Consider the following 288,358-nt stretch of genomic DNA (forward strand, 5'->3'; position numbering starts at 1 on the left):
AAAGGAGAGTACTTTTTTTTGATTGATTTTTTGAGGGTAGTGGCAGGCTGCAGACCGAGCTGCTCTCAATACATGGGGATAAGGCTAGCTGAACAGTCCAGCCCAGTTCAGTTCCATTTAGTTCAGTAGGGATTAAGTTAATTTGGCTTGTTTTTGTTTGTCATTGCACATATACTAATTGCTTTCGGCCACCTAAGTTTGTTTTTCAGGAACCAGGTTGGCGGATGCAGAATGATGGACACAGATGGAAGAGGATGCAGGCAAGGCAAGGCCGAATGGTGGACACAGATGGAAGAGGATGCAGGCAAGGCAGTATGGTGGTGATCTGTTTGAACAATTTGGAATAAAATGAGAGTACTTTTTTTTGATTGATTTTTTGGGGATAGTGGCAGGCTGCAGACCAAGTTGCTCTCAATACATGGGGATAAGACTAGCTGAACAGTCCAGATCAGTTCCATTTAGTTCAGTAGGGATTAAATTAATTTGGCTTTTTTTGTTTGTCATTGCACATGTACTAATTGCTTTCGGCCACCTAAGTTTGTTTTTCAGGAACCAGGTTGGCGGATGCAGAATGGTGGACACAGTTGGAAGAGGATGCAGGCAAGGCAAGGCAGAATGGTGGACACAGATGGAAGAGGATGCAGGCAAGGCAGTATGGTTGTGATCTGTTTGAACAATTTGGAATAAAAGGAGAGTACTTTTTTTTGATTGATTTTTTGAGGGTAGTGGCAGGCTGCAGACCGAGTTGCTCTCAATACATGGGGATAAGGCTAGCTGAACAGTCCAGCCCAGTTCAGTTCCATTTAGTTCAGTAGGGATTAAGTTAATTTGGCTTGTTTTTGTTTGTCATTGCACATATACTAATTGCTTTCGGCCACCTAAGTTTGTTTTTCAGGAACCAGGTTGGCGGATGCAGAATGGAAGAGGATACAGGCAAGGCAGTATGGTGGTGATCTGTTTGAACAATTTGGAATAAAAGGAGAGTACTTTTTTTTGATTGATTTTTTGAGGGTAGTTGCAGGCTGCAGACCAAGATGCTCTCAATACATGTGGATAAGACTAGCTGAACAGTCCAGATCAGTTCCATTTAGTTCAACAGGGATTAAATTAATTTGGCTTTTTTTGTTTGTCATTGCACATGTACTAATTGCTTTCGGCCACCTAAGTTTGTTTTTCAGGAACCAGGTTGGCGGATGCAGAATGGTGGACACAGATGGAAGAGGATGCAGGCAAGGCAGTATGGTTGTGATCTGTTTGAACAATTTGGAATAAAAGGAGAGTACTTTTTTTTGATTGATTTTTTGAGGGTAGTGGCAGGCTGCAGACCGAGTTGCTCTCAATACATGGGGAGAAGGCTAGCTGAACAGTCCAGCCCAGTTCAGTTCCATTTAGTTCAGTAGGGATTAAGTTAATTTGGCTTGTTTTTGTTTGTCATTGCACATATACTAATTGCTTTCGGCCACCTAAGTTTGTTTTTCAGGAACCAGGTTGGCGGATGCAGAATGATGGACACAGATGGAAGAGGATGCAGGCAAGGCAAGGCCGAATGGTGGACACAGATGGAAGAGGATGCAGGCAAGGCAAGGCAGAATTGTGGACACAGATGGAAGAGGATGCACGCAAGGCAGTATGGTGGTGATCTGTTTGAACAATTTGGAATAAAAGGAGGGTAATTTTTTTTGATTGATTTTTTGAGGGTAGTGGCAGGCTGCAGACCGAGTTGCTCTCAATACATGGGGATAAGACTAGCTGAACAGTCCAGTTCAGTTCCATTTAGTTCAGTAGGAATTAAGTTAATTTGGCTTTTTTTTGTCATTGCTTTCGGCCACCTTAGTTTGTTTTTCAGGAACCAGGTTGGCAGATGTAAAATGGTGGACACAGATGGAAGAGGATGCTGGCAAGGCAGAATGGTGGACACAGATGGAAGAGGATGCAGGCAAGGCAAGGCAGAATGGTGGACACAGATGGAAGAGGATGCAGGCAAGGCTGTTTGGTGGTGATCTGTTTGAACAATTTGGAATAAAAGGAGAGTACTTTTTTTTGATTGATTTTTTGAGGGTAGTTGCAGGCTGCAGACCAAGTTGCTCTCAATACATGGGGATAAGACTAGCTGAACAGTCCAGTCCAGTTCAGTTCCATTTAGTTCAGTAGGGATTAAGTTAATTTGGATTGTTTTTGTTTGTCATTGCACATGTACTGATTGCTTTCGGCCACCTAAGTTTGTTTTTCAGGAACCAGGTTGCCGGATGCAGAATGGTGGACACAGATGGAAAAGGATGCAGGGAAGGCAAGGCAGAATGGTGGACACAGATGGAAGAGGATGCAGGCAAGGCTGTTTAGTGGTGATCTGTTTGAACAATTTGGAATTAAAGGATGGTACTTTTTTTCTGATTGATTTTTTGAGGGTAGTGGCAGGCTGCAGACCGAGTTGCTCTCAATACATGGGGATAAGACTAGCTGAACAGTCCAGTTCAGTTCCAGTTCCATTTAGTTCAGTAGGGATTAAGTTAATTTGGCCTTTTTTGGTGGTCATTGCACATGTACTCATTGCTTTCGGCCACCTAAGTTTGTTTTTCAGGAACCAGGTTGGTGGATGCAGAATGGTGGACACAGATGGAAGAGGATGCAGGCAAGGCAAGGCAGAATGGTGGACACAGATGAAAGAGGATGCAGGTAAGGCTGTTTGGTGGTGATCTATTTGAACAATTTGAACAATTTGGAATAAAAGGAGAGTACTTTTTTTGAATGATTTTTTGAGGGTAGTGGCAGGCTGCAGACCGAGTTGCTCTCAATACATGGGGATAAGACTAGCTGAACAGTCCAGTTCAGTTCCAGTTCCATTTAGTTCAGTAGGGATTAAGTTAATTTGGCCTTTTTTTGGTGGTCATTGCACATGTACTCATTGCTTTCGGCCACCTAAGTTTGTTTTTCAGGAACCAGGTTGGTGGATGCAGAATGGTGGACACAGATGGAAGAGGATGCTGGCAAGGCAGAATGGTGGACACAGATGGAAGAGGATGCAGGCAAGGCAAGGCAGAATGGTGGACACAGATGAAAGAGGATGCAGGCAAGGCTGTTTGGTGGTGATCTGTTTGAACAATTTGGAATAAAAGGAGAGTACTTTTTTTGAATTATTTTTTGAGGGTAGTGGCATGCTGCAGACCGACTTGCTCTCAATACATGGGGATAAGACTAGCTGAACAGTCCAGTTCAGTTCCATTTAGTTCAGTAGGGATTAAGTTAATTTGGCTTTTTTTTGTTTGTCATTGCACATGTACTCATTGCTTTCGGGCACCTAAGTTTGTTTTTCAGGAACCAGGTTGGCGGATGCAGAATGGTGGACACAGATGGAAGAGGATGCAGGCAAGACAGAATGGTGGACACAAATGGAAGAGGATGCAGGCAAGGCAAGGTAGAATTGTGGACACAGATGGAAGAGGATGCAGGCAAGGCTGTTTTGTGGTGATCTGTTTGAACAATTTGGAATAAAAGGAGAGTACTTTTTTTGTGATTGATTTTTGAGGGTAGTTGCAGGCTGCAGACCAAGTTGCTCTCAATACATGGGGATAAGACTAGCTGAACAGTCCAGTCCAGTTCAGTTCCATTTAGTTCAGTAGGGATTAAGTTAATTTGGCTTGTTTTTGTTTGTCATTGCACATATACTCATTTCTTTCGGCCACCTAAGTTTGTTTTTTTCAGGAACCAGGTTGGCGGATGCAGAATGGTGGACACAGATGGAAGAGGATGCAGGCAAGGCAGTATGGTTGTGATCTGTTTGAACAATTTGGAATAAAAGGAGAGTACTTTTTTTGATTGATTTTTTGAGGGTAGTGGCAGGCTGCAGACCGAGTTGCTCTCAATACATGGGGATAAGGCTAGCTGAACAGTCAAGCCCAGTTCAGTTCCATTTAGTTCAGTAGGGATTAAGTTAATTTGGCTTGTTTTTGTTTGTCATTGCACATATACTAATTGCTTTCGGCCACCTAAGTTTGTTTTTCAGGAACCAGGTTGGCGGATGCAGAATGGAAGAGGATGCAGGCAAGGCAGTATGGTGGTGATCTGTTTGAACAATTTGGAATAAAAGGAGAGTACTTTTTTTTGATTGATTTTTTGAGGGTAGTTGCAGGCTGCAGACCAAGATGCTCTCAATACATGTGGATAAGACTAGCTGAACAGTCCAGATCAGTTCCATTTAGTTCAGCAGGGATTAAATTAATTTGGCTTTTTTTGTTTGTCATTGCACATGTACTAATTGCTTTCGGCCACCTAAGTTTGTTTTTCAGGAACCAGGTTGGCGGATGCAGAATGGTGGACACAGATGGAAGAGGATGCAGGCAAGGCAGTATGGTTGTGATCTGTTTGAACAATTTGGAATAAAAGGAGAGTACTTTTTTTTGATTGATTTTTTGAGGGTAGTGGCAGGCTGCAGACCGAGCTGCTCTCAATACATGGGGATAAGGCTAGCTGAACAGTCCAGCCCAGTTCAGTTCCATTTAGTTCAGTAGGGATTAAGTTAATTTGGCTTGTTTTTGTTTGTCATTGCACATATACTAATTGCTTTCGGCCACCTAAGTTTGTTTTTCAGGAACCAGGTTGGCGGATGCAGAATGATGGACACAGATGGAAGAGGATGCAGGCAAGGCAAGGCCGAATGGTGGACACAGATGGAAGAGGATGCAGGCAAGGCAGTATGGTGGTGATCTGTTTGAACAATTTGGAATAAAATGAGAGTACTTTTTTTTTGATTGATTTTTGGAGGATAGTGGCAGGCTGCAGACCAAGTTGCTCTCAATACATGGGGATAAGACTAGCTGAACAGTCCAGATCAGTTCCATTTAGTTCAGTAGGGATTAAATTAATTTGGCTTTTTTTGTTTGTCATTGCACATGTACTAATTGCTTTCGGCCACCTAAGTTTGTTTTTCAGGAACCAGGTTGGCGGATGCAGAATGGTGGACACAGTTGGAAGAGGATGCAGGCAAGGCAAGGCAGAATGGTGGACACAGATGGAAGAGGATGCAGGCAAGGCAGTATGGTTGTGATCTGTTTGAACAATTTGGAATAAAAGGAGAGTACTTTTTTTTGATTGATTTTTTGAGGGTAGTTGCAGGATGCAGACCAAGATGCTCTCAATACATGGGGATAAGACTAGCTGAACAGTCCAGATCAGTTCCATTTAGTTCAACAGGGATTAAATTAATTTGGCTTTTTTTGTTTGTCATTGCACATGTACTAATTGCTTTCGGCCACCTAAGTTTGTTTTTCAGGAACCAGGTTGGCGGATGCAGAATGGTGGACACAGATGGAAGAGGATGCAGGCAAGGCAGTATGGTTGTGATCTGTTTGAACAATTTGGAATAAAAGGAGAGTACTTTTTTTTGATTGATTTTTTGAGGGTAGTGGCAGGCTGCAGACCGAGCTGCTCTCAATACATGGGGATAAGGCTAGCTGAACAGTCCAGCCCAGTTCAGTTCCATTTAGTTCAGTAGGGATTAAGTTAATTTGGCTTGTTTTTGTTTGTCATTGCACATATACTAATTGCTTTCGGCCACCTAAGTTTGTTTTTCAGGAACCAGGTTGGCGGATGCAGAATGATGGACACAGATGGAAGAGGATGCAGGCAAGGCAAGGCCGAATGGTGGACACAGATGGAAGAGGATGCAGGCAAGGCAGTATGGTGGTGATCTGTTTGAACAATTTGGAATAAAATGAGAGTACTTTTTTTTTGATTGATTTTTTGAGGATAGTGGCAGGCTGCAGACCAAGTTGCTCTCAATACATGGGGATAAGACTAGCTGAACAGTCCAGATCAGTTCCATTTAGTTCAGTAGGGATTAAATTAATTTGGCTTTTTTTGTTTGTCATTGCACATGTACTAATTGCTTTCGGCCACCTAAGTTTGTTTTTCAGGAGCCAGGTTGGCGGATGCAGAATGGTGGACACAGTTGGAAGAGGATGCAGGCAAGGCAGAATGGTGGACACAGATGGAAGAGGATGCAGGCAAGGCAGTATGGTTGTGATCTGTTTGAACAATTTGGAATAAAAGGAGAGTACTTTTTTTTGATTGATTTTTTGAGGGTAGTGGCAGGCTGCAGACCGAGTTGCTCTCAATACATGGGGAGAAGGCTAGCTGAACAGTCCAGCCCAGTTCAGTTCCATTTAGTTCAGTAGGGATTAAGTTTGTTTGGCTTGTTTTTGTTTGTCATTGCACATATACTAATTGCTTTCGGCCACCTAAGTTTGTTTTTCAGGAACCAGGTTGGCGGATGCAGAATGATGGACACAGATGGAAGAGGATGCAGGCAAGGCAAGGCCGAATGGTGGACACAGATGGAAGAGGATGCAGGCAAGGCAAGGCAGAATTGTGGACACAGATGGAAGAGGATGCACGCAAGGCAGTATGGTGGTGATCTGTTTGAACAATTTGGAATAAAAGGAGGGTAATTTTTTTTGATTGATTTTTTGAGGGTAGTGGCAGGCTGCAGACCGAGTTGCTCTCAATACATGGGGATAAGACTAGCTGAACAGTCCAGTTCAGTTCCATTTAGTTCAGTAGGAATTAAGTTAATTTGGCTTTTTTTTGTCATTGCACGTGTACTCATTGCTTTCGGCCACCTAAGTTTGTTTTTCAGGAACCAGGTTGGCAGATGTAAAATGGTGGACACAGATGGAAGAGGATGCTGGCAAGGCATAATGGTGGACACAGATGGAAGAGGATGCAGGCAAGGCAAGGCAGAATGGTGGACACAGATGGAAGAGGATGCAGGCAAGGCTGTTTGGTGGTGATCTGTTTGAACAATTTGGAATAAAAGGAGAGTACTTTTTTTTGATTGATTTTTTGAGGGTAGTTGCAGGCTGCAGACCAAGTTGCTCTCAATACATGGGGATAAGACTAGCTGAACAGTCCAGTCCAGTTCAGTTCCATTTAGTTCAGTAGGGATTAAGTTAATTTGGATTGTTTTTGTTTGTCATTGCACATGTACTGATTGCTTTCGGCCACCTAAGTTTGTTTTTCAGGAACCAGGTTGCCGGATGCAGAATGGTGGACACAGATGGAAAAGGATGCAGGGAAGGCAAGGCAGAATGGTGGACACAGATGGAAGAGGATGCAGGCAAGGCTGTTTAGTGGTGATCTGTTTGAACAATTTGGAATTAAAGGATGGTACTTTTTTTCTGATTGATTTTTTGAGGGTAGTGGCAGGCTGCAGACCGAGTTGCTCTCAATACATGGGGATAAGACTAGCTGAACAGTCCAGTTCAGTTCCAGCTCCATTTAGTTCAGTTGGGATTAAGTTAATTTGGCCTTTTTTGGTGGTCATTGCACATGTACTCATTGCTTTCGGCCACCTAAGTTTGTTTTTCAGGAACCAGGTTGGTGGATGCAGAATGGTGGACACAGATGGAAGAGGATGCTGGCAAGGCAGAATGGTGGACACAGATGGAAGAGGATGCAGTCAAGGCAAGGCAGAATGGTGGACACAGATGAAAGAGGATGCAGGCAAGGCTGTTTGGTGGTGATCTATTTGAACAATTTGGAATAAAAGGAGAGTACTTTTTTTGAATGATTTTTTGAGGGTAGTGGCAGGCTGCAGACCGAGTTGCTCTCAATACATGGGGATAAGACTAGCTGAACAGTCCAGTTCAGTTCCAGTTCCATTTAGTTCAGTAGGGATTAAGTTAATTTGGCCTTTTTTTGGTGGTCATTGCACATGTACTCATTGCTTTCGGCCACCTAAGTTTGTTTTTCAGGAACCAGGTTGGTGGATGCAGAATGGTGGACACAGATGGAAGAGGATGCTGGCAAGGCAGAATGGTGGACACAGATGGAAGAGGATGCAGGCAAGGCAAGGCAGAATGGTGGACACAGATGAAAGAGGATGCAGGCAAGGCTGTTTGGTTGTGATCTGTTTGAACAATTTGGAATAAAAGGAGAGTACTTTTTTTGATTGATTTTTTCAGGGGAGTGGCAGGTTGCAGACCGAGTTGCTCTCAATACATGGGGATAAGGCTAGCTGAACAGTCAAGCCCAGTTCAGTTCCATTTAGTTCAGTAGGGATTAAGTTAATTTGGCTTGTTTTTGTTTGTCATTGCACATATACTAATTGCTTTCGGCCACCTAAGTTTGTTTTTCAGGAACCAGGTTGGCGGATGCAGAATGGAAGAGGATGCAGGCAAGGCAGTATGGTGGTGATCTGTTTGAACAATTTGGAATAAAAGGAGAGTACTTTTTTTTGATTGATTTTTTGAGGGTAGTTGCAGGCTGCAGACCAAGTTGCTCTCAATACATGTGGATAAGACTAGCTGAACAGTCCAGATCAGTTCCATTTAGTTCAGCAGGGATTAAATTAATTTGGCTTTTTTTGTTTGTCATTGCACATGTACTAATTGCTTTCGGCCACCTAAGTTTGTTTTTCAGGAACCAGGTTGGCGGATGCAGAATGGTGGACACAGATGGAAGAGGATACAGGCAAGGCAGTATGGTTGTGATCTGTTTGAACAATTTGGAATAAAAGGAGAGTACTTTTTTTTGATTGATTTTTTGAGGGTAGTGGCAGGCTGCAGACCGAGCTGCTCTCAATACATGGGGATAAGGCTAGCTGAACAGTCCAGCCCAGTTCAGTTCCATTTAGTTCAGTAGGGATTAAGTTAATTTGGCTTGTTTTTGTTTGTCATTGCACATATACTAATTGCTTTCGGCCACCTAAGTTTGTTTTTCAGGAACCAGGTTGGCGGATGCAGAATGGTGGACACAGTTGGAAGAGGATGCAGGCAAGGCAAGGCAGAATGGTGGACACAGATGGAAGAGGATGCAGGCAAGGCAGTATGGTTGTGATCTGTTTGAACAATTTGGAATAAAAGGAGAGTACTTTTTTTTGATTGATTTTTTGAGGGTAGTGGCAGGCTGCAGACCGAGTTGCTCTCAATACATGGGGATAAGGCTAGCTGAACAGTCCAGCCCAGTTCAGTTCCATTTAGTTCAGTAGGGATTAAGTTAATTTGGCTTGTTTTTGTTTGTCATTGCACATATACTAATTGCTTTCGGCCACCTAAGTTTGTTTTTCAGGAACAAGGTTGGCGGATGCAGAATGGTGGACACAGTTGGAAGAGGATGCAGGCAAGGCAAGGCAGAATGGTGGACACAGATGGAAGAGGATGCAGGCAAGGCAGTATGGTTGTGATCTGTTTGAACAATTTGGAATAAAAGGAGAGTACTTTTTTTGATTGATTTTTTGAGGGTAGTGGCAGGCTGCAGACCGAGCTGCTCTCAATACATGGGGATAAGGCTAGCTGAACAGTCCAGCCCAGTTCAGTTCCATTTAGTTCAGTAGGGATTAAGTTAATTTGGCTTGTTTTTGTTTGTCATTGCACATATACTAATTGCTTTCGGCCACCTAAGTTTGTTTTTCAGGAACCAGGTTGGCGGATGCAGAATGATGGACACAGATGGAAGAGGATGCAGGCAAGGCAAGGCCGAATGGTGGACACAGATGGAAGAGGATGCAGGCAAGGCAGTATGGTGGTGATCTGTTTGAACAATTTGGAATAAAATGAGAGTACTTTTTTTTTGATTGATTTTTTGAGGATAGTGGCAGGCTGCAGACCAAGTTGCTCTCAATACATGGGGATAAGACTAGCTGAACAGTCCAGATCAGTTCCATTTAGTTCAGTAGGGATTAAATTAATTTGGCTTTTTTTGTTTGTCATTGCACATGTACTAATTGCTTTCGGCCACCTAAGTTTGTTTTTCAGGAGCCAGGTTGGCGGATGCAGAATGGTGGACACAGTTGGAAGAGGATGCAGGCAAGGCAAGGCAGAATGGTGGACACAGATGGAAGAGGATGCAGGCAAGGCAGTATGGTTGTGATCTGTTTGAACAATTTGGAATAAAAGGAGAGTACTTTTTTTTGATTGATTTTTTGAGGGTAGTGGCAGGCTGCAGACCGAGTTGCTCTCAATACATGGGGAGAAGGCTAGCTGAACAGTCCAGCCCAGTTCAGTTCCATTTAGTTCAGTAGGGATTAAGTTTGTTTGGCTTGTTTTTGTTTGTCATTGCACATATACTAATTGCTTTCGGCCACCTAAGTTTGTTTTTCAGGAACCAGGTTGGCGGATGCAGAATGATGGACACAGATGGAAGAGGATGCAGGCAAGGCAAGGCCGAATGGTGGACACAGATGGAAGAGGATGCAGGCAAGGCAAGGCAGAATTGTGGACACAGATGGAAGAGGATGCACGCAAGGCAGTATGGTGGTGATCTGTTTGAACAATTTGGAATAAAAGGAGGGTAATTTTTTTTAATTGATTTTTTGAGGGTAGTGGCAGGCTGCAGACCGAGTTGCTCTCAATACATGGGGATAAGACTAGCTGAACAGTCCAGTTCAGTTCCATTTAGTTCAGTAGGAATTAAGTTAATTTGGCTTTTTTTTGTCATTGCACGTGTACTCATTGCTTTCGGCCACCTAAGTTTGTTTTTCAGGAACCAGGTTGGCAGATGTAAAATGGTGGACACAGATGGAAGAGGATGCTGGCAAGGCAGAATGGTGGACACAGATGGAAGAGGATGCAGGCAAGGCAAGGCAGAATGGTGGACACAGATGGAAGAGGATGCAGGCAAGGCTGTTTGGTGGTGATCTGTTTGAACAATTTGGAATAAAAGGAGAGTACTTTTTTTTGATTGATTTTTTGAGGGTAGTTGCAGGCTGCAGACCAAGTTGCTCTCAATACATGGGGATAAGACTAGCTGAACAGTCCAGTCCAGTTCAGTTCCATTTAGTTCAGTAGGGATTAAGTTAATTTGGATTGTTTTTGTTTGTCATTGCACATGTACTGATTGCTTTCGGCCACCTAAGTTTGTTTTTCAGGAACCAGGTTGCCGGATGCAGAATGGTGGACACAGATGGAAAAGGATGCAGGGAAGGCAAGGCAGAATGGTGGACACAGATGGAAGAGGATGCAGGCAAGGCTGTTTAGTGGTGATCTGTTTGAACAATTTGGAATTAAAGGATGGTACTTTTTTTCTGATTGATTTTTTGAGGGTAGTGGCAGGCTGCAGACCGAGTTGCTCTCAATACATGGGGATAAGACTAGCTGAACAGTCCAGTTCAGTTCCAGCTCCATTTAGTTCAGTTGGGATTAAGTTAATTTGGCCTTTTTTGGTGGTCATTGCACATGTACTCATTGCTTTCGGCCACCTAAGTTTGTTTTTCAGGAACCAGGTTGGTGGATGCAGAATGGTGGACACAGATGGAAGAGGATGCTGGCAAGGCAGAATGGTGGACACAGATGGAAGAGGATGCAGTCAAGGCAAGGCAGAATGGTGGACACAGATGAAAGAGGATGCAGGCAAGGCTGTTTGGTGGTGATCTATTTGAACAATTTGGAATAAAAGGAGAGTACTTTTTTTGAATGATTTTTTGAGGGTAGTGGCAGGCTGCAGACCGAGTTGCTCTCAATACATGGGGATAAGACTAGCTGAACAGTCCAGTTCAGTTCCAGTTCCATTTAGTTCAGTAGGGATTAAGTTAATTTGGCCTTTTTTTGGTGGTCATTGCACATGTACTCATTGCTTTCGGCCACCTAAGTTTGTTTTTCAGGAACCAGGTTGGTAGATGCAGAATGGTGGACACAGATGGAAGAGGATGCTGGCAAGGCAGAATGGTGGACACAGATGGAAGAGGATGCAGGCAAGGCAAGGCAGAATGGTGGACACAGATGAAAGAGGATGCAGGCAAGGCTGTTTGGTTGTGATCTGTTTGAACAATTTGGAATAAAAGGAGAGTACTTTTTTTGATTGATTTTTTCAGGGGAGTGGCAGGTTGCAGACCGAGTTGCTCTCAATACATGGGGATAAGGCTAGCTGAACAGTCAAGCCCAGTTCAGTTCCATTTAGTTCAGTAGGGATTAAGTTAATTTGGCTTGTTTTTGTTTGTCATTGCACATATACTAATTGCTTTCGGCCACCTAAGTTTGTTTTTCAGGAACCAGGTTGGCGGATGCAGAATGGAAGAGGATGCAGGCAAGGCAGTATGGTGGTGATCTGTTTGAACAATTTGGAATAAAAGGAGAGTACTTTTTTTTGATTGATTTTTTGAGGGTAGTTGCAGGCTGCAGACCAAGTTGCTCTCAATACATGTGGATAAGACTAGCTGAACAGTCCAGATCAGTTCCATTTAGTTCAGCAGGGATTAAATTAATTTGGCTTTTTTTGTTTGTCATTGCACATGTACTAATTGCTTTCGGCCACCTAAGTTTGTTTTTCAGGAACCAGGTTGGCGGATGCAGAATGGTGGACACAGATGGAAGAGGATACAGGCAAGGCAGTATGGTTGTGATCTGTTTGAACAATTTGGAATAAAAGGAGAGTACTTTTTTTTGATTGATTTTTTGAGGGTAGTGGCAGGCTGCAGACCGAGCTGCTCTCAATACATGGGGATAAGGCTAGCTGAACAGTCCAGCCCAGTTCAGTTCCATTTAGTTCAGTAGGGATTAAGTTAATTTGGCTTGTTTTTGTTTGTCATTGCACATATACTAATTGCTTTCGGCCACCTAAGTTTGTTTTTCAGGAACCAGGTTGGCGGATGCAGAATGGTGGACACAGTTGGAAGAGGATGCAGGCAAGGCAAGGCAGAATGGTGGACACAGATGGAAGAGGATGCAGGCAAGGCAGTATGGTTGTGATCTGTTTGAACAATTTGGAATAAAAGGAGAGTACTTTTTTTTGATTGATTTTTTGAGGGTAGTGGCAGGCTGCAGACCGAGTTGCTCTCAATACATGGGGATAAGGCTAGCTGAACAGTCCAGCCCAGTTCAGTTCCATTTAGTTCAGTAGGGATTAAGTTAATTTGGCTTGTTTTTGTTTGTCATTGCACATATACTAATTGCTTTCGGCCACCTAAGTTTGTTTTTCAGGAACAAGGTTGGCGGATGCAGAATGGAAGAGGATACAGGCAAGGCAGTATGGTGGTGATCTGTTTGAACAATTTGGAATAAAAGGAGAGTACTTTTTTTTGATTGATTTTTTGAGGGTAGTTGCAGGCTGCAGACCAAGATGCTCTCAATACATGTGGATAAGACTAGCTGAACAGTCCAGATCAGTTCCATTTAGTTCAACAGGGATTAAATTAATTTGGCTTTTTTTGTTTGTCATTGCACATGTACTAATTGCTTTCGGCCACCTAAGTTTGTTTTTCAGGAACCAGGTTGGCGGATGCAGAATGGTGGACACAGATGGAAGAGGATGCAGGCAAGGCAGTATGGTTGTGATCTGTTTGAACAATTTGGAATAAAAGGAGAGTACTTTTTTTGATTGATTTTTTGAGGGTAGTGGCAGGCTGCAGACCGAGCTGCTCTCAATACATGGGGATAAGGCTAGCTGAACAGTCCAGCCCAGTTCAGTTCCATTTAGTTCAGTAGGGATTAAGTTAATTTGGCTTGTTTTTGTTTGTCATTGCACATATACTAATTGCTTTCGGCCACCTAAGTTTGTTTTTCAGGAACCAGGTTGGCGGATGCAGAATGATGGACACAGATGGAAGAGGATGCAGGCAAGGCAAGGCCGAATGGTGGACACAGATGGAAGAGGATGCAGGCAAGGCAGTATGGTGGTGATCTGTTTGAACAATTTGGAATAAAATGAGAGTACTTTTTTTTTGATTGATTTTTTGAGGATAGTGGCAGGCTGCAGACCAAGTTGCTCTCAATACATGGGGATAAGACTAGCTGAACAGTCCAGATCAGTTCCATTTAGTTCAGTAGGGATTAAATTAATTTGGCTTTTTTTGTTTGTCATTGCACATGTACTAATTGCTTTCGGCCACCTAAGTTTGTTTTTCAGGAACCAGGTTGGCGGATGCAGAATGGTGGACACAGTTGGAAGAGGATGCAGGCAAGGCAAGGCAGAATGGTGGACACAGATGGAAGAGGATGCAGGCAAGGCAGTATGGTTGTGATCTGTTTGAACAATTTGGAATAAAAGGAGAGTACTTTTTTTTGATTGATTTTTTGAGGGTAGTGGCAGGCTGCAGACCGAGTTGCTCTCAATACATGGGGATAAGGCTAGCTGAACAGTCCAGCCCAGTTCAGTTCCATTTAGTTCAGTAGGGATTAAGTTAATTTGGCTTGTTTTTGTTTGTCATTGCACATATACTAATTGCTTTCGGCCACCTAAGTTTGTTTTTCAGGAACCAGGTTGGCGGATGCAGAATGATGGACACAGATGGAAGAGGATGCAGGCAAGGCAAGGCCGAATGGTGGACACAGATGGAAGAGGATGCAGGCAAGGCAAGGCAGAATTGTGGACACAGATGGAAGAGGATGCACGAAAGGCAGTATGATGGTGATCTGTTTGAAAAATTTGGAATAAAAGGAGGGTAATTTTTTTTGATTGATTTTTTGAGGGTAGTGGCAGGCTGCAGACCGAGTTGCTCTCAATACATGGGGATAAGACTAGCTGAACAGTCCAGTTCAGTTCCATTTAGTTCAGTAGGAATTAAGTTAATTTGGCTTTTTTTTGTCATTGCACGTGTACTCATTGCTTTCGGCCACCTAAGTTTGTTTTTCAGGAACCAGGTTGGCAGATGTAGAATGGTGGACACAGATGGAAGAGGATGCTGGCAAGGCAGAATGGTGGACACAGATGGAAGAGGATGCAGGCAAGGCAAGGCAGAATGGTGGACACAGATGGAAGAGGATGCAGGCAAGGCTGTTTGGTGGTGATCTGTTTGAACAATTTGGAATAAAAGGAGAGTACTTTTTTTTGATTGATTTTTTGAGGGTAGTTGCAGGCTGCAGACCAAGTTGCTCTCAATACATGGGGATAAGACTAGCTGAACAGTCCAGTCCAGTTCAGTTCCATTTAGTTCAGTAGGGATTAAGTTAATTTGGATTGTTTTTGTTTGTCATTGCACATGTACTGATTGCTTTCGGCCACCTAAGTTTGTTTTTCAGGAACCAGGTTGCCGGATGCAGAATGGTGGACACAGATGGAAAAGGATGCAGGGAAGGCAAATCAGAATGGTGGACACAGATGGAAGAGGATGCAGGCAAGGCTGTTTAGTGGTGATCTGTTTGAACAATTTGGAATTAAAGGATGGTACTTTTTTTCTGATTGATTTTTTGAGGGTAGTGGCAGGCTGCAGACCGAGTTGCTCTCAATAAATGGGGATAAGACTAGCTGAACAGTCCAGTTCAGTTCCAGTTCCATTTAGTTCAGTAGGGATTAAGTTAATTTGGCCTTTTTTGGTGGTCATTGCACATGTACTCATTGCTTTCGGCCACCTAAGTTTGTTTTTCAGGAACCAGGTTGGTGGATGCAGAATGGTGGACACAGATGGAAGAGGATGCTGGCAAGGCAGAATGGTGGACACAGATGGAAGAGGATGCAGGCAAGGCAAGGCAGAATGGTGGACACAGATGAAAGAGGATGCAGGCAAGGCTGTTTGGTGGTGATCTATTTGAACAATTTGGAATAAAAGGAGAGTACTTTTTTTGAATGATTTTTTGAGGGTAGTGGCAGGCTGCAGACCGAGTTGCTCTCAATACATGGGGATAAGACTAGCTGAACAGTCCAGTTCAGTTCCAGTTCCATTTAGTTCAGTAGGGATTAAGTTAATTTGGCCTTTTTTTGGTGGTCATTGCACATGTACTCATTGCTTTCGGCCACCTAAGTTTGTTTTTCAGGAACCAGGTTGGTGGATGCAGAATGGTGGACACAGATGGAAGAGGATGCTGGCAAGGCAGAATGGTGGACACAGATGGAAGAGGATGCAGGCAAGGCAAGGCAGAATGGTGGACACAGATGAAAGAGGATGCAGGCAAGGCTGTTTGGTGGTGATCTGTTTGAACAATTTGGAATAAAAGGAGAGTACTTTTTTTGAATGATTTTTTGAGGGTAGTGGCAGGCTGCAGACCGACTTGCTCTCAATACATGGGGATAAGACTAGCTGAACAGTCCAGTTCAGTTCCATTTAGTTCAGTAGGGATTAAGTTAATTTGGCTTTTTTTTGTTTGTCATTGCACATGTACTAATTGCTTTCGGCCACCTGAGTTTGTTTTTCAGGAACCAGGTTGGCGGATGCAGAATGGTGGACTCAGATGGAAGAGGATGCAGGCAAGGCAAGGCAGAATGGTGGACACAAATGGAAGAGGATGCAGGCAAGGCAAGGGAGAATTGTGGACACAGATGGAAGAGGATGCACGCAAGGCAGTATGGTGGTGATCTGTTTGAACAATTTGGAATAAAAGGAGGGTAATTTTTTTTGATTGATATTTTGAGGGTAGTGGCAGGCTGCAGACCGAGTTGCTCTCAATACATGGGGATAAGACTAACTGAACAGTCCAGTTCAGTTCCATTTAGTTCAGTAGGGATTAAGTTAATTTGGCCTGGTGGACACAGATGGAAGAGGATGCAGGCAAGGCAAGGCAGAATGGTGGACACAGATGAAAGAGGATGCAGGCAAGGCAAGGCAGAATTGTGGACACAGATGGAAGAGGATGCACGCAAGGCAGTATGGTGGTGATCTGTTTGAACAATTTGGAATAAAAGGAGGGTAATTTTTTTTGATTGATTTTTTGAGGGTAGTGGCAGGCTGCAGACCGAGTTGCTCTCAATACATGGGGATAAGACTAGCTGAACAGTCCAGTTCAGTTCCATTTAGTTCAGTAGGAATTAAGTTAATTTGGCTTTTTTTTGTCATTGCACATGTACTCATTGCTTTCGGCCACCTAAGTTTGTTTTTCAGGAACCAGGTTGGCAGATGTAGAATGGTGGACACAGATGGAAGAGGATGCTGGCAAGGCAGAATGGTGGACACAGATGGAAGAGGATGCAGGCAAGGCAAGGCAGAATGGTGGACACAGATGGAAGAGGATGCAGGCAAGGCAAGGCAGAATGGTGACACAGATGGAAGAGGATGCAGGCAAGGCTGTTTGGTGGTGATCTGTTTGAACAATTTGGAATAAAAGGAGAGTACTTTTTTTTGGTTGATTTTTTGAGGGTAGTTGCAGGCTGCAGACCAAGTTGCTCTCAATACATGGGGATAAGACTAGCTGAACAGTCCAGTTCAGTTCCATTTAGTTCAGTAGGGATTAAGTTAATTTGGCTTGTTTTTGTTTGTCATTGCACATGTACTGATTGCTTTCGGCCACCTAAGTTTGTTTTTCAGGAACCAGGTTGGCGGATGCAGAATGATGGACACAGATGGAAGAGGATGCAGGCAAGGCAAGGCCGGATGGTGAACACAGATGGAAGAGGATGCAGGCAAGGCAGTATGGTGGTGATCTGTTTGAACAATTTGGAATTAAAGGATGGTACTTTTTTTCTGATTGATTTTTTGAGGGTAGTGGCAGGCTGCAGACCGAGTTGCTCTCAATACATGGGGATAAGACTAGCTGAACAGTCCAGTTCAGTTCCAGTTCCATTTAGTTCAGTAGGGATTAAGTTAATTTGGCCTTTTTTTGGTGTTCATTGCACATGTACTCATTGCTTTCGGCCACCTAAGTTTGTTTTTCAGGAACCAGGTTGGTGGATGCAGAATGGTGGACACAGATGGAAGAGGATGCTGGCAAGGCAGAATGGTGGACACAGATGGAAGAGGATGCAGGCAAGGCAAAGCAGAATGGTGGACACAGATGAAAGAGGATGCAGGCAAGGCTGTTTGGTGGTGATCTGTTTGAACAATTTGGAATAAAAGGAGAGTACTTTTTTTGAATGATTTTTTGAGGGTAGTGGCAGGCTGCAGACCGAGTTGCTCTCAATACATGGGGATAAGACTAGCTGAACAGTCCAGTTCAGTTCCATTTAGTTCAGTAGGGATTAAGTTAATTTGGCTTTTTTTTGTATGTCATTGCACATGTACTCATTGCTTTCGGGCACCTAAGTTTGTTTTTCAGGAATCAGGTTGGCGGATGCAGAATGGTGGACACAGATGGAAGAGGATGCAGGCAAGGCAGAATGGTGGACACAAATGGAAGAGGATGCAGGCAAGGCAAGGTAGAATTGTGGACACAGATGGAAGAGGATGCAGGCAATGCTGTTTGGTGGTGATCTGTTTGAACAATTTGGAATAAAAGGAGAGTACTTTTTTTGTGATTGATTTTTGAGGGTAGTTGCAGGCTGCAGACCAAGTTGCTCTCAATACATGGGGATAAGACTAGCTGAACAGTCCAGTCCAGTTCAGTTCCATTTAGTTCAGTAGGGATTAAGTTAATTTGGCTTGTTTTTGTTTGTCATTGCACATATACTCATTTCTTTCGGCCACCTAAGTTTGTTTTTCAGGAACCAGTTTGGCGGATGCAGAATGGTGGACACAGGTGGAAGAGGATGCAGGCAAGGCATGGCAGAGTGGTGGACACAGATGGAAGAGGATGCAGGCAAGGCAGTATGGTGGTGATCTGTTTGAACAATTTGGAATAAAATGAGAGTACTTTTTTTTTGATTGATTTTTTGAGGATAGTGGCAGGCTGCAGACCAAGTTGCTCTCAATACATGGGGATAAGACTAGCTGAACAGTCCAGATCAGTTCCATTTAGTTCAGTAGGGATTAAATTAATTTGGCTTTTTTTGTTTGTCATTGCACATGTACTAATTGCTTTCGGCCACCTAAGTTTGTTTTTCAGGAACCAGGTTGGCGGATGCAGAATGGTGGACACAGGTGGAAGAGGATGCAGGCAAGGCAAGGCAGAATGGTGGACACAGATGGAAGAGGATGCAGGCAAGGCAGTATGGTTGTGATCTGTTTGAACAATTTGGAATAAAAGGAGAGTACTTTTTTTTGATTGATTTTTTGAGGGTAGTGGCAGATTGCAGACCGAGTTGCTCTCAATACATGGGGATAAGGCTAGTTGAACAGTCCAGCCCAGTTCAGTTCCATTTAGTTCAGTAGGGATTAAGTTAATTTGGCTTGTTTTTGTTTGTCATTGCACATATACTAATTGCTTTCGGCCACCTAAGTTTGTTTTTCAGGAACCAGGTAGGTGGATGCAGAATGATGGACACAGATGGAAGAGGATGCAGGCAAGGCAAGGCCGAATGATGGACACAGATGGAAGAGGATGCAGGCAAGGCAAGGCAGAATTGTGGACACAGATGGAAGAGGATGCACGCAAGGCAGTATGGTGGTGATCTGTTTGAACAATTTGGAATAAAAGGAGGGTAATTTTTTTTGATTCATTTTTTGAGGGTAGTGGCAGGCTGCAGACCGAGTTGCTCTCAATACATGGGGATAAGACTAGCTGAACAGTCCAGTTCAGTTCCATTTAGTTCAGTAGGAATTAAGTTAATTTGGCTTTTTTTTGTCATTGCACATGTACTCATTGCTTTCGGCCACCTAAGTTTGTTTTTCAAGAACCAGGTTGGCAGATGTAGAATGGTGGACACAGATGGAAGAGGATGCTGGCAAGGCAGAATGGTGGACACAGATGGAAGAGGATGCAGGCAAGGCAAGGCAGAATGGTGGACACAGATGGAAGAGGATGCAGGCAAGGCTGTTTGGTGGTGATCTGTTTGAACAATTTGGAATAAAAGGAGAGTACTTTTTTTTGATTGATTTTTTGAGGGTAGTTGCAGGCTGCAGACCAAGTTGCTCTCAATACATGGGGATATGACTAGCTGAACAGTCCAGTCCAGTCCAGTCCAGTTCAGTTCCATTTAGTTCAGTAGGGATTAAGTTAATTTGGATTGTTTTTGTTTGTCATTGCACATGTACTGATTGCTTTCGGCCACCTAAGTTTGTTTTTCAGGAACCAGGTTGCCGGATGCAGAATGGTGGACACAGATGGAAAAGGATGCAGGGAAGGCAAGGCAGAATGGTGGACACAGATGGAAGAGGATGCAGGCAAGGCTGTTTAGTGGTGATCTGTTTGAACAATTTGGAATTAAAGGATGGTACTTTTTTTTTGATTGATTTTTTGAGGGTAGTGGCAGGCTGCAGACCGAGTTGCTCTCAATACATGGGGATAAGACTAGCTGAACAGTCCAGTTCAGTTCCAGTTCCATTTAGTTCAGTAGGGATTAAGTTAATTTGGCCTTTTTTTGGTGGTCATTGCACATGTACTCATTGCTTTCGGCCACCTAAGTTTGTTTTTCAGGAACCAGGTTGGTGGATGCAGAATGATGGACACAGATGGAAGAGGATGCTGGCAAGGCAGAATGATGGACAGAGATGGAAGAGGATGCAGGCAAGGCAAGGCAGAATGGTGGACACAGATGAAAGAGGATGCAGGCAAGGCTGTTTGGTGGTGATCTGTTTGAACAATTTGGAATAAAAGGAGAGTACTTTTTTTGAATGATTTTTTGAGGGTAGTGGCAGGCTGCAGACCGAGTTGCTCTCAATACATGGGGATAAGACTAGCTGAACAGTCCAGTTCAGTTCCAGTTCCATTTAGTTCAGTAGGGATTAAGTTAATTTGGCTTTTTTTTTGTCATTGCACATGTACTCATTGCTTTCGGCCACCTAAGTTTGTTTTTCAGGAACCAGGTTGGCAGATGTAGAATGGTGGACACAGATGGAAGAGGATGCTGGCAAGGCAGAATGGTGGACACAGATGGAAGAGGATGCAGGCAAGGCAAGGCAGAATGGTGGACACAGATGGAAGAGGATGCAGGCAAGGCAAGGCAGAATGGTGACACAGATGGAAGAGGATGCAGGCAAGGCTGTTTGGTGGTGATCTGTTTGAACAATTTGGAATAAAAGGAGAGTACTTTTTTTTGGTTGATTTTTTTAGGGTAGTTGCAGGCTGCAGACCAAGTTGCTCTCAATACATGGGGATAAGACTAGCTGAACAGTCCAGTCCAGTTCAGTTCCATTTAGTTCAGTAGGGATTAAGTTAATTTGGCTTGTTTTTGTTTGTCATTGCACATATACTGATTGCTTTCTGCCACCTAAGTTTGTTTTTCAGGAACCAGGTTGGCGGATGCAGAATGATGGACACAGATGGAAGAGGATGCAGGCAAGGCAAGGCCGGATGGTGAACACAGATGGAAGAGGATGCAGGCAAGGCAGTATGGTGGTGATCTGTTTGAACAATTTGGAATTAAAGGATGGTACTTTTTTTCTGATTGATTTTTTGAGGGTAGTGGCAGGCTGCAGACCGAGTTGCTCTCAATACATGGGGATAAGACTAGCTGAACAGTCCAGTTCAGTTCCATTTAGTTCAGTAGGGATTAAGTTAATTTGGCTTTTTTTTGTTTGTCATTGCACATGTACTCATTGCTTTCGGGCACCTAAGTTTGTTTTTCAGGAATCAGGTTGGCGGATGCAGAATGGTGGACACAGATGGAAGAGGATGCAGGCAAGGCAGAATGGTGGACACAAATGGAAGAGGATGCAGGCAAGGCAAGGTAGAATTGTGGACACAGATGGAAGAGGATGCAGGCAATGCTGTTTGGTGGTGATCTGTTTGAACAATTTGGAATAAAAGGAGAGTACTTTTTTTGTGATTGATTTTTGAGGGTAGTTGCAGGCTGCAGACCAAGTTGCTCTCAATACATGGGGATAAGACTAGCTGAACAGTCCAGTCCAGTTCAGTTCCATTTAGTTCAGTAGGGATTAAATTAATTTGGCTTTTTTTGTTTGTCATTGCACATGTACTAATTGCTTTCGGCCACCTAAGTTTGTTTTTCAGGAACCAGGTTGGCGGATGCAGAATGGTGGACACAGGTGGAAGAGGATGCAGGCAAGGCAAGGCAGAATGGTGGACACAGATGGAAGAGGATGCAGGCAAGGCAGTATGGTTGTGATCTGTTTGAACAATTTGGAATAAAAGGAGAGTACTTTTTTTTGATTGATTTTTTGAGGGTAGTGGCAGGCTGCAGACCGAGTTGCTCTCAATACATGGGGATAAGGCTAGCTGAACAGTCCAGCCCAGTTCAGTTCCATTTAGTTCAGTAGGGATTAAGTTAATTTGGCTTGTTTTTGTTTGTCATTGCACATATACTAATTGCTTTCGGCCACCTAAGTTTGTTTTTCAGGAACCAGGTTGGCGGATGCAGAATGATGGACACAGATGGAAGAGGATGCAGGCAAGGCAAGGCCGAATGGTGGACACAGATGGAAGAGGATGCAGGCAAGGCAAGGCAAAATTGTGGACACAGATTGAAGAGGATGCACGCAAGGCAGTATGGTGGTGATCTGTTTGAACAATTTGGAATAAAAGGAGGGTAAGTTTTTTTGATTGATTTTTTGAGGGTAGTGGCAGGCTACAGACCGAGTTGCTCTCAATACATGGGGATAAGACTAGCTGAACAGTCCAGTCCAGTTCAGTTCCATTTAGTTCAGTAGGGATTAAGTTAATTTGGCTTGTATTTGTTTGTCATTGCACATGTAATGATTGCTTTCGGCCATCTAGGTTTGTTTTTCAGGAACCAGGTTGCCGGATGCAGAATGGTGGACACAGATGGAAAAGGATGCAGGGAAGGCAAGGCAGAATGGTGGACACAGATGGAAGAGGATGCAGGCAAGGCAGTATGGTGGTGATCTGTTTGAATAATTTGGAATAAAATGAGAGTACTTTTTTTGATTGATTTTTTGAGGGTAGTGGCAGGCTGCAGACCAAGTTGCTCTCAATACATGGGGATAAGACTAGCTGAACAGTCCAGATCAGTTCCATTTAGTTCAGCAGGGATTAAATTAATTTGGCTTTTTTTTGTTTGTCATTGCACATGTACTAATTGCTTTCGGCCACCTAAGTTTGTTTTTCAGGAACCAGGTTGGCGGATGCAGAATGGTGGACACAGATGGAAGAGGATGCAGGCAAGGCAAGGCAGAATGGTGGACACAGATGGAAGAGGATGCAGGCAAGGCAAGGGGGAATTGTGGACACAGATGGAAGAGGATGCAGGCAAGGCTGTTTGGTGGTGATCTGTTTGAACAATTTGGAATAAAAGGAGAGTACTTTTTTTGTGATTGATTTTTGAGGGTAGTTGCAGGCTGCAGACCAAGTTGCTCTCAATACATGGGGATAAGACTAGCTGAACAGTCCAGTCCAGTTCAGTTCCATTTAGTTCAGTAGGGATTAAGTTAATTTGGATTGTTTTTGTTTGTCATTGCACATGTACTGATTGCTTTCGGCCACCTAAGTTTGTTTTTCAGGAACCAGGTTGGCAGATGTAGAATGGTGGACACAGATGGAAGAGGATGCTGGCAAGGCAGAATGGTGGACACAGATGGAAGAGGATGCAGGCAAGGCAAGGCAGAATGGTGGACACAGATGGAAGAGGATGCAGGCAAGGCTGTTTGGTGGTGATCTGTTTGAACAATTTGGAATAAAAGGAGAGTACTTTTTTTTGATTGATTTTTTGAGGGTAGTTGCAGGCTGCAGACCAAGTTGCTCTCAATACATGGGGATAAGACTAGCTGAACAGTCCAGTTCAGTTCCATTTAGTTCAGTAGGGATTAAGTTAATTTGGCTTGTTTTTGTTTGTCATTGCACATGTACTGATTGCTTTCGGCCACCTAAGGTTGTTTTTCAGGAACCAGGTTGGCGGATGCAGAATGATGGACACAGATGGAAGAGGATGCAGGCAAGGCAAGGCCGTATGGTGGACACAGATGGAAGAGGATGCAGGCAAGGCAGTATGGTGGTGATCTGTTTGAACAATTTGGAATTAAAGGATGGTACTTTTTTTCTGATTGATTTTTTGGGGGTAGTGGCAGGCTGCAGACCGAGTTGCTCCCAATACATGGGGATAAGACTAGCTGAACAGTCCAGTTCAGTTCCATTTAGTTCAGTAGGGATTAAGTTAATTTGGCCTTTTTTTGTTTGTCATTGCACATATACTCATTGCTTTCGGCCACCTAAGTTTGTTTTTCAGGAACCAGGTTGGCGGATGCAGAATGGTGGACACAGATGGAAGAGGATGCAGGCAAGGCAAGGCAGAATGGTGGACACAGATGAAAGAGGATGCAGACAAGGCAAGGCAGAATTGTGGACACAGATGGAAGAGGATGCACGCAAGGCAGTATGGTGGTGATCTGTTTGAACAATTTGGAATAAAAGGAGGGTAATTTTTTTTGATTGATTTTTTGAGGGTAGTGGCAGGCTGCAGACCGAGTTGCTCTCAATACATGGGGATAAGACTAACTGAACAGTCCAGTTCAGTTCCATTTAGTTCAGTAGGAATTAAGTTAATTTGGCTTTTTTTTTGTCATTGCACATGTACTCATTGCTTTCGGCCACCTAAGTTTGTTTTTCAGGAACCAGGTTGGCAGATGTAGAATGGTGGACACAGATGGAAGAGGATGCTGGCAAGGCAGAATGGTGGACACAGATGGAAGAGGATGCAGGCAAGGCAAGGCAGAATGGTGGACACAGATGGAAGAGGATGCAGGCAAGGCTGTTTGGTGGTGATCTGTTTGAACAATTTGGAATAAAAGGAGAGTACTTTTTTTGAATGATTTTTTGAGGGTAGTGGCAGGCTGCAGACCGAGTTGCTCTCAATACATGGGGATAAGACTAGCTGAACAGTCCAGTTCAGTTCCATTTAGTTCAGTAGGGATTAAGTTAATTTGGCTTTTTTTTGTTTGTCATTGCACATGTACTCATTGCTTTCAGGCACCTAAGTTTGTTTTTCAGGAACCAGGTTGGCGGATGCAGAATGGTGGATACAGATGGAAGAGGATGCAAGCAAGGCAGAATGGTGGACACAAATGGAAGAGGATGCAGGCAAGGCAAGGTAGAATTGTGGACACAGATGGAAGAGGATGCAGGCCAGGCTGTTTGGTGGTGATCTGTTTGAACAATTTGGAATAAAAGGAGAGTACTTTTTTGTGATTGATTTTTGAGGGTAGTTGCAGGCTGCAGACCAAGTTGCTCTCAATACATGGGGATAAGACTAGCTGAACAGTCCAGTCCACTTCAGTTCCATTTAGTTCAGTAGGGATTAAGTTAATTTGGCTTGTTTTTGTTTGTCATTGCACATATACTCATTGCTTTCGGCCACCTAAGTTTGTTTTTCAGGAACCAGGTTGGCGGATGCAGAATGGTGGACACAGGTGGAAGAGGATGCAGGCAAGGCATGGCAGAGGGGTGGACACAGATGGAAGATGATGCAGGCAAGGCAGTATGTTGGTGATCTGTTTGAACGATTTGGAATAAAAGGAGAGTAGATTTTTTTTATTGATTTTTTTTAGGGTAGTGGCAGGCTGCAATACTTGGGGATAAGACTAGCTGAACAGTCCAGTCCAGTTCCATTTGGTTCAGTAGGGATTAAGTTAATTTGGCCCTTTTTTTGTTCGTTTGTCATTGCACATGTACTAATTGCTTTCAGCCCCCTAAGTTTGTTTTTCAGGAACCAGGTTGGCGGATGCAGAATGGTGGACACAGATGGAAGAGGATGCAGGCAAGGCAGGGCTGAATGGTGGACACAGATGGAAGAGGATGCAGGCAAGGCAGTATGGTGGTGGTTTGTTTGAACAATTTGGAATAAAAGGAGGGTACTTTTTTTTTTGATTGATTTTTTTGAAGGTAGTGGCACGTTGCAGACCGAGTTGCTCTCAATACATGGGGATAAGACTAGCTGAACAGTCCAGTTCAGTTCCATTTAGTTCAGTAGGGATTAAGTTAATTTGGCTTTTTGTTTGTCATTGCACATGTAACAGTGCATATTACTATTACATTTTTGTATGCCCACATTTTCATGAAGACGCTCTAGCTACAGGTCAGATTTTTTAATCTGATTTTGACGAAACTGGAAATATAGGTTTATCTCGATATTGGCATGTATTGGAGCGTAACTTCATAGTTTATGACCCCTGATCGTACGAAAAATTACGTTTTTAGCTTTTGAACCCTCTAGAGGTCACATTTTTTTATGTAATGATGGTAGAGTTTAAATTTCTGCGTAACAAATGAAGGCTCCTTGTATGCTAACAGTTTAAAAGTGGGTAATACCAAGGTTGTGAACCCTCTAGAGGTCACAATTTTTGGCCAATTTTGGTGAAACTCAAAATATGTTTATTTCCCCTGATTGTACAAAAAATCACGTTTGTTTTCTACATTGTTCTCTGTCTGTGTCTTGAAAAATTTGGGGGTATCTTGTATGGCGACCGCTTGTTATTTCCACAAATTAGACTGAAATTTCGAAAAGCAAATCACCTTGTCCAACCATGTTCCTTTAAATCCAGGGTTTGTACATAACAATGAATTTCCTTGCTTCAAATAACATCTACCATATGTTATTCTTGAAACAATAAAAAATATATCTTGTTAGTCTCCAAATAGAATTTTTTCGAATGGACCGTATACCACATTTTTTTCTTAAATCTAAACGTGAAATCTATATATGAATCTGAATTTATCGTATTTGAGCAAACGGATAAAGATTTCTAGTCGCCAAACAATATCAGGTTTATGTATGAACTATATATTTTTGGTCCGTCTAATAAGTACAGTAAAGGACATTCTGTTGACAAGTTCAAAACACATTTTAAAATAGGGGTCCTTGGAAACATTGACTTTTAGTGGGAATTAGGTGTTTAGCTACTTGCGGGATGAGTCTACTTGTTATGTCTAGGCTAGATAGATTAACATGTCATAACTTCAATATAAACCCATATAAACAGATGTTTATCTCTATCAGGAGAAAACACAACACCAACATTAATTTCCGTAGTCCACATATATAACATTGTTTTCTTCTGGCCACTAGTGGAGCAGATTTCAGCAGGTCTGGGTTCTGTTATATTCTGGAGATTAGAATTCTTGTAGCTCGAGATCAAGATAAAAAATCTTGTAGGTTTCACATGGATGAAATGCTGAAACAGCTAGTCCTCATACATAAAGTTTCTTCTCTAATCCACATACACAACATAAACAATCTGAATTTCTTGCATTCTAGTGGCTTCTAACTAGACAGTTTTTATGTTATTATCTGGAGATTAATATTCGTTGTAATGGTTGTAGGCTGCAGACTTAACTAATACTTCTTAGAACAAAAACACAAACACATCAATACATATTTGGAATTTCTGTTCTTTGGGAACTGTAATCAACAATTACAGAGCTGAACTCAAGGTTTATGACATTGTTAATTTAACAGGATTGTGGCTGAATTACATCTATGAGATATACTAGAGACTTCTGTCTCACTTCTATTGGGTTTTTTGTTGTGCACACCTCATTCATTGGTCCTCAACGAGGCCAGTTATCTTTGATGACTTGTGGTTGGCCACCCAGTTCTCTGAGTGATAGTTGGCAGTCCATATTAGGCTATGGGATTATGATACATTGACATGTATTGTTTCGTAACTTCATGGATCATGACCCCTGATTGTATGAAAAATATTTTTTTTAGCTTGTGGGCTCTCTAGGGGTCACAGTTTTTTATTCTATGATAAAACCTGTTCATAATATATCCCCCTTGCACCCTAATGATGGAGTATGTTTTATCAAGGTTGTGAACCCTCTAAAAGTTAAAATATTAATCCTATTTTGATGGCACTAAAAAATATATGTTTATATCGCAAAGACCTCTGTTCATTTTGATGTTGTCACATATCGGATCGTAACTTAATGTATTATTTCCCCTGACTCTGCCCAATCTATCGAAATATGGGTGTATCTTGCATGTTATTGCCAAAATGGTATTTTTCTCATGAATTTATAGAACAGACGTCTACTGTTAATTATATTATATGCATGATTAAAGCGATGTTTTTTTTACAATATAAGGCCAATAGTGAGTAAACACTTCCAATTGATCAGAGCACTTGGGAAAATCCTACCTTTCCCTTCCTAAATGGGAATTATGCTTGGAGAGAGATGGGGTTTAACATCCACTCAACATGAACTAGGTCATTTCAGGACTAACATGTGGTTTAATTTTTTTTCACTAATTTGCTTGTGCATAGGGGTCTTTAAACAGGTTAGACAGGTGACCCTACTCCTTGTCACGTAAAAGCGGGGAATCAAAACCAACCACTTGACTCAATGCGTTAACCATTTGGCCACCCAACTCCCCAATTAAGGTTGTATAGCTGGCTCTCAATATGACCTCCAGAAATTAGAAATTGTCAGAAAAGCCTACAAAGATTGATATAAATATTCACATTTTTATATTGTCAGTTGTCTTTGGATCCAATCATCTATTAATATTGACAGTGCAGATAAATCTATATTATTTGTGTTTTAAAATTTAATGTCATGTATTTATTTTTAATGTTTAAATTTTTCTGTGTGGCTGCTGGCTCTTCTTTCCCTCTTCAGGTAACTTTTGTCTGAGAAGAGTCATCCTCAACAAGGAAAACTTTAATGGACAGAAAGCAAGCAGATTCTTTTTCCCACACCAAATATCAATCAGCTAGACCTCATGTTTTAACTTGTTATACGCCCACATTGAAATGTGGTCAAATATTGTCGTCACCCCCGTCCGTCCGTTCGGCGTCCACAGAGGTCAAAGTTAATATCCGATTGACTTTAAATTTATACACAGTGTTTAAATGAGACGAAGAAAGCCTACTGATTTTCAGGAATTTCTGATAATTACTGCCAAAGTTATGGCCCTTGCAATCACTTTGAAAAATCTTGTGACACTCTAGAGGCTAAAGTTATCATCCTATTTACTTCAGATTGATACACAGAGTTTAAGGTCTTGAAATGACTTGAGCAGCTAAATCCATGATGTTAAAAGTTTTGTATACTAAACTTTAGCACGGAGCAGAACTTTATAAAAACCAAACAAATTCTAATGGTTTTCTGATAATTACTTATAATGAGTTAAAGTTACTCTTAATCAGATTTTAATGCATTATAAATGTTTCATTACTGAAAAAAGTAAAAATATGCAACAACTCTTGTTGACTGCCCGAACAATTTAGCTGCTGTGGGCGTATGTTTCATTGCCTGGCAAACTATCTTTTTTATTATGACAAAGGGAGAAGTGACTGTCCTCTCTTCTCATGTGTGAATTTTAACATGTTTTAAAGTGACATTTTGATATACAACTTGGGTTGTTTTTTTTTTAATTCACTAGCACGTAGGGAGGAAACCGGAGAAAACCCATAAGGTCTGACAGGCGACCCTACCCCTTGTCACGTACAACCGGGGAATCGAAACCACGCCAGTTGACTCATTGACAGATCTTATGATACAGTGTGCATGCGCTAAACATTCGGCCATCCAACCCCCACTGGGGCTTTATATTCGTATTTCCCACTGAAAGTCTTTGTTATTGTAATCAAAGTATCTGATGTTAAATTAGACAAATTATCTTTTTACTGCCAAAATAGTATTTTGTTTTAATGAAGTTGCAGGACTCATGTCTACTGTTATAATTGTTCATTTATATTATATGCATGATTATGTATTTTGCAATGTAAGGTCAATAGTGAGTAAACACTTCCAGTGGATCTGGGGACTTGGAAAATTCTGCCCCCCCCCTCCCTAGCCGGCACTCAATACTGACCACTCATATCTATATCTTTGTTTCAAATAAATACTATAATATGATACCAGTCTCTAGAGATTGTCAGAAAAGCCTATAAAGATTGATATAAATATTCACATGTTTATATTGTCAGTTGTGTTAGGGTAACATAATACTTTATAAGTACATATGTAGGACGTTAAACCCCATTTCATTTCATTTCATTTTATAAGTACATAGAACGAGGTCAAAATTCAAATAATTCATCTGTTGAATAGATTATATTATTTCTTAATCAATTATTTACTTATAGATAAGAGATTTTGATTTATATTTCCCAAATTATTATACATTATTTAGTTTTTCTTATACTCCTATATTAAACAATATTAGATATTTTTATATGCCCATATTTCATGTTACAGAACAAAATTCTAAATTTTCTATTTTCCTAAACTTGGAACATAACCGTTATGGGAATTTAAATGGGGTCAAAATTATTTTGAAATTTTCGACATACCAACATCATGTGTTTGAGCGGGGGCGGTAGATCTATTATACCTGTTGGTCCGTCATGCTACAAGTCCAAATTTTAAATTTTCCCTTTTCTTTAAACTCGGAACACCAATTTATGGTAATTTTAATGGGGTCAAAATCGTTTCGAAATTTTCGACATAGAAACATATGGGGGTGGTAGTGGGGCCGAGGAAATCTTTACGCGTAACCACATTTATTATCTTTTTTTTTTTATCTATACCCACATATACTACCAACACCAACACCATGGATTATCGCCCCCGAACTAGTTGATCAAGGGTTACCACAAGGCGATAAGACCATTATGTTGTGTGACAGCACAGACATATGAGACAGCACATCAGACCGTGGGAACACACGGGAGACCCAACAGTACCGATACAGTGCACCAACGTCTCACCAGAGAGAACATCCATTACCGTAGACCTTACTGTGGACTGATCCTCACCCTTCGCCATCGACGTGTCTGTCTACAGTTTGCCCAACAACACCAGAACCGGCGAGACAGGCAATGGAGAACTGTTCTGTTCACAGATGAGTCGGTATTGTGTATCAACTGCAGATGGCAGGACCAGAATATGGCGTCGACATGGCCAGCGTTATTCTGACCAATGTGTCATGGAACGAGACTCATGGGGAGGTCCAAGCATAATGGTTTGGTGTGGAATCGGCCTGAACCAGAAAGTGGGTCCTGTGGTGTTCCAAAATCTTGGTCCAGGGAGAGGAGGCGGCATCACGCAGTGTGCTACATCGATCGAGCTCTCAGACCCCACGTTATACCACATCTTGCATGTCACGAAACAACGTTTTCCAGCATGACAACGCCCGTGCCCACACTGCCAGAGTTACTTGGGACTTTCTACAGCAGAAAGGTGTCAACATCTTGCACTGGCAAGCCTTTAGTCTGGACTTAAACCCGATTGAATATCTTTGGGATGAAATTCAGAGGAGACTTAATAATGTTGTACCGAACCAAACACAGCCGATGGATTGTGCCAGGCTTTTCTGAGAGTGTGGTTCCAGGTGCCAATGGCGTTCATCAATCCTCTGGTCAACTCCATGTACAGACGCTGCGCTGCTGTTATTGACACTCGCGGTAGACACACCAGATACTGATGTATCGAAAGTGTACAGACTATAAACCTTCTTGTAATGTCTTAGAATTGTGATGAATTAACCACAAATGTGTCAACATACTGTTCACAAAAAATTGCTTTGATCCATTTAGTAAGTCGTTTTCTAGAATGATTTGATTAAAGTGCCTCTCTGATTTTGAAATCGTACTGACATTTGTTTTGCTGTTTAGTATATTTTAAAATATCGTTTAATGTAGGCCAACTGATAAGTCATCAGACAAAATAGATTATATTATTTCTTAATCAATTATATACTTATAGATAACAGGTTTTAATATATTCGCATTTCCCATTGAAAGTTTTTGTTATTGCAATCAAAATATCTGATGTTAAATTAGACAAATTATAATTTTATTAATGCCAAAATAGTATTTTTTTTAATGAAATTGTAGTTCTGGTGTCTACTGTTATAATTGTTCATTTATATTATATGCATGATTATGTATTTTGCAATGTAAGGTAAATAGTGAGTAAACACTTCTATTTGATCTGGGGTCTTGGGGAAAATTCTGCCCCCTCCCCCCCCCCCCCTATAGCCGGCGCTCAATACTGACCACTCATATCTACATCATATACTATAACATGATAATACCAGACTCTAGAGATTGTCAGAAAAGCCTACAATGATTGATATAAATATTCACATATTATTGTCAGTTGTGTTATATATATATAGGGTAACAAAATACTTTATAAGGACATAGAATGAGGTCAAAATTCAAATAATTCATCTGTTGAATAGATTATATTATTTCTTAATCAATTATTTACTTATATATAAGAGATTTTGATTTATATTTTTATTCCCCTAATTATTTTATTATAGATAAGAGATTTTGATTTATATTCATATTTCCCTAATTATTATACATTTAGTTTTTCTTATATGCCTATATTAAACAATAATTAGATATTTTTATATGCCCATATTGTTATGCTACAGAACAAAATTCTAAATTTTCTATTTTCCTAAACTTGGAACATGACCGTTATGGGAATTTGAATGGGGTCAAAATTATTTCGAAAATTTCGACATACATCTTGTGATTGGGGGAGGGGGTAGATCTATTGTGCCTGTTGGTCCGTCATGCTACAAGTCCAAATTTGTAAATTTTCCCTTTTTCTTAAACTTGGAACATACCTATTTATGGTAATTTTAATGGGTCCAAAATTATTTTGAAATTTTCGACATACAAACATATGGGGGTGGTAGTGGGGTCGAGATTTTTACGTGCAACCTCATTTATTTTCTTATTTCATCTATACTCACATCTTTTAAAATATTGTTTAATGTAGGCCAACTGATAATTCATCTGTTGAATAGATTATATTATTTCTTAATCAATTATTTACTTATATATAAGATTTTTATTTATATTTTTATTCCCCTAATTATTATACTTTATGTAGTTATTCTACATTATACGCCTATATTAAACAATAATTAGATATTTTTATATGCCCATATTTTATGTTACAGAACAAAATTCTAAATTATATGCCCATATGTTATGTTACAGAACAAAATTCTAAATTTTCCATTTTCCTAAACTTGGAACATAACCGTTCTGGGAATTTAAACGGGGTGAAAATAATTTTGAAATTTTCGGCATACCAACATGTGATTGGGGTGGGGGTAGATCTATTATGCCTGTTGGTCCGTCATGTTACAAGTCCAAATTTGTAAATTTTCCCTTTTCCTTAAACTTGGAACACACCAATTTATGGTAATTTTAATGGGGTCAAAATCATTTCGAAATTTTCAACATACAAACATATGGGGGTGGTAGTGGGATCAAGATTTTTACGTGCAACCACATTTATTATCTATTTTACCTATACCCACGGATTTTAAAATATTGTTTAATGTGGGCCAACTGATAAGTCATCAGTCGAAATAGATTATATTATTTCTTAATCATCTATATACTTATAGATCAGAGGTTTTAAAATATTCATATTTCCCACTGAAAGTTTTTGTTATTGCAATCAAAATATCTGATGTTAAATTAGACCAATTATAATCTTATTGCCAAAATAGTATTTTTCTAATGAAGATGTAGGACTGTTGTTTACTGTTATAATTGTTCATTTATATTATACGCATAATTATGTATTTTGCAATGTAAGGTCAATAGTGAGTAAAAACTTCCTGTTGATCTGGGGACTTTGGGAAAATTCTGCCCCCACCTCCCCACTTCCTTCCCAGCCGACTCTCAATACTGACTACTCATATCTACATCATTGTTTCAAATAAGTAAGCCTATATACTATAATATGATCATACCAGTCTCTAAAGATTGACAGAAAAGCCTACAAAGATTGATATAAATATTCACATGTTTATATTATTGTCAGTTGTTTTATATATATAGGGTAACATAATACTTTATAAGTACATAGAATGAGGTCAAAATTCAAATAATTCATCTGTTGAATAGATTATATTATTTCTTAATCAATTATTTACTTATAGATAAGAGATTTTGATTTATATTCATATTTCCCTAATTATTATACATTTAGTTTTTCTTATATGCCTATATTAAACAATAATTAGATATTTTTATATGCACATATTTTTATGCTACAGAACAAAATTCTAAATTTTCTATTTTCCTAAACTTGGAACATGACCGTTATGGGAATTTGAATGGGGTCAAAATTATTTCGAAAATTTCGACATACATCTTGTGATTGGGGGAGGGGGTAGATCTATTATGCCTGTTGGTCCGTCATGCTACAAGTCCAAATTTGTTAATTTTCCCTTTTTCCTTAAACTTGGAACATACCTATTTATGGTAATTTTAATGGGTCCAAAATTATTTTGAAATTTTCGACATACAAACATATGGGGGTGGTAGTGGGGTCGAGATTTTTACATGCAACCTCATTTATTATCTTTTTTTTTATCTATACTCACATCTTTTAAAATATTGTTTAATGTAGGCCAACTGATAATTCATCTGTTGAATAGATTATATTATTTCTTAATCAATTATTTACTTATATATAAGAGATTTTGATTTATATTTTTATTCCCCTAATTATTATACTTTATTTAGTTTTTCTACATTATACGCCTATATTAAACAATAATTAGATATTTTTATGTGCCCATACTTTATGTTACAGAACAAAATTCTAAATTTTCCATTTTCCTAAACTTGGAACATAACCGTGTTATGGGAATTTAAACGGGGTCAAAATAATTTTGACATTTTCGGCATACCAACATATGGGGGTGGTAGTTGGGTCGAGATTTTTTACGTGCAACCTCATTTATTATCTTTTTTTTATCTATACTCACATCTTTTAAAATATTGTTTAATGTAGGCCAACTGATAATTCATCTGTTGAATAGATTATATTATTTCTTAATCAATTATTTACTTATATATAAGATTTTTATTTATATTTTTATTCCCCTAATTATTATACTTTATGTAGTTTTTCAACATTATACGCCTATATTAAACAATAATTAGATATTTTTTATATGCCCATATTTTATGTTACAGAACAAAATTCTAAATTATATGCCCATATGTTATGTTACAGAACAAAATTCTAAATTTTCCATTTTCCTAAACTTGGAACATAACCGTTATGGGAATTTAAACGGGGTGAAAATAATTTTGAAATTTTCGGCATACCAACATGTGATTGGGGTGGGGGTAGATCTATTATGCCTGTTGGTCCGTCATGTTACAAGTCCAAATTTGTAAATTTTCCCTTTTCCTTAAACTTGGAACACACCAATTTATGGTAATTTTAATGGGGTCAAAATCATTTCGAAATTTTCAACATACAAACATATGGGGGTGGTAGTGGGATCAAGATTTTTACGTGCAACCACATTTATTATCTATTTTACCTATACCCACGGATTTTAAAATATTGTTTAATGTGGGCCAACTGATAAGTCATCAGTCGAAATAGATTATATTATTTCTTAATCATCTATATACTTATAGATCAGAGGTTTTAAAATATTCATATTTCCCACTGAAAGTTTTTGTTATTGCAATCAAAATATCTGATGTTAAATTAGACCAATTATAATCTTATTGCCAAAATAGTATTTTTCTAATGAAGATGTAGGACTGTTGTTTACTGTTATAATTGTTCATTTATATTATACGCATAATTATGTATTTTGCAATGTAAGGTCAATAGTGAGTAAAAACTTCCTGTTGATCTGGGGACTTTGGGAAAATTCTGCCCCCACCTCCCCACTTCCTTCCCAGCCGACTCTCAATACTGACTACTCATATCTACATCATTGTTTCAAATAAGTAAGCCTATATACTATAATATGATCATACCAGTCTCTAAAGATTGACAGAAAAGCCTACAAAGATTGATATAAATATTCACATGTTTATATTATTGTCAGTTGTTTTATATATATAGGGTAACATAATACTTTATAAGTACATAGAATGAGGTCAAAATTCAAATAATTCATCTGTTGAATAGATTATATTATTTCTTAATCAATTATTTACTTATATATAAGAGATTTTGATTTATATTTTTATTCCCCTAATTATTATACTTTATTTAGTTTTTCTACATTATACGCCTATATTAAACAATAATTAGATATTTTTATATGCCCATATTTTATGTTACAGAATAAAATTCTAAATTTTCTACTTTCCTAAACTTGGAACATGACCGTTATGGGAATTTGAATGGGGTCAATATTATTTCGAAAATTTCGACACATACATCTTGTGATTGGGGGAGGGGGTAGATCTATTATGCCTGTTGGTCCGTCATGCTACAAATTTGTAAATTTTCCCTTTTTCTTAAACTTGGAACATACCTGTTTATGGTAATTTTAATGGGGCCAAAATTATTTTGAAATTTTCGACATACAAACATATGGGGGTGGTAGTGGGGTCGAGATTTTTACGTGCAACCACATTTATCTTTTTTATCTATACCCACATATTTTAGAATATTGTTTAATGTAGGCCAACTGATAAGTCATCAGTCGGAATAAATTATATCATTTCTTAATCAATTATATACTTATAGATAAGGTTTTGATATAAATATTCATATTTCCCATTGAAAGTCTTTGTAAATGTAATCAAAATATCTGATGTTAAATTAGACAAATTATAATCTTGTTACTGCCAAAATAGTATTTTGTTTTAATGAAGTTGTAGGACTGGTGTCTACTGTTATAATGTTTCAATTATATTATATATAGTGAGTAAACACTTCCACTTTTTCTGGGGACTTGGGGAAAATTCTGCCCCCACCCCCTTCCTAGCCGGCCCTCAATACTGACTACTCATATCTACATCATTGTTTCAAATAAGTATATACTATAATATGATGATACCAGTCTCTAGAGATTGTCAGAAAAGCCTACAAAGAATGATATAAATATTCACATGTTTATATTGTCAGTTGTGTTAGGGTAACCTAATGCTTTATAAGTACATAGAATGAGGACAAAATTAATTCATCTGTTGAATAGATTATATTATTTATTAATCAATTATTGACTTATAGATAAGAGATTTTGATTTATATTTGTATTTCAATAATTATTATACATTATTTAGTTTTTCTTATATTAAACAATGTCAAAATTATTTCAAGATCTATTATGCCTGTTGGTCCGTCACGCTACAAGTCCAAATTTGTAAATTTTCCCTTTTCCTTAAATTTGGAACATACCAATTTATGGTAATTTTAATGGGACCAAAATTATTTCGAAATTTTAGACAGACAAAAACATGGGGGTGGTAGTGGGGTCGAGATTTTTATGTGCAACCACATTTATCTTTTATCTAGACCCATGATTTTAATATATTGTTTAATGTGGGCCAATCGATAATTCATCAGGCCAAATTAATGAATTATATACTTTTGTTAATAAGATTTTTGCCTGAAACCACATTTAATATTTTTTTTATCTATACCAACTTATTTTAAGATATTGTTTAATATGGTCCAACTTATTTCTTGTTTCTTAATCAATTATATACTTATAGATGTAGTTAAAAATCGTTTACAAATAAAATAAATCGTTTAAAAATAAAATATTTCACCATCGTTGTTTTTACTGAATCTGTAATTTTGCTGTGAACAAGCTGGCGTTAGAGTAAATTGAGATGCTACGTAAATTGAGATTCTGAAATCCATCCACAGGCCATTGCCTGAACGAGGCTTTATGTTAATTTGAGATAAGTTTTGCTTAGCTTTGGAGACCAGTGCGGTGGCAATGAATTAGATAATAAAGAGTAGCCAATCATGCTCGTAGCCGTAGCTGAAGGAGCCGTGGGCATGATATAGGGGCCGGGGGCTTCCCAACTAGTTTCAATTCCGATTTTGCTGGCAAAAGTAGTTTGATAATTAAGGTATTTAGGCGATGGTTAAGTAGATGTCAAATACCTCATCTCCACACGCTCCCTCCCACCCCACCCCCATGGCCGTGACATCCCCTTTCTATGTTCATAACATATATAGGGACTCTATTCTTTTCGAGGTGGGGGCGGGCGAAAATATTAGTATCTACTTAAGTACATGTATCACTTAAGTGAAATGAAATGAAATTGGGTTTAACGTCCTACTGTTCTGCTCCTATACTGGGCTAATGAAGACGGGCATACGCCATACAGTGTGTTATGAGAGAAATTTTGCCCGGGCAGCGGCACTATCGCCTACTCTTATATCGAATTCCAACGGGACCTCGGTTTTTCGTCTCATCCGAAGGAATAGACAGCTGTCCTTGTCAGGCCCTCCGTCCTGCATCACTGACACGGGGTATCACTTAAGACTGGTGAAGACCTCCCCCTTCCCTCCCGAGCCCCTGGCTTCTTCAGTTATGGCTTAACTATCGCCTGAATACCTTAATTATTAAACTACTTTTACCCATAAAATCGAACTTGAAACGAGTTGGGAAGGCCCCTACCCCATGCCCCCGGCTCCTTCAGCTATGGCTACGAGCATGATTTGCTACTCTATATTATCTTTGTCCATGACTGTCACCGCTTCTTAATATTGAGTGACTGGTTTATTCGACTGGATTTGACTGAACTATTTGACTGATGTTATAGACTGAACTAATTGACTGATTTTATCGACTGGACGAGGCCACATGAAAATGTCAAATACCTCATCCCCACACGCTACCTCCCCATCGCAACCCCTTTCTACGTTCATATCATATATAGGGACTCTATTCTTTTCGAGGTGGGGGGGGGGGGCGAAAATATTAGTATCAACTTAATTAAGTAGGCTACATGTATCACTTAAGACTGGTGAAGACCTCCCCTTCCCGAGGCCCTGGCTCCTTCAGTTATGCCTTAACTATCGCCTGAATACCTTAATTATCAAACTACTTTTGCCCGTAAAATCGAACTTGAAAATGTCAAATACCTCATCCCCATACGCTCCCTCCCACCCCACCCCATCGCATCCCTCTTTCTACGTTCATATCATATATAGGGACTCTATTCTTTTCGAGGTTGTGGGGGGCGAAAATACTATAGTATCTACTTAAGTGCATGTATCACTTAAGACTGGTGAAGACCTCCCCCACCCCCTCCCGAGCCGCTGGCTCCTTCAGTTGTGGCTTAAGCATCGCCTGAATACCTTAATTATCAAACTACTTTTTCCCGTAAAGTCGAACTTGAAACAAGTTGGGAAGCCCCCCCCCCCCCCCCGGCCCCTACCCCATGCCCCCGGCTCCTTCAGCTATAGCTACGAGTATGATTTGCTACTTTATATTATCTTAGTCCACTGCCACCGCTGCTTAATATTGAGCTTAATTTTATCGACTGAAGTCAAAAACCTCATCCGCATACGCCCCTACCCAGCACCCTTTTCTGCATGCGGTCATATATGGATACTTTATTCTTTTTTAGGTGAGGGCCGATAATATTAGTATCAAGTCCTATGTTGCGGGCAAAAGTAGTTTGATAATTAAGGTATTTAGGAGATGCTTAAGTAGCCATAGCTGAAGGAGCCGGGTGCAGGGGATGGGTGGGGGGGGCTAGGTCTTTCACCAGGTGTCTTAAGTGATACATGTACATAAGTAGATACTAATATTTTCGCCCCCCCCCCCACCTCGAAAAGAATAGAGTCCCTATATATGACCGTAGAAAGAGGGTGGGGTGGAGGGGGAGCGGGCGTGTGGGGATGTGGTATCTAGTGAGTGACATTTTCATATTGCCTCAAATAATCCAGTCGAATAAACCAGTCAAATAAATCTGTCGCTCAATATTATATGACGAGGGAAAAGGTAAAGCATGACTTTATTAAGCAGCGGTGGCAATAACTATTAAGATAACACCTTAAAGTTTTAATTTGAACAATCAAATTTGAACATGAGGGAACATAAAAAATAGACAAAAGCAATGATAAACGATATTGGAATTAGTGCGTTTTTTCTTTTAACTTATATTTTGTACAAACTATTCCAAAATTTTAGGGGGGTTGGATGGGCGAATGGTTAGCATGTGCGTGCTGTATCATAAGGCCTGTCATTGAGTCAACTGGCGTAGTTTCGAATCCCCGGTTGTACGTGACAAGGAGTAGGGTCGCCTGTCCAACCTCGGGGGTTAATTTTCTCCGGGTCCTCCAGTTTCCTCCCACTGCTAAAGACCCCTACGCGCAAGCGAATTATTGAAATAAAATTGAACCATGTGTTAGTCCCGAAATGACCTAATTTGTGTTGAATGGACGTTAAACCCCATTTCTCTCTCTCTCTCTCTCTCCAAAATTTTAATAAGCCATCGACTTATTCGAGGTTTTTACATTACCGGTACTATTTTCTTCAATCGTCTCCTAAAATTAGCTAGCCTATAGTCCTCCATAAATCACTCCACATTGTTGTTTTAATTCCAAGCAACTAAATACTATGCTGTCGTCAGTTTTATGCATAGTGCACAGACTAAAAATAAGCTATTTTTTAGAATTAAGTCCTGCGATTTATGGCATTATTTCAGTCGATGACCTCATTCGTTGACCCTTAACCCTAGTTGATGACCTTACTAGCAAAGAGAGGGATCGTTTGAAGGAAAAATGCAATAAAGTTTTAATTTTAACAATCAAGTTTGAATTTGAGGGAAAACAAAAAAAAAATAGACGAAAACGATGATAAATTATGAAATTTGAATGTATTCCTAAATTTTAATCGACCATCGACTGATATATTCGACTGCAAATTCTCGTGGTACTTAGGCCGGGTGATAGGTGAAAATGGCATCTGCAGTCGTCATCCGTAATGTTTGCAAAACACTGCCAACAATCAATATTTTTAATCGCTTTTCATTTAGAAGTTATACATCTGGAGCTAGCACAGGTTACACTTATTCCATTTATGCCCCATTCATAGGATGTCATCTTTATTCAGGAAAATTATACGACATTGCATGCTCTGTTCCCCGTTTATTTGGTCTACTTTCGATTTATTGACCAGGAAATGTGAACGATTAAACTAATCAATGTTTGATTGGAAGTTTGTTTTCCCCTTTTCTACCAGTTTCTGCCCCAAATGTAGTTATAAGGCACTATGTCTGTGGCTGCAGAAGGCAAGCGGTGATTAGTCTACCCGGCAGAAAGCGCACATAATGGACTTCACTCGACTAGAATATCACACATTTATTTACACTCAATTTTAAGGTTCGAATCCAGTATGTGTCAATAGCGCCGAGTTAAACTCAAAACTGAGGTCAAGCCTTGTAAATGTTGGCATGCATGTTAAGAAGTATCCTTGACAGTTAGAATTTGATGAGGATAAGGCAGATACACCTTTGTCTGAACAAAATTCCCCCATATCCTATCATATTGAACCAACCATAGAAAAAAGGCAGTGGCTATTTGCCACATGTGGTAAACAAGAATTTCAAAATAGTCTTACGACTACAGACCGCAATTGTTAACCGATTTTAATGAAACTTACAAATTATGATAACATTGATAACATCTCTGAGTAGGAAAACTTTCGACCACTTCCGGTTGGCGGTTTCCGAGATATGGGGGTTACCACACATTTCATGTGGCACGGCTACAGACCGCAATTATGAACCGATATGCAGGAAACTTACAGAATATGATAACATTAGTAATATCTCAGAGTAGCCAAAATTTCGACCACTTCCGGTTAGCGGTTTCTGAGATATCAGGTTACCACTCATTTCATGTGGCACGGCTACAGACCGCAATTACCAACCGATTTCAATGAAACTTATCTGTAAGTTTCATTGAAAAATTAAACCTCGATCAATCCTTTCAATTCTTTTTGTTGTGTATATTTAGTGTTCCAAATTGAATAAAGATCAGAAACCCAAATGAATGAATGGTTGGATTGGTCTAAAACATTTTCACACTAGGTAATGAAAATAATTCTAAATTACTTTAAGAAGAATTATCACACTCTCACCATATAGATTTAATTTTATAGTAAAGCGACATTTTCATATTTTCTGAGAAATTCAAAATATAAACATTTCTTTAACTATTATACAATCATTTGGATTTATTTTAGCACTTAATAATAAGACATTCACATAAAAATTTGAAATATTTTCTTACCACCCACGGTACTTGGAAAAGTCAATATCAAACGTTTTACTTTAAACAGGAAAATGATGTTTCTTGTCAATTTCTCAACTGACACTAGTGAATTATAGGATTAATGATAGGATTATTCTTTAACAATGTAGGACTGTGTATAGATTTTAACATATGACTTAAAAAAAATGCAATTGTCACTTTGACATATTTATAAATTCCCAAAAAGTCAGTGTCTGCTCAGAGAAAAATATTGTTAATGAGGTTTCGCTGAAAACCACAGCAAAATATATACAAATCATTGCATCATTGCATTATATCATTGCATGCCAATGTATACACGGGAGCTCCATTTTTTCGTCCCATCCAAACGACTAGATGAAGAATAAATTTGCAAACAAGACAATTAGGACATGATAGAGAGTATCATGTTTCTACCATTAAAGAAAGCTCTGTAATTGTGGAAAATTTAAAAAAAACAAGCCAACAGTGAGGCTGATGTCCCTTGCCGAAATCCCAAAATAAAAAGAGTATACATATTAATTAATCGCACATTTTTCAAAAGTCTTGAGCAATCAAACCATACACTAAGTTTCACCAATCTCTATCAGATAGAATCAAGATTATCTTGTCCCAAACCATCGACAAATGAAATCGATTAGCTCTGCTTAGCGTCAGCTCGAAATGTTAATCATTGAACTCAGTCAAGACATTCACCTAATGAACAACTACATCAAGTTTAAACATTCACCTAATGAACATCTACATCAAGTTTAAACATTCACCTAATAGACACCTACACCAAGTTTGAACATTCTACCTCAATTAGAAGGAGAGTTATTGTGTCTCAGCAAAAACTGTTCATTATCGAATTTAGTCAAGGTATTGATGTAATAAAGCTATACACCAAGTGTCCTCACTCTCACTTAATTAAAACTAAAGTTATCGTGTCCCAAAGCATCAACCAATCAAACTGCTTATCTCTGCTTACCGTAAGCAGAAAATTCTCATCTTCGACCTCCATCAAGGCATTCACCTAATAAACACCTACACCAAGTTTGAACATTCTAGCTCAATTAGAAAGAGAGACAGACGGACGGACGAACCCATTTTAATAGTCCCCTGCTTTCTTTGACAGGCGGGGGACAATAAAAAATCCCTGAAATGAGAGGTGCGCATTATTGTTATCGCTGGGTTGGTTTCACAGAATATTTTAATTTACCTTTTTAATCAATCAACATATTAAGGTACAGTAGTTGGGATTGCAACACATGCAGCAGGGCCTACCTGGTCACAGTCAATATTGAAATCTAATGGATTATGTGGTTGCCATCAAATATGAAAGTAAATCATTTTTATACGCCCACATTTTCGTGTGGACGTATATTGTCCTCGCCCTTGTTTGTTTGTCCGTCCGTCCGGACGTCCATCCACAATTTGTTTGTGGACGCTCTACAGGTCACAATTTTTATCCGATTTCAACGAAACTTGAAATATAGCTTTATCTCCCTGAGATCTCAGTTACTTTCGATATTGGCATGTATCGGAACGTAGCATCATGGATTATGGCCCCTGATTGTATGAAAAATCACGTTTTTAGCTTGTGGACACTCTAGAGGTCACAATTTTTATCTGATTTTGATGAAACTTGAAATGTAAGTATATTACGCAAAGATCTTTGTTCTGTTTGATGTTCGCGCATATCGGACTGTAACTTCCTGAATTATGGCCCCTGATTGTACGAAAAATCACGTTTTTAGCTTGTGCACCCTATAGAGGTCATAATTTTTATCCGATTTAAAAAAACTTTGTAGTATATCACCGTTACACCCTAAGGATGGCCGAGTTAGAAATTCATGAAAATCAGGCCAAAACTAACAGACAAAATGGCCGCCCCTCGTTCTCAAATAGCGTAAAAATATGGTATATCAAGGTTGTGGACCCAATGGAGGTTACAATTTTTATCCGATTTTGATGAACTTGAAATGTAAGTTTATAACCCAAAGATCTCGGTTCCTTTCGATATCCGCGCATAACGGATAGTAACTTCCTGAATTATGGCCTCTGATTGTACGAAAAATCATGTTTTTTAGCTTGTGAACCCTATAGTGGTCATAATTTTTATCCGATTTAAAAAAACGTTTGAATATATCACTGTTACACCCTAAGGATGGTTGAGTTCTAATTTCGTAAAAATCGGACCAAAACTGACAGACAAAATGGCCGCCCCTCGTACTCAAATAGCGTAAAAATATGGTATATCAATGTTGTGGACCCTCTAGAGGTCTTTTGATTTTGATGAAACTTGAAATGTAAGTTTATAACCCAAAGATCATGGTTGCTTTCTATATTCGCGCATATCGGATATTAACTTCCTGAATTATGGCCCCTGATTGTACGAAAAATCACGTTTTTAGCTTGAGGTTCCTCTAGATGTCACAATTATTATCCGATTTAAAAAAAAACATTCAAATATATCACTGTTACACCGTAATTTTGGTTGACTTCGTATTTCGTGAAAATCAGACCAAAACTGCCTGACAAAATGGCCACCCCTTGTACACAATTAGCGTAAAAATATGGTATATGAATGTTTTGGATCTTCTTGAGGTCACAATTTTCTTCTGATTTTGATGAAACTTGAAATGTAAGTTTATAACCCATAGATCTTGGTTCTTTCCAATATCTGCGCATGTCGGATCGTAAATTCCTGAATTATGGCCCTTGATTGAACAAAAAATCACGTTTTTAGCTTGTGGTCCCTGTAGAGGTCAGAATTTTTGTCTGATTTAAAAAAAATGTGTGTATATATCACCATTACACACTAAGATCTTGGATCCATTTGATAATCACGGATACCCGAACTTAACTTCCTGGATTATGGCCCCTGATTTTTCGAGAAAAGGCATTTTTAGCTTGCGGATTCTCTAGAGGTCACAATTTTTTTTTTCGATTTTAAAAACCGTTTAAATATTTTACCATTCCACCATAATGAAGGTTGAATTCGAATTTTGGGAAAATCGAAATGAAACTGCCCAACAAAATGGCCGCTCTTTGTACGCAAATTGTGTAAAAGTATGCAATACGAAGGTTGTGGAACCTCTATAGGTCACAATTTTTATCCGATTCTGATGAAACTTAAAACATCTTTATATCCCAAAGATCTCAGTCCCTTTTGATATTTGCGCATTTCAGACTATAACTTTCTGGATTATTGCCCCTGATTGTACAAAAAATCCTGTTTGTTTTTAGCTTGTTCTCTATCCATCTCTTGCAAAATGTGAGCGTATCCTGCCTGGCAGCCGATGGTATTCATTAGCAGAGGTTTATTTATACTTTTTCAAAGCAAAATTTTTTTAACAATTATCCGGTAGCCATTATATATAGCCATAATGAGTTTTATGTGGTCTTCAATCAAAATGCATGTTTACATACTAGTACTTCAAATAAAGTACACCGCTATGGTACCTAAAGTTAATTAATTACCTACAAGTAACATATTACATTAGATAATGAGTTTTATGTGGTCTTCAATCCAAATGCATGTTTACATACTAGTACTTCAAATAAAGTACACCGCTACAAGTAACATATTACATTAGATATTTTTTTAAATATAATAAATCAACCAATGCTCAGTAGATGCTTACGGCTAGCCCCCCTCCCCCACCCCCGTACAGCACAGTAGATGCTTACGGCTAGCCTCCCTCCACCCCCCCCCCCCCAGAGGATCCATTCCATTTGATTTGATATATATATACGTTTGTTGTTTATTGTTTGAAATATATGTGTAGCCTATATTGTGTGTCGTTTCCACTGCTTTGTCTTGTGTGTCGTTGATTGTTTATGTGTGATGCTGTCCTCCTGCATTTACTATTCACTCGGCTAACCAAAGAGCTCTGAATGTATCAATTTTAGTCCAGACAGTAAGAAAAAAAATGAGTTATGATGTCAACCTCGGCTGAACTTGAAAATATGCCCCTTTCCTTATATGGTCAGTTAGATTGGAGAAATTGCAATGGAGAAAATCTGATAGTTGAAAATGCAAAGATAAAAAAGTTACTGTGAATTTGCAAAAGCGAAAAGTATTGAGTTAGAAAATCATAACTAGCTATATAGGTTTTATACTGTTAATTTTTTCCCGAGTGATTTTGTGTCATGTGATACTTACAAGTGAAAAATCTCGAAAATGGCCATTTTTGACTTTGTAATTTTCAATATGATATTTTCTCTTAATATGACAACGATTCAGCGCCATAAACCTGCTGTATATATAGACAAATCACATTTAGTTGAAATCTTTTTTTTTACCCACTGGTGATGATCACAAAGTGTTTATACCTCTTTATTATGTTTGCAGATACAGCAATTGTAAAATTGATATGACCTTTTTAATTTGTAAAATGATTCTTTTGATTTTTTTTTGTGTAATTCAGGTAATTTAGATATTGGTAAATTGGGTCATGTTTCATTAATTGGATTAAATAACCCAGAGAAGAGAAATGCTGTTGATCCATTCACAGCTAAACAGCTTATTGAAGCTTTCCAAGACTTTGAAAAAGATGAAAATGCAAGAGTGGCTGTTTTATATGGAAAAGGTAATTTTAACATTATTGATGATGTGAGAGATGCTATATGCCTATTTCATTACTGATACCCGATCTAAAGAACAAAAATGTAGGCCTATTATTTTCTACAGAATTTGGTGCTACATTAATGTTACCTGGTAATATCTTTTCCATTTGAAGTTGTGTTATAGAATACCAGGATAAAATGTCTTATTTATACGCCCACATTGAAATTTGATCGTATATTGTCGTCGCACCCCGTCCGTCGGTCCACAATTGCTTGTGGACACTCTAGAGGCTAAAGTTAATATCCGATTGACTTTAAATTTATATACAGTATTTAAGGCCATGAAATGAAGAAGCCGATTGATTTTCAGCGATTTTCAATATTAACTGCCAGAGTTATGGCCCTTGATCACTTTGAAAAATCTTGTGGACGCTCTAGAGGCTAAAGTCAATATCCGATTGACTTTAAATTTATACACAGTGTTTAAGGTCATAAGACAAAGAAGTCTATTCATTTTTATACGCCCACATTTTCATGTGGACGTATTATGCCGTCACCCCTGTCCGTCCACAATTTGTTTGTGGACACACTACAGGTCACAATTCTTATCCGATTTTGACGAAATAGGTTTATCTCCAAAAGATCTTGGTTCCTTTCGATATTGGCATGTATTGGATCAAAACTTCATGGATTATGGCCCCTGTTTGTACGAAAATTCACGTTTTTAGCTTGTGGACACTATAGAGGTCACAATTTTTATCCGATTTTGTTGAAACTTGAAATCTAAGTTGATAATCCAAAGATCTCGGTTCCTTTCGATATTCGCGCATATCGGATAGTAACTTCCTGAATTATGGCCCCTGATTGTACCAAAAATTGCGCTTTTAGCTTGTAGAGGTCATAATTTTTTTACGATTTAAAAAAAAATATGATTATATCACCGTTACACCCTAAGGATGGCTGAGTTTGAATTTCGTGAAAATTGGCCCAAAATTGACAGACAAAATGGCCGCCGTTCATTCTCAAATAGTGTAAAGATATGGTTTTTAAAGGTTGTGGACACTATAGAGGTCACAATTTTTATCCGATTTTGTTGAAACTTGAAATGTAAGTTTATATCCCAAAGATCTTTGTTCCTGTCGATATTCGCGCATATCGGACCGTAACTTTCTGAATGATGACCCCTGATTGTACCAAAAATCGCAATTTTAGCTTGTGGACCCTATAGAGGTCATAATTTTTATCCGATTTAAAAAACTGTATTATTATATCACCGTTACACCCGAAGGATGGCTGAGTTCGAATTTCGTGAAAATCGGCCTAAAATTGACAGACAAAATGGCCGCCGTTCGTTCTCAAATAGCGTAAAAATATGGTATATCAAGGTTGTGGACACTATAGAGGTCACAATTTTTATCCCATTTTGTTGAAACTTGAAATGTAAGTTTATAACCCAAAGATCTCGGTTCCTTTTCGATATTCGCGCGTATCGGATAGCTGAGTTCGAATTTTGTGAAAATCGCTCCAAAATTGACAGACAAAATGGCTGCCGTTCTTTATCAAATACCGTAAAAATATGGTATATCAAGGTTGTGGACCCTATAGAGGTCACAATTTTTATCCGATTTTGTTGAAACTTGAAATGTAAGATTATAACACAAAGATCTCAGTTCCTTTTGATATTTGCGCATAACGAATTGTAATTTCCTGAAGTATGGCCCTTGATTGTAGGAAAAATCACTTTCTTGTTAGCTTGTTCTCTATCCATCTCTCGAAAATGTGGGCGTATCCTGCCTGGCAGCCGCTGGTCAGTGATTTTCGATAATTACTGTCACAGTTATGGCCCTTGATCACTTTGAAAAATTTTGTGACGCTCTAGAGGCTAAAGTTATCATCCAATTGACTTCAGATTGATACACAGAGTTTAAGAGCTTGAGACGAACAAGTATATTGATTTTCAATGAATTTTTATGACTTGATATTAAAAGTTTTGTATATATAACGTTAGCATGGGGCAGAACTTTATAAAAACCAAACAAATTCTAATGGTTTTCTGATAATTACTTCATGAGTTGTTACTCTTAATCAGATTTTAGTGTATTATAAATGTTTCATTACCGAAAGAAGTAAAAATATGCGACGTCTTGTTGACTGCCCAGACGATTTAGCTGCTGTGGGCGTATGTTTCGTTGCCTGGCAACCTATCTTTATGGACATTAAAGAACCATCCCAATCAGTCAGGATTGAATTGCACAGATGAACGTTGTTGGTCAGTCGCTGAAAGTACCACAATAAGTGCTTTAAGCTTTAGTCTCCACTACACTGCATGGCGTATGCTCATCTTCATTATGGTATGGTTAACAATTAACCCCATTTTTCTTAGGCCAGTACCTGGTACTAAATAATGTTATCAGAAGAAACATTTTGCTCCAGCATCAGGAATTTCAAAAGAACTTTGCTTTGACTAATAGAAATATATATACTGAATAAAAATATAGATAGTTCCTAGGTTCTAACCCCGTAGTATTTTTATTTTACTGCAGAATCTTAATCTTTAAACCATATTTGGATGTAGGTACTGGTCACATGTCTTTAATTAGCCAATCGTTAATATGTAAACAAACTATAACATGTGGAAACATTTTAAGATAAATAAAACCACGCAATGTAAGTTCAATCAGTCTGAAGAGTAAAATATGAATGAAACTAGTCACAATTTTATCTCTTATAAACTACTAGCAGGATACCCGGCTTCGCTCAGGGGTCATAACTCTGAAACCAGAAGTGGTAGACTAACGCCACCTGGCCTATGTTACTCCCCGGTCCGAGCTACCCCTATACCCCAAATTTCAGACTCGGGGCAGACCTAGTGTAGCCGCCAACCCCGAACAGACAGACAGACAAACAGACAGACCAACAACAGTCACAAATATTAGTATAGATGATAAAATATGTATACTGGTGGATTAGCTGATAGAAATTGTGACCCAATTTCGTAAACTTGTGAGATCTGTTGAGGGATCCCCCCACCCCACCCCCAACAAAATATTCTACATCCCGCCACTCAGGCAGTAAGGTGCTGCCTCACTAACCAGGAGATCCACTGGTGCGTCACATAAAAGTATTCCAAATAAGAGTAGGTCGTAGTGCCACTGTACAGGCAAAATTTCCTCATAGCGATTACACAGCTTGGCACATGAAGTCCCGAAGGAGCTAAAGAGTACCTATCGGCTTCCATACGTCTGCTTGTCTTCATTATCCTGCTTGGTTTGAAATAGTATTTGCCAACCATATCACGTTCGATGTTGTTTTCAATTTCAGCATCGATTCACCGGTTGTACATGATAAGGAATAGGGTCGCCTGTCCAACCTCATGGGTTTTCTCTGTGTCCTCTGTTATCCTCCTGCTGCTAGACCCTACGCGCTAGCAAATCATTGAAATAAAATTGAACCATATGTTAGTCCCGAAATGATCGAGTGGACGTTAAACCACATCTCTCTCTCTCTTTATATATATATATATATATATATATATGTTTTAAATTTTAACACTCTGCCAAAACCATTCAACCTGACGAAGAGCGAGTTGTTTGTGTCAGTCAACATAATGATCCCGATCAGGTGGTCAATCACCAAATTGAGCACAAGGTGGTGACACCAACCAACGTCATAATGATGGTTGCTAGGTAGAAGTATCAAAATTCTAAATTTGCTCGATGTTCATGATTAACATGTAAAGCGACAATGAAGTAGACATTTTTCGTCTCTTCGATAGTCCAATCTATTTTTTACACATTGCTGAACACATTTACACATTGTCATTAACAACATAATAGACAGTATTTTATATAAAACATACATGTAGAGTACACAAAATGTGAACATAAAAACACAAATTAAAACTATATAATGCAAAAATGAGTCACTGTCACTATAATATCACAGTCTAAAGTAGAATTTAATCTCCATCCATCAGGAAATAGCATTAATTATACAAAGTTCTTGTTGGATTCAGTTCCTCAAATAACATGTGATGTGTCAGTATTGTTTGTATCCAGTAGATGAGGTTGGTAATTTATCCATCATATTTTCTGCTGGTAAAATATATCAACAAATAACCTTTCACTTTTAAATTATGTAATGGTGAATGAAGTAACTGGATGATCTGTAAGTGTCAGTTCTGAAATAAATGGAAGGTGGATGTATTAATGAATAAATAAAATGGAATTTATTGTCCAATCAATACAATTATTGTACAAACACAAGTTTATATATATTCTATGGTTAGCTGTGCAATGTGAGCAATTTGCCTGGCAAGCTGTTAATCTGCCTCCTTTTATATATGTATAACTACCTCGAAATATCAAATGTGCACTGTCAATTTGCACGCGGGAACTCATTTATCGAAAGAAAATAATAAGGAACAAATGTAGATTAACAAACTTTCTAAACATTATTTTTCAACTAGGCCTAGCTTTAACTTACTTTGGCAAATTGCTTCTGGTCCTTCCAACTGTAATCATTTCATGAAATACTGATCCTACTAATCAAAACCTCTTTTCGTATCTCTTCTGTTAGCGAATCGAGTGAAACCATTTATCCCTGATATTATTTTCAAATTCGTCCTAGATTCACCATCATCTGGAATCACAGCTATAACCCTTTCATTTCTTTCTCTTTACAGCCACTCTGCAGCAATGGTCCTAAATTTTTCCTATCTGAATGTATTCAAGACCTGTAAACCTTGAACTAACTTGATTCCACGTGAATAATACATTACTTCTTTAGATTTGGGGAATTTTCCTATGCTTTGTCCCTTACTTTGTCCGTTATGGAGGCTGCCACTTTTATTGCTATGAAGCGCCCCTTTGGTTGAATCATGTCACATGACCATTTTAGTCAACAAGGAACCTCTCAAAACACTCCATTTTGTTGATTGGGCGGAGATATGTAGCGCGAAATTAAAAGCAGATTTTATCAAGACTGTGAGGTATTTCTCTAAGAACTTTGATTTTTGGAATGAGAAAGCTATAATGAACACATTCTTTCACTAAAATGTTAAATTGCTTTTTGATGAAGCAAAGGTGGCAAGATATTCGATGTCAGCTACTGGCCTATCTTTTGTGATTTTAGGTGGGTATTTTTGTGCAGGTTTAGATCTCAAGTCCTTGTCACAATCTGAGGGTAATATTAAAACACAGGAACCTAATGATGGAATAAGAGCACCTATGGTAAGTATTTCTGGGATATAAATAATGTGGCGTGATGTTTATGTGATTGTCGATCTTGCGCTGTCTCAAGCTGAAATATACTTTTTAGCACTGACTTGGTTGGGGAAATGCCCTTGAATCAGTCAGTAGAGGTTTATGTGTTCTATGCTGGAGATAATTGGGTTAATTCACATTAGAAACATCAAGGCAAATATAGCCAAGTGGGTATATATCATTCAGTTGTCATATTCAACCTCTGGTGTAACTTGATACCAGTAACCCTGTCCATCCACAATTGTTTGTGGACGCTCTACAGGTCACAATTTTTATCTGATTTCAACCAAACTTGAAATATAGGTTTATCTCCCTACGATCTCGTTTGCTTTCGATATTGGCATGTATAGGTCTGTCACTTCATGCATTATGGCCCCAGATTGTACGAAAAATCACGTTTTTAGCTTGTGGACCCTATAGAGGTCACAATTTTTATCTGATTTTGTTGTATATTGAAATGTAAGTTTATAACCCGAAGATCTTGGTTCCTTTCGATATTTGTGCATATCGGACCGTAACTTCCTGAATTATGGCCCCTGATTGTACGAAAAATCACGTTTTATTCCGATTTAAAAAAACGTTTGAATATATCACCGTTATACCTTAATGAAGATTGAGTTCGAATTTCGTAAAAATCTGACCAAAACTGCCTGACAAAATGGCTGCCCCTCGAACGCAAGCAGTGTCAAAATATGGTATATCAAGGTTGTGGACCCTCTAGAGGTCACCAATTTGATCCAATTTTGATGAAACTTGAAATGCATGTTTGTAACCCAAAGATCTTGGTTGCTTTTGATATTCGCACATATCAGATCGTAACTTTCTGAATTATGTCCCCTGATTGTACGAAAAATCACGTTTTTAGCTTGTGGACCCTATGAAGGTGACAATTTTATTCCGATTTCAAAAAATGTTTGAATATATCACCGTTACACCTTAATGACGTTTGAGTTCGAATTTCGTGAAAAACGGACTAAAACTGCCGGACAAAATGGTCGCCCCTCGTACACAAACAATGTAAAAGTATGGCATATCAAGGTTGTGGACCCTCTAGAGCTCATAATTTTGATCCGATTTTGATGAAACTTGAAATACATGTTTATAACCCAAAGATCTTGGTTCCTTTCAATATTTGACCGCCACTTGTACGCAAACAGTGTAAAAGTATGGTATATCAAGGTTGTGGACGATACTAATTGGTTACGTGCGGTCGCGCCAACCAAAAACACGGTTAGTTAACAAATTTATTCACATTTGATAAATTTTTATACAGGATGACTTTGTGACACAGGTCTAAATTACTAGTATTATAGCTTTTAAAGTGCACATAAGATGGGCCTGGAAACTTTGAGATACGTGTAGCCAATGGTTACTATATCCACTTTACGGCAAGTTCACACCTATCTGATTGAAATTAATTCAGTTATCTTCACTCAAAGTCGTAAAAATAGACCTCGCGTAAAAACGACTTTGCCAATTATCGAAAACACTCTTAATCCCCTCAGACGCCAGTGACGTCACAGTGACCAAATGCATATTCGGAATGTTTATTCCTTAATTACCTATATACAGCCGACGTGTGTACTCCTTAACGCCTGACTGGTTCCTTAATCCTCCTTAGTTCCTTAATTAAATAAAACAATTGACTACGGAATAATTTGTTTTGTAATTCATTTTAGTTTAAGATTCAATTTAGAATTTGTTTCTCATGACAGCAATTTTAATACCCTCTAACATCGTTTGCAGTCCAATTGATTAGAGATACATTTTCGTCAAAAGAGTATTGTGGTTCTAATTTCCCCGAGTAAAAAAGTACAGAGGTGAAAAGATGTAGTCATGCAAATTGTATTATAAAAGTCAAACATGATTGAAAAGCGATTTGTAAATGACGATCCGTTATCATCGTACGGCGGATTTGACTTCATTACTCGGAAATAGACCGTAAAAATGAAATGCGAAAAAATATCTCAATATACAGTACAAATAAATTTTGTTGGTAACCATCTAAATGGAATAACAGACAGATTGAGAAGTGTCATCTAACTATCTTTGTGTATTGATAATAATATGACAAGTAGTATCGTTAATATCTGTCATTAATTAATCAATCCGACTAAAGTTATACAGACTTAGGGGTCATTAAATAAATTACATCTCGGTGTTAGCATTGATTGTTAGTGGGTTTAAGAATGCTGATTAGGTAATTATCTTTTTTACGCCGGCCAGATCAAAGACATCACTCTAGGTGGAACGTGTGCGTAGTACCCACAAATGAACTAATGGTAGAATCGTACACACACATATTTATTGTATAAAATAATTAAGTTTTACTCATCAGTTGTTTTTAATTATTATTTAATTTTTGTGTTTTTGTAATCAAGTAGCATCGTATTATTTGTTGGCTGTCGTTTAAACAACATTTAATTGACTTGATATGAAATATTCTTTATAATAAAAGTATTTTACAATTGCATTGACAGTTTAATCACTCTTCAAACGGCATCAGGTGTAATTGATATTCATGTCCATGAATCCCATGGAATTTTCGCGCCAAAGTTTAACCTCAGTTACTACGCCCGTAGTGCATGGAACCGTACATGGCAAAAAGATTCCCAACGTTGATTGACTGAGAAATGAGGGCGATCTATGCATGCTCATTGGAAAATTCCATATTCGCTGTGAATTCCAAATGGAGTTACGATAAAAGTTGTTCTTTGTGTATAGAAATGGTTATTATTATAAGATATAGCTAGTAATGAATATATAGAGAATAGTTTGGAATATCAAGTATTACGGGGTTATCCAAATTACCGGTAAATGCGCTAATTGCTTAGGTCTTCTTCAGTTGTCACGAGGCCTCTTTAAACAATGGCACCTTAAATGGATCAACGGCATGATACGGCATTTTAAATTCACCTTAAAATGTTCCAATCACAACTGTCTAATCTATAACAACGCAAGACGATAATTCGGTGATTATGATTATGCCAGTAACATGTTAATTGGACCGACACACTTGTCAACTGGTGGTGTGTATTGTATAGATAATGTATATAGTATGTGTAGTGCCTGTGACGTCATCAGCCAATCAACCGGATTAAGGTTGTAATTGAAAATTTAAAAACAGTTTTTGGCTTTCGGATACTTAAACCTCAATAGCTGAATTAATTTTAATCAGATTGGTTTGAACTTGCAGTAAAATGGATATAGTAACCATTGGCTATAAGTACATTCAATTAAGATTTTTAATCTTATGTGGTCTTTAAATTAACAGTCAGCACAAACTCCATTCATTCTTGGCATTTTATTTCTCTATCTTACCGGTACTTTGACAGATCAAGTATTTTGACATCACGTATTGACCAGTTGCAAGCAGGTTTATTTAAAAATGCCCCCCCTCCCCAAGTCTTTAAATGATTAGTTATGCCATAAATATTTGAAAGTGTGCCTTTGGGTTTTCAATTACAAAAAGAGTTTGACTATTTAACATGTCAGCTATATTTCCAAAGAATTTACTACACGTGTTCCTTTCACTATAGCCCCTTCTATCCCGGATAAGAACAACAAAATGGGGGGGCCCATGGGTGAAATGACCAAAATGACAATTTAATTCGACTTTTGCATATAACAATCAACTTTCTTGCATACGTCGACCAACCTCAGATGTCATCAAAAACACTGCTTAAGAACACCCACGACCCTTCAGAACACCCCCCCCCTCTTTACCCCCCTGAAAAAAAACACCAGGAAAAATTGAATAGAAATGACATTCGTTGCATTAAAATAGTTTGTTACATTCTTTATTGCTGTTACATATGTTCACACAATATTTCCATCAAATAGACGTAAGAAATGAAAAAATGAAAAACAGCCAAGTTTAAAGCAGAGCGAAATCAATAATTGTATTTTAGGTCTTTGAAGCTGGATAATTAAAAATATACTGTTCATGTTTTTATATAATAAATGATATATTGGATATATTTCATGAAATTTTATGTAACTGGCACTCCGGTTGAATGTATAAAAATTGCAGAAGCAGTATGTAAATGGCCAATTAAATTCCATTGAAACATGAAATAGACACAATTTATTTTTATATAATGACATGCCAAGCGAGGGGATGCAAACAACTTTATTAAGAATGATAATTAGATTTTCATATTCCAGGTGACCGGCCATGTAAAGGGCCAATCTCAATTATATTTTGGAGAATAAAACTGCTTAATTTTGTGTTAAAAGCCCTTAAAATCCCCTACCTTTGGCCGAGCAACTAACTCAATATATGTGATACGTTTTCAAAGAACTTAAAACTGTCAGTCTTCATCTGGGAACGAGACTGGTGTCCCATGCAGTATTATACGGTGTCTAGATAAAACCAGACTTTTATTTTATAAAAATAATGTGTAGGTGAAATGTACCTTTCTTTATCAAGTACAGCACGTGGGTCATGCATGCACTGTATAGATCTCTAAAGGAACAGCAATAGAATATCAGGTCACCCAAAGAAAAAATTGATTCAAACCCTTAAAAGGGTTACATATCCGGATAAGCGGTTTTGACATCAACGTCAAAACGACTCAATATTGCGAACTGAAATTTTGAGAGAAGGTAAATACACCATTCCTTGAATTTCTTACGTACACGTTTGTATCAAAGACTCTGTTAATAGTATTAAAATCTGGGATGTTCCCTTGAAATAGAAATATTGCAAGTTTACACAACATTGACAAATAATGATAAATTCGGATGTTAATCCAAGAGAATTTTCTATTGTAGTGAAGACAATTACACCTCCTCACCTCCCCATTGTGAACTTAACTAGGTCGCTTGTGGAAAATGTGATGGATAACAACTACTGAAATTCACGGTCCCAATACTAAAAAATTCTACAATACAAAAAATTTCATACTTTAATTTACTTTGTGAACTCAACTAGGTCGCTTCTGGGAAATGTGACGGATAACAACTACTGAAATTCACTGTCCCAATACTAAAAAATTCTACAATACAAAACATGTGACGGATAACAACCACTGAAATTGAGTGTCCCAATACTAAACATTTATACAATACCAAAGATTTCTTACTCTAATTTACTTGGATGTCTTTTTATACAGACCCACTTTTTCTCCCTGCTTACACCATACTCATGATCCCTTTGAACCCCAGGTTTGGAAACACGGTTCTGGTCCCGTTTGTCAATGATAAACAAAAACTCTTTAACCAATGATTATATGAATCAGTGATTTAAATGTCTGATTTACAATCAAATTTTAAAACTTAATTTTAATCGTTGACGAAGAGAAATTCTAGTCTTTGATTAGCTAATCTGACTTTTGAGAATGCCAAACTTAGTCAACTATTAATCTCTAATGAGCCAGTTCCTGATTAGACCTAATCACAGATTATTTTAGACACAGTTTGAAAATATGGGCCTAAGTTGCTTAAATATAGGGATTTAGTGAAGTGGAACAAATTTATATAATGTTTAAATAGGCACACCATGGGATTAAAGTCATAAACACTTAACCTCAAAATATAATATTAAATATAAAAGAATATAAATTAGTCAAGTTATTTCTTTAAAATATACATTCACTGCAAGTGGAAATGAATAATAGCACCATAAAAATCTGGATAAAACGTGAAAATAGCTCAACAATTTTATGTAACCAACTGGTTACGCAATGGACATTTGGCGCAACCAAAGAAAATGTTTACGCAGGAAAAAAAACCTGCAGCCATAATTTTTCTGGTTACACCAAAATTTGAAATTTCATGGCCTGTTATACGATTTAAAAAAACGTGGGAATGTATCACCGTTACACCATAGTGATGGTTGAGTTCAAATTCTGTGAAAATCGGACCAAAACTGACGGACAAAATGGCCACCCCTTGTATAACGCAAATGGTGTAAATATGTTGTATATCAAGGTTGTGGACCCTCTAGAGGCCACAATTTTTGTCCGATTATGATGCAACCTTAAATTTATGCTTATATCACAAAGATCTTGGTCCTTTCGATATTGGCGCATATCGGATCGTAGCTTCCTGAATTATGGCCCTTGATTGTATGAAAAATCTCGTTTTAAGCTTGTGGTCCCTCTAGCGGTAACAATTTTAATCCAATTTAAAAAAACATTTGAATATATCACCGTTACACTTGAATGATGGTTGAATTCGAATTTCATGAAAATCAGACGAAAACTGACAGACAAAATGGCCGTCCCTCTACGCAAATAGTGTAAACATCTGGTATATCAAGGTTGTGGACCCTCTAGAGGTCACAACTTTGATCTGATTTTAATGAAACTTGAACTGCATGTTTTTAACCCAAAGATCTTGGTTCCTGTCAATATTCACACATATCTGATCTTACCTTCCTGAAATATGGCCCTTGATGTTAGGAAAAATAGCTTTTTGTTTAGTTTGTTCTCTATCGATCTCTTGCAAAATGTGGGCGTATCCTGCCTGGCAGCCGCTGGTTTTGTTATAGTCCAGGGTCCAAGTAGAATGATGTTTAGTAAACCTGTTATTGTTGTTATATTCCAGGGTCCAAGTAGAATGATGTTTAGTAAACCTGTTATTGGAGCTATAAGTGGTTATGCTGTAGCAGGTGGAATGGAACTAGCTCTGTTATGTGATCTAAGAGTTGTAGAAGAATCAGCTATTATGGGGATATTCTGCAGAAGATTTGGTTAGTACTCTAGGATTTGCTAACTTCTTTGCACTGGCAATGTTGGAGTAGCTGACTACAGGTCCGAGGTGCTTATATAGCATTCCTTGATAGTGTATGTGAGCTCAGAATTTTCATACTAGCATTGCTATGCTTGGCAGAGGTGAGACTCCCTTGAAACCAAAGGTATTCAATGACTCCTGTAACTTCAGTAGCCCAGATCTGCCAATGCACTGTGAAACACAAGTAAAACGCTAAGACTAAACCCTTTGTGAGTCAGCAGTAATTGGATTGATGAGACTTTAAAACTCCTATTCCTTAGAATTTAAACAGAATTTCCCTTGTTTATGCAATATATATTATGACTATATCTCTAATACAGGGATTGAGCAGCCCTGTGATTTTCTATTAAAATACATCACTTAAAAAAAAATTATTTCATTTCCATGTTATAAAAGCTTATAGGAGGACAAAACTCTTGGTAAAAAACTGCTGCTTCTGTTTTCTCCCAATAAACATATTTTAATCAGTCTTTGGAATGATATGATTTTTATCCAAACATTTTGATGTATATATCCTTTGGTGACGGTAATTTAATGGCCCAATATATATGATTTTTTTTATCTAATCTTCGATTGAAGGAGTACCCCTGGTAGATGGAGGGACAGTACGTCTGCCTGCGCTGATCGGTTTATCTCGAGCTTTAGATCTTATTCTAACAGGGCGACCAATCAACGCTAAGGAGGCTTTACAGTTTGGATTGGCAAATCGTGTTGTTCCAGATGGCACTGGTAAGGTTAGATAACTGCTTATTTTGGGTGTATTTGTATGACATACAACTTTTATTTTTGTTATCATATATTTTCTCATTACATATACATACCAAGATTAAAGTTTCATTTTTGAATGGTGGTCTAACTCACCTAATTATTAAAAACCCAAGGTTTTTTTTACATTAGAGTTCTTTAAACCCTAGCATTGCACAGGTGACTGTGATAAATAAAATATCATGTTGACTTGATGTAGAAAAATAAAAGGATTGTTTGTATGTTTATTTTTAGGACTGAGCAACGCTATAGAACTAGCAAATGAAATTGCAGCCTTTCCACAGAGATGTATGAAAGCTGATCGTAGGTCTGCATACAACTCAACATTTGATGCTGAAACAATGATGGATGGTCTACAGTATGAGTTTGTTAATGGGATGAAAGTAGTTCAAGATGAAGCCGTTCCAGGTAGGCCTCATTTTCTCAAAATAACATTTATTTGACATCCAGCCATGTATTGTATTTTCTTGAAATGTCTGTACCCTCACGTTGAACATATCCTTATCAATATCGTCCCTCGCCCTTTCTTGTCTCTACTTTTGAAGGAAATAAAACCTTTTTTTATACGCCAACATTTTCATGTGGAGGTATATTGTTACCTTCGTCCGTCCGACCGTTATTTGCATTTGTTTGTGGACACTCTACAGGTCACATTGTTAACCTAATTTTGCCGAAACTTGAAATATAGGTTTATGTCTCAAAGATCTCAGTTCCTGTCTATATTGGCATGTATTGGACTTTAACTTCATAGATTATGGCCCCTGATTGTACAAAAAATCATGTTTTTAGCTTGTGAACACCTGTTATCCGATTTTGATGAAACTTAAGATATGTTTATATCCCAAAGATCTTGGTTTCTTTTGATATTCAGGCATATTGGACTGTAACTTCCTGGATTATGGCCCCTGATTGTAAGAAAAATCACGTTTTTAGCTTGTGCACCTTCTAGAAGTTTCAATTTTTATCCGATTTTGATGGAACTTAAAATATTTTTTTATATCCCAAAGATCTTGGTTTCTTTTGATATTGTCGCTTGTCGGACGGTAACAACATGGATTGTTCTCTGTCCATTTCTTGCAAAATGTGGACGTATCTTGCATGGCAACCGCTTGTTAATTTAGGTGAAAATAGAATATTGAATTGGGTTCATCTGATTTGGTACTTTCTATGAGTAATTGGACAGGCTCTACCAATAAATTTTATGTTTTAAAATATATTCCGATGTCAGCTTGTTTACTATTTTATATGTTTTGTTTAAAACAAATCAATACATCAAATTTGATTAAATCAGCACTTTTATTTTTTACCCAAATCAAAGAGGTCTAGTCATTGTAAATTCATAGTGTTATGTTCTGAATAGATTCTATTTGTTTTTAGGTGCCCAAAGATTTAAAGATGGAGTTGGAAGACATGGAAGCTTCACTAAGAAATAGAAATAATCCCCCCAATAGTATACTATTCAAAAAAAGTAGGGGATATTTGATTTTGGGGGCATAATACTAAAATATGCAAATGACTACGAAAAAAGTCACTATAGAACCTAACAGAAGAAACATTTCCAGTTACATGTGACGCCCAAACGCACCAATAGCTACCGCATGGAATGCAGGTGATGCTTGGGATCATCATGGGGGTCCAACCCAAGATTTGCACGACTCTGACTTTGAATGTTACAGTCATTGTGGCATTGAATTCCAGGGGGAAACATCAGTTTAATTGTTTTAGTGACCAGAAAACAAATTTTGATATGCGTCGGCTTACCAAAAATGAAAGGTTACGTGCCCTTGGCATGCTACAGATCGGCACAACACAGGCGGTTGTGGCGCAGACGATGAATGTTTCTCAGTCTGTCATAAGCAGGCTATGGTCCAGATACCGTGATACACAATCTGTACAGGACAGACCACGCTCAGGTCGACCAAGGGCGACAACTCAAGCCCAGGATCGATTTATCCGTACCTTGGCCTTGAGAAATCGTGTCATCACAGCAAATCAGATCAGCGCTCGTCTTCAAACAGACACTGGTGTGAGAGTGAGTGGCCAGACGATTCGGAATCGACTGCATAGGGGTCACCTTCGCGCCCGACGTCCTCGCGTGATCCCTTGTTTGAGAGATCATCACATTCAGGCAAGACGTCGTTGGTGTAGGGATCGTCAACACTGGGATAATCGACGCTGGAGCAATGTGATGTTTTCAGATGAGTCAAGGTTCACTGTTAATTTTTTGGACAGACGTAGGAGGGTGTGGCGTCGTCGAAACGAGCGCTTCCAAGACGTTAACGTCATCAGACATGATCGATTTGGGGGTGGTTCTGTTATGGTGTGGGGAGGCATCACTGTTGCTGGAAGAACGGCTTTACATGTTGTTGCAGGGCGTGTTACAGGCCAGTACTACCAGGACAACATCTTGGCAGTCCATGTTGTGCCGTTCGCACGACGTCATGGCCGCCGTTTCATCTTCCAGGATGACAACGCAAGATGTCACAGGGCCAGGATCGTTACAGGTTACCTCCAACAACAGAACATCACCACATTACCTTGGCCAGCACTGAGTCCCGACCTCTCCCCCATCGAGCATGTCTGGGATATGCTTGGACAGAGGTTACGTCAACGTCAACAACGTCCTGCCAATGTCCAAGAACTTGCTGCTGCGTTGCAACAGGAATGGGACAATCTGGACCAAAATGACCTCAGACGTCTCATTAGGAGTATGCCACGTCGGATCAATGCTTGTTTGGCAAACAGAGGAGGATTTACCCTTTACTGACTTGGTTGTGATGCTGTGGTAACTTTGCTGTTTGACCCCGGGTATCATTTTACCCTTATAATGGTCAGTCTGTGCCTTACTTAGTCTAACGATCATTTGGAATAAATCGATGAATGTGAACTTCATTTCATTTTGTCATTTGTTTCTTCGTCAGTTTCATTAGGTGACTTTAATAACACTTAAAAATCAAATATCCCCTACTTTTTTTGAATAGTATATTTTATCTTACAATTATTCTTATTGGTCAGACCCAATGATCTTCAGTGGTACAATTCTTCGTATTTGTCTGACCCAATGAGCCTTACAAGTCTTCTTAATGGTGAAAAATAACCCAATGATCTTCAGTGATAAAGTCTATTTAATGATGAAAAAAACTGTGATGTTCTTCAAGTTCACAATTCTTGTCATCGGTAAGAATTAAAATCTTCCAATTATTGAGAAGAAAACCAATGGTACAAGTCTTCCAACAATTCCTTGAATATTCCTTGATATGGTAATACTTTCACATGGAAAACTAATATTTATTTTTACAACGCTAACAGTACAGCGGCTCTGTAAGGCCAGCAAATGAAATTTGTGATTGGCTGGTTCGTACAGCTCTGATCTAATTATGGTTAGAGAATATTAATCTTGATATGTCAGGTCACAATATTGCTAATCGAAATTTAACTTGTGCTCACAAATCAAAATATATTGGAAGTGTATTCAAAGCTTTTTGCTTGTCAAGCAGCCACAGGATTTCTTTCTTTACCTTTTGATTAATCTATGTATGTTATAATTTGAAATAGCCAAAGTTAAATACAATTTTATGATCTGGAAAAATGTTAGTTTCGAGAAATCCAGACCAAATTTTCTGCAATATTAATCTGGAAAAAAAAAAGGGGACCAACAGTGTTAACTGGCTCCACTCGTCTTAAAGAGCACATTAAATGACCAATATAAATAGTATGTACTTTAGGCTAGTGTTACTATACAATTTATTACAATTTAATTCAAATCCATTCATAATCAAATGAGACATCTTCTTTCAAAGTCACAAATATGGAACTGCCCTGAAACCAATTATGCCAATTATCTAAAACACTCAAATTTGTTATATATGAAATTGGCGAGACAGCGCAGTATTCCATGTAAAACGAGTGGTTTAACTTTAGTTCATATTTAGAATTTGTCATGAATATGCCATAAATCTGCCCTTTCTGAGTTAGTCCCCTAAACATAGTTTTAGGGGGTTGTAAATCATTAACACCGATGTGCAAAGGATTATTGTTGATCACTGTCTGCAACTGTGCCCTCCAACAAGTACACATTATAGTAGACTCTTTATAAAATGGGTGTAATCAATCACTGAACCCCAGCTTGTAACTAGAAAATTGAATAATTAATTCAAAGCTGTGCTATAACTGAAACTATTGTAGGAATTATAATGATGATTTTGTTAAAACTTTGTATCATGTAAATCTTTTTATTAAAAGTTTACTTGTGAGACAGTGCAAACTAAATGCATACAAAGCTTCACGAGAGACAGATATTATAAACCCTCTGATAATCTCTCTGGTGCATGTGCAAAATGTGCCACATTGGATGATTAGAAGTGGTGCATTGCATCCTTTATTTTTAGCAAATGTTATCTTCTTTTACTTTAATTTGTTTTCAGTTAAAAATATGCTTAAACATACATTATGCAAGAGATAAATCTGCCTATTGTAGGTCTTTCTTTAGGCCTGAAATGTTATATAAACTATTAATTAGACATTAATTAACGTATCCAGACCATAATCAACTCTTGATGTCAACGCTAGCCTGCGATAATTGTTGGATTATGATCCAATTTGCTGTATAACTTTCCTTCTCGATTTAACGATTAAGTAGATAATCGAGACTATGATTTTTGTCGTACTGACTGTAGTAATGATGACCGAGGTTATGCCAAACTTTCGATCGCTTATTCCTCGGTTTATAGTGGATCAATTTGACTGAAATTCTCAGCAAATTGCCTTTACATTATCTAGTTTTTAACTATTATAGTGAGAACTGCCAATTCGTTATCTAATCTCCCATAATGTATCTTTAATGAATCAAATTAGGAAACCTTTGAATTGCGTCCTACCAAATATAGTATTGAATGGGTTGATCAGTATTCTACTTCCACATTTATTGAATGATGCTTGTCACAATTTGCTCTAATAAAGTTAATTTGCACAAAAATCAATTGTATCTCAAAATTGACCCTGTGGACCAAATATTTTACATGTAAACAGGTACTGATTTCACAAAACAAAGAAACTAGTAATTAAAAAAATTTAATTTCAAATTTAACTTTGATTTTTTTTACCTATTTCCAGAGATCGCATAAAAAAGTTCTAAACATCCAACATATTTTGATTGTTATATTGTATGGAATACAATTACTGTTTATTAGTTTTACTGTTTAACAGTTTTAGTTTAAGAATTGGGTCACCTTCAGGGTTATTGTTGTTTATTTATATCTAAATAAGGTGGCATCATTTTTATAATACAATCATTTGGTTGTTAAATTCAGATTAGAGATATCCAGTGGAATGGTCCCTCTGTAAATAAAAAAAACAGTAATTGTATTACATAGAAATGTATCCTGGGTATTATTGCCTGATCAATTACTAAATTCCATCCAAACAATTTTAATTGATGTTAATGAAATTTGTTATTGTTTTGTTTTGAAATAAAACTGCCAATTACACTATTATATAATATCGTATTTGTTTTTTTATACGCCCACATTTTCATGTGGACGTATTATGCCGTCGCCCCTGTCCGTCCGGGTGTCTGAAATATAGGTGTATCCCCAAAAGATCTCGGCTGCTTTCGATATTGACATGTATCGGATTGAATCTTCATGGATTATGGCCCCTGTTTGTACGAAAAATCACGTTTTTAGCTTGTGGACCCTATAGAGGTCACAATTTTGATCCGATTTTGTTGAAACTGGAAATGTAACTTTATAACCCAAAGATCTCAGTTCCTTTCAATATTCGCGCATATCGGACAGTAACTTCCTGAATTATGGCCCCTGATTGTACGAAAAATCACGTTTTTAGCTTGTGGACCCTATAGAAGTCATAATTTTTATCCGATTTAATAAAACGTTCTATTATATCACCGAATTTCGTGAAAATCGGCCCAAAATTGACAGACAAAATGGCCGCCGTTCGTTCACAAATAGCGTAAGAATATGGTATATCAAGGTTGTGGACCCTATAGGGGTCACAATTTTTATCCGATTTTGTTGAAACTTGAAATATAAGTTTATAAAGATCTTGGTTCCTTTCGATATTCGCACATATCGGACTGTAACTTCCTGAATTATGGCCCCTGATTGTACAAAAAATTGCGTTTTTAGCTTGTGGATCCTATAGAGGTCATAATTTTTATCCGATTTAAAAAAACGTATTATTATATCACCGTTACACACTGAGGACGACTGAGTTCGAATTTCGTGAAAATCGGCCCAAAATTGACAGACAAATTGGCTGCCGTTCATTCAGTTCCTTTCGATATTTGCGCATATCGAATTGTAATTTCCTGAATTATGGCCCTTGATTGTAGGAAAAATCACTTTCTTGTTAGCTTGTTCTCTATCCATCTCTCGAAAATGTGGGCGTATCCTGGCTGGCAGCCGCTGGTTTTATTTTGGTGTGGAGAGGAGGGGGGCGGGTATAACTGTTCATGGCACAACCCTGTATTTTTATACGCCCACATTTTCATGTGGACGTATTATGCCGTCGCCCCTGTCCGTCCGTCCGTCCACAATTGTTTGTGGACTCTCTACAGGTCACAATTCTTATCCGATTTTGACGAAACTTGAAATATAGGTTTATCCCCAAAAGATCTTGGCTGCTTTCGATATTGACATGTATTATGCCGTCGCCCCTATCCGTCCGTCCGTCCACAATTGTTTGTGGACTCTCTACAGGTCACAATTCTTATCCGATTTTGACGAAACTTGATTTTTTGGACAGACGTAGGAGGGTGTGGCGTCGTCGAAACGAGCGCTTCCAAGACGTTAACGTCATCAGACATGATCGATTTGGGGGTGGTTCTGTTATGGTGTGGGGAGGCATCACTGTTGCTGGAAGAACGGCTTTACATGTTGTTGCAGGGCATGTTACAGGCCAGTACTACCGGGACAACATCTTGGCAGTCCATCTTGTGCCGTTCGCACGACGTCATGGCTGCCGTTTCATCTTCCAGGATGACAACGCAAGATGTCACAGGGCCAGGATCGTTACAGGTTACTCCAACAACAGAACATCACCACATTACCTTGGCCAGCACTGAGTCCCGACCTCTCCCCCATCGAGCATGTCTGGGACATGCTTGGACAGAGGTTACGTCAACGTCAACAACGTCCTGCCAATGTCCAAGAACTTGCTGCTGCGTTGCAACAGGAATGGGACAATCTGGACCAAAATGACCTTAGACGTCTCATTAGGAGTATGCCACGTCGGATCAATGCTTGTTTGGCAAACAGAGGAGGATTTACCCGTTACTGACTTGGTTGTGATGCTGTGGTAACTTTGCTGTTTGACCCCGGGTATCATTTTACCCTTATAATGGTCAGTCTGTGCCTTACTTAGTCTAACGATCATTTGGAATAAATCGATGAATGTGAACTTCATTTCATTTTGTCATTTGTTTCTTCGTCAGTTTCATTAGGTGACTTTAATAACACTTAAAAATCAAATATCCCCTACTTTTTTTGAATAGTATATATTCCGATGTCAGCTTGTTTACTATTTTATATGTTTAGTTTAAAACAAATCAATACATCAAATTTGATTAAATCAGCACTTTTATTTTTTACCCAAATCAAAGAGGTCTAGTCATTGTAAATTCATAGTGTTATGTTCTGAATAGATTCTGTTTGTTTTTAGGTGCCCAAAGATTTAAAGATGGAGTTGGAAGACATGGAAGCTTTACTAAGAAATAGAAATAATCCCCCCAATAGTATTTTATCTTACAATTATTCTTATTGGTCAGACCCAATGATCTTCAGTGGTACAATTCTTCGTATTTGTCTGACCCAATGAGCCTTACAAGTCTTCTTAATGGTGAAAAATAACCCAATGATCTTCAGTGATAAAGTCTTTTTAATGATGAAAAAAACTGTGATGATCTTCAAGTTCACAATTCTTTTCATCGGTAAGAATTAAAATCTTCCAATTATTGAGAAGAAAACCAATGGTACAAGTCTTCCAACAATTCCTTGAATATTCCTTGATATGGTAATACTTTCACATGGAAAACTAATATTTATTTTTACAACGCTAACAGTACAGCGGCTCTGTAAGGCCAGCAAATGAAATTTGTGATTGGCTGGTTCTACAGCTCTGATCTAATTATGGTTAGAGAATATTAATCTTGTTATGTCAGGTCACAATGTTGCTAATCGAAATTTAACTTGTGCTCACAAATCAAAATATATTGGAAGTGTATTCAAAGCTTTTTGCTTGTCAAGCAGCCACAGGATTTCTTTCTTTGCCTTTTGATTAATCTATGTATGTTATAATTTGAAATAGCCAAAGTTAAATACAATTTTATGATCTGGAAAAATGTTAGTTTCGAGAACTCCAGACCAAATTGTCTGCAATATTAATCTGGAAAAAAAAAGGGGACCAACAGTGCTAACTGACTCCACTCGTCTTAAAGAGCACATTAAATGACCAATATAAATAGTATGTACTTTAGGCTAGTGTTACTATACAATTTATTACAATTTAATTCAAATCCATTCATAATCAAATGAGACATCTTCTTCCAAAGTCACAAATATGGAACTGCCCTGAAACCAATTATGCCAATTATCTAAAACACTCAAATTTGTTATATATGAAATTGGCGAGACAGCGCAGTATTCCATGTAAAACGAGTGGTTTAACTTTAGTTCATATTTAGAATTTGTCATGAATATGCCATAAATCTGCCCTTTCTGAGTTAGTCCCCTACACATAGTTTTAGGGGGTTGTAAATCATTAACACCGATGTGCAAAGGATTATTGTTGATCACTGTCTGCAACTGTGCCCTCCAACAAATACACATTATAGTAGACTCTTTATAAAATGGGTGTTATCAATCACTGAACCCCATCGCTCTATTGTCTTGCCACCTTTCTTGCTTGTAACTAGAAAATTGAATAATTAATTCAAAGCTGTGCTATAACTGAAACTATTGTAGGAATTATAATGATGATTTTGTTAAAACTTTGTATCATGTAAATCTTTTTATTAAAAGTTTACTTGTGAGACAGTGCAAACTAAATGCATACAAAGCTTCACGAGAGACAGATATTATAAACCCTCTGATAATCTCTCTGGTGCATGTGCAAAATGTGCCACATTGGATGATTAGAAGTGGTGCATTGCATCCTTTATTTTTAGCAAATGTTATCTTCTTTTACTTTAATTTGTTTTCAGTTAAAAATATGCTTAAACATACATTATGCAAGAGATAAATCTGCCTATTGTAGGTCTTTCTTTAGGCCTGAAATGTTATATAAACTATTAATTAGACATTAATTAACGTATCCAGACCATAATCAACTCTTGATGTCAACGCTAGCCTGCGATAATTGTTGGATTATGATCCAATTTGCTGTATAACTTTCCTTCTCGATTTAACGATTAAGTAGATAATCGAGACTATGATTTTTGTCGTACTGACTGTAGTAATGATGACTGAGGTTATACCGAACTTTCGATCGCTTATTCCTCGGTTTATAGTGGATCAATTTGACTGAAATTATCAGCAAATTGCCTTTACATTATCTAGTTTTTAACTATTATAGTGAGAACTGCCAACTTGTTATCTAATCTCCCATAATGTATCTTTAATGAATCAAATTAGGAAACCTTTGAATTGCGTCCTACCAAATATAGTATTGAATGGGTTGATCAGTATTCTACTTCCACATTTATTGGATGATGCTTGTCACAATTTGCTCTAATAAAGTTAATTTGCACAAAAATCAATTATATCTCAAAATTGACCCTGTGGACCAAATATTTTACATGTAAACAGGTACTGATTTCACAAAACAAAGAAACTAGTAATTAAAAAAATTTAATTTCAAATTTAACTTTGATTTTTTTTACCTATTTCCAGAGATCGCATAAAAAAGTTCTAAACATCCAACATATTTTGATTGTTATATTGTATGGAATACAATTACTGTTTATTAGTTTTACTGTTTAACAGTTTTAGTTTAAGAATTGGGTCACCTTCAGGGTTATTGTTGTTTATTTATATGTAAATAAGGTGGTATCATTTTTATAAGACATCATTTCGTTGTTAAATTCAGATTAGAGATATCCAGTGGAATGGTTGCTCTGTTAATAAAAAACCAGTAATTATATTACATAGAAATGTATCCTGAGTATAACCTGATCCATTACTAAATTCCATCCAAACAATTTTAATTGATGTTAATGAAATTTGTTATTGTTTTTGTTTTGAAATAAAGCTGCCAAATGCCAATTAGTTATTAACTATTATATAATATCGTGTGTTTTTTTTTATTTTGGTGTGGGGAGGAGGGGGGGGGGGTATAACTGTTCATGGCACAACCCTGTATTTTTCTAATTTCATGCCATTTTAATATGCATAATAAACGAACATATTGTTAAATGTGAGAGAAAAAAATTACACAATACATTTGTATATTCGACTCTGCCTTGTTTTCTTATTTCCTTGAAAAGATCACACTAGAAACATTTCCAAGGTGTGAACAGTGGTATTTTGTTTAGGGAGAGGGGGGTGGATCATTAGCATTTTTCCATGGGTTAACCATACAGAGGTCCTAACCCGACCCACATTTCATATTCGCCACTGAAATAGGTACGTCTTTGGTTAAACTGTGCTGTGGTTCCCCGTAATGAAATTCGGTATTATTAGTCCGGTGGCTGAAGGGGGTGAATTTATGAGACCAAGATTTTCTCTACCATATATTAATATAAAACAAAAATTTCTAGGACTGTCAATCTCTAAAGAAGTGTATATGATGCCCCTGGACAACTGTTTTGATTTTTGGGGAGGTGGGATGGGGTAGCATGTGTGCGTGTATGGAAGGAGGGGTGGGGTGGGTAGAAATTGGCGGGAAATGAGTTCACGTTGATTTAAATGATGATTTTCTTAGAGCTTGGTAAAAGCATTACTTTTGAATATCGCTGGGGGGCGGGGGGAGACCATGTAATTTTGGGGACATAAACCACTTGGCTCTAAATTGACCTGAAAAGTGTTTTCTCGTTAGCTTTTTTGTTCAATCTGATTAAAACAGAGATGCTATATATCGTTCCGTTTTCTATAGTTCAAAATTTCGTTTTACTTGTCTTCACAACACTAGGATCTGGAAGAGTTGTTATAAAACAGGCAGTCTAGTTGATGTGAGGTATTAGCCAATGAAACGGTCTGTTAAGGCGAGTTCTTGGCGTGCTCTGCACGGAACTGTGGGTAAACCCCTAGAAACGTCAACGCTGATTGATTAATCAATGTCTGACGTCATAGGTAAAAAGCCGCTCGTATGACCCCTGACACGACCTCCCAGTACAACTTTTCAGATCTTCATGTAGTGTAGGCCATCGAAAGTATAAATAAAACGAAACGAAATATACATCTGTATTTTAATCAGATTGCTTTTTCGTTCAGTACCAATTTCGTCATTCCGAATAATAATATTAAATTATAATGGTACTTTTCAAGGGGTCTGGAAATGTACATACCCCCCCCCCCCCCCCACAGTAAATTCGATACATGTTTAGATATTAGTTTATTAGTTTATTCTTAGTCTTCATCAGAAGATTCAAAATCAAAGTTCATAACATGAGCTTGATAGATATCTTCTTGATGACTAATCAAAAGCTCGCATTATATCCTTGGAATATGCTTCTGATACCCACTCACATTGAAAATCTTCATTCTAGCCCTGTATTGCAAGATCATTGGTTTTGCAGCCTGTCTCCATATTGTTGCAACATAATTGTTGCGTTTAATGTGCAGCAAAAGATTACTCGGGCAAGATGATAATAAAGAAAGAAAGGTTTGTTATTTTTCATAACAATTAAAATTCCTCCAAAAATCTTTCTTCTAGCGTCATCTACTGATGTAAGTCGCATTTCGCCGAACTAGTCCTGGATCTGACTATGGTTCTGAAGGAAAGTTTGAGTAGTGAGAATTTTTTTGAAGAAATGTTTAAAGGGTGCCGAAGTCAATATTTTGAACTTGGGTGGACACTCACCACGCTGACGTTATCTCAATTGTATCCTACCTGCTCTAGTTTTCTGTCTATTTCTATGAAATAAAGGTCAGAATGAAGCTGTTTGGACTTGGGTGGACACTCACCACGTGGTAGGTTATTTTCTATGACGTCATCAAAGATGACCGCCGACGTTATTTCAATTTTATCCTACTTGCTATAGTTTTCTGTCAATGTCTATAAAATAAAGATCAGAATGAAGCTGTCTGTGCGAACTAAAGTGAAAAGTATATTTATTATTAATCTGTTATCAAATTTTTAACGAAAACTCATACCCAATTCAATGTGGCGGTCTTCAACAAGTTTCTGAGAGCGTTATCTCGTTATCTATGGTGGCTGATTAGTATCATGTCGTGGTGTCGCCCTTCATAAGATGACATCACGACATTTTAACCCGATACTACGACAACCCGAAATCACAACATTTTAACCCGACAATACGACATTTTCACTCGATACCACGACATTGAAAATGTCATATTGCCGGGTTAAAATGTTGTATTGTCGGGTTAAAATGTTGTAATGTCGGGTTGTCGTAGTGTCGGGTGTTCCTCTCAATATGATTATGTTCCCCGGGATTTTGCAGCATGGTTTTTCCATGTCGGTAGTGCAGGACAATATAGCCGATATCACGACAACTCGACACCACAACAATACTATCTTTTGGTTCCCCTGGATTTTGCAGCGCAGTATCTCCATGTCGGTAGGGGGGCCTAATGCAAGACAATATGGTCGATAACCCAACATCACGACAACCCGACACCACGACAACATTTTAACCTGACAATACAACATTTTTACGCGACATTACGACATTTTTAATGTGATGGTGTCGGGTGAAAATGTAGAATTATCGGGTTCGAAATGTCGTGATGTCGGGTTAAAATGTCGTGATGTCGGGTTGTCGCCTTATGAAGGGCGACATCACGACATGATACCAATCAGCCACCATAGTTATCAGTGTGTTAAGTGGTGGGAGAAGAACTCTTTTTTTTTTAAATTCTTCAAACACAAATAGTGATAGAGGCGAAATGTGCTGAAATAACGAATTGGACAAAAAAAAAAACCCTCAAAAATGCCAGCTATTTCGTAAGGTGACTTTTAGCTATAAGGTTTTCGATATCTCTGAGTTTAAAGATGGCAACCAAAATGGAATCTAACATGGCGGATTTTAAGTTAGGCCTAATCGTCATCTATTGCATGTCATCTATATGGTTCCCAGTGTCGCTGGGTTTAATAATTCTTATCTCAAAAATAAAATTTAAGAATTCATGATGGCAGAAATGCAAAATGGCCACCATAATGAAATCCCAAACGTCAGAATTTTAATTAATCGTCATTAATTTTTTTTACTTCCATTAGATATGATTTGTAATATGTCTTATAGCCTATAGGCTAAGGGGTTTGAGTTGCAGAGTTCAATTTATATCCCAAAACTAATTATGAATAGCCCACAGATGGGGTAAATTTAAAACGACAATGAAAATAGTTTCCAATATGGCGATTTTTGTTCTTAACAAAACACAACACAAGGTATATATGGATATAACTACTTCTCTATTATGTGTTTTGTTATGAATAGTTAACCGTGCAACTAGATGTCATTTAAAGAATTGAATTTTGTTCTTTAGGATATTCCTTCAAAAATAAAGTTTTCAGAGTTACTGAATACAATATGGGGTTCAAAAATTAATTTCCGATAAGATTGTCTGTAATTCAATTCACAAGTTCTTGTGATTGCCACAACAATACTGTTTTTCATCAGCAATGGACACTAGACAAAAAATAGGCAGAAAAGCAATTCATCAAAAACGAACATTAACTAGTTTCGGGACCCCTGAAACTACCATACTCCTGTTCAGCTCATCCCTAAAAAGGGAGGGGAAAGATAGGATGTTAAAACGTGTTGCAAATTTCTGCATTACTTATTAATCATCAGTAGAAATACGCAATATAAAATGATAAATCATATATTATTTTACAGGTACAAAATAGAAAAAAAAGGTGTTTCCGTTTTATACAAGAAACAATTTGTTGTCATTTCATGCAGAAAGATATGCTGTTAAAACGTGTTGCAAATTTTTGTATTACATGGTAGGCCTTAAATTATCATATAAATTAACACTTGGTATTTTTATCGAATATTTTACAGCAACAAGAACGTTTCCGTTTATTTGAAAATTCCAATAAACAATTTTTTTTTAGTTCGAGTGGAAAGTGCTACAGATGGTAGATAATATTTAAATGTTGTTTAAATGCGTATTTTCATAAACTTTTTATGCAGATAGATGTTTATATGAAAGGTCCACTTGGATATAAAGTACGATTTTGTGTGAAATAGGCGTCCTGGATACAATGCAACATAGGAGGCTTATGAAATTTTACAGTCTAGTAGTTTATTCATCCCTTGATTTTGTGAAATAAAGAACATTTTGCCACTAAAGCTGGTTTGAATACTGTTTGATGCAGAGTGAACAAACCCCTTTCTGCGTGCCAAGTTTGCGATATTTTAGTATGGTTGAGGCAATAACATGTCTTAAAATGTTTCTATTATAAAGGTAACAATTATTATCGCTTTAGCCTCTTGAGCGTCCACAAGAATTTTCAAAGTGATCAAGGGCCTTCACTCTACCAGTAAATATAACAAGCATGTTTCCACAAGCAATTGTGGACGACGGATGGGGACGACGGCAATATACGACCACATTTCAATATGGGCGTATAAAAATTGTTTGCGTCATTTTGGGGTAATCAGCCCAGTGGTGTGGGGTATGACGCCCGGGTATAGTTTGAGTGTTATTAAAGAATTTCTTATTGTTATAGCATTGCAAATATGTAAAAAAATAATGTTATTTTTTTTTTAACCTTTTCCATGTTTCCACTTCAAAATGTGGTATAATGTGTCTTTTTGAAAATCAATAAAAATTTACCCCCAAAAATATTCTTCAAATAAGTTCACATAAACAGCTTCATTCTGACCTTTATTTCGTAGAAGTGGACAGAAAACTAGAGCAGGTAGGATAAAAATGAGATAACGTCGGCGGCCATATTTGATGACGTCATTGTTGAATAACCTACCACGTGGCGAGTGTCCACCCAAGTTCAAAATACTTACCTCGGCACCCTTTAAACATTTCTTCAAAAAAATTCTCCATACTCAAACTTTCCTACAGAACCATAGTCAGATTCTGGATTATACTTGGTACAAACAATTTTTTCTAAACCAGCAATTACGTCATCAGAAACCTCATTTGTATGTTAGAATATTGGAAAAAGAAAGACAGATAGTCAGTACCATTGAAAGCATGTAGGCCCAGATATTCTCGACACTTTCAATACTAATCTTGATGGATCAAAAAATATATCAAGATTAGTATTGAAAGTGTTGAGCATATCCTAGACCTGACAACAAACCATACGAGGACAGCAAAATAGCTTACCCACTCCTCTTCGCTTTGCAAATTAATGGAGGCGCTGAAACAAATTTTATTTTGCGTTCTTGCTCGGGCGAAATAGACACCCCAATCATTCTCCTCGCAAACAGTGATCCAAATATACACATTTTGATTGATAATGAAACGGGCAAAGGTAGAAAATATCGCGGAAGGTGACTTACATCAGTAGATGACACTAGGAGAAAGATTATCTGGGTGAAAAAATAACAGACCTTTCTTTATTACCAACTTGCCGTAGTGGTCTTTTGCTACATGGCTGAGATGAAGATTTACATGTAAATTGGTATCTGAAGCATATCCAAATATATGCGAGCTGTTGGTCAACAACCAAGAAGATATTTATCCCGCTCATATTATGACCTTTGATTTTGAATCCTCTGATGAAGACTAAGGATAAACTAATATCTAAACATGTCTCTGATTTACTGTGGGTTTTTTTTTATCTCCAACTCTCTTGAAAAGTACCATTATGATTTAATATATTCAATGACGAAATAGGTACTGAACGAGAAAGCTAACGAGAAACCACTTTTAAGGTCAACCTTGAACCAAATGATGCCTGTCCACAAAAAAACCCCCACATGTTACCCCCCCCCCCCTCTCCCCCTACAGGCACCTACACCGGCGCCCAATCCAACACAATGGGAATCTTCTAAACATATTTATAAACATAGTCATCATTTAAATCGACGTGAACTCATTTCCCGCCAATTTTACCCCCCCCCCCCCACACGCACACCTGCAACCACCCGTCCCACCTCGCCACAAATCAAAACAATTGTCGAGTGGCATCATTAACACTTATTTAGAGATGGGCAGTCCTAGAAATGTATGTTTTATTAATATACAGCATGATGATCATTTATGTCAACATAATCACATTTTCCCCCAATTGTAGACATTGGACCCCCCATATCTCGAAAACGACCCCCTCAAACGCCTGATCACCACCTAGAATCGGAATCTACGCAAAAAAACTAGCTAGAAAAACTTGGTCTCATAAATTCAAAGCTCGGGTGGGGATTCCCCCTTCAGCCACCGGGCTATATTGGGTAATTCGACATGCCCTCATTTACACTGTATTACATATAATCCCGTGGTGGTTAGATTTATATTCTACTTTGTCTCATCCGTACCTTGATTAGCTAGTAACCGTGACTTAATAATATACTGAGCCAAAATGAAAACGCACCATTTTAATATATGGATAAATCACGATTTTTTAGCGCAGACATGGGAGACGAAACGATATGTCAAGCTTGAGGGCATGAGAACCAAGTTTTTTTTTTGCGAAGGTTTGGATGGTTCCATCGCACGTTAACCGGCAACATATATTAGATTGCCTGTTGAAAGCTTCAAGTACTGCTGCTATTGAGAGGTGTTCACATGAAATCGTCATTGTGTCAGGAACATGATTGTTTACATTGTTACAGGTTGTATTATTGTGTCTATATAATCAATTAGTCTAGGTTAAAATAAAATTGATAATAATGAGATTAATATCAACGGAATTGTAAGTAACAAATTTGCTGGACTGTAAATATTTCTGCAAGATAAAAATATTTTTTATACATTATCGACTTGAAAGAGATAAGTGGTCGGTTTTATGGTGATTTTCCCACACATTGTACACTAGTTTTACTTCTGATTTAACAGCAATATTTTATTTCGCATTATGCAGTGTCATGAAGCATTTAGAGAGAGAGAGAAATGGGGTTTAACGCCCACTCGACACAAACTAGGTCATTTCGGGACTAACATATGGTTTAATTTTATTTCAATAATTCGCTTGCGCATAGGGGTCTTTAGCAGTGGGACGAAACCGGAGGACCCGGAGAAAACCCACGAGGTTGGACATGCCAGTCGACTCAATGACAGACTTTATGATACAGCGCGCGCACGCTAACCATTCAGCCATCCAGCATTCAATGTAAACGATATTATGTATCATTACTTTAAAAACAAAACGCATATTTAATGGACTGGAACTATTTCCATAAATGTTATTAGTCATTTCACAGGAAATTGAATTTTATTTATCTGTTGATCTGCATATTTCATAACAAATATTCTTCATCGTGGTGAATTCACATTCTATACATTACATTTTAATCTAAATTTCATTTGCTCTTTTTTGCATACGTGGCATGCTCAGTTCCCCCAGAAAATCTTACATAATTAGACGGTTGCACACGCGTTTTCCCGTTATTTCAGCCCGTGAGTGAGGCAACTTGAAAATGCTCCAATATAGCCTTATTTATGTGGATTTGCAACCGAAATCCCACTCAACTAATCAACCAGGCTCTTGTAGCTGAATTCACCGGACACCCGAAATTTGACTTCCCGAAAATACAAATTGACAAAACAAGTAACGATGATGCCCGAAAAAAATGTCGCACTAAGCAGAATGTCCCCAGACCAACTGTCACCGGGTACTTTGTTTTACTGGTTGGAAAGCAAACTATACCCCCCCCCCCCCCCCCCACACACACACACACACACTTGCGCACACCACCATCACCAAACACACACCATGATGTACCTAATAATGTATTATAAGGTCCATGCACACTCACACACACGCCCATGTAAATAAGATACGCGCAGAAAAGTGAATAGGCCAATATTTGATGAAAAATAAGTCATTATAAATTGGAGGTTAAAATAATAATTGGTATTTTTGAACAATTATTTGGGTTACTCGCTAATAAATAAGCTGAAGGAAGTCCCGTGTGCATTTACGTGTCGCCTCAATTTGAATCATAAAAGGGAGGGGTGAAAATCAAGATGGCGTCCAAAATGGCCACTATACCAAGGTTTTATTGACCAAACAATCCATTAAAACAAACCACTAGTTGTATAACACATGACATCTTTGTAAAATCCAAGACGACCACCAATTACCTGAGATTAACTTTAGCAAACGTATGGTTTAACTTAAGTCATCTTCCAACTACAAACATGTTTTTAATTTTAGATTAAATATCAGTTGGTGTGTAATTATGTTACTAAGGCGTTTTAAGCCAATATCAAGCGGCACGTCGAATTACCCAATAACACCCAATAACTCCCAAATAACACCCAATAACTCCAAAATGCTGGATTTGGAAACAAAAAATAACAATTTATTTGAATACGTTTCACGCTCATTTGCGTGAAACGGGATAACTCGTGTATGTGATTTGTGTTGATAAGAACATAATGTATGCATTGTATGCATTCGTTGTAATGTCGTGTAGTTATGAAGTGGCTTTGATCTGAAATTGGTGTTCTGACATTCGAACCAAATCACTACTCGAATATTCGGCGAATATCAAGATAATATTAGAATAGTATTCGAATAGCTGATACAAAAATACGAGAACACGGAACATTAATTAAAAGAATACGTAGGCCCACTATTTCTCAACCATCTATAATACGATAACCACATAAAGATTCTTATTTAGAAAGTTTCTGCCACCAAGAGGATTTATATAAGATTTAGATAAAGAGTCTGCCGTCCTTTCCATAATAGTTTACAAATAGATAATGGAAAATAAATATGAAAATTTCGGTCAACTTATTCTATGATGAGCGAAGTTATGAGTAGTTTTGACAAGAAATAGCCTGTTATGTCCGACGATTGTCGATTGGCAGTTCATATTGTCGATTGTCAAGTGCCATTGCCACGACAATAAACGAAGTCTCCATTGTCAGTCCTTCAATTGACCGTCGCCGTGAGTGGTGCAATATTATCGCTTAACTTAAATCTGGCGGCGCAATATCTAAGCCACCCAATGTCCCAGAGAGTTGATTATGGACTTGTCATGGAGCCAGAAAAAAGACCCGCAATGGGCAGATTTAACTCCTGCACAACACACGCCTCATTAAACATGTCTTCTGGGATGCCCCACTGGTGGCAGGGATCCCTATATAAAACTTTGCTAATTTAGCAACTTCACTTGTCATAACATAACATGTTATTGTCTGCGATATCACCTCGGTGGACGCGGACGTAAAATACAACTAACTCACACACACAGCAACTTCTGGAAATCAATGCTCATTCGAATAATGTAACCGCTGATGATTAGTTCACAGGTTTTAACCTGGATCAACACATGGAACCTTGCAAAGGTCTGTGAACTAACGGCTTAAGCCTATATCTGTGATTATAATGCAATCCAGAGCAGGAAAATATCCACAATGAACAGCTGCTACTAAATTAGTTATTCCTATAAGAGGAACTGGCTAATATAAATCAAATTTAATTCTTTCCGAATATTCCAACATCAGACTAGTATTCGATTTGCGGAGTTCTGCGATCGAATATTCGAATACAGGGGCAGAACACTATTTGTAATGACGTTGATCAAAGGTCACTTGGTAAATCTGATTATATTCACTTCAGTAGTTATTAGATATCCCATTTGTATAGATATTAAATACAGTATTATATAATTTGTCAGATTCTAAATGCAACACTCAAGATGGTCGAAAAAAGATTTTAACCGCATTAATGACATTTGAAAATACACATGACACAATTCTGTGTAAGAAGTGAGCGACGTATCGGTATTATCAAGCGAATGTATTTTTACCATTGTCGTTGCATAGAATTGTGTCAAGTGCATATAAAGTTGAAGAGGGTTATTTCGTCAAAACGATTCTTGACCAAATGACAAATACTCCAAAAAGCTGAAATATTCGTTTATTATTTACGCCCTGGTGCAAACACTAATCGCCGCTCGCATTCTGTGACTGAAACCAACTGCCCATGGCCACAACTTGATAAGCTCACTGGAAACCACGGGGTTGTTCTAGTGTCCAACGTATTTTAATACTTTATATTTTGCTTGGAATAAGATACGGCCAAAGCAAAAAAGAATCTGTGTTTTCGGTTATTTGGTCACAAAATAAGGTCGGTCGGTCGACGATCTTGCGGTGATAAGATTGGTTACTAACTGAACTAATATTAATCTTTTAGTAACCTAAATCAATTCTCGCATTCTATAGCCTTTTTAATATCATTTTACATACAGTTCAGTTATTATTATTTATCTAACTTTTAAAGTTACTGACAGTTGTTAGCATTTCTAAATAGTATTTCCAGTTTGATTACTGAGTGAGGTTTTGGAAAATATAAAAAAAATGCCGATTCGGAATATTGGAGATACCGAAATTTCAGTGTCTGCAAGGCAGATTTATACGATCTGGGAAATGAGAAACAAAAGATTAGGGTGAGAGACTTACTCTCAAAAACAGGGTCGGTCGGGTTGCCGTAAATACAAGGAGTGGGGTGGTAATATACTATTCAAAAAAAGTAGGGGATATTTGATTTTGGGGGCATAATACTAAAATATGCAAATGACTACGAAAAAAGTCACTATAGAACCTAACAGAAGAAACATTTCCAGTTACATGTGACGCCCAAACGCACCAATAGCTACCGCATGGAATGCAGGTGATGCTTGGGATCATCATGGGGGTCCAACCCAAGATTTTCACGACTCTGACTTTGAATGTTACAGTCATTGTGGCATTGAATTCCAGGGTGGAAACATCAGTTTAATTGTTTTAGTGACCAGAAAACAAATTTTGATATGCGTCGGCTTACCCAAAATGAAAGGTTACGTGCCCTTGGCATGCTACAGATCGGCACAACACAGGCGGTTGTGGCGCGGACGATGAATGTTTCTCAGTCTGTCATAAGCAGGCTATGGTCCAGATACCGTGATACACAATCTGTACAGGACAGACCACGCTCAGGTCGACCAAGGGCGACAACTCAAGCCCAGGATCGATTTATCCGTACCTTGGCCTTGAGAAATCGTGTCATCACAGCAAATCAGATCAGCGCTCGTCTTCAAACAGACACTGGTGTGAGAGTGAGTGGCCAGACGATTCGGAATCGACTGCATAGGGGTCACCTTCGCGCCCGATGTCCTCGCGTGATCCCTTGTTTGAGAGATCATCACATTCAGGCAAGACGTCGTTGGTGTAGGGATCGTCAACACTGGGATAATCGACGCTGGAGCAATGTGATGTTTTCAGATGAGTCAAGGTTCACTGTTGATTTTTTGGACAGACGTAGGAGGGTGTGGCGTCGTCGAAACGAGCGCTTCCAAGACGTTAACGTCATCAGACATGATCGATTTGGGGGTGGTTCTGTTATGGTGTGGGGAGGCATCACTGTTGCTGGAAGAACGGCTTTACATGTTGTTGCAGGGCGTGTTACAGGCCAGTACTACCGGGACAACATCTTGGCAGTCCATGTTGTGCCGTTCGCACGACGTCATGGCCGCCGTTTCATCTTCCAGGATGACAACGCAAGATGTCACAGGGCCAGGATCGTTACAGGTTACCTCCAACAACAGAACATCACCACATTATCTTGGCCAGCACTGAGTCCCGACCTCTCCCCCATCGAGCATGTCTGGGACATGCTTGGACAGAGGTTACGTCAACGTCAACAACGTCCTGCCAATGTCCAAGAACTTGCTGCTGCGTTGCAACAGGAATGGGACAATCTGGACCAAAATGACCTTAGACGTCTCATTAGGAGTATGCCACGTCGGATCAATGCTTGTTTGGCAAACAGAGGAGGATTTACCCGTTACTGACTTGGTTGTGATGCTGTGGTAACTTTGCTGTTTGACCCCGGGTATCATTTTACCCTTATAATGGTCAGTCTGTGCCTTACTTAGTCTAACGATCATTTGGAATAAGTCGATGAATGTGAACTTCATTTCATTTTGTCATTTGTTTCTTCGTTAGTTTCATTAGGTGACTTTAATAACACTTAAAAATCAAATATCCCCTACTTTTTTTGAATAGTATATATCGACAATCTGTTGGAAGAAAACAAAGGCTATGTATTTATTGGTCACAGCTTTATCTCTATGTCTATATCATGTATTGAGATAGCAGTGTAAGGTAATAAATCGATTTATGTTGAAATCTTCCCAGTGTGTTATAATATACACTTATACAATAACATGTACAGGTGACAGCTGCTGATATACTGAGTGTTGAAGATAAATAGATCATTCTGCCATTTGTATGGTTTACTTGATAGAAGTTGATCAGTGATCACAGGATGCTATCTATTTTGTGTTTGGGTGTTTTGTTTGCGGCTACTGATGGTAATGTCGATCTCGCTGCACCTGTGAAGATAGATGTATATTACGAGACATTGTGCCCAGATTCAAAACATTTTCTTCTAACTCAGCTCAGGCCCACCTACCATACGTTGAAAGATATTGTGGAAATCAGTTTGGTACCTTACGGAAAAGCTACAGTAATTTCATTTGCAGTTATTATAGTTTCAAACGCCAACATTTTAATGTGGTAGTATATTGCCCTTACCCTGTCCGCCCGTCCATACTATTTTGTAAACGTAGATAAATTTTAATACGTTGTTCAGGTGGATAAACAGAAGAATTCTATCGAATATCAATAATTTCTCATGTCGGAGTTATGCACTTTCAATTACGAAACTATGTTAACGCACTAATGGGAGGAAATTATGAAATCATCGATGATTTCTGACGATAATTCTCAGAAATGTATCCCTTAATTAAGAAACCGTGTCAACCCTCCGGAGGCAACAATAATTATCACCGGTTTCCAGCATGGTTTCACGTTATTAGTGCTTCAAAAAGAAGGCCCGACAAGAGTCAACGTTTAGTTGTTCGGATGGACGAAAAACTAAGGCCCAGGATACACGCGGGTGTGCACGTAAAAGAACATTTATCGCGGGATAGTATCTGCATTGGTTTATTACAGATACAATTTGGGCGTTATCTATTTGATGTTATATATTACAGGAACCATATGAATGTTATTATTACAGGAAAGAAAATGGAAGGTTGGGTGGCCGAATGGTCACCGCGTGTGCGTTGTATCACAAGGTCTGTCACTGAGTCAACTGGCGTGGCTTCGATTCCACAGTTGTATGTGACAAGGAGTAGGGTCGCCTGTCCTACCTCGTGGGTTTTCTTTGGGTCAGTTTGCACCACTACTAAAGACCGGGAAATAAAATTGAATCATGTGTTAGTCCTGAAATGACCCGAATTGTGTCGAGTGGACGTTAAAATCCATATTTTTCTCTCTCTCTACAGGAAAAACAAGAAACAGATGGTTCCTACACATTCACCTGTCAACATGGTAGTAAAGAATGTTACGGTAACGTCATACAAGTACGTCAGGGTTTTTTATAGTTTTTAAATATTGCTTGCCTGGTGCTAATTAATATTTGCTTTATCCCGTTGAGTGGAACAGGGGCAGCTGAAATGATACATTTAGAATATTTTGATGCTTTGTACGTGATCAAATTTTAACAATGTACAGTTTATTTTTAATTGATTTGAGAGCTACGTGGGCTGGCTGAAAATGATAGATCAATCGGATTGAAACAACAAGTACAATCATTGAATGAATCATAGACATAAGAACTGCAACGGTGGTGTTATTATTGTCTTCGTACCAGCCCATCTTGTGAACCTACCAATTGAAATCACCAGTCCCCGAGTTGACAAAGCATTTTCAGACTTAAGTTAAGAATTTACTCAAAACTGTTTGCCTTATTCTAACTAAAATATAGCTCTTTATAAAACTATTGTTGTCTTAATGTATCAAATACCTCAAAAAGAAACTATGTGCAAAGTTTTGTGTTTTTGGATCAAAGATATTTCTCATAAACAGTGATTGAAAGTTGAGTAAATTCTTAACTTACGTCTGAGAATGCTTTGTGAACTCAGGGCCCGAAATAGACTAAACTGGCTGTATGGTCCTGGAACTGAATATGGTTCTGTAGGAAAGTTTGAGTGCAAATTTCACACAAGATATCTGTTATCAACCTAGAATTGGATGTTTACCAAATTATAACTCCATAACTTTTATATAACAATCTGCCACTCATTCACTCATTTTGATTTAAGTGCATATTAGACAATGACTTCTGTACAATGTGTGCATCTAATAATTAGCCAAAGATATTAATTAATTCAATATAATTCTATAATTAATTTAAAGATCAAAAATTCTAACAATCTTGCTACAATGTACAGCATCTTAAACTAAATGGTAGGTTATTCCATAAAACAGGGACTTGAAAACTAAAAGAGCGCTGACCATAAGAGACTAGTTAAACAGTTTTAAGCTTTAAGCTGATGTGCGTAATGTTCGACCGGGTGTATAAAGTTCTAAAAGATCTTCTTTCACTATAATTACAGTATATGAATATTGTATTTTAGGCGTGTGCTATTAAACATATAAATGATTTTGATGTGTACTCGCAATTTATTTACTGTATGGAAGAAGTCATATTTACGGATGGTCCTGAAAAAGCTGCTCGTGATGTAAGTTGATGTTATTCTACAGGTTACTCGTTTTGTTTCCTGGCGGTACAATTACAACTAAATGAAATACAACTAAATGATGCGCCATAATTAAGAATTATGATTAATGTTGACAGAGTTATTGTCCTTGCTTCAAAAATAAATTTCTCAATTTTTGCAGATATGACGGCGATTGACCGATTGGGATGAAACTTTCTGTTCAAAATGCTTGTAAAGAAGCAAACAAGAATTATTTCAGGGCGTTATATTAACTAGTGTTACATGGGATGGGGATAGGCAGGTGTGTGGGTAATGGTGTTATTGCATGTCGTTACGTCATAAGGATGTGGGAAGCAATCGTATTAGCAGATAGCGAGACGTTTTTGACTGAACTGGGCACTGGTGATATATATTGCTGTATAATACAGATATGCCCTATTATTTTATTGCTGGAGTTTTACTGAATCTCCTCACTGCTAAAAGCAAATTGATCTTTTAACATGTAAACTACCAATATTTGAATACCCTTGTCGATCCTTGTACAAGAAGACCATCTGTGGGTGTATGCTGTAGTGTGGTTGGACATCTGCTTCCAGAATCCGACATTTGTATTAAATAACCACTCAGTATAATGTAACACATATACTTTAACCAGGTTTCTAGTATTATGTCGACCAATCAGTATCTAGAACACATATTTTAACCAGTTTTTATTTTATCGCAGTGTTCTGTCAATCAATCACTGCCCATAGATGATATTTTGACCTGTGCCAAAGGAAACGAAGGAATGATGTTACAACATGCATCAAGTATACAACAAGGCTCGTTAGACCCAAAGTTGGATTGGGTCCCGTGGGTTGTTATAAACAATGTGAGTACTCCGTGGTATCCCTTGGTTTAGGATTACTGCTGTGTTTGTTATTTTTTATACGCCCACATTTTCATGAGGACGTATTATTCCGTCGCCACTGTCCACCAGGACTTCCATCCGTCGGTCCGTCCGTCCGTCCGTCGACAATTTGTTTCTGGACACTCCACAGGACCATAACTTAATGGATTATGGCAGCTCATTGTACGAAACATCACGTTTTTAGCTTGTGGATACTCTGGAGGTCACAATTATTATCCGATCTTGATGAAACTTGAAATGTATTTTTATAACCCAAAGATCTTGGTTCCTTTCAATATTCGCACACATCCTAGACTGTATCTTTCTGAATTATGGCCCCTGATTGTACAAAAAATCGTGTTTTTTAGCTTGTGGATTCCCAAGAGATCACAATTCTTATCCGATTTTAAAAACCGTTCAAATATATCACCATTTTACCATAATGAAGGTTGAAATGAAACTGTCGGACAAAATGGCCGCTCTTTGCACGCAAATTGTGTAAAAGTATGTAATACGAAGGTTGTGGACCCTCTAGAGGTCACAATTTTATCCGGTATTGATGAAACTTAAATATATATTTATATCCCAACGATCTCTGCGCATTTTAGACCATAACTTCCTGGACTATGGCCCCTGATTGTACGAAAAATCGCCTTTGTTTTTAGCGTGTTCTCTATCCATTTCATGCAAAATGTGGGCTTATCTTGCCTGGCAAGTGGCAACCGCTGGTTTTCTTGGGCGGGGGGGGGGGGGTGACCGAATGGTTTAATGCATGGGCTTTAGATCATAAGGTCTGTCATTGAGTCAAGTGACGTGGTTTCGATTTTCAGCTTGTGTGTGACAAGGATCTCCTGTCCACCCTCGTGTGTTTTCTCCGGGTCGTTCGGTTTCCTTCCACTGCTAAAGACCCTTACACGCAAGCAAATTATTGAATCATGTTAGTCCAGAAATGAACTAGTTTGTGTTGAGTGGACGTTTAACCCTATAGAGTATGTGGTTAAAATCAATTGTTTTAATAGTTTATGAATTAAAAAAACACACTTTTTTGCAGAATTTATGAAATGTATTCTAATGAAATATATTCTAAAAATATTAATTGTATGTCGTACAGGTACATACAGAAAGGATAAAAAAATTATCTGCAAAAAATCTATTTGGATTGGTGTGTCAGACCTATCAGGTGAGGAATGAAAATGTCTAATAGGGACATTGTATTTTCATATACAACTGGCGACAGTTTTATCTTTGATGTGAATAGAAGTTATATCTCATATCAACCTGTCATGACGTCATCATAGGTTGATATTTTCGGTTCATAATCATATCAACCTGATATGTTGATGATCGAAATAATTTTTTATTCTTTTGACCATTAAAGGGGCATTATGGGAGATTGATCCACTATGAGGGGCCACAGTGGCTAAGACGCTGGCTCGCTAGCCCGGAGGTCGTTCGGATGTTGGCAGTTGGAATTCGATATAAGAGTAGACCGTAGCGCCGCTTCCCGGGCAAAATTTCCCTCATAGCACACTGTATGGCGTATGCCTGTGTTCTTTAGCCAAGTTCGGAACAGAACAGTAGGACGTTCATTTCATTTGATCTTCTCAACCGAGTCCTGGATCTGACTACTATGGTTCTGTAGGAAAGTTTGAGTTGGGATAAAAAAAAATCGTATAATGTTTAGTAGGTGTCTTAGTCAGTATTTTGGACTTGGGTGGACACTCACCACGTGGTAGGTTAATCCCCAAATGACGTCATCAAAGATGGCCGCCGACGTTATTTCAATTTTACTATACGTCCACATTCATAATGCCGACGTATTTTATGCCGTAGCCCCTGTGTGTGTGTGGAGGGGGGGCGGGAGGTGGGTGTCTGTAGGTCGCCTACAGGCCGTAATTCTTAACAGATGCTTTTGAAACTTTGCATAGTTATTCCTTATACCCTAAAGATGGCCCCTATTCAGTGATATTCTTGAATCTTTACATACTTATTCCTTATACCCTAAGGATGATCCCTATTGTTTTTTGTGCATGTCCGACCCCCAGGGGCAAAGCCACGCCCATTTTTTGTATTTGTTTGTCTTCTACAGGCCGCATTTCTTAACGTATCATCTTGAAACTTTGCATACTTATTCTTTGTACCCTAAGGAAACATACCACTGCAAGAAGGTGTAGAGCTTGCAAATTCTCTAATGTTCTAATTGGTTCAAGCATGAGTTCTAATTTCTGTCTGAAATCATTGTCTTCTTAAAATATTTTTCAGGGAACCAAACCAGAAGCTTGTAAGCTGAAACCTATAGGTGTTTAGAGAAGATAGTTTTATTAAAACTTGTATCTCTATTTGTTTTGTTTCATTTCCTGGTTCGTAGGCTTGCTGATCTGCATACCATAAATCTGTCATTTATCATCTATGCAAACGCCAGATCTTTGTTGTATTTATACAGAGAGAGAGAAAGAGAGAGAGAGAGAGAGAGAGAGAGAGAGAGATGGGTTTTAATGGCCACTCGACACTAGCTAGTACATGCGACCCAACTCCTTGTCACGTACAAGGTGGGGTGGGGGTGGAAACACGCCACCTGACCCAATGACAACCCTCATGATTTAAAGTGTAAATGTAATTCGTCGACCAACCTCAGATGTTGCCAAAAATACTGCTTAAGAAGACACCTGGCCCTTGCTACGATAGCTGAGTAATACAGGTTTCCTGAATCGGAAGTGACGAACGCCAAAGGAAAACACGAGTCGTCTCTCTATATAACTGACTGATGTGACGAGTGATAACGGATATACGGGCTAATTTCTGCTCACATTCCTTCGAAGACCAAAAGTTGTTATATGGGACTGTAAGAGGATACCTAACAATTTAATAAAGTAATTGAATGTCATTAGATAAGAGAACACGAGAAAAATAGAAATAGCCTGTACATTCCCTTGTTTATATTCATTCTATACCTTATAAAAACATGGTAATGTACCGACCAAAAGTTGTTATATGGGACTGTAAGAGGATACCTAACAATTTAATAAAGTAATTGAATGTCATTAGATAAGAGAACACGAGAAAAATAGAAATAGCCTGTACATTCCCTTGTTTATATTCATTCTATACCTTATAAAAACATGGTAATGTACCGACTTTTTCTGTTTTTCTTTCGTGTTCACTTATCTAGTGGCAGTCAATTCTTTTATGAATTGTCAGATATCCTCTTAGAGTCCCATATAACAATTTTGGTCTTCGAAGGAATTATTAGTGAGCAGAAATTCGCCCGTATATCCGTTATCACTCGTCACATCAGTCAGTTATATAGAGAGACGACTCGTGTTTTCCTTTGGCGTTCGTCACTTCCGATTCAGGAAACCTGTATTACTCAGCTATCGTAGCAATGATCTCTGTGTTAAAATTATATTTGGAATGTGTTTAACCAGCTCTTTCACATATGTGATAATGACTGGCACCAATATTGTCCTTTAAATAACAGGAGGGAAGGGTCGGGGGTCTTCTTAAGCAGTGTTTTTGATGACACCTGAGGTTGGTCGACGTATGCACGAAAGTTGATCGTTGCGTTGAACTCAAAAGTCAAAGTAAATCGTCATTTTTGGCCATTTCTCCCATTTCGCGTTCATAAGTTACTGTTATGTTCTAGTGGACCAACAGTGAAACTTTTAACGAAAAAATTAATGTTGTAGGCGGAAGTCGAATTAACCTATCTCTCAGGGTGGCAAAGGGGTGTTTTAGGGGAGAATGACGGGTCCGTGGTTGAATTAAACTCCAAATTTCGACGTTTTGTCGGACCACCCCACCCCATACCAGGGGAAAGTGACCCGCAACTTAAGAATCAAGGTTCAGCGTATCGGGCACCGCTGTCCACTCATCTAGCATAGTAGAAATTTTGTACACGATTTTCGAAACAACCTCAACCTAGCTCCCTTACTAATTAAAAATTATAAAGAACACATTTTTGGAATAATATTTACCAGTATGGAAACTGGCCGCAACAACGAGCTTTCCAACTTATATTGATTTTATAGAGCTACTCTTATATCCGGGTTACCCCAGGTAAGTTATTGTGTCTGAAATAAAAGGACAGGTTCTCTAATCGCTTTCTAACGGTACATAACCTCCATTATTTTCTCAAATATTTTTTAGGAAATCATATAACATATTTTTCTGGTCTGTCATTTTTTGCAATACTTAAGGCGCTGTTATTGTGGCTGATTAGTTTTTAAACCAGTTTAGTCTATCGATTGTACACCTTCAATAGTGAAAAGTTATATAGGTTGGTTGTATGTAACCTATACAGACAGGATATTTCAAAGGTAAGTTGAATACACTATTTTATACAAACAAATATATTAGCCGACAGCCGATTATTAATATTAGCTGATATAAAGGTGAATACCTTTTGATATAAAAGCCTTTTCTAGCACAAGGAAAACTAGGTCGTAAGTAAATTTTAATTTTATTAGTTGTGTCCGTGTGATGTAGTATTTGGGTAGATATTAATGTCAGTGTAATTTGATATAAAATTATGTTGGATATTAAAAGGTAATGTGGTTTATGTTGGAGATGATTACATTCAGTGTAATGTAATATAATATAATATGTTGATACAATTTTATGTGTAATTAAGTTTGCGATATGTTTGTGCCCAACCCCCACCGCCCACTCTTCCGAATTTTTTTTATAAGTTTTAAATGTGTGTTTCTCAATTTGAATGTTTTGATTAAATTTTTGTAAAAAAAAAACCCCATAATTTGATAGTAATTTAAATCTATTTGATTCTAAATTTTGTATTGATATTTTTACTTTATTATAGCAGGTGCAAGCTGTTTAGAAGTGGATTTCACGAATGTGTTGAGTTAGTCTGCTTCGATTCAACAGACAAACTGTAAACTTCCTCACAAGCCATAGGCAAAACTTCAACACATTCCATGGTGGATTGGTACAACAGATTGTAGATGTATGAAACCAAACACTGCGAATATGGGAAACGGTAACAATAAAACATTGCTAAGAGCATGCGAGTGTGGTGATTCTGGCAGTATTCTTTCGTTGTTGGAAAATGGAGCAAATGTTAATTATACTGATTCATATGGTAATACGCCACTGTTAACAGCCATTATCAATCATCGTACACATTGTGTAGATGTGTTACTGAATAATTTTATATCTCGGGCCAACCCTGAGAAAACCGAGAAGACGACTAAGGTCACCCCTTTAATGATGGCAGCAGGTAATTTAGAAATTGTCAAATTGCTGATAAACAGGGGGTGCCAATTAAATCAGACGAATAAGTTTAAGGATTCTGCGCTACACCATGCTGTTCGAATTCAAAACCCCGAAGTTGTTAAATTGCTTGTTTTATGTGGAATAGATGTTAATATCACTAACAAGTACGGTGAAACTGCACAACACATTGCTGTCGGTCTTGGCAATGCGGAGATATGTAACATTTTGTTAGCCAAGCAACAAAATTTCGATTCGTTCGATCAGACTCATCTCACACGTATGCTACAGTATGCTATAATGGTTAAAAACCGGGAGTGGGCTCTAACATTACTTCGACACGTCACTTCCTTAGACTCGTCGTTACTATCGATGGCTTATGATAATACAGACTATAAATTGGTGGAGAATTTACTACAGAATGGCTTTGACTTGACTCTCATGAATCCTGAAGCAATAACTATATTTCTTAAAAATGAAACGAGTGTGATAGAAAATAGCGCCAGGTGTGTAAACCACTTGTTTCAGTACGGTATACAATAATATTTATATACTAAACACCATTTGTATTTCCAGCTAATTATAGACATTTGGTTTACAAGCGCTATATTCGCGAAATGTGGAGATTTGTAGCATTAAGATTACTACTGAAATGAAATAGGGTTTAACAACCTACTTTTGTGCACCGACAGTGGCGCTACGGCCTACTCTTATTTCGAATTCCAACTGTCAAGGGTTCTTCTACGCGCACTCCAGTGTGTACACGGGACCTCGGTCTTTCGTCCCATCCTTCACCTCTGACAAGGGGGGGGGGGACCACGGAGGAACATTTCGAGGAAATTTCTCGGCCAACACCGGGCGCGAACACGAGACCGATGGTAAGTGAGTCCAGTCGGAGCAGAACAGTAGGACGTTAAACCCTATTTAATTTCATCTTATTGGATCTGATTTGTTCTACCCAAGGTTCGGGTCTTCCTTAAAGGAAAGTGAACCTTGTGTAGTTATAATTTCCGTCAAAACAGTTGAATTTAACAGTGTTATATCGATTGGACAAAAAAAATATAAATACGCGTGGCATCTATAAGCCCGACTGGTGCAGAAAAGTAGGACGTCAACCCCCACTTGATTACATTGCTCCATATCAGTCTCGTAATTTGTAATATTTTACCAGGCTATAAATCCGTGTGAAAATTCGCGGAACATAACCATCAAAAATGTTAGGGGAAGAGGCGGACTTTTTGGAACATTGTACCCGAAACTATAGTCCGTTAAACGCTGTGGCTTTTTACCAGTGATATAAAGTTTCATGTAGCTGGACGGGACGAAGATAAACTGTTTTAATAATCGTTTCAAAACCTAATTTATACACCAAAATATATCTGGGATTTGACTTTCAAAATGCTGTTTCACTTCGACAATTCGATGAAATGGTCAGCCATTTTGAATTCATCTTTGTTACTTTCTTTCCCTCGATATGCTCACACCCATAAAACTCATTGTGTTTATTGTATCATTTCAGTGCTTTTGAATAAAGCTCTCAACATTAACTTGGTATTTCCTATTCTATATTTTTCAGCTGATCACAGTTGTTATAAATAGTAGTCCGGTATATATATATAGTAACTTGTACATAGTACTAATATTAATAAGGTATATGATAAATGTCTCTGTCTATTGACCAAAGGACATATATAGACAGATTAAACGACCCTTTTTAAAACTCATATATCTTTGAAAGGATATTGAAAACGCTATCTTAAGTATAACGATCTACGACATGCAATCCTAACGTTTATTGCAATTTTGTGGTATTGAAATATACCTCTCTAATTCAAATAGATCGATTCACTGATCATTTCATTCATGAGGTCTTTCAAGACAAATGATATCCACAAGTTAACTATTTTTGAAATGTTTATAACGACAAGGGTACAGCTAGCCAAATTGTTGACATACTTTGTAACATTTTAAAGGCATTTCAGTATAATTAAACACATTAGCCTATAAAATAAAACCTTCTTAAAGAATGGGCTGGTTGTAATTTTGCCCAGAGAGCGTCACTCAGTAATAATAGAACGGATATACTCCCTGGCTCACTTACCGGGCGGTGTTTTCCCCTTTTCCGTGGCTCACGAATCCCCTTGTTGACCTAGACGTACAGTTCCCCAAACTTTCCGGCGTTTTTCCCCTTGTCAATGGTGCAGAAATGGACGGGGGGGGGGGGGCTGTGATGGACAGCGTGTAGTTATTCGGATGGGATAAAAAAAACAGGTCCTGTGCACACGTTGTCCGTGGCTCACTAATCCCCTTGTTGATCTAGGAGGTGGGGGGGGGGGGGGCTGTGATGGGCAGCGTGTAGTTATTCGGATGGGATATAAACTAAGGTCCAGTGCACACCTTGACGTGCACGTAAAAGAACTCTTGTCGGTTCGAATTCAAATAAAAAGGGGACCATAATGTCGCTGTTTGGGCTAAATTCCCCCTATAGCATAATGTATGGTGTATTTACATCTTTATTATATCGATTGATACCGAACAGTTAGGCATTCAACTCCCATTTGATATTTTTTTCTCTTTATTACAGTATTATTTAGGTTTTGCCATAATAATCTATTTTAGTAAGTACATTACAAACATTTGTTAGGAATTTAGCCTGAAATCGAATATGAACTAAAGTTTTACAGATATATTAGCAGAAATACTGTTTTGGGATAATTTTTCGGGCAATGTATTTCAGTAATTTTTCGCGCACAAACATCAGAGAATTATGAATGAGACCATATATCATAGAAATATAATTGTGTAATTATATGTAATTAAAAAAAAGCAACCATCACCGCTTTGTGGAAAATTCGTTTTAGTTAATGATTCATTCATCCAGAAAATCCCCCCTCCCCCAAGCCTCTTACCTGTTGTTCAATCCGGTTTTGTTGAATCAATTATTGTTGAAACTATTGTTTCCCTAACTCCAGTTATTGCCAACATTTTGCTTGGAACTCTCTGGATTTGTTTTCCAAGTGTTATAAGCTTTCCAAAAATGTATAGTATGTTTGTTTGGCTGCAGGTCTACTGACATATAAATATATTTGTACTTTCTTTATGAAACAGTCACATAATTATGATATATACACGTTATATATTCTTTTTCACCTATCACTTGTTGATAAATATATTTGTACTTTTTATGAAACAGTCACATATGGTATATACCCTTTATACATTCACAACAGAAATACAAGATAAATCATTTGATATATTTTGTGGATAAATCTCATATATTATAGCACACTTCATACGATAGTATGATAGCACATAATAGTAGATTTTGTTTTATCGTTGAATCACTTATATTATAGCACACTTAATATGATAGCACTAACATAATATTGTAGTAGTGTATATTTTCACATATAATTTGCATATGTATTTAATTAATAAGATTTTTCGTCACCCTGGGCTATAGCTGGTCCTTCAGCCGCAAAGTGAATTCCGTTTAGTTTTGGTGTTTTTAAGTAATTCATTATCAATATTAATGCAAAATATATGTAAATAGGAGGGACTTGCGGGCGAATTCTGATAATTTGAATGTGAATTCCGGTGTTTATATGTTTTCAATGTGAATTCCGGTGATTTTCGGTGTGTTTTTTAAAAAGTAATTCATTATTAATATTAATGCAAAATATATATGTAAATAGGTATAGTCCTTGCGAGCAAATTCCGGTGTTTATAAGTGAATTCCGGTGATTTAATTAGTCTAACCGGTTGTGAAACCCCCTCCAAGCTGTTCTGGGCCTTGTGTCTGGTTGTGGTTCCACAGTGATATTTAAAAACATCTCATTGTTTTAATTACTTTACAAGATACAAAAGTAACAAACAAAACCTATATTCCGTCAATATGTCTCCAATGAGCACATGGATAACTTCAGAGATTTTCCAATCCCGTGGATGTGATTAAAGATTCTTTTTCCCGCGTAATATACTGTGTGATTGGATGATATATTTGGACGAAAAACATATTCAAACTAATTGATCTATCAAAAATTTGCTTCAAATCCCTCTCAAAACTTTATTTTCGTGGGGAGATACCACAAGCTATAAATAAACTGTTATTAGACGCAATGTCTGTCAGCTTAATTCATTGTTGGAAGTTTCATTTTTCAGAATGTATTTTTAATTACTTACTGTCCATTTATCCTACATATTGAGGCCTAAGTAAATTCTTAATTATTGTCTGTCAACTTATTTTTCCGCCGTTTAATTTAGTCTTTTGTACGTTGACACCCCTCAATGTTCCCAAAAACAGCCTAAGCATTTGATCAAGAAATAACAACCGCTTCCTCGGTCAGACTAGCACACAATAAGCTGGCAGACAACAGTCGGGGTGCCAGTTAGTGATACCCTGGCATTTTTCCCATGGATATTTTTCGGGTAAAATTAGGTGTCTAAAATTTTATAAGAAATAACCACCGATAAATTCTTTCGGGACAATGTATCTTTAAATGAGTGGAGTACACTAATTAGGACCTTTCGATTATAGCTATGGATAATCGAGACTTTGTTAATTATCGTGACAGCGGTAACAATGACAATCGAGGTTACATAGATTTTAAAATAAGGTTTTCTCGGCTGAAATTTTCAGCACAATCCATTTATATCATCTAGTTTTTAACTATTATAGTCAGCTCTTTATCTAATCTTCCATAATGTATCTTTAAAAATACAAAACAAATGTGTAAAATATCTGAAGTGAGATGTTTTGCAATGTGAAATGCCATTCGTGTCGGCGTAATAGATGTTACTTTTTTATCTGAACTCTCTGTAAACTTGAATCATGACAATTAAGAAGAGGGTCTATTTTTCTATTAGGCAAAATCGGTTTAATATTTTTCGAGTTAGTCCCATTTTTGCCCAAACCTGTCCACACTTCCTGTCGGCAAAACCTCGGCTCCCCGAGGGCGCCGCTGTCAGGGCAAATTACCCCCCATAGGTAGCAAACTGTATAGTGTATGCCTGTCTTCTTTAACCAGGGGCTAAGCAAGAGATGCAATGGTAGGGTGACCCATGTACTCACAGAAATACAGTCCACCGCTGATAGTTCGAGACTATCACTGAAGCGTGCACATTCGCCGTGCCGAGACCAACTTTCTGACTGTATGATACTATAAATAGCCATGGCACGTGCAATTCTCTACAAATCTATCAACTATTACAGCCGTAAAAAAATTATTGTTGACGATTTTGAATAGCAGTAAAATTAAGCTTCTTGGTTATTACAGCAGATTTAGAAATTACGTTCGTTTCATTTTTTAAATCGCTTTATCATTAACTGTAGCGTTAAGAGCGGCATCTTTTGGTTTAGTACAAATAATATCTCTGAATCACTCGGGTTAGACAGGAACATGATACTAGCAGTAGTTTCATTTTACTTTTACAAGCTTCTTAAAACGATTGTTGAACTACCTAACGTGCTTATTTCTAAATTCAATTTCTTGTTCTAGCTTTCTGTTATGTTTCGTAAAAAAGTAGTCTTGATTATCCCGATCTGTCAATCAGACGTAGAATGGTCGATAGACTGATTAAGCGAGACTAATTTCAAAACAAGGGCACGTAACCTATCTTTTACTCAAAAGTGTCTGGATGTTATGGACGACTCTTGGAACCAGTTTTCAGTCTATTATTTATACATGATTAATGGTCATAGCTTATTAAGTACAACATGAACATTTATTTAGTGACTATAATTGTGTGAAACTGATTTGATGCTTGGCATATATATAAATATTGTGGCGTAATTGTCGAGATATATCGAGATATTTATTTATGGTGGGTCACCCTAGCAATGGCGAGCTTTGCGTCATGGTTTTCAGTTTTTGCTCCCGCTCGAAAATGGCAAAAAATAAATCACGCGGTTGCAATGCATTTCACAACATTATAATCACCATCATAATGCTTAACCAGTGTCAAACATATACCATGGGTCAGATATGCTACAAATCGACTCTAAAATGTTCCACACAGTCCAATATTACCCGGCGGCACTGGGAGGAGGAGCCCCCCACCCCCATATAAATATTGTTTTGGGGGGCCCGGACGGGATCTTGTTCCTCGTGCAAACTCCTGGGTCACCACGCCACTGTAGGACGTTGAACCCCTTTTCTGAAAACCTTGTGAGCGATAGACACTAAAGTTCTTAACATATTTTTGGGTGTGAAAAATTGCGTTCATGAGAAGACGAACCCTTTCGATATTCAGCATATTCTGCGATCTTTCGTTCCTGAGGTATGCTCCTTAATCGAAAACCTTTTGAATGCGACAGAGGCTGATTTAAGACGAACCCTACTGATATTCAACGAGTTCATTTTTGGGGCATACCAGACTTGAACTTCTTCGGTTATGGCCCCTGCCTTTTGCGCAAAAGGTGAAATATGTGCAAAGTGTGTATGATTTAGGGGGAACATAAAATAATATATTAAGACACAAACGCTGTCGGATTTTAGTACGCATCGGACCTTCCGTTCCGGAGATAATAATGCCCCCTTTTCAAACAACTTTGTGAACGCCAGAGGCTATAGTCTTTAACAGATTGGATTCATGAGAGAACGAACATTTTGATAATCAGCATTCTGCTACTTTTCGTTCCCGATTTATGCCCCTTGCGTAGCTGAAAACTATGTGAAGGAGAGAGAGAGAGAGAGAGAGAGAGAGAGAGAGGGGGGGGGGGTAACGTCCACTCGACACATAATAGGTCATTTCGGGACTAACATATGGTTCAATTTAATTTCAATAATTCGCTGGCGCATAGGGTTCTTTAGAAGTAGGGGAAACCAGAGGACCCGAAGAAAACCCACAAGGTTCGACAGGCTACCCTACTCCTTGTCACGTACAACCGGGGAATCGAAACCACGCCACGCTAACCATTCGGCCATCCACCCCCCACTATGGGAAAGCGACAGAGGCTGATTCAGAGGAAACTTAAATATAACTATGTTAAAGATCTGGGATTAATTAATAGATTTTAGTGTACATGTACATATGACCTTCTATCCCGGAGTTATGCCCCCGTAGCCGAAAACTTTGTGAAGGCAGTAGAGGCTACAGTTTTTAACAGAATATTTTCCAAACTTGGTGTGACACATTGCGATCATGAAAGAACGAACCCTGTATTGATATTCAGCATTCCGCGACCTTACGTTCCCGAGTTATACCCTCTTTTCAGAAAACTTTGTGAATGTGATTGCGACTACAGATTTTAACATTCTTTTTAAAGGAGCTAAATTGCTAATAATTGGGACCTAGAAATTGACCCAAATGGGTCGCAACCCATATAATAATGTAATCTAATTGTATATAAATTGATTTACGTTCAATTGTTTCCCTTTTGACTCTAATTTCAAATCAGTTATGTCCAGCGAAATACGGCATGAGTCTCAACCGAATAACAATTTCTAGCGTCTGGTTATTCCAGTCTATTGCGCATGCTCTCCAGGCGTCACCGTTTGACATGAGGTGTGGAATATGTCTAACCTCGTTCTTTCTGGTCACTTATACAAATGACGCTGAAACGCACTACGGTGCACGATTCGTGTACCAATGGTAAAATGTTTATTTTGTCTTAAATATTGGATATCAGAAGCCTACCTTTTCCCGGCAAGATCACAACATCAATGTTGATTTGAATTGACAAATAATCCGTGTTTTCAACGTGTAAGAATTTGGATGATATTGAGTTAGAGACTTGGCTACTTTAAAATAATCACTGACTCATCGTATTATTTAAAACAGACCCCAAGCACGTAAAATGAATTTTAAATGGCTGTACAAGACTATGTATATAGAGACTTAGCTACTTTAAATTTAGTGCGTTGGATTCATGAGATGACAAACCCTATCGACATTCTGCGTTCAACAGCCATCTGTTCCAAAGTAACCCCCCTTTACCGAATACCGCATGGACTTGATCGAGGCTACAGTTTTTCAAATATTTTTTTTTAAATTCCAGTTCTCCGCCAGTCTCTCGCAAAATGTGGGCGTATCTTGCATGGCAACCACTTGTGTAATACTTTGAAAGCTTTTGAAAAAACCCAACATATTTTGCGGGCAGTCACTCTAAAGTGAGACTTCGGCATGGAAAATTCCAAGGGCAATTAAGACCATAATAAACAGGAAATATAGATAGAAATGTTTTAATATACAAATTTATTTTCTTATAGGTTTAATTCTATTATAAGTTTTAAAAACTATGCAATGGTGATTGGATATACAATTAAAATGGTGACCGTTGCCGCGGTTCTACTCGGTACCCTATTTCAATTAATCACAAAACGTGAGACCTTGCCCTTGGGACTTTGCAAGTGAAATGGTATATAGTTATATAAAACACAATGCAATGCCAAAAAGACTAAACTGGACCTAAAAGCATTAAGGAAACTGAATAATTTTGTAAAATAAATAACAAATACAACATCAAATGAAAGACTTGTATTTAACAAATTAAAAAAAAAATAGTGAAGAGAGAGAGAGAGAGAGAGAGAGAGAGGGCACAAACTAGGTCATTTCGGGACTAAAACATGGTTCAATTTTATTTCAATAATTGGCTTGTGCGTAGGGTTTTTAGCAGTGGGAGGACGGAGGACCCAGAGAAAACCCTGCTTGTCACGTTTGTTTTTATTGCAACTCATAATTGTAAAAATATCTGTCAAAATTAAACCACCCCTGCAACAGCTGCATCGGTTTAGCCCAACATGTAACGAAAGCGTTGTTGTTTTCCTCTCAGTCGAAATTACAAGTAAATAGTCAAACTTCAACTTGCCAGAGAGAACTTTTATATTAATTGGGATATTTAGTTGTGCAATGGATTTTATAGAACAGGACAGGAGTTGATTTCAAACACACAGGTAAGTTTATAATAACCAAAGTTAAGTAGTTTATTCACAATCGAAGAAATCCGTTTAAAATTTACGATGGTTCAGTCTTCAGACAGTAAAAATTATATTCCGATTTGTGTTTTTAATGTGAAAATTTTAGATTATGAGTTAGAGATTTACTAAATCATTTAGCTACATTTAACATTCCCTGGAAGAAAGAGTCTATGGGTAATCTCAAATTGAATGATTTTTTAATGTAAAAGATTTTAGATTATGAGTTAGAGATTTACTAAATCATTTAGCTACATTTAACATTCCCTGGAAGAAATAGCCTATGGTAATCTCAAACTGAATGATCCGTTAACTATGGTTCTGAAAATGTTGCGAAAGGAAACAACATGCAGAATATTCCAGAATGAGAAAGAAAGCACGTGTGTCTTTCGTTTTTTGACGTGAAATACTGTATTCAAACTCGCTACTTATCATGTTTTAGACATGCTTAACGCAAAACTTTTGGATAAAAAGTTTTAATATACATTTATGCATTCACTCAGCCTAGTTGATCCTTACCATTTTGTGTTCTGACAGATTGTCCGGTAGTTCTGTCCCCCCCAACAGTCAATGCAGTCATCGTTCCAGCCATGTTGACTCACGTTGTTTGTTGATAGTCTCGCTATTTATCGTAGTTTCTCGTTAAGAACTGACTCCAGTCGAATGTATCAGTCGATGGCTGATTAAAATTTTGGAATAGTTTATAATTAATGTAATTCGAAGAAAAAACGCACTAATTCAAATATCGTTTATCATCATTTTTTTTTTCACCCATGTTCAAATTTGATTGTTAAATTAAAACTGTGCGCTATTGCGTTCCTCCAAATCCCTAAAACAACTCATGCGAACCTCCCTTTGTAAGTATTATTATGGTCATCTAGCTACAATGATGCTATCTACAGCGAGTTGTGTGTATAGGGCCTAAAATGACCAGGCCCGCGGGCCCGGTTTAACAAAACATTCCGAGGCTCAAGTTAAGAATTACTCAAAACCATTCGCCTTATTTTAACTAAAATATAGCGCTTTATAAAACTTTTGTTGTTTTAATGTATCAAATGTACCAATAAGAAACTATGTGCAAAGTTTTGTGTTTCTGGATCAAAGATATTTCTCATGAACTATGATTGACTTAATAAGTCTGATGCTTTGAGAAACCGCGGTGCCCGAACATTTACCAGACATATGCCATACGAACAGAAGCCACGGAGAGCGAATTGTCAAGCATACATTATGTGTCGTTTAATGGTGCAAGACATTAAAGATACATTATAGGAGATTACATAAAGAGCTGACAGTTATAATAGTTAAGAATGCGTTTGCGAGAGAACCATGCAGGGACCGGCACATGGTGGGTGACCGATTTTCACCATTTTTTTTATGTATGATGGGTAACCCTTCCAAACCCCACTGCCACAATTTTAGATCAATCGAACCATTTTTAGAGCGTAGAAAAAAAAATGAAATTTTAAGGCCGAAAAAAGCCAAAAAATCATCATTTTCAGGCTACTTTTCAATTATATCGAACAACTAAACTACGGCGAGTAGATTAATGAAACTTTATAGCGTAGCAGATATGGTAAGTGAGTATACATTCTGAAAGTTTGGTGGATTTTCATGGAGCGGTTTTTGGTATAGGGACTTATTGCTGCAAGGTTCCAAAATAGCTCAATTTATGTATGTCATTTTATTCTATCTATATCTCACCAACTGCGGGTTTAAGTATTTTTTTGGAATGCTGACTGAAAAGGCAATGATCTATAGTATTAAGATCAAGAAAAAAATTGGGTGGCACTCGACCCGTTTAGTAGTAAATAATTTCCATTTTTGTACAAAAATAACGATTTTCAACAAAAATGACGAAAAATAAACCGCTTTATTTACACACTGAAAAGTGTAACATGGCACTTGAAACCAAATTAACGTGGTTTCCAGGCCCATTAAGAGCAAGCCATAATAAAAATAGAAATAAACAAATAAATATAAACGCAGATTATATACTTTCATCAAAAAATTCAAGTTTAAAAAATGTTCCATTATCAAAACCACAAATACTTATTCCAATCCATCTATCTATCTATCTAGCTAGCGCTATCTATCTATCTATCTATCTATCTATCTATCCAATAAGTATCTAATCACGAAAACTGAGCTCAAAATTACACCGTTAAAATTTTCAAACGATGAAGTTTGAAAAGCTTAATTTACTGTAAATGGTAAATACAATTAATTTATCTAGACAATTTGTCAACATTTTATTAATTTGGCAATATAACCTCATGATCTAGTAGAAGGATGATGAATTTTTGAATAGCAAATCATAAAAACTAAATAGTGTACTAGTCATATACATCTGTCTATACTTGAGAAACGAATCGAGCGATATTTCAAAAAGACAAAAAACAAATTCTTTATGAGCGTAAGGTCACTATTTTAGCATACTCCCCGCAGTGTTTCGTTTGATTAGACCTAATCCCACTCAACACTGCCGTAATGAAAGCAAATTTCTGTTCCAAATTATGACTGGTCAATTGTCCGATTAACAACCAATACCTAACTGCGTAACAATATCATTCTGGTTTAAACAGAGTTTCAAATATGTTAACATAACGTTACGTCATGATTCACGAAATTTATTACGAACTATTAACCAGTGCATAGCAGAATATTGCAGAAAAACTAATTGCGTGACAAACGAGGCTATCAACATGTCTACAATGTAAACAATACTGTTTGGAGACGAACAATGCTTTCACCGTTTTTAATACCTTATATCACTGTCCAAAGTTTTAGGGAAGACCCCAGATTAAACGAAAGACTTTACTTAGGAGCGATTTGATTGAACGGGAAGAATAGACACATTCCCTCAAAAACGTAAGTATCAGAAGTCAATCCAGCAATGGCCAGAGCGGCATTTCTCTGGCTTTTGCTTCAGGAATATGCTATTATAGTTTCTTTCCGATAACTGGCTACTAAACCGCATTTTAGTTGTGCAAAAGACGGTAAAATGAACAACTGATTTCATCCGCCATCTTGGAGGCTGGAGTGCAAATCTAACTTCGGCCTGACCTATAATAATAATAATAATAATAATATTAATGTGTACATTTATATAGCACACATACTCCATGTACAGAAGCATGTCCACTGCGCATACAATTAAATTAATTTAATTAATCTTGATGTAAAACAAGAAAGGGTTTGAGATGATTTAATGATCTGTGGAAGATTGTTACGCAGTTTAGGCGCATTCACTGTGCACGATCCGTATCTAAATGATATTAATTTCCACCTTGAGCAACAAGGTTGATGAATGTGTGTTCAGCCGGAGGTTACTCGAGGGAACTTGTATGTGCATAAAGTTAGTATTTGAGCTAAGCCATTCACACACTGATACGTCAAAGACAGACCTTTGAAGATGATTGGCAGCCAATAGATTGATTTCAGAGTAATATGAGAGTGTTTTGATGATCTGGTAAGAATGCGAGCTGCGGTATTTTCTACAAGTTGATTTTTTTTAATATTGGCACTAGATGTTTCTACTAGCTAGCTGTTACAGTAGCCAATCCTTGGGAATACCAATGAACATATAAGTGTAGCAGCTGCTTCCTGGCTAATAAAATGTTTACATGGCCAATGTTCCTGGATCAAATTCACAGTGTCTCATGGTACAAATATTGCATCTCGTACTACCACATCATTTGAACTTGTATTTTTCAGATGTGTATTTTGACCACATAAAATACATTCTGATTTACTTAATTCAATTAAATTTAATTTCAACATATGTCTTGTCATCCTATCTTTAATGTCATGTGTACACAATTTAATGTCAAAATAATTAGGGAATGAAACAGTTTTTGAAAGGGAATAACTTGCGATCAGCTGTGTATCATCTGTATAAGAATGTCATCCTAGGAACCATGATTGTCGAGTAGTTGTCCCAAATTCTTAGTATACATTATAGAAAGGACAGGTCCAAGGACTGATCCTTGTGGAACTCCCGAATCATCTGTACCGGCCCTACACAGGGTTGCTGGAAGGCGGATGCACGGGGTATTATCAGGCCTAATAATCCAGGCAATGAATGATTTTATTGGAAAAATGATGTAAAAAATGAAGTCATTTTCTTCAAGTTCGACCATCAAATTTAATATGAAAGAAATCCGTGCCAGTCATTTTGTCAAAACCAAATATTAGTATTAGTAGTCCTCAACTTCCATTATTAATAGAATTGTCTCAGCCCCGCGGTGGGTGAGATATGGCATCATGAAATTTATATGTTTTAGCATATAGCAAAAACTACGTCTCAAAATAAATTCCTCATAGCCTCAAATGGTTTTGGAAAAATTTAATAGTCATATATATTGAAGTAATAGACATGATCATTCATAAAAAATAATTTAAAAAAAATAAAAAATCAATAGACAATTTATGGGAATATTTGAATTTAGGGTTGTTTTTTGTTTTTTTTAAAAATGACGTTTTTTTAACTCTAAAATGGCCATAGCTGATTCTCCGTAACTACAAGGTTGGTGACCCTCATATTTCATGTGGGGTTTACGGGGTACCCAATGACCAAATCTGCCAAGTGTGGTCAAAATCGCCCGACACCGCTTGTGCCGGTTTTTTTTAAATTTTGCATGATTCTCTCGCGAACTCATTCTTAAAAACTAGATAATATAAAGGGAATTTCCTGAAAATTTCAGTCAAATAATTGATCCACTCTGAACCGAGATTTTACCGATTGAATTTTCGACCTAGCCTCGATCATCATTACTAATGTTGGTCCGATAAAAACATAGTCTCGATTATCCATTTCATGATTAATTCATGAATGAAGTTTGAGCAACAATTCGAATCCTAATCCAGCAAATATCACAGGCTAGCGTTGACATCGAGAGCTAAATCTGCTTATTGCAGGTCTTTCTTTATGGTTTCTAGCGTCATTTTAGCATATACCCAGACAGCCACTCAGCTTTGGCCCAAGTATGGCCCACGTCTGGCAGCATCTGGCTGGATGTGGCCCATATCCAGCCAGATGTTGCCAGATGTGGGCCATACCTGGCTAACACTTGGCAACTATTGGCTCACTACTGATGAATTAAACTTATTTTTGTAACTGGTATCGAATATCTTGTCAGTTTGTTTAACAGTTTTAAATTTTTTGATTTATATTCAAAACATTTGAAAAAATAATATTATGCGAAAAGTTTGCCATATCTGGACCAGAGATGGCCCACATCCAACTGGCCAAATGCCTCAAAATATCAACACAATAAATTTCGGCTCAGAATCTGACATCTAGTTTCCAGTAGAATTTTCCCTTGTTCTATATTAGTTTTATTACAAATAAATATTAAAGTCTTAAAATAATATTTTTTTAATGTACCGGTACTGTATATAATATAAATGGGATCCTCTCACCCCACCCTCCCCCAAAAGCCAGTAAATGTAAATCTTTAAAGCAAAAATAATAAATTATTCTTGAAAGAAGTCAATGAAATAAAGACAAAGTTTATTTGAACACAGCCTGAGTGTTGGGTATCATGCTACAAAGTAGTTAGATTTTAATTCCTATAGCAGATTCTGTACTCAGATTATACAATTTGTTGAAGCATGTAAATCTTTCAACAAAGCATAATGAACAGCCCATTTACTATCTTGAAATCTGTTTGATCATTGGCTGAATTTAAAATTGTAAAATTCAGTGTAAAACAACTTAATAGAATTTAGTACTAACAAGAAACTGAAGACATTGCAGTGGTACAAAACTGTTCATTATTTTCACAGAACTTAGTTAAAGATAAAAAGATAAGTACATTTTATTACTTTCTCTACAATAATATTAAATTAGATAGATTTATGTGATTTCATTATATATAACTTCATTTAACTATTCTTTTGCCTTGGCAAATAAGAATTATTTGACTTAATACTTTGGTACACGTGCTTGCATTGACAGACCCCTTGGCCATGCTTTATATAAAGAAGGAAAAACATGTTTTTTATGTACATTTTTTGCATTTATTGCAGGTGTGATAAATAACTTCACCACTAGGATGCAATGGAAAATAATTTCAAAAATGTTGTAAACAAAATGGTTGTATGGGGGAAGAACAAAAACACAGGGAAGAGGAGGAGGAGATAGCTGCAGAATGAAGAAGGCGAGAATGATATTGACATGGATAATTTGTATGCCTTAATATAACGAACAGTGAAATCTTGTCGAAACGTTGTGTGTATATAATATAGTGACTGTTATCCATAGAACTGTGCTGTGTTATATGGATGAATAAATTTATTATTTAAGATTTTGCTTTTGTTGTTAATGTATGTTGTTTGTGCTGCATGCAAGATATCCTTAATTTCTACTATCATTTTGGGACTAACATATGGTTCAACCCTATTTCAATAACTGACGAAGTTGGACAGGCTACCCTACTCCTTCAGTCCTTGTCACATGCAAGCAGGGATTCGCAACCACGCCACTTGACTGGAGGACCGACCTTTTAATTTCACGAGCAAGTGTTAAACCACTAGACCATGGAATAACGGGTTGCCCTATTTGGCCCACATCTGGCATGGTATGAATTTCATCTGTGGGCCACATTTGGGCCAGTGATGGCCCAGACAAGGGCCAATTGTGCCATCTCTGCCCATGTCTGCCAGATCTGGCCCACATGTGGCATGCCATATCCGGCCCAATCATTTTGCCACATGTTGCCAGATCTGGGCCAAATATGGTGTGCTGTCTGGGTATCTGGGGTAATTTGCTAAAACACAGGCACTGAGGTTTAACACAAGAACATGACATAGCCTACCAATTATACGTACTACGGTTTAGTTTTTTACTGATGTAATAATAATCAGATGTACACGATTTTGACAGTAAATTCTAAACAAAAAACGTGACCACCAGACGCCAAAATACCCCAAATCATGTTAATCTAGAATTCCAACGGAGCTCTTCGTGTCACCGAACAGATAACAATCTTCTATAAACACCGTTCGACATTGGTCATACTTTTCTCGGATATATTAATGACGAATCATTGACAACAAGAATTTTAGCGCCTATAACGAAACGAACACGAAGTTAAAAGTTTCGCTTTCAGTTTCGTTTATAATGATCGGGTTCCAGTCAGCCCTAGGCTATAGTAGTAGGTCTGAACGTAGGTCTCATTACACCCAAGAGAACTTACCCAGAAAGTAGGAATAAAATTAGTTTTCCAAGTCCCGATTTATTTATTGAGAAAATAAAAACTAAAGCCTTGCCTTTGTTAGTTGTTACTGTAGAGGCTAACAACAGCCCCGAGAGGCACAGAGGCAGCCCTTGACGCTGCTACTAGCATGTTAAAATGACTATAATAACTTGCTGATACTATGAAACACCTTTCAAACAATGACACCGTAGGGTTCCGCCATCAATGTTTCAAGAGATAATGGAACATATCCAAGACTAGAAATGGTTCCACTACTGATGTCTTCCGCCTTACTCCAGCCACACGATACATTTAATTGTAGCTAATCCAAGACATGATAAAAAAAACCAATGTTATTCTTCCACCTAATAGCCCATTTGCTTCTCCTGTTAATTGTAGGCCTACGGAAGAAAGATGCTTCTCTACGATTCTGCGTAGATTATAGAAAACTTAACTCGAAAATTGTTCGTGATTCTTATGCTCTTCCTCGTATAGACGAAATTTTGGATTCTTTAAATGGATCAAAATATTTTTCATAGTTAGAATTAAAAAGTGGATATTTGCAATTTGAAATGGCAGAAGAGAATAAATGTAAAACCGCTTTCACTACAGGTAGCCTTGGTTTTTGGGAGTTCAATTTTCCCGGCTGAAAATGTCAATTTCTTCAGTCATCGTTAAAATATTTAGGACGTATCAGTTCTAAAGATGGTATTAAAGCTGACTCTGATAAAATTTATACCCTTACAACCTGGTCGATTCCAACATCTGTTTCTGAAGTACGTAGTTTTCTGGGATTTTGTGGATGTTTCAGACGCTTCAAGGATTATGCTAAGATTACTCGACCTTTAACTGACCTTCTTATTGGCGATCAACCTAAAAACACAGAAAATCTACTTGTAGTTCATTTTATTGGTGTGCAAATCAACAACAATTTTTTTGATAATCTTATTTCTCATTTAACTTCTCATATTTTGGCTTTCGATGATTTTATTCATCCTTTTATACTATATAGAAGCAGAAGCTAGAATTTCTCGTGGTTGAAGTAGCCTATTCATCCGATTCGTCTGTTCTGTTTGTGTTACTAACGTGTTACCTGATATTTTTGTTCCGGATATTACTGTTCCTGATATTACTGTTACTGATGATTCAATTTTTTAATTCGATCCTAATACTTCCTCGGATAATATTACACAACCAGTCCCAGCTAAACCAGCTGCTTGGATCCAATCTGGTGTTTGGGTTTTAGAGAATACTGTTTGGATTTGATTTTCATTGTTTGTATATCTATTTTTAAAACGATTTTCTATTTCTGTATTATTTATTAGGTTAAAAATTTCAATATTAGTTGCTTACATTTTTTACTCGATGACGACTTGCCTTTATTTATGGATTATGATTTTGGTTATTTAAATGAAATGAAATGGGGTTTCTACTGTTCTGCTCCGAACTGGACTAATGAGAGAGAGAGAGGGGAGAGAGAGAGAGAGAGAGAGAGATGGGGTTTAAGTCCACTCAACACAAACTAGGTCATTTTGGGACTAACATATGGTTCAATTTTATTTTAATAATTTGCTTGCGCGTACGGATCTTTAGCAGTGGGAGGAAACTGTAGAACCCGGAGAAAACCCACGAGGTTGGACAAGCGGCGCTACTCCTTGTCACGTACAACCGGGGAATCGAAACCTCGCCAGCTGACTCAATGACAGACATTATGACAGCGCACACTTGCTAACCATTCGGCCATCCACATACACCCCCACCCTTTCCCCTTGTGCCAGTGAAGATGGATATATGCAATAGAGTGTGCTATGAGGGATATTTCGCCCTGACTGCGACACTACAGCATACTATTATATCGAATTCCAACTGCCAAAGGATCTTTTACGTGCACGCCAATGTGTACACAGTACCTCAGTTTTCGTCCTTCTCCGTCCAGCATCACTGACATTTTGGTTATGTGGATTGATTTATTATTTTTGTGGTATATATATGGTTGTGTTACAGGTGGTAACATAGAAAGTATTTTACAATTTTGTGTATATTAATTTTTAATGTTTTTAGTATTGCACATGTTGGTCAGCACCTTTTTAAACCCCCACTTTAATCTTCTAAACTTCATCAGTGAATTTCTTTAAGCTGTTGTTGCTTTAACCATAGTGAGTACTTTTAACTCAGTTTCATTGTTTCTTGGTCATGTGATGTATTTGTTGGTAGATACATTTAGTTGTTAAGCATCTTTCTTTCAAAGAGGAAGTTTAGCAAAGTCATTTGTAGATTTAGTTTTGAGGATTGATTTTCTTGGAGTTTTGGCGAAGAGTTGCAGTCATTTACCAGGTATGTTGTTGGAGTTTTGGTGAAGAATTGCAGTCATTTATCAGGTATGTTGTTGTATTATGTTTTACTGATTAGAAAAGCTGTATCTTTCTCTCTAGTTCTAGGGGGGTTGGATGGCCGAATGGTTAGCACCCCGCGTTTTATCATATGGTCTGTCATTGAGTCAGCTGGCGGGGTTTCGATTTCCCGGTTGTACGTGACAAGGAGTAGGGTCGCCTGTCCAACCTCGTGGGTTTTCTCCGGGTCCTCCTTTTTCCTCCCACTGCTAAAGACCCCTACGCGCAAGCATATTGTTGAAATAAAATTGAACCATGTGTTAGTCCCGAAATGACCTAGTTTGTGTCGAGTGGACGTTAAACCCCATTTCTCTCTCTCTCTCTAGCTTTATATTTTTATACTGAAGTTGTTAGTTTTTATGGGTAAAGTTGATAAAGATTATTTGCATACATACATTCACACATTATAGATTTATATATCCCATCCTATTTCAGGATGTTTGGTTGTATAGATAAACTAATTGAGTATTTAAAACTCCACTTCAGGTAAGTTAGTTTAGACTTTACAGTGTAGAAAGATATAAGATTTAGATAAAGAGCTAGCCATTCTGGCTGTAATAGTTCGAAAATAGATAATGTAAAATGAATAGTTTGAAAAATTCATTCCAATTACTCTATTGCTAGTGTAGATATTAGCCTTTGAAGGGTTGACAAGATGTGTGCAATAATTGCAACCATAGTACTGGTTGTTCGAAGCTAAGTTTCGCTCCTCCATTTTTAAATTAAATTAAAATATAACTGAACCGTTCTAATCTATTTAATATCGGAGAAATCAGATGCCATCGAGAGATGATTATGACCTGGATCAGTTAATTTCAAATTATTCATTTTACATTATCAATTTTCGAACTATTATAGCAAGAATGGCAAGCTCTTTATCTAAATCTTACATACTGTATCTTTAATAATTTATAAAAAAAAGTTCATATTTGTGGCTCATTATGTTATGGTGTTAGTTAAGGTGTTTGTATTTTGATCTTGCCTTTTGTGTTGTAAACTTATATTATATTGAATTGTGTATTTGCAGGGTTTTCATTGATTGCCTGGTTTATATGATAAGGTATTGAACCCGTTCTGGATTGTTTTTTATAACAACCCCTCTACAACATTGGAGCTCGATTAAGTCAACCAGCTTATGGTGGACAATTATTGGTGGTAATTCGTCTTCAGCAAGAGGATCAATCAACTTAAAAAGTGAATTGTGTGTGCGAACTTTTTAATCTACAAAGATAGCTATCTGTGAAGATGTTTGGGGTAGGCCTACGTAGTTTAGAGATATTTTAATTATTTAAGGTTGATTATCTCCCTTTAGTCTTCAAATAATTTCGGATTTTTGTACTTTAAGTTGTCTCCCTTTAGTCTCCACAGCACTGACTTTAATTGGAAACATTTTTGTTTTCTTTTATTAATTCAAGCCCACCCACCCTGCCCCACTCTACCCTACCCTACCCTACCACTACACCAACCCCTATTTTATACACCCACATTTTCATGTAGACGTATATTGTCGTCACCCCTGTCCGTCCGTCCGTCCACAATTGTTTGTGAACACTCTACAGATCACTAGTTTTGTACTTTAAGTTGTCTCCCTTTAGTCTCCACAGCACTGACTTTAATTGGAAACATTTTTGTTTTCTTTTATTAACTCAAGCCACCCCACCCCACCCCACCCCACCCTACCCTACCCTACCCTACCCTACCCTACCACTACATCAACTCCTATTTTTATACACTCACTTTTTCATGTAGACGTATATTGACGTCGCCCCTGTCCGTCCGTCCACAATTGTTTGTGAACACTCTACAGGTCACAATTTTTATCAGATTTCAGTATAACTTGAAATATAGCTTTATCACCCTAAGATCTCGATTCCTTTGATATTGGCATGTAACTTCATGGATTATGGCTCCTGACTGTACAATAAATTACGATTTTAGCTTGTGAACACTGTAGAGGTCACAATTTTTATTCGATTTGGTTTAAACTTGAAATGTATGTTTATAACCCACAGATCTCGCAGCCTTTCGATAGTCGTGCATATCGGACCATAACTTCCTGAATTATGGCCCCTGATTGTACGAAAAATCACGTTTTTAGCTTGTAGACCCCATAGAGGTCGCAACTTTTATCCGATTTACAAAACCGTTTGAATATATCACCGTTACACCCTAAGGACCTCGTGCAAATAGTGTCAAAATATTGTGTATCAGGGTTGTGGATGCTCTGGAGGTCCAATTTTCATCTGATTTTGATGAAACATGAACTATTTTCTTAATATCGAATCGTAACTTCCTGAATTATGGCCCCTGATTGTACGAAAAATCACGTTTTTAGCTTGTGATTCCTCTAGAGGTCACAATTATTATCTGATTTAAAAAAACCTCGAATATATCATCGTTACACCGTAATTTTGATTGAGTTCGGATTTTAAAAACCGTTTAAATATATCGCCATTCCATGAAGTTTGAATTCGTACTTCGGGAAATCGAAATGAAACTGCCTGACAAAATGGCCGCTCTTTGTACTCAAATTGTGTAGAAGTGTGTAATACGAAGGTTGTGGACCCTCTAGAGGTCACAATTTTTATCCGATTTTGATGAAACTTAAAACACATTTATCTTTATATCCCAAAGATCTCAGTCCCTTTTGATATTTGCATATTTCAGGCAATAACCTTCTGGATTATTGCCCCTGATTGTACAAAACATCTCGTTTGTTTTTAGCTTGTTCTCTATCCATCTCTTGCAAAATGTGGGCGTATCCTACCTGGCAGCTGCTGGTTATTCATTTACTTATTTCTTCGTTTAATATAATCAGCAATTCAGATTATTTATATATTTCTTTTAATAATATATTATGAAATTGTCTGGTTTTAAGTTGAAATTTTAGATAATAGAAAAAAATAATTCTGTGTATTATTGTTTTACTATTATAGGACTAATAGCCTATTTATAGCAGAGATATTTAGGTGGTTTTCAGTAAAACCTTACATAACAATATACATTTTACAGCTGGTATTTACATTGATCATATACACTTACACATATTGACCCAGGTTGATAGGTTTGGAAGTTGGTATATTTTGGTGTTTGTTTATAGGTTAGACTGAACTTTGAAAGTTTATTGTTGGATTTTGAAATTTTATGGTTCAGGTATTTTGGATACTTTGATTGGTATGTTTAGTAGTTTGTCGACTTTGAATTTGTTCGTTGGGTATTTGGGTTTTGAGTTTGTTCATTACTATAATTAGAATTCATTTTCTTTTAGGAAAGTTCATTTTTCATTTTCAGGTTTAGTTTTATTCTGAAATTATGTCAACATATAATCTGTTTTCATGACTTATCACTGCACTCACATTTCACATTTAATGTTGTGACATAATACAGTATATGGGTGAATATGTTCTATTTCAGCATTTGTATTTATAATGTAATTGATACAGTACCGAAATATTATTTATTCTATTTCAGCATTTACATCTAGAATAGTTACATATATATGTTTATGCTTATATTATACAAACTTTATTTTATGTTAGCATCAGACTTATAATTTTTTTAATATTCAGTTTTCACTAAAAAAAAATTTCAGTCCGAAATCAATATCTGATCCCAGTGCTGGACAAAATAGTGTAAAAATATGGTATATTAAGTTCGTGGACCCTCTAGAGTCACAATTTTTATCAGATTTTGATGAAACTACAAATATGTGTTTATGTCCCAAAGATCTCGATCCCTTTTGCTACTTGAGCATAACTGACTGTAACTTCCTTTTGACTATTAAAATTGGTGGGTCTGTCCGTCTGTCACGCTTTTTGGACACCAAAACCTATTTGAACTAGAATGTTCAAACTTGGTCTAGGTGTTTATTAGGTCAATGCTTTAATGGAGTTCGAAGATGAGCATTTTCTTTTTAGGGTAAGCAGAGATAAGAAATATGATTGATTGATGCTTTGGGACACGATAACTTTAGTTTTAATTAGGTGACAGTGATGACACTTGGTGTATAGTTTCATTACATCAATACCTTGACTAAGTTTGATGGTGAACATTTTCTGTTGAGGGTAAGCAGAGTGATAAACAATTATATTGATTGAGACTTTGGAATAAAATAATTCTCCTAATTGAGGCAGAATGTTCAAACTTGGTGTAGGCATTCATTAGGTGAATGCCTTGTCTGCTTACGGTTATAATTAAGAGAGAGCGATGAAACTGCTAATATAGATTCATTATGTCATTACCTTTACTAAGTTCGATGATGAGAATTTTCTGCTTAGGCTAAGGAGCGATAAGCAATTTGATTTGGTCAAGAATTTGTAACATAACTCTGTTTTTATTGATGTAGAATGTTTAAACTTGATGTAGATGTTCATTAGGTGAATATCTTGACTGAGTTCAATGATTAACATTTCTCGCTAAAGCTAAGCAGAGCTAAGCAATTTCTTTGACTTTGATTCTATCTAATAGAGAGTGATGAAACTTAGTTAATAGTTGATAGTGAGTTTGATTGCTCAAAACTTTTGAAAAAGGTAAATGTGCAATTAATCAACATGTCATCTATTTTTTCTGGGATTTAGACAGGGGACATCAGCCTCACTGTTGGCTTGTTTGAGCCCGTTTTCTGTCCATCTCTTGCCAAATGTGGGTGTATCTTGCATGGTAACCGCTTGTTTTGTTTGTCATTGCACATGTACTAATTGCCATCGGCCACCTAAGGTTTGTTTTTCAGGACCCAGGTTGGGGGATGCAGCATGGTGGACACAGATGGAAGAGGATGCAGGCAAGGCAAGGCAGTATGGTGATCTGTTTGACTTAAAAGGAAAGTACAGTTTTTCGGATTGTATTTCTTGAGGGGATTAAGTTAATTTGGCTTTAAAATATTTGTAGGCCCACATTTCCATGTGGATGTATATTGTCGTCGCCTCTGTCCATCCGTGTATCTGTTGACATTTTGTTTGTGGACACTCTACAGGTCACAATTTTTCTCCGATTTTGCGCATATCGGACCGTAACTTCCTGGAAATTCTAGATTTGCAATAACAGGTTATTTTTTAAATTCTTCATTGGTCCGTCTAATAGGTACAGTAAAGGACATTCTGTTGACAAGTTAAAAACACATTTTAAAATAAGGGGTTCTTGAAAACATTGACCTATAGTAGGAATTTGGTGTAAAGCTACTTGAGGAATCATGTCCACTTGTTATGTCTAGGCTAGATAGATTAACATGTCATAACTTCAATATAAACCTATATAAACAGATGTTTATCTCTATCAGGAGAACACAACACGAACATTAATTTCCGTTCCACATATATAAAATGTTTTCTTCTGGCTACTAGTGGAACAGATTTCAGCAGTTCTGGGTTCTGTTATATTCTGGAGATTAGAATTCTTGTAGGTCGAGACAGGTTCTTTGTGTTATTGTTTGGAGATCAGAAATCTTGTAGGTTTCACAAGGATGAAATGCTGAGACAGCTAGTCCTCATACATAAAGTTTCTTCTCTAATCCACATAAACAATCTGAATTTCTTGTATTCTGGTGGCTTCTAGCTAGACAGTTTCTATGTTATTATCTGGAGATTAATATTGGTTGTAATGGTTGTAGGCTGCAGACTTAACTATTACTTCTTAGAACAAGAACACAAACACACCAATACATATTTGGAATGTCTGTGATCAACAATTACAGAGGTGAACTCAAGGTTTATGACATTGTTAATCTAACAGGATTGTGGCTGATTTACATCTTAGATATACTAGAGACTTCTATTGGGTTTTCTGGTGTGCACACCTCATTCATTGGTCCTCGACGAGGCCAGTTATCTTTGATGACTTGTGGTTGGCCACCCAGTTATCTCAGATGACTGGTAGTTGGCAATCCATGTTAGGCTATGGGCTTATGATACAGAACAGAAGATCCACACATTAGGCGATAATATATAAGCTCTCTGCTTTATTTCTCTAGAACATAACATTTCAGGTTGTTTTTTCTTGTAGTTTAAACCAATGTCCTCACTGAAAGTCTATCAAATCACTTTATGTAAATAAATGTGTGTCCTAGACCTGTTAGCATGTGTTTCTTTACTGTAACATTTTGATTCAAATATTGATGGGGTTCTTTTGCAATTTGGATTTAACTATTATTATATCTCTGTATATCGCCATCGATTCATTTTTTATAATCTTGTTATTGCCAAAATAGTATTTTTCTAATGAAGTTGTCTACAGATGTCTGTTGTTAATTGGTTATTTATATTATATGCATGATTTTGTAAAGCTATATGTACTTATACACCTACAATTTCTTGAGCATGGTGTCGGTCTGTAGCCTGGCAACTCTAAATTCGGTGGATAATTAAACCAGCTGAACAGTCCAGTTCCGTTCAGTGGGGATTAAGTTAATTTCGCTTTCAATTCATTGAAGATATGTACTTATTGCTTTCGGCCAAATAAGTTTGTTTTTCAGGACTCAGGTTGGTGGATGCAAAATGGTGGACACAGATGGAAGAGGATGCAGGCAAGGCAGTTCAGTTCCATTTAGTTCAGTGGGGAATTAAGGTAATTTTGCTTTAAATCTATTGAAGATTATTTTCTTTTTGTTTTTCTTTGCACATTTAGAGTACAGTTTTTCTGTTTGATTTTGTCTTCAGGGGGATATCAGCTGTACAGTCCAGTTCAGTGAGGATAAAGTAAATTTGGCTTTCTTGGAAGATGTTATTATTGCACATGAACTAATTGCTCACTCCCCGCTTAGATTGTTTTTTATCACGCCCATATTAAACATTTAGTTTTTTTATACGCTGATATATCATGCATGTCAATTTGTCATGCTACAGGCTAAACTTTTGACAATTTCCTAATCTTGGAACATTGACCTTTATGGAAATTTGAATGGAATTAAAATTATTTAGAAATTTGACATACCAACATGATGTGTTGATGATGGATTAGATGATTCATGCCGTCAGTCAGGCTACAGACCAAACTCCAAAATTTTCTATTTTACTAAACTTGGAACATAAACCTTTATGGGAATTTGAATGGGGCAAAATTATTTCGAAATTTTCGACATACCAGCATGATGTGGTGAGTGGGTGGCTTAGATGAATCATGCCCGTTGTTCCGTCATGTTGCAGGTCGAACTTCTAAATTTTTAAATATGAACCCAACGGATATTTTAATGGGGTTCAAAATTATTTCGAAATTTGACATACCAACAAGATGTGATGGTGGGTGGAATAAATGAAACATGTCCGTCGGTCTGTCATGCTACAGGTAAACTTGGAACAAACCTTTATGGGAAACTGAATGGGGTCAAACATATTTTGAAATTTTCGACACAACATGATTTAACGGTGGGTGGATTAGATGATTCATGCCCGTTGGTCCGTCATACTATAGGCCAAACTCTTTTAAATTTTCTTTTTCGTAAACTTGGAACAAACCTTTATGGAAAACTGAATGGGTTCAAAATTTTCGACGTACTAATATGGGATGGTGGGTGGCTTATATGAATCATGGCCGTCATTCCGTCGTGTTACATGTCAAACTTCTAAATTTTATATTTTTTTTAACTTGGACCAAAAGCTGAACTAGCCGATGACTTAAGCTTCTGAAATCCATGTTCAGGCCAGTGACGATTATCAGTCCAGTTCATTTGCATTTAGTTCGAGTTCAATGGTGATTAAGTAAATTTGGCATTCTTGGAAGATGTTTTTATCATTGCACATGAACTAATTGCTCTCTCCCCCTTAAATTGAATTATGTGTGGTGCAGTCCCCCCGCACTTACTATTAGATTGTTTTCAACACGCCCATATTAAACATTATTTAGTTTTATTTATACGCTGATATATCATGCCCGTCAATGCATCATGCTACAGGATAAACTTTTAATTTTTCCAATTTCCTAGTCTTGGAACATTGACCTTTATGGAATTTGAATAGAGTCAAAATTATTTAGAAATTGGGCATACTAACATGATGTGATGATGCTGGATTAGATGATTCATGAAAATTTGAATGGAATTGAAATTATTTCGAATTTTGACATACCAACATGTGGTGATGGTGTATTAGATGATTCATGCCGTCGGTCAGTCATGCTACAGACCAAAATTTTCTATTTTACTAAACTTGGAACATAAACCTTTTTGGGAAACTGAATGGGGTCAAAATTATTTTGAAATTTTCGACGTACTAATATGGGAAGGTGGGTGGAATATATGAATCATGCCCGTTTTTCTGTCGTCATATTACAGGTCGAACTTCTAAATTTTTGAAGATAAACCGTAATGGGAGTTTGAATGGGGTTCAAAATTATTTCAAAATTTTCGACATACCAACAAGATGTGATGGTTGGTGGTATAAATGAAACATGTCCGTCAGTCTGTCATGCTACAGGTCAAACGTCTAAATTTTATATTTTATTAAACATGGAACAAACGTTTATGGGAAACTGAATACCGTCAAACATATTTCGCAATTTTCCAAACAACATGATTTCATGGTGGGTTGATTAGATGATTCATGCCCGTCGGTCGGTCATACTATAGGCTAAACTCTTCTAAATTTTTTTTTCGTAAACTTGGAACAAACCTTTATGGGAAATTGAATGGGGTCAAAATTTTTCTGAAATTTTCGACGTACTTATATGGGATGGTGGCTTAGATGAATCATGGCCGTCATTCCGTCGTGTTACATGTCAAACTTGGACCAAAAGCTGAACTAGCCGATGACTTAAGCTTCTGAAAACCATGTTCAGACCAGTAACGATTATCAGTCCAGTTCAGTTGCATTTAGTTCGAGTTCAGGGGCGTGGGTTGGCCGAATGGTTAGCACTTGTGAGCTGTATCATAAGGCCTGTCATTGAGTCAACAGGGCCGCCTGTCCAACCTCGTGGGTTTTCTCCAGGTCCTCCGGTTTCCTCCCACTGCTAAAGACCCATACGCGCAAGCGAATTATTGAAATAAAATTGAACCATGTGTTAGTCTCGAAATGACATAGTTTGTGTCGAGTGAACGTTAAACTCCATTTCTCTCTATCTAGTTCTAGTTCAGTGGGGATAAAGTAAATTTAGCTTTCTTGGAAGATGTTTTTATCATTACACATAAACTAGATGCTCACTCCCTGCTTAGATTGTTTTTCAGCACGCCCATATTAAACATTATTTAGTTTTATTTATACGCTGATATATCATGCCCTTCAGTCCATCATGCTACGGGATGTTTTTCAGGAACTAGGTTGGCGGATACAGAATGGTGGACACAGATGGAAGAGGATACAGGCAAGGCAAGGCAGAATGGTGGACACAGATGGAAGAGGATGCAGGCAAGGCAGTATGGTGGTGATCTGTTTGAACAATTTGGAATAAAAGGAGAGTACTTTTTTATGGATTTTTTGATGGTAGTGGCAGGCTGCAGATCGAGTTGCTCTCAATACATGGCGATAAGACTTGCTGTCCAGTCCAGTTCAGTTCCATTTAGTTCAGTAGGGATGAGTTAATTTGGCTTTTTTTTTGTTTGTCATTGCACATGTACACATTGCTTTCGGCCACCTAAGTTTGTTTTTCAGGAACCAGGTTGGCGGATGCAGAATGGTGGATACAGATGGAAGAGGATGCAGGGAAGGCAAGGCAGAATGGTGGACACAGATGGAAGAGGATGCAGGCAAGGCAGTATGGTGGTGATCTGTTTGAACAATTTGGAATAAAAGGAGGGTAATTTTTTTGATTGATTTTTTGAGGGTAGTGGCAGGCTGCAGACCGAGTTGCTCTCAATACATGGGGATAAGACTAGCTGTCCAGTCCAGTTCAGTTCCATTTAGTTCAGTAGGGATTAAGTTAATTTGGCTTTTTTTTTGTTTGGCATTGCACATGTACTCATTGCTTTCGGCCACCTAAGTTTGTTTTTCAGGAACCAGGTTGGCGGATGCAGAATGGTGGACACAGATGGAAGAGGATGCAGGCAAGGCAAGGCAGAATGGTGGACACATATGGAAGAGGATGCAGGCAAGGCAGTATGGTGCTGGTCTGTTTGAACAATTTGGAATAAAAGGAGAGTACTTTTTTTTTATTGATTTTTTTAGGGTAGTGGCAGGCTGCAGACCGAGTTGCTCTCAATACATGGGGATAAGACTAGCTGAACAGTCCAGTCCAGTTCAGTTCCATTTAGTTCAGTAGGGATTAAGTTAATTTGGCTTGTTTTTGTTTGTCATTGCACATGTACTTATTGCTTTCGGCCACCTAAGTTTGTTTTTCAGGAACCAGGTTGCCGGATGCAGAATGGTGGACACAGATGGAAAAGGATGCAGGCAAGGCAGTATGGTTGTGATCTGTTTGAACAATTTGGAATAAAAGGAGAGTACTTTTTTGATTGATTTTTTGAGGGTAGTGGCAGGCTGCAGACCGAGTTGCTCTCAATACATGGGGATAAGGCTAGCTGAACAGTCCAGCCCAGTTCAGTTCCATTTAGTTCAGTAGGGATTAAGTTAATTTGGCTTGTTTTTGTTTGTCATTGCACATATACTAATTGCTTTCGGCCACCTAAGTTTGTTTTTCAGGAACCAGGTTGGCGGATGCAGAATGGAAGAGGATACAGGCAAGGCAGTATGGTGGTGATCTGTTTGAACAATTTGGAATAAAAGGAGAGTACTTTTTTTTGATTGATTTTTTGAGGGTAGTTGCAGGCTGCAGACCAAGATGCTCTCAATACATGTGGATAAGACTAGCTGAACAGTCCAGATCAGTTCCATTTAGTTCAACAGGGATTAAATTAATTTGGCTTTTTTTGTTTGTCATTGCACATGTACTAATTGCTTTCGGCCACCTAAGTTTGTTTTTCAGGAACCAGGTTGGCGGATGCAGAATGGTGGACACAGATGGAAGAGGATGCAGGCAAGGCAGTATGGTTGTGATCTGTTTGAACAATTTGGAATAAAAGGAGAGTACTTTTTTTTGATTGATTTTTTTAGGGTAGTGGCAGGCTGCAGACCGAGCTGCTCTCAATACATGGGGATAAGGCTAGCTGAACAGTCCAGCCCAGTTCAGTTCCATTTAGTTCAGTAGGGATTAAGTTAATTTGGCTTGTTTTTGTTTGTCATTGCACATATACTAATTGCTTTCGGCCACCTAAGTTTGTTTTTCAGGAACCAGGTTGGCGGATGCAGAATGATGGACACAGATGGAAGAGGATGCATGCAAGGCAAGGCCGAATGGTGGACACAGATGGAAGAGGATGCAGGCAAGGCAGTATGGTGGTGATCTGTTTGAACAATTTGGAATAAAATGAGAGTACTTTTTTTTTGATTGATTTTTTGAGGATAGTGGCAGGCTGCAGACCAAGTTGCTCTCAATACATGGGGATAAGACTAGCTGAACAGTCCAGATCAGTTCCATTTAGTTCAGTAGGGATTAAATTAATTTGGCTTTTTTTGTTTGTCATTGCACATGTACTAATTGCTTTCGGCCACCAAAGTTTGTTTTTCAGGAACCAGGTTGGCGGATGCAGAATGGTGGACACAGTTGGAAGAGGATGCAGGCAAGGCAAGGCAGAATGGTGGACACAGATAGAAGAGGATGCAGGCAAGGCAGTATGGTTGTGATCTGTTTGAACAATTTGGAATAAAAGGAGAGTACTTTTTTTTGATTGATTTTTTGAGGGTAGTGGCAGGCTGCAGACCGAGTTGCTCTCAATACATGGGGATAAGGCTAGCTGAACAGTCCAGCCCAGTTCAGTTCCATTTAGTTCAGTAGGGATTAAGTTAATTTGGCTTGTTTTTGTTTGTCATTGCACATATACTAATTGCTTTCGGCCATCTAAGTTTGTTTTTCAGGAACCAGGTTGGCGGATGCAGAATGATGGACACAGATGGAAGAGGATGCTGGCAAGGCAAGGCCGAATGGTGGACACAGATGGAAGAGGATGCAGGCAAGGCAAGGCAGAATTGTGGACACAGATGGAAGAGGATGCACGCAAGGCAGTATGGTGGTGATCTGTTTGAACAATTTGGAATAAAAGGAGGGTAATTTTTTTTGATTGATTTTTTGAGGGTAGTGGCAGGCTGCAGACCGAGTTGCTCTCAATACATGGGGATAAGACTAGCTGAACAGTCCAGTTCAGTTCCATTTAGTTCAGTAGGAATTAAGTTAATTTGGCTTTTTTTTGTCATTGCACGTGTACTCATTGCTTTCGGCCACCTAAGTTTGTTTTTCAGGAACCAGGTTGGCAGATGTAGAATGGTGGACACAGATGGAAGAGGATGCTGGCAAGGCAGAATGGTGGACACAGATGGAAGAGGATGCAGGCAAGGCAAGGCAGAATGGTGGACACAGATGGAAGAGGATGCAGGCAAGGCTGTTTGGTGGTGATCTGTTTGAACAATTTGGAATAAAAGGAGAGTACTTTTTTTTGATTGATTTTTTGAGGGTAGTTGCAGGCTGCAGACCAAGTTGCTCTCAATACATGGGGATAAGACTAGCTGAACAGTCCAGTCCAGTTCAGTTCCATTTAGTTCAGTAGGGATTAAGTTAATTTGGATTGTTTTTGTTTGTCATTGCACATGTACTGATTGCTTTCGGCCACCTAAGTTTGTTTTTCAGGAACCAGGTTGCCGGATGCAGAATGGTGGACACAGATGGAAAAGGATGCAGGGAAGGCAAGGCAGAATGGTGGACACAGATGGAAGAGGATGCAGGCAAGGCTGTTTAGTGGTGATCTGTTTGAACAATTTGGAATTAAAGGATGGTACTTTTTTTCTGATTCATTTTTTGAGGGTAGTGGCAGGCTGCAGACCGAGTTGCTCTCAATACATGGGGATAAGACTAGCTGAACAGTCCAGTTCAGTTCCAGTTCAATTTAGTTCAGTAGGGATTAAGTTAATTTGGCCTTTTTTGTTGGTCATTGCACATGTACTCATTGCTTTCGGCCACCTAAGTTTGTTTTTCAGGAACCAGGTTGGTGGATGCAGAATGGTGGACACAGATGGAAGAGGATGCTGGCAAGGCAGAATGGTGGACACAGATGGAAGAGGATGCAGGCAAGGCAAGGCAGAATGGTGGACACAGATGAAAGAGGATGCAGGCAAGGCTGTTTGGTGGTGATCTATTTGAACAATTTGGAATAAAAGGAGAGTACTTTTTTTGAATGATTTTTTGAGGGTAGTGGCAGGCTGCAGACCGAGTTGCTCTCAATACATGGGGATAAGACTAGCTGAACAGTCCAGTTCAGTTCCAGTTCCATTTAGTTCAGTAGGGATTAAGTTAATTTGGCCTTTTTTTGGTGGTCATTGCACATGTACTCATTGCTTTCGGCCACCTAAGTTTGTTTTTCAGGAACCAGGTTGGTGGATGCAGAATGGTGGACACAGATGGAAGAGGATGCTGGCAAGGCAGAATGGTGGACACAGATGGAAGAGGATGCAGGCAAGGCAAGGCAGAATGGTGGACACAGATGAAAGAGGATGCAGGCAAGGCTGTTTGGTGGTGATCTGTTTGAACAATTTGGAATAAAAGGAGAGTACTTTTTTTGAATGATTTTTTGAGGGTAGTGGCAGGCTGCAGACCGACTTGCTCTCAATACATGGGGATAAGACTAGCTGAACAGTCCAGTTCAGTTCCATTTAGTTCAGTAGGGATTAAGTTAATTTGGCTTTTTTTTGTTTGTCATTGCACATGTACTCATTGCTTTCGGGCACCTAAGTTTGTTTTTCAGGAACCAGGTTGGCGGATGCAGAATGGTGGACACAGATGGAAGAGGATGCAGGCAAGACAGAATGGTGGACACAAATTGAAGAGGATGCAGGCAAGGCAAGGTAGAATTGTGGACACAGATGGAAGAGGATGCAGGCAAGGCTGTTTGGTGGTGATCTGTTTGAACAATTTGGAATAAAAGGAGAGTACTTTTTTTGTGATTGATTTTTGAGGGTAGTTGCAGGCTGCAGACCAAGTTGCTCTCAATACATGGGGATAAGACTAGCTGAACAGTCCAGTCCAGTTCAGTTCCATTTAGTTCAGTAGGGATTAAGTTAATTTGGCTTGTTTTTGTTTGTCATTGCACATATACTAATTTCTTTCGGCCACCTAAGTTTGGTTTTTTCAGGAACCAGGTTGGCGGATGCAGAATGGTGGACACAGATGGAAGAGGATGCAGGCAAGGCAGTATGGTTGTGATCTGTTTGAACAATTTGGAATAAAAGGAGAGTACTTTTTTTGATTGATTTTTTGAGGGTAGTGGCAGGCTGCAGACCGAGTTGCTCTCAATACATGGGGATAAGGCTAGCTGAACAGTCAAGCCCAGTTCAGTTCCATTTAGTTCAGTAGGGATTAAGTTAATTTGGCTTGTTTTTGTTTGTCATTGCACATATACTAATTGCTTTCGGCCACCTAAGTTTGTTTTTCAGGAACCAGATTGGCGGATGCAGAATGGAAGAGGATGCAGGCAAGGCAGTATGGTGGTGATCTGTTTGAACAATTTGAAATAAAAGGAGAGTACTTTTTTTTGATTGATTTTTTGAGGGTAGTTGCAGGCTGCAGACCAAGATGCTCTCAATACATGTGGATAAGACTAGCTGAACAGTCCAGATCAGTTCCATTTAGTTCAGCAGGGATTAAATTAATTTGGCTTTTTTTGTTTGTCATTGCACATGTACTAATTGCTTTCGGCCACCTAAGTTTGTTTTTCAGGAACCAGGTTGGCGGATGCAGAATGGTGGACACAGTTGGAAGAGGATGCAGGCAAGGCAAGGCAGAATGGTGGACACAGATGGAAGAGGATGCAGGCAAGGCAGTATGGTTGTGATCTGTTTGAACAATTTGGAATAAAAGGAGAGTACTTTTTTTTGATTGATTTTTTGAGGGTAGTGGCAGGCTGCAGACCGAGTTGCTCTCAATACATGGGGATAAGGCTAGCTGAACAGTCCAGCCCAGTTCAGTTCCATTTAGTTCAGTAGGGATTAAGTTAATTTGGCTTGTTTTTGTTTGTCATTGCACATATACTAATTGCTTTCGGCCACCTAAGTTTGTTTTTCAGGAACCAGGTTGGCGGATGCAGAATGATGGACACAGATGGAAAAGGATGCAGGCAAGGCAAGGCCGAATGGTGGACACAGATGGAAGAGGATGCAGGCAAGGCAAGGCAGAATTGTGGACACGGATGGAAGAGGATGCACGCAAGGCAGTATGGTGGTGATCTGTTTGAACAATTTGGAATAAAAGGAGGGTAATTTTTTTTGATTGATTTTTTGAGGGTAGTGGCAGGCTGCAGACCGAGTTGCTCTCAATACATGGGGATAAGACTAGCTGAACAGTCCAGTTCAGTTCCATTTAGTTCAGTAGGAATTAAGTTAATTTGGCTTTTTTTTGTCATTGCACGTGTACTCATTGCTTTCGGCCACCTAAGTTTGTTTTTCAGGAACCAGGTTGGCAGATGTAGAATGGTGGACACAGATGGAAGAGGATGCTGGCAAGGCAGAATGGTGGACACAGATGGAAGAGGATGCAGGCAAGGCAAGGCAGAATGGTGGACACAGATGGAAGAGGATGCAGGCAAGGCTGTTTGGTGGTGATCTGTTTGAACAATTTGGAATAAAAGGAGAGTACTTTTTTTTGATTGATTTTTTGAGGGTAGTTGCAGGCTGCAGACCAAGTTGCTCTCAATACATGGGGATAAGACTAGCTGAACAGTCCAGTCCAGTTCAGTTCCATTTAGTTCAGTAGGGATTAAGTTAATTTGGATTGTTTTTGTTTGTCATTGCACATGTACTGATTGCTTTCGGCCACCTAAGTTTGTTTTTCAGGAACCAGGTTGCCGGATGCAGAATGGTGGACACAGATGGAAAAGGATGCAGGGAAGGCAAGGCAGAATGGTGGACACAGATGGAAGAGGATGCAGGCAAGGCTGTTTAGTGGTGATCTGTTTGAACAATTTGGAATTAAAGGATGGTACTTTTTTTCTGATTGATTTTTTGAGGGTAGTGGCAGGCTGCAGACCGAGTTGCTCTCAATACATGGGGATAAGACTAGCTGAACAGTCCAGTTCAGTTCCAGTTCCATTTAGTTCAGTAGGGATTAAGTTAATTTGGCCTTTTTTGGTGGTCATTGCACATGTACTCATTGCTTTCGGCCACCTAAGTTTGTTTTTCAGGAACCAGGTTGGTGGATGCAGAATGGTGGACACAGATGGAAGAGGATGCTGGCAAGGCAGAATGGTGGACACAGATGGAAGAGGATGCAGGCAAGGCAAGGCAGAATGGTGGACACAGATGAAAGAGGATGCAGGCAAGGCTGTTTGGTGGTGATCTATTTGAACAATTTGGAATAAAAGGAGAGTACTTTTTTTGAATGATTTTTTGAGGGTAGTGGCAGGCTGCAGACCGAGTTGCTCTCAATACATGGGGATAAGACTAGCTGAACAGTCCAGTTCAGTTCCAGTTCCATTTAGTTCAGTAGGGATTAAGTTAATTTGGCCTTTTTTTGGTGGTCATTGCACATGTACTCATTGCTTTCGGCCACCTAAGTTTGTTTTTCAGGAACCAGGTTGGTGGATGCAGAATGGTGGACACAGATGGAAGAGGATGCTGGCAAGGCAGAATGGTGGACACAGATGGAAGAGGATGCAGGCAAGGCAAGGCAGAATGGTGGACACAGATGAAAGAGGATGCAGGCAAGGCTGTTTGGTGGTGATCTGTTTGAACAATTTGGAATAAAAGGAGAGTACTTTTTTTGAATGATTTTTTGAGGGTAGTGGCAGGCTGCAGACCGACTTGCTCTCAATACATGGGGATAAGACTAGCTGAACAGTCCAGTTCAGTTCCATTTAGTTCGGTAGGGATTAAGTTAATTTGGCTTTTTTTTGTTTGTCATTGCACATGTACTCATTGCTTTCGGGCACCTAAGTTTGTTTTTCAGGAACCAGGTTGGCGGATGCAGAATGGTGGACACAGATGGAAGAGGATGCAGGCAAGACAGAATGGTGGACACAAATGGAAGAGGATGCAGGCAAGGCAAGGTAGAATTGTGGACACAGATGGAAGAGGATGCAGGCAAGGCTGTTTGGTGGTGATCTGTTTGAACAATTTGGAATAAAAGGAGAGTACTTTTTTTGTGATTGATTTTTGAGGGTAGTTGCAGGCTGCAGACCAAGTTGCTCTCAATACATGGGGATAAGACTAGCTGAACAGTCCAGTCCAGTTCAGTTCCATTTAGTTCAGTAGGGATTAAGTTAATTTGGCTTGTTTTTGTTTGTCATTGCACATATACTCGTTTCTTTCGGCCACCTAAGTTTGGTTTTTTCAGGAACCAGGTTGGCGGATGCAGAATGGTGGACACAGATGGAAGAGGATGCAGGCAAGGCAGTATGGTTGTGATCTGTTTGAACAATTTGGAATAAAAGAAGAGTACTTTTTTTGATTGATTTTTTGAGGGTAGTGGCAGGCTGCAGACCGAGTTGCTCTCAATACATGGGGATAAGGCTAGCTGAACAGTCAAGCCCAGTTCAGTTCCATTTAGTTCAGTAGGGATTAAGTTAATTTGGCTTGTTTTTGTTTGTCATTGCACATATACTAATTGCTTTCGGCCACCTAAGTTTGTTTTTCAGGAACCAGGTTGGCGGATGCAGAATGGAAGAGGATGCAGGCAAGGCAGTATGGTGGTGATCTGTTTGAACAATTTGAAATAAAAGGAGAGTACTTTTTTTTGATTGATTTTCTGAGGGTAGTTGCAGGCTGCAGACCAAGATGCTCTCAATACATGTGGATAAGACTAGCTGAACAGTCCAGATCAGTTCCATTTAGTTCAGCAGGGATTAAATTAATTTGGCTTTTTTTGTTTGTCATTGCACATGTACTAATTGCTTTCGGCCACCTAAGTTTGTTTTTCAGGAACCAGGTTGGCGGATGCAGAATGGTGGACACAGTTGGAAGAGGATGCAGGCAAGGCAAGGCAGAATGGTGGACACAGATGGAAGAGGATGCAGGCAAGGCAGTATGGTTGTGATCTGTTTGAACAATTTGGAATAAAAGGAGAGTACTTTTTTTTGATTGATTTTTTGAGGGTAGTGGCAGGCTGCAGACCGAGTTGCTCTCAATACATGGGGATAAGGCTAGCTGAACAGTCCAGCCCAGTTCAGTTCCATTTAGTTCAGTAGGGATTAAGTTAATTTGGCTTGTTTTTGTTTGTCATTGCACATATACTAATTGCTTTCGGCCACCTAAGTTTGTTTTTCAGGAACCAGGTTGGCGGATGCAGAATGATGGACACAGATGGAAAAGGATGCAGGCAAGGCAAGGCCGAATGGTGGACACAGATGGAAGAGGATGCAGGCAAGGCAAGGCAGAATTGTGGACACGGATGGAAGAGGATGCACGCAAGGCAGTATGGTGGTGATCTGTTTGAACAGTTTGGAATAAAAGGAGGGTAATTTTTTTTGATTGATTTTTTGAGGGTAGTGGCAGGCTGCAGACCGAGTTGCTCTCAATACATGGGGATAAGACTAGCTGAACAGTCCAGTTCAGTTCCATTTAGTTCAGTAGGAATTAAGTTAATTTGGCTTTTTTTTTGTCATTGGACGTGTACTCATTGCTTTCGGCCACCTAAGTTTGTTTTTCAGGAACCAGGTTGGCAGATGTAGAATGGTGGACACAGATGGAAGAGGATGCTGGCAAGGCAGAATGGTGGACACAGATGGAAGAGGATGCAGGCAAGGCAAGGCAGAATGGTGGACACAGATGGAAGAGGATGCAGGCAAGGCTGTTTGGTGGTGATCTGTTTGAACAATTTGGAATAAAAGGAGAGTACTTTTTTTTGATTGATTTTTTGAGGGTAGTTGCAGGCTGCAGACCAAGTTGCTCTCAATACATGGGGATAAGACTAGCTGAACAGTCCAGTCCAGTTCAGTTCCATTTAGTTCAGTAGGGATTAAGTTAATTTGGATTGTTTTTGTTTGTCATTGCACATGTACTGATTGCTTTCGGCCACCTAAGTTTGTTTTTCAGGAACCAGGTTGCCGGATGCAGAATGGTGGACACAGATGGAAAAGGATGCAGGGAAGGCAAGGCAGAATGGTGGACACAGATGGAAGAGGATGCAGGCAAGGCTGTTTAGTGGTGATCTGTTTGAACAATTTGGAATTAAAGGATGGTACTTTTTTTCTGATTGATTTTTTGAGGGTAGTGGCAGGCTGCAGACCGAGTTGCTCTCAATACATGGGGATAAGACTAGCTGAACAGTCCAGTTCAGTTCCAGTTCCATTTAGTTCAGTAGGGATTAAGTTAATTTGGCCTTTTTTGGTGGTCATTGCACATGTACTCATTGCTTTCGGCCACCTAAGTTTGTTTTTCAGGAACCAGGTTGGTGGATGCAGAATGGTGGACACAGATGGAAGAGGATGCTGGCAAGGCAGAATGGTGGACACAGATGGAAGAGGATGCAGGCAAGGCAAGGCAGAATGGTGGACACAGTTGAAAGAGGATGCAGGCAAGGCTGTTTGGTGGTGATCTATTTGAACAATTTGGAATAAAAGGAGAGTACTTTTTTTGAATGATTTTTTGAGGGTAGTGGCAGGCTGCAGACCGAGTTGCTCTCAATACATGGGGATAAGACTAGCTGAACAGTCCAGTTCAGTTCCAGTTCCATTTAGTTCAGTAGGGATTAAGTTAATTTGGCCTTTTTTTGGTGGTCATTGCACATGTACTCATTGCTTTCGGCCACCTAAGTTTGTTTTTCAGGAACCAGGTTGGTGGATGCAGAATGGTGGACACAGATGGAAGAGGATGCTGGCAAGGCAGAATGGTGGACACAGATGGAAGAGGATGCAGGCAAGGCAAGGCAGAATGGTGGACACAGATGAAAGTGGATGCAGGCAAGGCTGTTTGGTGGTGATCTGTTTGAACAATTTGGAATAAAAGGAGAGTACTTTTTTGAATGATTTTTTGAGGGTAGTGGCAGGCTGCAGACCGACTTGCTCTCAATACATGGGGATAAGACTAGCTGAACAGTCCAGTTCAGTTCCATTTAGTTCAGTAGGGATTAAGTTAATTTGGCTTTTTTTTGTTTGTCATTGCACATGTACTCATTGCTTTCGGCCACCTAAGTTTGTTTTTCAGGAACCAGGTTGGCGGATGCAGAATGGTGGACACAGATGGAAGAGGATGCAGGCAAGACAGAATGGTGGACACAAATGGAAGAGGATGCAGGCAAGGCAAGGTAGAATTGTGGACACAGATGGAAGAGGATGCAGGCAAGGCTGTTTGGTGGTGATCTGTTTGAACAATTTGGAATAAAAGGAGAGTACTTTTTTTGTGATTGATTTTTGAGGGTAGTTGCAGGCTGCAGACCAAGTTGCTCTCAATACATGGGGATAAGACTAGCTGAACAGTCCAGTCCAGTTCAGTTCCATTTAGTTCAGTAGGGATTAAGTTAATTTGGCTTGTTTTTGTTTGTCATTGCACATATACTCATTTCTTTCGGCCACCTAAGTTTGGTTTTTTCAGGAACCAGGTTGGCGGATGCAGAATGGTGGACACAGATGGAAGAGGATGCAGGCAAGGCAGTATGGTTGTGATCTGTTTGAACAATTTGGAATAAAAGAAGAGTACTTTTTTTGATTGATTTTTTGAGGGTAGTGGCAGGCTGCAGACCGAGTTGCTCTCAATACATGGGGATAAGGCTAGCTGAACAGTCAAGCCCAGTTCAGTTCCATTTAGTTCAGTAGGGATTAAGTTAATTTGGCTTGTTTTTGTTTGTCATTGCACATATACTAATTGCTTTCGGCCACCTAAGTTTGTTTTTCAGGAACCAGGTTGGCGGATGCAGAATGGAAGAGGATGCAGGCAAGGCAGTATGTTGGTGATCTGTTTGAACAATTTGGAATAAAAGGAGAGTACTTTTTTTTGATTGATTTTTTGAGGGTAGTTGCAGGCTGCAGACCAAGATGCTCTCAATACATGTGGATAAGACTAGCTGAACAGTCCAGATCAGTTCCATTTAGTTCAGCAGGGATTAAATTAATTTGGCTTTTTTTGTTTGTCATTGCACATGTACTAATTGCTTTCGGCCACCTAAGTTTGTTTTTCAGGAACCAGGTTGGCGGATGCAGAATGGTGGACACAGATGGAAGAGGATGCAGGCAAGGCAGTATGGTTGTGATCTGTTTGAACAATTTGGAATAAAAGGAGAGTACTTTTTTTTGATTGATTTTTTGAGGGTAGTGGCAGGCTGCAGACCGAGCTGCTCTCAATACATGGGGATAAGGCTAGCTGAACAGTCCAGCCCAGTTCAGTTCCATTTAGTTCAGTAGGGATTAAGTTAATTTGGCTGGTTTTTGTTTGTCATTGCACATATACTAATTGCTTTCGGCCACCTAAGTTTGTTTTTCAGGAACCAGGTTGGCGGATGCAGAATGATGGACACAGATGGAAGAGGATGCAGGCAAGGCAAGGCCGAATGGTGGACACAGATGGAAGAGGATGCAGGCAAGGCAGTATGGTGGTGATCTGTTTGAACAATTTGGAATAAAATGAGAGTACTTTTTTTTTGATTGATTTTTTGAGGATAGTGGCAGGCTGCAGACCAAGTTGCTCTCAATACATGGGGATAAGACTAGCTGAACAGTCCAGATCAGTTCCATTTAGTTCAGTAGGGATTAAATTAATTTGGCTTTTTTTGTTTGTCATTGCACATGTACTAATTGCTTTCGGCCACCTAAGTTTGTTTTTGCAGGAACCAGGTTGGCGGATGCAGAATGGTGGACACAGTTGGAAGAGGATGCAGGCAAGGCAAGGCAGAATGGTGGACACAGATGGAAGAGGATGCAGGCAAGGCAGTATGGTTGTGATCTGTTTGAACAATTTGGAATGAAAGGAGAGTACTTTTTTTTGATTGATTTTTTGAGGGTAGTGGCAGGCTGCAGACCGAGTTGCTCTCAATACATGGGGATAAGGCTAGCTGAACAGTCCAGCCCAGTTCAGTTCCATTTAGTTCAGTAGGGATTAAGTTAATTTGGCTTGTTTTTGTTTGTCATTGCACATATACTAATTGCTTTCGGCCACCTAAGTTTGTTTTTCAGGAACCAGGTTGGCGGATGCAGAATGATGGACACAGATGGAAGAGGATGCAGGCAAGGCAAGGCCGAATGGTGGACACAGATGGAAGAGGATGCAGGCAAGGCAAGGCAGAATTGTGGACACAGATGGAAGAGGATGCACGCAAGGCAGTATGGTGGTGATCTGTTTGAACAATTTGGAATAAAAGGAGGGTAATTTTTTTTGATTGATTTTTTGAGGGTAGTGGTAGGCTGCAGACCGAGTTGCTCTCAATACATGGGGATAAGACTAGCTGAACAGTCCAGTTCAGTTCCATTTAGTTCAGTAGGAATTAAGAGGAAGAGGATGCTGGCAAGGCAGAATGGTGGACACAGATGGAAGAGGATGCAGGCAAGGCAAGGCAGAATGGTGGACACAGATGGAAGAGGATGCAGGCAAGGCTGTTTGGTGGTGATCTGTTTGAACAATTTGGAATAAAAGGAGAGTACTTTTTTTTGATTGATTTTTTGAGGGTAGTTGCAGGCTGCAGACCAAGTTGCTCTCAATACATGGGGATAAGACTAGCTGAACAGTCCAGTCCAGTTCAGTTCCATTTAGTTCAGTAGGGATTAAGTTAATTTGGATTGTTTTTGTTTGTCATTGCACATGTACTGATTGCTTTCGGCCACCTAAGTTTGTTTTTCAGGAACCAGGTTGCCGGATGCAGAATGGTGGACACAGATGGAAAAGGATGCAGGGAAGGCAAGGCAGAATGGTGGACACAGATGGAAGAGGATGCAGGCAAGGCTGTTTAGTGGTGATCTGTTTGAACAATTTGGAATTGAAGGATGGTACTTTTTTTCTGATTGATTTTTTGAGGGTAGTGGCAGGCTGCAGACCGAGTTGCTCTCAATACATGGGGATAAGACTAGCTGAACAGTCCAGTTCAGTTCCAGTTCCATTTAGTTCAGTAGGGATTAAGTTAATTTGGCCTTTTTTGGTGGTCATTGCACATGTACTCATTGCTTTCGGCCACCTAAGTTTGTTTTTCAGGAACCAGGTTGGTGGATGCAGAATGGTGGACACAGATGGAAGAGGATGCTGGCAAGGCAGAATGGTGGACACAGATGGAAGAGGATGCAGGCAAGGCAAGGCAGAATGGTGGACACAGATGAAAGAGGATGCAGGCAAGGCTGTTTGGTGGTGATCTATTTGAACAATTTGGAATAAAAGGAGAGTACTTTTTTTGAATGATTTTTTGAGGGTAGTGGCAGGCTGCAGACCGAGTTGCTCTCAATACATGGGGATAAGACTAGCTGAACAGTCCAGTTCAGTTCCAGTTCCATTTAGTTCAGTAGGGATTAAGTTAATTTGGCCTTTTTTTGGTGGTCATTGCACATGTACTCATTGCTTTCGGGCACCTAAGTTTTTTTTTCAGGAACCAGGTTGGCGGATGCAGAATGGTGGACACAGATGGAAGAGGATGCAGGCAAGACAGAATGGTGGACACAAATGGAAGAGGATGCAGGCAAGGCAAGGTAGAATTGTGGACACAGATGGAAGAGGATGCAGGCAAGGCTGTTTGGTGGTGATCTGTTTGAACAATTTGGAATAAAAGGAGAGTACTTTTTTGTGATTGATTTTTGAGGGTAGTTGCAGGCTGCAGACCAAGTTGCTCTCAATACATGGGGATAAGACTAGCTGAACAGTCCAGTCCAGTTCAGTTCCATTTAGTTCAGTAGGGATTAAGTTAATTTGGCTTGTTTTTGTTTGTCATTGCACATATACTCATTTCTTTCGGCCACCTAAGTTTGGTTTTTTCAGGAACCAGGTTGGCGGATGCAGAATGGTGGACACAGATGGAAGAGGATGCAGGCAAGGCAGTATGGTTGTGATCTGTTTGAACAATTTGGAATAAAAGGAGAGTACTTTTTTTGATTGATTTTTTGAGGGTAGTGGCAGGCTGCAGACCGAGTTGCTCTCAATACATGTGGATAAGGCTAGCTGAACAGTCAAGCCCAGTTCAGTTCCATTTAGTTCAGTAGGGATTAAGTTAATTTGGCTTGTTTTTGTTTGTCATTGCACATATACTAATTGCTTTCGGCCACCTAAGTTTGTTTTTCAGGAACCAGGTTGGCGGATGCAGAATGGAAGAGGATGCAGGCAAGGCAGTATGGTGGTGATCTGTTTGAACAATTTGGAATAAAAGGAGAGTACTTTTTTTTGATTGATTTTTTGAGGGTAGTTGCAGGCTGCAGACCAAGATGCTCTCAATACATGTGGATAAGACTAGCTGAACAGTCCAGATCAGTTCCATTTAGTTCAGCAGGGATTAAATTAATTTGGCTTTTTTTGTTTGTCATTGCACATGTACTCATTGCTTTCGGCCACCTTAGTTTGTTTTTCAGGAACCAGGTTGGCGGATGCAGAATGGTGGACACAGTTGGAAGAGGATGCAGGCAAGGCAAGGCAGAATGGTGGACACAGATGGAAGAGGATGCAGGCAAGGCAGTATGGTTGTGATCTGTTTGAACAATTTGGAATAAAAGGAGAGTACTTTTTTTGATTGATTTTTTGAGGGTAGTGGCAGGCTGCAGACCGAGTTGCTCTCAATACATGGGGATAAGGCTAGCTGAACAGTCCAGCCCAGTTCAGTTCCATTTAGTTCAGTAGGGATTAAGTTAATTTGGCTTGTTTTTGTTTGTCATTGCACATATACTAATTGCTTTCGGCCACCTAAGTTTGTTTTTCAGGAACCAGGTTGGCGGATGCAGAATGATGGACACAGATGGAAGAGGATGCAGGCAAGGCAAGGCCGAATGGTGGACACAGATGGAAGAGGATGCAGGCAAGGCAGTATGGTGGTGATCTGTTTGAACAATTTGGAATAAAATGAGAGTACTTTTTTTTTGATTGATTTTTTGAGGATAGTGGCAGGCTGCAGACCAAGTTGCTCTCAATACATGGGGATAAGACTAGCTGAACAGTCCAGATCAGTTCCATTTAGTTCAGTAGGGATTAAATTAATTTGGCTTTTTTTGTTTGTCATTGCACATGTACTAATTGCTTTCGGCCACCTAAGTTTGTTTTTCAGGAACCAGGTTGGCGGATGCAGAATGGTGGACACAGTTGGAAGAGGATGCAGGCAAGGCAAGGCAGAATGGTGGACACAGATGGAAGAGGATGCAGGCAAGGCAGTATGGTTGTGATCTGTTTGAACAATTTGGAATAAAAGGAGAGTACTTCTTTTTGATTGATTTTTTGAGGGTAGTGGCAGGCTGCAGACCGAGTTGCTCTCAATACATGGGGATAAGGCTAGCTGAACAGTCCAGCCCAGTTCAGTTCCATTTAGTTCAGTAGGGATTAAGTTAATTTGGCTTGTTTTTGTTTGTCATTGCACATATACTAATTGCTTTCGGCCACCTAAGTTTGTTTTTCAGGAACCAGGTTGGCGGATGCAGAATGATGGACACAGATGGAAGAGGATGCAGGCAAGGCAAGGCCGAATGGTGGACACAGATGGAAGAGGATGCAGGCAAGGCAAGGCAGAATTGTGGACACAGATGGAAGAGGATGCACGCAAGGCAGTATGGTGGTGATCTGTTTGAACAATTTGGAATAAAAGGAGGGTAATTTTTTTTGATTGATTTTTTGAGGGTAGTGGCAGGCTGCAGACCGTGTTGCTCTCAATACATGGGGATAAGACTAGCTGAACAGTCCAGTTCAGTTCCATTTAGTTCAGTAGGAATTAAGTTAATTTGGCTTTTTTTTGTCATTGCACGTGTACTCATTGCTTTCGGCCACCTAAGTTTGTTTTTCAGGAACCAGGTTGGCAGATGTAGAATGGTGGACACAGATGGAAGAGGATGCTGGCAAGGCAGAATGGTGGACACAGATGGAAGAGGATGCAGGCAAGGCAAGGCAGAATGGTGGACACAGATGGAAGAGGATGCAGGCAAGACTGTTTGGTGGTGATCTGTTTGAACAATTTGGAATAAAAGGAGAGTACTTTTTTTTGATTGATTTTTTGAGGGTAGTTGCAGGCTGCAGACCAAGTTGCTCTCAATACATGGGGATAAGACTAGCTGAACAGTCCAGTCCAGTTCAGTTCCATTTAGTTCAGTAGGGATTAAGTTAATTTGGATTGTTTTTGTTTGTCATTGCACATGTACTGATTGCTTTCGGCCACCTAAGTTTGTTTTTCAGGAACCAGGTTGCCGGATGCAGAATGGTGGACACAGATGGAAAAGGATGCAGGGAAGGCAAGGCAGAATGGTGGACACAGATGGAAGAGGATGCAGGCAAGGCTGTTTAGTGGTGATCTGTTTGAACAATTTGGAATTAAAGGATGGTACTTTTTTTCTGATTGATTTTTTGAGGGTAGTGGCAGGCTGCAGACCGAGTTGCTCTCAATACATGGGGATAAGACTGGCTGAACAGTCCAGTTCAGTTCCAGTTCCATTTAGTTCAGTAGGGATTAAGTTAATTTGGCCTTTTTTGGTGGTCATTGCACATGTACTCATTGCTTTCGGCCACCTAAGTTTGTTTTTCAGGAACCAGGTTGGTGGATGCAGAATGGTGGACACAGATGGAAGAGGATGCTGGCAAGGCAGAATGGTGGACACAGATGGAAGAGGATGCAGGCAAGGCAAGGCAGAATGGTGGACACAGATGAAAGAGGATGCAGGCAAGGCTGTTTGGTGGTGATCTATTTGAACAATTTGGAATAAAAGGAGAGTACTTTTTTTGAATGATTTTTTGAGGGTAGTGGCAGGCTGCAGACCGAGTTGCTCTCAATACATGGGGATAAGACTAGCTGAACAGTCCAGTTCAGTTCCAGTTCCATTTAGTTCAGTAGGGATTAAGTTAATTTGGCCTTTTTTTGGTGGTCATTGCACATGTACTCATTGCTTTCGGCCACCTAAGTTTGTTTTTCAGGAACCAGGTTGGTGGATGCAGAATGGTGGACACAGATGGAAGAGGATGCTGGCAAGGCAGAATGGTGGACACAGATGGAAGAGGATGCAGGCAAGGCAGTATGGTGGTGATCTGTTTGAACAATTTGGAATAAAAGGAGAGTACTTTTTTTTGATTGATTTTTTGAGGGTAGTTGCAGGCTGCAGACCAAGATGCTCTCAATACATGTGGATAAGACTAGCTGAACAGTCCAGATCAGTTCCATTTAGTTCAGCAGGGATTAAATTAATTTGGCTTTTTTTGTTTGTCATTGCACATGTACTAATTGCTTTCGGCCACCTAAGTTTGTTTTTCAGGAACCAGGTTGGCGGATGCCGAATGGTGGACACAGATGGAAGAGGATGCAGGCAAGGCAGTATGGTTGTGATCTGTTTGAACAATTTGGAATAAAAGGAGAGTACTTTTTTTTGATTGATTTTTTGAGGGTTGTGGCAGGCTGCAGACCGAGCTGCTCTCAATACATGGGGATAAGGCTAGCTGAACAGTCCAGCCCAGTTCAGTTCCATTTAGTTCAGTAGGGATTAAGTTAATTTGGCTTGTTTTTGTTTGTCATTGCACATATACTAATTGCTTTCGGCCACCTAAGTTTGTTTTTCAGGAACCAGGTTGGCGGATGCAGAATGATGGACACAGATGGAAGAGGATGCAGGCAAGGCAAGGCCGAATGGTGGACACAGATGGAAGAGGATGCAGGCAAGGCAGTATGGTGGTGATCTGTTTGAACAATTTTAAATAAAATGAGAGTACTTTTTTTTTGATTGATTTTTTGAGGGTAGTGGCAGGCTGCAGACCGAGCTGCTCTCAATACATGGGGATAAGGCTAGCTGAACAGTCCAGCCCAGTTCAGTTCCATTTAGTTCAGTAGGGATTAAGTTAATTTGGCTTGTTTTTGTTTGTCATTGCACATATACTAATTGCTTTCGGCCACCTAAGTTTGTTTTTCAGGAACCAGGTTGGCGGATGCAGAATGATGGACACAGATGGAAGAGGATGCATGCAAGGCAAGGCCGAATGGTGGACACAGATGGAAGAGGATGCAGGCAAGGCAGTATGGTGGTGATCTGTTTGAACAATTTGGAATAAAATGAGAGTACTTTTTTTTTGATTGATTTTTTGAGGATAGTGGCAGGCTGCAGACCAAGTTGCTCTCAATACATGGGGATAAGACTAGCTGAACAGTCCAGATCAGTTCCATTTAGTTCAGTAGGGATTAAATTAATTTGGCTTTTTTTGTTTGTCATTGCACATGTACTAATTGCTTTCGGCCACCTAAGTTTGTTTTACAGGAACCAGGTTGGCGGATGCAGAATGGTGGACACAGTTGGAAGAGGATGCAGGCAAGGCAAGGCAGAATGGTGGACACAGATGGAAGAGGATGCAGGCAAGGCAGTATGGTTGTGATCTGTTTGAACAATTTGGAATAAAAGGAGAGTACTTTTTTTTGATTGATTTTTTGAGGGTAGTGGCAGGCTGCAGACCGAGTTGCTCTCAATACATGGGGATAAGGCTAGCTGAACAGTCCAGCCCAGTTCAGTTCCATTTAGTTCAGTAGGGATTAAGTTAATTTGGCTTGTTTTTGTTTGTCATTGCACATATACTAATTGCTTTCGGCCACCTAAGTTTGTTTTTCAGGAACCAGGTTGGCGGATGCAGAATGGAAGAGGATACAGGCAAGGCAGTATGGTGGTGATCTGTTTGAACAATTTGGAATAAAAGGAGAGTACTTTTTTTTGATTGTTTTTTTGAGGGTAGTTGCAGGCTGCAGACCAAGATGCTCTCAATACATGTGGATAAGACTAGTTGAACAGTCCAGATCAGTTCCATTTAGTTCAACAGGGATTAAATTAATTTGGCTTTTTTTGTTTGTCATTGCACATGTACTAATTGCTTTCGGCCACCTAAGTTTGTTTTTCAGGAACCAGGTTGGCGGATGCAGAATGGTGGACACAGATGGAAGAGGATGCAGGCAAGGCAGTATGGTTGTGATCTGTTTGAACAATTTGGAATAAAAGGAGAGTACTTTTTTTTGATTGATTTTTTGAGGGTAGTGGCAGGCTGCAGACCGAGCTGCTCTCAATACATGGGGATAAGGCTAGCTGAACAGTCCAGCCCAGTTCAGTTCCATTTAGTTCAGTAGGGATTAAGTTAATTTGGCTTGTTTTTGTTTGTCATTGCACATATACTAATTGCTTTCGGCCACCTAAGTTTGTTTTTCAGGAACCAGGTTGGCGGATGCAGAATGATGGACACAGATGGAAGAGGATGCAGGCAAGGCAAGGCCGAATGGTGGACACAGATGGAAGAGGATGCAGGCAAGGCAGTATGGTGGTGATCTGTTTGAACAATTTGGAATAAAATGAGAGTACTTTTTTTTTGATTGATTTTTTGGGGATAGTGGCAGGCTGCAGACCAAGTTGCTCTCAATACATGGGGATAAGACTAGCTGAACAGTCCAGATCAGTTCCATTTAGTTCAGTAGGGATTAAATTAATTTGGCTTTTTTTGTTTGTCATTGCACATGTACTAATTGCTTTCGGCCACCTAAGTTTGTTTTTCAGGAACCAGGTTGGCGGATGCAGAATGGTGGACACAGTTGGAAGAGGATGCAGGCAAGGCAAGGCAGAATGGTGGACACAGATGGAAGAGGATGCAGGCAAGGCAGTATGGTTGTGATCTGTTTGAACAATTTGGAATAAAAGGAGAGTACTTTTTTTTGATTGATTTTTTGAGGGTAGTGGCAGGCTGCAGACCGAGTTGCTCTCAATACATGGGGATAAGGCTAGCTGAACAGTCCAGCCCAGTTCAGTTCCATTTAGTTCAGTAGGGATTAAGTTAATTTGGCTTGTTTTTGTTTGTCATTGCACATATACTAATTGCTTTCGGCCACCTAAGTTTGTTTTTCAGGAACCAGGTTGGCGGATGCAGAATGGAAGAGGATACAGGCAAGGCAGTATGGTGGTGATCTGTTTGAACAATTTGGAATAAAAGGAGAGTACTTTTTTTTGATTGATTTTTTGAGGGTAGTTGCAGGCTGCAGACCAAGATGCTCTCAATACATGTGGATAAGACTAGCTGAACAGTCCAGATCAGTTCCATTTAGTTCAACAGGGATTAAATTAATTTGGCTTTTTTTGTTTGTCATTGCACATGTACTAATTGCTTTCGGCCACCTAAGTTTGTTTTTCAGGAACCAGGTTGGCGGATGCAGAATGGTGGACACAGATGGAAGAGGATGCAGGCAAGGCAGTATGGTTGTGATCTGTTTGAACAATTTGGAATAAAAGGAGAGTACTTTTTTTTGATTGATTTTTTGAGGGTAGTGGCAGGCTGCAGACCGAGTTGCTCTCAATACATGGGGAGAAGGCTAGCTGAACAGTCCAGCCCAGTTCAGTTCCATTTAGTTCAGTAGGGATTAAGTTAATTTGGCTTGTTTTTGTTTGTCATTGCACATATACTAATTGCTTTCGGCCACCTAAGTTTGTTTTTCAGGAACCAGGTTGGCGGATGCAGAATGATGGACACAGATGGAAGAGGATGCAGGCAAGGCAAGGCCGAATGGTGGACACAGATGGAAGAGGATGCAGGCAAGGCAAGGCAGAATTGTGGACACAGATGGAAGAGGATGCACGCAAGGCAGTATGGTGGTGATCTGTTTGAACAATTTGGAATAAAAGGAGGGTAATTTTTTTTGATTGATTTTTTGAGGGTAGTGGCAGGCTGCAGACCGAGTTGCTCTCAATACATGGGGATAAGACTAGCTGAACAGTCCAGTTCAGTTCCATTTAGTTCAGTAGGAATTAAGTTAATTTGGCTTTTTTTTGTCATTGCTTTCGGCCACCTAAGTTTGTTTTTCAGGAACCAGGTTGGCAGATGTAAAATGGTGGACACAGATGGAAGAGGATGCTGGCAAGGCAGAATGGTGGACACAGATGGAAGAGGATGCAGGCAAGGCAAGGCAGAATGGTGGACACAGATGGAAGAGGATGCAGGCAAGGCTGTTTGGTGGTGATCTGTTTGAACAATTTGGAATAAAAGGAGAGTACTTTTTTTTGATTGATTTTTTGAGGGTAGTTGCAGGCTGCAGACCAAGTTGCTCTCAATACATGGGGATAAGACTAGCTGAACAGTCCAGTCCAGTTCAGTTCCATTTAGTTCAGTAGGGATTAAGTTAATTTGGATTGTTTTTGTTTGTCATTGCACATGTACTGATTGCTTTCGGCCACCTAAGTTTGTTTTTCAGGAACCAGGTTGGTGGATGCAGAATGGTGGACACAGATGGAAGAGGATGCAGGCAAGGCAAGGCAGAATGGTGGACACAGATGAAAGAGGATGCAGGCAAGGCTGTTTGGTGGTGATCTATTTGAACAATTTGAACAATTTGGAATAAAAGGAGAGTACTTTTTTTGAATGATTTTTTGAGGGTAGTGGCAGGCTGCAGACCGAGTTGCTCTCAATACATGGGGATAAGACTAGCTGAACAGTCCAGTTCAGTTCCAGTTCCATTTAGTTCAGTAGGGATTAAGTTAATTTGGCCTTTTTTTGGTGGTCATTGCACATGTACTCATTGCTTTCGGCCACCTAAGTTTGTTTTTCAGGAACCAGGTTGGTGGATGCAGAATGGTGGACACAGATGGAAGAGGATGCTGGCAAGGCAGAATGGTGGACACAGATGGAAGAGGATGCAGGCAAGGCAAGGCAGAATGGTGGACACAGATGAAAGAGGATGCAGGCAAGGCTGTTTGGTGGTGATCTGTTTGAACAATTTGGAATAAAAGGAGAGTACTTTTTTTGAATTATTTTTTGAGGGTAGTGGCAGGCTGCAGACCGACTTGCTCTCAATACATGGGGATAAGACTAGCTGAACAGTCCAGTTCAGTTCCATTTAGTTCAGTAGGGATTAAGTTAATTTGGCTTTTTTTTGTTTGTCATTGCACATGTACTCATTGCTTTCGGGCACCTAAGTTTGTTTTTCAGGAACCAGGTTGGCGGATGCAGAATGGTGGACACAGATGGAAGAGGATGCAGGCAAGACAGAATGGTGGACACAAATGGAAGAGGATGCAGGCAAGGCAAGGTAGAATTGTGGACACAGATGGAAGAGGATGCAGGCAAGGCTGTATTGTGGTGATCTGTTTGAACAATTTGGAATAAAAGGAGAGTACTTTTTTTGTGATTGATTTTTGAGGGTAGTTGCAGGCTGCAGACCAAGTTGCTCTCAATACATGGGGATAAGACTAGCTGAACAGTCCAGTCCAGTTCAGTTCCATTTAGTTCAGTAGGGATTAAGTTAATTTGGCTTGTTTTTGTTTGTCATTGCACATATACTCATTTCTTTCGGCCACCTAAGTTTGGTTTTTTCAGGAACCAGGTTGGCGGATGCAGAATGGTGGACACAGATGGAAGAGGATGCAGGCAAGGCAGTATGGTTGTGATCTGTTTGAACAATTTGGAATAAAAGGAGAGTACTTTTTTTGATTGATTTTTTGAGGGTAGTGGCAGGCTGCAGACCGAGTTGCTCTCAATACATGGGGATAAGGCTAGCTGAACAGTCAAGCCCAGTTCAGTTCCATTTAGTTCAGTAGGGATTAAGTTAATTTGGCTTGTTTTTGTTTGTCATTGCACATATACTAATTGCTTTCGGCCACCTAAGTTTGTTTTTCAGGAACCAGGTTGGCGGATGCAGAATGGAAGAGGATGCAGGCAAGGCAGTATGGTGGTGATCTGTTTGAACAATTTGGAATAAAAGGAGAGTACTTTTTTTTGATTGATTTTTTGAGGGTAGTTGCAGGCTGCAGACCAAGATGCTCTCAATACATGTGGATAAGACTAGCTGAACAGTCCAGATCAGTTCCATTTAGTTCAGCAGGGATTAAATTAATTTGGCTTTTTTTGTTTGTCATTGCACATGTACTAATTGCTTTCGGCCACCTAAGTTTGTTTTTCAGGAACCAGGTTGGCGGATGCAGAATGGTGGACACAGATGGAAGAGGATGCAGGCAAGGCAGTATGGTTGTGATCTGTTTGAACAATTTGGAATAAAAGGAGAGTACTTTTTTTTGATTGATTTTTTGAGGGTAGTGGCAGGCTGCAGACCGAGCTGCTCTCAATACATGGGGATAAGGCTAGCTGAACAGTCCAGCCCAGTTCAGTTCCATTTAGTTCAGTAGGGATTAAGTTAATTTGGCTTGTTTTTGTTTGTCATTGCACATATACTAATTGCTTTCGGCCACCTAAGTTTGTTTTTCAGGAACCAGGTTGGCGGATGCAGAATGATGGACACAGATGGAAGAGGATGCAGGCAAGGCAAGGCCGAATGGTGGACACAGATGGAAGAGGATGCAGGCAAGGCAGTATGGTGGTGATCTGTTTGAACAATTTGGAATAAAATGAGAGTACTTTTTTTTTGATTGATTTTTTGAGGATAGTGGCAGGCTGCAGACCAAGTTGCTCTCAATACATGGGGATAAGACTAGCTGAACAGTCCAGATCAGTTCCATTTAGTTCAGTAGGGATTAAATTAATTTGGCTTTTTTTGTTTGTCATTGCACATGTACTAATTGCTTTCGGCCACCTAAGTTTGTTTTTCAGGAACCAGGTTGGCGGATGCAGAATGGTGGACACAGTTGGAAGAGGATGCAGGCAAGGCAAGGCAGAATGGTGGACACAGATGGAAGAGGATGCAGGCAAGGCAGTATGGTTGTGATCTGTTTGAACAATTTGGAATAAAAGGAGAGTACTTTTTTTTTATTGATTTTTTGAGGGTAGTGGCAGGCTGCAGACCGAGTTACTCTCAATACATGGGGATAAGGCTAGCTGAACAGTCCAGCCCAGTTCAGTTCCATTTAGTTCAGTAGGGATTAAGTTAATTTGGCTTGTTTTTGTTTGTCATTGCACATATACTAATTGCTTTCAGCCACCTAAGTTTGTTTTTCAGGAACCAGGTTGGCGGATGCAGAATGATGGACACAGATGGAAGAGGATGCAGGCAAGGCAAGGCCGAATGGTGGACACAGATGGAAGAGGATGCAGGCAAGGCAAGGCAGAATTGTGGACACAGATGGAAGAGGATGCACGCAAGGCAGTATGGTGGTGATCTGTTTGAACAATTTGGAATAAAAGGAGGGTAATTTTTTTTGATTGATTTTTTGAGGGTAGTGGCAGGCTGCAGACCGAGTTGCTCTCAATACATGGGGATAAGACTAGCTGAACAGTCCAGTTCAGTTCCATTTAGTTCAGTAGGAATTAAGTTAATTTGGCTTTTTTTTGTCATTGCACGTGTACTCATTGCTTTCGGCCACCTAAGTTTGTTTTTCAGGAACCAGGTTGGCAGATGTAGAATGGTGGACACAGATGGAAGAGGATGCTGGCAAGGCAGAATGGTGGACACAGATGGAAGAGGATGCAGGCAAGGCAAGGCAGAATGGTGGACACAAATGGAAGAGGATGCAGGCAAGGCTGTTTGGTGGTGATCTGTTTGAACAATTTGGAATAAAAGGAGAGTACTTTTTTTTGATTGATTTTTTGAGGGTAGTTGCAGGCTGCAGACCAAGTTGCTCTCAATACATGGGGATAAGACTAGCTGAACAGTCCAGTCCAGTTCAGTTCCATTTAGTTCAGTAGGGATTAAGTTAATTTGGATTGTTTTTGTTTGTCATTGCACATGTACTGATTGCTTTCGGCCACCTAAGTTTGTTTTTCAGGAACCAGGTTGCCGGATGCAGAATGGTGGACACAGATGGAAAAGGATGCAGGGAAGGCAAGGCAGAATGGTGGACACAAATGGAAGAGGATGCAGGCAAGGCTGTTTAGTGGTGATCTGTTTGAACAATTTGGAATTAAAGGATGGTACTTTTTTTCTGATTGATTTTTTGAGGGTAGTGGCAGGCTGCAGACCGAGTTGCTCTCAATACATGGGGATAAGACTAGCTGAACAGTCCAGTTCAGTTCCAGTTCCATTTAGTTCAGTAGGGATTAAGTTAATTTGGCCTTTTTTGGTGGTCATTGCACATGTACTCATTGCTTTCGGCCACCTAAGTTTGTTTTTCAGGAACCAGGTTGGTGGATGCAGAATGGTGGACACAGATGGAAGAGGATGCTGGCAAGGCAGAATGGTGGACACAGATGGAAGAGGATGCAGGCAAGGCAAGGCAGAATGGTGGACACAGATGGAAGAGGATGCAGGCAAGGCTGTTTGGTGGTGATCTGTTTGAACAATTTGGAATAAAAGGAGAGTACTTTTTTTGATTGATTTTTTGAGGGTAGTGGCAGGCTGCAGACCGAGCTGCTCTCAATACATGGGGATAAGGCTAGCTGAACAGTCCAGCCCAGTTCAGTTCCATTTAGTTCAGTAGGGATTAAGTTAATTTGGCTTGTTTTTGTTTGTCATTGCACATATACTAATTGCTTTCGGCCACCTAAGTTTGTTTTTCAGGAACCAGGTTGGCAGATGCAGAATGGAAGAGGATACAGGCAAGGCAGTATGGTGGTGATCTGTTTGAACAATTTGGAATAAAAGGAGAGTACTTTTTTTTGATTGATTTTTTGAGGGTAGTTGCAGGCTGCAGACCAAGATGCTCTCAATACATGTGGATAAGACTAGCTGAACAGTCCAGATCAGTTCCATTTAGTTCAACAGGGATTAAATTAATTTGGCTTTTTTTGTTTGTCATTGCACATGTACTAATTGCTTTCGGCCACCTAAGTTTGTTTTTCAGGAACCAGGTTGGCGGATGCAGAATGGTGGACACAGATGGAAGAGGATGCAGGCAAGGCAGTATGGTTGTGATCTGTTTGAACAATTTGGAATAAAAGGAGAGTACTTTTTTTGATTGATTTTTTGAGGGTAGTGGCAGGCTGCAGACCGAGCTGCTCTCAATACATGGGGATAAGGCTAGCTGAACAGTCCAGCCCAGTTCAGTTCCATTTAGTTCAGTAGGGATTAAGTTAATTTGCCTTGTTTTTGTTTGTCATTGCACATATACTAATTGCTTTCGGCCACCTAAGTTTGTTTTTCAGGAACCAGGTTGGCGGATGCAGAATGATGGACACAGATGGAAGAGGATGCAGGCAAGGCAAGGCCGAATGGTGGACACAGATGGAAGAGGATGCAGGCAAGGCAGTATGGTGGTGATCTGTTTGAACAATTTGGAATAAAATGAGAGTACTTTTTTTTTGATTGATTTTTTGAGGATAGTGGCAGGCTGCAGACCAAGTTGCTCTCAATACATGGGGATAAGACTAGCTGAACAGTCCAGATCAGTTCCATTTAGTTCAGTAGGGATTAAATTAATTTGGCTTTTTTTGTTTGTCATTGCACATGTACTAATTGCTTTCGGCCACCTAAGTTTGTTTTTCAGGAACCAGGTTGGCGGATGCAGAATGGTGGACACAGTTGGAAGAGGATGCAGGCAAGGCAAGGCAGAATGGTGGACACAGATGGAAGAGGATGCAGGCAAGGCAGTATGGTTGTGATCTGTTTGAACAATTTGGAATAAAAGGAGAGTACTTTTTTTTGATTGATTTTTTTAGGGTAGTGGCAGGCTGCAGACCGAGTTGCTCTCAATACATGGGGATAAGGCTAGCTGAACAGTCCAGCCCAGTTCAGTTCCATTTAGTTCAGTAGGGATTAAGTTAATTTGGCTTTTTTTGTTTGTCATTGCACATGTACTAATTGCTTTCGGCCACCTAAGTTTGTTTTTCAGGAACCAGGTTGGTGGATGCAGAATGGTGGACACAGTTGGAAGAGGATGCAGGCAAGGCAAGGCAGGATGGTGGACACAGATGGAAGAGGATGCAGGCAAGGCAGTATGGTTGTGATCTGTTTGAACAATTTGGAATAAAAGGAGAGTACTTTTTTTTGATTGATTTTTTGAGGGTAGTGGCAGGCTGCAGACCGAGCTGCTCTCAATACATGGGGATAAGGCTAGCTGAACAGTCCAGCCCAGTTCAGTTCCATTTAGTTCAGTAGGGATTCAGTTAATTTGGCTTGTTTTTGTTTGTCATTGCACATATACTAATTGCTTTCGGCCACCTAAGTTTGTTTTTCAGGAACCGGGTTGGCGGATGCAGAATGATGGACACAGATGGAAGAGGATGCAGGCAAGGCAAGGCCGAATGGTGGACACAGATGGAAGAGGATGCAGGCAAGGCAAGGCAGAATTGTGGACACAGATGGAAGAGGATGCACGCAAGGCAGTATGGTGGTGATCTGTTTGAACAATTTGGAATAAAAGGAGGGTAATTTTTTTTGATTGATTTTTTGAGGGTAGTGGCAGGCTGCAGACCGAGTTGCTCTCAATACATGGGGATAAGACTAGCTGAACAGTCCAGTTCAGTTCCATTTAGTTCAGTAGGAATTAAGTTAATTTGGCTTTTTTTTGTCATTGCACGTGTACTCATTGCTTTCGGCCACCTAAGTTTGTTTTTCAGGAACCAGGTTGGCAGATGTAGAATGGTGGACACAGATGGAAGAGGATGCTGGCAAGGCAGAATGGTGGACACAGATGGAAGAGGATGCAGGCAAGGCAAGGCAGAATGGTGGACACAGATGGAAGAGGATGCAGGCAAGGCTGTTTGGTGGTGATCTGTTTGAACAATTTGGAATAAAAGGAGAGTACTTTTTTTTGATTGATTTTTTGAGGGTAGTTGCAGGCTGCAGACCAAGTTGCTCTCAATACATGGGGATAAGACTAGCTGAACAGTCCAGTCCAGTTCAGTTCCATTTAGTTCAGTAGGGATTAAGTTAATTTGGATTGTTTTTGTTTGTCATTGCACATGTACTGATTGCTTTCGGCCACCTAAGTTTGTTTTTCAGGAACCAGGTTGCCGGATGCAGAATGGTGGACACAGATGGAAAAGGATGAAGGGAAGGCAAGGCAGAATGGTGGACACAGATGGAAGAGGATGCAGCCAAGGCTGTTTAGTGGTGATCTGTTTGAACAATTTGGAATTAAAGGATGGTACTTTTTTTCTGATTGATTTTTTGAGGATAGTGGCAGGCTGCAGACCAAGTTGCTCTCAATACATGGGGATAAGACTAGCTGAACAGTCCAGATCAGTTCCATTTAGTTCAGTAGGGATTAAATTAATTTGGCTTTTTTTGTTTGTCATTGCACATGTACTAATTGCTTTCGGCCACCTAAGTTTGTTTTTCAGGAACCAGGTTGGCGGATGCAGAATGGTGGACACAGTTGGAAGAGGATGCAGGCAAGGCAAGGCAGAATGGTGGACACAGATGGAAGAGGATGCAGGCAAGGCAGTATGGTTGTGATCTGTTTGAACAATTTGGAATAAAAGGAGAGTACTTTTTTTTGATTGATTTTTGAGGGTAGTGGCAGGCTGCAGACCGAGCTGCTCTCAATACATGGGGATAAGGCTAGCTGAACAGTCCAGCCCAGTTCAGTTCCATTTAGTTCAGTAGGGATTAAGTTAATTTGGCTTGTTTTTGTTTGTCATTGCACATATACTAATTGCTTTCGGCCACCTAAGTTTGTTTTTCAGGAACCAGGTTGGCGGATGCAGAATGATGGACACAGATGGAAGAGGATGCAGGCAAGGCAAGGCCGAATGGTGGACACAGATGGAAGAGGATGCAGGCAAGGCAGTATGGTGGTGATCTGTTTGAACAATTTGGAATAAAATGAGAGTACTTTTTTTTTGATTGATTTTTTGAGGATAGTGGCAGGCTGCAGACCAAGTTGCTCTCAATACATGGGGATAAGACTAGCTGAACAGTCCAGATCAGTTCCATTTAGTTCAGTAGGGATTAAATTAATTTGGCTTTTTTTGTTTGTCATTGCACATGTACTAATTGCTTTCGGCCACCTAAGTTTGTTTTACAGGAACCAGGTTGGCGGATGCAGAATGGTGGACACAGTTGGAAGAGGATGCAGGCAAGGCAAGGCAGAATGGTGGACACAGATGGAAGAGGATGCAGGCAAGGCAGTATGGTTGTGATCTGTTTGAACAATTTGGAATAAAAGGAGAGTACTTTTTTTTGATTGATTTTTTGAGGGTAGTGACAGGCTGCAGACCGAGTTGCTCTCAATACATGGGGATAAGGCTAGCTGAACAGTCCAGCCCAGTTCAGTTCCATTTAGTTCAGTAGGGATTAAGTTAATTTGGCTTGTTTTTGTTTGTCATTGCACATATACTAATTGCTTTCGGCCACCTAAGTTTGTTTTTCAGGAACCAGGTTGACGGATGCAGAATGGAAGAGGATACAGGCAAGGCAGTATGGTGGTGATCTGTTTGAACAATTTGGAATAAAAGGAGAGTACTTTTTTTTGATTGATTTTTTGAGGGTAGTTGCAGGCTGCAGACCAAGATGCTCTCAATACATGTGGATAAGACTAGCTGAACAGTCCAGATCAGTTCCATTTAGTTCAACAGGGATTAAATTAATTTGGCTTTTTTTGTTTGTCATTGCACATGTACTAATTGCTTTCGGCCACCTAAGTTTGTTTTTCAGGAACCAGGTTGGCGGATGCAGAATGGTGGACACAGATGGAAGAGGATGCAGGCAAGGCAGTATGGTTGTGATCTGTTTGAACAATTTGGAATAAAAGGAGAGTACTTTTTTTTGATTGATTTTTTGAGGGTAGTGGCAGGCTGCAGACCGAGCTGCTCTCAATACATGGGGATAAGGCTAGCTGAACAGTCCAGCCCAGTTCAGTTCCATTTAGTTCAGTTCCATTTAGTTCAGTAGGGATTAAGTTAATTTGGCTTGTTTTTGTTTGTCATTGCACATATACTAATTGCTTTCGGCCACCTAAGTTTGTTTTTAAGGAACCAGGTTGGCGGATGCAGAATGATGGACACAGATGGAAGAGGATGCAGGCAAGGCAAGGCCGAATGGTGGACACAGATGGAAGAGGATGCAGGCAAGGCAGTATGGTGGTGATCTGTTTGAACAATTTGGAATAAAATGAGAGTACTTTTTTTTTGATTGATTTTTTGAGGATAGTGGCAGGCTGCAGACCAAGTTGCTCTCAATACATGGGGATAAGACTAGCTGAACAGTCCAGATCAGTTCCATTTAGTTCAGTAGGGATTAAATTAATTTGGCTTTTTTTGTTTGTCATTGCACATGTACTAATTGCTTTCGGCCACCTAAGTTTGTTTTTCAGGAACCAGGTTGGCGGATGCAGAATGGTGGACACAGTTGGAAGAGGATGCAGGCAAGGCAAGGCAGAATGGTGGACACAGATGGAAGAGGATGCAGGCAAGGCAGTATGGTTGTGATCTGTTTGAACAATTTGGAATAAAAGGAGAGTACTTTTTTTTGATTGATTTTTTGAGGGTAGTGGCAGGCTGCAGACCGAGTTGCTCTCAATACATGGGGATAAGGCTAGCTGAACAGTCCAGCCCAGTTCAGTTCCATTTAGTTCAGTAGGGATTAAGTTAATTTGGCTTGTTTTTGTTTGTCATTGCACATATACTAATTGCTTTCGGCCACCTAAGTTTGTTTTTCAGGAACCAGGTTGGCGGATGCAGAATGGAAGAGGATACAGGCAAGGCAGTATGGTGGTGATCTGTTTGAACAATTTGGAATAAAAGGAGAGTACTTTTTTTTGATTGATTTTTTGAGGGTAGTTGCAGGCTGCAGACCAAGATGCTCTCAATACATGTGGATAAGACTAGCTGAACAGTCCAGATCAGTTCCATTTAGTTCAACAGGGATTAAATTAATTTGGCTTTTTTTGTTTGTCATTGCACATGTACTAATTGCTTTCGGCCACCTAAGTTTGTTTTTCAGGAACCAGGTTGGCGGATGCAGAATGGTGGACACAGATGGAAGAGGATGCAGGCAAGGCAGTATGGTTGTGATCTGTTTGAACAATTTGGAATAAAAGGAGAGTACTTTTTTTTGATTGATTTTTTGAGGGTAGTGGCAGGCTGCAGACCGAGCTGCTCTCAATACATGGGGATAAGGCTAGCTGAACAGTCCAGCCCAGTTCAGTTCCATTTAGTTCAGTAGGGATTAAGTTAATTTGGCTTGTTTTTGTTTGTCATTGCACATATACTAATTGCTTTCGGCCACCTAAGTTTGTTTTTCAGGAACCAGGTTGGCGGATGCAGAATGATGGACACAGATGGAAGAGGATGCAGGCAAGGCAAGGCCGAATGGTGGACACAGATGGAAGAGGATGCAGGCAAGGCAGTATGGTGGTGATCTGTTTGAACAATTTGGAATAAAATGAGAGTACTTTTTTTTTGATTGATTTTTTGAGGATAGTGGCAGGCTGCAGACCAAGTTGCTCTCAATACATGGGGATAAGACTAGCTGAACAGTCCAGATCAGTTCCATTTAGTTCAGTAGGGATTAAATTAATTTGGCTTTTTTTGTTTGTCATTGCACATGTACTAATTGCTTTCGGCCACCTAAGTTTGTTTTTCAGGAGCCAGGTTGGCGGATGCAGAATGGTGGACACAGTTGGAAGAGGATGCAGGCAAGGCAAGGCAGAATGGTGGACACAGATGGAAGAGGATGCAGGCAAGGCAGTTTGGTGGTGATCTGTTTGAACAATTTGGAATAAAAGGAGAGTACTTTTTTTTGATTGATTTTTTGAGGGTAGTTGCAGGCTGCAGACCAAGTTGCTCTCAATACATGGGGATCAGACTAGCTGAACAGTCCAGTCCAGTTCAGTTCCATTTAGTTCAGTAGGGATTAAGTTAATTTGGATTGTTTTTGTTTGTCATTGCACATGTACTGATTGCTTTCGGCCACCTAAGTTTGTTTTTCAGGAACCAGGTTGCCGGATGCAGAATGGTGGACACAGATGGAAAAGGATGCAGGGAAGGCAAGGCAGAATGGTGGACACAGATGGAAGAGGATGCAGGCAAGGCTGTTTAGTGGTGATCTGTTTGAACAATTTGGAATTAAAGGATGGTACTTTTTTTCTGATTGATTTTTTGAGGGTAGTGGCAGGCTGCAGACCGAGTTGCTCTCAATACATGGGGATAAGACTAGCTGAACAGTCCAGTTCAGTTCCAGCTCCATTTAGTTCAGTAGGGATTAAGTTAATTTGGCCTTTTTTGGTGGTCATTGCACATGTACTCATTGCTTTCGGCCACCTAAGTTTGTTTTTCAGGAACCAGGTTGGTGGATGCAGAATGGTGGACACAGATGGAAGAGGATGCTGGCAAGGCAGAATGGTGGACACAGATGGAAGAGGATGCAGTCAAGGCAAGGCAGAATGGTGGACACAGATGAAAGAGGATGCAGGCAAGGCTGTTTGGTGGTGATCTATTTGAACAATTTGGAATAAAAGGAGAGTACTTTTTTTGAATGATTTTTTGAGGGTAGTGGCAGGCTGCAGACCGAGTTGCTCTCAATACATGGGGATAAGACTAGCTGAACAGTCCAGTTCAGTTCCAGTTCCATTTAGTTCAGTAGGGATTAAGTTAATTTGGCCTTTTTTTGGTGGTCATTGCACATGTACTCATTGCTTTCGGCCACCTAAGTTTGTTTTTCAGGAACCAGGTTGGTGGATGCAGAATGGTGGACACAGATGGAAGAGGATGCTGGCAAGGCAGAATGGTGGACACAGATGGAAGAGGATGCAGGCAAGGCAAGGCAGAATGGTGGACACAGATGAAAGAGGATGCAGGCAAGGCTGTTTGGTTGTGATCTGTTTGAACAATTTGGAATAAAAGGAGAGTACTTTTTTTGATTGATTTTTTCAGGGGAGTGGCAGGTTGCAGACCGAGTTGCTCTCAATACATGGGGATAAGGCTAGCTGAACAGTCAAGCCCAGTTCAGTTCCATTTAGTTCAGTAGGGATTAAGTTAATTTGGCTTGTTTTTGTTTGTCATTGCACATATACTAATTGCTTTCGGCCACCTAAGTTTGTTTTTCAGGAACCAGGTTGGCGGATGCAGAATGGAAGAGGATGCAGGCAAGGCAGTATGGTGGTGATCTGTTTGAACAATTTGGAATAAAAGGAGAGTACTTTTTTTTGATTGATTTTTTGAGGGTAGTTGCAGGCTGCAGACCAAGTTGCTCTCAATACATGTGGATAAGACTAGCTGAACAGTCCAGATCAGTTCCATTTAGTTCAGCAGGGATTAAATTAATTTGGCTTTTTTTGTTTGTCATTGCACATGTACTAATTGCTTTCGGCCACCTAAGTTTGTTTTTCAGGAACCAGGTTGGCGGATGCAGAATGGTGGACACAGATGGAAGAGGATACAGGCAAGGCAGTATGGTTGTGATCTGTTTGAACAATTTGGAATAAAAGGAGAGTACTTTTTTTTGATTGATTTTTTGAGGGTAGTGGCAGGCTGCAGACCGAGCTGCTCTCAATACATGGGGATAAGGCTAGCTGAACAGTCCAGCCCAGTTCAGTTCCATTTAGTTCAGTAGGGATTAAGTTAATTTGGCTTGTTTTTGTTTGTCATTGCACATATACTAATTGCTTTCGGCCACCTAAGTTTGTTTTTCAGGAACCAGGTTGGCGGATGCAGAATGATGGACACAGATGGAAGAGGATGCAGGCAAGGCAAGGCCGAATGGTGGACACAGATGGAAGAGGATGCAGGCAAGGCAGTATGGTGGTGATCTGTTTGAACAATTTGGAATAAAATGAGAGTACTTTTTTTTTGATTGATTTTTTGAGGATAGTGGCAGGCTGCAGACCAAGTTGCTCTCAATACATGGGGATAAGACTAGCTGAACAGTCCAGATCAGTTCCATTTAGTTCAGTAGGGATTAAATTAATTTGGCTTTTTTTGTTTGTCATTGCACATGTACTAATTGCTTTCGGCCACCTAAGTTTGTTTTTCAGGAACCAGGTTGGCGGATGCAGAATGGTGGACACAGTTGGAAGAGGATGCAGGCAAGGCAAGGCAGAATGGTGGACACAGATGGAAGAGGATGCAGGCAAGGCAGTATGGTTGTGATCTGTTTGAACAATTTGGAATAAAAGGAGAGTACTTTTTTTTGATTGATTTTTTGAGGGTAGTGGCAGGCTGCAGACCGAGTTGCTCTCAATACATGGGGATAAGGCTAGCTGAACAGTCCAGCCCAGTTCAGTTCCATTTAGTTCAGTAGGGATTAAGTTAATTTGGCTTGTTTTTGTTTGTCATTGCACATATACTAATTGCTTTCGGCCACCTAAGTTTGTTTTTCAGGAACAAGGTTGGCGGATGCAGAATGGAAGAGGATACAGGCAAGGCAGTATGGTGGTGATCTGTTTGAACAATTTGGAATAAAAGGAGAGTACTTTTTTTTGATTGATTTTTTGAGGGTAGTTGCAGGCTGCAGACCAAGATGCTCTCAATACATGTGGATAAGACTAGCTGAACAGTCCAGATCAGTTCCATTTAGTTCAACAGGGATTAAATTAATTTGGCTTTTTTTGTTTGTCATTGCACATGTACTAATTGCTTTCGGCCACCTAAGTTTGTTTTTCAGGAACCAGGTTGGCGGATGCAGAATGGTGGACACAGATGGAAGAGGATGCAGGCAAGGCAGTATGGTTGTGATCTGTTTGAACAATTTGGAATAAAAGGAGAGTACTTTTTTTGATTGATTTTTTGAGGGTAGTGGCAGGCTGCAGACCGAGCTGCTCTCAATACATGGGGATAAGGCTAGCTGAACAGTCCAGCCCAGTTCAGTTCCATTTAGTTCAGTAGGGATTAAGTTAATTTGGCTTGTTTTTGTTTGTCATTGCACATATACTAATTGCTTTCGGCCACCTAAGTTTGTTTTTCAGGAACCAGGTTGGCGGATGCAGAATGATGGACACAGATGGAAGAGGATGCAGGCAAGGCAAGGCCGAATGGTGGACACAGATGGAAGAGGATGCAGGCAAGGCAGTATGGTGGTGATCTGTTTGAACAATTTGGAATAAAATGAGAGTACTTTTTTTTTGATTGATTTTTTGAGGATAGTGGCAGGCTGCAGACCAAGTTGCTCTCAATACATGGGGATAAGACTAGCTGAACAGTCCAGATCAGTTCCATTTAGTTCAGTAGGGATTAAATTAATTTGGCTTTTTTTGTTTGTCATTGCACATGTACTAATTGCTTTCGGCCACCTAAGTTTGTTTTTCAGGAACCAGGTTGGCGGATGCAGAATGGTGGACACAGTTGGAAGAGGATGCAGGCAAGGCAAGGCAGAATGGTGGACACAGATGGAAGAGGATGCAGGCAAGGCAGTATGGTTGTGATCTGTTTGAACAATTTGGAATAAAAGGAGAGTACTTTTTTTTGATTGATTTTTTGAGGGTAGTGGCAGGCTGCAGACCGAGTTGCTCTCAATACATGGGGATAAGGCTAGCTGAACAGTCCAGCCCAGTTCAGTTCCATTTAGTTCAGTAGGGATTAAGTTAATTTGGCTTGTTTTTGTTTGTCATTGCACATATACTAATTGCTTTCGGCCACCTAAGTTTGTTTTTCAGGAACCAGGTTGGCGGATGCAGAATGATGGACACAGATGGAAGAGGATGCAGGCAAGGCAAGGCCGAATGGTGGACACAGATGGAAGAGGATGCAGGCAAGGCAGTATGGTGGTGATCTGTTTGAACAATTTGGAATAAAATGAGAGTACTTTTTTTTTGATTGATTTTTTGAGGATAGTGGCAGGCTGCAGACCAAGTTGCTCTCAATACATGGGGATAAGACTAGCTGAACAGTCCAGATCAGTTCCATTTAGTTCAGTAGGGATTAAATTAATTTGGCTTTTTTTGTTTGTCATTGCACATGTACTAATTGCTTTCGGCCACCTAAGTTTGTTTTTCAGGAACCAGGTTGGCGGATGCAGAATGGTGGACACAGTTGGAAGAGGATGCAGGCAAGGCAAGGCAGAATGGTGGACACAGATGGAAGAGGATGCAGGCAAGGCAGTATGGTTGTGATCTGTTTGAACAATTTGGAATAAAAGGAGAGTACTTTTTTTTGATTGATTTTTTGAGGGTAGTGGCAGGCTGCAGACCGAGTTGCTCTCAATACATGGGGATAAGGCTAGCTGAACAGTCCAGCCCAGTTCAGTTCCATTTAGTTCAGTAGGGATTAAGTTAATTTGGCTTGTTTTTGTTTGTCATTGCACATATACTAATTGCTTTCGGCCACCTAAGTTTGTTTTTCAGGAACCAGGTTGGCGGATGCAGAATGATGGACACAGATGGAAGAGGATGCAGGCAAGGCAAGGCCGAATGGTGGACACAGATGGAAGAGGATGCAGGCAAGGCAAGGCAGAATTGTGGACACAGATGGAAGAGAATGCACGAAAGGCAGTATGATGGTGATCTGTTTGAACAATTTGGAATAAAAGGAGGGTAATTTTTTTTGATTGATTTTTTGAGGGTAGTGGCAGGCTGCAGACCGAGTTGCTCTCAATACATGGGGATAAGACTAGCTGAACAGTCCAGTTCAGTTCCATTTAGTTCAGTAGGAATTAAGTTAATTTGGCTTTTTTTTGTCATTGCACGTGTACTCATTGCTTTCGGCCACCTAAGTTTGTTTTTCAGGAACCAGGTTGGCAGATGTAGAATGGTGGACACAGATGGAAGAGGATGCTGGCAAGGCAGAATGGTGGACACAGATGGAAGAGGATGCAGGCAAGGCAAGGCAGAATGGTGGACACAGATGGAAGAGGATGCAGGCAAGGCTGTTTGGTGGTGATCTGTTTGAACAGTTTGGAATAAAAGGAGAGTACTTTTTTTTGATTGATTTTTTGAGGGTAGTTGCAGGCTGCAGACCAAGTTGCTCTCAATACATGGGGATAAGACTAGCTGAACAGTCCAGTCCAGTTCAGTTCCATTTAGTTCAGTAGGGATTAAGTTAATTTGGATTGTTTTTGTTTGTCATTGCACATGTACTGATTGCTTTCGGCCACCTAAGTTTGTTTTTCAGGAACCAGGTTGCCGGATGCAGAATGGTGGACACAGATGGAAAAGGATGCAGGGAAGGCAAGGCAGAATGGTGGACACAGATGGAAGAGGATGCAGGCAAGGCTGTTTAGTGGTGATCTGTTTGAACAATTTGGAATTAAAGGATGGTACTTTTTTTTTGATTGATTTTTTGAGGGTAGTGGCAGGCTGCAGACCGAGTTGCTCTCAATACATGGGGATAAGACTAGCTGAACAGTCCAGTTCAGTTCCAGTTCCATTTAGTTCAGTAGGGATTAAGTTAATTTGGCCTTTTTTTGGTGGTCATTGCACATGTACTCATTGCTTTCGGCCACCTAAGTTTGTTTTTCAGGAACCAGGTTGGTGGATGCAGAATGATGGACACAGATGGAAGAGGATGCTGGCAAGGCAGAATGATGGACAGAGATGGAAGAGGATGCAGGCAAGGCAGAATGGTGGACACAGATGAAAGAGGATGCAGGCAAGGCTGTTTGGTGGTGATCTGTTTGAACAATTTGGAATAAAAGGAGAGTACTTTTTTTGAATGATTTTTTGAGGGTAGTGGCAGGCTGCAGACCGAGTTGCTCTCAATACATGGGGATAAGACTAGCTGAACAGTCCAGTTCAGTTCCAGTTCCATTTAGTTCAGTAGGGATTAAGTTAATTTGGCTTTTTTTTTGTCATTGCACATGTACTCATTGCTTTCGGCCACCTAAGTTTGTTTTTCAGGAACCAGGTTGGCAGATGTAGAATGGTGGACACAGATGGAAGAGGATGCTGGCAAGGCAGAATGGTGGACACAGATGGAAGAGGATGCAGGCAAGGCAAGGCAGAATGGTGGACACAGATGGAAGAGGATGCAGGCAAGGCAAGGCAGAATGGTGACACAGATGGAAGAGGATGCAGGCAAGGCTGTTTGGTGGTGATCTGTTTGAACAATTTGGAATAAAAGGAGAGTACTTTTTTTTGGTTGATTTTTTTAGGGTAGTTGCAGGCTGCAGACCAAGTTGCTCTCAATACATGGGGATAAGACTAGCTGAACAGTCCAGTCCAGTTCAGTTCCATTTAGTTCAGTAGGGATTAAGTTAATTTGGCTTGTTTTTGTTTGTCATTGCACATGTACTGATTGCTTTCGGCCACCTAAGTTTGTTTTTCAGGAACCAGGTTGGCGGATGCAGAATGATGGACACAGATGGAAGAGGATGCAGGCAAGGCAAGGCCGGATGGTGAACACAGATGGAAGAGGATGCAGGCAAGGCAGTATGGTGGTGATCTGTTTGAACAATTTGGAATTAAAGGATGGTACTTTTTTTCTGATTGATTTTTTGAGGGTAGTGGCAGGCTGCAGACCGAGTTGCTCTCAATACATGGGGATAAGACTAGCTGAACAGTCCAGTTCAGTTCCATTTAGTTCAGTAGGGATTAAGTTAATTTGGCTTTTTTTTGTTTGTCATTGCACATGTACTCATTGCTTTCGGGCACCTAAGTTTGTTTTTCAGGAATCAGGTTGGCGGATGCAGAATGGTGGACACAGATGGAAGAGGATGCAGGCAAGGCAGAATGGTGGACACAAATGGAAGAGGATGCAGGCAAGGCAAGGTAGAATTGTGGACACAGATGAAAGAGGATGCAGGCAATGCTGTTTGGTGGTGATCTGTTTGAACAATTTGGAATAAAAGGAGAGTACTTTTTTTGTGATTGATTTTTGAGGGTAGTTGCAGGCTGCAGACCAAGTTGCTCTCAATACATGGGGATAAGACTAGCTGAACAGTCCAGTCCAGTTCAGTTCCATTTAGTTCAGTAGGGATTAAATTAATTTGGCTTTTTTTGTTTGTCATTGCACATGTACTAATTGCTTTCGGCCACCTAAGTTTGTTTTTCAGGAACCAGGTTGGCGGATGCAGAATGGTGGACACAGGTGGAAGAGGATGCAGGCAAGGCAAGGCAGAATGGTGGACACAGATGGAAGAGGATGCAGGCAAGGCAGTATGGTTGTGATCTGTTTGAACAATTTGGAATAAAAGGAGAGTACTTTTTTTTGATTGATTTTTTGAGGGTAGTGGCAGGCTGCAGACCGAGTTGCTCTCAATACATGGGGATAAGGCCAGCTGAACAGTCCAGCCCAGTTCAGTTCCATTTAGTTCAGTAGGGATTAAGTTAATTTGGCTTGTTTTTGTTTGTCATTGCACATATACTCATTGCTTTCGGCCACCTAAGTTTGTTTTTCAGGAACCAGGTTGGCGGATGCAGAATGGTGGACACAGATGGAAGAGGATGCAGGCAAGGCAAGGCAGAATGGTGGACACAGATGAAAGAGGATGCAGACAAGGCAAGGCAGAATTGTGGACACAGATGGAAGAGGATGCACGCAAGGCAGTATGGTGGTGATCTGTTTGAACAATTTGGAATAAAAGGAGGGTAATTTTTTTTGATTGATTTTTTGAGGGTAGTGGCAGGCTGCAGACCGAGTTGCTCTCAATACATGGGGATAAGACTAACTGAACAGTCCAGTTCAGTTCCATTTAGTTCAGTAGGAATTAAGTTAATTTGGCTTTTTTTTTGTCATTGCACATGTACTCATTGCTTTCGGCCACCTAAGTTTGTTTTTCAGGAACCAGGTTGGCAGATGTAGAATGGTGGACACAGATGGAAGAGGATGCTGGCAAGGCAGAATGGTGGACACAGATGGAAGAGGATGCAGGCAAGGCAAGGCAGAATGGTGGACACAGATGGAAGAGGATGCAGGCAAGGCTGTTTGGTGGTGATCTGTTTGAACAATTTGGAATAAAAGGAGAGTACTTTTTTTGAATGATTTTTTGAGGGTAGTGGCAGGCTGCAGACCGAGTTGCTCTCAATACATGGGGATAAGACTAGCTGAACAGTCCAGTTCAGTTCCATTTAGTTCAGTAGGGATTAAGTTAATTTGGCTTTTTTTTGTTTGTCATTGCACATGTACTCATTGCTTTCAGGCACCTAAGTTTGTTTTTCAGGAACCAGGTTGGCGGATGCAGAATGGTGGATACAGATGGAAGAGGATGCAGGCAAGGCAGAATGGTGGACACAAATGGAAGAGGATGCAGGCAAGGCAAGGTAGAATTGTGGACACAGATGGAAGAGGATGCAGGCCAGGCTGTTTGGTGGTGATCTGTTTGAACAATTTGGAATAAAAGGAGAGTACTTTTTTGTGATTGATTTTTGAGGGTAGTTGCAGGCTGCAGACCAAGTTGCTCTCAATACATGGGGATAAGACTAGCTGAACAGTCCAGTCCACTTCAGTTCCATTTAGTTCAGTAGGGATTAAGTTAATTTGGCTTGTTTTTGTTTGTCATTGCACATATACTCATTGCTTTCGGCCACCTAAGTTTGTTTTTCAGGAACCAGGTTGGCGGATGCAGAATGGTGGACACAGGTGGAAGAGGATGCAGGCAAGGCATGGCAGAGGGGTGGACACAGATGGAAGATGATGCAGGCAAGGCAGTATGTTGGTGATCTGTTTGAACGATTTGGAATAAAAGGAGAGTAGATTTTTTTTATTGATTTTTTTTAGGGTAGTGGCAGGCTGCAGACCGAGTTGCTCTCAATACTTGGGGATAAGACTAGCTGAACAGTCCAGTCCAGTTCCATTTGGTTCAGTAGGGATTAAGTTAATTTGGCCCTTTTTTTGTTCGTTTGTCATTGCACATGTACTAATTGCTTTCAGCCCCCTAAGTTTGTTTTTCAGGAACCAGGTTGGCGGATGCAGAATGGTGGACACAGATGGAAGAGGATGCAGGCAAGGCAGGGCTGAATGGTGGACACAGATGGAAGAGGATGCAGGCAAGGCAGTATGGTGGTGGTTTGTTTGAACAATTTGGAATAAAAGGAGGGTACTTTTTTTTTTGATTGATTTTTTTGAAGGTAGTGGCACGTTGCAGACCGAGTTGCTCTCAATACATGGGGATAAGACTAGCTGAACAGTCCAGTTCAGTTCCATTTAGTTCAGTAGGGATTAAGTTAATTTGGCTTTTTGTTTGTCATTGCACATGTAACAGTGCATATTACTATTACATTTTTGTATGCCCACATTTTCATGAAGACGCTCTAGCTACAGGTCAGATTTTTTAATCTGATTTTGACGAAACTGGAAATATAGGTTTATCTCGATATTGGCATGTATTGGAGCGTAACTTCATAGTTTATGACCCCTGATCGTACGAAAAATTACGTTTTTAGCTTTTGAACCCTCTAGAGGTCACATTTTTTTATGTAATGATGGTAGAGTTTAAATTTCTGCGTAACAAATGAAGGCTCCTTGTATGCTAACAGTTTAAAAGTGGGTAATACCAAGGTTGTGAACCCTCTAGAGGTCACAATTTTTGGCCAATTTTGGTGAAACTCAAAATATGTTTATTTCCCCTGATTGTACAAAAAATCACGTTTGTTTTCTACATTGTTCTCTGTCTGTGTCTTGAAAAATTTGGGGGTATCTTGTATGGCGACCGCTTGTTATTTCCACAAATTAGACTGAAATTTCGAAAAGCAAATCACCTTGTCCAACCATGTTCCTTTAAATCCAGGGTTTGTACATAACAATGAATTTCCTTGCTTCAAATAACATCTACCATATGTTATTCTTGAAACAATAAAAAATATATCTTGTTAGTCTCCAAATAGAATTTTTTCGAATGGACCGTATACCACATTTTTTTCTTAAATCTAAACGTGAAATCTATATATGAATCTGAATTTATCGTATTTGAGCAAACGGATAAAGATTTCTAGTCGCCAAACAATATCAGGTTTATGTATGAACTATATATTTTTGGTCCGTCTAATAAGTACAGTAAAGGACATTCTGTTGACAAGTTCAAAACACATTTTAAAATAGGGGTCCTTGGAAACATTGACTTTTAGTGGGAATTAGGTGTTTAGCTACTTGCGGGATGAGTCTACTTGTTATGTCTAGGCTAGATAGATTAACATGTCATAACTTCAATATAAACCCATATAAACAGATGTTTATCTCTATCAGGAGAAAACACAACACCAACATTAATTTCCGTAGTCCACATATATAACATTGTTTTCTTCTGGCCACTAGTGGAGCAGATTTCAGCAGGTCTGGGTTCTGTTATATTCTGGAGATTAGAATTCTTGTAGCTCGAGATCAAGATAAAAAATCTTGTAGGTTTCACATGGATGAAATGCTGAAACAGCTAGTCCTCATACATAAAGTTTCTTCTCTAATCCACATACACAACATAAACAATCTGAATTTCTTGCATTCTAGTGGCTTCTAACTAGACAGTTTTTATGTTATTATCTGGAGATTAATATTCGTTGTAATGGTTGTAGGCTGCAGACTTAACTAATACTTCTTAGAACAAAAACACAAACACATCAATACATATTTGGAATTTCTGTTCTTTGGGAACTGTAATCAACAATTACAGAGCTGAACTCAAGGTTTATGACATTGTTAATTTAACAGGATTGTGGCTGAATTACATCTATGAGATATACTAGAGACTTCTGTCTCACTTCTATTGGGTTTTTTGTTGTGCACACTTCATTCATTGGTCCTCAACGAGGCCAGTTATCTTTGATGACTTGTGGTTGGCCACCCAGTTCTCTGAGTGATAGTTGGCAGTCCATATTAGGCTATGGGATTATGATACATTGACATGTATTGTTTCGTAACTTCATGGATCATGACCCCTGATTGTATGAAAAATATTTTTTTTAGCTTGTGGGCTCTCTAGAGGTCACAGTTTTTTATTCTATGATAAAACCTGTTCATAATATATCCCCCTTGCACCCTAATGATGGAGTATGTTTTATCAAGGTTGTGAACCCTCTAAAAGTTAAAATATTAATCCTATTTTGATGGCACTAAAAAATATATGTTTATATCGCAAAGACCTCTGTTCATTTTGATGTTGTCACATATCGGATCGTAACTTAATGTATTATTTCCCCTGACTCTGCCCAATCTATCGAAATATGGGTGTATCTTGCATGTTATTGCCAAAATGGTATTTTTCTCATGAATTTATAGAACAGACGTCTACTGTTAATTATATTATATGCATGATTAAAGCGATGTTTTTTTTACAATATAAGGCCAATAGTGAGTAAACACTTCCAATTGATCAGAGCACTTGGGAAAATCCTACCTTTCCCTTCCTAAATGGGAATTATGCTTGGAGAGAGATGGGGTTTAACATCCACTCAACATGAACTAGGTCATTTCAGGACTAACATGTGGTTTAATTTTTTTTCACTAATTTGCTTGTGCATAGGGGTCTTTAAACAGGTTAGACAGGTGACCCTACTCCTTGTCACGTAAAAGCGGGGAATCAAAACCAACCACTTGACTCAATGCGTTAACCATTTGGCCACCCAACTCCCCAATTAAGGTTGTATAGCTGGCTCTCAATATGATCTCCAGAAATTAGAAATTGTCAGAAAAGCCTACAAAGATTGATATAAATATTCACATTTTTATATTGTCAGTTGTCTTTGGATCCAATCATCTATTAATATTGACAGTGCAGATAAATCTATATTATTTGTGTTTTAAAATTTAATGTCATGTATTTATTTTTAATGTTTAAATTTTTCTGTGTGGCTGCTGGCTCTTCTTTCCCTCTTCAGGTAACTTTTGTCTGAGAAGAGTCATCCTCAACAAGGAAAACTTTAATGGACAGAAAGCAAGCAGATTCTTTTTCCCACACCAAATATCAATCAGCTAGACCTCATGTTTTAACTTGTTATACGCCCACATTGAAATGTGGTCAAATATTGTTGTCACCCCCGTCCGTCCGGCGTCCACAGAGGTCAAAGTTAATATCCGATTGACTTTAAATTTATACACAGTGTTTAAATGAGACGAAGAAAGCCTACTGATTTTCAGGAATTTCTGATAATTACTGCAAAAGTTATGGCCCTTGCAATCACTTTGAAAAATCTTGTGACACTCTAGAGGCTAAAGTTATCATCCTATTTACTTCAGATTGATACACAGAGTTTAAGGTCTTGCAATGACTTGAGCAGCTAAATCCATGATGTTAAAAGTTTTGTATACTAAACTTTAGCACGGAGCAGAACTTTATAAAAACCAAACAAATTCTAATGGTTTTCTGATAATTACTTATAATGAGTTAAAGTTACTCTTAATCAGATTTTAATGCATTATAAATGTTTCATTACTGAAAAAAGTAAAAATATGCAACAACTCTTGTTGACTGCCCGAACAATTTAGCTGCTGTGGGCGTATGTTTCATTGCCTGGCAAACTATCTTTTTTATTATGACAAAGGGAGAAGTGACTGTCCTCTCTTCTCATGTGTGAATTTTAACATGTTTTAAAGTGACATTTTGATATACAACTTGGGTTGTTTTTTTTTTTAATTCACTAGCACGTAGGGAGGAAACCGGAGAAAACCCATAAGGTCTGACAGGCGACCCTACCCCTTGTCACGTACAACCGGGGAATCGAAACCACGCCAGTTGACTCATTGACAGATCTTATGATACAGTGTGCATGCGCTAAACATTCGGCCATCCAACCCCCACTGGGGCTTTATATTCGTATTTCCCACTGAAAGTCTTTGTTATTGTAATCAAAGTATCTGATGTTAAATTAGACAAATTATCTTTTTACTGCCAAAATAGTATTTTGTTTTAATGAAGTTGCAGGACTCATGTCTACTGTTATAATTGTTCATTTATATTATATGCATGATTATGTATTTTGCAATGTAAGGTCAATAGTGAGTAAACACTTCCAGTGGATCTGGGGACTTGGAAAATTCTGCCCCCCCCCCCCCTCCCTAGCCGGCACTCAATACTGACCACTCATATCTATATCTTTGTTTCAAATAAATACTATAATATGATACCAGTCTCTAGAGATTGTCAGAAAAGCCTATAAAGATTGATATAAATATTCACATGTTTATATTGTCAGTTGTGTTAGGGTAACATAATACTTTATAAGTACATATGTAGGACGTTAAACCCCATTTCATTTCATTTCATTTTATAAGTACATAGAACGAGGTCAAAATTCAAATAATTCATCTGTTGAATAGATTATATTATTTCTTAATCAATTATTTACTTATAGATAAGAGATTTTGATTTATATTTCCCAAATTATTATACATTATTTAGTTTTTCTTATACTCCTATATTAAACAATATTAGATATTTTTATATGCCCATATTTCATGTTACAGAACAAAATTCTAAATTTTCTATTTTCCTAAACTTGGAACATAACCGTTATGGGAATTTAAATGGGGTCAAAATTATTTTGAAATTTTCGACATACCAACATCATGTGTTTGAGCGGGGGCGGTAGATCTATTATACCTGTTGGTCCGTCATGCTACAAGTCCAAATTTTAAATTTTCCCTTTTCTTTAAACTCGGAACACCAATTTATGGTAATTTTAATGGGGTCAAAATCGTTTCGAAATTTTCGACATAGAAACATATGGGGGTGGTAGTGGGGCCGAGGAAATCTTTACGCGTAACCACATTTATTATCTTTTTTTTTTATCTATACCCACATATACTACCAACACCAACACCATGGATTATCGCCCCCGAACTAGTTGATCAAGGGTTACCACAAGGCGATAAGACCATTATGTTGTGTGACAGCACAGGCATATGAGACAGCACATCAGACCGTGGGAACACACGGGAGACCCAACAGTACCGATACAGTGCACCAACGTCTCACCAGAGAGAACATCCATTACCGTAGACCTTACTGTGGACTGATCCTCACCCTTCGCCATCGACGTGTCTGTCTACAGTTTGCCCAACAACACCAGAACCGGCGAGACAGGCAATGGAGAACTGTTCTGTTCACAGATGAGTCGGTATTGTGTATCAACTGCAGATGGCAGGACCAGAATATGGCGTCGACATGGCCAGCGTTATTCTGACCAATGTGTCATGGAACGAGACTCATGGGGAGGTCCAAGCATAATGGTTTGGTGTGGAATCGGCCTGAACCAGAAAGTGGGTCCTGTGGTGTTCCAAAATCTTGGTCCAGGGAGAGGAGGCGGCATCACGCAGTGTGCTACATCGATCGAGCTCTCAGACCCCACGTTATACCACATCTTGCATGTCACGAAACAACGTTTTCCAGCATGACAACGCCCGTGCCCACACTGCCAGAGTTACTTGGGACTTTCTACAGCAGAAAGGTGTCAATATCTTGCACTGGCAAGCCTTTAGTCTGGACTTAAACCCGATTGAATATCTTTGGGATGAAATTCAGAGGAGACTTAATAATGTTGTACCGAACCAAACACAGCCGATGGATTGTGCCAGGCTTTTCTGAGAGTGTGGTTCCAGGTGCCAATGGCGTTCATCAATCCTCTGGTCAACTCCATGTACAGACGCTGCGCTGCTGTTATTGACACTCGCGGTAGACACACCAGATACTGATGTATCGACAGTGTACAGACTATAAACCTTCTTTTAATGTCTTAGAATTGTGATGAATTAACCACAAATGTGTCAACATACTGTTCACAAAAAATTGCTTTGATCCATTTAGTAAGTCGTTTTCTAGAATGATTTGATTAAAGTGCCTCTCTGATTTTGAAATCGTACTGACATTTGTTTTGCTGTTTAGTATATTTTAAAATATCGTTTAATGTAGGCCAACTGATAAGTCATCAGACAAAATAGATTATATTATTTCTTAATCAATTATATACTTATAGATAACAGGTTTTAATATATTCGCATTTCCCATTGAAAGTTTTTGTTATTGCAATCAAAATATCTGATGTTAAATTATACAAATTATAATTTTATTAATGCCAAAATAGTATTTTTTTTAATGAAATTGTAGTTCTGGTGTCTACTGTTATAATTGTTCATTTATATTATATGCATGATTATGTATTTTGCAATGTAAGGTAAATAGTGAGTAAACACTTCCATTTGATCTGGGGTCTTGGGGAAAATTCTGCCCCCTCCCCCCCCCCCCCCCTATAGCCGGCGCTCAATACTGACCACTCATATCTACATCATATACTATAACATGATAATACCAGACTCTAGAGATTGTCAGAAAAGCCTACAATGATTGATATAAATATTCACATATTATTGTCAGTTGTGTTATATATATAGGGTAACAAAATACTTTATAAGGACATAGAATGAGGTCAAAATTCAAATAATTCATCTGTTGAATAGATTATATTATTTTTCTTAATCAATTATTTTATTATAGATAAGAGATTTTGATTTATATTCATATTTCCCTAATTATTATACATTTAGTTTTTCTTATATGCCTATATTAAACAATAATTAGATATTTTTATATGCCCATATTGTTATGCTACAGAACAAAATTCTAAATTTTCTATTTTCCTAAACTTGGAACATGACCGTTATGGGAATTTGAATGGGGTCAAAATTATTTCGAAAATTTCGACATACATCTTGTGATTGGGGGAGGGGGTAGATCTATTGTGCCTGTTGGTCCGTCAAACATACAAACATATGGGGGTGGTAGTGGGGTCGAGATTTTTACGTGCAACCTCATTTATTTTCTTATTTCATCTATACTCACATCTTTTAAAATATTGTTTAATGTAGGCCAACTGATAATTCATCTGTTGAATAGATTATATTATTTCTTAATCAATTATTTACTTATATATAAGATTTTTATTTATATTTTTATTCCCCTAATTATTATACTTTATGTAGTTATTCTACATTATACGCCTATATTAAACAATAATTAGATATTTTTATATGCCCATATTTTATGTTACAGAACAAAATTCTAAATTATATGCCCATATGTTATGTTACAGAACAAAATTCTAAATTTTCCATTTTCCTAAACTTGGAACATAACCGTTATGGGAATTTAAACGGGGTGAAAATAATTTTGAAATTTTCGGCATACCAACATGTGATTGGGGTGGGGGTAGATCTATTATGCCTGTTGGTCCGTCATGTTACAAGTCCAAATTTGTAAATTTTCCCTTTTCCTTAAACTTGGAACACACCAATTTATGGTAATTTTAATGGGGTCAAAATCATTTCGAAATTTTCAACATACAAACATATGGGGGTGGTAGTGGGATCAAGATTTTTACGTGCAACCACATTTATTATCTATTTTACCTATACCCACGGATTTTAAAATATTGTTTAATGTGGGCCAACTGATAAGTCATCAGTCGAAATAGATTATATTATTTCTTAATCATCTATATACTTATAGATCAGAGGTTTTAAAATATTCATATTTCCCACTGAAAGTTTTTGTTATTGCAATCAAAATATCTGATGTTAAATTAGACCAATTATAATCTTATTGCCAAAATAGTATTTTTCTAATGAAGATGTAGGACTGTTGTTTACTGTTATAATTGTTCATTTATATTATACGCATAATTATGTATTTTGCAATGTAAGGTCAATAGTGAGTAAAAACTTCCTGTTGATCTGGGGACTTTGGGAAAATTCTGCCCCCACCTCCCCACTTCCTTCCCAGCCGACTCTCAATACTGACTACTCATATCTACATCATTGTTTCAAATAAGTAAGCCTATATACTATAATATGATCATACCAGTCTCTAAAGATTGACAGAAAAGCCTACAAAGATTGATATAAATATTCACATGTTTATATTATTGTCAGTTGTTTTATATATATAGGGTAACATAATACTTTATAAGTACATAGAATGAGGTCAAAATTCAAATAATTCATCTGTTGAATAGATTATATTATTTCTTAATCAATTATTTACTTATAGATAAGAGATTTTGATTTATATTCATATTTCCCTAATTATTATACATTTAGTTTTTCTTATATGCCTATATTAAACAATAATTAGATATTTTTATATGCACATATTTTTATGCTACAGAACAAAATTCTAAATTTTCTATTTTCCTAAACTTGGAACATGACCGTTATGGGAATTTGAATGGGGTCAAAATTATTTCGAAAATTTCGACATACATCTTGTGATTGGGGGAGGGGGTAGATCTATTATGCCTGTTGGTCCGTCATGCTACAAGTCCAAATTTGTTAATTTTCCCTTTTTCCTTAAACTTGGAACATACCTATTTATGGTAATTTTAATGGGTCCAAAATTATTTTGAAATTTTCGACATACAAACATATGGGGGTGGTAGTGGGGTCGAGATTTTTACATGCAACCTCATTTATTATCTTTTTTTTATCTATACTCACATCTTTTAAAATATTGTTTAATGTAGGCCAACTGATAATTCATCTGTTGAATAGATTATATTATTTCTTAATCAATTATTTACTTATATATAAGAGATTTTGATTTATATTTTTATTCCCCTAATTATTATACTTTATTTAGTTTTTCTACATTATACGCCTATATTAAACAATAATTAGATATTTTTATGTGCCCATACTTTATGTTACAGAACAAAATTCTAAATTTTCCATTTTCCTAAACTTGGAACATAACCGTGTTATGGGAATTTAAACGGGGTCAAAATAATTTTGACATTTTCGGCATACCAACATATGGGGGTGGTAGTTGGGTCGAGATTTTTTACGTGCAACCTCATTTATTATCTTTTTTTTATCTATACTCACATCTTTTAAAATATTGTTTAATGTAGGCCAACTGATAATTCATCTGTTGAATAGATTATATTATTTCTTAATCAATTATTTACTTATATATAAGATTTTTATTTATATTTTTATTCCCCTAATTATTATACTTTATGTAGTTTTTCTACATTATACGCCTATATTAAACAATAATTAGATATTTTTTATATGCCCATATTTTATGTTACAGAACAAAATTCTAAATTATATGCCCATATGTTATGTTACAGAACAAAATTCTAAATTTTCCATTTTCCTAAACTTGGAACATAACCGTTATGGGAATTTAAACGGGGTGAAAATAATTTTGAAATTTTCGGCATACCAACATGTGATTGGGGTGGGGGTAGATCTATTATGCCTGTTGGTCCGTCATGTTACAAGTCCAAATTTGTAAACTTTCCCTTTTCCTTAAACTTGGAACACACCAATTTATGGTAATTTTAATGGGGTCAAAATCATTTCGAAATTTTCAACATACAAACATATGGGGGTGGTAGTGGGATCAAGATTTTTACGTGCAACCACATTTATTATCTATTTTACCTATACCCACGGATTTTAAAATATTGTTTAATGTGGGCCAACTGATAAGTCATCAGTCGAAATAGATTATATTATTTCTTAATCATCTATATACTTATAGATCAGAGGTTTTAAAATATTCATATTTCCCACTGAAAGTTTTTGTTATTGCAATCAAAATATCTGATGTTAAATTAGACCAATTATAATCTTATTGCCAAAATAGTATTTTTCTAATGAAGATGTAGGACTGTTGTTTACTGTTATAATTGTTCATTTATATTATACGCATAATTATGTATTTTGCAATGTAAGGTCAATAGTGAGTAAAAACTTCCTGTTGATCTGGGGACTTTGGGAAAATTCTGCCCCCACCTCCCCACTTCCTTCCCAGCCGACTCTCAATACTGACTACTCATATCTACATCATTGTTTCAAATAAGTAAGCCTATATACTATAATATGATCATACCAGTCTCTAAAGATTGACAGAAAAGCCTACAAAGATTGATATAAATATTCACATGTTTATATTATTGTCAGTTGTTTTATATATATAGGGTAACATAATACTTTATAAGTACATAGAATGAGGTCAAAATTCAAATAATTCATCTGTTGAATAGATTATATTATTTCTTAATCAATTATTTACTTATATATAAGAGATTTTGATTTATATTTTTATTCCCCTAATTATTATACTTTATTTAGTTTTTCTACATTATACGCCTATATTAAACAATAATTAGATATTTTTATATGCCCATATTTTATGTTACAGAATAAAATTCTAAATTTTCTACTTTCCTAAACTTGGAACATGACCGTTATGGGAATTTGAATGGGGTCAATATTATTTCGAAAATTTCGACACATACATCTTGTGATTGGGGGAGGGGGTAGATCTATTATGCCTGTTGGTCCGTCATGCTACAAGTCCAAATTTGTAAATTTTCCCTTTTTCTTAAACTTGGAACATACCTGTTTATGGTAATTTTAATGGGGCCAAAATTATTTTGAAATTTTCGACATACAAACATATGGGGGTGGTAGTGGGGTCGAGATTTTTACTTGCAACCACATTTATCTTTTTTATCTATACCCACATATTTTAGAATATTGTTTAATGTAGGCCAACTGATAAGTCATCAGTCGGAATAAATTATATCATTTCTTAATCAATTATATACTTATAGATAAGGTTTTGATATAAATATTCATATTTCCCATTGAAAGTCTTTGTAAATGTAATCAAAATATCTGATGTTAAATTAGACAAATTATAATCTTGTTACTGCCAAAATAGTATTTTGTTTTAATGAAGTTGTAGGACTGGTGTCTACTGTTATAATGTTTCAATTATATTATATATAGTGAGTAAACACTTCCACTTTTTCTGGGGACTTGGGGAAAATTCTGCCCCCACCCCCTTCCTAGCCGGCCCTCAATACTGACTACTCATATCTACATCATTGTTTCAAATAAGTATATACTATAATATGATGATACCAGTCTCTAGAGATTGTCAGAAAAGCCTACAAAGAATGATATAAATATTCACATGTTTATATTGTCAGTTGTGTTAGGGTAACCTAATGCTTTATAAGTACATAGAATGAGGACAAAATTAATTCATCTGTTGAATAGATTATATTATTTATTAATCAATTATTGACTTATAGATAAGAAATTTTGATTTATATTTGTATTTCAATAATTATTATACATTATTTAGTTTTTCTTATATTAAACAATGTCAAAATTATTTCAAGATCTATTATGCCTGTTGGTCCGTCACGCTACAAGTCCAAATTTGTAAATTTTCCCTTTTCCTTAAATTTGGAACATACCAATTTATGGTAATTTTAATGGGACCAAAATTATTTCGAAATTTTAGACAAACAAAAACATGGGGGTGATAGTGGGGTCGAGATTTTTATGTGCAACCACATTTATCTTTTATCTAGACCCATGATTTTAATATATTGTTTAATGTGGGCCAATCGATAATTCATCAGGCCAAATTAATGAATTATATACTTTTGTTAATAAGATTTTTGCCTGAAACCACATTTAATATTTTTTTATCTATACCAACTTATTTTAAGATATTGTTTAATATGGTCCAACTTATTTCTTGTTTCTTAATCAATTATATACTTATAGATGTAGTTAAAAATCGTTTACAAATAAAATAAATCGTTTAAAAATAAAATATTTCACCATCGTTGTTTTTACTGAATCTGTAATTTTGCTGTGAACAAGCTGGCGTTAGAGTAAATTGAGATGCTACGTAAATTGAGATTCTGAAATCCATCCACAGGCCATTGCCTGAACGAGGCTTTATGTTAATTTGAGATAAGTTTTGCTTAGCTTTGGAGACCAGTGCGGTGGCAATGAATTAGATAATAAAGAGTAGCCAATCATGCTCGTAGCCGTAGCTGAAGGAGCCGTGGGCATGGTGTAGGGGCCGGGGGCTTCCCAACTAGTTTCAATTCCGATTTTGCTGGCAAAAGTAGTTTGATAATTAAGGTATTTAGGCGATGGTTAAGTAGATGTCAAATACCTCATCTCCACACGCTCCCTCCCACCCCACCCCCATGGCCGTGACATCCCCTTTCTATGTTCATAACATATATGGGGACTCTATTCTTTTCGAGGTGGGGGGGGGGCGAAAATATTAGTATCTACTTAAGTACATGTATCACTTAAGTGAAATGAAATGAAATTGGGTTTAACGTCCTACTGTTCTGCTCCTATACTGGGCTAATGAAGACGGGCATACGCCATACAGTGTGTTATGAGGGAAATTTTGCCCGGGCAGCGGCACTATCGCCTACTCTTATATCGAATTCCAATTGCCAAGGGATCTTTTACGTGCATTCCAATGTTTACACGGGACCTCGGTTTTTCGTCTCATCCGAAGGAATAGACAGCTGTCCTTGTCAGGCCCTCCGTCCTGCATCACTGACACGGGGTATCACTTAAGACTGGTGAAGACCTCCCCCTTCCCTCCCGAGCCCCTGGCTTCTTCAGTTATGGCTTAACTATCGCCTGAATACCTTAATTATTAAACTACTTTTACCCATAAAATCGAACTTGAAACGAGTTGGGAAGGCCCCTACCCCATGCCCCCGGCTCCTTCAGCTATGGCTACGAGCATGATTTGCTACTCTATATTATCTTTGTCCATGACTGTCACCGCTTCTTAATATTGAGTGCCTGGTTTATTCGACTGGATTTGACTGAACTATTTGACTGATGTTATAGACTGAACTAATTGACTGATTTTATCGACTGGACGAGGCCACATGAAAATGTCAAATACCTCATCCCCACACGCTACCTCCCCATCGCAACCCCTTTCTACGTTCATATCATATATAGGGACTCTATTCTTTTCGAGGTGGGGGGGGGGGGCGAAAATATTAGTATCAACTTAATTAAGTAGGCTACATGTATCACTTAAGACTGGTGAAGACCTCCCCTCCCCCTTCCCGAGGCCCTGGCTCCTTCAGTTATGCCTTAACTATCGCCTGAATACCTTAATTATCAAACTACTTTTGCCCGTAAAATCGAACTTGAAAATGTCAAATACCTCATCCCCATACGCTCCCTCCCACCCCACCCCATCGCATCCCTCTTTCTACGTTCATATCATATATAGGGACTATATTCTTTTCGAGGTTGTGGGGGGCGAAAATACTATAGTATCTACTTAAGTGCATGTATCACTTAAGACTGGTGAAGACCTCCCCCACCCCCTCCCGAGCCACTGGTTCCTTCAGTTGTGGCTTAAGCATCGCCTGAATACCTTAATTATCAAACTACTTTTTCCCGTAAAGTCGAACTTGAAACAAGTTGGGAAGCCCCCCCCCCCCCCCGGCCCCTACCCCATGCCCCCGGCTCCTTCAGCTATAGCTACGAGTATGATTTGCTACTTTATATTATCTTAGTCCACTGCCACCGCTGCTTAATATTGAGCTTAATTTTATCGACTGAAGTCAAAAACCTCATCCGCATACGCCCCTACCCAGCACCCTTTTCTGCATGCGGTCATATATGGATACTTTATTCTTTTTTAGGTGAGGGCCGATAATATTAGTATCAAGTCCTATGTTGCGGGCAAAAGTAGTTTGATAATTAAGGTATTTAGGAGATGCTTAAGTAGCCATAGCTGAAGGAGCCGGGTGCAGGGGATGGGTGGGGGGGGCTAGGTCTTTCACCAGGTGTCTTAAGTGATACATGTACATAAGTAGATACTAATATTTTCGCCCCCCCCCCACCTCGAAAAGAATAGAGTCCCTATATATGACCGTAGAAAGAGGGTGGGGTGGAGGGGGAGCGGGCGTGTGGGGATGTGGTATCTAGTGAGTGACATTTTCATATTGCCTCAAATAATCCAGTCGAATAAACCAGTCAAATAAATCTGTCGCTCAATATTATATGACGAGGGAAAAGGTAAAGCATGACTTTATTAAGCAGCGGTGGCAATAACTATTAAGATAACACCTTAAAGTTTTAATTTGAACAATCAAATTTGAACATGAGGGAACATAAAAAATAGACAAAAGCAATGATAAACGATATTGGAATTAGTGCGTTTTTTCTTTTAACTTATATTTTGTACAAACTATTCCAAAATTTTAGGGGGGTTGGATGGGCGAATGGTTAGCATGTGCGTGCTGTATCATAAGGCCTGTCATTGAGTCAACTGGCGTAGTTTCGAATCCCCGGTTGTACGTGACAAGGAGTAGGGTCGCCTGTCCAACCTCGGGGGTTAATTTTCTCCGGGTCCTCCAGTTTCCTCCCACTGCTAAAGACCCCTACGCGCAAGCGAATTATTGAAATAAAATTGAACCATGTGTTAGTCCCGAAATGACCTAATTTGTGTTGAATGGACGTTAAACCCCATTTCTCTCTCTCTCTCTCTCTCCAAAATTTTAATAAGCCATCGACTTATTCGAGGTTTTTACATTACCGGTACTATTTTCTTCAATCGTCTCCTAAAATTAGCTAGCCTATAGTCCTCCATAAATCACTCCACATTGTTGTTTTAATTCCAAGCAACTAAATACTATGCTGTCGTCAGTTTTATGCATAGTGCACAGACTAAAAATAAGCTATTTTTTAGAATTAAGTCCTGCGATTTATGGCATTATTTCAGTCGATGACCTCATTCGTTGACCCTTAACCCTAGTTGATGACCTTACTAGCAAAGAGAGGGATCGTTTGAAGGAAAAATGCAATAAAGTTTTAATTTTAACAATCAAGTTTGAATTTGAGGGAAAACAAAAAAAAAATAGACGAAAACGATGATAAATTATGAAATTTGAATGTATTCCTAAATTTTAATCGACCATCGACTGATATATTCGACTGCAAATTCTCGTGGTACTTAGGCCGGGTGATAGGTGAAAATGGCATCTGCAGTCGTCATCCGTAATGTTTGCAAAACACTGCCAACAATCAATATTTTTAATCGCTTTTCATTTAGAAGTTATACATCTGGAGCTAGCACAGGTTACACTTATTCCATTTATGCCCCATTCATAGGATGTCATCTTTATTCAGGAAAATTATACGACATTGCATGCTCTGTTCCCCGTTTATTTGGTCTACTTTCGATTTATTGACCAGGAAATGTGAACGATTAAACTAATCAATGTTTGATTGGAAGTTTGTTTTCCCCTTTTCTACCAGTTTCTGCCCCAAATGTAGTTATAAGGCACTATGTCTGTGGCTGCAGAAGGCAAGCGGTGATTAGTCTACCCGGCAGAAAGCGCACATAATGGACTTCACTCGACTAGAATATCACACATTTATTTACACTCAATTTTAAGGTTCGAATCCAGTATGTGTCAATAGCGCCGAGTTAAACTCAAAACTGAGGTCAAGCCTTGTAAATGTTGGCATGCATGTTAAGAAGTATCCTTGACAGTTAGAATTTGATGAGGATAAGGCAGATACACCTTTGTCTGAACAAAATTCCCCCATATCCTATCATATTGAACCAACCATAGAAAAAAGGCAGTGGCTATTTGCCACATGTGGTAAACAAGAATTTCAAAATAGTCTTACGACTACAGACCGCAATTGTTAACCGATTTTAATGAAACTTACAAATTATGATAACATTGATAACATCTCTGAGTAGGAAAACTTTCGACCACTTCCGGTTGGCGGTTTCCGAGATATGGGGGTTACCACACATTTCATGTGGCACGGCTACAGACCGCAATTATGAACCGATATGCAGGAAACTTACAGAATATGATAACATTAGTAATATCTCAGAGTAGCCAAAATTTCGACCACTTCCGGTTAGCGGTTTCTGAGATATCAGGTTACCACTCATTTCATGTGGCACGGCTACAGACCGCAATTACCAACCGATTTCAATGAAACTTATCTGTAAGTTTCATTGAAAAATTAAACCTCGATCAATCCTTTCAATTCTTTTTGTTGTGTATATTTAGTGTTCCAAATTGAATAAAGATCAGAAACCCAAATGAATGAATGGTTGGATTGGTCTAAAACATTTTCACACTAGGTAATGAAAATAATTCTAAATTACTTTAAGAAGAATTATCACACTCTCACCATATAGATTTAATTTTATAGTTAAGCGACATTTTCATATTTTCTGAGAAATTCAAAATATAAACATTTCTTTAACTATTATACAATCATTTGGATTTATTTTAGCACTTAATAATAAGACATTCACATAAAAATTTGAAATATTTTCTTACCACCCACGGTACTTGGAAAAGTCAATATCAAACGTTTTACTTTAAACAGGAAAATGATGTTTCTTGTCAATTTCTCAACTGACACTAGTGAATTATAGGATTAATGATAGGATTATTCTTTAACAATGTAGGACTGTGTATAGATTTTAACATATGACTTAAAAAAAATGCAATTGTCACTTTGACATATTTATAAATTCCCAAAAAGTCAGTGTCTGCTCAGAGAAAAATATTGTTAATGAGGTTTCGCTGAAAACCACAGCAAAATATATACAAATCATTGCATCATTGCATTATATCATTGCATGCCAATGTATACACGGGAGCTCCATTTTTTCGTCCCATCCAAACGACTAGATGAAGAATAAATTTGCAAACAAGACAATTAGGACATGATAGAGAGTATCATGTTTCTACCATTAAAGAAAGCTCTGTAATTGTGGAAAATTTAAAAAAAACAAGCCAACAGTGAGGCTGATGTCCCTTGCCGAAATCCCAAAATAAAAAGAGTATACATATTAATTAATCGCACATTTTTCAAAAGTCTTGAGCAATCAAACCATACACTAAGTTTCACCAATCTCTATCAGATAGAATCAAGATTATCTTGTCCCAAACCATCGACAAATGAAATCGATTAGCTCTGCTTAGCGTCAGCTCGAAATGTTAATCATTGAACTCAGTCAAGACATTCACCTAATGAACAACTACATCAAGTTTAAACATTCACCTAATGAACATCTACATCAAGTTTAAACATTCACCTAATAGACACCTACACCAAGTTTGAACATTCTACCTCAATTAGAAGGAGAGTTATTGTGTCTCAGCAAAAACTGTTCATTATCGAATTTAGTCAAGGTATTGATGTAATAAAGCTATACACCAAGTGTCCTCACTCTCACTTAATTAAAACTAAAGTTATCGTGTCCCAAAGCATCAACCAATCAAACTGCTTATCTCTGCTTACCGTAAGCAGAAAATTCTCATCTTCGACCTCCATCAAGGCATTCACCTAATAAACACCTACACCAAGTTTGAACATTCTAGCTCAATTAGAAAGAGAGACAGACGGACGGACGAACCCATTTTAATAGTCCCCTGCTTTCTTTGAAAGGCGGGGGACAATAAAAAATCCCTGAAATGAGAGGTGCGCATTATTGTTATCGCTGGGTTGGTTTCACAGAATATTTTAATTTACCTTTTTAATCAATCAACATATTAAGGTACAGTAGTTGGGATTGCAACACATGCAGCAGGGCCTACCTGGTCACAGTCAATATTGAAATCTAATGGATTATGTGGTTGCCATCAAATATGAAAGTAAATCATTTTTATACGCCCACATTTTCATGTGGACGTATATTGTCCTCGCCCTTGTTTGTTTGTCCGTCCGTCCGGACGTCCATCCACAATTTGTTTGTGGACGCTCTACAGGTCACAATTTTTATCCGATTTCAACGAAACTTGAAATATAGCTTTATCTCCCTGAGATCTCAGTTACTTTCGATATTGGCATGTATCGGAACGTAGCATCATGGATTATGGCCCCTGATTGTATGAAAAATCACGTTTTTAGCTTGTGGACACTCTAGAGGTCACAATTTTTATCTGATTTTGATGAAACTTGAAATGTAAGTATATTACGCAAAGATCTTTGTTCTGTTTGATGTTCGCGCATATCGGACTGTAACTTCCTGAATTATGGCCCCTGATTGTACGAAAAATCACGTTTTTAGCTTGTGCACCCTATAGAGGTCATAATTTTTATCCGATTTAAAAAAACTTTGTAGTATATCACCGTTACACCCTAAGGATGGCCGAGTTAGAAATTCATGAAAATCAGGCCAAAACTAACAGACAAAATGGCCGCCCCTCGTTCTCAAATAGCGTAAAAATATGGTATATCAAGGTTGTGGACCCAATGGAGGTTACAATTTTTATCCGATTTTGATGAACTTGAAATGTAAGTTTATAACCCAAAGATCTCGGTTCCTTTCGATATCCGCGCATAACGGATAGTAACTTCCTGAATTATGGCCTCTGATTGTACGAAAAATCATGTTTTTTAGCTTGTGAACCCTATAGTGGTCATAATTTTTATCCGATTTAAAAAAACGTTTGAATATATCACTGTTACACCCTAAGGATGGTTGAGTTCTAATTTCGTAAAAATCGGACCAAAACTGACAGACAAAATGGCCGCCCCTCGTACTCAAATAGCGTAAAAATATGGTATATCAATGTTGTGGACCCTCTAGAGGTCTTTTGATTTTGATGAAACTTGAAATGTAAGTTTATAACCCAAAGATCATGGTTGCTTTCTATATTCGCGCATATCGGATATTAACTTCCTGAATTATGGCCCCTGATTGTACGAAAAATCACGTTTTTAGCTTGAGGTTCCTCTAGATGTCACAATTATTATCCGATTTAAAAAAAACCATTCAAATATATCACTGTTACACCGTAATTTTGGTTGACTTCGTATTTCGTGAAAATCAGACCAAAACTGCCTGACAAAATGGCCACCCCTTGTACACAATTAGCGTAAAAATATGGTATATGAATGTTTTGGATCTTCTTGAGGTCACAATTTTCTTTTGATTTTGATGAAACTTGAAATGTAAGTTTATAACCCATAGATCTTGGTTCTTTCCAATATCTGCGCATGTCGGATCGTAAATTCCTGAATTATGGCCCTTGATTGAACAAAAAATCACGTTTTTAGCTTGTGGTCCCTGTAGAGGTCAGAATTTTTGTCTGATTTAAAAAAAATGTGTGTATATATCACCATTACACACTAAGATCTTGGATCCATTTGATAATCACGGATACCCGAACTTAACTTCCTGGATTATGGCCCCTGATTTTTCGAGAAAAGGCATTTTTAGCTTGCGGATTCTCTAGAGGTCACAATTTTTTTTTTCGATTTTAAAAACCGTTTAAATATTTTACCATTCCACCATAATGAAGGTTGAATTCGAATTTTGGGAAAATCGAAATGAAACTGCCCAACAAAATGGCCGCTCTTTGTACGCAAATTGTGTAAAAGTATGCAATACGAAGGTTGTGGAACCTCTATAGGTCACAATTTTTATCCGATTCTGATGAAACTTAAAACATATCTTTATATCCCAAAGATCTCAGTCCCTTTTGATATTTGCGCATTTCAGACTATAACTTTCTGGATTATTGCCCCTGATTGTACAAAAAATCCTGTTTGTTTTTAGCTTGTTCTCTATCCATCTCTTGCAAAATGTGAGCGTATCCTGCCTGGCAGCCGATGGTATTCATTAGCAGAGGTTTATTTATACTTTTTCAAAGCAAAATTTTTTTAACAATTATCCGGTAGCCATTATATATAGCCATAATGAGTTTTATGTGGTCTTCAATCAAAATGCATGTTCACATACTAGTACTTCAAATAAAGTACACCGCTATGGTACCTAAAGTTAATTAATTACCTACAAGTAACATATTACATTAGATAATGAGTTTTATGTGGTCTTCAATCCAAATGCATGTTTACATACTAGTACTTCAAATAAAGTACACCGCTACAAGTAACATATTACATTAGATATTTTTTTAAATATAATAAATCAACCAATGCTCAGTAGATGCTTACGGCTAGCCCCCCTCCCCCACCCCCGTACAGCACAGTAGATGCTTACGGCTAGCCTCCCTCCACCCCCCCCCCCCCCAGAGGATCCATTCCATTTGATTTGATATATATATACGTTTGTTGTTTATTGTTTGAAATATATGTGTAGCCTATATTGTGTGTCGTTTCCACTGCTTTGTCTTGTGTGTCGTTGATTGTTTATGTGTGATGCTGTCCTCCTGCATTTACTATTCACTCGGCTAACCAAAGAGCTCTGAATGTATCAATTTTAGTCCAGACAGTAAGAAAAAAAATGAGTTATGATGTCAACCTCGGCTGAACTTGAAAATATGCCCCTTTCCTTATATGGTCAGTTAGATTGGAGAAATTGCAATGGAGAAAATCTGATAGTTGAAAATGCAAAGATAAAAAAGTTACTGTGAATTTGCAAAAGCGAAAAGTATTGAGTTAGAAAATCATAACTAGCTATATAGGTTTTATACTGTTAATTTTTTCCCGAGTGATTTTGTGTCATGTGATACTTACAAGTGAAAAATCTCGAAAATGGCCATTTTTGACTTTGTAATTTTCAATATATTTTCTCTTAATATGACAACGATTCAGCGCCATAAACCTGCTGTATATATAGACAAATCACATTTAGTTGAAATCTTTTTTTTTACCCACTGGTGATGATCACAAAGTGTTTATACCTCTTTATTATGTTTGCAGATACAGCAATTGTAAAATTGATATGACCTTTTTAATTTGTAAAATGATTCTTTTGATTTTTTTTTGTGTAATTCAGGTAATTTAGATATTGGTAAATTGGGTCATGTTTCATTAATTGGATTAAATAACCCAGAGAAGAGAAATGCTGTTGATCCATTCACAGCTAAACAGCTTATTGAAGCTTTCCAAGACTTTGAAAAAGATGAAAATGCAAGAGTGGCTGTTTTATATGGAAAAGGTAATTTTAACATTATTGATGATGTGAGAGATGCTATATGCCTATTTCATTACTGATACCCGATCTAAAGAACAAAAATGTAGGCCTATTATTTTCTACAGAATTTGGTGCTACATTAATGTTACCTGGTAATATCTTTTCCATTTGAAGTTGTGTTATAGAATACCAGGATAAAATGTCTTATTTATACGCCCACATTGAAATTTGATCGTATATTGTCGTCGCACCCCGTCCGTCGGTCCACAATTGCTTGTGGACACTCTAGAGGCTAAAGTTAATATCCGATTGACTTTAAATTTATATACAGTGTTTAAGGCCATGAAATGAAGAAGCCGATTGATTTTCAGCGATTTTCAATATTAACTGCCAGAGTTATGGCCCTTGATCACTTTGAAAAATCTTGTGGACGCTCTAGAGGCTAAAGTCAATATCCGATTGACTTTAAATTTATACACAGTGTTTAAGGTCATAAGACAAAGAAGTCTATTCATTTTTATACGCCCACATTTTCATGTGGACGTATTATGCCGTCACCCCTGTCCGTCCACAATTTGTTTGTGGACACACTACAGGTCACAATTCTTATCCGATTTTGACGAAATAGGTTTATCTCCAAAAGATCTTGGTTCCTTTCGATATTGGCATGTATTGGATCGAAACTTCATGGATTATGGCCCCTGTTTGTACGAAAATTCACGTTTTTAGCTTGTGGACACTATAGAGGTCACAATTTTTATCCGATTTTGTTGAAACTTGAAATCTAAGTTGATAATCCAAAGATCTCGGTTCCTTTCGATATTCGCGCATATCGGATAGTAACTTCCTGAATTATGGCCCCTGATTGTACCAAAAATCGCGCTTTTAGCTTGTAGAGGTCATAATTTTTTTACGATTTAAAAAAAAATATGATTATATCACCGTTACACCCTAAGGATGGCTGAGTTTGAATTTCGTGAAAATTGGCCCAAAATTGACAGACAAAATGGCCGCCGTTCATTCTCAAATAGTGTAAAAATATGGTTTTTAAAGGTTGTGGACACTATAGAGGTCACAATTTTTATCCGATTTTGTTGAAACTTGAAATGTAAGTTTATATCCCAAAGATCTTTGTTCCTGTCGATATTCGCGCATATCGGACCGTAACTTTCTGAATGATGACCCCTGATTGTACCAAAAATCGCAATTTTAGCTTGTGGACCCTATAGAGGTCATAATTTTTATCCGATTTAAAAAACTGTATTATTATATCACCGTTACACCCGAAGGATGGCTGAGTTCGAATTTCGTGAAAATCGGCCTAAAATTGACAGACAAAATGGCCGCCGTTCGTTCTCAAATAGCGTAAAAATATGGTATATCAAGGTTGTGGACACTATAGAGGTCACAATTTTTATCCCATTTTGTTGAAACTTGAAATGTAAGTTTATAACCCAAAGATCTCGGTTCCTTTTCGATATTCGCGCGTATCGGATAGCTGAGTTCGAATTTTGTGAAAATCGCTCCAAAATTGACAGACAAAATGGCTGCCGTTCTTTATCAAATACCGTAAAAATATGGTATATCAAGGTTGTGGACCCTATAGAGGTCACAATTTTTATCCGATTTTGTTGAAACTTGAAATGTAAGATTATAACACAAAGATCTCAGTTCCTTTTGATATTTGCGCATAACGAATTGTAATTTCCTGAAGTATGGCCCTTGATTGTAGGAAAAATCACTTTCTTGTTAGCTTGTTCTCTATCCATCTCTCGAAAATGTGGGCGTATCCTGCCTGGCAGCCGCTGGTCAGTGATTTTCGATAATTACTGTCACAGTTATGGCCCTTGATCACTTTGAAAAATTTTGTGACGCTCTAGAGGCTAAAGTTATCATCCAATTGACTTCAGATTGATACACAGAGTTTAAGAGCTTGAGACGAACAAGTATATTGATTTTCAATGAATTTTTATGACTTGATATTAAAAGTTTTGTATATATAACGTTAGCATGGGGCAGAACTTTATAAAAACCAAACAAATTCTAATGGTTTTCTGATAATTACTTCATGAGTTGTTACTCTTAATCAGATTTTAGTGTATTATAAATGTTTCATTACCGAAAGAAGTAAAAATATGCGACGTCTTGTTGACTGCCCAGACGATTTAGCTGCTGTGGGCGTATGTTTCGTTGCCTGGCAACCTATCTTTATGGACATTAAAGAACCATCCCAATCAGTCAGGATTGAATTGCACAGATGAACGTTGTTGGTCAGTCGCTGAAAGTACCACAATAAGTGCTTTAAGCTTTAGTCTCCACTACACTGCATGGCGTATGCTCATCTTCATTATGGTATGGTTAACAATTAACCCCATTTTTCTTAGGCCAGTACCTGGTACTAAATAATGTTATCAGAAGAAACATTTTGCTCCAGCATCAGGAATTTCAAAAGAACTTTGCTTTGACTAATAGAAATATATATACTGAATAAAAATATAGATAGTTCCTAGGTTCTAACCCCGTAGTATTTTTATTTTACTGCAGAATCTTAATCTTTAAACCATATTTGGATGTAGGTACTGGTCACATGTCTTTAATTAGCCAATCGTTAATATGTAAACAAACTATAACATGTGGAAACATTTTAAGATAAATAAAACCACGCAATGTAAGTTCAATCAGTCTGAAGAGTAAAATATGAATGAAACTAGTCACAATTTTATCTCTTATAAACTACTAGCAGGATACCCGGCTTCGCTCAGGGGTCATAACTCTGAAACCAGAAGTGGTAGACTAACGCCACCTGGCCTATGTTACTCCCCGGTCCGAGCTACCCCTATACCCCAAATTTCAGACTCGGGGCAGACCTAGTGTAGCCGCCAACCCCGAACAGACAGACAGACAAACAGACAGACCAACAACAGTCACAAATATTAGTATAGATGATAAAATATGTATACTGGTGGATTAGCTGATAGAAATTGTGACCCAATTTCGTAAACTTGTGAGATCTGTTGAGGGATCCCCCCACCCCACCCCCAACAAAATATTCTACATCCCGCCACTCAGGCAGTAAGGTGCTGCCTCACTAACCAGGAGATCCACTGGTGCGTCACATAAAAGTATTCCAAATAAGAGTAGGTCGTAGTGCCACTGTACAGGCAAAATTTCCTCATAGCGATTACACAGCTTGGCACATGAAGTCCCGAAGGAGCTAAAGAGTACCTATCGGCTTCCATACGTCTGCTTGTCTTCATTATCCTGCTTGGTTTGAAATAGTATTTGCCAACCATATCACGTTCGATGTTGTTTTCAATTTCAGCATCGATTCACCGGTTGTACATGATAAGGAATAGGGTCGCCTGTCCAACCTCATGGGTTTTCTCTGTGTCCTCTGTTATCCTCCTGCTGCTAGACCCTACGCGCTAGCAAATCATTGAAATAAAATTGAACCATATGTTAGTCCCGAAATGATCGAGCGGACGTTAAACCACATCTCTCTCTCTCTTTATATATATATATATATATATATATATATGTTTTAAATTTTAACACTCTGCCAAAACCATTCAACCTGACGAAGAGCGAGTTGTTTGTGTCAGTCAACATAATGATCCCGATCAGGTGGTCAATCACCAAATTGAGCACAAGGTGGTGACACCAACCAACGTCATAATGATGGTTGCTAGGTAGAAGTATCAAAATTCTAAATTTGCTCGATGTTCATGATTAACATGTAAAGCGACAATGAAGTAGACATTTTTCGTCTCTTCGATAGTCCAATCTATTTTTTACACATTGCTGAACACATTTACACATTGTCATCAACAACATAATAGACAGTATTTTATATAAAACATACATGTAGAGTACACAAAATGTGAACATAAAAACACAAATTAAAACTATATAATGCAAAAATGAGTCACTGTCACTATAATATCACAGTCTAAAGTAGAATTTAATCTCCATCCATCAGGAAATAGCATTAATTATACAAAGTTCTTGTTGGATTCAGTTCCTCAAATAACATGTGATGTGTCAGTATTGTTTGTATCCAGTAGATGAGGTTGGTAATTTATCCATCATATTTTCTGCTGGTAAAATATATCAACAAATAACCTTTCACTTTTAAATTATGTAATGGTGAATGAAGTAACTGGATGATCTGTAAGTGTCAGTTCTGAAATAAATGGAAGGTGGATGTATTAATGAATAAATAAAATGGAATTTATTGTCCAATCAATACAATTATTGTACAAACACAAGTTTATATATATTCTATGGTTAGCTGTGCAATGTGAGCAATTTGCCTGGCAAGCTGTTAATCTGCCTCCTTTTATATATGTATAACTACCTCGAAATATCAAATGTGCACTGTCAATTTGCACGCGGGAACTCATTTATCGAAAGAAAATAATAAGGAACAAATGTAGATTAACAAACTTTCTAAACATTATTTTTCAACTAGGCCTAGCTTTAACTTACTTTGGCAAATTGCTTCTGGTCCTTCCAACTGTAATCATTTCATGAAATACTGATCCTACTAATCAAAACCTCTTTTTGTATCTCTTCTGTTAGCGAATCGAGTGAAACCATTTATCCCTGATATTATTTTCAAATTCGTCCTAGATTCACCATCATCTGGAATCACAGCTATAACCCTTTCATTTCTTTCTCTTTACAGCCACTCTGCAGCAATGGTCCTAAATTTTTCCTATCTGAATGTATTCAAGACCTGTAAACCTTGAACTAACTTGATTCCACGTGAATAATACATTACTTCTTTAGATTTGGGGAATTTTCCTATGCTTTGTCCCTTACTTTGTCCGTTATGGAGGCTGCCACTTTTATTGCTATGAAGCGCCCCTTTGGTTGAATCATGTCACATGACCATTTTAGTCAACAAGGAACCTCTCAAAACACTCCATTTTGTTGATTGGGCGGAGATATGTAGCGCGAAATTAAAAGCAGATTTTATCAAGACTGTGAGGTATTTCTCTAAGAACTTTGATTTTTGGAATGAGAAAGCTATAATGAACACATTCTTTCACTAAAATGTTAAATTGCTTTTTGATGAAGCAAAGGTGGCAAGATATTCGATGTCAGCTACTGGCCTATCTTTTGTGATTTTAGGTGGGTATTTTTGTGCAGGTTTAGATCTCAAGTCCTTGTCACAATCTGAGGGTAATATTAAAACACAGGAACCTAATGATGGAATAAGAGCACCTATGGTAAGTATTTCTGGGATATAAATAATGTGGCGTGATGTTTATGTGATTGTCGATCTTGCGCTGTCTCAAGCTGAAATATACTTTTTAGCACTGACTTGGTTGGGGAAATGCCCTTGAATCAGTCAGTAGAGGTTTATGTGTTCTATGCTGGAGATAATTGGGTTAATTCACATTAGAAACATCAAGGCAAATATAGCCAAGTGGGTATATATCATTCAGTTGTCATATTCAACCTCTGGTGTAACTTGATACCAGTAACCCTGTCCATCCACAATTGTTTGTGGACGCTCTACAGGTCACAATTTTTATCTGATTTCAACCAAACTTGAAATATAGGTTTATCTCCCTACGATCTCGTTTGCTTTCGATATTGGCATGTATAGGTCTGTCACTTCATGCATTATGGCCCCAGATTGTACGAAAAATCACGTTTTTAGCTTGTGGACCCTATAGAGGTCACAATTTTTATCTGATTTTGTTGTATATTGAAATGTAAGTTTATAACCCGAAGATCTTGGTTCCTTTCGATATTTGTGCATATCGGACCGTAACTTCCTGAATTATGGCCCCTGATTGTACGAAAAATCACGTTTTATTCCGATTTAAAAAAACGTTTGAATATATCACCGTTATACCTTAATGAAGATTGAGTTCGAATTTCGTAAAAATCTGACCAAAACTGCCTGACAAAATGGCTGCCCCTCGAACGCAAGCAGTGTCAAAATATGGTATATCAAGGTTGTGGACCCTCTAGAGGTCACCAATTTGATCCAATTTTGATGAAACTTGAAATGCATGTTTGTAACCCAAAGATCTTGGTTGCTTTTGATATTCGCACATATCAGATCGTAACTTTCTGAATTATGTCCCCTGATTGTACGAAAAATCACGTTTTTAGCTTGTGGACCCTATGAAGGTGACAATTTTATTCCGATTTCAAAAAATGTTTGAATATATCACCGTTACACCTTAATGACGTTTGAGTTCGAATTTCGTGAAAAACGGACTAAAACTGCCGGACAAAATGGTCGCCCCTCGTACACAAACAATGTAAAAGTATGGCATATCAAGGTTGTGGACCCTCTAGAGCTCATAATTTTGATCCGATTTTGATGAAACTTGAAATACATGTTTATAACCCAAAGATCTTGGTTCCTTTCAATATTTGACCGCCACTTGTACGCAAACAGTGTAAAAGTATGGTATATCAAGGTTGTGGACGATACTAATTGGTTACGTGCGGTCGCGCCAACCAAAAACACGGTTAGTTAACAAATTTATTCACATTTGATAAATTTTTATACAGGATGACTTTGTGACACAGGTCTAAATTACTAGTATTATAGCTTTTAAAGTGCACATAAGATGGGCCTGGAAACTTTGAGATACGTGTAGCCAATGGTTACTATATCCACTTTACGGCAAGTTCACACCTATCTGATTGAAATTAATTCAGTTATCTTCACTCAAAGTCGTAAAAATAGACCTCGCGTAAAAACGACTTTGCCAATTATCGAAAACACTCTTAATCCCCTCAGACGCCAGTGACGTCACAGTGACCAAATGCATATTCGGAATGTTTATTCCTTAATTACCTATATACAGCCGACGTGTGTACTCCTTAACGCCTGACTGGTTCCTTAATCCTCCTTAGTTCCTTAATTAAATAAAACAATTGACTACGGAATAATTTGTTTTGTAATTCATTTTAGTTTAAGATTCAATTTAGAATTTGTTTCTCATGACAGCAATTTTAATACCCTCTAACATCGTTTGCAGTCCAATTGATTAGAGATACATTTTCGTCAAAAGAGTATTGTGGTTCTAATTTCCCCGAGTAAAAAAGTACAGAGGTGAAAAGATGTAGTCATGCAAATTGTATTATAAAAGTCAAACATGATTGAAAAGCGATTTGTAAATGACGATCCGTTATCATCGTACGGCGGATTTGACTTCATTACTCGGAAATAGACCGTAAAAATGAAATGCGAAAAAATATCTCAATATACAGTACAAATAAATTTTGTTGGTAACCATCTAAATGGAATAACAGACAGATTGAGAAGTGTCATCTAACTATCTTTGTGTATTGATAATAATATGACAAGTAGTATCGTTAATATCTGTCATTAATTAATCAATCCGACTAAAGTTATACAGACTTAGGGGTCATTAAATAAATTACATCTCGGTGTTAGCATTGATTGTTAGTGGGTTTAAGAATGCTGATTAGGTAATTATCTTTTTTACGCCGGCCAGATCAAAGACATCACTCTAGGTGGAACGTGTGCGTAGTACCCACAAATGAACTAATGGTAGAATCGTACACACACATATTTATTGTATAAAATAATTAAGTTTTACTCATCAGTTGTTTTTAATTATTATTTAATTTTTGTGTTTTTGTAATCAAGTAGCATCGTATTATTTGTTGGCTGTCGTTTAAACAACATTTAATTGACTTGATATGAAATATTCTTTATAATAAAAGTATTTTACAATTGCATTGACAGTTTAATCACTCTTCAAACGGCATCAGGTGTAATTGATATTCATGTCCATGAATCCCATGGAATTTTCGCGCCAAAGTTTAACCTCAGTTACTACGCCCGTAGTGCATGGAACCGTACATGGCAAAAAGATTCCCAACGTTGATTGACTGAGAAATGAGGGCGATCTATGCATGCTCATTGGAAAATTCCATATTCGCTGTGAATTCCAAATGGAGTTACGATAAAAGTTGTTCTTTGTGTATAGAAATGGTTATTATTATAAGATATAGCTAGTAATGAATATATCGACAATTAACTGGCATCATTTGTATTTCTGTACTTATAGAGAATAGTTTGGAATATCAAGTATTACGGGGTTATCCAAATTACCGGTAAATGCGCTAATTGCTTAGGTCTTCTTCAGTTGTCACAAGGCCTCTTTAAACAATGGCACCTTAAATGGATCAACGGCATGATACGGCATTTTAAATTCACCTTAAAATGTTCCAATCACAACTGTCTAATCTATAACAACGCAAGACGATAATTCGGTGATTATGATTATGCCAGTAACATGTTAATTGGACCGACACACTTGTCAACTGGTGGTGTGTATTGTATAGATAATGTATATAGTATGTGTAGTGCCTGTGACGTCATCAGCCAATCAACCGGATTAAGGTTGTAATTGAAAATTTAAAAACAGTTTTTGGCTTTCAGATACTTAAACCTCAATAGCTGAATTAATTTTAATCAGATTGGTTTGAACTTGCAGTAAAATGGATATAGTAACCATTGGCTATAAGTACATTCAATTAAGATTTTTAATCTTATGTGGTCTTTAAATTAACAGTCAGCACAAACTCCATTCATTCTTGGCATTTTATTTCTCTATCTTACCGGTACTTTGACAGATCAAGTATTTTGACATCACGTATTGACCAGTTGCAAGCAGGTTTATTTAAAAATGCCCCCCCTCCCCAAGTCTTTAAATGATTAGTTATGCCATAAATATTTGAAAGTGTGCCTTTGGGTTTTCAAATACAAAAAGAGTTTGACTATTTAACATGTCAGCTATATTTCCAAAGAATTTACTACACGTGTTCCTTTCACTATAGCCCCTTCTATCCCGGATAAGAACAACAAAATGGGGGGGCCCATGGGTGAAATGACCAAAATGACAATTTAATTCGACTTTTGCATATAACAATCAACTTTCTTGCATACGTCGACCAACCTAAGATGTCATCAAAAACACTGCTTAAGAACACCCACGACCCTTCAGAACACAACACCCCCCTCTTTACCCCCCTGAAAAAAACACCAGGCAAAATTGAATAGAAATGACATTCGTTGCATTAAAATAGTTTGTTACATTCTTTATTGCTGTTACATATGTTCACACAATATTTCCATCAAATAGACGTAAGAAATGAAAAAATGAAAAACAGCCAAGTTTAAAGCAGAGCGAAATCAATAATTGTATTTAAGGTCTTTGAAGCTGGATAATTAAAAATATACTGTTCATGTTTTTATATAATAAATGATATATTGGATATATTTCATGAAATTTTATGTAACTGGCACTCTGGTTGAATGTATAACAATTGCAGAAGCAGTATGTAAATGGCCAATTAAATTCCATTGAAACATGAAATAGACACAATTTATTTTTATATAATGACATGCCAAGCGGGGGGATGCAAACAACTTTATTAAGAATGATAATTAGATTTTCATATTCCAGGTGACCGGCCATGTAAAGGGCCAATCTCAATTATATTTTGGAGAATAAAACTGCTTAATTTTGTGTTAAAAGCCCTTAAAATCCCCTACCTTTGGCCGAGCAACTAACTCAATATATGTGATACATTTTCAAAGAACTTAAAACTGTCAGTCTTCATCTGGGAACGAGACTGGTGTCCCATGCAGTATTATACGGTGTCTAGATAAAACAAGACTTTTATTTTATAAAAATAATGTGTAGGTGAAATGTACCTTTCTTTATCAAGTACAGCACGTGGGTCATGCATGCACTGTATAGATCTCTAAAGGAACAGCAATAGAATATCAGGTCACCCAAAGAAAAAATTGATTCAAACCCTTAAAAGGGTTACATATCCGGATAAGCGGTTTTGACGTCAACGTCAAAACGACTCAATATTGCGAACTGAAATTTTGAGAGAAGGTAAATACACCATTCCTTGAATTTCTTACATACACGTTTGTATCAAAGACTCTGTTAATAGTGTTAAAATCTGGGATGTTCCCTTGAAATAGAAATATTGCAAGTTTACACAACATTGACAAATAATGATAAATTCGGATGTTAATCCAAGAGAATTTTCTATTGTAGTGAAGACAATTACACCTCCTCACCTCCCCATTGTGAACTTAACTAGGTCGCTTGTGGAAAATGTGACGGATAACAACTAGTGAATTTAACAACTACTGAAATTCACGGTCCCAGTACTAAAAAATTCTACAATACAAAAAATTTCATACTTTAATTTACTTTGTGAACTCAACTAGGTCGCTTCTGGGAAATGTGACGGATAACAACTACTGAAATTCACTGTCCCAATACTAAAAAATTCTACAATACAAAACATGTGACGGATAACAACCACTGAAATTGAGTGTCCCAATACTAAACATTTATACAATACCAAAGATTTCTTACTCTAATTTACTTGGATGTCTTTTTATACAGACCCACTTTTTCTCCCTGCTTACACCATACTCATGATCCCTTTGAACCCCAGGTTTGGAAACACGGTTCTGGTCCCTTTTGTCAATGATAAACAAAAACTCTTTAACCAATGATTATATGAATCAGTGATTTAAATGTCTGATTTACAATCAAATTTTAAAACTTAATTTTAATCGTTGACGAAGAGAAATTCTAGTCTTTGATTAGCTAATCTGACTTTTGAGAATGCCAAACTTAGTCAACTACTAATCTCTAATGAGCCAGTTCCTGATTAGACCTAATCACAGATTATTTTAGACACAGTTTGAAAATATGGGCCTAAGTTGCTTAAATATAGGGATTTAGTGAAGTGGAACAAATTTATATAATGTTTAAATAGGCACACCATGGGATTAAAGTCATAAACACTTAACCTCAAAATATAATATTAAATATAAAAGAATATAAATTAGTCAAGTTATTTCTTTAAAATATACATTCACTGCAAGTGGAGATGAATAATAGCACCATAAAAATCTGGATAAAACGTGAAAATAGCTCAACAATTTTATGTAACCAACTGGTTACGCAATGGACATTTGGCGCAACCAAAGAAAATGTTTACGCAGGAAAAAAAACCTGCAGCCATAATTTTTCTGGTTACACCAAAATTTGAAATTTCATGGCCTGTTCTACGATTTAAAAAAACGTGGGAATGTATCACCGTTACACCATAGTGATGGTTGAGTTCAAATTCTGTGAAAATCGGACCAAAACTGACGGACAAAATGGCCGCCCCTTGTATAACGCAAATGGTGTAAATATGTGGTATATCAAGGTTGTGGACCCTCTAGAGGCCACAATTTTTTTCCGATTTTGATGCAACCTTAAATTTATGCTTATATCACAAAGATCTTGGTCCTTTCGATATTCGCGCATATCGGATCGTAGCTTCCTGAATTATGGCCCTTGATTGTATGAAAAATCTTGTTTTAAGCTTGTGGTCCCTCTAGCGGTAACAATTTTAATCCAATTTAAAAAAACATTTGAATATATCACCGTTACACTTGAATGATGGTTGAATTCGAATTTCATGAAAATCAGACGAAAACTGACAGACAAAATGGCCGTCCCTCTACGCAAATAGTGTAAACATCTGGTATATCAAGGTTGTGGACCCTCTAGAGGTCACAACTTTGATCTGATTTTAATGAAACTTGAACTGCATGTTTATAACCCAAAGATCTTGGTTCCTGTCAATATTCACACATATCTGATCTTACCTTCCTGAAATATGGCCCTTGATGTTAGGAAAAATAGCTTTTTGTTTAGCTTGTTCTCTATCGATCTCTTGCAAAATGTGGGCGTATCCTGCCTGGCAGCCGCTGGTTTTGTTATAGTCCAGGGTCCAAGTAGAATGATGTTTAGTAAACCTGTTATTGTTGTTATATTCCAGGGTCCAAGTAGAATGATGTTTAGTAAACCTGTTATTGGAGCTATAAGTGGTTATGCTGTAGCAGGTGGAATGGAACTAGCTCTGTTATGTGATCTAAGAGTTGTAGAAGAATCAGCTATTATGGGGATATTCTGCAGAAGATTTGGTTAGTACTCTAGGATTTGCTAACTTCTTTGCAATGGCAATGTTGGAGTAGCTGACCACAGGTCCGAGGTGCTTATATAGCATTCCTTGATAGTGTATGTGAGCTCAGAATTTTCATACTAGCATTGCTATGCTTGGCAGAGGTGAGACTCCCTTGAAACCAAAGGTATTCAATGACTCCTGTAACTTCAGTAGCCCAGATCTGCCAATGCACTGTGAAACACAAGTAAAACGCTAAGACTAAACTCTTTGTGAGTCTGCAGTAATTGGATTGATGAGACTTTAAAACTCCTATTCCTTAGAATTTAAACAGACTTTCCCTTGTTTATGCAATATATATTATGACTATATCTCTAATACAGGGATTGAGCAGCCCTGTGATTTTCTATTAAAATACATCACTTAAAAAAAAATTATTTCATTTCCTTGTTATAAAAGCTTATAGGACAAAACTCTTGGTAAAAAACTGCTGCTTCTGTTTTCTCCCAATAAACATATTTTAATCAGTCTTTGGAATGATATGATTTTTATCCAAACATTTTGATGTATATATCCTTTGGTGACGGTAATTTAATGGCCCAATCAATATGATTTTTTTTATCTAATCTTCGATTGAAGGAGTACCCCTGGTAGATGGAGGGACAGTACGTCTGCCTGCGCTGATCGGTTTATCTCGAGCTTTAGATCTTATTCTAACAGGGCGACCAATCAACGCTAAGGAGGCTTTACAGTTTGGATTGGCAAATCGTGTTGTTCCAGATGGCACTGGTAAGGTTAGATAACTGCTTATTTTGGGTGTATTTGTATGACATACAACTTTTATTTTTGTTATCATATATTTTCTCATTACATATACATACCAAGATTAAAGTTTCATTTTTGAATGGTGGTCTAACTCACCTAATTATTAATAACCCAAGGTTTTTTTTACATTAGAGTTCTTTAAACCCTAGCATTGCACAGGTGACTGTGATAAATAAAATATCATGTTGACTTGATGTAGAAAAATAAAAGGATTGTTTGTATGTTTATTTTTAGGACTGACCAACGCTATAGAACTAGCAAATGAAATTGCAGCCTTTCCACAGAGATGTATGAAAGCTGATCGTAGGTCTGCATACAACTCAACATTTGATGCTGAAACAATGATGGATGGTCTACAGTATGAGTTTGTTAATGGGATGAAAGTAGTTCAAGATGAAGCCGTTCCAGGTAGGCCTCATTTTCTCAAAATAACATTTATTTGACATCCAGCCATGTATTGTGTTTTCTTGAAATGTCTGTACCCTCACGTTGAACATATCCTTATCAATATCGTCCCTCGCCCTTTCTTGTCTCTACTTTTGAAGGAAATAAAACCTTTTTTTATACGCCAACATTTTCATGTGGACGTATATTGTTACCTTCGTCCGTCCGACCGTCATTTGCATTTGTTTGTGGACACTCTACAGGTCACATTGTTAACCTAATTTTGCCGAAACTTGAAATATAGGTTTATGTCTCAAAGATCTCAGTTCCTGTCTATATTGGCATGTATTGGACTTTAACTTCATAGATTATGGCCCCTGATTGTACAAAAAATCATGTTTTTAGCTTGTGAACACTTGTTATCCGATTTTGATGAAACTTAAGATATGTTTATATCCCAAAGATCTTGGTTTCTTTTGATATTCAGGCATATTGGACCGTAACTTCCTGGATTATGGCCCCTGATTGTAAGAAAAATCACGTTTTTAGCTTGTGCACCTTCTAGAAGTTTCAATTTTTATCCGATTTTGATGGAACTTAAAATATTTTTTTATATCCCACGGATCTTGGTTTCTTTTGATATTGTCGCTTGTCGGACGGTAACAACATGGATTGTTCTCTGTCCATTTCTTGCAAAATGTGGACGTATCTTGCATGGCAACCGCTTGTTAATTTAGGTGAAAATAGAATATTGAATTGGGTTCATCTGATTTGGTACTTTCTATGAGTAATTGGACAGGCTCTACCAATAAATTTTATGTTTTAAAATATATTCCGATGTCAGCTTGTTTACTATTTTATATGTTTTGTTTAAAACAAATCAATACATCAAATTTGATTAAATCAGCACTTTTATTTTTTACCCAAATCAAAGAGGTCTAGTCATTGTAAATTCATAGTGTTATGTTCTGAATAGATTCTATTTGTTTTTAGGTGCCCAAAGATTTAAAGATGGAGTTGGAAGACATGGAAGCTTTACTAAGAAATAGAAATAATCCCCCCAATAGTATTTTATCTTACAATTATTCTTATTGGTCAGACCCAATGATCTTCAGTGGTACAATTCTTCGTATTTGTCTGACCCAATGAGCCTTACAAGTCTTCTTAATGGTGAAAAATAACCCAATGATCTTCAGTGATAAAGTCTATTTAATGATGAAAAAAACTGTGATGATCTTCAAGTTCACAATTCTTGTCATCGGTAAGAATTAAAATCTTCCAATTATTGAGAAGAAAACCAATGGTACAAGTCTTCCAACAATTCCTTGAATATTCCTTGATATGGTAATACTTTCACATGGAAAACTAATAATTATTTTTACAACGCTAACAGTACAGCGGCTCTGTAAGGCCAGCAAATGAAATTTGTGATTGGCTGGTTCGTACAGCTCTGATCTAATTATGGTTAGAGAATATTAATCTTGATATGTCAGGTCACAATATTGCTGATCGAAATTTAACTTGTGCTCACAAATCAAAATATATTGGAAGTGTATTCAAAGCTTTTTGCTTGTCAAGCAGCCACAGGATTTCTTTCTTTACCTTTTGATTAATCTATGTATGTTATAATTTGAAATAGCCAAAGTTAAATACAATTTTATGATCTGGAAAAATGTTAGTTTCGAGAACTCCAGACCAAATTGTCTGCAATATTAATCTGGAAAAAAAAAGGGGACCAACAGTGTTAACTGGCTCCACTCGTCTTAAAGAGCACATTAAATGACCAATATAAATAGTATGTACTTTAGGCTAGTGTTACTATACAATTTATTACAATTTAATTCAAATCCATTCATAATCAAATGAGACATCTTCTTTCAAAGTCACAAATATGGAACTGCCCTGAAACCAATTATGCCAATTATCTAAAACACTCAAATTTGTTATATATGAAATTGGCGAGACAGCGCAGTATTCCATGTAAAACGAGTGGTTTAACTTTAGTTCATATTTAGAATTTGTCATGAATATGCCATAAATCTGCCCTTTCTGAGTTAGTCCCCTAAACATAGTTTTAGGGGGTTGTAAATCATTAACACCGATGTGCAAAGGATTATTGTTGATCACTGTCTGCAACTGTGCCCTCCAACAAGTACACATTATAGTAGACTCTTTATAAAATGGGTGTAATCAATCACTGAACCCCAGCTTGTAACTAGAAAATTGAATAATTAATTCAAAGCTGTGCTATAACTGAAACTATTGTAGGAATTATAATGATGATTTTGTTAAAACTTTGTATCATGTAAATCTTTTTATTAAAAGTTTACTTGTGAGACAGTGTAAACTAAATGCATACAAAGCTTCAGGAGAGACAGATATTATAAACCCTCTGATAATCTCTCTGGTGCATGTGCAAAATGTGCCACATTGGATGATTAGAAGTGGTGCATTGCATCCTTTATTTTTAGCAAATGTTGTCTTCTTTTACTTTAATTTGTTTTCAGTTAAAAATATGCTTAAACATACATTATGCAAGAGATAAATCTGCCTATTGTAGGTCTTTCTTTAGGCCTGAAATGTTATATAAACTATTAATTAGACATTAATTAACGTATCCAGACCATAATCAACTCTTATGTCAACGCTAGCCTGCGATAATTGTTGGAATTATGATCCAATTTGCTGTATAACTTTCCTTCTCGATTTAACGATTAAGTAGATAATCGAGACTATGATTTTTGTCGTACTGACTGTAGTAATGATGACCGAGGTTATGCCAAACTTTCGATCGCTTATTCCTCGGTTTATAGTGGATCAATTTGACTGAAATTCTCAGCAAATTGCCTTTACATTATCTAGTTTTTAACTATTATAGTGAGAACTGCCAACTCGTTATCTAATCTCCCATAATGTATCTTTAATGAATCAAATTAGGAAACCTTTGAATTGCGTCCTACCAAATATAGTATTGAATGGGTTGATCAGTATTCTACTTCCACATTTATTGAATGATGCTTGTCACAATTTGCTCTAATAAAGTTAATTTGCACAAAAATCAATTGTATCTCAAAATTGACCCTGTGGACCAAATATTTTACATGTAAACAGGTACTGATTTCACAAAACAAAGAAACTAGTAATTAAAAAAATTTAATTTCAAATTTAACTTTGATTTTTTTTACCTATTTCCAGAGATCGCATAAAAAAGTTCTAAACATCCAACATATTTTGATTGTTATATTGTATGGAATACAATTACTGTTTATTAGTTTTACTGTTTAACAGTTTTAGTTTAAGAATTGGGTCACCTTCAGGGTTATTGTTATTTATTTATATCTAAATAAGGTGGCATCATTTTTATAATACAATCATTTGGTTGTTAAATTCAGATTAGAGATATCCAGTGGAATGGTCCCTCTGTAAATAAAAAAAACAGTAATTGTATTACATAGAAATGTATCCTGGGTATTATTGCCTGATCAATTACTAAATTCCATCCAAACAATTTTAATTGATGTTAATGAAATTTGTTATTGTTTTGTTTTGAAATAAAACTGCCAATTACACTATTATATAATATCGTATTTGTTTTTTTATACGCCCACATTTTCATGTGGACGTATTATGCCGTCACCCCTGTCCGTCCGGATGTCTGAGATATAGGTGTATCCCCAAAAGATCTCGGCTGCTTTCGATATTGGCATGTATCGGATTGAAACTTCATGGATTATGGCCCCTGTTTGTACGAAAAATCACGTTTTTAGCTTGTGGACCCTATAGAGGTCACAATTTTGATCCGATTTTGTTGAAACTGGAAATGTAAGTTTATAACCCAAAGATCTCAGTTCCTTTCAATATTCGCGCATATCGGACAGTAACTTCCTGAATTATGGCCCCTGATTGTACGAAAAATCACGTTTTTAGCTTGTGGACCCTATAGAAGTCATAATTTTTATCCGATTTAAAAAAACGTTCTATTATATCACCGTTACACCCTAAGGATGACTGAGTTCAAATTTCGTGAAAATTGGCCCAAAATTGACAGACAAAATGGCCAACGTTCGTTCCCAAATAGCGTAAAAATATGGTATATCAAGGTTGTGGACCCTATAGGGGTCACAATTTTTATCCGATTTTGTTGAAACTTGAAATATTAGTTTATAAAGACCTTGGTTCCTTTCGATATTCGCACATATCGGACTGTAACTTCCTGAATTATGGCCCCTGATTGTACGAAAAATTGCGTTTTTAGCTTGTGGATCCTATAGAGGTCATAATTTTTATCCGATTTAAAAAAAACGTATTATTATATCACCGTTACACACTGAGGACGACTGAGTTCGAATTTCGTGAAAATCGGCCCAAAATTGACAGACAAATTGGCTGCCGTTCATTCAGTTCCTTTCGATATTTGCGCATATCGAATTGTAATTTCCTGAATTATGGCCCTTGATTGTAGGAAAAATCACTTTCTTGTTAGCTTGTTCTCTATCCATCTCTCGAAAATGTGGGCGTATCCTGGCTGGCAGCCGCTGGTTTTATTTTGGTGTGGGGAGGAGGGGGGCGGGTATAACTGTTCATGGCACAACCCTGTATTTTTATACGCTCACATTTTCATGTGGACGTATTATGCCGTCACCCCTGTCCGTCCGTCCGTCCACAATTGTTTGTGGACTCTCTACAGGTCACAATTCTTATCCGATTTTGACGAAACTTGAAATATAGGTTTATCCCCAAAAGATCTTGGCTGCTTTGGATATTGACATGTATTATGCCGTCGCCCCTGTCCGTCCGTCCGTCCACAATTGTTTGTGGACTCTCTACAGGTCACAATTCTTATCCGATTTTGACAAAACTTGAAATATCGGATATCCCCAAAAGATCTTGGCTGCTTTCGATATTGGCCTATAGAGGTCACAATTTTGAACTGATTTTGATGAAACTTGACATGCATGTTTATAACCCAAAGATCTTAGTTCCTTTCGATATTTGCGCCCATCGGAACGTAACTTCCTGAATTATGACCCCTGATTGTCCGAAAAATCGCCTTTTTTAGCTTGTGGTCCCTCTGGAGGTCACAATTATTATCCGATTTAAAAATGTTTGATTATATCAACCTTACACCGTAAAGAAGGTTGGGTTCGAATTTCGTGAAAATCAAACCAAAATTCCTGGACAAAATGGCTGCCGTTTGTATGCGAATAGTGTAAAAATATAGTATGTCAAGGTTGTGGACCCTATAGAGGTCACAATTTTAATTCAATTTTGGTCAAACTTTATAACCTAAAGATCTTGGTTCCTTTCGATATTTGCACATATCGGATCGGAACTTCCTGAATTATGGCCCCTGATTGTACGAAAAAATCGCTCTTTTTATACGCCCACATTTTCATGTGGACGTATATTGTCGACGCCCCTGTCCGTCCAAAGATCTTGGTTCCTTTCGATATTCGCACATATTGGAATGTAACTTCCTGAATTATGGCCCCTGATTGTACAAAAAATCGCGATTTTAGCTTGTGGAGCCCATAGAAGTCATAATTTTTATCCGATTTAAAAAAACCATATTATTATATCACCGTTAGACCCTAAGGTCGACTGAGTTGGAATTTCGTGAAAATCGGCCCAAAACTGACAGACAAAATGGCTGCCCTTCGTTCTTAAATAGTGTAAAAATATAGTATGTCAAGGTTGTGGACCCTATAGAGGTCACAATTTTAATTCAATTTTGGTCAAACTTTATAACCTAAAGATCTTGGTTCCTTTCGATATTTGCACATATCGGATCGGAACTTCCTGAATTATGGCCCCTGATTGTACGAAAAAATCGCTCTTTTTATACGCCCACATTTTCATGTGGACGTATATTGTCGACGCCCCTGTCCGTCCAAAGATCTCGGTTCCTTTTGATATTCGCACATATTGGAATGTAACTTCCTGAATTATGGCCCCTGATTGTACAAAAAATCGCGATTTTAGCTTGTGGAGCCCATAGAAGTCATAATTTTTATCCGATTTAAAAAAAACCATATTATTATATCACCGTTAGACCCTAAGGTCGACTGAGTTGGAATTTCGTGAAAATCGGCCCAAAACTGACAGACAAAATGGCTGCCCTTCGTTCTTAAATAGCGTAAAAATATGGTATATCAAGGTTGTGGACCCTATAGAGGTCACAATTTTTATCCGAATTTGTTGAAACTTGAAATATAAGTTTATAACCCATTGATCTCAGTTCCTTTCGATATTTGCGCATATCAGAACGTAACTTCCAGAATTATGGCTCCTGATTGTACGAAAAATCGCGATGTTAGCTTGTGGAGCCCATAGAAATCATAATTTTTATCCAATTTAAAAAAACGTATTTATTTATTATATCACCATTAGACCCTAAGGACGACTGAGTTCGAATTTCGTGAAAATCGGCCAAAAACTGACAGACAAAATAGCCGCCCTTCGTTCTCAAATAGTGTAAAAAATATGGTATATCAAGGTTGTGGACACTATCGAGGTCACAATTTTTATCCGATTTTGTTGAAACTTGAAATGTAAGTTTATAACCCAAAGACCTGTCTTCATTAGCCCAGTAGAGGAGCAGAACAGTAGGACGTTAAACCCCATTTCATTTATAACCCAAAGATCTCTGTTCCTTTCGATATTCCCGCATATCGGACCGTAACTTCCTGAATTATGGCCCCTGATTGTATGGAAAATCACTTTCTTTTTAGCTTGTTCTCTATCCATCTCTCGAAAATGTGGGCGTATCCTGCCTGGCAGCCGCTGGTTCTAATTTCATGCCATTTTAATATGCATAATAAACGAACATATTGTTAAATGTGAGAGAAGAAATTACACAATATATTCGACTCTGCCTTGTCTTCTTATTTTCTTGAAAAGATCACACTAGCAAAATTTCCAAGGTTGTAACAGTGGTATTTTGTTGAGGGAGAGGGGGGGGGGGGGTCATTAGCATTTTTCCATGTGTTAATCATACAGAGGTCCTAAACCGACCCACATTTCATATTCGCCACTGAAATAGGTACTTCTTTGGTTAAACTGTGCTGTGGTTCCCCATAATGAAATTAGGTATTATTAGTCCGGTGGCTGAAGGGGGTGAATTTATGAGACCAAGATTTTCTAGACCATATATTAAATATAAAACATAAATTTCTAGGACTGTCCATCTCTAAAACAGTGTATATAATGCCCCTGGACAACTGTTTTGATTTGTGGGGTGGGGGTAGCATGTGTGCGTGTATGGGAGGTGGTCAATTGGCGTGAAATGAGTTCACATTGATTTAAATGATGATTTTCTTAGAGCTTGGTAAAAACATTACTTTTTAATTTCACTGCACATCTCGAAATATGTGTGTAAGATTCCCATTGTATGGGGCAAAATGTAATTTTGGGGACATAAACCACCTGGTTCAAAATTGACCTGAAAGGTGTTTTCTCGTTAGCTTTTTTGTTCAATCTGATTAAAACACAGATGCTATATCGTTCCGTTTTCTATAGTTCAAAATTTCGTTTTACTTGTCTTCACATCACTAGGATCTGGAAGAGTTGTTATATAACAGCCTGTCTAGTTGATGTGAGGTATTAGCCAATGAAACGGTATGTTACGGTAAACCCCTAGAAACATTGATTGATTAATCAATGTCTGACGTCATAGGGTCAAGAGCCGCTCGTATGACCCCTGAGGGGACCTCCCAGTACAACTGGTCAAATGTAGTGTAGGCCATCGAAAGTATAAAAAAACAAAACGAAATATACATCTGTACTTTAATCAGATTGCTTTTTCGTTCAGTACCAATTTCGTCATTCCAAACATTAAATTATAATGGAACTTTTCAAGAGATCTAGACCGGGAGCCCAGGAGGTTAGCCTAGCTGAAAAGTGTACCAATTTTCACATATATGGTATCAAAGCATGCATATCTGGTATCATCAAAATGTAAGTCTGCCGGGTATCTGGTGGTGGGTGTGGCTGTGGCTGTGAGGGCTGCGATACTGGGCATGAATTCTTGGGCTAGATTAGCTCAAAAGTGTACCACATGAAAATGGTACAGCAGTGTACCTTACATCTTCAAATATTACAAAAACATTTTGACTGACATTTCTAGTGGTGGGGTACCCCCGACAGAGTTATGTAATTGCCAGACCACAGCTAGGCTAGATTAGCTGAAATCTGTACCACTTAAAACTGCTTTGGAGTTGTTCAGCACCACCACAGGAATCATGAATGATCACTGCCAGACAGTTTATGCGGTGGTTTACCCCTAACAGAACAGACACACCCAATATGCCACGCCTCTCAGCTAGGCTAGATTAGCTTAAATCCGTACTGCCTAAAACTGCTTGGAAGTCATTCAGCACCACATGAATCATGAGTGATCACTGCCAGACAGTTTGTGCGGTGGGCTACCCCTAACGCACATGCCCAAAATGGCAGCCCCGCCCCTCCCCACCTAAGCTAGATTAGCTGTAAAACTGCTTGGAAGTTGTTCAGCACCACAGGAATCATGAATGATCACTGCCAGGCAGTTTGTGCAGTGGGTTACGCCTAACACTAACAGACACGCCAAAAATGCCATGCCCTCAACTAGGCTAGTCTAGCTGAAGCCTGTACTACCTAAAACTGCTTGGAAGTTGTTCAGCACCACCACATCAATCAAGAATGACAATAGCCAGACAGTTTGTGTGATGGGTTACCCCTGACAGACACGCCCAAAATACCACGACCCCCCTCCCCCAACTAGGCTAGATTAGTTGAAGTCCGTACGATCTACAATTAATTGGACGTTGTTCGGCAAAACCTCAGGAATCATGGATTACCACTGCCAGACAGATTGTGCAGTGGGGTACCCTTGACGACCGGCCAAATTGCCACGCCCCGCAACTAGGTTTTCAGCGCCACCACAGGAATCAAGAATGACCACTACAAGACAGTTTGTTCGTTGGGTACCAATGACAAAAAGCCCAAAATGTCACGCCCGCAACAAGGCTACATTAGCTGAAGGATGATGCCACCCTGGGGAAATTTTAATATTCAAGATGGCCGTCATGAGACATTTTCTGGTTATTTACTTTAATTTAGTGGCGTAAAATTCGGGAGAGATTCTCTCGAACCTCGGTATGAAGGTAGTTTCTATAAGAATTTGACCCATTGAATCCGACGAGCTTGGGTGTTCCTCCTAAAAGTGACTGCTAATTCCAGTAGGAAGCCAAATTCACAATGGGGGCTCATTTTTGAAGGAAACTCATAATGTTCCCTAAAACGGCGTGTAATATATTGAAATATAGGTTTTCGTTGTCAATTACTTCAAATATAAACATAAAAAACATGTTTCGACCAAAAGGTATTCCAATCCGATGATATTCTGTCCCTTGTATTCTTATAAGGACACAAATTATACACAGTCAAACCGAATCAACAATCGGGCCATCGTGAGTCGAAAGCAAAATGTTTATAAAAGCTAACTGGGGCTTGTCGAACCTCATGTAAAAGTCTAACTTACGCTCGCTTGAATCACTGCAATACTTGAATCAGTATAACAGTCTGATTCTTCCGCTTTTATCATTATCATGCAACGGGAGTGAACCTTGTCTTGACAGTTATTAGGTCACTCATACGCGCCGGTAAAGCTGAGGTTGGCAAACATTTTCCATCCCTTCTTCCCCTCTGTTTTTTTTTGGTAGAGAGGATGATGTCATAGTGAATCATAATGTATGCTTGACAATTCGCTCTATGAATTCGGCGAATCAGAAAACTTACAGTTTAAAACATTAATAACATCGTTATGTCTCGCCAAAATTGGCCGCCATTTTGAATATGACATCAACCTGGAATACCTTTTGGTCGGAATATGTTTTTATGTTTATATGTGAAGTAACTGACACTGAAAACCTATATTTTAATATACTGCACACCTTTGTTAGGGGACGATATGGGTTTCCCTCCAAAATAAGCCTCCATTTTGAATTTGGCCCCCTAGCGGAATTAGCTATCACTTTTAGGAGGAATAGCAAAATTCATTGGATTCAGCGGGTCAAATTACTATAGAAACCAGCTTCATACCGAGGTCCAAGAGAATCTGTCCCGACTTTTACCCAACTAAATTAAATAAATAACCAGAAAATGTCTCATGTCGACCATCTTGAATATTTAAATTTTCAAAAGGGTGCTGAATCTACACATATTAACGACATATAATCCACTCAAAACCTACATTTCAATATATTGCACATCTTTTTAGTGAACTTTACGAGTTTCCCTCTAAAATGAGCCTCCATTTTGAATTCGGCCCTCTAGCGGAATTAGCCATCACTTTCAGGAGGAATACCCTAGCTCATTGGACAGCAATGGACAGTGTGATCCCTGGGGTGCTGAACAATTTCCAAGCAGTTTTAAGTGGTACACACTTCAGCCACTCTAGCATAATTGCGAGGCGTGTCATTTTGGGCGTGTCTGTTAGGGGTAACCCACCGTACAATCTGTTTGGCAGTGATCATTCATGATTCCTTTGGTGGTGCTGAACAACACCAAAGCAGTTATAAGTGGTACATATTTCAGCTAATCTAGCCTAGTTGCGGGGCGGGGCATTTTGGGCGTTTCTTTTAGGGGTACCCCACCGCAATATTTGTCTGGCAGTGGTAATTCATGATCCCTGTGGTAGTGCTGAACAACTTCCAAGCACTTTTAAGTGGTACAGACTTCAGCTAATCTAATCTAGTGGGGGGGGGGGTATTTTCGTCGTGTCTGTCGGGGTAACCCACCGCACAAATTGTCTGGCAGTGATCATTCTTGATTCCTGTGGTGGTGCTGAACGACTTCCAAGCAGTTTTAAGTGGTACAGATTTCAGCTAATCTAGCCTAGCTGTGGTCTGGCAATTACATAACTCTGTCGGGGGTACCCCACCACTAGAAATGTCTGTCAGAGTGTTTTTGTAATACTTGAAGATGTACGGTAGACTGCTGTACCATTTTCATGTGGTACACTTTTGAGCTAATCTAGCTCAAGAATCCATACCCAGTATCGAAGCCCTCACAGCCACACCCACCACCAGATACCCGACAGACTTACATTTTGATGATACCAGATATGCATGCTTTGATACCATATATGCGAAAACTGGTACAATTTTTAGCTAGGTTGACCCCCTGGGCTCCTGCTCTAATCTGGAAATGTACATATAAAAACCCACAGTAAATCCGAGACATGTTTAGATATTAGTTTATTCTTAGTCTTCACCAGAAGATTCAAAATCAGAGTTCATAATATGAGAGGGATCGATATCTTCTTGATGGCTAATCAACAGCTCGCATTATATCTTTGGGATATGCTTCAGATACCCATTCACAGTGTAAATCTTTATTCCAGCCCTGAGGCCTGTTTCACGAAATTTTAACTAAGATAAAATCCAAATTTTAGTAATTTGATTATATAATATTAGATTGATTTTAGTGCTTAGCCAATTAAAATTGAAGTATCTACTAAAATATGGATTTTATCTTTAGTTAAAATTTCGTGAAACAGGGCCCAGTATCGCAGGGTCATCTTGTTCGATCATTGGTTTTGCAGCCTGTCTCCATATTGTTGCAACGTAATTGTTACGTTTAATGTGCAGCAAAAGATTACTCAGGGAAGATGGTAATAAAGAAAGAAAGGTTTGTTACTTTTCACCACAAATTAAAATTCCTCCAGAAAATCTTTCTTCTAGTGTCATCTACTGATATAAGTCACCTTTCGCCGAACTAGTCCTGGATCTGACTATGGTTCTGTAGGAAAGTTTGAGTAGGGAAAATTTTTTTGAAGAAATTTTTAAAGAGTGCCGAAATCAGTCAAAGAAGGACGACATCACGACATGATACCAATCAACCACCATAGTTATCATTGTGTTTTAGTGGGTGGAGAAGAACTCTTTGTTTTTAGATTCTTCAAACACAAATGGTGATAGAGGCGAAATGTGCTGAAATAACGAATTGGACCAAAAAACAACTCAAAAGTGCCAGCTATAAGGTTTTCGATGTCCCTGAGTTTAAAGATGGCAGCCAATATGGATATAACTACTTCTCTATTATGTGTTTTGTTATGAATAGTTAACCTTGCTTCGAGATGTCATTTAAAGAATTGATTTTTGTTCCTTTGGATATTCTTTCAAAAACATAGTTACTGAATTCAATATGGGGTTCAAAAATTAATTTCCGATATGATTGTCTGTTATTCATTTCACAAGTTCTTGTGACTGCCACAACAATACTGTTTTTCATCAGCAATGGACACTAGACACAAAATAGGCAGAAATGCACCTAATGATACGCCAGGGGCGGAGTGATCCTTGCTCCGTAAGGGCGGGTGTCTGATGGGGTTCTCCCCGAATAGGCGCAACATTTCTTTAGAAAAACTGACTGTAAATTGTGTTTTATAGAGTATATCTTGGTATTTTCTAGATTCTGCACATATTTAACTTGCGGCAACCTTAGTAATTCATCAAAAACGAACATTAACTAGGTTCGGGACCCCTGAAACTACCATACTTCTGTTCAGCTCATCCCTAAAAAGGAAGGGGAAAAATAGGATGTTAAAACGCATACTTTAATCATCAGTAGAAATACGCTATATAAAATAATAATTCGTATATCAGTTTACAGCTACAAAATCTGAAAAAAAGATATGTTTCAGTTTTATCCAATAAACAATTGGTTGTCATTTCATGCAGAAAGATCTTGTGTTAAAACGGGTTGCAAATTGTTGTATTACATGGTAGGCCTTAAATTATATAAATTAACACTTAATTGGTATTTTGATCGAATATTTTACCTCAACAAGAACGTTTCCGTTTAATTGAAAATTCAAATAAACAATTTATTTTTAGTTCGAGTGGAAAGTGCTACAGGTGGTAGATAATATTTACATGTTGTTTAAATGCGTATTTTTATAAACTTATTATGCAGATAGATGTTTATATGGAAGGTCCACTTGGATATAAAGTACGATTTTGTGTGAAATAGGCGCCCTGAATACAATGCTTATGAAATTTTACAGTCTAGTAGTTTATTCATCCCTTGATTCTGTGAAATAAAGAACATTTTGACACCAAAGCTGGTTTAAATACCCTTTTCTGCGTGCCCAGTTTGCGATATTTTAATATGTTTACGGCAATAACATGTCTTAAAATGTTTCTATTATAACGGTAACAATTCTTATCGTTTTATCCTCTTGAGCGTCCACAAGAATTTTTAAAGTGATCAAGGGCCTTCACTCTACCAGTAAATATAGGAAATTGTTGAAAATCAATAGGATTCTTCGTCTAATGACCTTAAACACAGTGTATAAATTTAAAGTCAATCCGATATTAACTTTAGCCCCTAAAGCCTCAACAAGCAATTTTCCACAAGCAATAGTGGACGCCGGACCGACGTACCGACGGATGGGGACGACGGCAATATACGACCACATTTCAATATGGGCGTATAAAAATTGTTTGTGTCATTTTGGGGTAATCAGCCCAGTGGTGTGGGGTATGCCGCCCAGGTATAGGAGCTATGCCCCGAGCAATAGTGGGATATTTGCCCCACTTCCACCAGTCGCACAAGTTTTAAAATGGCCGATATTAAATACTTGTGTTGTTATCAATATAAATTTGATTTCTATATCTTTCATAGCTACCAAGATACACTCGATGACTCCCATCTAAAAATTAAGAAAAAGTGACCCCAAAATTTGAAAGTCACTCAGAATACATACATTTGTGTCTGCAACTTCAATATTTTGGAGGACACGCACCGACATTAAAACCCTACAGGGTGATAACACATGACTCTACTGCCAATCATGTCCGAGATTTTCAGGGTGTGTCCTTAACCCCACGTGGGCACTTTATACGAAATTACCCCTGCTTAAAGACCATTTTGCCCCACGTGTGGGGTATTCCGCCCATTTTGTGGTTTTTAGCATTTTACTCACAAGTTTACTAATTATAGACATAACCTGATAAAAATAAGTTAAACAACACAATATCATCAGTAGTTTGATATAATCCTGAAGTAGTTACTGAAGGTTGAGAAATATGAATTGGGCACAGAGTTTCCCTTAAGGTGGGCGGGCGCTTTACCCCACATTGCCCTACTCCATCTTATGCTAATTATGTATTGTGACTATCTTGTGGTAACTATGCTTGACATCATAAATTAGTATGCACAAATAGTTCTTTATATAGAAAGACCAAACTTCTTTTTTGAGTGTTATTAAAATGGGGTATAATGTGTTTTCTTGAAAATAAATAAAAAATTTACCCCCCAAAATATTCTTCAAATAAGTTAACATAAACAGCTTCATTCTGGCCTTAAATGGACAGAAAACTAGAGCAGGTAGGATAAAATTGATATAGGCTAACGTCGGTGGCCATATTTGAATTGTTGAATAACCTACCACGTGGTGAGTGTCGACCCAATTTCAACATACTGACTTCGGCACCCTTTACACATTTCTCCCTACTCAAACTTTCCTACAGAACCATAGCCAGATTCTGGATTATACTTGGTACAAACAATTTTTTCTAAACCAGCAATTATTACGTCATCAGAAACATCATTTGTATATCCCAGCTCTTTAAAAATTGTTAGAAAGTTGGAAAAAGAAAGACAGATAGCCATTACCACTGAAAACATGTAGGACGAGATATTCTCGACACTTTCAATACTAATCTTGATGGATCAAAAAATATATCAAGATTAATATTGAAAGTGTCGAGAATATCCTAGAACTGACAACAAACCACGAGGACACCAAAATAGCTTACCCACTCCTCTTCGCATTGCAAATTAATGGAGGCGCTGAAACAAATTTTATTTTAATAATAATAATAATAATAATATCTTTATTTTCAAAGGTGAAAAATTAGGCTTAGAGCCTGTTTACAATTTTGCCCTTTATAACAAAGAAATGAAAAAGACAGTAATAGAACAAGACACTTAACAAATACTCACACACAAAACATTCAAATATATATTGATAAGCTAAATAGTTTAACTTTAAAACTAAAAGTAATATGATAGATAATATGTAGTAAGTAGTTGATATATTAAATATAGGCTACAGGTTAAGAAGAAGAAATAACATGCCTAGTGATATTTTTCTTAAATAAATGAAGATTTTTAATATTTTTAAGTGAATATGGGAGAGAATTCCAAAGCACTGTGCCTCTATATTGTAAACTACATTTAAATATTTCATAAAAAAGGTCTACAGATAGAAAGTCTATTATTGAGAGATGAATATGGAGTGGTGTTATAATGAAAAATATTATATAAATATGATGGACAAAGTTTATGGATAATTTTATAAACAAAAATATATTTGTTAATTAAAAGTCTTTGATAAATAGTTTGAAGATTTAAGGATGAAGATAAAAATTGATAATTAGATGAGAAGGAATCATCAGAGATAGGTCTATTGTAAATTGATTTAAAGGATAATTTTTGAAGTCTCTCAAGTTTAGATATAGATGTAATTGAACAAGAGTCCCAAATAGTGGAGCAATAATTTATATGAGATTGAATATGAGCAAAATAGAACAATTTAAGTACTTCAGTAGGAAGCAACTGTTTTAATTTGCGTAATTGAACATTTTTCTGTCGAAGAAGCTTAGATAAATGATCAACATGAGGAGACCAAGTGAAATTTTCATCAAAAATGATGCCTAAAAGTTTAAATGTAGAGACATTTTCTAAAGGTGAATTATTTTGCGTTCTTGCTCGGGCGAAATAGACTTCCCAATCATTCTCCACCCAAACAATGATCCAAATTACACATTTTGGTCGATAATGAAACGGGCAAAGGTAGAAAATATCGCGGAAGGTGACTTACATCAGTAGATGACACTAGGAGAAAGATTATCTGGGTGAAAAAATAACAGACCTTTCTTTATTACCACCTTGCCGTAGTGGTCTTTTGCTACATGGCTGGGATGAAGATTTACATGTAAATTGGTATCTGAAGCATATCCAAATATATGCGAGCTGTTGGTCAGCAACCAAGAAGATATTTATCCCGCTCATATTTTGACCTTTAATTTTGAATCCTTTGATGATAACTAAGGATAAACTAATATCTAAACATGTCTCTTGACAAGTTCCATTATAATTTAATATATTGAATGACGAAATAGGTAGGCCTACTGAACGAGAAAGCTAACGAGAAACCACTTTTAAGGCCAATTTTGAACCAAATGATTCCTGTCCACAAAATTTGTAAGTAACAAATTTGCTGGACTGTAAATATTTCTGCAAGATAAAAATATTTTTTATACATTATCGACTTGAAAGAGGTAAGTGGTCGGTTTTATGGTGAATTTTCCCACACATTGTACACTAGTTTTACTTCTGATGTAACAGCAATATTTTATTTCGCATGATGCAGTGTCATGAAGCATTCAATGTAAACGATATGTATCATTACCTTAAAAACAAAACGCATATTTAATGAACTGGAGCTATTTTGATAAATGTTATCAGTCTTTTCACAGGAAATTGGGTTTTTTTTATCTGCTGATCTGCATATTCATAACAAATATTCTTCATCGTGATGAATTCACATTCTATACATTACATTTTAATCTAAATTTCATTTGCTTTTTTTTGCATACGTGGCATGCTCAGTTCCCCCGGAAAATCTTACGATAATTAGACGGTTGCACACGCGTTTTCCTGTTATTTCAGCCCGTGAGTGCAGCAACTTGAAAATGCTCCAATATAGCCTTATTTATGTGGATTTGCAACCGAAATCCCACTCAACTAATCAATCAGGCTGTTGTAGCTGAAATCACCGGACACCCAAAACTTGACTTCCCGAAAATACAAATTGACGAAACAAGTAACGATGATGCCCGAAAAAAATGTCGCACTAAGCAAAATGGCCCCAGACCAACTGTCACCGGGTACTTTGTTTTACTGGTTGGAAAGCAAACTATACCCCCCACACACACACACCCACGCACAACACACACTCACACACACGCCCATGTAAATAAGATGCGTGCAGAAAAGTGAATAGGCCAATAATATTTGATGAAAAATAAGTCATTATAAATTGGAGGTTAAAAAAATAATTGGTATTTTTGAACAATTATTTGGGTTACTCGCTAATAAATAAGCTGAAGGAGGTCCCGTGTTCATTTACATGTCGCCTCAATTTGAATCATGAAAGGGAGGGGTGAAAATCAAGATGGCGTCCAAAATGGCCACTATACCAAGGTTTTATTGACCAAACTATCCATTAAAACAAACCACTAGTTTTATAACACATGACATCTTTGTAAAATCCAAGACGACCACCAATTACCTGAGATTAACTTTAGCAAACGTATGGTTTAACTTAAGTCATCTTACAACTAGAAACATGTTTTTAATTTTAGATTAAATATCAGTTGGTGTGTAATTATGTTATTAAGGCGTTTTAAGCCAATACCAAGCGGCACGTCGAATTACCCAATAACTCTCAAATAACACCCATATAATGCAATCCAGATAAGGAAAATATCCACAATGAACAGCTGCTACTAAATTAGTTATTCCTATAAGAGGAACTGGCTAATATAAATCAAATTTAATTCTTTCCGAATATTCCAACATCAGACTAGTATTCGAATAGCGAAGTTCTGCGATCGAGTATTCGAATACAGGGGCAGAACACTATTTGTAATGACGTTGATCAAAGGTCACTTGGTAAATCTGATTATATTCACTTCAGTAGTTATTAGATATCCATTTGTATAGATATTAAATACAGTATTATATAATTTGTCAGATTCTAAATGCAACATTCAAGATGGTCGAAAAAAGATTTTAACCGCTTTAATGACATTTGAAAATACACATGACACAATTCTGTGTAAGAAGTGAGCGACGTATCGGTATTATCAAGCGAATGTATTTTTACCATTGTCGTTGCATAGAATTGTGTCAAGTGCATATAAAGTTGAAGAGGGTTATTTCCCCAAAACGATTCTTGACCAAATGACAAATACTCCAAAAAGCTGAAATATTCGTTTATTATTTACGCCCTGGTGCAAACACTAATCGCCGCTCGCATTCTGTGACTGAAACCAACTGCCCGTGGCCGCAACTTGATAAGCGCACTGGAATAAGATACCGCCAAAGCAAAAAAGAATGTGTTTTCGGTTATTTGGTCACAAAATAAGGTCGGTCGGTCGGTCGGTCGGTCGAAAATCTTACGGGGTAAGATTGGTTACTAACTGAACTAATATTAATCTTTTAATAACCGAAATCGAATTAATCTTTTATAAATAACCTAAATCGATTCTCGCATTCTATAGCCTTTTTTATATCATTTTAAATACAGTTCGGTTATTATTATTTATCTAACTTTTAAAGTTACTGACAGTTGTTAGCATTTTTAAATAGTATTTCCAGTTTGATTACTGAGTGAGGTTTTGGAAAATATTAAAATAATGCCGATTCGGAATATTGTAGATACCGAAATTTCAGTGTCTGCAAGGCAGATTTATAGGATCTGGGAAATGAGAAACAAAAGATTAGGGTGGGCGACTTACTCTCAAAAACAGGGTCGGTCGGGTTGCCATAAATACAAGGAGTTGGGTGGTAATATATCGACAATCTGTTGGAAGAAAACAAAGGCTATGTATTTATTGGTCACAGCTTTATCTCTATGTCTATATCATGTCGTATTGAGATAACAGTGTAAGATAATAAATCGATTTATGTTTAAATCTTTCCAGTGTGTTATAATATACAATTATACAATAACATGTACAGGTGACAGCTGCTGATATACTGAGTGTTGAAGAAAAATAGATCATTCTGCCATTTGTATGGTTTACTTGATAGAAGTTGATCAGTGATCACAGGATGCTATCTATTTTGTGTTTGGGTGTTTTGTTTGCGGCTACTGATGGTAATGCCGATCTCGCTGCACCTGTGAAGATAGATGTATATTACGAGACATTGTGCCCAGATTCAAAAAATTTTCTTCTAAATCAGCTCAGACCCACCTACCATACGTTGAAAGATATTGTGGAAATCAGTTTGGTACTTTACGGAAAAGCTACAGTAATTTCCTTTGCAGTTATTATAGTTTCAAACGCCAACATTTTAATGTGGTAGTATATTGCCCTTACCCTGTCCGCCCGTCCATACTATTTTGTTAACGTAGATAAATTTTAATACGTTGTTCAGGTGGATAAACAGAAGAATTCTATCGAATATCAATAATTTCTCATGTCGGAGTTATGCACTTTCAATTACGAAACTATGTTAACGCAATAATCGGAGGAAATTATGAAATCATCGATGATTTCTGACGATAATTCTCAGAAATGTATCCCTTAAAGATACATTATGGGAGATTTTTATAGATAGTTGGCCATTCTTGCTATAACAGTTCAAAAGTAGATGATGAAAGAAGAATATATTGAAAATTTCAGTCAAATTACTTTATTCTGAACATAGTTATCATCGTTGTAATATTTGCCTAGAAATGGTAGCGAAATGCGTCTTCACCTTGGCCGACCGTTTGATTGACAGGCGTTAACTCCACCTACATATCTCGATTATCAAGTAAAGTTTTCAATGGCACACGGAAACGCTTTACAGTAACCTGATGAAAATACGTCAGTTAGACCGAGGCTAAATGATAGAGTGTACTTAGCGAGGCCGCTGTAAAGCGTTTCGGTATGCCTTTGAAAACTTTACTTGATAATCGAGATATGTAGGTGGAGTTAACGCCTGTCAATCAAACGATCAGCGAAGGTGAAGACACAATTCGCTACCATTTCTAGGCAAATATTACAACGATGATAACTATGTTCAGAATAAAGTAATTTGACTGAATTTTTCAATATATTCTTCTTTCATCATCTTCTTTAGAACTGTTATAGCAAGAATGGCCAACTATCTATAAAAATCTCCCATAATGTATCTTTAATCAATTAGTGAAATCCTATTTAAATCCGAGCTGTAGTCGAGCCATCCGTGGGTCTACAGAGTTGATTTTGGGCTTGTTGTTTAAATAAAGATCTAATTTATAATTTCTATAACATCTGAAGCCTGAATTAACACTTGCAATAATCAGATTTAGCTCTTGCATAATGCATATTTAATTAAGAAACCGTGTCAACGCTCCGGAGGCAACAATAATTATCACCGGTTTCCAGCATGGTTTCACGTTATTAGTGCTTCAAAAAGAAGGCCCGACAAGAGTCAACGTTTAGTTGTTCGGATGGGCGAAAAGCTAAGGCCCAGGATACACGCGGGTGTGCACGTAAAAGAACATTTATCGCGGGATAGTATCTGCATTGGTTAAATTAAAGATACAATTTGGGCGATTTCTAAATGATGTTATATATTACAGGAACCATATGAATGTTATTATTACAGGAACCATATGAATGTTATTATTACAGGAAAGAAAATGGGAGGTTGGGTGGCCGAATGGTTAGCGCGTGTGCGTTGTATCACAAGGTCTGTCATTGAGTCAACTGGCGTGGCTTCGATTCCACGATTGTATGTGACAAGGAGTAGGGTCGCCTGTCCTACCTCGTGGGTTTTCTCCGGGTCAGTTTGCCCCACTACTAAAGACCGGGGAAATAATATTAAATCATGTATTCGTCCTGAAATGACCCTAATTGTGTCGAGTGGACGTTAAAACCCATATTTTTCTCTCTCTCTACAGGAAAAACAAGAAACAGATGGTTCCTACACATTCACCTGTCAACATGGTAGTAAAGAATGTTACGGTAACGTCATACAAGTACGTCAGGGTTTTTTATAGTTTTTAAATATTGCTTGCCTGGTGCTAATTAATATTTGCTTTATCCCGTTGAGTGGAACAGGGTCAGCTGAAATGATAAATTTAGAATATTTTGATGCTTTGTACGTGATCAAATTTTAACAATGTACAGTTTATTTTTAATTGATTTGAGAGCTACGTTGGCTGGCTAAAAAATGATAGATCAATTGGATTGAAACAACAAGTACAATCATTGAATGAATCATAGACATAAGAACTGCAACGGTGGTGTTATTATTGTCTTCGTACCAGCCCATCTTGTGAACCTACCAATTGAAATCACCAGTCCCCGAGTTGACAAAGCATTCTCAGACTTAAGTTAAGAATTTACTCAAAACTGTTTGCCTTATTCTAACTAAAATATAGCTCTTTATAAAACTATTGTTGTCTTAATGTATCAAATACCTCAAAAAGAAACTATGTGCCAAGTTTTGTGTTTTTGGATCAAAGATATTTCTCATAAACAGTGATTGAAAGTTGAGTAAATTCTTAACTTACGTTGAGAATGCTTTGTGAACTCGGGGCCCGAAATAGACAAAACTGGCTGTATGGTCCTGGAACTGAATATGGTTCTGTAGGAAAGTTTGAGTACAAATTTCACACAAGATATCTGTTATCAACCTAGAATTGGATGTTTACCAAATTATAACTCCATAACTTTTATATAACAATCTGCCACTCATTCACTCATTTTGATTTAAGTGCATATTAGACAATGACTTCTGTACAATGTGTGCATCTAATAATTAGCCAAAGATATTAATTAATTCAATATAATTCTATAATTAATTTAAAGATAAAAAATTCTAACAATCTTGCTACAATGTACAGCATCTTAAACTAAATGGTAGGTTATTCCATAAAACAGGGACTTGAAAACTAAAAGAGCGCTGACCATAAGAGACTAGTTAAACAGTTTTAAGCTTTAAGCTGATGTGCGTAATGTTCGACCGGGTGTATAAAGTTCTAAAAGATCTTCTTTCACTATAATTACAGTATATGAATATTGTATTTTAGGCGTGTGCTATTAAACATATAAATGATTTTGATGTGTACTCGCAATTTATTTACTGTATGGAAGAAGTCATATTTACGGATGGTCCTGAAAAGGCTGCTCGTGATGTAAGTTGATGTTATTCTACAGGTTACTCGTTTTGTTTCCTGGCGGTACAATTACAACTAAATGATGTGCCATTTGTTCTTCTGTTTCCAGGCAGTACAATTACAACTAAATGATGTGCCATTTGTTCTTCTGTTTCCAGGCAGTACAAATACAACTAAATGATGCGCCATAATTAAGAATTATGATTAATGTTGACAGAGTTATTGTCCTTGCTTCAAAAATAAATTTCTCAATTTTTGCAGATATGACGGCGATTGACCGATTGGGATGAAACTTTCTGTTCAAAATGCTTGTAAAGAAGCAAACAAGAATTATTTCAGGGCGTTATATTAACTAGCGTTACATGGGATGGTGATAGGCAGGTGTGTGGGTAATGGTGTTATTGCATGTCGTTGCGTCATAAGGGTGTGGGAAGCAATCGTATTAGCAGATAGCGAGACGTTTTTGACTGAACTGGGCACTGGTGATATATATTGCTGTATAATACAGATATGCCCTATTATTTTATTGCTGGAGTTTTACTGAATCTCCTCACTGCTAAAAGCAAATTGATCTTTTAACATGTAAACTACCAATATTTGAATACCCTTGTCGATCCTTGTACAAGAAGACCATCTGTGGGTGTATGCTGTAGTGTGGTTGGACATCTGCTTCCAGAATCCGACATTTGTATTAAATAACCACTCAGTATAATGTAACACATACTTTAACCTGGTTTCTAGTATTATGTCGACCAATCAGTATCTAGAACACATATTTTAACCAGTTTTTATTTTATCGCAGTGTTCTGTCAATCAATCACTGCCCATAGATGATATTTTGACCTGTGCCAAAGGAAACGAAGGAATGATGTTACAACATGCATCAAGTATACAACAAGGCTCATTAGACCCAAAGTTGGATTGGGTCCCGTGGGTTGTTATAAACAATGTGAGTACTCCGTGGTATCCCTTGGTTTAGGATTACTGCTGTGTTTGTTATTTTTTATACGCCCACATTTTTATGAGGACGTATTATTCCGTCGCCACTGTCCACCAGAACTTCCGTCCGTCCGTCCGTCCGTCCGTCGACAATTTGTTTCTGGACACTCCACAGGACCATAACTTAATGGATTATGGCAGCTCATTGTACGAAACATCACGTTTTTAGCTTGTGGATACTCTGGAGGTCACAATTATTATCCGATCTTGATGAAACTTGAAATGTATTTTTATAACCCAAAGATCTTGGTTCCTTTCAATATTCGCACATATCCTAGACTGTATCTTTCTGAATTATGGCCCCTGATTGTACAAAAAATCGTGTTTTTTAGCTTGTGGATTCCCAAGAGATCACAATTCTTATCCGATTTTAAAAACCGTTCAAATATATCACCATTTTACCATAATGAAGGTTGAAATGAAACTGTCGGACAAAATGGCCGCTCTTTGCACGCAAATTGTGTAAAAGTATGTAATACGAAGGTTGTGGACCCTCTAGAGGTCACAATTTTATCCGGTATTGATGAAACTTAAATATATATTTATATCCCAACGATCTCTGCGCATTTTAGACCATAACTTCCTGGACTATGGCCCCTGATTGTACGAAAAATCGCCTTTGTTTTTAGCGTGTTCTCTATCCATTTCATGCAAAATGTGGGCTTATCTTGCCTGGCAAGTGGCTACCGCTGGTTTTCTTGGGCGGGGGGGGGGGGGGGTGACCGAATGGTCTAATGCATGGGCTTTAGATCATAAGGTCTGTCATTGAGTCAAGTGACGTGGTTTCGATTTTCAGCTTGTGTGTGACAAGGATCTCCTGTCCACCCTCGTGTGTTTTCTCCGGGTCGTTCGGTTTCCTTCCACTGCTAAAGACCCTTACACGCAAGCAAATTATTGAATCATGTTAGTCCAGAAATGAACTAGTTTGTGTTGAGTGGACGTTTAACCCTATAGAGTATGTGGTTAAAATCAATTGTTTTAATAGTTTATGAATTAAAAAAACACACTTTTTTGCAGAATTTATGAAATGTATTCTAATGAAATATATTCTAAAAATATTAATTGTATGTCGTACAGGTACATACAGAAAGGATAAAAAAATTATCTGCAAAAAATCTATTTGGATTGGTGTGTCAGACCTATCAGGTGAGGAATGAAAATGTCTAATAGGGACATTGTATTTTCATATACAACTGGCGACAGTTTTATCTTTGATGTGAATAGAAGTTATATCTCATATCAACCTGTCATGACGTCATCATAGGTTGATATTTTCGGTTCATAATCATATCAACCTGATATGATGTTGATGATCGAAATAATTTTTTATTCTTTTGACCATTAAAGGGGCTTTATGGGAGATTGATCCACTATGAGGGGCCACAGTGGCTAAGACGCTGGCTCGCCAGCCCGGAGGTCGTTCGGATGTTGGCAGTTGGAATTCGATATAAGAGTAGACCGTAGCGCCGCTTCCCGGGCAAAATTTCCCTCATAGCACACTGTATGGCGTATGCCTGTGTTCATTAGCCAAGTTCGGAACAGAACAGTAGGACGTTAAACCCCATTTCATTTCATTTGATCTTCTCAACCGAGTCCTGGATCTGACTACTATGGTTCTGTAGAAAAGTTTGAGTTGGGATAAAAAAAAATTGTATAATGTTTAGTAGGTGTCTTAGTCAGTATTTTGGACTTGGGTGGATACTCACCACGTGGTAGGTTAATCCCCAAATGACGTCATCAAATATGGCCACCGACGTTATTTCAATTTTACTATACGTCCACATTCATAATGCCGACGTATTTTATGCCGTAGCCCCTGTGTGTGTGTGTGGAGGGGGCGGGGCGGGAGGTGGGTGTCTGTAGGTCGCCTACAGGCCGTAATTCTTAACAGATGCTTTTGAAACTTTGCATAGTTATTCCTTATACCCTAAAGATGGCCCCTATTCAGTGATATTCTTGAATCTTTACATACTTATTCCTTATACCCTAAGGATGATCCCTATTGTTTTTTGTCCGACCCCCAGGGGCAAAGCCACGCCCATTTTTTGTATTTGTTTGTCTTCTACAGGCCGCATTTCTTAACGTATCATCTTGAAACTTTGCATACTTATTCTTTGTACCCTAAGGAAACATACCACTGCAAGAAGGTGTAGAGCTTGCAAATTCTCTAATGTTCTAATTGGTTCAAGCATGAGTTCTAATTTCTGTCTGAAATCATTGTCTTCATAAAATATTTTTCAGGGAACCAAACCAGAAGCTTGTAAGCTGAAACCTATAGGTGTTTAGAGAAGATAGTTTTATTAAAACTTGTATCTCTATTTGTTTTGTTTCATTTCCTGGTTCGTAGGCTTGCTGATCTGCATACCATAAATCTGTCATTTATCATCTATGCAAACGCCAGATCTTTGTTGGATTTATACAGAGAGAGAGAGAGAGAGAGAGAGAGAGAGAGATGGGTTTTAATGGCCACTCGACACTAGCTAGTACAGGCGACCCAACTCCTTGTCACGTACAAGGTGGGGTGGGGGTGGAAACACGCCACCTGACCCAATGACAACCCTCATGATTTAAAGTGTAAATGTAATTCGTCGACCAACCTCAGATGTTGCCAAAAATACTGCTTAAGAAGACACCTGGCCCTTGCTACGATAGCTGAGTAATACAGGTTTCCTGAATCGGAAGTGACGAACGCCAAAGGAAAACACGAGTCGTCTCTCTATATAACTGACTGATGTGACGAGTGATAACGGATATACGGGCGAATTTCTGCTCACATTCCTTCGAAGACCAAAAGTTGTTATATGGGACTGTTATATGTTGCCGCTGAATGGTTAAAGACTCGTATTACAGGTGTATCATTTTTTGGTTTATCAAGTTTTGGAAGGTTGGATAATGTGGCGTTGATGAACTTGTTTACCATAATAACCGTTGTGTTGGATGGAGACGTCTTTTAGGTGTTGTACTTCCAGGTTGAGGGATTCGGGGTTACAAATGCTTTTGGCTCTATTAGTTAAACATACATTATGCAAGAGCTAAATCTGCCTATTGCTGTTCTTTCTTTAAGCCTGAAATATTATCTAAATTATTAATTAGACATTAATTAACTTATCCAGACCATAATCAACTCTCGATGTCATCGCTAGCCTGCGATGTTTATTGGATTAGGTTCCGATTTGCTGTTCGACTTCCAATCATGATTTAATCATAAAATGGATAATCGAGACTATGTTTTTTATCGTACCGACTTTAGTAATAATGATCGGGGCTAGGCCTAAAATTCAATCGCTAAAATCTCAGTTCAGAGTGGATCAATTTGACTCAAATTGTCAGTAAATTCCCTTTACACTATCTAGTTTTTAGCTATTATAGTCCGATTTATCTAATCTCCCATAATGTACCATAATGCGTTTTATGCATTTGGGTGATTAGATTTGTAGTAGATGTTCTGGTCCATGTGTGTTGGTTTCCTGTAAACTGAGGTTGTGACATTGGAGTTCGCTCTTCTTACCATTAGGGCCTACATTAGGCCTAAGAAATGGGAGGCTGCTGTTGGTTTCATTCTCCATTGTGAACTTCATTCTTGGATGTTGGTTAATTTTGTTCAAGTGATTCAGGGGGACGACAGTATCATCTTCTTTTTGTAACATGACGAAGGTGTTATCCATCTTTCTGAACCAGAAAAAAGGTTGAAAAAGAGCGGTTAAAGTAACTTCTTCTGGTGACATCATGTAGATTTCGGAAATGAGCGGGGATAAATGACTTTCCATATAGGTAAACCATTGATCTGTGAAATAATATGTGGATTTCAGGCATTGCTTGATCAAAGAAATAATGATAGAAAGTTGTCGAAAACGGGTTTCAAGATATCTCAAATCAAGGCTTCTTCTCTTGGCACATTAGTGAGTAGGTCGACAATGCCGTATGGGAGCAATTCATTGGAGTCCTTAATGAAAATATCACACCATCTGGAAGATCCTGGAAAATCATGAGTATGACGAATCCTACAGATTGTATATATTTTTGTTAAACAGAATGGACGTCTTGAGCTTTTAGGGTCATCAACTAAATCATCTCTGATGGGGTAAAGGGGGATCTACTTAAGCAGAGTTTTTGATGTCATCTGAGGATGTTATTTGTAGGCTAAAGTTGACTTAAATCGTCAGTTTTGGCCATTTCACCCTTGCGACCGTTATGTCGTCCTTATTCGAGAGAAAGGGGAGGGGGGGTTAACGTCCACTCGACACAGACTAGGTCATTTCGGGACTAACACATTGTTCAATTTTATTTCAAAAATTCGCTTGCGCGTAGGGGTCTTTAGCAATGGGAGGAAACAAGAGGACCCGGAGAAAACCCACGAGGTTGGACAGGCGACCCTACTCCTTGTCATGTACAACCGGGGAATCGAAACCATGACAGTTGACTCAATTACAGAACATATGGTACAGCGCGCACGTGCTATCCAGCGTTATATAAAACCCGCACTAATCCGCGGACTAATAGTGAAACGTTTAACGTTGAATTAACTCATCTCTAGATGGGGGTAAAGGGGGTGTTCTTAAGGGAGGAAGGAAGGGTCCGGGGTCTTCTTAAGCAGTGTTTTTGATGTTTTGATGACATCTGGGGTTGGTAGATGTATGCACGATAGGTGATCGTTGTACGCAAACGTCGAATTAAATCGTTCTGTGTTTCTTCTCCGGGATAGAAGGGAATTTAGCGTTATTAAGTTAGTGATATTATGTTCTAGTGGACCAATAATGAAACTTTTAACGAAAAAAATTAATGTTGTATGCTGAAGACGAATTTACTCATCTTTCAGATTGGTAAAGGGAGTGTTTTGGAGGAAGGAAGGGTCGGGGGGGGGGGGGTCTTCTAAAGCAGCGTTTTTGATTACATCTGAGGTTGGTTGACGTATGCATGGAAGTTGACCGTTGTACGCAATAGTCGAATAAAATCGTCATATTTGGTCATTTTACCCATTGTCCCCCTGTTTTGTCGCTCTTATCCGAGATAGAAGGGGATTTCGAGTTCTTAAATTAGTGATATGTTATAGTGGACCAATAGTGAAACTTTTAACGAAAAAATTAAATGTTGTAGCGGAAGTAACTCAGCTCCCGGGAGGGGCGGGGTGTACCTAAAGGGGATGTTCTTAGTTCTTAAGGGAGGAGGGAAGGGTCGGGGGTCTTCTTAAGCAGTGTTTTTGATGACACCTGAGGTTGGTCGACGTATGCACGAAAGTTGATCGTTGCGTTGAACTCAAAAGTCAAAGTAAATCGTCATTTTTGGCCATTTCTCCCATTTCGCGTTCATAAGTTACTGTTATGTTCTAGTGGACCAACAGTGAAAATTTTAACGAAAAAATTAATGTTGTAGGCGGAAGTCGAATTAACCTATCTCTCAGGGTGGCAAAGGGGTGTTTTAGTGGAGAATGACGGGTCCGTGGGGGAATTAAACTCCAAATTTCGACGTTTTGTCGGACCACCCCACCCCATACCAGGGGAAAGTGACCCGCAACTTAAGAATCAAGGTTCAGCGTATCGGGCACCGCTGTCCACTCATCTAGCATAGTAAAAATTTTGTACACGATTTTCGAAACAACCTCAACCTAGCTCCCTTACTAATTAAAAATTATAAAGAACACATTTTTGGAATAATATTTACCAGTATGGAAACTGGCCGCAACAACGAGCTTTCCAACTTATATTTATTTTATAGAGCTACTCTTATATCCGTGTTACCCCAGGTAAGTTATTGTGTCTGAAATAAAAGGACAGGTTCTCTAATCGCTTTCTAACGGTACATAACCTCCATTATTTTCTCAAATATTTTTTAGGAAATCATATAACATATTTTTCTGGTCTGTCATTTTTTGCAATACTTAAGGCGCTGTTATTGTGGCTGATTAGTTTTTAAACCAGTTTAGTCTATCGATTGTACACCTTCAATAGTGAAAAGTTATATAGGTTGGTTGTATGTAACCTATACAGACAGGATATTTTAAAGGTAAGTTGAATACACTATTTTATACAAACAAATATATTAGCCGACACCCGATTATTAATATTAGCTGATATAAAGGTGAATACCTTTTGATATAAAAGCCTTTTCTAGCACAAGGAAAACTAGGTCGTAAGTAAATTTTAATTTTATTAGTTGTGTCCGTGTTTTTATAAGTTTTAAATGTGTGTTTCTCAATTTGAATGTTTTGATTAAATTTTTGTAAAAAAAAAACCCATAATTTGATAGTAATTTAAATCTATTTGATTCTAAATTTTGTATTGATATTTTTACTTTATTATAGCAGGTGGGCAGGGATGCCTTAGTAACAGTGTACCTTTTTTGTATTTCAAGAACTATGGTGCAAGCTGTTTAGAAGTGGATTTCACGAATGTGTTGAGTTAGTCTGCTTCGATTCAACAGACAAACTGTAAACTTCCTCACAAGCCATAGGCAAAACTTCAACACATTCCATGGTGGATTGGTACAACAGATTGTAGATGTATGAAACCAAACACTGCGAATATGGGAAACGGTAACAATAAAACATTGCTAAGAGCATGCGAGTGTGGTGATTCTGGCAGTATTCTTTCGTTGTTGGAAAATGGAGCAAATGTTAATTATACTGATTCATATGGTAATACGCCACTGTTAACAGCCATTATCAATCATCGTACACATTGTGTAGATGTGTTACTGAATAATTTTATATCTCGGGCCAACCCTGAGAAAACCGAGAAGACGACTAAGGTCACCCCTTTAATGATGGCAGCAGGTAATTTAGAAATTGTCAAATTGCTGATAAACAGGGGGTGCCAATTAAATCAGACGAATAAGTTTAAGGATTCTGCGCTACACCATGCTGTTCGAATTCAAAACCCCGAAGTTGTTAAATTGCTTGTTTTATGTGGAATAGATGTTAATATCACTAACAAGTACGGTGAAACTGCACAACACATTGCTATCGGTCTTGGCAATGCGGAGATATGTAACATTTTGTTAGCCAAGCAACAAAATTTCGATTCGTTCGATCAGACTCATCTCACACGTATGCTACAGTCTGCTATAATGGTTAAAAACCGGGAGTGGGCTCTAACATTACTTCGACACGTCACTTCCTTAGACTCGTCGTTACTATCGATGGCTTATGATAATACAGACTATAAATTGGTGGAGAATTTACTACAGAATGGCTTTGACTTGACTCTCATGAATCCCGAAGCAATAACTATATTTTTTAAAAATGAAACGAGTGTGATAGAAAATAGCGCCAGGTGTGTAAACCACTTGTTTCAGTACGGTATAGTCCAAGCATTTAGTGGTAGACATTTATTGACTGCAATTAGAGAACTGAATGAGCGCACTTACTTCCGTCTCAATGAAGGTTTGTGCAAATACGGATTTCTGTTTATGACCATACTTTACTGGTTGTACATGTTGAACCTGATAAATAATCAAGAGTTGCGCCGCCTCTCACAGTCACCTTTTTCAAGCGACCCGTTATTAAAACTTGCTTCAAATCCGATGCCACTTCTTTGTATAACCCGTAATGTGATTTGTGGATCATTAGGTCCACCTAACCAGTGGTATAGTGTGGGTTTGTTGCCCCTGCCTGATAAACTAAAATCATTTCTAAGATATGAAGATATCCTTAATGCAATGGGTGTAAATTTCCAAAGTAATCTTTAGACATTGCTAGATCTAACAGTTGCATACTACCTTATACAATAATATTTATATACTAAACACCATTTGTATTTCCAGCTAATTATAGACATTTGGTTTACAAGCGCTATATTCGCGAAATGTGGAGATTTGTAGCATTAAGATTACTACTGAAATGAAATAGGGTTTAACAACCTACTTTTGTGCACCGACAGTGGCGCTACGGCCTACTCTTATTTCGAATTCCAACTGTCAAGGGTTCTTCTACGCGCACTCCAGTGTGTACACGGGACCTCGGTCTTTCGTCCCATCCTTCACCTCTGACAAGGGGGGGGGGGAACCACGGAGGAACATTTCGAGGAAATTTCTCGGCCAACACCGGGCGCGAACACGAGACCTAATGGTAAGTGAGTCCAGTCGGAGCAGAACAGTAGGACGTTAAACCCTATTTAATTTCATCTTATTGGATGTGATTTGTTCTACCCAAGGTCTTCCTTAAAGGAAAGTGAACCTTGTGTAGTTATAATTTCCGTCAAAACAGTTGAATTTAACAGTGTTATATCGATTGGACAAAAAAAATATAAATACGCGTGGCATCTGTAAGCCCGACTGGTGCAGAAAAGTAGGACGTCAACCCCCACTTGATTACATTGCTCCATATCAGTCTCGTAATTTGTAATATTTTACCAGGCTATAAATCCGTGTGAAAATTCGCGGAACATAACCATCAAAAATGTTAGGGGAAGAGGCGGACTTTTTGGAACATTGTACCCGAAACTATAGTCCGTTAAACGCTGTGGCTTTTTACCAGTGATATAAAGTTTCATGTAGCTGGACGGGACGAAGATAAACTGTTTTAATAATCGTTTCAAAACCTAATTTATACACCAAAATATATCTGGGATTTGACTTTCAAAATGCTGTTTCACTTCGACAATTCGATGAAATGGTCAGCCATTTTGAATTCATCTTTGTTACTTTCTTTCCCTCGATATGCTCACACCCATAAAACTCATTGTGTTTATTGTATCATTTCAGTGCTTTTGAATAAAGCTCTCAACATTAACTTGGTATTTCCTATTCTATATTTTTCAGCTGATCACAGTTGTTATAAATAGTAGTCCGGTATATATATAGTAACTTGTACATAGTACTAATATTAATAAGGTATATGATAAATGTCTCTGTCTATTGACCAAAGGACACATATAGACAGATTAAACGACCCTTTTTAAAACTCATATATCTTTGAAAGGATATTGAAAACGCTATCTTAAGTATAACGATCTACGACATGCAATCCTAACGTTTATTGCAATTTTGTGGTATTGAAATATACCTCTCTAATTCAAATAGATCGATTCACTGATCATTTCATTCATGAGGTCTTTCAAGACAAATGATATCCACAAGTTAACTATTTTTGAAATGTTTATAACGACAAGGGTACAGCTAGCCAAATTGTTGACATACTTTGTAACATTTTAAAGGCATTTCAGTATAATTAAACACATTAGCCTATAAAATAAAACCTTCTTAAAGAATGGGCTGGTTGTAATTTTGCCCAGAGAGCGTCACTCAGTAATAATAGAACGGATATACTCCCTGGCTCACTTACCGGGCGGTGTTTTCCCCTTTTCCGTGGCTCACGAATCCCCTTGTTGACCTAGACGTACAGTTCCCCAAACTTTCCGGCGTTTTTCCCCTTGTCAATGGTGCAGAAATGGACGGGGGGGGGGGGGCTGTGATGGACAGCGTGTAGTTATTCGGATGGGATAAAAAAAAACAGGTCCTGTGCACACGTTGTCCGTGGCTCACTAATCCCCTTGTTGATCTAGGAGGTGGGGGGGGGGGGGGCTGTGATGGGCAGCGTGTAGTTATTCGGATGGGATATAAACTAAGGTCCAGTGCACACCTTGACGTGCACGTAAAAGAACTCTTGTCGGTTCGAATTCAAATAAAAAGGGGACCATAATGTCGCTGTTTGGGCTAAATTCCCCCTATAGCATAATGTATGGTGTATTTACATCTTTATTATATCGATTGATACCGAACAGTTAGGCATTCAACTCCCATTTGATATTTTTTTCTCTTTATTACAGTATTATTTAGGTTTTGCCATAATAATCTATTTTAGTAAGTACATTACAAACATTTGTTAGGAATTTAGCCTGAAATCGAATATGAACTAAAGTTTTACAGATATATTAGCAGAAATACTGTTTTGGGATAATTTTTCGGGCAATGTATTTCAGTAATTTTTCGCGCACAAACATCAGAGAATTATGAATGAGACCATATATCATAGAAATATAATTGTGTAATTATATGTAATTAAAAAAAAACAACCATCACCGCTTTGTGGAAAATTCGTTTTAGTTAATGATTCATTCATCCAGAAAATCCCCCCTCCCCCAAGCCTCTTACCTGTTGTTCAATCCGGTTTTGTTGAATCAATTATTGTTGAAACTATTGTTTCCCTAACTCCAGTTATTGCCAACATTTTGCTTGGAACTCTCTGGATTTGTGTTCCAAGTGTTATAAGCTTTCCAAAAATGTATAGTATGTTTGTTTGGCTGCAGGTCTACTGACATATAAATATATTTGTACTTTCTTTATGAAACAGTCACATAATTATGATATATACACGTTATATATTCTTTTTCACCTATCACTTGTTGATAAATATATTTGTACTTTTTATGAAACAGTCACATATGGTATATACCCTTTATACATTCACAACAGAAATACAAGATAAATCATTTGATATATTTTGTGGATAAATCTCATATATTATAGCACACTTCATACGATAGTATGATAGCACATAATAGTAGATTTTGTTTTATCGTTGAATCACTTATATTATAGCACACTTAATATGATAGCACTAACATAATATTGTAGTAGTGTATATTTTCACATATAATTTGCATATGTATTTAATTAATAAGATTTTTCGTCACCCTGGGCTATAGCTGGTCCTTCAGCCGCAAAGTGAATTCCGTTTAGTTTTGGTGTTTTTAAGTAATTCATTATCAATATTAATGCAAAATATATGTAAATAGGAGGGACTTGCGGGCGAATTCTGATAATTTGAATGTGAATTCCGGTGTTTATATGTTTTCAATGTGAATTCCGGTGATTTTCGGTGTGTTTTTTAAAAAGTAATTCATTATTAATATTAATGCAAAATATATATGTAAATAGGTATAGTCCTTGCGAGCAAATTCCGGTGTTTATAAGTGAATTCCGGTGATTTAATTAGTCTAACCGGTTGTGAAACCCCCTCCAAGCTGTTCTGGGCCTTGTGTCTGGTTGTGGTTCCACAGTGATATTTAAAAACATCTCATTGTTTTAATTACTTTACAAGATACAAAAGTAACAAACAAAACCTATATTCCGTCAATATGTCTCCAATGAGCACATGGATAACTTCAGAGATTTTCCAATCCCGTGGATGTGATTAAAGATTCTTTTTCCCGCGTAATATACTGTGTGATTGGATGATATATTTGGACGAAAAACATATTCAAACTAATTGATCTATCAAAAATTTGCTTCAAATCCCTCTCAAAACTTTATTTTCGTGGGGAGATACCACAAGCTATAAATAAACTGTTATTAGACGCAATGTCTGTCAGCTTAATTCATTGTTGGAAGTTTCATTTTTCAGAATGTATTTTTAATTACTTACTGTCCATTTATCCTACATATTGAGGCCTAAGTAAATTCTTAATTATTGTCTGTCAACTTCTTTTTCCGCCGTTTAATTTAGTCTTTTGTACGTTGACACCCCTCAATGTTCCCAAAAACAGCCTAAGCATTTGATCAAGAAATAACAACCGCTTCCTCGGTCAGACTAGCACACAATAAGCTGGCAGACAACAGTCGGGGTGCCAGTTAGTGATACCCTGGCATTTTTCCCATGGATATTTTTCGGGTAAAATTAGGTGTCTAAAATTTTATAAGAAATAACCACCGATAAATTCTTTCGGGACAATGTATCTTTAAATGAGTGGAGTACACTAATTAGGACCTTTCGATTATAGCTATGGATAATCGAGACTTTGTTAATTATCGTGACAGCGGTAACAATGACAATCGAGGTTACATAGATTTTAAAATAAGGTTTTCTCGGCTGAAATTTTCAGCACAATCCATTTATATCATCTAGTTTTTAACTATTATAGTCAGCTCTTTATCTAATCTTCCATAATGTATCTTTAAAAATACAAAACAAATGTGTAAAATATCTGAAGTGAGATGTTTTGCAATGTGAAATGCCATTCGTGTCGGCGTAATAGATGTTACTTTTTTATCTGAACTCTCTGTAAACTTGAATCATGACAATTAAGAAGAGGGTCTATTTTTCTATTAGGCAAAATCGGTTTAATATTTTTCGAGTTAGTCCCATTTTTGCCCAAACCTGTCCACACTTCCTGTCGGCAAAACCTCGGCTCCCCGAGGGCGCCGCTGTCAGGGCAAATTACCCCCCATAGGTAGCAAACTGTATAGTGTATGCCTGTCTTCTTTAACCAGGGGCTAAGCAAGAGATGCAATGGTAGGGTGACCCATGTACTCACAGAAATACAGTCCACCGCTGATAGTTCGAGACTATCACTGAAGCGTGCACATTCGCCGTGCCGAGACCAACTTTCTGACTGTATGATACTATAAATAGCCATGGCACGTGCAATTCTCTACAAATCTATCAACTATTACAGCCGTAAAAAAATTATTGTTGACGATTTTGAATAGCAGTAAAATTAAGCTTCTTGGTTATTACAGCAGATTTAGAAATTACGTTCGTTTCATTTTTTAAATCGCTTTATCATTAACTGTAGCGTTAAGAGCGGCATCTTTTGGTTTAGTACAAATAATATCTCTGAATCACTCGGGTTAGACAGGAACATGATACTAGCAGTAGTTTCATTTTACTTTTACAAGCTTCTTAAAACGATTGTTGAACTACCTAACGTGCTTATTTCTAAATTCAATTTCTTGTTCTAGCTTTCTGTTATGTTTCGTAAAAAAGTAGTCTTGATTATCCCGATCTGTCAATCAGACGTAGAATGGTCGATAGACTGATTAAGCGAGACTAATTTCAAAACAAGGGCACGTAACCTATCTTTTACTCAAAAGTGTCTGGATGTTATGGACGACTCTTGGAACCAGTTTTCAGTCTATTATTTATACATGATTAATGGTCATAGCTTATTAAGTACAACATGAACATTTATTTAGTGACTATAATTGTGTGAAACTGATTTGATGCTTGGCATATATATAAATATTGTGGCGTAATTGTCGAGATATATCGAGATATTTATTTATGGTGGGTCACCCTAGCAATGGCGAGCTTTGCGTCATGGTTTTCAGTTTTTGCTCCCGCTCGAAAATGGCAAAAAATAAATCACGCGGTTGCAATGCATTTCACAACATTATAATCACCATCATAATGCTTAACCAGTGTCAAACATATACCATGGGTCAGATATGCTACAAATCGACTCTAAAATGTTCCACACAGTCCAATATTACCCGGCGGCACTGGGAGGAGGAGCCCCCCACCCCCATATAAATATTGTTTTGGGGGGCCCGGACGGGATCTTGTTCCTCGTGCAAACTCCTGGGTCACCACGCCACTGTAGGACGTTGAACCCCTTTTCTGAAAACCTTGTGAGCGATAGACACTAAAGTTCTTAACATATTTTTGGGTGTGAAAAATTGCGTTCATGAGAAGACGAACCCTTTCGATATTCAGCATATTCTGCGATCTTTCGTTCCTGAGGTATGCTCCTTAATCGAAAACCTTTTGAATGCGACAGAGGCTGATTTAAGACGAACCCTACTGATATTCAACGAGTTCATTTTTGGGGCATACCAGACTTGAACTTCTTCGGTTATGGCCCCTGCCTTTTGCGCAAAAGGTGAAATATGTGCAAAGTGTGTATGATTTAGGGGGAACATAAAATAATATATTAAGACACAAACGCTGTCGGATTTTAGTACGCATCGGACCTTCCGTTCCGGAGATAATAATGCCCCCTTTTCAAACAACTTTGTGAACGCCAGAGGCTATAGTTTTTAACAGATTGGATTCATGAGAGAACGAACATTTTGATAATCAGCATTCTGCTACTTTTCGTTCCCGATTTATGCCCCTTGCGTAGCTGAAAACTATGTGAAGGAGAGAGAGAGAGAGAGAGAGAGAGGGGGGGGGTAACGTCCACTCGACACATAATAGGTCATTTCGGGACTAACATATGGTTCAATTTAATTTCAATAATTCGCTGGCGCATAGGGTTCTTTAGAAGTAGGGGAAACCAGAGGACCCGAAGAAAACCCACAAGGTTCGACAGGCTACCCTACTCCTTGTCACGTACAACCGGGGAATCGAAACCACGCCACGCTAACCATTCGGCCATCCACCCCCCACTATGGGAAAGCGACAGAGGCTGATTCAGAGGAAACTTAAATATAACTATGTTAAAGATCTGGGATTAATTAATAGATTTTAGTGTACATGTACATATGACCTTCTATCCCGGAGTTATGCCCCCGTAGCCGAAAACTTTGTGAAGGCAGTAGAGGCTACAGTTTTTAACAGAATATTTTCCAAACTTGGTGTGACACATTGCGATCATGAAAGAACGAACCCTGTATTGATATTCAGCATTCCGCGACCTTACGTTCCCGAGTTATACCCTCTTTTCAGAAAACTTTGTGAATGTGATTGCGACTACAGATTTTAACATTCTTTTTAAAGGAGCTAAATTGCTAATAATTGGGACCTAGAAATTGACCCAAATGGGTCGCAACCCATATAATAATGTAATCTAATTGTATATAAATTGATTTACGTTCAATTGTTTCCCTTTTGACTCTAATTTCAAATCAGTTATGTCCAGCGAAATACGGCATGAGTCTCAACCGAATAACAATTTCTAGCGTCTGGTTATTCCAGTCTATTGCGCATGCTCTCCAGGCGTCACCGTTTGACATGAGGTGTGGAATATGTCTAACCTCGTTCTTTCTGGTCACTTATACAAATGACGCTGAAACGCACTACGGTGCACGATTCGTGTACCAATGGTAAAATGTTTATTTTGTCTTAAATATTGGATATCAGAAGCCTACCTTTTCCCGGCAAGATCACAACATCAATGTTGATTTGAATTGACAAATAATCCGTGTTTTCAACGTGTAAGAATTTGGATGATATTGAGTTAGAGACTTGGCTACTTTAAAATAATCACTGACTCATCGTATTATTTAAAACAGACCCCAAGCACGTAAAATGAATTTTAAATGGCTGTACAAGACTATGTATATAGAGACTTAGCTACTTTAAATTTAGTGCGTTGGATTCATGAGATGACAAACCCTATCGACATTCTGCGTTCAACAGCCATCTGTTCCAAAGTAACCCCCCTTTACCGAATACCGCATGGACTTGATCGAGGCTACAGTTTTTCAAATATTTTTTTTTAAATTCCAGTTCTCCGCCAGTCTCTCGCAAAATGTGGGCGTATCTTGCATGGCAACCACTTGTGTAATACTTTGAAAGCTTTTGAAAAAACCCAACATATTTTGCGGGCAGTCACTCTAAAGTGAGACTTCGGCATGGAAAATTCCAAGGGCAATTAAGACCATAATAAACAGGAAATATAGATAGAAATGTTTTAATATACAAATTTATTTTCTTATAGGTTTAATTCTATTATAAGTTTTAAAAACTATGCAATGGTGATTGGATATACAATTAAAATGGTGACCGTTGCCGCGGTTCTACTCGGTACCCTATTTCAATTAATCACAAAACGTGAGACCTTGCCCTTGGGACTTTGCAAGTGAAATGGTATATAGTTATATAAAACACAATGCAATGCCAAAAAGACTAAACTGGACCTAAAAGATTAAGGAAACTGAATAATTTTGTAAAATAAATAACAAATACAACATCAAATGAAAGACTTGTATTTAACAAATTAAAAAAAAAATAGTGAAGAGAGAGAGAGAGAGAGAGAGAGAGAGGGCACAAACTAGGTCATTTCGGGACTAAAACATGGTTCAATTTTATTTCAATAATTGGCTTGTGCGTAGGGTTTTTAGCAGTGGGAGGACGGAGGACCCAGAGAAAACCCTGCTTGTCACGTTTGTTTTTATTGCAACTCATAATTGTAAAAATATCTGTCAAAATTAAACCACCCCTGCAACAGCTGCATCGGTTTAGCCCAACATGTAACGAAAGCGTTGTTGTTTTCCTCTCAGTCGAAATTACAAGTAAATAGTCAAACTTCAACTTGCCAGAGAGAACTTTTATATTAATTGGGATATTTAGTTGTGCAATGGATTTTATAGAACAGGACAGGAGTTGATTTCAAACACACAGGTAAGTTTATAATAACCAAAGTTAAGTAGTTTATTCACAATCGAAGAAATCCGTTTAAAATTTACGATGGTTCAGTCTTCAGACAGTAAAAATTATATTCCGATTTGTGTTTTTAATGTGAAAATTTTAGATTATGAGTTAGAGATTTACTAAATCATTTAGCTACATTTAACATTCCCTGGAAGAAAGAGTCTATGGGTAATCTCAAATTGAATGATTTTTTAATGTAAAAGATTTTAGATTATGAGTTAGAGATTTACTAAATCATTTAGCTACATTTAACATTCCCTGGAAGAAATAGCCTATGGTAATCTCAAACTGAATGATCCGTTAACTATGGTTCTGAAAATGTTGCGAAAGGAAACAACATGCAGAATATTCCAGAATGAGAAAGAAAGCACGTGTGTCTTTCGTTTTTTGACGTGAAATACTGTATTCAAACTCGCTACTTATCATGTTTTAGACATGCTTAACGCAAAACTTTTGGATAAAAAGTTTTAATATACATTTATGCATTCACTCAGCCTAGTTGATCCTTACCATTTTGTGTTCTGACAGATTGTCCGGTAGTTCTGCCCCCCCCCAACAGTCAATGCAGTCATCGTTCCAGCCATGTTGACTCACGTTGTTTGTTGATAGTCTCGCTATTTATCGTAGTTTCTCGTTAAGAACTGACTCCAGTCGAATATATCAGTCGATGGCTGATTAAAATTTTGGAATAGTTTATAATTAATGTAATTCGAAGAAAAAACGCACTAATTCAAATATCGTTTATCATCATTTTTTTTTTCACCCATGTTCAAATTTGATTGTTAAATTAAAACTGTGCGCTATTGCGTTCCTCCAAATCCCTAAAACAACTCATGCGAACCTCCCTTTGTAAGTATTATTATGGTCATCTAGCTACAATGATGCTATCTACAGCGAGTTGTGTGTATAGGGCCTAAAATGACCAGGCCCGCGGGCCCGGTTTAACAAAACATTCCGAGGCTCAAGTTAAGAATTACTCAAAACCATTCGCCTTATTTTAACTAAAATATAGCGCTTTATAAAACTTTTGTTGTTTTAATGTATCAAATATACCAATAAGAAACTATGTGCAAAGTTTTGTGTTTCTGGATCAAAGATATTTCTCATGAACTATGATTGACTTAATAAGTCTGATGCTTTGAGAAACCGCGGTGCCCGAACATTTACCAGACATATGCCATACGAACAGAAGCCACGGAGAGCGAATTGTCAAGCATACATTATGTGTCGTTTAATGGTGCAAGACATTAAAGATACATTATAGGAGATTACATAAAGAGCTGACAGTTATAATAGTTAAGAATGCGTTTGCGAGAGAACCATGCAGGGACCGGCACATGGTGGGTGACCGATTTTCACCATTTTTTTTATGTATGATGGGTAACCCTTCCAAACCCCACTGCCACAATTTTAGATCAATCGAACCATTTTTAGAGCGTAGAAAAAAAAATGAAATTTTAAGGCCGAAAAAAGCCCAAAAATCATCATTTTCAGGCTACTTTTCAATTATATCGAACAACTAAACTACGGCGAGTAGATTAATGAAACTTTATAGCGTAGCAGATATGGTAAGTGAGTATACATTCTGAAAGTTTGGTGGATTTTCATGGAGCGGTTTTTGGTATAGGGACTTATTGCTGCAAGGTTCCAAAATAGCTCAATTTATGTATGTCATTTTATTCTATCTATATCTCACCAACTGCGGGTTTAAGTATTTTTTTGGAATGCTGACTGAAAAGGCAATGATCTATAGTATTAAGATCAAGAAAAAAATTGGGTGGCACTCGACCCGTTTAGTAGTAAATAATTTCCATTTTTGTACAAAAATAACGATTTTCAACAAAAATGACGAAAAATAAACCGCTTTATTTACACACTGAAAAGTGTAACATGGCACTTGAAACCAAATTAACGTGGTTTCCAGGCCCATTAAGAGCAAGCCATAATAAAAATAGAAATAAACAAATAAATATAAACGCAGATTATATACTTTCATCAAAAAATTCAAGTTTAAAAAATGTTCCATTATCAAAACCACAAATACTTATTCCAATCCATCTATCTATCTATCTAGCTAGCGCTATCTATCTATCTATCTATCTATCCAATAAGTATCTAATCACGAAAACTGAGCTCAAAATTACACCGTTAAAATTTTCAAACGATGAAGTTTGAAAAGCTTAATTTACTGTAAATGGTAAATACAATTAATTTATCTAGACAATTTGTCAACATTTTATTAATTTGGCAATATAACCTCATGATCTAGTAGAAGGATGATGAATTTTTGAATAGCAAATCATAAAAACTAAATAGTGTACTAGTCATATACATCTGTCTATACTTGAGAAACGAATCGAGCGATATTTCAAAAAGACAAAAAACAAATTCTTTATGAGCGTAAGGTCACTATTTTAGCATACTCCCCGCAGTGTTTCGTTTGATTAGACCTAATCCCACTCAACACTGCCGTAATGAAAGCAAATTTCTGTTCCAAATTATGACTGGTCAATTGTCCGATTAACAACCAATACCTAACTGCGTAACAATATCATTCTGGTTTAAACAGAGTTTCAAATATGTTAACATAACGTTACGTCATGATTCACGAAATTTATTACGAACTATTAACCAGTGCATAGCAGAATATTGCAGAAAAACTAATTGCGTGACAAACGAGGCTATCAACATGTCTACAATGTAAACAATACTGTTTGGAGACGAACAATGCTTTCACCGTTTTTAATACCTTATATCACTGTCCAAAGTTTTAGGGAAGACCCCAGATTAAACGAAAGACTTTACTTAGGAGCGATTTGATTGAACGGGAAGAATAGACACATTCCCTCAAAAACGTAAGTATCAGAAGTCAATCCAGCAATGGCCAGAGCGGCATTTCTCTGGCTTTTGCTTCAGGAATATGCTATTATAGTTTCTTTCCGATAACTGGCTACTAAACCGCATTTTAGTTGTGCAAAAGACGGTAAAATGAACAACTGATTTCATCCGCCATCTTGGAGGCTGGAGTGCAAATCTAACTTCGGCCTGACCTATAATAATAATAATAATAATAATATTAATGTGTACATTTATATAGCACACATACTCCATGTACAGAAGCATGTCCACTGCGCATACAATTAAATTAATTTAATTAATCTTGATAAGTCTTGATGTAAAACAAGAAAGGGTTTGAGATGATTTAATGATCTGTGGAAGATTGTTACGCAGTTTAGGCGCATTCACTGTGCACGATCCGTATCTAAATGATATTAATTTCCACCTTGAGCAACAAGGTTGATGAATGTGTGTTCAGCCGGAGGTTACTCGAGGGAACTTGTATGTGCATAAAGTTAGTATTTGAGCTAAGCCATTCACACACTGATACGTCAAAGACAGACCTTTGAAGATGATTGGCAGCCAATAGATTGATTTCAGAGTAATATGAGAGTGTTTTGATGATCTGGTAAGAATGCGAGCTGCGGTATTTTCTACAAGTTGATTTTTTTTAATATTGGCACTAGATGTTTCTACTAGCTAGCTGTTACAGTAGCCAATCCTTGGGAATACCAATGAACATATAAGTGTAGCAGCTGCTTCCTGGCTAATAAAATGTTTACATGGCCAATGTTCCTGGATCAAATTCACAGTGTCTCATGGTACAAATATTGCATCTCGTACTACCACATCATTTGAACTTGTATTTTTCAGATGTGTATTTTGACCACATAAAATACATTCTGATTTACTTAATTCAATTAAATTTAATTTCAACATATGTCTTGTCATCCTATCTTTAATGTCATGTGTACACAATTTAATGTCAAAATAATTAGGGAATGAAACAGTTTTTGAAAGGGAATAACTTGCGATCAGCTGTGTATCATCTGTATAAGAATGTCATCCTAGGAACCATGATTGTCGAGTAGTTGTCCCAAATTCTTAGTATACATTATAGAAAGGACAGGTCCAAGGACTGATCCTTGTGGAACTCCCGAATCATCTGTACCGGCCCTACACAGGGTTGCTGGAAGGCGGATGCACGGGGTATTATCAGGCCTAATAATCCAGGCAATGAATGATTTTATTGGAAAAATGATGTAAAAAATGAAGTCATTTTCTTCAAGTTCGACCATCAAATTTAATATGAAAGAAATCCGTGCCAGTCATTTTGTCAAAACCAAATATTAGTATTAGTAGTCCTCAACTTCCATTATTAATAGAATTGTCTCAGCCCCGCGGTGGGTGAGATATGGCATCATGAAATTTATATGTTTTAGCATATAGCAAAAACTACGTCTCAAAATAAATTCCTCATAGCCTCAAATGGTTTTGGAAAAATTTAATAGTCATATATATTGAAGTAATAGACATGATCATTCATAAAAAATAATTTAAAAATTTATGGGAATATTTGAATTTAGGGTTGTTTTTTGTTTTTTTTAAAAATGACGTTTTTTTAACTCTAAAATGGCCATAGCTGATTCTCCGTAACTACAAGGTTGGTGACCCTCATATTTCATGTGGGGTTTACGGGGTACCCAATGACCAAATCTGCCAAGTGTGGTCAAAATCGCCCGACACCGCTTGTGCCGGTTTTTTTTAAATTTTGCATGATTCTCTCGCGAACTCATTCTTAAAAACTAGATAATATAAAGGGAATTTCCTGAAAATTTCAGTCAAATAATTGATCCACTCTGAACCGAGATTTTACCGATTGAATTTTCGACCTAGCCTCGATCATCATTACTAATGTTGGTCCGATAAAAACATAGTCTCGATTATCCATTTCATGATTAATTCATGAATGAAGTTTGAGCAACAATTCGAATCCTAATCCAGCAAATATCACAGGCTAGCGTTGACATCGAGAGCTAAATCTGCTTATTGCAGGTCTTTCTTTATGGTTTCTAGCGTCATTTTAGCATATACCCAGACAGCCACTCAGCTTTGGCCCAAGTATGGCCCACGTCTGGCAGCATCTGGCTGGATGTGGCCCATATCCAGCCAGATGTTGCCAGATGTGGGCCATACCTGGCTAACACTTGGCAACTATTGGCTCACTACTGATGAATTAAACTTATTTTTGTAACTGGTATCGAATATCTTGTCAGTTTGTTTAACAGTTTTAAATTTTTTGTTTTATATTCAAAACATTTGAAAAAATAATATTATGCGAAAAGTTTGCCATATCTGGACCAGAGATGGCCCACACCCAACTGGCCAAATGCCTCAAAATATCAACACAATAAATTTCGGCTCAGAATCTGACATCTAGTTTCCAGTAGAATTTTCCCTTGTTCTATATTAGTTTTATTACAAATAAATATTAAAGTCTTAAAATAATATTTTTTTAATGTACCGGTACTGTATATAATATAAATGGGATCCTCTCACCCCACCCTCCCCCAAAAGCCAGTAAATGTAAATCTTTAAAGCAAAAATAATAAATTATTCTTGAAAGAAGTCAATGAAATAAAGACAAAGTTTATTTGAACACAGCCTGAGTGTTGGGTATCATGCTACAAAGTAGTTAGATTTTAATTACTATAGCAGATTCTGTACTAAGATTATACAATTTGTTGAAGCATGTAAATCTTTCAACAAAGCATAATGAACAGCCCATTTACTATCTTGAAATCTGTTTGATCATTGGCTGAATTTAAAATTGTAAAATTCAGTGTAAAACAACTTAATAGAATTTAGTACTAACAAGAAACTGAAGACATTGCAGTGGTACAAAACTGTTCATTATTTTCACAGAACTTAGTTAAAGATAAAAAGATAAGTACATTTTATTACTTTCTCTACAATAATATTAAATTAGATAGATTTATGTGATTTCATTATATATAACTTCATTTAACTATTCTTTTGCCTTGGCAAATAAGAATTATTTGACTTAATACTTTGGTACACGTGCTTGCATTGACAGACCCCTTGGCCATGCTTTATATAAAGAAGGAAAAACATGTTTTTTATGTACATTTTTTGCATTTATTGCAGGTGTGATAAATAACTTCACCACTAGGATGCAATGGAAAATAATTTCAAAAATGTTGTAAACAAAATGGTTGTATGGGGGAAGAACAAAAACACAGGGAAGAGGAGGAGGAGATAGCTGCAGAATGAAGAAGGCGAGAATGATATTGACATGGATAATTTGTATGCCTTAATATAACGAACAGTGAAATCTTGTCGAAACGTTGTGTGTATATAATATAGTGACTGTTATCCATAGAACTGTGTTGTGTTATATGGATGAATAAATTTATTATTTAAGATTTTGCTTTTGTTGTTAATGTATGTTGTTTGTGCTGCATGCAAGATATCCTTAATTTCTACTATCATTTTGGGACTAACATATGGTTCAACCCTATTTCAATAACTGACGAAGTTGGACAGGCTACCCTACTCCTTCAGTCCTTGTCACATGCAAGCAGGGATTCGCAACCACGCCACTTGACTGGAGGACCGACCTTTTAATTTCACGAGCAAGTGTTAAACCACTAGACCATGGAATAACGGGTTGCCCTATTTGGCCCACATCTGGCATGGTATGAATTTCATCTGTGGGCCACATTTGGGCCAGTGATGGCCCAGACAAGGGCCAATTGTGCCATCTCTGCCCATGTCTGCCAGATCTGGCCCACATGTGGCATGCCATATCCGGCCCAATCATTTTGCCACATGTTGCCAGATCTGGGCCAAATATGGTGTGCTGTCTGGGTATCTGGGGTAATTTGCTAAAACACAGGCACTGAGGTTTAACACAAGAACATGACATAGCCTACCAATTATACGTACTACGGTTTAGTTTTTTACTGATGTAATAATAATCAGATGTACACGATTTTGACAGTAAATTCTAAACAAAAAACGTGACCACCAGACGCCAAAATACCCCAAATCATGTTAATCTAGAATTCCAACGGAGCTCTTCGTGTTCGTGTCACCGAACAGATAACAATCTTCTATAAACACCGTTCGACATTGGTCATACTTTTCTCGGATATATTAATGACGAATCATTGACAACAAGAATTTTAGCGCCTATAACGAAACGAACACGAAGTTAAAAGTTTCGCTTTCAGTTTCGTTTATAATGATCGGGTTCCAGTCAGCCCTAGGCTATAGTAGTAGGTCTGAACGTAGGTCTCATTACACCCAAGAGAACTTACCCAGAAAGTAGGAATAAAATTAGTTTTCCAAGTCCCGATTTATTTATTGAGAAAATAAAAACTAAAGCCTTGCCTTTGTTAGTTGTTACTGTAGAGGCTAACAACAGCCCCGAGAGGCACAGAGGCAGCCCTTGACGCTGCTACTAGCATGTTAAAATGACTATAATAACTTGCTGATACTATGAAACACCTTTCAAACAATGACACCGTAGGGTTCCGCCATCAATGTTTCAAGAGATAATGGAACATATCCAAGACTAGAAATGGTTCCACTACTGATGTCTTCCGCCTTACTCCAGCCACACGATACATTTAATTGTAGCTAATCCAAGACATGATAAAAAAAAACAATGTTATTCTTCCACCTAATAGCCCATTTGCTTCTCCTGTTAATTGTAGGCCTACGGAAGAAAGATGCTTCTCTACGATTCTGCGTAGATTATAGAAAACTTAACTCGAAAATTGTTCGTGATTCTTATGCTCTTCCTCGTATAGACGAAATTTTGGATTCTTTAAATGGATCAAAATATTTTTCATAGTTAGAATTAAAAAGTGGATATTTGCAATTTGAAATGGCAGAAGAGAATAAATGTAAAACCGCTTTCACTACAGGTAGCCTTGGTTTTTGGGAGTTCAATTTTCCCGGCTGAAAATGTCAATTTCTTCAGTCATCGTTAAAATATTTAGGACGTATCAGTTCTAAAGATGGTATTAAAGCTGACTCTGATAAAATTTATACCCTTACAACCTGGTCGATTCCAACATCTGTTTCTGAAGTACGTAGTTTTCTGGGATTTTGTGGATGTTTCAGACGCTTCAAGGATTATGCTAAGATTACTCGACCTTTAACTGACCTTCTTATTGGCGATCAACCTAAAAACACAGAAAATCTACTTGTAGTTCATTTTATTGGTGTGCAAATCAACAACAATTTTTTTGATAATCTTATTTCTCATTTAACTTCTCATATTTTGGCTTTCGATGATTTTATTCATCCTTTTATACTATATAGAAGCAGAAGCTAGAATTTCTCGTGGTTGAAGTAGCCTATTCATCCGATTCGTCTGTTCTGTTTGTGTTACTAACGTGTTACCTGATATTTTTGTTCCGGATATTACTGTTCCTGATATTACTGTTACTGATGATTCAATTTTTTAATTCGATCCTAATACTTCCTCGGATAATATTACACAACCAGTCCCAGCTAAACCAGCTGCTTGGATCCAATCTGGTGTTTGGGTTTTAGAGAATACTGTTTGGATTTGATTTTCATTGTTTGTATATCTATTTTTAAAACGATTTTCTATTTCTGTATTATTTATTAGGTTAAAAATTTCAATATTAGTTGCTTACATTTTTTACTCGATGACGACTTGCCTTTATTTATGGATTATGATTTTGGTTATTTAAATGAAATGAAATGGGGTTTCTACTGTTCTGCTCCGAACTGGACTAATGAGAGAGAGAGAGAGAGGGGAGAGAGAGAGAGAGAGAGAGAGAGAGAGAGAGGGTTTAAGTCCACTCAACACAAACTAGGTCATTTTGGGACTAACATATGGTTCAATTTTATTTTAATAATTTGCTTGCGCGTACGGATCTTTAGCAGTGGGAGGAAACTGTAGAACCCGGAGAAAACCCACGAGGTTGGACAAGCGGCGCTACTCCTTGTCACGTACAACCGGGGAATCGAAACCTCGCCAGCTGACTCAATGACAGACATTATGACAGCGCACACTTGCTAACCATTCGGCCATCCACATACACCCCCACCCTTTCCCCTTGTGCCAGTGAAGATGGATATATGCAATAGAGTGTGCTATGAGGGATATTTCGCCCTGACTGCGACACTACAGCATACTATTATATCGAATTCCAACTGCCAAAGGATCTTTTACGTGCACGCCAATGTGTACACAGTACCTCAGTTTTCGTCCTTCTCCGTCCAGCATCACTGACATTTTGGTTATGTGGATTGATTTATTATTTTTGTGGTATATATATGGTTGTGTTACAGGTGGTAACATAGAAAGTATTTTACAATTTTGTGTATATTAATTTTTAATGTTTTTAGTATTGCACATGTTGGTCAGCACCTTTTTAAACCCCCACTTTAATCTTCTAAACTTCATCAGTGAATTTCTTTAAGCTGTTGTTGCTTTAACCATAGTGAGTACTTTTAACTCAGTTTCATTGTTTCTTGGTCATGTGATGTATTTGTTGGTAGATACATTTAGTTGTTAAGCATCTTTCTTTCAAAGAGGAAGTTTAGCAAAGTCATTTGTAGATTTAGTTTTGAGGATTGATTTTCTTGGAGTTTTGGCGAAGAGTTGCAGTCATTTACCAGGTATGTTGTTGGAGTTTTGGTGAAGAATTGCAGTCATTTATCAGGTATGTTGTTGTATTATGTTTTACTGATTAGAAAAGCTGTATCTTTCTCTCTAGTTCTAGGGGGGTTGGATGGCCGAATGGTTAGCACCCCGCGTTTTATCATATGGTCTGTCATTGAGTCAGCTGGCGGGGTTTCGATTTCCCGGTTGTACGTGACAAGTAGTAGGGTCGCCTGTCCAACCTCGTGGGTTTTCTCCGGGTCCTCCGGTTTCCTCCCACTGCTAAAGACCCCTACGCGCAAGCATATTGTTGAAATAAAATTGAACCATGTGTTAGTCCCGAAATGACCTAGTTTGTGTCGAGTGGACGTTAAACCCCATTTCTCTCTCTCTCTCTAGCTTTATATTTTTATACTGAAGTTGTTAGTTTTTATGGGTAAAGTTGATAAAGATTATTTGCATACATACATTCACACATTATAGATTTATATATCCCATCCTATTTCAGGATGTTTGGTTGTATAGATAAACTAATTGAGTATTTAAAACTCCACTTCAGGTAAGTTAGTTTAGACTTTACAGTGTAGAAAGATATAAGATTTAGATAAAGAGCTAGCCATTCTGGCTGTAATAGTTCGAAAATAGATAATGTAAAATGAATAGTTTGAAAAATTCATTCCAATTACTCTATTGCTAGTGTAGATATTAGCCTTTGAAGGGTTGACAAGATGTGTGCAATAATTGCAACCATAGTACTGGTTGTTCGAAGCTAAGTTTCGCTCCTCCATTTTTAAATTAAATTAAAATATAACTGAACCGTTCTAATCTATTTAATATCGGAGAAATCAGATGCCATCGAGAGATGATTATGACCTGGATCAGTTAATTTCAAATTATTCATTTTACATTATCAATTTTCGAACTATTATAGCAAGAATGGCAAGCTCTTTATCTAAATCTTACATACTGTATCTTTAATAATTTATAAAAAAAAGTTAATATTTGTGGCTCATTATGTTATGGTGTTAGTTAAGGTGTTTGTATTTTGATCTTGCCTTTTGTGTTGTAAACTTATATTATATTGAATTGTGTATTTGCAGGGTTTTCATTGATTGCCTGGTTTATATGATAAGGTATTGAACCCGTTCTGGATTGTTTTTTATAACAACCCCTCTACAACATTGGAGCTCGATTAAGTCAACCAGCTTATGGTGGACAATTATTGGTGGTAATTCGTCTTCAGCAAGAGGATCAATCAACTTAAAAAGTGAATTGTGTGTGCGAACTTTTTAATCTACAAAGATAGCTATCTGTGAAGATGTTTGGGGTAGGCCTACGTAGTTTAGAGATATTTTAATTATTTAAGGTTGATTATCTCCCTTTAGTCTTCAAATAATTTCGGATTTTTGTACTTTAAGTTGTCTCCCTTTAGTCTCCACAGCACTGACTTTAATTGGAAACATTTTTGTTTTCTTTTATTAATTCAAGCCCACCCACCCTGCCCCACTCTACCCTACCCTACCCTACCACTACACCAACCCCTATTTTATACACCCACATTTTCATGTAGACGTATATTGTCGTCACCCCTGTCCGTCCGTCCGTCCACAATTGTTTGTGAACACTCTACAGATCACTAGTTTTGTACTTTAAGTTGTCTCCCTTTAGTCTCCACAGCACTGACTTTAATTGGAAACATTTTTGTTTTCTTTTATTAACTCAAGCCACCCCACCCCACCCCACCCTACCCTACCCTACCCTACCCTACCACTACATCAACTCCTATTTTTATACACTCACTTTTTCATGTAGACGTATATTGACGTCGCCCCTGTCCGTCCGTCCACAATTGTTTGTGAACACTCTACAGGTCACAATTTTTATCAGATTTCAGTATAACTTGAAATATAGCTTTATCACCCTAAGATATCGATTCCTTTGATATTGGCATGTAACTTCATGGATTATGGCTCCTGACTGTACAATAAATTACGATTTTAGCTTGTGAACACTGTAGAGGTCACAATTTTTATTCGATTTGGTTTAAACTTGAAATGTATGTTTATAACCCACAGATCTCGCAGCCTTTCGATAGTCGTGCATATCGGACCATAACTTCCTGAATTATGGCCCCTGATTGTACGAAAAATCACGTTTTTAGCTTGTAGACCCCATAGAGGTCGCAACTTTTATCCGATTTACAAAACCGTTTGAATATATCACCGTTACACCCTAAGGACCTCGTGCAAATAGTGTCAAAATATTGTGTATCAGGGTTGTGGATGCTCTGGAGGTCCAATTTTCATCTGATTTTGATGAAACATGAACTATTTTCTTAATATCGAATCGTAACTTCCTGAATTATGGCCCCTGATTGTACGAAAAATCACGTTTTTAGCTTGTGATTCCTCTAGAGGTCACAATTATTATCTGATTTAAAAAAACCTCGAATATATCATCGTTACACCGTAATTTTGATTGAGTTCGGATTTTAAAAACCGTTTAAATATATCGCCATTCCATGAAGTTTGAATTCGTACTTCGGGAAATCGAAATGAAACTGCCTGACAAAATGGCCGCTCTTTGTACTCAAATTGTGTAGAAGTGTGTAATACGAAGGTTGTGGACCCTCTAGAGGTCACAATTTTTATCCGATTTTGATGAAACTTAAAACACATTTATCTTTATATCCCAAAGATCTCAGTCCCTTTTGATATTTGCATATTTCAGGCAATAACCTTCTGGATTATTGCCCCTGATTGTACAAAAAATCTCGTTTGTTTTTAGCTTGTTCTCTATCCATCTCTTGCAAAATGTGGGCGTATCCTACCTGGCAGCTGCTGGTTATTCATTTACTTATTTCTTCGTTTAATATAATCAGCAATTCAGATTATTTATATATTTCTTTTAATAATATATTATGAAATTGTCTGGTTTTAAGTTGAAATTTTAGATAATAGAAAAAAATAATTCTGTGTATTATTGTTTTACTATTATAGGACTAATAGCCTATTTATAGCAGAGATATTTAGGTGGTTTTCAGTAAAACCTTACATAACAATATACATTTTACAGCTGGTATTTACATTGATCATATACACTTACACATATTGACCCAGGTTGATAGGTTTGGAAGTTGGTATATTTTGGTGTTTGTTTATAGGTTAGACTGAACTTTGAAAGTTTATTGTTGGATTTTGAAATTTTATGGTTCAGGTATTTTGGATACTTTGATTGGTATGTTTAGTAGTTTGTCGACTTTGAATTTGTTTGTTGGGTATTTGGGTTTTGAGTTTGTTCATTACTATAATTAGAATTCATTTTCTTTTAGGAAAGTTCATTTTTCATTTTCAGGTTTAGTTTTATTCTGAAATTATGTCAACATATAATCTGTTTTCATGACTTATCACTGCACTCACATTTCACATTTAATGTTGTGACATAATACAGTATATGGGTGAATATGTTCTATTTCAGCATTTGTATTTATAATGTAATTGATACAGTACCGAAATATTATTTATTCTATTTCAGCATTTACATCTAGAATAGTTACATATATATGTTTATGCTTATATTATACAAACTTTATTTTATGTTAGCATCAGACTTATAATTTTTTTAATATTCAGTTTTCACTAAAAAAAAATTTCAGTCCGAAATCAATATCTGATCCCAGTGCTGGACAAAATAGTGTAAAAATATGGTATATTAAGTTCGTGGACCCTCTAGAGTCACAATTTTTATCAGATTTTGATGAAACTACAAATATGTGTTTATGTCCCAAAGATCTCGATCCCTTTTGCTACTTGAGCATAACTGACTGTAACTTCCTTTTGACTATTAAAATTGGTGGGTCTGTCCGTCTGTCACGCTTTTTGGACACCAAAACCTATTTGAACTAGAATGTTCAAACTTGGTCTAGGTGTTTATTAGGTCAATGCTTTAATGGAGTTCGAAGATGAGCATTTTCTTTTTAGGGTAAGCAGAGATAAGAAATATGATTGATTGATGCTTTGGGACACGATAACTTTAGTTTTAATTAGGTGACAGTGATGACACTTGGTGTATAGTTTCATTACATCAATACCTTGACTAAGTTTGATGGTGAACATTTTCTGTTGAGGGTAAGCAGAGTGATAAACAATTATATTGATTGAGACTTTGGAATAAAATAATTCTCCTAATTGAGGTAGAATGTTCAAACTTGGTGTAGGCATTCATTAGGTGAATGCCTTGTCTGCTTACGGTTATAATTAAGAGAGAGCGATGAAACTGCTAATATAGATTCATTATGTCATTACCTTTACTAAGTTCGATGATGAGAATTTTCTGCTTAGGCTAAGGAGCGATAAGCAATTTGATTTGGTCAAGAATTTGTAACATAACTCTGTTTTTATTGATGTAGAATGTTTAAACTTGATGTAGATGTTCATTAGGTGAATATCTTGACTGAGTTCAATGATTAACATTTCTCGCTAAAGCTAAGCAGAGCTAAGCAATTTCTTTGACTTTGATTCTATCTAATAGAGAGTGATGAAACTTAGTTAATAGTTGATAGTGAGTTTGATTGCTCAAAACTTTTGAAAAAGGTAAATGTGCAATTAATCAACATGTCATCTATTTTTTCTGGGATTTAGACAGGGGACATCAGCCTCACTGTTGGCTTGTTTGAGCCCGTTTTCTGTCCATCTCTTGCCAAATGTGGGTGTATCTTGCATGGTAACCGCTTGTTTTGTTTGTCATTGCACATGTACTAATTGCCATCGGCCACCTAAGGTTTGTTTTTCAGGACCCAGGTTGGGGGATGCAGCATGGTGGACACAGATGGAAGAGGATGCAGGCAAGGCAAGGCAGTATGGTGATCTGTTTGACTTAAAAGGAAAGTACAGTTTTTCGGATTGTATTTCTTGAGGGGATTAAGTTAATTTGGCTTTAAAATATTTGTAGGCCCACATTTCCATGTGGATGTATATTGTCGTCGCCTCTGTCCATCCGTGTATCTGTTGACATTTTGTTTGTGGACACTCTACAGGTCACAATTTTTCTCCGATTTTGCGCATATCGGACCGTAACTTCCTGGAAATTCTAGATTTGCAATAACAGGTTATTTTTTAAATTCTTCATTGGTCCGTCTAATAGGTACAGTAAAGGACATTCTGTTGACAAGTTAAAAACACATTTTAAAATAAGGGGTTCTTGAAAACATTGACCTATAGTAGGAATTTGGTGTAAAGCTACTTGAGGAATCATGTCCACTTGTTATGTCTAGGCTAGATAGATTAACATGTCATAACTTCAATATAAACCTATATAAACAGATGTTTATCTCTATCAGGAGAACACAACACGAACATTAATTTCCGTTCCACATATATAAAATGTTTTCTTCTGGCTACTAGTGGAACAGATTTCAGCAGTTCTGGGTTCTGTTATATTCTGGAGATTAGAATTCTTGTAGGTCAAGACAGGTTCTTTGTGTTATTGTTTGGAGATCAGAAATCTTGTAGGTTTCACAAGGATGAAATGCTGAGACAGCTAGTCCTCATACATAAAGTTTCTTCTCTAATCCACATAAACAATCTGAATTTCTTGTATTCTGGTGGCTTCTAGCTAGACAGTTTCTATGTTATTATCTGGAGATTAATATTGGTTGTAATGGTTGTAGGCTGCAGACTTAACTATTACTTCTTAGAACAAGAACACAAACACATCAATACATATTTGGAATGTCTGTGATCAACAATTACAGAGGTGAACTCAAGGTTTATGACATTGTTAATCTAACAGGATTGTGGCTGATTTACATCTTAGATATACTAGAGACTTCTATTGGGTTTTCTGGTGTGCACACCTCATTCATTGGTCCTCGACGAGGCCAGTTATCTTTGATGACTTGTGGTTGGCCACCCAGTTATCTCAGATGACTGGTAGTTGGCAATCCATGTTAGGCTATGGGCTTATGATACAGAACAGAAGATCCACACATTAGGCGATAATATATAAGCTCTCTGCTTTATTTCTCTAGAACATAACATTTCAGGTTGTTTTTTCTTGTAGTTTAAACCAATGTCCTCACTGAAAGTCTATCAAATCACTTTATGTAAATAAATGTGTGTCCTAGACCTGTTAGCATGTGTTTCTTTACTGTAACATTTTGATTCAAATATTGATGGGGTTCTTTTGCAATTTGGATTTAACTATTATTATATCTCTGTATATCGCCATCGATTCATTTTTTATAATCTTGTTATTGCCAAAATAGTATTTTTCTAATGAAGTTGTCTACAGATGTCTGTTGTTAATTGGTTATTTATATTATATGCATGATTTTGTAAAGCTATATGTACTTATACACCTACAATTTCTTGAGCATGGTGTCGGTCTGTAGCCTGGCAACTCTAAATTCGGTGGATAATTAAACCAGCTGAACAGTCCAGTTCCGTTCAGTGGGGATTAAGTTAATTTCGCTTTCAATTCATTGAAGATATGTACTTATTGCTTTCGGCCAAATAAGTTTGTTTTTCAGGACTCAGGTTGGTGGATGCAAAATGGTGGACACAGATGGAAGAGGATGCAGGCAAGGCAGTTCAGTTCCATTTAGTTCAGTGGGGAATTAAGGTAATTTTGCTTTAAATCTATTGAAGATTATTTTCTTTTTGTTTTTCTTTGCACATTTAGAGTACAGTTTTTCTGTTTGATTTTGTCTTCAGGGGGATATCAGCTGTACAGTCCAGTTCAGTGAGGATAAAGTAAATTTGGCTTTCTTGGAAGATGTTATTATTGCACATGAACTAATTGCTCACTCCCCGCTTAGATTGTTTTTTATCACGCCCATATTAAACATTTAGTTTTTTTATACGCTGATATATCATGCATGTCAATTTGTCATGCTACAGGCTAAACTTTTGACAATTTCCTAATCTTGGAACATTGACCTTTATGGAAATTTGAATGGAATTAAAATTATTTAGAAATTTGACATACCAACATGATGTGTTGATGATGGATTAGATGATTCATGCCGTCAGTCAGGCTACAGACCAAACTCCAAAATTTTCTATTTTACTAAACTTGGAACATAAACCTTTATGGGAATTTGAATGGGGCAAAATTATTTCGAAATTTTCGACATACCAGCATGATGTGGTGAGTGGGTGGCTTAGATGAATCATGCCCGTTGTTCCGTCATGTTGCAGGTCGAACTTCTAAATTTTTAAATATGAACCCAACGGATATTTTAATGGGGTTCAAAATTATTTCAAAATTTGACATACCAACAAGATGTGATGGTTGGTGGTATAAATGAAACATGTCCGTCAGTCTGTCATGCTACAGGTCAAACGTCTAAATTTTATATTTTATTAAACATGGAACAAACGTTTATGGGAAACTGAATACCGTCAAACATATTTCGCAATTTTCCAAACAACATGATTTCATGGTGGGTTGATTAGATGATTCATGCCCGTCGGTCGGTCATACTATAGGCTAAACTCTTCTAAATTTTTTTTTCGTAAACTTGGAACAAACCTTTATGGGAAATTGAATGGGGTCAAAATTTTTCTGAAATTTTCGACGTACTTATATGGGATGGTGGCTTAGATGAATCATGGCCGTCATTCCGTCGTGTTACATGTCAAACTTGGACCAAAAGCTGAACTAGCCGATGACTTAAGCTTCTGAAAACCATGTTCAGACCAGTAACGATTATCAGTCCAGTTCAGTTGCATTTAGTTCGAGTTCAGGGGCGTGGGTTGGCCGAATGGTTAGCACTTGTGAGCTGTATCATAAGGCCTGTCATTGAGTCAACAGGGCCGCCTGTCCAACCTCGTGGGTTTTCTCCAGGTCCTCCGGTTTCCTCCCACTGCTAAAGACCCATACGCGCAAGCGAATTATTGAAATAAAATTGAACCATGTGTTAGTCTCGAAATGACATAGTTTGTGTCGAGTGAACGTTAAACTCCATTTCTCTCTATCTAGTTCTAGTTCAGTGGGGATAAAGTAAATTTAGCTTTCTTGGAAGATGTTTTTATCATTACACATAAACTAGATGCTCACTCCCTGCTTAGATTGTTTTTCAGCACGCCCATATTAAACATTATTTAGTTTTATTTATACGCTGATATATCATGCCCTTCAGTCCATCATGCTACGGGATGTTTTTCAGGAACTAGGTTGGCGGATACAGAATGGTGGACACAGATGGAAGAGGATGCAGGCAAGGCAAGGCAGAATGGTGGACACAGATGGAAGAGGATGCAGGCAAGGCAGTATGGTGGTGATCTGTTTGAACAATTTGGAATAAAAGGAGAGTACTTTTTTATGGATTTTTTGATGGTAGTGGCAGGCTGCAGATCGAGTTGCTCTCAATACATGGGGATAAGACTTGCTGTCCAGTCCAGTTCAGTTCCATTTAGTTCAGTAGGGATTAAGTTAATTTGGCTTTTTTTTTGTTTGTCATTGCACATGTACACATTGCTTTCGGCCACCTAAGTTTGTTTTTCAGGAACCAGGTTGGCGGATGCAGAATGGTGGATACAGATGGAAGAGGATGCAGGGAAGGCAAGGCAGAATGGTGGACACAGATGGAAGAGGATGCAGGCAAGGCAGTATGGTGGTGATCTGTTTGAACAATTTGGAATAAAAGGAGGGTAATTTTTTTGATTGATTTTTTGAGGGTAGTGGCAGGCTGCAGACCGAGGTGCTCTCAATACATGGGGATAAGACTAGCTGTCCAGTCCAGTTCAGTTCCATTTAGTTCAGTAGGGATTAAGTTAATTTGGCTTTTTTTTTGTTTGGCATTGCACATGTACTCATTGCTTTCGGCCACCTAAGTTTGTTTTTCAGGAACCAGGTTGCCGGATGCAGAATGGTGGACACAGATGGAAGAGGATGCAGGCAAGGCAAGGCAGAATGGTGGACACAGATGGAAGAGGATGCAGGCAAGGCAGTATGGTGCTGGTCTGTTTGAACAATTTGGAATAAAAGGAGAGTACTTTTTTTTTATTGATTTTTTGAGGGTAGTGGCAGGCTGCAGACCGAGTTGCTCTCAATACATGGGGATAAGACTAGCTGAACAGTCCAGTCCAGTTCAGTTCCATTTAGTTCAGTAGGGATTAAGTTAATTTGGCTTGTTTTTGTTTGTCATTGCACATGTACTAATTGCTTTCGGCCACCTAAGTTTGTTTTTCAGGAACCAGGTTGCCGGATGCAGAATGGTGGACACAGATGGAAAAGGATGCAGGCAAGGCAAGGCAGAATGGTGGACACAGATGGAAGAGGATGCAGGCAAGGCAAGGCAGAATTGTGGACACAGATGGAAGAGGATGCACGCAAGGCAGTATGTGGTGATCTGTTTGAACATTTGGAATAAAAGGAGGGTAATTTTTTTTGATTGGTTTTTTGAGGGTAGTGGCAGGCTGCAGACCGAGTTGCTCTCAATACATGGGGATAAGACTAGCTGAACAGTCCAGTTCAGTTCCATTTAGTTCAGTAGGAATTAAGTTAATTTGGCTTTTTTTGTCATTGCACATGTACTCATTGCTTTCGGCCACCTAAGTTTGTTTTTCAGGAACCAGGTTGGCAGATGTAGAATGGTGGACACAGATGGAAGAGGATGCTGGCAAGGCAGAATGGTGGACACAGATGGAAGAGGATGCTGGCAAGGCAGAATGGTGGACACAGATGGAAGAGGATGCAGACAAGGCAAGGCAGAATGGTGGACACAGATGGAAGAGGATGCAGGCAAGGCTGTTTGGTGGTGATCTGTTTGAACAATTTGGAATAAAAGGAGAGTACTTTTGTTTGATTGATTTTTTGAGGGTAGTTGCAGGCTGCAGACCAAGTTGCTCTCAATACATGGGGATAAGACTAGCTGAACAGTCCAGTCCAGTTCAGTTCAGTTCCATTTAGTTCAGTAGGGATTAAGTTAATTTGGCTTGTTTTTGTTTGTCATTGCACATGTACTGATTGCTTTCGGCCACCTAAGTTTGTTTTTCAAGAACCAGGTTGGCGGATGCAGAATGATGGACACAGATGGAAGCGGATGCAGGCAAGGCAAGGCCGAATGGTTGACACAGATGGAAGAGGATGCAGGCAAGGCTGTTTGGTGGTGATCTGTTTAAAAAAATTTGGAATAAAAGGAGAATACTTTTTTTGAATGATTTTTTGAGGGTAGTGGCAGGCTGCAGACCGAGTTGCTCTCAATACATGGGGATAAAACTAGCTGAACAGTCCAGTTCAGTTCAGTTCCATTTAGTTCAGTAGGGATTAAGTTAATTTGGCTTGTTTTTGTTTGTCATTGCACATATACTCATTGCTTTCGGCCACCTAAGTTTGTCTTTCAGGAACCAGGTTGGCGGATGCAGAATGGTGGACACAGGTGGAAGAGGATGCAGGCAAGGCATGGCAGAGTGGTGGACACAGATGGAAGAGGATGCAGGCAAGGCAGTATGGTGGTGATTTGTTTGAACAATTTGGAATAAAAAGAGAGTACTTTTTTTGATTGATTTTTTGAGGGTAGTGGCAGGCTGCAGACCAAGTTGCTCTCAATACATGGGGATAAGGCTAGCCGAACAGTCAAGCCCAGTTCAGTTCCATTTAGTTCAGTAGGGATTAAATTAATTTGGCTTTTTTTGTTTGTCATTGCACATGTACTAATTGCTTTCGGCCACCTAAGTCTGTTTTTCAGGAACCAGGTTGGCGGATGCAGAATGGTGGACACAGGTGGAAGAGGATGCAGGCAAGGCAAGGCCGAATGGTGGACACAGATGGAAGAGGATGCAGGCAAGGCAGTATGGTGGTGATCTGTTTGAACAATTTGGAATAAAAGGAGAGTACTTTTTTGTGATTGATTTTTGAGGGTAGTTGCAGGCTGCAGACCAAGTTGCTCTCAATACATGGGGATAAGACTAGCTGAACAGTCCAGTCCAGTTCAGTTCCATTTAGTTCAGTAGGGATTAAGTTAATTTGGCTTGTTTTTGTTTGTCATTGCACATATACTCATTTCTTTCGGCCACCTAAGTTTGTTTTTCAGGAACCAGGTTGGCAGATGTAGAATGGTGGACACAGATGGAAGAGGATGCTGGCAAGGCTGTTTGGTGGTGATCTGTTTGAACAATTTGGAATAAAAGGAGAGTACTTTTTTTTGATTGATTTTTTGAGGGTAGTGGCAGGCTGCAGACCGAGTTGCTCTCAATACATGGGGATAAGGCTAGCTGAACAGTCCAGCCCAGTTCAGTTCCATTTAGTTCAGTAGGGATTAAGTTAATTTGGCTTGTTTTTGTTTGTCATTGCACATATACTAATTGCTTTCGGCCACCTAAGTTTGTTTTTCAGGAACCAGGTTGGCGGATGCAGAATGGAAGAGGATACAGGCAAGGCAGTATGGTGGTGATCTGTTTGAACAATTTGGAATAAAAGGAGAGTACTTTTTTTTGATTGATTTTTTGAGGGTAGTTGCAGGCTGCAGACCAAGATTCTCTCAATACATGTGGATAAGACTAGCTGAACAGTCCAGATCAGTTCCATTTAGTTCAACAGGGATTAAATTAATTTGGCTTTTTTTGTTTGTCATTGCACATGTACTAATTGCTTTCGGCCACCTAAGTTTGTTTTTCAGGAACCAGGTTGGCGGATGCAGAATGGTGGACACAGTTGGAAGAGGATGCAGGCAAGGCAAGGCAGAATGGTGGACACAGATGGAAGAGGATGCAGGGAAGGCAGTATGGTTGTGATCTGTTTGAACAATTTGGAATAAAAGGAGAGTACTTTTTTTTGATTGATTTTTTGAGGGTAGTGGCAGGCTGCAGACCGAGCTGCTCTCAATACATGGGGATAAGGCTAGCTGAACAGTCTAGCCCAGTTCAGTTCCATTCAGTTCAGTAGGGATTAAGTTAATTTGGCTTGTTTTTGTTTGTCATTGCACATATACTAATTGCTTTCGGCCACCTAAGTTTGTTTTTCAGGAACCAGGTTGGCGGATGCAGAATGATGGACACAGTTGGAAGAGGATGCAGGCAAGGCAAGGCCGAATGGTGGACACAGATGGAAGAGGATGCAGGCAAGGCAGTATGGTGGTGATCTGTTTGAACAATTTGGAATAAAATGAGAGTACTTTTTTTTTGATTGATTTTTTGAGGATAGTGGCAGGCTGCAGACCAAGTTGCTCTCAATACATGGGGATAAGACTAGCTGAACAGTCCAGATCAGTTCCATTTAGTTCAGTAGGGATTAAATTAATTTGGCTTTTTTTGTTTGTCATTGCACATGTACTAATTGCTTTCGGCCACCTAAGTTTGTTTTTCAGGAACCAGGTTGGCGGATGCAGAATGGTGGACACAGTTGGAAGAGGATGCAGGCAAGGCAAGGCAGAATGGTGGACACAGATGGAAGAGGATGCAGGCAAGGCAGTATGGTTGTGATCTGTTTGAACAATTTGGAATAAAAGGAGAGTACTTTTTTTTGATTGATTTTTGAGGGTAGTGGCAGGCTGCAGACCGAGTTGCTCTCAATACATGGGGATAAGGCTAGCTGAACAGTCCAGCCCAGTTCAGTTCCATTTAGTTCAGTAGGGATTAAGTTAATTTGGCTTGTTTTTGTTTGTCATTGCACATATACTAATTGCTTTCGGCCACCTAAGTTTGTTTTTCAGGAACCAGGTTGGCGGATGCAGAATGGAAGAGGATACAGGCAAGGCAGTATGGTGGTGATCTGTTTGAACAATTTGGAATAAAAGGAGAGTACTTTTTTTTGATTGATTTTTTGAGGGTAGTTGCAGGCTGCAGACCAAGATGCTCTCAATACATGTGGATAAGACTAGCTGAACAGTCCAGATCAGTTCCATTTAGTTCAACAGGGATTAAATTAATTTGGCTTTTTTTGTTTGTCATTGCACATGTACTAATTGCTTTCGGCCACCTAAGTTTGTTTTTCAGGAACCAGGTTGGCGGATGCAGAATGGTGGACACAGATGGAAGAGGATGCAGGCAAGGCAGTATGGTTGTGATGTGTTTGAACAATTTGGAATAAAAGGAGAGTACTTTTTTTTGATTGATTTTTTGAGGGTAGTGGCAGGCTGCAGACCGAGCTGCTCTCAATACATGGGGATAAGGCTAGCTGAACAGTCCAGCCCAGTTCAGTTCCATTTAGTTCAGTAGGGATTAAGTTAATTTGGCTTGTTTTTGTTTGTCATTGCACATATACTAATTGCTTTCGGCCACCTAAGTTTGTTTTTCAGGAACCAGGTTGGCGGATGCAGAATGATGGACACAGATGGAAGAGGATGCAGGCAAGGCAAGGCCGAATGGTGGACACAGATGGAAGAGGATGCAGGCAAGGCAGTATGGTGGTGATCTGTTTGAACAATTTGGAATAAAATGAGAGTACTTTTTTTTGATTGATTTTTTGAGGATAGTGGCAGGCTGCAGACCAAGTTGCTCTCAATACATGGGGATAAGACTAGCTGAACAGTCCAGATCAGTTCCATTTAGTTCAGTAGGGATTAAATTAATTTGGCTTTTTTTGTTTGTCATTGCACATGTACTAATTGCTTTCGGCCACCTAAGTTTGTTTTTCAGGAACCAGGTTGGCGGATGCAGAATGGTGGACACAGTTGGAAGAGGATGCAGGCAAGGCAAGGCAGAATGGTGGACACAGATGGAAGAGGATGCAGGCAAGGCAGTATGGTTGTGATCTGTTTGAACAATTTGGAATAAAAGGAGAGTACTTTTTTTTGATTGATTTTTTGAGGGTAGTGGCAGGCTGCAGACCGAGTTGCTCTCAATACATGGGGATAAGGCTAGCTGAACAGTCCAGCCCAGTTCAGTTCCATTTAGTTCAGTAGGGATTAAGTTAATTTGGCTTTTTTTGTTTGTCATTGCACATGTACTAATTGCTTTCGGCCACCTAAGTTTGTTTTTCAGGAACCAGGTTGGTGGATGCAGGATGGTGGACACAGATGGAAGAGGATGCAGGCAAGGCAGTATGGTTGTGATCTGTTTGAACAATTTGGAATAAAAGGAGAGTACTTTTTTTTGATTGATTTTTTGAGGGTAGTGGCAGGCTGCAGACCGAGCTGCTCTCAATACATGGGGATAAGGCTAGCTGAACAGTCCAGCCCAGTTCAGTTCCATTTAGTTCAGTAGGGATTAAGTTAATTTGGCTTGTTTTTGTTTGTCATTGCACATATACTAATTGCTTTCGGCCACCTAAGTTTGTTTTTCAGGAACCAGGTTGGCGGATGCAGAATGATGGACACAGATGGAAGAGGATGCAGGCAAGGCAAGGCCGAATGGTGGACACAGATGGAAGAGGATGCAGGCAAGGCAAGGCAGAATTGTGGACACAGATGGAAGAGGATGCACGCAAGGCAGTATGGTGGTGATCTGTTTGAACAATTTGGAATAAAAGGAGGGTAATTTTTTTTGATTGATTTTTTGAGGGTAGTGGCAGGCTGCAGACCGAGTTGCTCTCAATACATGGGGATAATACTAGCTGAACAGTCCAGTTCAGTTCCATTTAGTTCAGTAGGAATTAAGTTAATTTGGCTTTTTTTTGTCATTGCACGTGTACTCATTGCTTTCGGCCACCTAAGTTTGTTTTTCAGGAACCAGGTTGGCAGATGTAGAATGGTGGACACAGATGGAAGAGGATGCTGGCAAGGCAGAATGGTGGACACAGATGGAAGAGGATGCAGGCAAGGCAAGGCAGAATGGTGGACACAGATGGAAGAGGATGCAGGCAAGGCTGTTTGGTGGTGATCTGTTTGAACAATTTGGAATAAAAGGAGAGTACTTTTTTTTGATTGATTTTTTGAGGGTAGTTGCAGGCTGCAGACCAAGTTGCTCTCAATACATGGGGATAAGACTAGCTGAACAGTCCAGTCCAGTTCAGTTCCATTTAGTTCAGTAGGGATTAAGTTAATTTGGATTGTTTTTGTTTGTCATTGCACATGTACTGATTGCTTTCGGCCACCTAAGTTTGTTTTTCAGGAACCAGGTTGCCGGATGCAGATGGTGGACACAGATGGAAAAGGATGCAGGGAAGGCAAGGCAGAATGGTGGACACAGATGGAAGAGGATGCAGGCAAGGCTGTTTAGTGGTGATCTGTTTGAACAATTTGGAATTAAAGGATGGTACTTTTTTTCTGATTGATTTTTTGAGGGTAGTGGCAGGCTGCAGACCGAGTTGCTCTCAATACATGGGGATAAGACTAGCTGAACAGTCCAGTTCAGTTCCATTTAGTTCAGTAGGGATTAAGTTAATTTGGCCTTTTTTGGTGGTCATTGCACATGTACTCATTGCTTTCGGCCACCTAAGTTTGTTTTTCAGGAACCAGGTTGGTGGATGCAGAATGGTGGACACAGATGGAAGAGGATGCTGGCAAGGCAGAATGGTGGACACAGATGGAAGAGGATGCAGGCAAGGCAAGGCAGAATGGTGGACACAGATGAAAGAGGATGCAGGCAAGGCTGTTTGGTGGTGATCTATTTGAACAATTTGGAATAAAAGGAGAGTACTTTTTTTGAATGATTTTTTGAGGGTAGTGGCAGGCTGCAGACCGAGTTGCTCTCAATACATGGGGATAAGACTAGCTGAACAGTCCAGTTCAGTTCCAGTTCCATTTAGTTCAGTAGGGATTAAGTTAATTTGGCCTTTTTTTGGTGGTCATTGCACATGTACTCATTGCTTTCGGCCACCTAAGTTTGTTTTTCAGGAACCAGGTTGGTGGATGCAGAATGGTGGACACAGATGGAAGAGGATGCTGGCAAGGCAGAATGGTGGACACAGATGGAAGAGGATGCAGGCAAGGCAAGGCAGAATGGTGGACACAGATGAAAGAGGATGCAGGCAAGGCTGTTTGGTGGTGATCTATTTGAACAATTTGGAATAAAAGGAGAGTTCTTTTTTTGAATGATTTTTTGAGGGTAGTGGCAGGCTGCAGACCGAGTTGCTCTCAATACATGGGGATAAGACTAGCTGAACAGTCCAGTTCAGTTCCAGTTCCATTTAGTTCAGTAGGGATTAAGTTAATTTGGCCTTTTTTTGGTGGTCATTGCACATGTACTCATTGCTTTCGGCCACCTAAGTTTGTTTTTCAGGAACCAGGTTGGTGGATGCAGAATGGTGGACACAGATGGAAGAGGATGCTGGCAAGGCAGAATGGTGGACACAGATGGAAGAGGATGCAGGAAAGGCAAGGCAGAATGGTGGACACAGATGAAAGAGGATGCAGGCAAGGCTGTTTGGTGGTGATCTGTTTGAACAATTTGGAATAAAAGGAGAGTACTTTTTTTGAATGATTTTTTGAGGGTAGTGGCAGGCTGCAGACCGACTTGCTCTCAATACATGGGGATAAGACTAGCTGAACAGTCCAGTTCAGTTCCATTTAGTTCAGTAGGGATTAAGTTAACTTGGCTTTTTTTTGTTTGTCATTGCACATGTACTCATTGCTTTCGGGCACCTAAGTTTGTTTTTCAGGAACCAGGTTGGCGGATGCAGAATGGTGGACACAGATGGAAGAGGATGCAGGCAAGACAGAATGGTGGACACAAATGGAAGAGGATGCAGGCAAGGCAAGGTAGAATTGTGGACACAGATGGAAGAGGATGCAGGCAAGGCTGTTTGGTGGTGATCTGTTTGAACAATTTGGAATAAAAGGAGAGTACTTTTTTTGTGATTGATTTTTGAGGGTAGTTGCAGGCTGCAGACCAAGTTACTCTCAATACATGGGGATAAGACTAGCTGAACAGTCCAGTCCAGTTCAGTTCCATTTAGTTCAGTAGGGATTAAGTTAATTTGGCTTGTTTTTGTTTGTCATTGCACATATACTCATTTCTTTCGGCCACCTAAGTTTGGTTTTTTCAGGAACCAGGTTGGCGGATGCAGAATGGTGGACACAGATGGAAGAGGATGCAGGCAAGGCAGTATGGTTGTGATCTGTTTGAACAATTTGGAATAAAAGGAGAGTACTTTTTTTGATTGATTTTTTGAGGGTAGTGGCAGGCTGCAGACCGAGTTGCTCTCAATACATGGGGATAAGGCTAGCTGAACAGTCAAGCCCAGTTCAGTTCCATTTAGTTCAGTAGGGATTAAGTTAATTTGGCTTGTTTTTGTTTGTCATTGCACATATACTAATTGCTTTCGGCCACCTAAGTTTGTTTTTCAGGAACCAGGTTGGCGGATGCAGAATGGAAGAGGATACAGGCAAGGCAGTATGGTGGTGATCTGTTTGAACAATTTGGAATAAAAGGAGAGTACTTTTTTTTGATTGATTTTTTGAGGGTAGTTGCAGGCTGCAGACCAAGATGCTCTCAATACATGTGGATAAGACTAGCTGAACAGTCCAGATCAGTTCCATTTAGTTCAGCAGGTATTAAATTAATTTGGCTTTTTTTGTTTGTCAATGCACATGTAGTAATTGCTTTCGGCCACCTAAGTTTGTTTTCCAGGAACCAGGTTGGCGGATGCAGAATGGTGGACACAGATGGAAGAGGATGCAGGCAAGGCAGTATGGTTGTGATCTGTTTGAACAATTTGGAATAAAAGGAGAGTACTTTTTTTTGATTGATTTTTTGAGGGTAGTGGCAGGCTGCAGACCGAGCTGCTCTCAATACATGGGGATAAGGCTAGCTGAACAGTCCAGCCCAGTTCAGTTCCATTTAGTTCAGTAGGGATTAAGTTAATTTGGCTTGTTTTTGTTTGTCATTGCACATATACTAATTGCTTTCGGCCACCTAAGTTTGTTTTTCAGGAACCAGGTTGGCGGATGCAGAATGATGGACACAGATGGAAGAGGATGCAGGCAAGGCAAGGCCGAATGGTGGACACAGATGGAAGAGGATGCAGGCAAGGCAGTATGGTGGTGATCTGTTTGAACAATTTGGAATAAAATGAGAGTACTTTTTTTTTGATTGATTTTTTGAGGATAGTGGCAGGCTGCAGACCAAGTTGCTCTCAATACATGGGGATAAGACTAGCTGAACAGTCCAGATCAGTTCCATTTAGTTCAGTAGGGATTAAATTAATTTGGCTTTTTTTGTTTGTCATTGCACATGTACTAATTGCTTTCGGCCACCTAAGTTTGTTTTTCAGGAACCAGGTTGGCGGATGCAGAATGGTGGACACAGTTGGAAGAGGATGCAGGCAAGGCAAGGCAGAATGGTGGACACAGATGGAAGAGGATGCAGGCAAGGCAGTATGGTTGTGATCTGTTTGAACAATTTGGAATAAAAGGAGAGTACTTTTTTTTGATTGATTTTTTGAGGGTAGTGGCAGGCTGCAGACCGAGTTGCTCTCAATACATGGGGATAAGGCTAGCTGAACAGTCCAGCCCAGTTCAGTTCCATTTAGTTCAGTAGGGATTAAGTTAATTTGGCTTGTTTTTGTTTGTCATTGCACATATACTAATTGCTTTCGGCCACCTAAGTTTGTTTTTCAGGAACCAGGTTGGCGGATGCAGAATGGAAGAGGATACAGGCAAGGCAGTATGGTGGTGATCTGTTTGAACAATTTGGAATAAAAGGAGAGTACTTTTTTTTGATTGATTTTTTGAGGGTAGTTGCAGGCTGCAGACCAAGATGCTCTCAATACATGTGGATAAGACTAGCTGAACAGTCCAGATCAGTTCCATTTAGTTCAACAGGGATTAAATTAATTTGGCTTTTTTTGTTTGTCATTGCACATGTACTAATTGCTTTCGGCCACCTAAGTTTGTTTTTCAGGAACCAGGTTGGCGGATGCAGAATGGTGGACACAGTTGGAAGAGGATGCAGGCAAGGCAAGGCAGAATGGTGGACACAGATGGAAGAGGATGCAGGCAAGGCAGTATGGTTGTGATCTGTTTGAACAATTTGGAATAAAAGGAGAGTACTTTTTTTTGATTGATTTTTTGAGGGTAGTGGCAGGCTGCAGACCGAGTTGCTCTCAATACATGGGGATAAGGCTAGCTGAACAGTCCAGCCCAGTTCAGTTCCATTTAGTTCAGTAGGGATTAAGTTAATTTGGCTTGTTTTTGTTTGTCATTGCACATATACTAATTGCTTTCGGCCACCTAAGTTTGTTTTTCAGGAACCAGGTTGGCGGATGCAGAATGGAAGAGGATACAGGCAAGGCAGTATGGTGGTGATCTGTTTGAACAATTTGGAATAAAAGGAGAGTACTTTTTTTTGATTGATTTTTTGAGGGTAGTTGCAGGCTGCAGACCAAGATGCTCTCAATACATGTGGATAAGACTAGCTGAACAGTCCAGATCAGTTCCATTTAGTTCAACAGGGATTAAATTAATTTGGCTTTTTTTGTTTGTCATTGCACATGTACTAATTGCTTTCGGCCACCTAAGTTTGTTTTTCAGGAACCAGGTTGGCGGATGCAGAATGGTGGACACAGTTGGAAGAGGATGCAGGCAAGGCAAGGCAGAATGGTGGACACAGATGGAAGAGGATACAGGCAAGGCAGTATGGTTGTGATCTGTTTGAACAATTTGGAATAAAAGGAGAGTACTTTTTTTTGATTGATTTTTTGAGGGTAGTGGCAGGCTGCAGACCGAGTTGCTCTCAATACATGGGGATAAGGCTAGCTGAACAGTCCAGCCCAGTTCAGTTCCATTTAGTTCAGTAGGGATTAAGTTAATTTGGCTTGTTTTTGTTTGTCATTGCACATATACTAATTGCTTTCGGCCACCTAAGTTTGTTTTTCAGGAACCAGGTTGGCGGATGCAGAATGGAAGAGGATACAGGCACGGCAGTATGGTGGTGATCTGTTTGAACAATTTGGAATAAAAGGAGAGTACTTTTTTTTGATTGATTTTTTGAGGGTAGTTGCAGGCTGCAGACCAAGATGCTCTCAATACATGTGGATAAGACTAGCTGAACAGTCCAGATCAGTTCCATTTAGTTCAACAGGGATTAAATTAATTTGGCTTTTTTTGTTTGTCATTGCACATGTACTAATTGCTTTCGGCCACCTAAGTTTGTTTTTCAGGAACCAGGTTGGCGGATGCAGAATGGTGGACACAGTTGGAAGAGGATGCAGGCAAGGCAAGGCAGAATGGTGGACACAGATGGAAGAGGATACAGGCAAGGCAGTATGGTTGTGATCTGTTTGAACAATTTGGAATAAAAGGAGAGTACTTTTTTTTGATTGATTTTTTGAGGGTAGTGGCAGGCTGCAGACCGAGTTGCTCTCAATACATGGGGATAAGGCTAGCTGAACAGTCCAGCCCAGTTCAGTTCCATTTAGTTCAGTAGGGATTAAGTTAATTTGGCTTGTTTTTGTTTGTCATTGCACATATACTAATTGCTTTCGGCCACCTAAGTTTGTTTTTCAGGAACCAGGTTGGCGGATGCAGAATGGAAGAGGATACAGGCACGGCAGTATGGTGGTGATCTGTTTGAACAATTTGGAATAAAAGGAGAGTACTTTTTTTGATTGATTTTTTGAGGGTAGTTGCAGGCTGCAGACCAAGATGCTCTCAATACATGTGGATAAGACTAGCTGAACAGTCCAGATCAGTTCCATTTAGTTCAACAGGGATTAAATTAATTTGGCTTTTTTTGTTTGTCATTGCACATGTACTAATTGCTTTCGGCCACCTAAGTTTGTTTTTCAGGAACCAGGTTGGCGGATGCAGAATGGTGGACACAGATGGAAGAGGATGCAGGCAAGGCAGTATGGTTGTGATCTGTTTGAACAATTTGGAATAAAAGGAGAGTACTTTTTTTTGATTGATTTTTTGAGGGTAGTGGCAGGCTGCAGACCGAGCTGCTCTCAATACATGGGGATAAGGCTAGCTGAACAGTCCAGCCCAGTTCTGTTCCATTTAGTTCAGTAGGGATTAAGTTAATTTGGCTTGTTTTTGTTTGTCATTGCACATATACTAATTGCTTTCGGCCACCTAAGTTTGTTTTTCAGGAACCAGGTTGGCGGATGCAGAATGATGGACACAGATGGAAGAGGATGCAGGCAAGGCAAGGCCGAATGGTGGACACAGATGGAAGAGGATGCAGGCGAGGCAGTATGGTGGTGATCTGTTTGAACAATTTGGAATAAAATGAGAGTACTTTTTTTTTGATTGATTTTTTGAGGATAGTGGCAGGCTGCAGACCAAGTTGCTCTCAATACATGGGGATAAGACTAGCTGAACAGTCCAGATCAGTTCCATTTAGTTCAGTAGGGATTAAATTAATTTGGCTTTTTTTGTTTGTCATTGCACATGTACTAATTGCTTTCGGCCACCTAAGTTTGTTTTTCAGGAACCAGGTTGGCGGATGCAGAATGGTGGACACAGTTGGAAGAGGATGCAGGCAAGGCAAGGCAGAATGGTGGACACAGATGGAAGAGGATGCAGGCAAGGCAGTATGGTTGTGATCTGTTTGAACAATTTGGAATAAAAGGAGAGTACTTTTTTTTGATTGATTTTTTGAGGGTAGTGGCAGGCTGCAGACCGAGTTGCTCTCAATACATGGGGATAAGGCTAGCTGAACAGTCCAGCCCAGTTCAGTTCCATTTAGTTCAGTAGGGATTAAGTTAATTTGGCTTGTTTTTGTTTGTCATTGCACATATACTAATTGCTTTCGGCCACCTAAGTTTGTTTTTCAGGAACCAGGTTGGCGGATGCAGAATGATGGACACAGATGGAAGAGGATGCAGGCAAGGCAAGGCCGAATGGTGGACACAGATGGAAGAGGATGCAGGCAAGGCAAGGCAGAATTGTGGACACAGATGGAAGAGGATGCACGCAAGACAGTATGGTGGTGATCTGTTTGAACAATTTGGAATAAAAGGAGGGTAATTTTTTTTGATTGATTTTTTGAGGGTAGTGGCAGGCTGCAGACCGAGTTGCTCTCAATACATGGGGATAAGACTAGCTGAACAGTCCAGTTCAGTTCCATTTAGTTCAGTAGGAATTAAGTTAATTTGGCTTTTTTTTGTCATTGCACGTGTACTCATTGCTTTCGGCCACCTAAGTTTGTTTTTCAGGAACCAGGTTGGCAGATGTAGAATGGTGGACACAGATGGAAGAGGATGCTGGCAAGGCAGAATGGTGGACACAGATGGAAGAGGATGCAGGCAAGGCAAGACAGAATGGTGGACACAGATGGAAGAGGATGCAGGCAAGGCTGTTTGGTGGTGATCTGTTTGAACAATTTGGAATAAAAGGAGAGTACTTTTTTTGATTGATTTTTTGAGGGTAGTTGCAGGCTGCAGACCAAGTTGCTCTCAATACATGGGGATAAGACTAGCTGAACAGTCCAGTTCAGTTCCATTTAGTTCAGTAGGGATTAAGTTAATTTGGATTGTTTTTGTTTGTCATTGCACATGTACTGATTGCTTTCGGCCACCTAAGTTTGTTTTTCAGGAACCAGGTTGCCGGATGCAGAATGGTGGACACAGATGGAAAAGGATGCAGGGAAGGCAAGGCAGAATGGTGGACACAGATGGAAGAGGATGCAGGCAAGGCAAGGCAGAATGGTGGACACAGATGAAAGAGGATGCAGGCAAGGCTGTTTGGTGGTGATCTGTTTGAACAATTTGGAATAAAAGGAGAGTACTTTTTTTGAATGATTTTTTGAGGGTAGTGGCAGGCTGCAGACCGACTTGCTCTCAATACATGGGGATAAGACTAGCTGAACAGTCCAGTTCAGTTCCATTTAGTTCAGTAGGGATTAAGTTAATTTGGCTTTTTTTTGTTTGTCATTGCACATGTACTCATTGCTTTCGGGCACCTAAGTTTATTTTTCAGGAACCAGGTTGGCGGATGCAGAATGGTGGACACAGATGGAAGAGGATGCAGGCAAGACAGAATGGTGGACACAAATGGAAGAGGATGCAGGCAAGGCAAGGTAGAATTGTGGACACAGATGGAAGAGGATGCAGGCAAGGCTGTTTTGTGGTGATCTGTTTGAACAATTTGGAATAAAAGGAGAGTACTTTTTTTGTGATTGATTTTTGAGGGTAGTTGCAGGCTGCAGACCAAGTTGCTCTCAATACATGGGGATAAGACTAGCTGAACAGTCCAGTCCAGTTCAGTTCCATTTAGTTCAGTACTGATTAAGTTAATTTGGCTTGTTTTTGTTTGTCATTGCACATATACTCATTTCTTTCGGCCACCTAAGTTTGGTTTTTTCAGGAACCAGGTTGGCGGATGCAGAATGGTGGACACAGATGGAAGAGGATGCAGGCAAGGCAGTATGGTTGTGATCTGTTTGAACAATTTGGAATAAAAGGAGAGTACTTTTTTTTGATTGATTTTTTGAGGGTAGTGGCAGGCTGCAGACCGAGTTGCTCTCAATACATGGGGATAAGGCTAGCTGAACAGTCCAGCCCAGTTCAGTTCCATTTACTTCAGTAGGGATTAAGTTAATTTGGCTTGTTTTTGTTTGTCATTGCACATATACTAATTGCTTTCGGCCACCTAAGTTTGTTTTTCAGGAACAAGGTTGGCGGATGCAGAATGGAAGAGGATACAGGCAAGGCAGTATGGTGGTGATCTGTTTGAACAATTTGGAATAAAAGGAGAGTACTTTTTTTTGATTGATTTTTTGAGGGTAGTTGCAGGCTGCAGACCAAGATGCTCTCAATACATGTGGATAAGACTAGCTGAACAGTCCAGATCAGTTCCATTTAGTTCAACAGGGATTAAATTAATTTGGCTTTTTTTGTTTGTCATTGCACATGTACTAATTGCTTTCGGCCACCTAAGTTTGTTTTTCAGGAACCAGGTTGGCGGATGCAGAATGGTGGACACAGATGGAAGAGGATGCAGGCAAGGCAGTATGGTTGTGATCTGTTTGAACAATTTGGAATAAAAGGAGAGTACTTTTTTTTGATTGATTTTTTAAGGGTAGTGGCAGGCTGCAGACCGAGCTGCTCTCAAAACATGGGGATAAGGCTAGCTGAACAGTCCAGCCCAGTTCAGTTCCATTTAGTTCAGTAGGGATTAAGTTAATTTGGCTTGTTTTTGTTTGTCATTGCACATATACTAATTGCTTTCGGCCACCTAAGTTTGTTTTTCAGGAACCAGGTTGGCGGATGCAGAATGATGGACACAGATGGAAGAGGATGCAGGCAAGGCAAGGCCGAATGGTGGACACAGATGGAAGAGGATGCAGGCAAGGCAGTATGGTGGTGATCTGTTTGAACAATTTGGAATAAAATGAGAGTACTTTTTTTTTGATTTTTTGAGGATAGTGGAAGGCTGCAGACCAAGTTGCTCTCAATACATGGGGATAAGACTAGCTGAACAGTCCAGATCAGTTCCATTTAGTTCAGTAGGGATTAAATTAATTTGGCTTTTTTTGTTTGTCATTGCACATGTACTAATTGCTTTCGGCCACCTAAGTTTGTTTTTCAGGAACCAGGTTGGCGGATGCAGAATGGTGGACACAGTTGGAAGAGGATGCAGGCAAGGCAAGGCAGAATGGTGGACACAGATGGAAGAGGATGCAGGCAAGGCAGTATGGTTGTGATCTGTTTGAACAATTTGGAATAAAAGGAGAGTACTTTTTTTTGATTGATTTTTTGAGGGTAGTGGCAGGCTGCAGACCGAGTTGCTCTCAATACATGGGGATAAGGCTAGCTGAACAGTCCAGCCCAGTTCAGTTCCATTTAGTTCAGTAGGGATTAAGTTAATTTGGCTTGTTTTTGTTTGTCATTGCACATATACTAATTGCTTTCGGCCACCTAAGTTTGTTTTTCAGGAACCAGGTTGGCGGATGCAGAATGATGGACACAGATGGAAGAGGATGCAGGCAAGGCAAGGCCGAATGGTGGACACAGATGGAAGAGGATGCAGGCAAGGCAAGGCAGAATTGTGGACACAGATGGAAGAGGATGCACGCAAGGCAGTATGGTGGTGATCTGTTTGAACAATTTGGAATAAAAGGAGGGTAATTTTTTTTGATTGATTTTTTGAGGGTAGTGGCAGGCTGCAGACCGAGTTGCTCTCAATACATGGGGATAAGACTAGCTAAACAGTCCAGTTCAGTTCCATTTAGTTCAGTAGGAATTAAGTTAATTTGGCTTTTTTTTGTCATTGCACGTGTACTCATTGCTTTCGGCCACCTAAGTTTGTTTTTCAGGAACCAGGTTGGCGGATGCAGAATGATGGACACAGATGGAAGAGGATGCAGGCAAGGCAAGGCCGAATGGTGGACACAGATGGAAGAGGATGCAGGCAAGGCAAGGCAGAATTGTGGACACAGATGGAAGAGGATGCAGGCAAGGCTGTTTGGTGGTGATCTGTTTGAACAATTTGGAATAAAAGGAGAGTACTTTTTTTGATTGATTTTTTGAGGGTAGTGGCAGGCTGCAGACCGAGTTGCTCTCAATACATGGGGATAATACTAGCTGAACAGTCCAGTTCAGTTCCATTTAGTTCAGTAGGAATTAAGTTAATTTGGCTTTTTTTTGTCATTGCACGTGTACTCATTGCTTTCGGCCACCTAAGTTTGTTTTTCAGGAACCAGGTTGGCAGATGTAGAATGGTGGACACAGATGGAAGAGGATGCTGGCAAGGCTGTTTGGTGGTGATCTGTTTGAACAATTTGGAATAAAAGGAGAGTACTTTTTTTTGATTGATTTTTTGAGGGTAGTGGCAGGCTGCAGACCGAGTTGCTCTCAATACATGGGGATAAGGCTAGCTGAACAGTCCAGCCCAGTTCAGTTCCATTTAGTTCAGTAGGGATTAAGTTAATTTGGCTTTTTTTGTTTGTCATTGCACATGTACTAATTGCTTTCGGCCACCTAAGTTTGTTTTTCAGGAACCAGGTTGGTGGATGCAGGATGGTGGACACAGATGGAAGAGGATGCAGGCAAGGCAGTATGGTTGTGATCTGTTTGAACAATTTGGACTAAAAGGAGAGTACTTTTTTTTGATTGATTTTTTGAGGGTAGTGGCAGGCTGCAGACCGAGCTGCTCTCAATACATGGGGATAAGGCTAGCTGAACAGTCCAGCCCAGTTCAGTTCCATTTAGTTCAGTAGGGATTAAGTTAATTTGGCTTGTTTTTGTTTGTCATTGCACATATACTAATTGCTTTCGGCCACCTAAGTTTGTTTTTCAGGAACCAGGTTGGCGGATGCAGAATGATGGACACAGATGGAAGAGGATGCAGGCAAGGCAAGGCCGAATGGTGGACACAGATGGAAGAGGATGCAGGCAAGGCAAGGCAGAATTGTGGACACAGATGGAAGAGGATGCACGCAAGGCAGTATGGTGGTGATCTGTTTGAACAATTTGGAATAAAAGGAGGGTAATTTTTTTTGATTGATTTTTTGAGGGTAGTGGCAGGCTGCAGACCGAGTTGCTCTCAATACATGGGGATAATACTAGCTGAACAGTCCAGTTCAGTTCCATTTAGTTCAGTAGGAATTAAGTTAATTTGGCTTTTTTTTGTCATTGCACGTGTACTCATTGCTTTCGGCCACCTAAGTTTGTTTTTCAGGAACCAGGTTGGCAGATGTAGAATGGTGGACACAGATGGAAGAGGATGCTGGCAAGGCAGAATGGTGGACACAGATGGAAGAGGATGCAGGCAAGGCAAGGCAGAATGGTGGACACAGATGGAAGAGGATGCAGGCAAGGCTGTTTGGTGGTGATCTGTTTGAACAATTTGGAATAAAAGGAGAGTACTTTTTTTGATTGATTTTTTGAGGGTAGTTGCAGGCTGCAGACCAAGTTGCTCTCAATACATGGGGATAAGACTAGCTGAACAGTCCAGTCCAGTTCAGTTCCATTTAGTTCAGTAGGGATTAAGTTAATTTGGATTGTTTTTGTTTGTCATTGCACATGTACTGATTGCTTTCGGCCACCTAAGTTTGTTTTTCAGGAACCAGGTTGCCGGATGCAGAATGGTGGACACAGATGGAAAAGGATGCAGGGAAGGCAAGGCAGAATGGTGGACACAGATGGAAGAGGATGCAGGCAAGGCTGTTTAGTGGTGATCTGTTTGAACAATTTGGAATTAAAGGATGGTACTTTTTTTCTGATTGATTTTTTGAGGGTAGTGGCAGGCTGCAGACCGAGTTGCTCTCAATACATGGGGATAAGACTAGCTGAACAGTCCAGTTCAGTTCCAGTTCCATTTAGTTCAGTAGGGATTAAGTTAATTTGGCCTTTTTTGGTGGTCATTGCACATGTACTCATTGCTTTCGGCCACCTAAGTTTGTTTTTCAGGAACCAGGTTGGTGGATGCAGAATGGTGGACACAGATGGAAGAGGATGCTGGCAAGGCAGAATGGTGGACACAGATGGAAGAGGATGCAGGCAAGGCAAGGCAGAATGGTGGACACAGATGAAAGAGGATGCAGGCAAGGCTGTTTGGTGGTGATCTATTTGAACAATTTGGAATAAAAGGAGAGTACTTTTTTTGAATGATTTTTTGAGGGTAGTGGCAGGCTGCAGACCGAGTTGCTCTCAATACATGGGGATAAGACTAGCTGAACAGTCCAGTTCAGTTCCAGTTCCATTTAGTTCAGTAGGGATTAAGTTAATTTGGCCTTTTTTTGGTGGTCATTGCACATGTACTCATTGCTTTCGGGCACCTAAGTTTTTTTTTCAGGAACCAGGTTGGCGGATGCAGAATGGTGGACACAGATGGAAGAGGATGCAGGCAAGACAGAATGGTGGACACAAATGGAAGAGGATGCAGGCAAGGCAAGGTAGAATTGTGGACACAGATGGAAGAGGATGCAGGCAAGGCTGTTTGGTGGTGATCTGTTTGAACAATTTGGAATAAAAGGAGAGTACTTTTTTTGTGATTGATTTTTGAGGGTAGTTGCAGGCTGCAGACCAAGTTGCTCTCAATACTTGGAGATAAGACTAGCTGAACAGTCCAGTCCAGTTCAGTTCCATTTAGTTCAGTAGGGATTAAGTTAATTTGGCTTGTTTTTGTTTGTCATTGCACATATACTCATTTCTTTCGGCCACCTAAGTTTGGTTTTTTCAGGAACCAGGTTGGCGGATGCAGAATGGTGGACACAGATGGAAGAGGATGCAGGCAAGGCAGTATGGTTGTGATCTGTTTGAACAATTTGGAATAAAAGGAGAGTACTTTTTTTGATTGATTTTTTGAGGGTAGTGGCAGGCTGCAGACCGAGTTGCTCTCAATACATGGGGATAAGGCTAGCTGAACAGTCAAGCCCAGTTCAGTTCCATTTAGTTCAGTAGGGATTAAGTTAATTTGGCTTGTTTTTGTTTGTCATTGCACATATACTAATTGCTTTCGGCCACCTAAGTTTGTTTTTCAGGAACCAGGTTGGCGGATGCAGAATGGAAGAGGATGCAGGCAAGGCAGTATGGTGGTGATCTGTTTGAACAATTTGGAATAAAAGGAGAGTACTTTTTTTTGATTGATTTTTTGAGGGTAGTTGCAGGCTGCAGACCAAGATGCTCTCAATACATGTGGATAAGACTAGCTGAACAGTCCAGATCAGTTCCATTTAGTTCAGCAGGGATTAAATTAATTTGGCTTTTTTTGTTTGTCATTGCACATGTACTCATTGCTTTCGGCCACCTAAGTTTGTTTTTCAGGAACCAGGTTGGCGGATGCAGAATGGTGGACACAGTTGGAAGAGGATGCAGGCAAGGCAAGGCAGAATGGTGGACACAGATGGAAGAGGATGCAGGCAAGGCAGTATGGTTGTGATCTGTTTGAACAATTTGGAATAAAAGGAGAGTACTTTTTTTTTGATTGATTTTTTGAGGGTAGTGGCAGGCTGCAGACCGAGTTGCTCTCAATACATGGGGATAAGGCTAGCTGAACAGTCCAGCCCAGTTCAGTTCCATTTAGTTCAGTAGGGATTAAGTTAATTTGGCTTGTTTTTGTTTGTCATTGCACATATACTAATTGCTTTCGGCCACCTAAGTTTGTTTTTCAGGAACCAGGTTGGCGGATGCAGAATGATGGACACAGATGGAAGAGGATGCAGGCAAGGCAAGGCCGAATGGTGGACACAGATGGAAGAGGATGCAGGCAAGGCAGTATGGTGGTGATCTGTTTGAACAATTTGGAATAAAATGAGAGTACTTTTTTTTTGATTGATTTTTTGAGGATAGTGGCAGGCTGCAGACCAAGTTGCTCTCAATACATGGGGATAAGACTAGCTGAACAGTCCAGATCAGTTCCATTTAGTTCAGTAGGGATTAAATTAATTTGGCTTTTTTTGTTTGTCATTGCACATGTACTAATTGCTTTCGGCCACCTAAGTTTGTTTTTCAGGAACCAGGTTGGCGGATGCAGAATGGTGGACACAGTTGGAAGAGGATGCAGGCAAGGCAAGGCAGAATGGTGGACACAGATGGAAGAGGATGCAGGCAAGGCAGTATGGTTGTGATCTGTTTGAACAATTTGGAATAAAAGGAGAGTACTTTTTTTTGATTGATTTTTTGAGGGTAGTGGCAGGCTGCAGACCGAGTTGCTCTCAATACATGGGGATAAGGCTAGCTGAACAGTCCAGCCCAGTTCAGTTCCATTTAGTTCAGTAGGGATTAAGTTAATTTGGCTTTTTTTGTTTGTCATTGCACATGTACTAATTGCTTTCGGCCACCTAAGTTTGTTTTTCAGGAACCAGGTTGGTGGATGCAGGATGGTGGACACAGATGGAAGAGGATGCAGGCAAGGCAGTATGGTTGTGATCTGTTTGAACAATTTGGAATAAAAGGAGAGTACTTTTTTTTGATTGATTTTTTGAGGGTAGTGGCAGGCTGCAGACCGAGCTGCTCTCAATACATGGGGATAAGGCTAGCTGAACAGTCCAGCCCAGTTCAGTTCCATTTAGTTCAGTAGGGATTAAGTTAATTTGGCTTGTTTTTGTTTGTCATTGCACATATACTAATTGCTTTCGGCCACCTAAGTTTGTTTTTCAGGAACCAGGTTGGCGGATGCAGAATGATGGACACAGATGGAAGAGGATGCAGGCAAGGCAAGGCCGAATGGTGGACACAGATGGAAGAGGATGCAGGCAAGGCAGTATGGTGGTGATCTGTTTGAACAATTTGGAATAAAATGAGAGTACTTTTTTTTTGATTGATTTTTTGAGGATAGTGGCAGGCTGCAGACCAAGTTGCTCTCAATACATGGGGATAAGACTAGCTGAACAGTCCAGATCAGTTCCATTTAGTTCAGTAGGGATTAAATTAATTTGGCTTTTTTTGTTTGTCATTGCACATGTACTAATTGCTTTCGGCCACCTAAGTTTGTTTTTCAGGAACCAGGTTGGCGGATGCAGAATGGTGGACACAGTTGGAAGAGGATGCAGGCAAGGCAAGGCAGAATGGTGGACACAGATGGAAGAGGATGCAGGCAAGGCAGTATGGTTGTGATCTGTTTGAACAATTTGGAATAAAAGGAGAGTACTTTTTTTTGATTGATTTTTTGAGGGTAGTGGCAGGCTGCAGACCGAGTTGCTCTCAATACATGGGGATAAGGCTAGCTGAACAGTCCAGCCCAGTTCAGTTCCATTTAGTTCAGTAGGGATTAAGTTAATTTGGCTTGTTTTTGTTTGTCATTGCACATATACTAATTGCTTTCGGCCACCTAAGTTTGTTTTTCAGGAACCAGGTTGGCGGATGCAGAATGATGGACACAGATGGAAGAGGATGCAGGCAAGGCAAGGCCGAATGGTGGACACAGATGGAAGAGGATGCAGGCAAGGCAAGGCAGAATTGTGGACACAGATGGAAGAGGATGCACGCAAGGCAGTATGGTGGTGATCTGTTTGAACAATTTGGAATAAAAGGAGGGTAATTTTTTTTGATTGATTTTTTGAGGGTAGTGGCAGGCTGCAGACCGAGTTGCTCTCAATACATGGGGATAAGACTAGCTGAACAGTCCAGTTCAGTTCCATTTAGTTCAGTAGGAATTAAGTTAATTTGGCTTTTTTTTGTCATTGCACGTGTACTCATTGCTTTCGGCCACCTAAGTTTGTTTTTCAGGAACCAGGTTGGCAGATGTAGAATGGTGGACACAGATGGAAGAGGATGCTGGCAAGGCAGAATGGTGGACACAGATGGAAGAGGATGCAGGCAAGGCAAGGCAGAATGGTGGACACAGATGGAAGAGGATGCAGGCAAGGCTGTTTGGTGGTGATCTGTTTGAACAATTTGGAATAAAAGGAGAGTACTTTTTTTTGATTGATTTTTTGAGGGTAGTTGCAGGCTGCAGACCAAGTTGCTCTCAATACATGGGGATAAGACTAGCTGAACAGTCCAGTCCAGTTCAGTTCCATTTAGTTCAGTAGGGATTAAGTTAATTTGGATTGTTTTTGTTTGTCATTGCACATGTACTGATTGCTTTCGGCCACCTAAGTTTGTTTTTCAGAAACCAGGTTGCCGGATGCAGAATGGTGGACACAGATGGAAAAGGATGCAGGGAAGGCAAGGCAGAATGGTGGACACAGATGGAAGAGGATGCAGGCAAGGCTGTTTAGTGGTGATCTGTTTGAACAATTTGGAATTAAAGGATGGTACTTTTTTTCTGATTGATTTTTTGAGGGTAGTGGCAGGCTGCAGACCGAGTTGCTCTCAATACATGGGGATAAGACTAGCTGAACAGTCCAGTTCAGTTCCATTTAGTTCAGTAGGGATTAAGTTAATTTGGCCTTTTTTGGTGGTCATTGCACATGTACTCATTGCTTTCGGCCACCTAAGTTTGTTTTTCAGGAACCAGGTTGGTGGATGCAGAATGGTGGACACAGATGGAAGAGGATGCTGGCAAGGCAGAATGGTGGACACAGATGGAAGAGGATGCAGGCAAGGCAAGGCAGAATGGTGGACACAGATGAAAGAGGATGCAGGCAAGGCTGTTTGGTGGTGATCTATTTGAACAATTTGGAATAAAAGGAGAGTACTTTTTTTGAATGATTTTTTGAGGGTAGTGGCAGGCTGCAGACCGAGTTGCTCTCAATACATGGGGATAAGACTAGCTGAACAGTCCAGTTCAGTTCCAGTTCCATTTAGTTCAGTAGGGATTAAGTTAATTTGGCCTTTTTTTGGTGGTCATTGCACATGTACTCATTGCTTTCGGCCACCTAAGTTTGTTTTTCAGGAACCAGGTTGGTGGATGCAGAATGGTGGACACAGATGGAAGAGGATGCTGGCAAGGCAGAATGGTGGACACAGATGGAAGAGGATGCAGGCAAGGCAAGGCAGAATGGTGGACACAGATGAAAGAGGATGCAGGCAAGGCTGTTTGGTGGTGATCTATTTGAACAATTTGGAATAAAAGGAGAGTACTTTTTTTGAATGATTTTTTGAGGGTAGTGGCAGGCTGCAGACCGAGTTGCTCTCAATACATGGGGATAAGACTAGCTGAACAGTCCAGTTCAGTTCCAGTTCCATTTAGTTCAGTAGGGATTAAGTTAATTTGGCCTTTTTTTGGTGGTGATTGCACATGTACTCATTGCTTTCGGCCACCTAAGTTTGTTTTTCAGGAACCAGGTTGGTGGATGCAGAATGGTGGACACAGATGGAAGAGGATGCTGGCAAGGCAGAATGGTGGACACAGATGGAAGAGGATGCAGGAAAGGCAAGGCAGAATGGTGGACACAGATGAAAGAGGATGCAGGCAAGGCTGTTTGGTGGTGATCTGTTTGAACAATTTGGAATAAAAGGAGAGTACTTTTTTTGAATGATTTTTTGAGGGTAGTGGCAGGCTGCAGACCGACTTGCTCTCAATACATGGGGATAAGACTAGCTGAACAGTCCAGTTCAGTTCCATTTAGTTCAGTAGGGATTAAGTTAATTTGGCTTTTTTTTGTTTGTCATTGCACATGTACTCATTGCTTTCGGGCACCTAAGTTTGTTTTTCAGGAACCAGGTTGGCGGATGCAGAATGGTGGACACAGATGGAAGAGGATGCAGAAAAGACAGAATGGTGGACACAAATGGAAGAGGATGCAGGCAAGGCAAGGTAGAATTGTGGACACAGATGGAAGAGGATGCAGGCAAGGCTGTTTGGTGGTGATCTGTTTGAACAATTTGGAATAAAAGGAGAGTACTTTTTTTGTGATTGATTTTTGAGGGTAGTTGCAGGCTGCAGACCAAGTTACTCTCAATACATGGGGATAAGACTAGCTGAACAGTCCAGTCCAGTTCAGTTCCATTTAGTTCAGTAGGGATTAAGTTAATTTGGCTTGTTTTTGTTTGTCATTGCACATATACTCATTTCTTTCGGCCACCTAAGTTTGGTTTTTTCAGGAACCAGGTTGGCGGATGCAGAATGGTGGACACAGATGGAAGAGGATGCAGGCAAGGCAGTATGGTTGTGATCTGTTTGAACAATTTGGAATAAAAGGAGAGTACTTTTTTTGATTGATTTTTTGAGGGTAGTGGCAGACTGCAGACCGAGTTGCTCTCAATACATGGGGATAAGGCTAGCTGAACAGTCAAGCCCAGTTCAGTTCCATTTAGTTCAGTAGGGATTAAGTTAATTTGGCTTGTTTTTGTTTGTCATTGCACATATACTAATTGCTTTCGGCCACCTAAGTTTGTTTTTCAGGAACCAGGTTGGCGGATGCAGAATGGAAGAGGATGCAGGCAAGGCAGTATGGTGGTGATCTGTTTGAACAATTTGGAATAAAAGGAGAGTACTTTTTTTTGATTGATTTTTTGAGGGTAGTTGCAGGCTGCAGACCAAGATGCTCTCAATACATGTGGATAAGACTAGCTGAACAGTCCAGATCAGTTCCATTTAGTTCAGCAGGTATTAAATTAATTTGGCTTTTTTTGTTTGTCAATGCACATGTAGTAATTGCTTTCGGCCACCTAAGTTTGTTTTTCAGGAACCAGGTTGGCGGATGCAGAATGGTGGACACAGATGGAAGAGGATGCAGGCAAGGCAGTATGGTTGTGATCTGTTTGAACAATTTGGAATAAAAGGAGAGTACTTTTTTTTGATTGATTTTTTGAGGGTAGTGGCAGGCTGCAGACCGAGCTGCTCTCAATACATGGGGATAAGGCTAGCTGAGCAGTCCAGCCCAGTTCAGTTCCATTTAGTTCAGTAGGGATTAAGTTAATTTGGCTTGTTTTTGTTTGTCATTGCACATATACTAATTGCTTTCGGCCACCTAAGTTTGTTTTTCAGGAACCAGGTTGGCGGATGCAGAATGATGGACACAGATGGAAGAGGATGCAGGCAAGGCAAGGCCGAATGGTGGACACAGATGGAAGAGGATGCAGGCAAGGCAGTATGGTGGTGATCTGTTTGAACAATTTGGAATAAAATGAGAGTACTTTTTTTTTGATTGATTTTTTGAGGATAGTGGCAGGCTGCAGACCAAGTTGCTCTCAATACATGGGGATAAGACTAGCTGAACAGTCCAGATCAGTTCCATTTAGTTCAGTAGGGATTAAATTAATTTGGCTTTTTTTGTTTGTCATTGCACATGTACTAATTGCTTTCGGCCACCTAAGTTTGTTTTTCAGGAACCAGGTTGGCGGATGCAGAATGGTGGACACAGTTGGAAGAGGATGCAGGCAAGGCAAGGCAGAATGGTGGACACAGATGGAAGAGGATGCAGGCAAGGCAGTATGGTTGTGATCTGTTTGAACAATTTGGAATAAAAGGAGAGTACTTTTTTTTGATTGATTTTTTGAGGGTAGTGGCAGGCTGCAGACCGAGTTGCTCTCAATACATGGGGATAAGGCTAGCTGAACAGTCCAGCCCAGTTCAGTTCCATTTAGTTCAGTAGGGATTAAGTTAATTTGGCTTGTTTTGTTTGTCATTGCACATATACTAATTGCTTTCGGCCACCTAAGTTTGTTTTTCAGGAACCAGGTTGGCGGATGCAGAATGGAAGAGGATACAGGCAAGGCAGTATGGTGGTGATCTGTTTGAACAATTTGGAATAAAAGGAGAGTACTTTTTTTTGATTGATTTTTTGAGGGTAGTTGCAGGCTGCAGACCAAGATGCTCTCAATACATGTGGATAAGACTAGCTGAACAGTCCAGATCAGTTCCATTTAGTTCAACAGGGATTAAATTAATTTGGCTTTTTTTGTTTGTCATTGCACATGTACTAATTGCTTTCGGCCACCTAAGTTTGTTTTTCAGGAACCAGGTTGGCGGATGCAGAATGGTGGACACAGATGGAAGAGGATGCAGGCAAGGCAGTATGGTTGTGATCTGTTTGAACAATTTGGAATAAAAGGAGAGTACTTTTTTTTGATTGATTTTTTGAGGGTAGTGGCAGGCTGCAGACCGAGCTGCTCTCAATACATGGGGATAAGGCTAGCTGAACAGTCCAGCCCAGTTCTGTTCCATTTAGTTCAGTAGGGATTAAGTTAATTTGGCTTGTTTTTGTTTGTCATTGCACATATACTAATTGCTTTCGGCCACCTAAGTTTGTTTTTCAGGAACCAGGTTGGCGGATGCAGAATGATGGACACAGATGGAAGAGGATGCAGGCAAGGCAAGGCCGAATGGTGGACACAGATGGAAGAGGATGCAGGCAAGGCAGTATGGTGGTGATCTGTTTGAACAATTTGGAATAAAATGAGAGTACTTTTTTTTTGATTGATTTTTTGAGGATAGTGGCAGGCTGGAGACCAAGTTGCTCTCAATACATGGGGATAAGACTAGCTGAACAGTCCAGATCAGTTCCATTTAGTTCAGTAGGGATTAAATTAATTTGGCTTTTTTTGTTTGTCATTGCACATGTACTAATTGCTTTCGGCCACCTAAGTTTGTTTTTCAGGAACCAGGTTGGCGGATGCAGAATGGTGGACACAGTTGGAAGAGGATGCAGGCAAGGCAAGGCAGAATGGTGGACACAGATGGAAGAGGATGCAGGCAAGGCAGTATGGTTGTGATCTGTTTGAACAATTTGGAATAAAAGGAGAGTACTTTTTTTTGATTGATTTTTTGAGGGTAGTGGCAGGCTGCAGACCGAGTTGCTCTCAATACATGGGGATAAGGCTAGCTGAACAGTCCAGCCCAGTTCAGTTCCATTTAGTTCAGTAGGGATTAAGTTAATTTGGCTTGTTTTTGTTTGTCATTGCACATATACTAATTGCTTTCGGCCACCTAAGTTTGTTTTTCAGGAACCAGGTTGGCGGATGCAGAATGATGGACACAGATGGAAGAGGATGCAGGCAAGGCAAGGCCGAATGGTGGACACAGATGGAAGAGGATGCAGGCAAGGCAAGGCAGAATTGTGGACACAGATGGAAGAGGATGCACGCAAGGCAGTATGGTGGTGATCTGTTTGAACAATTTGGAATAAAAGGAGGGTAATTTTTTTTGATTGATTTTTTGAGGGTAGTGGCAGGCTGCAGACCGAGTTGCTCTCAATACATGGGGATAAGACTAGCTGAACAGTTCAGTTCAGTTCCATTTAGTTCAGTAGGAATTAAGTTAATTTGGCTTTTTTTTGTCATTGCACGTGTACTCATTGCTTTCGGCCACCTAAGTTTGTTTTTCAGGAACCAGGTTGGCAGATGTAGAATGGTGGACACAGATGGAAGAGGATGCTGGCAAGGCAGAATGGTGGACACAGATGGAAGAGGATGCAGGCAAGGCAAGGCAGAATGGTGGACACAGATGGAAGAGGATGCAGGCAAGGCTGTTTGGTGGTGATCTGTTTGAACAATTTGGAATAAAAGGAGAGTACTTTTTTTGATTGATTTTTTGAGGGTAGTTGCAGTCTGCAGACCAAGTTGCTCTCAATACATGGGGATAAGACTAGCTGAACAGTCCAGTCCAGTTCAGTTCCATTTAGTTCAGTAGGGATTAAGTTAATTTGGATTGTTTTTGTTTGTCATTGCACATGTACTGATTGCTTTCGGCCACCTAAGTTTGTTTTTCAGGAACCAGGTTGCCGGATGCAGAATGGTGGACACAGATGGAAAAGGATGCAGGGAAGGCAAGGCAGAATGGTGGACACAGATGGAAGAGGATGCAGGCAAGGCTGTTTAGTGGTGATCTGTTTGAACAATTTGGAATTAAAGAATGGTAATTTTTTACTGATTGATTTTTTGAGGGTAGTGGCAGGCTGCAGACCGAGTTGCTCTCAATACATGGGGATAAGACTAGCTGAACAGTCCAGTTCAGTTCCAGTTCCATTTAGTTCAGTAGGGATTAAGTTAATTTGGCCTTTTTTGGTGGTCATTGCACATGTACTCATTGCTTTCGGCCACCTAAGTTTGTTTTTCAGGAACCAGGTTGGTGGATGCAGAATGGTGGACACAGATGGAAGGGGATGCTGGCAAGGCAGAATGGTGGACACAGATGGAAGAGGATGCAGTCAAGGCAAGGCAGAATGGTGGACACAGATGAAAGAGGATGCAGGCAAGGCTGTTTGGTGGTGATCTATTTGAACAATTTGGAATAAAAGGAGAGTACTTTTTTTGAATGATTTTTTGAGGGTAGTGGCAGGCTGCAGACCGAGTTGCTCTCAATACATGGGGATAAGACTAGCTGAACAGTCCAGTTCAGTTCCAGTTCCATTTAGTTCAGTAGGGATTAAGTTAATTTGGCCTTTTTTTGGTGGTCATTGCACATGTACTCATTGCTTTCGGCCACCTAAGTTTGTTTTTCAGGAACCAGGTTGGTGGATGCAGAATGGTGGACACAGATGGAAGAGGATGCTGGCAAGGCAGAATGGTGGACACAGATGGAAGAGGATGCAGGCAAAGCAAGGCAGAATGGTGGACACAGATGAAAGAGGATGCAGGCAAGGCTGTTTGGTGGTGATCTATTTGAACAATTTGGAATAAAAGGAGAGTACTTTTTTTGAATGATTTTTTGAGGGTAGTGGCAGGCTGCAGACCGAGTTGCTCTCAATACATGGGGATAAGTCTAGCTGAACAGTCCAGTTCAGTTCCAGTTCCATTTAGTTCAGTAGGGATTAAGTTAATTTGGCCTTTTTTTGGTGGTCATTGCACATGTACTCATTGCTTTCGGCCACCTAAGTTTGTTTTTCAGGAACCAGGTTGGTGGATGCAGAATGGTGGACACAGATGGAAGAGGATGCTGGCAAGGCAGAATGGTGGACACAGATGGAAGAGGATGCAGGAAAGGCAAGGCAGAATGGTGGACACAGATGAAAGAGGATGCAGGCAAGGCTGTTTGGTGGTGATCTGTTTGAACAATTTGGAATAAAAGGAGAGTACTTTTTTTGAATGATTTTTTGAGGGTAGTGGCAGGCTGCAGACCGACTTGCTCTCAATACATGGGGATAAGACTAGCTGAACAGTCCAGTTCAGTTCCATTTAGTTCAGTAGGGATTAAGTTAATTTGGCTTTTTTTTTTTTGTCATTGCACATGTACTCATTGCTTTCGGGCACCTAAGTTTGTTTTTCAGTAACCAGGTTGGCGGATGCAGAATGGTGGACACAGATGGAAGAGGATGCAGGCAAGACAGAATGGTGGACACAAATGGAAGAGGATGCAGGCAAGGCAAGGTAGAATTGTCGACACAGATGGAAGAGGATGCAGGCAAGGCTGTTTGGTGGTGATCTGTTTGAACAATTTGGAATAAAAGGAGAGTACTTTTTTTGTGATTGATTTTTGAGGGTAGTTGCAGGCTGCAGACCAAGTTGCTCTCAATACATGGGGATAAGACTAGCTGAACAGTCCAGTCCAGTTCAGTTCCATTTAGTTCAGTAGGGATTAAGTTAATTTGGCTTGTTTTTGTTTGTCATTGCACATATACTCATTTCTTTCGGCCACCTAAGTTTGGTTTTTTCAGGAACCAGGTTGGCGGATGCAGAATGGTGGACACAGATGGAAGAGGATGCAGGCAAGGCAGTATGGTTGTGATCTGTTTGAACAATTTGGAATAAAAGGAGAGTACTTTTTTTGATTGATTTTTTGAGGGTAGTGGCAGGCTGCAGACCGAGTTGCTCTCAATACATGGGGATAAGGCTAGCTGAACAGTCAAGCCCAGTTCAGTTCCATTTAGTTCAGTAGGGATTAAGTTAATTTGGCTTGTTTTTGTTTGTCATTGCACATATACTAATTGCTTTCGGCCACCTAAGTTTGTTTTTCAGGAACCAGGTTGGCGGATGCAGAATGGAAGAGGATGCAGGCAAGGCAGTACGGTGGTGATCTGTTTGAACAATTTGGAATAAAAGGAGAGTACTTTTTTTTGATTGATTTTTTGAGGGTAGTTGCAGGCTGCAGACCAAGATGCTCTCAATACATGTGGATAAGACTAGCTGAACAGTCCAGATCAGTTCCATTTAGTTCAGCAGGGATTAAATTAATTTGGCTTTTTTTGTTTGTCATTGCACATGTATTCATTGCTTTCGGCCACCTAAGTTTGTTTTTCAGGAACCAGGTTGGCGGATGCAGAATGGTGGACACAGTTGGAAGAGGATGCAGGCAAGGCAAGGCAGAATGGTGGACACAGATGGAAGAGGATGCAGGCAAGGCAGTATGGTTGTGATCTGTTTGAACAATTTGGAATAAAAGGAGAGTACTTTTTTTTGATTGATTTTTTGAGGGTAGTGGCAGGCTGCAGACCGAGTTGCTCTCAATACATGGGGATAAGGCTAGCTGAACAGTCCAGCCCAGTTCAGTTCCATTTAGTTCAGTAGGGATTAAGTTAATTTGGCTTGTTTTTGTTTGTCATTGCACATATACTAATTGCTTTCGGCCACCTAAGTTTGTTTTTCAGGAACCAGGTTGGCGGATGCAGAATGATGGACACAGATGGAAGAGGATGCAGGCAAGGCAAGGCCGAATGGTGGACACAGATGGAAGAGGATGCAGGCAAGGCAGTATGGTGGTGATCTGTTTGAACAATTTGGAATAAAATGAGAGTACTTTTTTTTTGATTGATTTTTTGAGGATAGTGGCAGGCTGCAGACCAAGTTGCTCTCAATACATGGGGATAAGACTAGCTGAACAGTCCAGATCAGTTCCATTTAGTTCAGTAGGGATTAAATTAATTTGGCTTTTTTTGTTTGTCATTGCACATGTACTAATTGCTTTCGGCCACCTAAGTTTGTTTTTCAGGAACCAGGTTGGCGGATGCAGAATGGTGGACACAGTTGGAAGAGGATGCAGGCAAGGCAAGGCAGAATGGTGGACACAGATGGAATAGGATGCAGGCAAGGCAGTATGGTTGTGATCTGTTTGAACAATTTGGAATAAAAGGAGAGTACTTTTTTTTGATTGATTTTTTGAGGGTAGTGGCAGGCTGCAGACCGAGTTGCTCTCAATACATGGGGATAAGGCTAGCTGAACAGTCCAGCCCAGTTCAGTTCCATTTAGTTCAGTAGGGATTAAGTTAATTTGGCTTTTTTTGTTTGTCATTGCACATGTACTAATTGCTTTCGGCCACCTAAGTTTGTTTTTCAGGAACCAGGTTGGTGGATGCAGAATGGTGGACACAGTTGGAAGAGGATGCAGGCAAGGCAAGGCAGGATGGTGGACACAGATGGAAGAGGATGCAGGCAAGGCAGTATGGTTGTGATCTGTTTGAACAATTTGGAATAAAAGGAGGGTACTTTTTTTTGATTGATTTTTTGAGGGTAGTGGCAGGCTGCAGACCGAGCTGCTCTCAATACATGGGGATAAGGCTAGCTGAACAGTCCAGCCCAGTTCAGTTCCATTTAGTTCAGTAGGGATTCAGTTAATTTGGCTTGTTTTTGTTTGTCATTGCACATATACTAATTGCTTTCGGCCACCTAAGTTTGTTTTTCAGGAACCAGGTTGGCGGATGCAGAATGATGGACACAGATGGAAGAGGATGCAGGCAAGGCAAGGCCGAATGGTGGACACAGATGGAAGAGGATGCAGGCAAGGCAAGGCAGAATTGTGGACACAGATGGAAGAGGATGCACGCAAGGCAGTATGGTGGTGATCTGTTTGAACAATTTGGAATAAAAGGAGGGTAATTTTTTTTGATTGATTTTTTGAGGGTAGTGGCAGGCTGCAGACCGAGTTGCTCTCAATACATGGGGATAAGACTAGCTGAACAGTCTAGTTCAGCTCCATTTAGTTCAGTAGGAATTAAGTTAATTTGGCTTTTTTTTTGTCATTGCACGTGTACTCATTGCTTTCGGCCACCTAAGTTTGTTTTTCAGGAACCAGGTTGGCAGATGTAGAATGGTGGACACAGATGGAAGAGGATGCTGGCAAGGCAGAATGGTGGACACAGATGGAAGAGGATGCAGGCAAGGCAAGGCAGAATGGTGGACACAGATGGAAGAGGATGCAGGCAAGGCTGTTTGGTGGTGATCTGTTTGAACAATTTGGAATAAAAGGAGAGTACTTTTTTTTGATTGATTTTTTGAGGGTAGTTGTAGGCTGCAGACCAAGTTGCTCTCAATACATGGGGATAAGACTAGCTGAACAGTCCAGTCCAGTTCAGTTCCATTTAGTTCAGTAGGGATTAAGTTAATTTGGCTTGTTTTTGTTTGTCATTGCACATGTACTGATTGCTTTCGGCCACCTAAGTTTGTTTTTCAGAAACCAGGTTGCCGGATGCAGAATGGTGGACACAGATGGAAAAGGATGCAGGGAAGGCAAGGCAGAATGGTGGACACAGATGGAAGAGGATGCAGGCAAGGCTGTTTAGTGGTGATCTGTTTGAACAATTTGGAATTAAAGGATGGTACTTTTTTTCTGATTGATTTTTTGAGGGTAGTGGCAGGCTGCAGACCGAGTTGCTCTCAATACATGGGGATAAGACTAGCTGAACAGTCCAGTTCAGTTCCAGTTCCATTTAGTTCAGTAGGGATTAAGTTAATTTGGCCTTTTTTGGTGGTCATTGCACATGTACTCATTGCTTTCGGCCACCTAAGTTTGTTTTTCAGGAACCAGGTTGGTGGATGCAGAATGGTGGACACAGATGGATGAGGATGCTGGCAAGGCAGAATGGTGGACACAGATGGAAGAGGATGCAGGCAAGGCAAGGCAGAATGGTGGACACAGATGAAAGAGGATGCAGGCAAGGCTGTTTGGTGGTGATCTATTTGAACAATTTGGAATAAAAGGAGAGTACTTTTTTTGAATGATTTTTTGAGGGTAGTGGCAGGCTGCAGACCGAGTTGCTCTCAATACATGGGGATAAGACTAGCTGAACAGTCCAGTTCAGTTCCAGTTCCATTTAGTTCAGTAGGGATTAAGTTAATTTGGCCTTTTTTTGGTGGTCATTGCACATGTACTCATTGCTTTCGGCCACCTAAGTTTGTTTTTCAGGAACCAGGTTGGTGGATGCAGAATGGTGGACACAGATGGAAGAGGATGCTGGCAAGGCAGAATGGTGGACACAGATGGAAGAGGATGCAGGCAAAGCAAGGCAGAATGGTGGACACAGATGAAAGAGGATGCAGGCAAGGCTGTTTGGTGGTGATCTATTTGAACAATTTGGAATAAAAGGAGAGTACTTTTTTTGAATGATTTTTTGAGGGTAGTGGCAGGCTGCAGACCGAGTTGCTCTCAATACATGGGGATAAGTCTAGCTGAACAGTCCAGTTCAGTTCCAGTTCCATTTAGTTCAGTAGGGATAAAGTTAATTTGGCCTTTTTTTGGTGGTCATTGCACATGTACTCATTGCTTTCGGCCACCTAAGTTTGTTTTTCAGGAACCAGGTTGGTGGATGCAGAATGGTGGACACAGATGGAAGAGGATGCTGGCAAGGCAGAATGGTGGACACAGATGGAAGAGGATGCAGGAAAGGCAAGGCAGAATGGTGGACACAGATGAAAGAGGATGCAGGCAAGGCTGTTTGGCGGTGATCTGTTTGAACAATTTGGAATAAAAGGAGAGTACTTTTTTTGAATGATTTTTTGAGGGTAGTGGCAGGCTGCAGACCGACTTGCTCTCAATACATGGGGATAAGACTAGCTGAACAGTCCAGTTCAGTTCCATTTAGTTCAGTAGGGATTAAGTTAATTTGGCTTTTTTTTGTTTGTCATTGCACATGTACTCATTGCTTTCGGGCACCTAAGTTTGTTTTTCAGGAACCAGGTTGGCGGATGCAGAATGGTGGACACAGATGGAAGAGGATGCAGGCAAGACAGAATGGTGGACACAAATGGAAGAGGATGCAGGCAAGGCAAGGTAGAATTGTCGACACAGATGGAAGAGGATGCAGGCAAGGCTGTTTGGTGGTGATCTGTTTGAACAATTTGGAATAAAAGGAGAGTACTTTTTTTGTGATTGATTTTTGAGGGTAGTTGCAGGCTGCAGACCAAGTTACTCTCAATACATGGGGATAAGACTAGCTGAGCAGTCCAGTCCAGTTCAGTTCCATTTAGTTCAGTAGGGATTAAGTTAATTTGGCTTGTTTTTGTTTGTCATTGCACATATACTCATTTCTTTCGGCCACCTAAGTTTGGTTTTTTCAGGAACCAGGTTGGCGGATGCAGAATGGTGGACACAGATGGAAGAGGATGCAGGCAAGGCAGTATGGTTGTGATCTGTTTGAACAATTTGGAATAAAAGGAGAGTACTTTTTTTGATTGATTTTTTGAGGGTAGTGGCAGGCTGCAGACCGAGTTGCTCTCAATACATGGGGATAAGGCTAGCTGAACAGTCAAGCCCAGTTCAGTTCCATTTAGTTCAGTAGGGATTAAGTTAATTTGGCTTGTTTTTGTTTGTCATTGCACATATACTAATTGATTTCGGCCACCTAAGTTTGTTTTTCAGGAACCAGGTTGGCGGATGCAGAATGGAAGAGGATGCAGGCAAGGCAGTATGGTGGTGATCTGTTTGAACAATTTGGAATAAAAGGAGAGTACTTTTTTTTATTGATTTTTTGAGGGTAGTTGCAGGCTGCAGACCAAGATGCTCTCAATACATGTGGATAAGACTAGCTGAACAGTCCAGATCAGTTCCATTTAGTTCAGCAGGGATTAAATTAATTTGGCTTTTTTTGTTTGTCAATGCACATGTACTAATTGCTTTCGGCCACCTAAGATTGTTTTTCAGGAACCAGGTTGGCGGATGCAGAATGGTGGACACAGATGGAAGAGGATGCAGGCAAGGCAGTATGGTTGTGATCTGTTTGAACAATTTGGAATAAAAGGAGAGTACTTTTTTTTGATTGATTTTTTGAGAGTAGTGGCAGGCTGCAGACCGAGCTGCTCTCAATACATGGGGATAAGGCTAGCTGAACAGTCCAGCCCAGTTCAGTTCCATTTAGTTCAGTAGGGATTAAGTTAATTTGGCTTGTTTTTGTTTGTCATTGCACATATACTAATTGCTTTCGGCCACCTAAGTTTGTTTTTCAGGAACCAGGTTGGCGGATGCAGAATGATGGACACAGATGGAAGAGGATGCAGGCAAGGCAAGGCCGAATGGTGGACACAGATGGAAGAGGATGCAGGCAAGGCAGTATGGTGGTGATCTGTTTGAACAATTTGGAATAAAATGAGAGTACTTTTTTTTTGATTGATTTTTTGAGGATAGTGGCAGGCTGCAGACCAAGTTGCTCTCAATACATGGGGATAAGACTAGCTGAACAGTCCAGATCAGTTCCATTTAGTTCAGTAGGGATTAAATTAATTTGGCTTTTTTTGTTTGTCATTGCACATGTACTAATTGCTTTCGGCCACCTAAGTTTATTTTTCAGGAACCAGGTTGGCGGATGCAGAATGGTGGACACAGTTGGAAGAGGATGCAGGCAAGGCAAGGCAGAATGGTGGACACAGATGGAAGAGGATGCAGGCAAGGCAGTATGGTTGTGATCTGTTTGAACAATTTGGAATAAAAGGAGAGTACTTTTTTTTGATTGATTTTTTGAGGGTAGTGGCAGGCTGCAGACCGAGTTGCTCTCAATACATGGGGATAAGGCTAGCTGAACAGTCCAGCCCAGTTCAGTTCCATTTAGTTCAGTAGGGATTAAGTTAATTTGGCTTGTTTTTGTTTGTCATTGCACATATACTAATTGCTTTCGGCCACCTAAGTTTGTTTTTCAGGAACCAGGTTGGCGGATGCAGAATGGAAGAGGATACAGGCAAGGCAGTATGGTGGTGATCTGTTTGAACAATTTGGAATAAAAGGAGAGTACTTTTTTTTGATTGATTTTTTGAGGGTAGTTGCAGGCTGCAGACCAAGATGCTCTCAATACATGTGGATAAGACTAGCTGAACAGTCCAGATCAGTTCCATTTAGTTCAACAGGGATTAAATTAATTTGGCTTTTTTTGTTTGTCATTGCACATGTACTAATTGCTTTCGGCCACCTAAGTTTGTTTTTCAGGAACCAGGTTGGCGGATGCAGAATGGTGGACACAGATGGAAGAGGATGCAGGCAAGGCAGTATGGTTGTGATCTGTTTGAACAATTTGGAATAAAAGGAGAGTACTTTTTTTTGATTGATTTTTTGAGGGTAGTGGCAGACTGCAGACCGAGCTGCTCTCAATACATGGAGATAAGGCTAGCTGAACAGTCCAGCCCAGTTCAGTTCCATTTAGTTCAGTAGGGATTAAGTTAATTTGGCTTGTTTTTGTTTGTCATTGCACATATACTAATTGCTTTCGGCCACCTAAGTTTGTTTTTCAGGAACCAGGTTGGCGGATGCAGAATGATGGACACAGATGGAAGAGGATGCAGGCAAGGCAAGGCCGAATGGTGGACACAGATGGAAGAGGATGCAGGCAAGGCAGTATGGTGGTGATCTGTTTGAACAATTTGGAATAAAATGAGAGTACTTTTTTTTTGATTGATTTTTTGAGGATAGTGGCAGGCTGCAGACCAAGTTGCTCTCAATACATGGGGATAAGACTAGCTGAACAGTCCAGATCAGTTCCATTTAGTTCAGTAGGGATTAAATTAATTTGGCTTTTTTTGTTTGTCATTGCACATGTACTAATTGCTTTTGGCCACCTAAGTTTGTTTTTCAGGAACCAGGTTGGCGGATGCAGAATGGTGGACACAGGTGGAAGAGGATGCAGGCAAGGCAAGGCAGAATGGTGGACACAGATGGAAGAGGATGCAGGCAAGGCAGTATGTTTGTGATCTGTTTGAACAATTTGGAATAAAAGGAGAGTACTTTTTTTTGATTGATTTTTTGAGGGTAGTGGCAGATTGCAGACCGAGTTGCTCTCAATACATGGGGATAAGGCTAGTTGAACAGTCCAGCCCAGTTCAGTTCCATTTAGTTCAGTAGGGATTAAGTTAATTTGGCTTGTTTTTGTTTGTCATTGCACATATACTAATTGCTTTCGGCCACCTAAGTTTGTTTTTCAGGAACCAGGTAGGCGGATGCAGAATGATGGACACAGATGGAAGAGGATGCAGGCAAGGCAAGGCCGAATGATGGACACAGATGGAAGAGGATGCAGGCAAGGCAAGGCAGAATTGTGGACACAGATGGAAGAGGATGCACGCAAGGCAGTATGGTGGTGATCTGTTTGAACAATTTGGAATAAAAGGAGGGTAATTTTTTTTGATTGATTTTTTGAGGGTAGTGGCAGGCTGCAGACCGAGTTGCTCTCAATACATGGGGATAAGACTAGCTGAACAGTCCAGTTCAGTTCCATTTAGTTCAGTAGGAATTAAGTTAATTTGGCTTTTTTTTGTCATTGCACATGTACTCATTGCTTTCGGCCACCTAAGTTTGTTTTTCAAGAACCAGGTTGGCAGATGTAGAATGGTGGACACAGATGGAAGAGGATGCTGGCAAGGCAGAATGGTGGACACAGATGGAAGAGGATGCAGGCAAGGCAAGGCAGAATGGTGGACACAGATGGAAGAGGATGCAGGCAAGGCTGTTTGGTGGTGATCTGTTTGAACAATTTGGAATAAAAGGAGAGTACTTTTTTTTGATTGAATTTTTGAGGGTAGTTGCAGGCTGCAGACCAAGTTGCTCTCAATACATGGGGATATGACTAGCTGAACAGTCCAGTCCAGTCCAGTTCAGTTCCATTTAGTTCAGTAGGGATTAAGTTAATTTGGATTGTTTTTGTTTGTCATTGCACATGTACTGATTGCTTTCGGCCACCTAAGTTTGTTTTTCAGG

The 288,358-nt window shown here is 38.7% G+C and overlaps 1 protein-coding gene and 1 long non-coding RNA gene across 8 annotated transcripts; both read left to right on the top strand.

Annotated features, from left to right (window-relative positions):
• Positions 1-40,229: 40,229 nt before the first annotated feature.
• LOC126813891 (enoyl-CoA hydratase EchA19) lies at positions 40,230-218,265 on the top strand. Of its 7 annotated transcripts, XM_056102317.1 has the most exons (12): positions 173,783-173,918; positions 179,566-179,727; positions 184,840-184,937; positions 191,578-191,722; positions 192,340-192,489; positions 192,760-192,933; positions 193,903-194,170; positions 213,623-213,700; positions 214,757-214,861; positions 215,646-215,792; positions 216,920-216,988; positions 218,084-218,154. In XM_056102317.1, the coding sequence occupies exons 1-7, from the start codon at positions 173,816-173,818 to the stop codon at positions 193,956-193,958; spliced, it is 888 nt and encodes a 295-aa protein (XP_055958292.1). In that variant the 5' UTR covers positions 173,783-173,815; the 3' UTR covers positions 193,959-194,170; positions 213,623-213,700; positions 214,757-214,861; positions 215,646-215,792; positions 216,920-216,988; positions 218,084-218,154. The 7 variants fall into 7 exon arrangements, with proteins under 7 accessions (XP_055958335.1, XP_050395138.1, XP_050395140.1 ...); XM_056102369.1 differs by lacking the exons at positions 173,783-173,918; positions 179,566-179,727; positions 184,840-184,937 and adding an exon at positions 59,163-59,326 and having other exon boundaries at positions 218,084-218,265; XM_056102360.1 differs by lacking the exons at positions 173,783-173,918; positions 179,566-179,727; positions 184,840-184,937; ... (6 more) ...; positions 216,920-216,988; positions 218,084-218,154 and adding exons at positions 40,230-40,365; positions 46,013-46,174; positions 51,285-51,382; ... (1 more) ...; positions 58,733-58,882; positions 59,153-59,326 and having other exon boundaries at positions 191,578-191,717.
• LOC130013603 (uncharacterized) lies at positions 81,371-86,980 on the top strand. Its single transcript, XR_008788791.1, has 6 exons — positions 81,371-81,709; positions 82,533-82,610; positions 83,667-83,771; positions 84,475-84,621; positions 85,751-85,819; positions 86,902-86,980. It is a non-coding gene; the product is annotated as an uncharacterized LOC130013603 (long non-coding RNA).
• Positions 218,266-288,358: the final 70,093 nt, after the last annotated feature.

The sequence above is a fragment of the Patella vulgata genome, chromosome 1 (genome assembly GCF_932274485.2).
Source record: "Patella vulgata chromosome 1, xgPatVulg1.2, whole genome shotgun sequence".
In the NCBI taxonomy this organism is placed as follows: domain Eukaryota; kingdom Metazoa; phylum Mollusca; class Gastropoda; family Patellidae; genus Patella; species Patella vulgata.

Coding starts and splice junctions, on each gene's coding strand:
- LOC126813891 (XM_056102242.1), top strand. CDS start 60,522: ATGCAGGTGATGCTTGGGATCATCATGGGGGTCCAACCCAAGATTTGC.